This window comes from Xylocopa sonorina, chromosome 2 (assembly GCF_050948175.1).
Source record: "Xylocopa sonorina isolate GNS202 chromosome 2, iyXylSono1_principal, whole genome shotgun sequence".
Lineage (NCBI taxonomy): Eukaryota > Metazoa > Arthropoda > Insecta > Hymenoptera > Apidae > Xylocopa > Xylocopa sonorina.
The window spans coordinates 11,050,613-11,338,970 of record NC_135194.1 but is presented as its reverse complement, the minus strand read 5'-3'; the positions used below and the strand labels follow the sequence as shown (position 1 = coordinate 11,338,970).

The window sequence follows — 288,358 nt, the reverse complement described above, 5'->3', positions numbered from 1 at the left end:
TCTTCCAATTTCGAGGAGGGAAAATTGGTCAAGCAGGAAAACACGAATATAACTGGATTAAAGGGGGACAGGAAAAATTGAACGCGAGGAACAAGCGAGTATACCATTACAGTTGCACCAGCCAATGACGACAATGTTAAATGACTACGAAGCAAAAGAGTAATCGCCTTTCGAACGTTCTTTTGAACGTGTAGGCAACACGCAAATGGACGACGTGATTGTAGAAAAAATGCTCCAAGATATCGCGACGTCGGCTCGTAACAATAAATCATCAGCGGCGATGAATGATCAAAAGTGTGTTAACCTCGTGGATAAGTGTATTTTTTCACGCGATACGGGATTATTGGTGAAAAATCGCGGCAACGATCCATCGATCAGCGTACCACGCGTTTCGTAACGATGTCCGCGTTTTTATCGTACACGTTAAACATCCACGCAATCTGCTCGCCGCTTTTCTAGCCCCGCGCAACATAATCGAGAAGATCCTCGAACGGTACGGATAGGAGGAAGGCAGAAAAGGTCACGGCTCTGACCCATTTCGACGTTTTATCGGCCTACTACGCGAGCAAAGTTCGCGTCCCGCGGTGCACGGACTTGTCCGCGCTTCGTGGAACGAGATTACATACGTGACTTCCGTTTTCCCGCCTCTTGTCGTTCCATCGAACGCTCCTCGCCGCGGACCTCCCTTTTGTTTCGTTTCTGCGCTGGAAATGTCCGATGATCGGACATCTTGCTGCTGTTCATTGTTTTCTTTTCAGGAAGGGCTGTAAGCCCTTCGATCTCGAAGTTGAAGACTCGAACGATCGGCGATCTTTGCAGCAAACGCGCGGTCAAAAGGCGGACAAAGTGTTCCAAGTGGTTGACTTAGAGCAGAATTTTATCTTGGCCGGCGGTTTGCCAAACATCGAATCGTCGCTCGTTCGATAGCTTTCTGTGGAATCGAACGATCAACATCCGTTTAGTCGTGGTTAACCATAAAGCGCGTAGTTGCAGGATCTCCTGTGGCTTTTCTGTCGATTGCTCATTAGCTCCGGAGGAGTTTACGTTAATACATAGTGGTTGTAAAATGATTCCTCGAATGCGATCCGTAAACAAACCTGTAAAATGGATATCGCGTAACTTTATGCCAACAATTGGACAATTTTCAACGTTTACGATCCTATAGTATCCCAAGTACTCGTACCTATTTATAATACACGTTACGTACAAAAGAGTACAGAATTGACAGTTCAATTCGAAAGTCGGAAAACACAGAGGTTCCCGTATGCGTACGAGCGTGTTAGAAAAATAATTCGCCGCGGTTTAAAATTTCGCGGGAACGTACTCGCGTCGTTCGCCAGTTTAAAGAGTGCTCGAGACGTTCGCAATTGTATATTTATGAACGTCGACCGAACGACGCAGAATGTATAGTGGTTCCGCCTTCAATTGGTCTCGTTCACGAAGATATTCGCGTCCCACGTTTTACGGCCGATCATATCTTCGAGCGCGTTACGAACAACGTTCGATATCTCCTGAATTTTACTGACACCGTATCGCCGCGTCCTGTCGCCGCTCGTAAAGATTCGTTTACCACGCTCCTTTCCATCCAGGATCACGACGGAGTCATAAGGATGTTTGCATTAGACGGCGATCCTGCCCGCTGTTATTAGACGACGAGGGACAATTCGATGCAATTTAGAGCTTGTTTGCGAAAGAGGAAAGTGTGAATTACGCGAAGAGAATCGCGATTTAGCAGTGATTCGACTATAGTTTGCCGGAAATCAATCGACGATCCAAGGTTGACGCTGAATAATACATCCCCGCCATATTTTCCGATCACGCCATTCCTCCGTTTCTTATCGCCCCGCGTTTGCTCCGCCCTGTAGATCGTTACATTGTTATAAATAGATTGTTTCTTTATTGAACGCCTCTAAAAACAATCGTATCGCTAAGCAATTAATAGTCAATTAATTCCGATAGGCCGTTGCTTCTCTAATCTCGTTCAAAGGAAAAGCAGTGAAGTTCTCTCAGAAAAAAAAAACCGCGACACTCGCGTTCGAAAACTGGCGAGTTGCAGTTGCATTTGCAACGGATGCATTTGGCAAGAAACAGATTTACAAACGCGAGAGCCCTGCAGCACCTGTGTTTATCGTGGACGATCACAGAGCGACGTTTCACTCTTTCTCTCTCTCCCTCTTTCTTACTTATTTTATTAAAAAAAAAAAAGAAAAACTCGCGAAACAGAGAACTCAATTCAAACTTGCTAGGAGTCCCGAAAACGCAACCGCGCCCTTGAGGACCGCAGCGAAACTCAGTAGTAATCGTACGGGCAGTTATCGCGGAGAGAAGAACCGATTGGAAGCGGAAAAAGCGGAGTGAACGATGAGCTGAAGGAGAGACTCGGTAGAGAGAGAGAGAGAGAGAGAGAGAGAGAGAGAGAGAGAGAGAGAGGGAGAGAGAGATGGAAGGTGTAACAGAGTGCACGTGTGGCTTGGTGTTTCAGGTTGCAGCGAGGACGAGGCAGCAGGTGTCGCGAACGCGGAGGTGGGCGGAGGTTGCACGGCCGGGGCGCCAACCACAGGAAGTGCCGGTGGAGGTGGTAGCGGGACAGGTAGCGAGGCTGGTGGTGGTGGCGGAGGCGGTAGTGGAGCAGGAACAGGAACAGGAGGAGGCGTCCGTGGTGGTGGCGGTGGCGGCGGCGGTGGCGGCGAGGGCGGATCGACGAAGCAGGGTGGCGAGAGGTGTCCCCAGTGCGGCTTCCTCTGTCGGGACGTCCACGTGCTTCAGCTCCATCTCGAGGACACGCACAAGACCTCGTACGCCATCGACAAGAACGGTCTCAACGCTCAATTCCCCCAAGTGGTGAGTGAAACTAACGTCAAGGACGAGAGGACTCCATTGTTCCTTGTGTATTATCGATCATGCGCGATCGGCCTGCGGATTCTCCTCTCTTTCTCTCTCTGTATATCTATCTATATATCTTGCTCTGCTCTTTCTTCGTTTTCGCCTGTTTGTTTCCTTGTTGCACGTGTATGTCTGTGTGCACGTAATGGTTTCCTTTTCTTCCTAATTTTTTTTTTAACCGAATGCTTTTTACTCCTTTTCTTTTATTCGAAAGGAAAGGAATAACGTCGATGAGTGATCCATCGATTGCTTGAATGGTAGAAAAATAAATCTTGATCATTCTGTTTGTACTAAAGGAGGAAATAGTATATATCGTTTTTGGTAACATTAGGGTGCTAATTAATATTACGAGCAGAGTTACGCAAAGTAGGAGAGTGCTAATAAAAATTGCCAGATAGTACTTACTTATTATGCATTAGAAATGTAAATTAATTTATTTCTGAATCACGTTTACGTGAAACAGTATTGACCGTCGTACCTGTGCGATTATAAAATAGCTCGTGATGAAGTGCGCGATTCTGCTTCTAGTTTACTTTGAAATTCTAGCTTCTCTTTGTTGCTTTATGTAGTTCACGGCTACTCTGAAACAGACGGACGTGGCCCGTGTTTGCTTCGAATAAAATAGGCCTCGGCTGAAGCTCTCGGATGCAATATCATTTTAGAATAAATCAGTTTGAGGATAAAGTCATTTTTTATGCTACTCCGACTAGTTAAATGTTCGGTACGAGCTCGCAGTCAATCGTGTAGGTATTAATTAAGATTCATCGCTAACGAGGAATACATTTTTTCAGTCCTGTAAGGTGTGCAGCAAGACTTTTGCTAACGTCTACCGACTCCAGAGGCACATGATCAGCCACGATGAGAGTGCCGTGCTTCGTAAGTTTAAGTGTCCCCATTGCGAGAAAGCCTTCAAGTTTAAGCATCACCTCAAGGTACTACGAGTGCACCCTTATTTTTCATTTCTCATACGTACATCGTTATTCCCGGTTCTTTTGTTTCCGCGGTCACTTTTTCTCACACAGCACTGCCTGACTTTGATATAGTTTCTCCTGCGATCGAAACGAACGAATTCTTCCAAATAGACGTTTCCTTTTTGCCTACAAAGGAATTCAAAGTGTCGTTCGTTTGCTGCAAAACTGGCACGCGATTACAAATTAGTCATTTCCAAGTAATTGATACCAGAAGCCACTTTTCTCGAGAACCTACGTGATTCTCGAGTCGTCATTATTGCAGCAAACGGATTGTACGTATAATACCGCTGAATAATGTAAGAACACTTGCTTAACAATAATAATTTATATCTTACAAAGATTCATTAAAAATACAAGTGTCCTCGCATCTTTCAGTGGTATCGTACGTTTTTAGAATGCACCGGAACGAGAATTTGTTGATTTACTTTACTTTTATACTTCATAGATATCAGTGGTTACTATTACTGTATTACTCGTTCGTGTTCGTTTTCGAGCTCCATTCTCATCCATATCTCCTTTGTTCCCAGGAGCACCTTCGCATTCACAGCGGTGAAAAGCCGTTCGAATGCAACAACTGCGGCAAACGTTTCTCCCATTCGGGCTCGTACTCGAGCCACATGACCTCGAAGAAGTGCCTGATAGTGAACTTGAAGAAATCCAGGCACACGAACGCGAACAATGTGGACAGGGGCCCGAAGAAGGCGCAACAATCCCTGCCACCGGGGCGGCGCGAGGCCGATCTGCTCGCGGCGAACAACAACACTTTCCTCCCTATTCTGCCTAAGCTCTCGCCCTCGGATTATCAGGAGATACAACGGGAAGGAGCGGGTGAGGGTCGATAACGCCGTTCTCATTTCACCATCTCACCATTTCACCGCAATAACCCGCTTTCGATCCGCAAATCGAACGTTTTTGCTCGTTCACTTCGTTCACCTGTACCGGTGTCCACGCCTCGTGGACTCGAGACGATTTTTTCATTCGCTGGAATTTTGATTAACAACCAGTTTGCCACGCAAGGCGCCCTGTATTTTTACCAAGATTGGAGCGCTTTGTACACAGAAAATGGATGGTAATTTACGAGAAATCTCCCTGAAAGCTCCAAGAACATCCATCAATATTCAATGTCCCAATTTGCATGAAAGTAATATCGGCGAAAGAAAGATGAACCGAAAGAAAGTAGCAAGTTTCGTCCTGAAAAGGTTCCAGTATTACTCTGCGAAAGTTGGCAAACTCTTAGTCACAATTGGACAGAACTGAATCTCTATAGTTTCAATAAAACCGATGGGTAAATTAAAGAAACCTTTTAATCTAACCGAAAAATCCAATCTTACAATAACTGAATTGTAAACAGCGTTTTTCGTGTACATTAATCAGCAGGAGTTGACTCTCTACCAGCTGAAAAAGTAATCGATGAAAAGAAAGGGAACAGCAATAAATGGTAGCAAAATGATGTTGCAGGTATTTACGATATGCCTACGCTTCTGCCGCAAATGATGGGCTTCGGCAGCTATTTCCTGCAGACGTCGTTGGGCAAAATCTTGAACCAGCTGCATTCCAAGAGATTGGACGAAGTAGCCGAGCAATTCGAGTCGCACAGGGAGCTTATGAGCCCGTCGACGGCTGATTCTGAGGGCACGGAAGGCACCGAGGGCAAAGAGTCACCGGCGCCGAGCGATCCTCAGGGGTTGGACGCTGTTCGACGTATCCTGGAAACGGTGAACACCTCCGTGACGAAACAGCTGCTCGAGGCGAACGTACGGAAGCTCTCCACGTCGCCAGCCACGATGAAACGAGAATTCGAGGAGGATTATCAAGTAAGATGATACATTCGATACGATGGAAAATAAAATTCTTTGGTCAGATTGCGTTAGATTTAAAGAAGGGTGAATTGTCGTAAGGTCTTGGTTCGAACGATTGATTTACTGTCGAAACTTTCCACGTTTCTGTTGACCACGTGCTACGTTCATTTCTTAATGGTGATTGACATGTCATAAACTCGATGGGCCGAGGTCGTAAACAGCCGCAGTACAAGCTGATACGGCCAGGTTTTCCGCAAATTTCTACGTGGGTATTCCACAGAAATGTTGCGACATATGGCTCCTCTCGCATGCTAGTACAAGATACCGAAGATTAGAACAATGCGATGGCCTTAAAATTTACTGCTCGTACCTAATTTATGTTTCATAAATTTCCTTTTATTTATTAGTCAGTCGTTTCATTCTTGACCTATATTATTGGACGAAGGTTTGCAGTTGTAATGCGTAAAAAAATACTAAATGTTTATCGAAATCCGGAAAATTATTCTAGCGACCGTACAACTTTCGTTCGGTAGTGTTAGGCGGTATCGCGTGTGTTTCCAGTCGATGTTCTTAATCCTGAGTAAACGAAAATCGATGCAGGATCAAGACAGCGAGATGTCCAGCGAGATGACACATTATCCGGACTGGTCAGCGACGGATCAATATGATTCGCAGAGCGAAGGCTTGGCGGCGAAGCTCGAGGACGTGAATCAGCCCAACACGAAAACGGGCTACAAGAGAAAAGCGGAGGATAGCTCGGAGGCGGACACAGACGAGGAGGAGGTTGGTACACAGACGCACAACGATAACGGGAGAAGAGTTAGGGCTAGATCGTTGATAGACGACGAGCAATTGGCCGTTCTCAAGGGTTACTATGCCATTAATCCCCGGCCAAAGAAGGAGGAGATCATCATGATCGCCAACTACATCAATTTCCCCACTCGTGTTGTACAGGTAAAAAGTTCTGCCAGAAACTTTTGCCAATTAATCCGTTTCTTGATTTCGTGATAAAGTTAGCCGTAGGTATGCTTCTGAAACTAATGCGTAATAACTAATGCGTAATAGTGAGTCAACGTTAATTTCGTGGATGTAGAAGAAAATTTGTTTGAGTCCATAAAACGTGGAAAGCGGAGAAGATAAATTTTTAATTGCCCTTTCCATCATGCTACGACTACATTGTTCTCTGCACAGGTTTGGTTCCAAAATTCCCGGGCGAGGGACCGTCGAGAATCGAAGATACCGCCTCTAGTACCGTTAGCTAATTCGACCAGTCAAACCGTGATCGAGCAGCCATTAGATTTGTCGAAGAAAGAAGCTCTCACGGAATCGACGTGTCAAGATAATGACACTGTCCCTGTGAAACACACGTCATCGTCTCCTATCGAACAGAAAAACGATAATCCACAGCCGCATAGTCAAGACGCGGATGACCTGGAGGATTCGCCGTTAGTTATCGACGAGGAGACCACAGATTCTGTGGAAACGAAGCGTTCAGTCTCGACTGTGGGAGAAATTGTTCCAAAGGTAACGAAGATTGTGCAGGTGGTCTCACGTTGAAACTATTGCGACGCGGAGGACTGAGTAGTACCGATGAGAGTGCGAAAAGAGTAGCTAAAATATTTCGATGTTAATCGTAGGATATTTTACTTTTGCAGAGTCAACCACAGATATACGTGAAGACCGAAATTGAAAACGCGAGTCAACCAGAGGCTCCGCCAGCGGCAGAGATCGAGCAGGGTGTTTACTTCTGTGATCGGTGTGACAAAACATTCTCCAAGCACAGTTCCCTAGCAAGACACAAATACGAACATTCCGGTATGTTACGATCTTGATACCTTCATTCGTAAATTATGCCGCTGCAGTTTGCCAGAGACACTCATAAATAATCTTGTATGTCCGATGTAAAGCCAAACACTGTAAACAGGCCAATTCGTATGGCGTGCACGATCACCAAAGGTCCGATGATATGTCCACAGGGCAAAGGCCGTATAAATGCGTGGAGTGCCCAAGGGCGTTCAAGCACAAGCACCATCTGACCGAACACAAGCGACTGCACAGCGGCGAAAAGCCCTTCCAGTGCTCCAAGTGCCTCAAGCGCTTCTCTCACTCCGGCTCCTACAGCCAACACATGAATCATCGTTACTCCTACTGCAAGCCGTATAGAGAATAGAAGTATTCCTGCTAGTTGAAAACGAAGACTCTCTCGCTGGCTTAGTTAAGTATGTACGGTCCTTTTTTCCTTCCACGACACGGGACTCGGCATTTAAGAAGCAACAAAAACAAACCACGAAACACAGAGATTAACGATTATTATGTACCTCGCGCCATAACGCGCGGGAACAACGTTCAGGTAACGACCTGGCGACGAATTTTTCCGAATAATGAGATCTCTCTCTCTCTCGCGCGCGCGCGCGCGTTTCAGATCGCGGGGGACAAAAAGCGAGTCGCTAACACGAAGCTTGCGTGAAACGCAGCGAACAGTAATTAGAGCCTAAAATTATATTTAGCTGGAGAATGTACGAGGAGGCTTGCGAAAAAGAAACGCATACTGGTTAAAGAAAAATATTAATTGAAACTTACGACGCGATGTCGAGGAGAAAGAGAGGAGATAATCGCGACTCTGTTCAACCAACAGCAACACAGTATCGTCCAAGTGTCTCGTGAGTTTCTTCTCAGACTTCGTTCTCGCATTGAAAGATAGAAAGAAGTAAAAAGGAAACAGTAAAGTAAAAATTGAAAAACAAAAAAAAAAGATTCGCCCCGACCTCGGGTCGACGAGCATTAAAAAAAAAAATGAAACCAAACGATATGCAACGGTACCAAAAATGCATAATGCAATAATCTATTATATATTATATATAATATACATAATATTTTAGTATTTTTATTAACAAGATTATTATATATACCATGACAATAATAAGGAAACTAATTAACGTACAAATTTGTTAGCCACGTTCACGCACGGGGCACGCGATATATTCAGTCGTGACGCGCAAAAACTGGCGAAGGGATATGGTGACGCGATTTGATATTCCATGAACACAGTGAAATAAAATTTGAAATATATTCATAACACGGAAGAATGTTCAAAAGGAAAGAGTAATTTCTTTCATACTTTTTTTATGTTGTCCGATTTAAAATGATCGAAAGAAGATCTTTCATTCCTGCAAAATTATTCGAACGAAATTCACCGACCGGTTACAATAATTTCTGATTAATTGCCGTGTATCAATTTCTTTATCTGGCACTTTCTTTCTGAACAAAAGCGATCCATGATAAGAATTTAAAACGTAAAAGTTGACATTAAACGAAGGGAATAAGCGCGCGTGCAATTAGATAAGAACGAAAAGCCAAAGGTAAAGGTTCGAGAATGTTTGAAGCACCGAACGGGAAGAGAACGCATCTGAATTAAAAACTGCTAAACCGAGAGAGCTTAAACGCAAATTCCAATGAACCGCTGGGAACGGATACTAGACTATCTAGTCGTTTCCGGTCGTCTCTCGCGATCGAGTGCTTTTGGAGAGACTCGATGCAGGAGATCCAGGCCGTGTTACGATTTATTATACGTAGCGTCGAGATGTTTCTGGGCCTTATCTGTCGGTGATCGATGCCATGACGAGTAACTTTCGATCGTTTTGTACTTACTTTGAATTCCACGTGTCGTCGTACCGACGGCATTCCCGTCGTAATGTTACGCGAGAGATTCAATATACGCGGACTAAAGCCCCTCCTTCTTTGCTTTCCAACTTAATCTAACTTAAACTAAACGTAATCCAACCAGATCTCACGATAGTTCGGTAATAGAAACTGTACATAAATTAGTTTTTATCCCCCGTTACTAATTCTCTAATTGTTTAAGCGTTTTGTACATTACCATTTTGTAACTTAAATTTGATTTGCCTTTCTCTCTTTTATATTATTAGATTAATCAAAGAAACATCGTTACGTTTACCGTTGAATCTCCGCGTATCATATTCCTCGCGTTAAGAAAAATAATCTAGAAAGAGAAAAAGAGTTCTACGTCCTAGGATGATGAAAAAAAGTGTATGCCTTAGACATTCCGTGTGAATGGACGCGCTATTTGTGCTCCTCTTTTTTTTTTTTTTTCTTTAGTTGTTCGTACGTAGTGAAGTATCACCATGGCCTCTCGTACTTTTTTGTCGAGCCCATAACAAGGGGGAATGGCATCGAGAACCTCGCAATAAAATAGAGAAAACGATACAAACGAAGAAAAGACGAGAAAAAAAAGAAAAAAACATCCCTTCACCGAGATCCGGGCCCCGATCATAAACTCTAAGTATAATATTAAATGCTTCCAATACTGTACTATTAAAACGGAAAAAAAAAGAATTATTATTACAACATTTTTATTATTTTATTCGTTCGGACGCGTAGGTAAGCGGTATACATATATGATATATATATAATCTACAGATCGATAATACTCGAGAATTGTATTTTATAACGGTTTATGCCTCTTTTTATTTACACGTACCACGAGTGACAAGTGATATATATATATATATATATATATATTATATTATATAAATATATATATTGTTATTGATAAAGATTGATAAAAAGGAAAAGAAACGACGACTTATACTGGAATAAACGGCTGAGAAGTGTATGAAACGTTCAAGGGGTTGCGTCGAAACGAAAAAAAAGTAGTGTCGTGTTCGGCCGAGCGGGGCGTCACCGTTGCATTTCCTCCGCGTCTAGAAGCTCCGGTTATCCGCGACAGGCATCGTGTCCGTACTACGAAAATATGGAAAAACATCCAGATATGATGCTTATAATACTCATTTATTATAGTGTTAATAGTTAAGAAATATATTTTTATATTATTATAATATTACGACACGATATATTGAATATATATATATATATAGTACTAATCGATCGCCGCGGATCCGTGAACCCGCGACGAGTCTGTTCCTCGGCTGGTACAGATACGCGAGAATCTTCTATTTTTATTTTCTAGTTTTCGAGACTCGATCGTAAACGATTAAACGTTCCTGTGCAATCGATTTGTTATTCTCTCTCCGTTATTTCTCATCATTACGCGTCACGTTCTCTGCTCTGTACCATTCTTCTTGTTTCTTTCTGTCCGTGCAATTCCTTTTCGTTCCCCAATGATCCCTCTATGATCGTCCGATGTGTATACGTATATGTAACGGTTTACCGGCATTCCTTAAGCATCTTCCCCCTTTTTTCTACGATTCTTTTCACGAGAAATTCATTCGCCCCGAGTTTCGTTCGCGCTGTCGATTCGGTTGACCAAATTTTCCACTCTCGGAAAGAGCCTCGATTCTGTACTTTCGAATACTTTCACGACCAACGGGTTTAGGACATCAGGAAGGAAAAGCAGGAAACTTACGAAGACAATATTACATACGTATAAGTGACTAAATGAAGAATAAAAAAAAAAAATTATATATATAAATATAAATATATAAATATATGAATATAAATATAGATATATAAAGATAGAAATATTCGCTCTAATTCGGGAGTATTTGCAACCTGCTCGCCTCGATGTATGTATATGTACGTACTATTAATTAACAGACAGACTACAGCGTAATTTTGCCAGCTTTCGCGCATCGGCATCGGTTATGTCTCCGGTTAATTCCTAAACTATTTACGCCAGAACTAATCGAAGTGAAACAGATGAAGAGGTAAATAACTAAACGACTAATCGTAGATGGACACTCGTAAGGGGAGTGAAACGAACGAAATACGAGAGAAAGCGAGAGGAGGAATACGAGGAAAAGAAAAAAAAGTAAAAAATTGTTAATGATTGTTGATGCAACGATTTAAAAAAAAAAAGAAAAAAAAATATGAGCACCGTACGATGCCTTCCGTGAACGACCGAGCTTGCCTAGTTACCGAGATAACATAGAAATTCAATGATTCGATCTCGAAGTGAATTCTCTCGTCGAAAGTAATGTTATTCCCGCGATGCTTCTCCGATCTGTCGAACAATTGTTTCCTCTGTCGCGGACAATAAACATAGAGCAAGTAAAAATTGTGTGCCATAAAATATATATATGTATGTAGTAGAAGAACCTTCGTAAGGTCGCATAGAACAGTTTAAATTACCGATACGTACAAGTATCTTCTGCAGGTGCTACACGAACGGTGTAGCACGATATTACACCGAGAACGTATTGTGATTACGCCTGAGGTTGAGAAGCACGCGGGTAATAATAAAATATTCGCTTTAAACTGTACTCGACGAACACTGGTGGTTACGCCATCGAGCTTTCCATGACTACGTTACGTAAGCGCCAGAATCGTGCGTGTGTGCGTGTAAAACGTATGCGTGTATTGCGTGTATGCGCACCAGGATAAATACTCGGAGAAAATACGGCAGGACAATAATAATACCGTTTCTTTTTAGGATTTAGAATGCGTAAGCATTAATTACAATAGTATATATATATATGTACATCGTAAGTGTGGAAAAAAAAAGAAAGGATAAATTTGCTAAATGCAAGCCTGCACACGTGCGCACACACACGCGCGACCCCCTGTGCCCGTGTGGGTACGTGTGCGTACACGGCACAGCATGCATGTACATAGGTAATACACTCGTAAGGTTACATTTAGTCGCCAGGAATAGCGATGCGGATGTTATTGTAACAGTGAAGCGTAATATGCGGTAGATACTTGCGAGGACGGTGGGAGGGGGGAAAAAAAAAAATTGTATGAAAACCGGATGGTTCCAGCTGCGTAGTGGATGCAGTGCCTTCTCCGGGTGTTGAAGGGAGCGGTTGCAAAGCGGCTCGAAAAGCAGTTGCACTGTATAAAATTTTAATTGTAAATTCCGATGATACGTTTCTCTATAGCATCCTGGTAATTGCACTAGGTCCGGTTCAGAACGCTGATACGGTTCAGGTCATTTAGAGTTGCGAATTACCGATGGAAAAAAAGAAAGGGAGCACGACGTGATTTTTTCCTTCATTCGAACGTGAATTTCAAAACGATACTCGCCTTTTTTCAGGGAAGGAGGAGTATATTCTTGTAATTAGATCGTTGACTAATGTTACAAAAATACGTTATTCTAACGGGAACGATCGATCCTTCTAAAAGATCGATCGTTGATAATGGGCATTCGATATAGAGAGGCGAATAAAAAAAAGGGTATAGAAGGAAAGAAAGGGATGAAAATGTAATGGAAGGGTGGTGTGTATCGTCGAAGGGATCGAACACTGCTCGCACTACGCGGCGAACTTTCGAAGCGCGATTCGAACGAATCCGGCTGAAACGGAAGGGGAGCCGAGCCTGTTACACATTACGAGGAGAAGCAGCAGAGAAAAGAAATGAAATTAAAAATAATGTATTGTGACGAAGTTCCATCCATAATAAAATAAATGAAAATATTATACAGTTAGGCCGACTTTTCCGCCAGTTCGTGCCTTTTTTCTGCAGGGAGAGAGAGTGCAGTTTTGGAATCGATCTGAATGGTGTATGCAATTGATGTACCGCCTACTGATAAAGAGGGATGAAAAAAAGTGACGGGAGAGAAAGAGACAGAGAGCGAAATGAGAGGGTGTAACGTTGGAGTCTCGTCGACGATCTTAGAGAATGGCAAAAAGGAAGGGCGGATCAAAGGGGTGACGGTTAAGAGGGGGTGGTTAATTACGTGGGATAGATCGAACGTCGTTACGTTTAGCACCGTAACGAAGCGTGTAACCCTGTAATGCATTATTCTCGAAGAACATTACACGCACGCCCATTATGTACGACGAGGTACGAGAGTAACGAGTAATAAAAGGCGATGAAACGAAGGGGAGAAAAGAGGTGCGAGATGAAGTGTAAGCAGTTGAAGCCGAGTGACATGAATGAAAGGGTGAGAGCAAGTGGAAAGAATGTACGTATGGATGGGAGAGCGAACGGGAGGGAGAGAAAGTGAGCGAGAGAAAGAATTCTAGCAATTGTTGAACGTTCATTAAATTGTCCTCGTTTCACGATGTAATAAAGGCTATTTTACTTTGACATCGATGTTCAATTCCTTGTTTCGTCAACCTTAGGTGTAATAATGTTTATGAACGTTTGTAACATGTGTTTGTTCAGTAACGAGATTGCCAGGCTCACCATTTGTTTTAGGGAACACAGATCACTCGCCTGTCGAGGTACATATTGGTACGTCTCCCTATTTTTGGGGTCAAGCGTTTAACTTCCTAGCCCTGAAAACCGTAACCCTGCGACCCTCTGGCTTTGTGACCCCAAACCCCTGCGAACCTGCAACCCTCCAAGAAGGCTATCAACACCCCTACGTTCCTGCAACCCTCCAAGAAAGCTACCAATACCCCTACGAGCCTGCAACCCTCCAAGACAGCTATCAACACGAAGACACTATCAAACACCCATTAAGAAAGTAGAGTATCGATGCTATTCACATGCTTTTTTTTTATTTTTATTGCGTTAATATAGAATACTTATTCTGAAATATAATAGACACGTAATTCGTTGAAAATATCAAATAATAGACTATTTATTTAGTTAGGTAAAGATATATAGAAATAATTTTTTAAGAACACGATCGAAATCGATTTTTATTGTTAAAATGTACACATCGCTCGCCGCAATCATTTTCATAATTAAATAACAGGTTCAAAATTTCATCTTCTGCCTATTGTATACTGTACACAGATGAACAAAATGGTCTTAGTTTAAAGGAAGCTTCAGGCACTGTATATCTACAGCATCTCCTTTATACCTGTTCAGTTGGCTCAGTAAATGTAGCTTTGGTTGTTTACAGTGAGTTGTATGCAATTCATATGAGGTACAGACATTCAACAACACAGGTTCTTGTAAACTTTTTACAGGGTTTCTTGTGATCATACTTTCATATAAATGTACTGCTGCTTTCAGCTGACCTGTATACAAAAGGCAGACAGCCATGTTATTAATTAACGCGATGTTAGATGGATCCAATGCTTCTGCAGCTTGAAAACACTTGTATGCTTCTTGAAAAGAATTATGAGCTACTGCCATCAATCCTTTATCCGTCAACTCTCTGACAGTAGGCCCACTGTCCTTTTTCTGTTGATTAGTCAAAAATTTTTCCGCTGCTGAAACATCTCCCAGAAACAAGTGTAGTCTACCTATGCTAGCTCTTAGCGCATCCATTTGCTCGGGTGACCAATCTGCGGACTCGCACAACTTCTCTAAGATATCCATAGCTAGTACATAATTTTTCATGCTAACTGCACAATTAGTTATAGATATAAGGACTCTGGACCTTCTGCCCTTCCATAATCTTATAGCATCCTCCTGTTCAGCAGGATTGATCTTAAAACGAGATCTGTCCCCATTGGAACCACTGCTCAAATTAGTTATAATTTGGTTGACTGTCGCTAGAATCTTATAAAGATTGTCCAATGCCTGTTTAGGTTTTCTCCAGTACATTGGGATCTCTGCTAGAAGCAGCCTGAAGGAGAAGGAAGCCATAGAACCTGGCCTGGTGCCGTATAGTTCCGGATAAAACGTAAAGTACATATCCGGTTTATCCAGATTACCGAACGGCTTCGATTCATTCTCCAAAATATCAATTTGCCTGAGTTTGGTCAACAGAGCCAGCCTTGTATACCATAATTGCAACGAATGCGGAGAATGTTTACTGGATTGATTTATCTTCCCGTAACCTTGAGCATATACCGCCAACAGTCTTCCCGATAGATTTATCGCTGCCTTGTAACAACCGGCCTGTATCAAAGTTCTCAAGCCTCGCTCGTCTTGCGTAACATCGGAAGCAGTGAGTACCTTCCTCTGCACGTTCTCGTCCTCGCTTAGAAAACGTACAGCAGCGTTCTTTATTAGGTTAGGCATGTCACCCTGTACCGCGAGTCCTGGCATCGTCAGGTTCTCCCTGTCCAAGGAATTAACACCGGCAGTCGAAGTGGCGATGCTTCGTAGAATCTTCCTCGTTTGCTCAGAAGGTATCCAAGCGTCTCTGTGTACATCGTTGGTGGTGCTATGGTCGACTCGATCGCTCCCTAGCAGCGTGCTACATTTCAAGAATTCACCCGATTGATGGGCGAGCAGCTCGAACTCCGGGATTCCACCGTACGAGGCAATATCGTCGAAAATCGTGCGAGACGCGTTCTCGAAGTAACGGCTGATATCAGCCTCCGTTTCCTTCGTAACCTCTCCGGCGGTATCGGATTTCTGTTGCGTCGAAGCCTCATTCCCCTCGGCCATTCTACATCTGACTACTGTATTTTCTCTCGAGACCTATGTACATCTGTTTCCCCCGATTTTCTATACACGCGATAATTTTATAAACATTGAAAGGAAATTAAGGGAAAGTTAAACGTCAACTGTCAAAATCAGATGTGGACATACTGCCACGAAGTACGAGTACAATAGAGTATGGTGTCGTCGCGTTAATATCAAGCGATCTCTTTTGCCGTGAAAATTCGTAACTTTAGTAAGCAATTTAATAGTGTTTTATTTAGAAATACAATTTTGCAAGCTACACAGAAATTACGTGTCTAGTCATTTACTTTTCTGGTAAAATAATTATAAGTACAAAGTATGTACCAGGCAATGAATGACTTAAATATAACGCGTCCTCTAATTTAGTTGAAGCGCACACTAATAGGTAGCGCTATAAATGTGATTGCTGATTAATAAATTAGGTTGAATCTTGATCCACGTGAGTGTAAACACGTGATAATTGTATAAATTAAATATAATATTATGAACAGTGTAATGCAAAATGTTCGACTTTCGAGCGGCTACGATATGCCCCTTGTCGGATGTAAGTTCTTTAATATATAAAAACTACAGTATACTATTTAGTTTCTAATAATATGTGTCTGATATAAAGGGATACAAGTCTTAGAATAACTGAAAGGAACGTGTTACTATGAAATGTTATATATTAAATAACTTTCCTTGTAGTTGGGACATATAAGATTCAAGGGAGAGATATAATACACGAAGTAGTTAATGAAAGTTTGAAAGTAGGATTTCGTTCTATTGGTATGTATGCAAGAAAAATGTAAGTCTATAAGTACTGTGTGCTTATAAATTACTCTTATTATTTTGTTATGTAAAGATACAGCTGTAGTTTATCGAAATGAAGAAGATATTGGACATGCCTTAAGAGATTTATTACCAAAGTATAATCTTCAAAGGAGTGATATCTTCATTACAACTAAACTTGGTATATATTAATCTAATAATTGATCTATTATTAGAATCCAATCTTTACTATGGATTCTCATTTTCTGTGTGTTCATGTTAACAGCGCCGAGTGAAAATGGAAATCCAGAAGGGATAGAGCAGTCTGTGCAAAAATCTCTCAAAGCACTTAATACAACATACATTGATCTCTATCTGATTCATTGGCCTGGTACAACTCGTATACCAGAAACTTCGACAGACAATCCAAGTTTAAGAGCAAAAACTTGGGATAAATTGGTAGATTTAAAAGAACAAGGTTTGTTAAGATCTATAGGCGTGTCTAACTATACCATTGGTCATCTGGAGGAATTGTTGAAAAATTGCAAGGGTGTACCACCGGCTGTTAATCAAGTAAATTAATTGTAACTATGTATGCTTTAATTTATACCAATTGAAGAAGTAAAGCATGTTTTCCTATGCAGGTTGAATTGCATCCACATTATCGTCAAGAAGAATTAATCAAGTACTGCAATGAGAAAGGAATTCATGTACAAGCATATTCCTCATTAGGTACTAGCAGCAGTACAAGTCTTTTAAGAGACCCAACTGTGGTAAAAATAGCTTCTCAACTTAACGTATCACCGGCGCGATTATTACTAAGATGGGCTTTGCAACAAGGAATCGGTAAATAATTTAATCGTCGATCTCTTGCGATGTAATAGAACTACGATTGAACGTATTTTTAAATTATTACAGGTATTATTCCGAAAGCAGTGAAGAAAGAACATATAAGAGACAATATACGACTCGATTTTTCAATCGATGAAGAAAACATGAATATCTTATCTTCTCTACCGCAACAGAAATATGCCTGGGATCCTTCTAATGTGAACTAAATAAACTTAGAAATAAATGTAAATATAAGAGATGGAAGATTTTGCGGATCAAGTAGCAAAGCTTTGTTTAGAAAAATATAATAAGCTTGGTAAAAAGGGTAAACCGTCAGAGACAGAATGGACTGTGTTATCGGGTATAGTAATAAAAAAAAATGATGGTTCATTGTCCTTAGTAGCTCTTGCTACAGGAACGAAGTGTTTAGGAGAGATAGATTTAGTAAATACGGAACTATACGAGGAGGGTTGTAGATTAAACGATTCTCACGCAGAAGTTCTTGCTAGACGTGCCTTTTTAAGATACTTGTATGAGCAGATAGATTTATTGCTTAGCGATGGAAGAAGTGATATTTTTGCACTAGATGATACGAAAAAAATTAAGATACGCGATGGAGTATCGTTTCATTTTTTCACGAGTCAGACACCATGCGGTGATTGTTCTATATTTTTAAAAGATGATTTGTATGATCATGATGTACCCCCAGCAAAAATTAGAAAATGTGATTATAATATCGAAGGAGAAATAATAAAATTAAACAGTGATAAAAAAGATAAGCAGATAGTTAGAGACATATATAGAACTGGTGCGAAATGCGTTAAATCCGAGGAACGCCAAGATCCTCAGTTGCCTGGTATAAATTATCACGTAGTTGGAGCATTACGTACTAAACCAGGAAGGGGCAATCCGACTCTCAGCTTATCTTGTTCTGATAAAATAGCGAAGTAAATTGAACTGCGCAAAATTATTATGTATTTCGTAATTGCTGAAATTAAATTCTATATGTGTGCTGATTTTAGATGGAACATTCTTGGATTGCAAGGTTCACTTTTGTCAATTCTGATACCTTCGATAAAAATGGAAAGTATCACGATTGGAGGTAATTCTCCTTTCTCCTTGCAAGCAATGGAGCGTGGATTGTTCGCACGATTTAATGAAAATTTGAATAAGTTAAATATTGTACAAAGTAAATTTTCTTTTAAACAGCAAAAAAGTTCCGGTAGAAAGCATCCTTGCCCTTCAAGTATAATATGGTGTGCTGTGAGAAATCGGTAATTTATATAACATTTATATTTCATTTGATTTATATACTAATATATAATGCTTTATTTACAGTGATACCGAAATTGCAGTGGAAGGTAGAAAGCAAGGGGCTACGAAAAAAAAGAAAGGCGGCAATTTACTCGTAACAAGGCGGGCTCTTTTCGAATCGTTCTTACGAACTTGTGACAAATATGAAAACTTTCATTGCAACACGACACATCCTAAAAAACTTACCTACTTGGATTGCAAAAGATGGTCCAAAGATTATCAACGTCTATGGAACACTTTAAAGTCAGGATATTTTCGTGCTTGGACTTCTAAACCCATCCGGTTACAAACATTCGTTTTATAAAATATTTAATATTTATTACCGTAAAATATAATTCTTTTTATTAAAAAATTTATTAATTTTGGTGATAATTTAGTATAGGTACAATAAATTTATAACGTCCGTTTACTTATGTTGGTATATCCGGTACCTATACAAGTTAAAACAACTTGGTCTAATTCTTCATCTTCTTCTTTGTGCGGCTTAATTTTAAAAACGATTCCAAAGAAATCTCTTAAGTCGCGCAAAAATTGTATCCTGCCAAAGTGGTGGTTATTTCAAAATGATAAATAAATATAGCGATGAAATAAATTAATACTACTTACATCGATGGCGTTAACGGTCCCGTCAGGACTTTAGAAACATCTTTTCTACCCAATGCCATAAACATAGCAGTCATAGGCTGAAACGGAGAATCCACGCAACCATTTCTAGAAACGAGTCTGTGTTAGTATCTGTATTATTAATTCATACACTCTTAAATTGTATTTCCTCTACCTATAAATTTCATCTACTAATTTCATAGCTGCTTCTTTGCCAATATCTTCTGGTACACACGGCAAAGAACCCGTCGTCATTACGGGCGAAAATGCTTCTCCACCGAATACAACTTCAGCAGTTGTTTCAGCTGATAAACATACTCCAAAACCTATTGAATTTGTACATGTTTAAATATTCTGTGTAGAAATAGTTTGGGATTGTATCCCAAAATGTATTAAGTATATACCTGGCGATTTTCCACTGGCTGCACCTTTACAATGATCTGTATGAATGTATACATCTGGTAAAAACTTTAACATTACACCTTTAGCAGATTCTACAATTCGATTCGCGACCGCAGGAGATACACGTATGCCGCACGCGATACCCCTTATTCTTTTTACCATCCCACTACTCTGAAACTATAAATATATATGTATGTACATATTCTTAAAAAATTTGTAGAGGTACTTTGTTTGTAAGTAAGTCTAGTTTATACTAACTTGAATACTTCTAAGATTACGGCTAATAGGGCACTTGAATCGAATTTCTCCACCTCCCAGAGGTGCAGCTCCTCTTTTGTTAACAGTAAATACAACCTCATTGTCACCGGAGAGGAATCTTTTTAATATAGGCACAGCGCATGCCTTGATTCTATCCACAGATGGATCTTTAAAAATGTTTAGATCATTAGTTAATAAACTTTATCTTCTCAGAAGTAACTGCTTGGTGTTCACAAGCTATGAATTACCTAAGGTATTATTGGTAACTCCTTTGAGTTTTATATCCACAGGTTTTTTACAGAATGGAGCCAGTATTAAAACTGCTTCCAAATAATAACCGATACCTCGTTGTACATTACAGTCGTGTTCTAATTCACCACCATTTAATAAACCGGGACTATAATATAAACTGGTCCCAGTTTCGTTTAACTCTATCCTGGATCCATTTGTAATTTTGTCAAGTAAACGAACAAAGCTGACTTCGTACTCTACAATAAAAACATGTACGCATACAATAAATAGTACAAATATTATATAATTTTATATTTTAATTGACTAGTTTGAAAAAGTAACCTTTAAGGCCAGGATCATCGTTTTTAGTCCTGATATTTGTTACTCGCACTGGTTTGCCTGACAGTGTCGATAGTAATAAACGATACCGCAAATAATTGCAACCCTCGTACGTTAGAACGTTATTTATTATTTCAGCTGGCATGCTTGGCTCAAATTTTTGATACACAATGAGCACGAGGTTGAGGAAGCATGGAACTGTATCAACTTAGCTAACCATTCCTTCTTTTAACTTAAGGTATCTCTTTTAATTAATTAGCATTAATATAATTACGTATTCAAGGTACTATATAATATTGATTTACGTCTCCAATTAAATCGTACAGAGTAAATATTTTATACTGAGTGATTGTTTATAAAAGTTTCATTTTGAACTCGTGGCGCCATCTCTGTAAAAAGTGCTCAAACTGGTCGCACACAAGTACCGACAGTGAAGTGAACTACTGAAGACTACTAGCGCCATCTCTCGGAGAAGCGCTGAAACTAGTCGGGTATTAGTTTTAGCACTTCTCCAAGAGATGGCGCTAGTAGTCTTCAGTAGTTCACTTCGCTGTCGGTACTTGTGTGCGACCAGTTTGAGCACTTTTTACAGAGATGGCGCCAGGGGTTCCAGAGTAAGGTCAGCAGCATCTGTCTCACTCTTTCCTATAGCTTTCTTATATATCTTTCTCTCTCTTACATCCAAAGCGGGAAACATGTAAAGTAGGAAATCTCTTTCTATATTAATATTAATTAGTTATTTATATTTTATTATTTTCTTTATCTTCAAATGTTGTATATATACAAAGTACTTTTTGGGGGCTGTGTTACGTACACGTTTAGTAACAAAATTATTCGCATCTATCTATATAATGAATATATAAGTTAATACAATCGCTAAGGCAGTTATTATCGTATTATCTATATTGTTTTCAAGCCACAAATAAATAAATAATAATGATTTCTGGCAAGCATTTATACAATTAATTATATACATATGCAACATGTGTTTATATACAGACTTGACAATTATTTTAAAATCTTTCTTTACACTTTTCAGTGGATAAATTATTTTTAAGTTGAAAAACTGAATTTGACTAAACATTGATTTGTCTATTTACATATTTAGTAATTCCTCTGTTTATTACTAATTTAGATGATACTGGGACAATAAGTACATATAATGTACCGTTTATATGAGCTTCACCGATGATATGTAAAAAATAATTTTCAACTTTATTCCTTTGGTGTTTGCGATTAAATTTTAAGGTTTCCAACTGAGAAAACTATCTTGTATTATTATTTGTTTGAATATACTGTGCGTAATAGATTGCGGAGTTTTACGATTACGTTGAGCTTCGAAAATGTACGATACTTTTTCCTTTGCCTCGCTACGGGATATGTCGCCTCTGAGACCCAATAATCTGATCAAATGATCCTCAGTCATATCTGGATACTTCTCAACTAATGAATGTAGATCCAAAGAAAGAATTTCAGAATCCTCGCAACGTAGTACCTCGGCAAGACGTTTAATTATTTCGAAGGGAGAGTTAAAGTTCCCTACTTTCGGAGCTATTCTATCAAAGAAGTTCTTCAGTTTATCCGCTTCTGTCATTATTTTCGACGTACACGTTAAGCATTCCTCGTACGTCTTCAACGATATTTTCCTTTGGAGCATCGCAGAAATGTAACGTTTCGCAATTAGATTTTGCGCCTCCATAATAACGTACTCGAAATTTTTCGGGCACAGGTGATTGTAATCTTGAAAGTAATCTTCTAAGGTCACGCAAATGATATCTACTGGAATAGAAGATGACGACCATTTGGGTGTAATCAGATCTTGGAATTGCAATTCTAAATCCAAAAATGACTCTTCCAATAGTATAGCTGCTGCTTCATTTCGTAATTGTTGATAATTTGATAACAAACTCTCAAATTTAACATTAGCTTCTGCAGAAGTATTAGGAACCCAATACAGTTGTTTCATCTGCTGTGCTAACTCTATAAACTGCAAACAATTATTAACAACCGTAATCATATGATGAGTAAAGTATGGTACCTGACTTCTGTCTTCAAAATGTTTGTTTTTAAATTCCAATATTGCCTGTCTGTACATATAACCATACTTGATCACCTGTTCTATACACAGTATTATAGCCTGTGCTGTTAATTCGCTGCTAATTGTTTTTGTAACTTGAAGGTTTTGATCGATCATTTGAAATATGATCACAGGCGCTGCTGTATGGTAGTAAGCTTCTTGAGTGCTCCCTTCTGGCAACACTCCACACCACCAGTCAACCTTTTCAGTCTCCAAAGTCTTTTTCATCCAATCTTCGTAATTCTGGCACATGTTCTTCAAGTACTTCTCTTGGAGGTCATTTATGATTTCTGGACTTAATAAGGGGCCAATATCGCTTGTGTCAATATTTAGTTCAGGATTTTGCATCAATTCTGGTCCAGTATAAGTGTTCATGATCCATGATAACAGTGATACATATTCATTTCCTTCTAAGCCATTAGCAATTATGTCTTTCAAATGTTGTGACAAACTTGTGTGGTACATTTTAACAAAAGTTCTCACAATGTTATACCAAGGTGGAAAGCAAAGTTCGCAGAGAGTTTTAACGACTCTCAAATCTTCCAAGATCAAAAGTCGTGTAAGTTCTAAATACCTGACTAGCCACATTTTGTTGTCCACTCTTTCCTCTATGTGAGTCCCTTCAATTCTGTTTGCAACAGATTTTTCTAGGACTTTCATCGCCATATCTTTCCATTTCTTTGGTCTACCGGGTGGCATAAAACCGCTTTGTTTATGCCTCTGAATAGCGAAGTGGTCAGCTTTCTCTTCCCTTTCTATAATCCGCAATGCTGTTACAATAACCGTGGGTTCTTTTCTTACCGTGTTTAATGTACGACTCAGTACCAATCTAATTTGCTTTTCCATCAGCTCGGAGAGCATCTCAACGTCTTCTAAATAAGCCTTTAACATGACAGTATCAGCTGGTGATTGATTTGGAAGCTTATGTAATTCGTATAGCAAGTCGTCTCTCGAGTTCTCGAGGTCCATAATTATTTGATGGGCATATAGAAGATTTCCTTGGTTTATCCACTGTTTGGTCATCTCAACGCTTTCAGGCAAAGTAAAGGTATGCTTCAGATTCTCCTTGGCAGTAACGTATTGCGAGTGACGCATATTCTCCTCCTGAACAGCTTGTAATTTTGTGCTAAGTTCCGGGACCTTGCTAAACAATTCATCGATGTCTTTCAGATCCTGCTTTATAGAGGCGATACTCTCCAAAGAACTTTGGAGTTGCTCAAAGCCCACGCGAACGCCGTCTAATTGACTTTGCATCGCTGTTTTCAGCATAGTTTCTACCGAAGCCTTTTTTCGAGATATTCTACGTTTATACATGTCAATCTTCTCCAACTGACCTGGTCGTTGCAACAAATTAGAGACATACTTAGCCGCCCTCGCCTTAGCCTCCTCCTCCAGTTTCTGCAGATCTTCCATTTTTAATGCTGTTTCGCGAAACTATCTCTTTCTATTTTATTCTATAAAATTGACACTTGCTTCTAATTAGTCAAATCAGCGCTTCTCCTTAAAATTGGGCTCCTCGAACGGAGATACATAGACTATTTTGACATTTGCAAAACTTTGGTTAGGTGTGTAGTTTAATACGCGTTTGCAACGAACGATAAACGAGATTAATTTCATCATAAGTACGCACCTTGATGTTCAAAGTACGTGTAAATTCTCCTTTTTGCTAATCGTTTAGTTTGTACTCCAATAAGAAAGGAGAATTTAAATGTCTCATCGAAAGCAGGAGTAAAAGTAACTAATTTTACAGGAGTATAAAAGTTCATCGTAGCATTTACGGAATTCTTAATAGAATTCGCAATTACACAAATGTATTTCTTGAAAAGATTGTCAGGAATAATCAATCCACATTACAGAAATTACTTGAAAAGATATTTAACCTCCAAATCGTCTGAAAATGTAGAACTTAAGGGAGAGCAGCCAGGTAAATAATTACTATCTATTCATGGTACATTACAACGATCATTTACATGTATGTTCGCAATAAATACTTCTACCTTTACATTTTTGTAGAAAAGAATATTGTAGTAGAAAGCTGTTACGAAAGCGTTCTTACAATTGGTATAAATCGACCCGAAAGAAAAAATGCTTTAAATGCTGCGACTGCTCAAGAATTATCAGACGAATTAGATAAGTTTGAAAATGATGACAACTATACAGTCTGTGTACTGCACGGCATGGGAGGGAATTTTTGTAGCGGTTACGATCTTGTAGAAATTGCACAGTATAATGGAGAAAACGAAGAAGTTTTACCCCATTTTGGTCCACTGGTGAGAAAATTTTAAGGTCTCTTTGGTGTATAAACCTTGTTATAATAATAATTGTACCGTTGCATTAAGTATCTGAATTTATAATGTTTATAGGCCAATAAAATTGAGTTAAGCAAAAAACCCTTAATAGCTGCTCTAAATGGATTCGCAGTGGGTGTAGGATTTGAACTTGCTTTAATGTGTGATTTAAGAGTAATGGAAGAAAGTGCAGTGTTAGGATTTACGAATAGAAGGTTTGGTATTCCTATACTGTGCGGTGGTACTGTTCGATTACCAGCTTTAATTGGTTATTCGAGAGCAATGGATCTGATATTAACTGGCCGTCATATTGATGCAAAAGAAGCATTGTCTTGGGGTTTAATTAATCGTTATACGAGCACTGGTTCAGGTACATTTAAGCCTGTAATGATTAAAATTGTTCCTTGATTTACATAAAGTATGTATACATTTCTCATAATGCAGAGCATGTAAATCAAGGGACGTTTGTATAACAGAGCTACCAGTGAAATATAGTAAAATATAAGTATTTTGTTCTTAGCGGTAGGGGATGCAATAAGTCTCGCAAAATCGTTGATCAAGTTTCCTCAAAGATCGCTGCTCGCAGATCGCACATCTGCACACTATGCCACGTTTATTGCCAAACAGTTTGCGGAAGCTGCACAATTTGAAAAAGACAATGGATCTCACTTGTTATTCGAAGAAGGGGTTAAAGGAGCAAAAAGGTTTGTCACAGAAGGATTAGGTAAACATGGGAAATTTCATAATATTACTATTCCAAATGTAAAGTTTAGGGAATTAGATAAAGATCTGTTATAAAAGCCATTTCGCAAGAGTATTTTTCACAAAGGTTTTGTACAAAAAATGTCGCGTAGCATATATTTAAATTGTATTCAAATTTCGTGATACAATTAAATGTGTTTTCCGATAATTATAATTACACCATTCTACTTGTATTCTGACCTTTTTTTAAGGATGATTTAGTAGACAAAGTTTTTCTAAACAAGGCGTTTGACTTTAAAACTGTATCAGTGCACTTCTTTGCTGCTTTTCCGGAAAGGAGCGGCGTGATATTTGTCATCTGACCATTTGCATCTCCTATATAAAACATATTTAAAAGAATGATATATATATTTTCAAGTAGCACATAATCTATCGAATCTCAACAAAGTAGAATCCGAACGTCTTGTCTCTTGAGATAACATTTAATGACGTTTCAAACTTACTTTCAAATGTAATTATTACGTATGTCAAATCCGCTTGGAAAACATCTAAGCCAGATGTGCACGGCTCCAAAAAGGAAAGTTTTCTTAACATACAACTAATTTCGTCGCATAAATCGAACTCGGCTGTAAATGTAATTTAATTTTTAAATTTTCTAATAACTGTTACCAAAGAGACTTTGCATGCTGTTTACTTGTATCATCCAATCCAACTGTATCTCGGATGTAATTCAATATTAATCTGAGCGGGCAATTAATGTTTACCAAGATTTCTTTATCTACTTCCTCGGACTGTGAACTTTTCTCATTATTATTAACAGGAACTAAAATATAGAACATCGTGCTTACTTAATAAGCGTTGCGTGTATCGGGAATATTCTTACTGGCATATTTAATTCGAATAATCGACGTCATGGGATAATCAGTATCACGTTTAGCAAACTTTACGATACAAATAAAACCGTACGAGTAACACGAGGGGGAACGCGAATTGGCTGGCGTCGATGCGTTCTATGCATTCTCTCCTAGAAGGGTATCGCGTATTACAAGGTTAAAATAATTGAAAGCCAGTCGATATATCATTGCAACTCGGTACTACTCGATTTCTACATCGAATTTTTTAAATTGATCGTAAATGACAACCTTTGGAAAATCTAGAGTTAACATTGTACGATACGCGAAGGGATAACGTACCTTCACTATTGGTGTACACGCACCTGATTTGGATTTCTCTTGATTCTTGTCTTATTTTCGCTTCTAGATAGGAGATAATTGAAATAACGTATCGTCCCGTTGAATATTCAATTACGACGAGATGTATCTGAGATGTAAGCGGAAGGGGTTGCAATTGAAATACAGCGAGCCGCGCCAAGTTAAAACAAGTTAAATTGAGTTGCGGCGAATTGGGATCGGGCAGAGCGAGATAGAGTGAAATTCCCGTAAATTGAAGCGGATTGGAATAACTTAGACGAAATTTTTAGTCCGCCTTTCATCGCTCCCCGCGAATGTTGAAACGAATTACGCTGGCTCGCATCGCGTCAGAGTCAATTAGAGCGGCTCGGAGCGGGTTGATGGCGCGGATTGAAACGAATTTAGATACACTCCGAGTGTTTTAACTATTTAAGGGTGGTTGAATCGACGAGTTTGGGTAGGTCAGCCACGACTCGAGCAAGTTCGACCGCTCTAGAAACGCGTTGACGATTATGACATTCATTCGTATGCAATCCAACGCGTCGAATTACTTTTACGCGATCATTTCGGAATGTCAACGGGTGGCGATCGATTTATATTTTCGTGCGTTCAATCTGCGCCTGATCTCTGCATTTAAGCCCATATATCGAGAAACTGGAACTCGTTTCGGTGTCCTCGTCGTTTCAACTTTTTCCCGCACAACCTTCTTCGTCCCATATAGAATGTACAAGTTCGAAAGGGAGAAAATGTTGAAATACGAGGCTAGAGATTTGTATATTCGCGTAAAGCCGAGTTTCACGCGACAGTTCAAGGAAGTCGAAGATTATCGGTACATCGAACGTATCGACATCCGAGAGTTAACATTAACTTATCGAACGGCTCGATCGAATGTACGCAATGCAATTTTCTGTTCACAATTGTATTATTCTTTCCTCGCTGGGAATCGTGTCATAAAATTGTCGTCGACACACGATCTTCGATCTGTACGTGTTACTAGCTGCGGTCGATACGCGATCCTCCAACTTTCGAGCTCGAGGACCCATTATTTCATACATGTAATTTCCGATACTACTCATGTAACCGTTCAGCGTTTACATCGAGCTAATGATTTCACGATAATAGCGCGAAAGTTTTTTGCTCGATATGATCGTGGTCATGCAAATTCGCATTTAATTCCGTTTCGATTGCCAGAGCGAGAAGCTTATTATATAATAACGACCTGACATTCCCCACCGAATACCTAGAACTCGACTATCTCCTACATTTATTCATCGGATGGAGCGAACAGTTCGGTTATCAACCGTTTCCATACTTTCATACCGCGAAGCGACGCTTAGCCCTCGACCGTCGAGCCTAGCTGGATTCGACGAGGATTAAATCAACGTCGCGACCCTCTCGATTCCGCTGCGAGCGAAACTCCAGCAGCGTGGCCACGATCGAACCGGCAGAAATTCAATTTCATGCAAATCGAACATCTCGTTGTCTCGAACCACCGCGGAAAATCCGCTCCGCGCGGGGCCACTCCCTGTTTAGATGAAACGCACGCGCGTGCGTGCCCCGCGGCGGAGATGCGGTTTGCATACGGCCTAAGGGACGGTGTAAAGGACGACCATCGCTGCCAGGTACCTATCTCGAGGCGTAGCCGCGGAATCGAGTTCAAGGACCTCGCTTTTCCGGAACGCTACTCTAACCAGCCGCGCGCTCTTCGCGTCTATTCCCCAGCAGCTGGACGCGCGGCTGTTAACGGCCCCCGGTCTGCGCGATCTGTATTCAGGAAATGCATTTCCAAAGAATGTTCCACCTTAAGGCGAGTGCACGTGGTTCAGTTTGCTCGAGTGGAATTGAAAGGGACGGCGCGCAGCGCGGCTCGATCGAACACGGTAATCGAAGGGGAACTCGCGTGGCTCGCTTTGCTTTCGATTTTGTTCTCGGACCAACCGCGGCGTCGTTCGTCGCCTTGAAAGAGAAATGGTCGCGAGCGATCGAACGAATTCGAACGGAAATTGAGCGCCGTGCATCGTGGTTCGCTCGAACGCTTCGCACGAATAGGAAATTGCTGGCGAACGCGGGAAAATTTGACGCGACGTGCAGACGTTACGATTTATCTATACTGTCGAGCTGTTTCTGCGCAACGCGAAGCGTTATTATCCGAGTTAATCGTGGTACGGCACGACTCGATCGAACGTTTCGCATAGTAATGTTAATCCATAGCTCGTGTAATTACATTCCGCTAGGAGCCGTTGCATCGCGGTGAATATTGCAATTTTGTAAAACAAACGTGGAATGCGGGTGGTGGACTAGTAATTGGTTTTAACGCGGGGCTAATAATGGACCGGTACGACGATGCATGTCGTGGTGTTAATAAGACACGTGATAAATTCAAGCTGCGCTATGCGCAGTATGGCATTCGCGCGAAAGGATAAATTAAATCGATCGAGCATTTAGCATTTTTTTTTCGACAGTACTGATTGCTTGAATTTACATTTGTAAATTATGACGCGAATATTAACGGGCTCTTTTAATATTCCTTATATAAGATTTATATTTATCAATTTTTTCCTTCCAATTTAATAGCCCATGCCCGATGAATCTTTGAGTAACGTAACATTTAACCGTGGAAAAGTTACGAGGAGATCGCAAGTACGCCTGATTCGTCCGTCAGCTCTAATTGTGACACATACTTTGCGAGTCGTGAACGAGCAGCGTGTGTAGATCGAAACCGCGATTAGAATTTATGACCTTTTTTCTAAATACGATCATCTACGCTTCGATATTGGCCTGATTATATCAACCTCTCTATAAATACGACGGTATTTATTGTTGGGGAACGTCATTCGATCCCAACGAGGCGACGGCGATTAATTAATTCACATTCTGAGAACGCATCTTGTCGCACCACCCCGTTACCGACATTATTCTCGAGGGCATATCGCGTGCTCGACACTTACGATAATTAATGATTACAGTATGGGATCTTATCTGTCCCGCGATCGAGCACGTTCACGGTTTTAAATCGATTTTTCTCGGCTCGCTCGGTTTTTATCAAGGAAGACGCATCGCGGTGACCCGAGACGAAATCGAGCAGCGACACGAAGGATTCCAGCGATGGCGAACCGAGGTATTCAGGTCGCAGCAAGGCCGAACAGCGTGCACAGTCGCGAAGTAAAAGTCCAGAGAAATAAAATGTAGGCTGTTACGTGGCTCGAGGCGCCTCGCTCCAGCTCCAGACATTTCGGAGGCTCCCGACGTTCGTTTTCTAACAGCTGTTCGACGGATACGCGGCGTTTATCGACAAACGGCCAACTTCTTTTCAACGCGTCCGCAACGAGGAACAAGATTGACGAGCGAACAAGCAACGCGTGCCGCGTTTCCACCGCGTTGGCTATTTGCACAACGAAACGGCCGCAGGAATAACGCAGTCCGCTACCAGTGATAGAAAGGTTTTCACCTACGCGTCCCTGGTGAACGGTGCGAATAGGTGGGCACGTGGGTGTTACTGGGTTCCAAAGGTTAACGATAACGACGGTGAAAAACTGCTGGTATCGCGGTACTCGCCCTGCCTGAAATACAAGCGTGCATTTGCATTGATAAGAAGAAGCGTTCGTGTCCGCAGTCGCAAACGCGGATGAGTCCCCTCTCCTCGTGTACGATAATTAATCGTATGTAAAGGGTTATTTTTAACAGAATTTTTATAAATTTCCAGACGACTGGAGAGGAACCTGTAATTCATGAAGACTGGACCTATCGATAGTTTTTACGAAGCGGAGGGACGCGAAACGGAACGTAGCTCGGTTGCATCGAGCAGCTAAATATGTAGATGCATTAGAGGGTTGCTGATCGAGCCGCGATACTTCTCGCTCCCGTTCCATGGCAACGAGCGCGCGCTCGATACAGGATTTACAAGTTTCCTAAAAGGAAGACACCGCCGCGCGGTTCAACGTACCGATTATCGCGATCCTCTTCTTCCCGCGGCGCGGGCCGAGGGAATTATTCAAGCCTCGGTAGTCGCCACTATCGCTTTATCTACCATCGACCGGTCGATCTTCCAGGTGGCATTAATCTTTCCCACGAGAACCACGGTGGATAGATTAAACCACGCGTGATTTATCGTCGAACGGTGTCGCGAAAATATTAAAACGAAACTTTATCCCGTCCGTTTGCGTACGCATGCGAACAGCTCTGTTTCTCTCGATTAATTACGACGGATCGTTACAGCGATCCCCACCCCTATTTCCGTCTCCGCCGTCCCTGTTACATCCACGACGCTACGAAAATGACGAAACATTTAACGAGGAGCAAGCGAAACTGGTTATTGACGATTATGCAGGATGCAAGCGAAACAGATGCTTAAACTTTAGTGTCTTATTCCACTTTTACTACTGATGAGAAAAGGTCATGTCGTGGGCGTGAAAGGAAAACGTAATGGACGTACATTATCGCGTAGTTTCACCCAACCAGTTGTTACCTGCTTTTTATTTAATCAGAAGGTAAAGAAGACACGAAAATTTGCTTCTACAATTGAATAAACAGATAAATTAAAGGGGTTAATTTAGCACGCGATATGTAGCTACGTAAAAAATAAACAAAGTTGTAGATAGCGTCGCGAGCAAGTTGTAACGTGCTCGATGTTAAAAGTTAATAAAACTTCTGCGATGGTCCAGCGCTCGAGGATCGACGCGGAGGGGGTTGGTTTTTCTCCCTCGGCGGTGCGATGGTTGAACGAATCTCGACGTCGCGAATTCCCTGGTGGCCGTGCAACAGGTTCGTTTACGAGCTGATCCGATCGATGCTGCGTCCGTTTTCGAGCCGCGACACGCGTTGGCCGCGATCCCGGTCGGGGCCGCGATTTTATGGACAATTCAATCCCACGCGCCGCGAAAACGGACAGAGTATCCCCATGAAATTAAACGCGCTGGAAGGTACCCGCCGGAGAGTTTACGAACGCGGCGCAGTTTATGGGGTTTCCGTGAGTTTTAGCGTCGAAGCTGGAAGGTTGTAAACGATCGGACGACTCTGGAGGGTTTCAGTCGACTGTTTGAATAAGAGGGATGCTTTTTGATGGGTTTGAACGATTGCTATTCCTCGCAGCTCTTCGCGAGGCTTGGAACGTTTGAAAATCTTGAAAAATAAAACGGGTAACTCGAGAGAGTGAACATTTTTCGAATCGTTTGACTGTAAAGCCGATTAAAGATCGGTTCTGAGAAGAGTCTCGAATAAATCATCGCGAAACTCGTCGCATTTGCATGTGCCAGCACGGTATCTTCGATTACGGAGGTTCAGTAACATTATCGCAAGCGAGGTTACACGCGAAGCATTGCCGTTGCGCAACGAATCTGTTTTACAATTATTTCAAAGCCAGCCTCCCTCGCTGGCGAACGCGATTCGCGAGTGGAGAGATCCTGTTCGCCATTTAACCGACGCCAGAGAATTCTCGGTTTTATCCGAGAAATATAGGCACGTTGACACGCGTAGAGTAAAACCGGTTAATTTAAGCGTAACTCGTATAATTAATAACCGCTCGGATACTCGATTCGAACGGGGGAGAGTGAAACGAATGCGCGCGAGGTAAGTTCGCGCGCATCGTAAACTATACTCACGTCGAGGGAGTAACTTGCGTTTGTCCCGTTCGAATTAGGCTAATTCGATCTGCGATTGCTCGCGCGTACGTTTCATTCGATCTTTACGTGTTTTTAATACCATGTATCCTCGATTGTCGAACGAGAAAACAGATTGTCCCGTTTGACTCTGTCAGCCGGTTCCGTTTCCACGATCCTTTCCCTCGTCGCGAGCACCGTTGCGCGTTATTGAAACTCGACATGGAATCACACTTACCACGGGTGCGTGTCGTGCGTATCCTCTTTTTTTTTTTGTCGTCTCGCGGACCGTAAACGGCAAACAATGGCCGTAGCTTGGTATCTGTTAAATTTGATTAATCACCGCTGTCCGCGGAACAACCGCGCGAAGCTACAGCGAAGTCCGGCGATACATCGCAGCGAAACTGAGGCGAAGTGCAGCCGATGGATGCTCCCATCCTGAGAATCGAGCGCAGAGAGGAAAGTAAAGCGACTTGGAGGGAGTTGGATGGATTTTCTTTGAGGATCACTCGGGGCTAAGAAATTCGAAGGAAGTTTAAACGACGAAGACTCGAGGAAAGAGCGGAGGCGCGATCTGAAACAAGCTCGAAGATGGGTTGTTTAGGTTTAGCTTCGTCCACAATCTGGTGTTTCTTATTATTTCAATCCGCGCTGATCGTTATTACCTTCCCTGGCTCGGGACATATGTTTCTTGTCTTATTACCGTTTGTAAAAACGACATCGCACTGTGATACGGGAATTATAACGTAAATTTGTTAACATTGTCAAGTGGCGTGTTTTGAAGTGAGGATCGTTCGTGGCGTCCTTAACGAGGCAGAAGAAACTGGTAACGAAGGTGGACAAAGTAATCGAGTTTCAATGCCTGACGAGAATCGGTGCTCTTGAGATAAAATGAAACACATCAGTGGCTACCGATGAATCATTGGTTTTATTAAATGAAATTCCGTTTATATGATGCGTCGAGAGTTCGGTGGTAATCCGAAGCATGGAAGATGAGGACTTTATCTCATCGTTCGATCTTTGTTGCTAAAGTGAAAATGAAATTGGCACGAGTTCGGAGAAAAGTGAAACGGATACCGTCGCGAATCGATCGCAGAGAGAAGGGACAGTCAAACCAGAAACGTCCACTTCAATGAAATGTTAACGCGCAATCAAATTAAAGTCGTGAACCAATTTCATCTGTCCATCATACCAATTGAAATCGACTCCTTAATACCTGGGCGATAAAAGGATGTAGCGCGATTGAAACGCGATTAAAATAATTTAAGCAAATTTATGCGAGCACTTTCAACGCGTCCAAGTTCTCGTTCTCGGAAGTAGAACTGCCATATCAGGACCAAAATCGACCAGAATACATAGTGGCCAAGGTCGTCCACTCGAATACACGAATTCACGAGGGTCTCGTGGCCTTTCCGCACAAGATGCCCGTCCCGAATCGCACGACAAGCGAAACCATTATTCTCAACGGTGAAATCCAGCAGGATACGGCGTTGAAGGCGAGGGTGAACCGCGGAGGAACGTTTCACGTGCAGAAGAATGTTATTGCGTTATTGAGAGCCGTGTAAGCTGATAACCACGGCTTTCGAAAGCCAGCTGGCGAATACTTTTACTTTCGACCAGGGATCGCGTACCCTAAGAAAGGAAGAGTTAAGGAAAGGTGTCCCGCGCGGGGCTCGGCCTTGGACCGTCGAAACTGGCGGCCTCAGCTTCGGAAACCAGTCGTGCCGTGTGTCACGCGCTCCCTACGCGATATCCCGGAGTTGGCAGGTTTCCAGGAATCCCGGATCTCCGTTGCTGGCGGCCTCGTCCGCGCTTTCCTCGCGGATGCGTGCGGCAGTTTCCAGCTCGTAAACACGCCGCGGCACCCGCTTCCATTGCCTTCACCTTCGCGGCCTGGCCACGCCGTCGACGACTGAGAAAAATGTCCTCGGATCCGGTACCCGGTGCTCGGTGCTCTCGACGGTGCTCGCCGTCCCTTCCGCGGAGAGAGGGCGACCGGGTTCGCTGTTCGAGTCGACGGCGTTTACGCAACACCGGCCACCGCTGCGACCACCGCACTTGTGTCGTTGCTTTTGTTTCACGTGCAACGCACCGTGGGACACCCACGCGTTCGACACCCACGATGAATGGCAAGTTTTTCCGTGGCTCGACCCGTTGGTGGGGACAGGTGGTGCGTTCACGCCTGCTGGCTCGCGAGTTCGTCGAAGAAGCGTGCTCGATGATTCTCGCTGGAGGTATTGTCGAGGTTCATTGGATTAAAGACTCTACTGGGCGCGTTATTTATCGCAGAGTATACGGTTGAAATGGACATAGAGTCGGGTTGTTCCTATGCGAATTGCGTACGAGCACGTTGCAACCGGATCGCAGCATCGAAACCCTCGAAGCGGCGCGTCAGTGAATCGAGAAGTCAATGAACGGGGATAGCGCAATGAATTAAATTGATCGACTGTGTAATGGAGATAAATTGAAGGAGCACAGACGAATTAGAAGACGCGGCGTCTCGTTTGCAGGACTCGCGTATCACCTCGGGCGCTTCAACAGACTGAACCTTCTTCTGACCAATTTTTTTCGAGAGATCAACTCAACTTTATCAGTCGAGAAGCTCTCAGCGTCCAGTGCAAGAGATTTGAATTTCAAGAAATGGCACCGCTCAACGACTCCCGCGAATTTAATCTAATTTTAATGGAGCTTCCAGGGAAGAGGAGACGATCAAGGCGATGGAAGCAAATGTAAGACCGGTTGATGGACCGATCGCGTCAGGGCTGAGGATGGAATGCTTTTCCTCTACAACCCCTCATTTATTACGAGCTCATTCCTCGTGTCTGACCTTTTATCGTGCTTTTTGTAACGCATATAATGCTCACAATAAAAAATACGGGTAATCATAAATAAATACATGTATATCTACTCGATTTTTATGTAGCACGTTAGATACTTACTTCAGTTACAAGTATCTATTTTCGAATTTATTTCAAATCCTCTCTAGTTTCTTACTCGTTACCAGATATGTCGTCATTTAATTAAATGATGTATAAATAAAGGAATTATGTGGCGATTATCTGAATGTTCGCTTCTATGAAACGTGAAATATCAAGTCGGAAAGTCCCAATGTCCTCCTAGCGAGTGGTCGAGGCTCGCCGCTAATAGGCACCTACCGACCTATGCGTATACGGTAAGCAGCGCTGAAAGTCAGGCCTGGAAACTGGTTCCCGGGTCCCTTTCGCGGGCATACGAAATTCAGCCAGCCCGCTGATTATTTGCTATTTATGCAAATGTATGCGAGCACGTGAAAAGCAAATTTTACGAGTTCCGATCGCGGCCACCAACGCGTTCGAACGCATTCCGCTGACGGAGTCGACCGAGACGACCGCGCGCGCGTGAAACCGAGCCTCGAGGCGTTTACGCGAGACGCGGTCGCCATTCGAGACGCGCCGATTTCCCGATGGCACCGACGCGACCGGAAGTCGCGGTGCTCCCGATGCTTCTCGAAAGCCTGTCGCGCGTTCCGCGTGCCCACGAGTGAGTATCGAACGCGAGGGTGAACCGCGGACGAACGTTCCACGCGCAGAAGAATGTGAAAGACCGAGAAATGTTGGGAAATTGAATCGCGCGTTCTAGTTTTGTTTCTATGGTTTAACTGCTCGCGGTTGCCCAATAATTGAAACCCTTCGGCTTGATCGGAGTATTTAGAAAGTCGGCAATTTGAAAATTCGATGAATTCGGAGCGGTTTTTTTCTTTTATTAACTTGTAAAAGTTTCCAATTTCCATGGTTTGAAAAATTCGAGCAACCTCGAACAATGAAAATATTCGAGGATCGAGATACGATTCGAATGAGCACGTCCGTGGCGAGGAACGAAAGAGAAAGAGTTGAATCGCGTTTTGCATAACGGGCTGGGCGACTGAGAAGAGTTAGCAGAAGGTCGCGGTTCGACACGGTTTGCCGGCGATTCGAACGTCGTAGCTACGCGGATCCGAGCCCTAATTGATGTAATGGCTCAATCCCATCGGGCGGTGGAAAAACCAGCAGAACTCATAAATCACGGAGCAACGAGTCGTGGCAGCCGGTGAACGCGTTCGCGTTGCGACACACGGTCTTGGCTCGATCGAAATTTCGCGCCGTACCCCTTTTTTCGCTGGGCCGTGATCAGGGAGCAGATGCGTAATAACAGCAAAAATCGTTAGAAATATCCGAACGCGATTGGAACGCGATATTGTATCTTGCGTCAGCTGACCATTGTGGTTTCCATTTGGTATATCGTAACATTCCGTTCGCTGCAATTCCTTTTTATTTCATAGTTAATTGCATTCTATCGCGAACGTGGCTGGGGGCTTTTATTCTTAATTAGCGTGCTACTATTCGAGGGGGCCGAAACTATGCAGATTCGGCGATACCGAGCGGTTTGAATGCGAGCACGGTTGGACGCGAGTTTAAACGTATCCGCGATTGAAGAGGAATTTTACGTATCTTCAATGAATTCGTGTTCTCTTTTCTGCTATCATTTTCCATCGCATTTCCCGCTAATTCTATTATCGCGATAATTGCATGTGCACTGTGGGCAACACGCGAGCAATTTCACTGAAACGCGTGAATTTAACGGAACATTTTTCGGTAAGAGAACCCCACGCGATCTTTAAACGAACATGAAAAAAGGTGCGAATCTCTGTGATTTGCTATTTTTGTTCTCATACGACACAGAAATTTCTTAATCACCGTGGGATAAAGCGTTAGTTTCGTACGAAGACGCAAGAACGCTCGACTCGATTGAAATGACGACGAGGGGCTAGCGGGGGAGGCGCGGAGATTGGAAGATTGAACGAAAATGAAAGAAAAACGGTGCTCCAGCCATTGAAACAGCGATTTTCCTGGAACGCACGGGGCCGCGCGAACAACTGGAGCAATCCGCCGGCGCAGTTGCAACAGAATTGCATTCGAAGTTTTGCGGCGACCTTGCGTAACCACGATCCGTAGCTGGCATTTGGGAAATCGCTAGGTGAAATTTATTCGTCGCCGTTTAGCCTCGATTGTCCGACGTTCGCGGCCCGATTTTCCCTTTTACGCTCCCGTTTCGTCGTCTTTCAATCGTCGTTCAATTACACTCGCAAACAGATATGGAATTCGTTCATCACGCATACAGATAAAAGCATTCTTCCGTCACACTTAAATGACGTTTAATTAAAGTTGCAACGCGAGTTACACCGGATGGGAATGGATTTCGTATGAAAGGAAAAAACGCGACGCGGTTAAAAGCCGCCATTTGGAGAGTTGAACAACAGCGTTCGTTCGTTATCTCTTGATTTAATTCCCTAATGGAGATTTTTTTTTCTACCAGTCTTCGAGCGAAGAACTGTTTAGATGGCAGATAAGACGGGAAAATTGAAAATTCTTAAAAGCTTTCCTCGGTAATCGCGTTCAAAGTTTTTCGTAGAGGGTCGCGGGGCGCTGATAGAAGGGCTAGCGAAATATCACGCGGAATCGATATCGGAGATGTAAAAATACAGCCACGCTTTCTCGGTGTTTACATGATATTTATTTTCATGTTTTATAGGTAATCCTTATATAACATCTCTTACATATAGGAATATATACTCGCGGGCAAGTCGGAGAAATAAAAAAAGAAACTTTATCGCCGCCCACTTACGCACTCTTCGAACACATCCTTCAAAATAGCTCTCCCTTTCTCTCCCTCTCATACGTGTCGTGTGTCACGCTGGACATATTAAATGTACGATACATCTTTCTCTCCTCTACTCTTCCAATCTGCGCTTTTCTTATACGTACCTATGTATATGTATATATATATTTGCACCCCCCAATTTTTTTCTGCTTTTTTTCTTTTGCAAATTTTTTCCTTAATGTACAAACGCGGACAGTGCGAATAAACCGTACTCGTAGTCGCCGTTAATTCGTTCGTTACCAGTGAAATGGATCGCCGACGATCGATTGAACGATTGATAATCGTCGAGTATTAATTTCTATTACGCCTCCTGTGCGTGACTCGTTGTCTTACTTCTCCCTTTCTGTTTCTTTCCGTCTCTGCCTCGCGTTATTCTATCTTCTTCTCTTCTCTTCCGAAACGCGTCCAACGTGTGTCGACGATAAACAAAAATGCAGAGTTTAAGTCGGCTGTGTTAAAATCGCGTAATGGGCACTCGAGGGAAATTACCATTCCTTTTTTGTTCAGAGGGAAAACGGGTTAATACGTCTTGAGGAGAGAAAAAAAGAGCGCGTCGTGAACAATCTCGAGCGACGTCCACGGCCGGAAGTCCGTCGGCGGCCTTTGTCCACCGACGAAGGTCCGCGCGAGCACTTCCGGCCGTTCTCGACCGAACGTATGCGTAAAATCTTCTTTCCTCCACGACGAGCTCGAGATTCTTGTTTGTTTCTCTTTTCAATTATTTTGTGCATCCTTTTGTGATCCCAATGGGCATCGGTTCTCTCTCGCGACTTCTTTAAATACAGCGGCCATTCGAGTAAAATGAAACTTTCTTATTCGTACTGTATACTTTTATTGCATTTAGACCGTAATCTCAGTTATATGTATGTCTAGTGGTTACAAGCAAGGGGATTAATCCCTCGCACGATCGGACGGCGGCTGAAACGGCTTACGCGCGTCGACGAGTTGCTACTCAAGTATCCCTCTAATAATTTTCCTCCCCTTTCTTCCCAGTAAAATCGTCGATCGTCTTAATTTCTATTAGCTATGTTACAAGTTAATGATTCTAGGATGAATTCAGCCAGTAGTTTCATTCGAAATCCTCCGAACGCTACGCTGCGTTACCTCAATCTGTAAAATTTCGTAATCGATCGGGCTACGGGATCCGAGGAATTTCGTTTTCATTTTCGTTCGTATTTTTAGGAGGAAAATTGCATCACGGATCGCATATTTTTACGTTCACGCGAGGGATTACGAGGCTAGGAGGGATTTTACGAAACACTCCAATTATCCAGCGCGATACGTGTAAATTGTATCGAGTTCCCTCCCGTTTTAAGTAGGTTAAAAAAAAAAGAAAAGAAAGGAAGAAAAAAAAAGGAAAATCACCGTTCAAGATTACGCTGGCGCGCTCGCGATCGACGATTTCGTTCGCGTTTCCGTTGCCCCGCCACCTCGATTATGCGCGATATTATTATTAAATCGAGTTTCCATTATGTAAAAGCGGAAACGAACCGTGAGAGGTCGATCGTTCGTATCGTACGCCTTTTTTCACGTGCCCCAACTTTGAAATACCTCCATTCTAAACCGTTCAACGTGCGCGTCTGCCATTGAATTCAGTAACTATCCCGCATTTTTTGTTCCTTTTCATTTTCATCAACCTCCGTTCGCCTGATCTGTTTCCTCAAACTATTACTCTACGACTTCTTTTTAATCATTTTCTCCCCTATCATTTTCTTTTCATATCGTAGTCAAATCATGTTTAATAATTTTAGACAGAAGAATGTTAATAAACGTTATAATTATTCGATTAGTAAAATACGTAAATAAAATGGATATATTCGACATAAAAGAAAGAAAATCAATGTTAAAATGATCAACCCACACATTGGCATCGCACGATTGAAATTGAAACAAACCTAACGTAAATCGTCCGAACGTTGCAAGTTCAAAGAAATAACCATCGTCGATATCATCTTTTCGCATACATTAGAAACACAAACGTCGCTCTTATGCGTAGCCGAAATCACCAAAATTGGACGCTCGATGGACGAATACGTCGCCGTTCCTACTTTTCAGTTTCATCTCGAAAGGAATAAAAATGATTGCTGCGAACGTGTAACACAGTCACTCCAATTACGAGGTGCTCGATTCGCTTCTGAATCCTGCACGCGATTACGATAATCGTTCGAAGGAGCGACAAAACGATGGCTCGCGCAGTGGAGCAGCGACCGGAAACGGACGGAAGTCCCGTCGCGTTCGCTTCGTTCGCGTGTTTCCTCGTCGAGTGATGCCAGACCGTGAAAAATTCGATTCGCTGGCGTCCTTCACGCGTGCGTGTTCCTCGTGTACACATGCGAGAAAAGAAAAATCGCTCGTTTCTTAATTAAAATTTCTTTATACATTGTGCCTTCACGTTTCCCTTTTTTATATTCCGCGTGGCGACGATTAGTCGAAGCGGCTGGTCGCCTGGTAGAAAAGAACTCGAGGGAGGATCTGGCACCACCGAGGATCTCGCGAAGGAATGAGAGGACTAAATGATTCGTAGGACGCTAATCGTACGTAAGTAGTAAAACACACCTCGCGTGCCTCTCTCGTGCTTCAGGCAACCCTTTACATATTTTATTAACTTTCATTTTTTGTAGGATATCCAAGAGCTAATTGAATAGCATTTCCATGAAGTTTCAATCGTTGTAGATGCCGATAGTAGAATGCAGCAAGCATCTGGGAATACCTTTAACGATTACATGCTACGTATTTAATGAACTTCCGTGTCTTGAACTTAAACGATGAAGTTTCTTGTTTTTCCAGGGTAAAGAAAAAAGGACAGCGTCGCGTAACTGCACGGTAGACCGCAAACGATAAGAACTTCGCACACAAGTCGATGAAGTTCCACCGTTCGTTCCTCTTCCGTGGTTTCACAACGTCGCGAAGGAAAACACGCGGTGATCGTGTGCCTCGATTTTTCCGCATTTCCCTGTCGATCGGTGTAAGATATCGCTGGCACGAGAGGACCACGCAGCGTCTAATCTTAGTGTTGGTAAGGTTCGCGCAATTGTTTAAAAACCGCGCGAGCGTTCGGGATTTCGCGAGCTTCTTCATTGCGATCGAGCCTCGATCGTTCGATAATTACAAACGCGTGGTCAGCACGAACGGAAATTATATCAATTGTAAATGAATGAATTATAATAAAGAACCTAACACTGTTCTCGTAATTGATTCGACTATCGCGATGCTCGTCGAAATCCCGGTCTCTTCTATCATTTTCTACTCATTCAAACACACACGTAAATCACGTATCGACGCGAATTATTCTATATACAATCTCGTGCACACGGGTCCCTACTTAACGCTACGGATCGTGTTATCGTTCTCCGGAAATGTTCGCCTTCGATCGCTGGAAAAACCGATCTGCGAATCCTAGTGAATCCATTCTCCTTCCTCGAGTCGTGGCAGAGCTGCGGTTCCCCTTTCGATTGTCCTTCCGGATGTTCATCCGGTTCTACATTTTGATTAATTCGACTAAACCACCCCGTTTACGGAGGTTCAACCCCTTTCGAGCTCTGAGAAATGCGTGCTCGGTTCATTTCTTCATATAATATTTTTATACGAATGATCAACGATCGAATAATGATTAATTTAGATTGCGCGATTGCTCGAACGTACCACTGATCGTTAACGCGTTCGCAGCGCTCAAAGGGTTGAACGCGTCTAACTACCACGAATTATATTTCGACGACACAATTCATTAAAAGACGCAGAGCGTCTGGCGTTCTGTGCTCTTCCGTTTTACAAATATCAAAGAGAAAAGAAATAATAATCGTAATAATGAAACGCCCGCAAGGTAGAAGTAAAGAAAACGTGACCGTGGAGATCGCTTTCCTCGCGATCGGATCTTAACTAGAATCGTTCTCAGTAGTCGTCGTGTTTTAGGGGTGTTTTCTCGCGTTTAAAATGCGGAGGAGAGCGAGAGATCATCCTCTCTGCGTTTTTCCACGGTCGAAGAGACCAAACGGAAGATGCTCGATATCGAACGGTGAACTCTGATGATTATCGGTGGTACCGTTCGCCAGTTACGATCGCTGGAAACATTGGTTGCCACGAGCGAACGGTCGGATCGAGGAGCAATCTTTTGCTCGGCGGCTTAATTAAGTACCAACGTTTAAAATCGCTACTTCGTCTACGCGAAGGTTCTCTCATCGTCGAATTTATTATACAATTGACTCTGACTCTAATTCTTGCGTCGCGTTAATGTGTATATATATCTATACGTGTATCTACATACAGTTTCGTTTCTCTTGACTTTTGTTTGTTCGACAGGATAAATCAGAAAGGACGCTCTTAAAAGATCCTCCTACGAAGCTAGTTAACTAATTTCTTCTACGCGATCATCTGTTATCGTGTCATTTAGCCTAATCGAGAACGTTTGTACAGCTTATCGAATATCTGCGATCAGTCTGCTCGTGCTTTATGTTCGATATCCGGATTAGAATCCGCGTTGCTCTCCTCGAAATCGGAATTAAACTATTTGCGCGACCCTTATTTATCTTACAGATTCCACCTTTTTCGTTCTTCTTCTCCAGTCTTCCCGTGGCTTCGTCTACGCTTTCTTCCCTCCTTCGATCTGAAACTCGCGGAGGCGACGAGCGTTGTTCGTTTGCTCGAGACCACTCGTTGTTTATTCGACATTTCTTCTACGCTGATGCACCCGTACTCTCTTTTTTCGTTCGAAACGATGCAGACACAACGTTTCTTACTATTCAATTAGTATTAAAACGGAACCTAATGGACTTTGATCGATTACGAGTACACAAGTGCGACAACGAGTGGTCTCGTATCGAAAATGATATCCATCGCGTACTTTTCTCTCTCTCGCGATCTCTACAGCTAAACTAGCATGACAATACGCAATTATGTAAATGTATTTACACGTTCGAAATGGCTCGCTCTTGTCCCTGGCGGCAGGTTGAGATTCGAGCCTTGGGTGAGATTCACGGTGCGTGTTGTAAAAAAAGCTCTTCCTCCCTAACGTTAAAAGTCTCGCTTAGCTACATCGTATCACCATTGGACGTACGCTGGACGAAAGTTGCGGTAAACACCACCTCGGTTGGCATCTATGCGAGGAAGATGAAGGATAGATGAAAAGATCGTCATCCGAATAAACGGTTCGCGATTAAACAATAAACGTTCTCGTGTTAACGTCTGCTCGAGGATGGCCGGTGTTAAGCGAGCGAAACGTGACCAGTGTTAATCACGATGTTAATGCGGCGAAGAACGCAATAAGAGACGTGTACACGTGTGTAAATCATAGTCTTTATTATTATAAACCTTCCACTTGAATACTCGTACAAGAAAATCGATATTCATATCCTTATCTCTTCTGTGTGTCTACCGAAGAGGAAGAAAAGAAAAAAAAAGAAAGAAAAATGAAAGGAAAGAAAGAACGACGATTATCGTTCGCCGTGTCACTCCTCGCACAGATACGCCCCGCTTTTGTTGTTTAAAAAATTCTACAATATCATCCACGCGTCTCTTCTTCGATACTATCCACGCAGATACAACTTTCGTATCCCTCTCGAAGGTACCACTCGTTTATCCTAATTTCCATTCTCACGGACATACGCTTAACCCTTTCCACCGTTTCGTCAGTAATTCGACGAAATTTAAATTAACTCTGCTTCATCATCGCTTCTCATTCAACCCTTTCGATCCAATCATATTTCTTATCGCTCGAAAATAGGAGATAAGGAGAAAGAAATTGTCGTTTTTTTTTTTAACCCAGTGTTAATATTAAATCTAACGAAAGCTAAGTGTACGTATTCGTATTGCGAGTCGGGGGTTGAAGAAACGAGACCGCGATCGGATCGAAGGGAGGTTCTACTGCCATGCTTAGCTCAATTGCGTTAATTAACGTTATTGGTCATAAAAAGAGTGACGAATAAAAGGATCTATGAGACCGTTACGAAGTAAAATAAATTAGATTCGTTCTGGGATCGTAAAGGGTCATAAATTTTGGTAGATAAAGATATCTTCGCTAAGAAACGCAGTTCAGTGTAGGGTTAAGAATTTGTCGAACATCTCCGATCGCGTGCGCGAATAATCGAAACAAGAACGCGAGAATCATCTCTCGATGAACTCTCACCCAATCTCGTGTCTTAACGCAAAAGCATCTCGCTCGTAGAAACGCGTCTCCTTCGTTTCCTTCCCTGGTGTTCGCGCGGCCAGGTCCACCATTCGACCCTTCCTCGCCCTTCTTTTCTCCCTTTTTACGTTCCATGGGCCCGATCGCCGCGTTTTTGTATTCTATTAACGAGACGAGGCCATCGCCGATAAAATCGTACGGGACGAAGAGTCGTGGTCTACGTTTTTCATCGTCCCGTTCCAAATAGAGGCGATGAGCTAATCGACGACGACAGACGCTCTCTGTTTCTCGCTCGTTGAGGCTCTAGAGGGGTTTCGAGACGTTTCTCCGTGCGAATCGAACAATTAAGACAAGTACAATACGAAACATTGTTTCAAATTATGCGATGATGTTAATTTCCATCGACTAAACGGTACTTCCAGCGCTATCGTATCACTTCGTTCCCTACCTCTCCGTTTTTTTTTAAATCGATTTCTTTTCCTTGTTGGAAAGCTTGGAATTATTTCTTTCCTTTCCTTTCTGTTCTTTCAATTAGGTAAAGTAGATTACGTTAATGTTTAATTAGAGCAGAGAACGATTGATTACTTGAAGAAGAGTAACTTGTACTTGAAAGAATTTAAAATAGACCGCTTAACTAGTTTAAACGACATAATTACTTAACTCGTCACCTTATCTCCGAAAGTGAACCTCGAACTCGTTCCGCGATAAACGTGAAACACTTGTGTGTCTCATTAAGCTCCCGTCTGATTCTTCCCTCCGTCCTCCAGATCTCTCCCTAGTTCCTCCCTTTCGTTCGCAGTTCGTTCACGCGATCGATAGTCGAGTCGATTCGTTCCTCTCGCGAACAGCGCGAGGGTTCGCGAAGTCGCGCCCCGTTTTTCCTCCAGCCCCGAATATAACAACCATGTGTCGTGGGTGTGTCAGGTAAATGCATTTTATTTCCTCTTCTCTTTCAAATATAAAAAATCAGTGTATCGTATATACGTATATGCGTATTGTATATAATCATCGGAGTACAGTGTCGCGCGGAATCATCGTACGGAGAAATGGGCCCGTGTGGCGAGCGGTCCATGATTAATTAGTCGCGTTCGAGTGTGTCGCGCGATCGATGATAGGAGAAGAACGAAAGGGAATAAGACAGAACGAAGGGAAGAAAGAAGAAAGGGCGGGATACGCGCGATGAAAAACAGAGCGACTTTGATTTGAAAACGAGCCACTTTTGAAATCTCGTCCCTTCCTCTTTTTCTTAAATCACCCCCTCGCTCGCACCCCGAGAGTACATTTTTTTTTTGTTTCTTCGATGATCCACGCACGATTCCTCTTTTGTTGAAACGGAACTGTCCGTCACGCTGCACGCTCGTTCGATATTACGATACAATCGCGACGCGATAATTACAATTGCCCCTTGTTTCGCACTCAGATTTTATACTCTTTCTTAATTCTCTTCTTTCTCTCGTTGGCTCGTTGCTCGAAAAGCTACCTCTAATTTAGCGGATCTTGTTCTTCGAGGAACGATCGTTTCGTGACTCGTGGTCGGATCGCTCAGGATCCCTGTCCGTTCGATCGTTTCTTAACCCATTAAGGAGCAACGCTGCTCGGTAGCAACGGTACATTTCATACATTCGCAATCTATTCCCTCGGCTAATTCGATTCGACGGTATAATAATTGCCAACGCGCGTGAAATGTAACGTTGACGAGTGGTTGATCTTTAATAGATTAAATCGAGTCGAATCGCGCGCTCTCCCTTTCGTAGCATCGTTTCAAGCCGTCTAGAGGGTGATTACCGATTACGAGCGAGTTTCGAGCGGAGGAAGAACGTCAAGCGGGTTCGTCGAGGTCAATTAAAGAAACTGCCGATGGCTCCCTATTTTTATACTATTCTTTTTTTTCAGTTTTTCGTTTTTTCATTTTTAGCTTTTCATTTAGAAGAGGTAACGATAGCGTCCGCGAGTAGGGCTCCCTCGACATTCGTTTTATATTCGGAATTATATGTAATCTATAGTTAGGCGATGATTATCCCTCGCGTTCAGCCTCGAACGATCACCCTGATCGCTCCAAATCCGGCGAGATTCACTTCGAAGGGCGAAACATAACAAGAGACATTTCTAAATTAGAGGAAAAAATAACGAAAGATGCAACACACGGTTTCAATTGAACTACGGCTGGTCTAAACCATCCGTGTCTACTCTTCAGTCTGACAGAACCTGTCAAGATCTACTTGTCAACGAATAATCGCGAAGTAGTATAAGTATACGGTGCCTATGATCAATGGATCTATACTAAATCTAATCGATTATTCTCTAAATTAAAGAAATCCCGCGATTTCTAAACGCTTCTCCACCTACGATCGATTCGAAATAAAGATAAGCGATCGAAATTTTTCCCAACATTTTATCTCCCTTTTTTTGTATTATTTTCTTTTTTTTCTTTGAACTTCATTTAATCAAACGCCACGTGTATCGCCTCGATCGGTCTGCAAATAAATAACTCGGGAAAGAACGAGCGATCTTCTCATCGAGGAGACGCGAACAGCTCGATCGAAGATCCAACGAAGATCGATCGATCATCGAAAGACCGATTTTTTTGTTTCGTATGAAAGAACAACTCTTCAAAGCTCTCTCGTCGAGAGAACGATCGCTTAAAACGTGTATCGCGTGCATTAGACGCGTTTATCTTCTTAAAACCCTTGCTTAATCGTTCGTTATCAAACCGTATCGCTATTTCCTAAAACTCGATTTCCTTCGTTTCTCCTTTCTTGGTGCAAAGCATATCGACGCGGATGGTGAAGAAATTACCATTAAAAGACCGCCTCGGCGAGGGAGTTGTGCCAATCGATAACGATCAAGTTCTATCGCGAATGTGACTGTAAAACGATTAAAAAATCCTATACAATGATGTAAAACTACCAGTGTAATAAAAAAAGAACGACGTATTCTGTACAACGATAAGTTTTTCCTATATGTGTAACGTTTGATGGGCTATTTTTATCGTCGATGCGAACGAATGTACGTTGCGATCGTGTCATCTGAGCTAAAAGAGAACAATCGATGTTCGAGTCGAGGGATCGAGATGAGCCAAGAATTGAATGTAACGAGACGGATTAAGAAATACCATTGAACGCTTAGAAACGACGAGCAGGAATGGTCGAACCGAATGGCTCGATTGATTTAACGGAAGGACAGAAAGAAAGGAAACGGAATCCGTCGATTAGCCAACACTGAAAAGACTCTGCACACTAATAGGAGCTCTTCGATCAGCCATCAAACTTACGAATCGAGCCTACGTTCCGTGAGCAAGGTAGAGGTTCGTCCAGAGTCTCTAACTCGAGGGTTTGCGATTCCTCGAGGCTCGAGGCCCCTTCGAAACCGGTCGAATACTAAGGGCAACACACTCGCGACTCGAGAGGGAACTCTGGTGGCATCTTCTGGACGAAGATCGCTCGACGATGAAAGTTTCAGTTTCCAGCCAAACTCGAGTCGCTCTAACAGCAAGAACGTAACTAAACGCGATCAGATCCGACTGAACTTATTCTCTACGATGTAACCGTGAAACGCGAGAATATCACAAACCATTAAACACAGAAAGAACGACGAGAAGGCACGCGTGGGCGTCTAAAAAGAAAGACTCGGAAACGTATTTGAATTAGTCTAGAAATAGATCGGTTATCGAAGCCTGGATAGTACATCCCCGTGTTGTGAGCAGTTTTGCGAGAGGTACCCCGCCGGATACGAACCTGTTCGCGATCTTTACCCGTGAACCTGGTCTAAGATGGCCTGGATGAACTTGGACCACGATCTGTAAACAGCGAGAGCCGAACGGTCGCCAAGAGGAGGCGCCAACACCGGACGGATCGTTCGAAAGGTGGTCCGAAATCGGGTGGAGCGGGTAACGGAGGCGAGCAGGCCAGCCGGAGGTGGCCCGTGTGTTAGCGGCCGCGGAGCGGTTAGTTGGTCTGGCTCTCCTTAGCATTAACACGCGATATACCAGAAAAACCAGTTTGCGGCCTTTTTATTAGGCCTTTACTTTCGCTCGCGAACTGAAAGGAAGAGCGAGGCGGGCGAGCGAGCGAGCGAGCGAACGAACGAACGTACGAACTGAACGAGCGGGCGAAGTGACTGACTGCGCGAGCTAACTAACGGGGTCACCAGTCGATACGGGCGAACACGCGCGTAAAACAGACGCGGAGTCGCGAGCGTGCATCCCCCTAACCCCCTCGCCCTCTGCCACTGTCTCTCTTTCATCGTGCAGAAAACCCACCTGTGTCCACGTGCACGTACACGTGTCCCAGCGTATGAAAGACAGTGGCAGAGAGGGAGAGGAGAGAGAGAAAGGGAGAGAGGACAACTCGCGGATTGATTTTTCCCCACGCGTGGAAACGCTCGGAGATCCATGGCCTCTGGTGGTGTACTCTCTGTGCGTGTATAGAACAGATTATACACACGCGAATACACACACGCGTGCTCCATTTGTTGTATATATGATATAATATGCGTGTACGTGTGTGTGTCTATTATATATAGAGATGTATATGTACGTGTACAGATGTTTTAGATCACGGAGACGATACAGTTCGCGTATCGCGCAGCAGCTGGGACTAGGGTCGCCGAAAGGATCCCTCGATCGCAAGGGTGCGTGTCTGTTCTCTTCTACGTCCGACTTCATCCCCTAAGCGCTCGTTTCAACGAAGCGTTCCACGTTCTCATCCGTTGGTTTTCATCGAGTGAGAGCTCGGTCCAGGGTGCTTCTTCCATGGGCTCCAAGATTATTCTCATGCCTCTCCACCTGGTGTATGTTCGTTTAGAACCGAGGCTCGTTTAGAACGCAGCGTCTCCGCGTGTTTCCCGTGTTTTTTGTGTTGCATTTTTCGATTCCTCTACCTGCTGGTATCAACCTTCGTTCGTTCTTCTTTTCTACTGCGTGCTCGCGTGTTTCGTGTATACGTGTGTTCGTCTATTTATGTGGCGTAGCAGCGCTGGTTGATATATGTATATACGCGGAATTTGAAAAAAAAAAGAAAAGAAACAGAAAAGACAGCTGAAACGAATGGAAACGTCTCTCACCCCTCGTTCATCTTTTCGCTATTTTTATCACCCCTCTCATTCTCACTCTCTCATTCCCTTACTTTATCTCTCTCACTCTCACTTTCTCTCTGACTCTCCGCGTACAAACTCTCGTTCTCTCTCCTGTTGTCGGACCGATCGCGCCGCTCATCCTCCATTTCTTTTTCCTCTCTCTCTATTTCAATCTTATATATCACGTTACAGTAGTATCTAAATGAAATGTGTTCACAGCCACACATTAATATTTATACATAAATTTTATACATGTATTTATATATTTAAATATATATATTTATATATTTATAATTATCCTTGATGCAAACGCCACGCCCGTAAATGTTTTTTTTTTTTTGTTTTTTTGCTTATCTGTCCGTCTCTCTATCTGTTCGTTTCAATTTACTCGTTGCTGTTTTTCGGTGAATCCGTGTGTGTGGGTGTGTTACCACTAACTTCGTCTTTTAGTACACGTTCTCCAAACATACTACTCGCTCGTTTCATATTTTTTTTTACATTTTTTGTGTTTTTTTTTTTGGTTGTTGTTGGTGTTTTCATTCTTCTCCGTCTGGGAAAAGAGAAAAGAAAGAGGGACGACCGTGGAACGCTGACGGACGCTTTCGCGCGCGCGCTATCAGTCGTTTTTTATTCCGCGATCCGGTTCCAGGCGTCCTCTGTCCTTTCGTGTATTTTTTTCTCCTCCTCCCTCGTCGTTAGCGTTTCCCGATTCCTCGACGTAAACTCCTTCGCCGTCACGATTCGTCGTCGCTTTCTACCCCCTCGTAAACGATCCTCCTCTCCTCGATCCTCCGTGTCCGTTCGGAACCGTATTAGTGAACCGACGCCACCGCGTGGCGACGCCACTGTCCTCGAAATGGACCCGCGACAAGAAGCGCGAACTGTCTTCGCGCCACCGTGCGAATCGTACGCGTCCAAATGTCGTCTCGCAAACGCGCGCACCAGGAGAAACAACGCGCGACAACGTACATTCGTCGTTTATCAATTAAACCGCGCGTTCGGATACACGCGGCTCCCGTTACTTAGTCTCTCTTCACCATCCGCTCGATTTCGTTAGGCACAACACATAATTTCTCTGCTACTTCTTCTATTCGTTTCGCATTGATTCTTTCCTTAGCTTCATATATTTTTGTCTGTATTTTTTTTTAATTTTTTTTTTTTTTACGTTTTATTTCGTTTGGAGTCTTGTAGTCTCTCGGTTGATCCCCTACGACCGTGTCGCAGCAAGTACCATCGTGTATTCAATTGGTCCTACCCGCGCGACAACTTGCGATCGTCCACCGCGGCTGCATAAACGCGTGTCTAGGAGGAACGGAAAGAAACGGAGTTTTATATCGGCCCCTTAACGAAGGGGGTAAACGCACAGTATTAGAAATATCGAAAGTTCCTCCTCCTCCTTCTTCACCTCCTCCTCCTCATCATCCCTTAGATTCTCTTCAGTCTTCCTTGGAACCTGCGTTTCACTGTCACCGACCCGCGCTCGAGGATGATCGATTCGCACCGATCCCCGACGATCCGTGCGTCGATCGCCTCCACCTCGTCGTCTACGTCGCAGTTTCGATCGGTGCACGAGGCGTGTCCAAGCGTCAACTGAGGACCAGGCAGTGGTTCCTCGACCCGTAGCCGCCGTCGAGAAGGATCGTCGAGCGACGAGAAGGGTGCTCCCTCTCGAGATTCTCGAGACGATCCGGATCGCGCGATCGATCGCAGTCCCGACGATATCTCGAAGCGAGCGGGGCTTTGTCGGTGACCGTGCCGGTGGTGGTTGCGGTGGTTGCGGTAATGGTGGCGGTGTTGGTAGCGGTGGTTGTGGTGGTCGTAGCGGTGGTGGTGATGATGGCGTTTCTAGTGGCGACGATGGCGTTGGCTTGGATGTCGCATCACGACGAGCACGCCATCCACGAGTTGCAGGTGCACGTGTAGCACGCGGTGGGTATCACCGGGGCGTAGTAGTAACCGTTCGCGTATACGTAGGTGGCCGGGGGGCCAGGCGGTGCCTGTTGGTGATTCGACAGTCGTTGCTGTTGCTCCTGGCAGAGCACTTGGTAAGCGAGGTTCTCGATCAACGCGAGCGTCTGTCGTCTCTCGTGGCCCATCAGGCATACGGTCGATTCCTCCACGACGTTATGGAGCAGCATCAGGTACTGGTACTTGAGGGCCTCCTCCTCGGGCCCGACGAAGTGGTTCCACAGGTAGTTCTCAAGCTTCGCGCGTTGCTGGCTGATGTCTGGGAAATCGATGAAGAATCTCGAGCACATGTACCGCTCGAGGGTCTTTATGTAGTCCGGCTGGGACGGTTTGTACATCTTTACCAGGAGGTTGCAGTACTTGAGGAGGCCGCCGCCGCGTATCTCCTCCGGATGCCTCGTCGAGATCAGCTTCTTGTGGAGATGGTACAACGCCTCTTGGAAGTCACCGTACACGGACTCGCCTACCACGGTCGGATAGAAGTTCTCGCCGATCGGCAGCTTGCTGCACTCGTAGAACAGGAGAAGGGAGTCGAGGACGATCTGGAACGAGTCGACGGAGAACTCGAACTGCCGCCTCATCGAGTCGACGAACTTTAACTCGACGTTCCTGTGCCCGCGGGAGTTACCCAGCGAGATCAACGACCACCTGTCCCCGTCGTTGTTCACCTTCACCATCTTGCTGACGTACGCCTCTTTCAGGCTGCAGGTCGTGATACGCTTGCGGCTGACGCCTTCCGGTAGCAGGTCGAACAGAGAGCCGAGGACCGCGGCCTTCACCTTGTCGTAGTTTCGCCCGCTGGACAGCTCGACGGCGAATATCAGGTCCAGGTCGTTGTACGGCTGCGACTCGGTGGCTAAAACGTGGGACGCTGCGCCCCCGTTCAATCGTATGTCGCGCACCCTCATCCCAGCGCCACCGTTGCTCGGATCGGTCTCCAGTTTGCTGCGCACCACGGTCACCAGGTCCCTTAGCCGGACCTCGAGGGTGGGGAAGTTGCCGCGGCCGTGGATGCACACCACCTCGTTCATCACGTCGTTCAATCGTCTGACCTGCTCGAAACTGAGCACGGCCAGCCTCTGCTGTGGATCAGGGCAGTCCGGGTTGTTGTTGTTCCCATTGGTAGAGTTGGTCTCGTTCCCGCCGTTGCTCTTGGTGCCGTTCACCTGGCACAGGGACTCCATCATAGCGACCCGACGCTGGCGTTCCTCGCCGATCTCCAGGGAGCCACACTGTAATGGAAACAGAAACGAGGGATACGTTATTAACCGTGCCATTTCCGCCTTCGTACGATCGCGTTCAACCTGCGTCCGCGTCGTTTCGTTAAATGGACATCGTGGCGCGGTATACGCGTCGGGGTCGAGTGACCAGGGTTGCGTCAATGGAAATCTAGCGCCGTATCAACGTGGACCAATTGGCTCGTTTGATCGTTTGACCGATCGGAACTATCAATGAAAACCGTGAACCGCGATACCGCGACGAATCAATCGAATTGTGTCACACACGGATCCGTGAAACTTTTCGAACAACTGAGATCCGACTCGTACGCGTGAGTAAGATGTGCACGTTTCGAAATGTCACGAGGTTACGTCCGGGTGGTGTGCACGATCCGTTCGAAATTCTCGCCCATCCCTTCTTAGAAATCGAGCCATCGTTATTCCTGAAGAGAACGAAATCGTTCCCCTATTCGGTAGTTCGAGATAAAATCTATTCAATCGTTTAGAGAACGAATTTCGAAGTCCTACCCCGACAAAGGGTAGCTTTATGCCCCAACGATAAATCTGGGCGACGATCAGCTGTTAAAGGTGAACAGAGTGCGAGCAGCTCGAGTTTGTTGCTCGTTCACGGCCGCGTTTAATTATCGTTATTTCATTAGCAGATAGCAGGGGCTTCGAGGATCGCGAGTTAAAAGGCCCCTCGTCGAGCTTATCGTCGGCGACGAGTTTCGCGCCGCAGCTTCGTACATTAATCGGACGCGATTGGCGATAAAAACCGGTCGTTAAACCGAAACGATGGATCCGGCAGGACGCGAACAGCCAACGAGCTTTGCTCGTCCGCGACGCGGTGGCTAATCGCGGTAACTTTGTTAGCTAATAGCCGCATGCTCGATTACCAGCCCTGGTTGCGTCACACTATTCGATCCGCTTCGCGATGCCACCGTTGCTTTCTACCGCGTGCACGCTCCGCGGAACAAGTCTTCGTGCGTTTTTTAACGCATACTCCGGGGATGACGCCATTCGGATTGCCTGGAGAACGCTTCGAACCGAGATCAAGCGGCGTACACGAGCGGTGGCGCGCGCCGTCCTAAGGTGATGCATCGGAACGCTTATCGATTCGACAAATTACGCTTTCGTTCTCGATGAATGTTCGTGTTTGTTAAGCGTTTCGACGTATCTCCACCGCCGATTTTTCTTACCGCGGGCGAGAATGGAGTCGTTCGATTGTTTGAACAGCCTCCGTGCGTCACGGTTGATTAATATAATCGCGATTTTATTGTGTTTGCCGTGGCATTTACATACTGATTAAAATAGATTCGAGCTTGTCGAATCGCTTATCAGAATGACAGTACGAAAACGAGAGAGGTTCAATTTCACGTGAACGCGTCTCTGTGGAAAATGTGGACGCGCGCCAGTACTTTGTGTATGGTCAGTGCGCTCACGCTACATCGTTCGCGACTATTCGTACGCTTTGCTCGATTCGCAGGGGTATTGCACGAATGTTATTGGAATGTGTAAACATCGTCGGGTGTCATCTTTTTATAGACACGCTAACGGGCCGCAAACAACTATCAATATCGTATGCGAATGGCTATACGATGGAATACTATATACGCGATTCGTCGATGCATTTAGGAAAGATTCTAATGTATAAAGTGATTTTTTTTCGAGTGGAACCACTTTTGGTTTCTCGATAACGTCTGATAAGAATATTCAGCTGCAGATACCCGTTATCATTCCCCCCCCCCCCCCCCCCCCTCTTATTAATAGCGATACTGGTATTTGCGTCACACACCTTGGCCACGATTTTTGAAAAAGAAAGAAAAAAAGTTTAGAAAATAGCGATAAAACAAATCCAAACTATTGCTTCGTACAATTTATCCTCGCCTGACGTGTCCTACGTTAATCCACTGGATCGTCGCACTTGTCGTACTCTTCGACCACGACAACACCACATCTGTTTGATAAAAAGAAAAGGAAGAGGAAACGAATGCGGAATACGCGCACCAACCGAAAAACAGAACTCTTACGTACACTCTCGATCCTCTGATCGTGCGCAATCTCGAAAAAACGTGATTACCGCGGTTATGTTAGCAGCCTGGGATTCACCTCGACGAGAATCGGCCAGCTGACCAGGCCCGCGGCACTTTCACTCGGCAAGGGAGCCCACTCTCCGTCCGTGTGATCGCGAAACGATCGCGAAACAATCGGACCGCCACCTGTGGAGCACGCGTGCGGCGTTCCTCTCGCCTTCCGCCTTCCGTTTTGTCGCCGCCTCGCTCCACAACCCCTTACCATGAAGAACGCCTCCCTCGACGCTGTCTTCTCGTCGTCCGCTTCTCTCGCTCGATAACACCACTCGTTCGAAACGCGTTCCTGGTTTCACAATCGAGAAATCGACCACGCGAAGCGGTTGGTGACTCGAAAAATCGCTTTCTGTGCTAATTTGCTGTTCGAGAACGAGGGACGAGGCACGGAGAACCGTCCGGGGACCGGACACGTCGACGGATACGATCCGCGGCTGATGAGAGGCAACAGTGAACTGAGGCAGGCGCGGTGAAAGGCGAACGAGGCGGATTGGCGGCGGTGGAGGCGACAGCACCGTCATCAGCAGCGGTAGCGACGTACCAGAGAGCCAGGAGAGGGGAACCAGGGTAAATCTACCACCGTCGCCGCCGCCGCCGCCGCCGCCATCGACGCCATGTCTCTGGCTCCGTAAATCTGATCTCATCGCGTGCGTTACGGATGAACGTCTGTTTGATCGAGGTACTGTTGCGGTGTTGCGACGCGTCATTATGGGAGCATCGAGGAAGGGACGAGGCAACGGGTGCGTCGGTGGCGAGCGGGTTTCGAGGATTCACGCGAGTCTCGCGAGTTTTTAAGGATGTCTTTGAAAGTGCAGGGAGTCCTTCGAAGTTTTGTTCGTCGCTCGACAGTCGGAGTAAATGTACGTCGAGCAGAGGGTGGAATGGCTGAGGAGAGACAAAGGTTGGACGGGCGCCAATAGCGTGGAAAGGAACGTTGGACGAACGCTGACGAATCGAGAGAGGAGTTCTGGAAGGAGAGACTTTCGAGAATCCATTGCGCAATTCTGTTCCAAGAGTTTTGGATTTTCATTAAATTGGAGACCATTAGACATCGATAGACTGTTTACGATGATAGATTATTTTCTTTCAGTGGAGAAATTAAGTCCCACGATGCATTAAGAGTGAGGAAAGAAATGGTGTTTAAGCGCGTTACTTCGTTATCGATAGATAATTAAACAGAAAAGCAAGTCTAACAGTAATACTGATTACTATCCTCTATATTAGTTAAAATCATTTGTATCCTAAACAAAAATATCTCGCGATAACGTCGCTGACTATGCTACACGCGATCAATGGAGAATGATCGAGCACGGTTGCACAGTTCGTCTGTAATCAGTAACCAATTTCAAACTTTTGTGCCATATCTGTTAATTTGGAAAAATGTTGGAGACAGAATTTCATTCGATGGAAAAGAATTCTACTCGTGAATCAAATCAAGATCGAACAAAGAGAAAAACTGGACTTTTAGAATTCAAGTGACGTGACTAATCTGAGCAAAGTATAACAGATACGCATAGCCGTCCGAACGAACGCAGTAGATATAGCCACTTCTAATCAGACGACCGTGATATTGTACAAGTGCCAGAATCGTTGCTTCTGCGTGTAGGCAAGAAACGTAAGCTTACGATCGTTTCATCCACCCCCGACGATACAGAAACACCTCCCACAAAACCAATCTCCTTTCCTCGTACCCCGTTATAATTCACCAAAAAGTCAAAGGAGAAGAAGAAGAGTTCCCCAGCAACCCTCGTCAACTGCTCGTTCATCTCGATCACTGTTCACCGAGGATAACAGTAGCTTTACGATGAAATTAACTGGAAAAATGATGCGGTTCGTTGGATCCCCGCTATGTTCGATTCTGATCGACCATTAACCGCAGGAGGGGGTTGAAGAGGCGCAGAGAGGCGCGAGAAGAGGGTTCATACGTGGAGTAGCGATGAAAGTTGAAAGGGGAGAAGAAAGGATTCGAGAATGAAAGAAAAAACAGAAAAGACAAAAATATAAAGACTGGATAAGGGGTAGAAAGGGGTATAAAAGAGGGTGAAAAGTGTGGAAACTATAGCGCAGGTAGAAATGGGATGCTAAAAATAGGAAGCACGAAAAGCAGAAGGTAGAATAGACAGAGAAGAAAAGAAGGAAGGTGAAAAAGATGGAAATAAAGGCTTGAAACTAGCGGAGGGTAGAAGAAAGAACAAACAGGAAATTGCAAGCGCGGAGCGAAGAAAAAAAATCGTACGAGAGGCTAAAAGAGAAAAACCAGCAAAGTCCGAGCGATATTAATCCCCGTCGGTCATCGTTAACTCCGCACAATCACACGAGCCAAATATACGTCGCGATAACAGAAACGTGTCCAAATACATGTTTGAAGATCATCACAGCGCTAACTAAAATGAAGTGCGAAGACCAGAAAAAGGCAGGAAAACGAGAAAAAGAAACAAAAACAGGTACGAGGAGGCACAGATATAGCCTCCTCGAGCAGATGAAAGAAACGTAGATGATAGAAGAGCCACGAGGGGAAGGGAAGGCGAGCAACCGTTGCCCCAGATCCACCCCTTTCAATGACGTCACAGGGAACGCGCGTAGGCGTCGGTGAATGGAACAACGCCGAGGGGTATCCCGTGGCGCGACTCACGTACGCGCGGATCCCTCGGCTGTGTTCGTTCCTGTGCGAAGGGTGGCGGTTCCCGACGCCCACGCCGCTCGATTCCGGGGAAACGGCGGCTGGACCGACGAGGGGTGGTCGACGGCTACTATTGATCCCGGGGATACGAGCCAGTCATCGACCCACGTCAACGAGGGGCCCCCATCCCCCCGTTTTATTTTCACGCTCGCGACCGTGACGCGACTATGAACGACGGGAACGAAATATGTACACGGGTTACGAAGGACCATGCGGGGGTGGCGTCACCTCGTAGGGTTCGCTTCGGCAAGATTTAACTGTGTCACGTGGGTGGACACGCGCCGTTTCCGTGATTTGGGTTGGAAAACATCGGGTTCTAGGAGAGTTACGGTTTTTCGGGAGGCGTTGGGGGTGAAAGAGGGTTAAAGATGGGGATGTGTGACGTCGGGAGTGGGATATCGACTGACTTCTTATCGCGGTGCTCTCTCGTCGGGCAGCGTTTTATGGGTGACTTGTCGTCAATGAGACGGAAATGAAAATTGTAGACTCTCTGTGGTGAGAAATAATTTATCGAGGAACACGTAAAGTTGACCCTAACCCCGCGGTGAACAGCTTCCGATCCACTCCGGTGCCGGAACCCAGTCGAGAGCCGAGATTTATCGCCTTAGCGGGGACTTGTCGAGGTATTGTGAGGTAGGCGGCTGTGACGTTCGTGGGTCGATGATTTCGTTTGGAAAACGAGGGAAACCAAGGTGGCGACTAAATATAGCGACACCCTCTCAATGGAAGGAGCGTCGCCTTCGTTTATCCCGTATTCCTTTCACGCATAGCCGACCGCGTCGAGAACAGACGTTCCCTGGTTGAGAACGGGCTTCTACCGGTGGTTTCTTTCCGAGAATCAATCGAGAACAAGAGAACCTTCACGAACGTCACCAGGGACGAAACAAGGGTTCGACACCCAGAGGTGGGAACGGAAAGAAGTTTTCCAACGATGCGCAAATTTACGCGTGACGCAAACCGTTGGTCGACGGTAGATCAAAATCGCTGAGGACCATTCAAGGAACTCGTAATGGCTTTCTGCTTTTACAGCTCCCAGGAAACGATCGATAAATAAAATGGAAACTCGAACGATTTACTTTTCTATTGTACGCTCAGAATATCGGTTGCTTTTGTGACTCAACTCTGACCATTCTTTCTTATCTCTACAAATTCCCTTTTTACACTTTGCTTAATTTCAAACAACATTTCCAATATCGCTGCCCACGTATTAAATGGTGTTGCCTCAACTGGGGAGTACCCGCGAGGCATTATCGCGAGTGGTCTAATGTCTGTTTCGACGAAAAACCACAAGACAATTCCCAGAACCAACTTACGTAAACTGTAATGTGTACACGAAGACTCGTGAGCTAACCAAGGTCTAGCCTTTCTTTTTTTTCTTATTTTACGGAAATTGGATAACAAAAGCTCACGTCCTCTTCCTTAGACGATTGTTACAAACGATGTTTAGTTATCGAAACGTCGACCAGTGGCAACCACGATACGCGATGGTTCGATTCCTTAGAATTGCGTTGGAGAAACCAGCCGGTGCAGGGGTCTCCGAGCGAAATGTTCGTGTGCCAAGGTTGGCCATAGTTCCTAACGAGGGCGAGAGTTGGCAGACGCGGATTCGCGTGATGCGCGTCGACAAACTCGGAAAAATACTGTCCATTGAATTGCAAATTACGGCGGGCGCCTCGAGGTATTATCTGCACTTGATAAAATTCAATTACGCGCTCGTTTGTTTGCAGTCGCCCGGGACTACATTAATCAGAGCGTTGCTCGTGCTTTCCACCGCTCAGATTCCGACTTCTGTAATTTCCTGCGGATAGCGGCCCTTTTTAATCCACGATGTTAAGCGTTTCGATCTAATCGCGCGTTGTCTGTTACAAATTATCCCACAGAGCAGCTCGTGCCGTTTTAATTAGTTACTTCCGTTGCAAAGAAACATTTTCGTATTTTAAGGAAACCTTGATCGTCCGAAGTGATGGTCAAAGAGAGACGTAGAAAATGTTCATTCTCATCGAGTCGTTTCGAGCGAGCTGGAAAACAGGCTCGCAGGAAGACGAAAGTAATCTAAATTCGTGAGATCACGCCCACTCTAGCTGGCTAAACAACGATAATTCGCAATAATACACTACGGAAGCTACGCGGAATGTCTCGGTGATCTTTGTGCTCGAGTTTGCCAAAGTCTGAATCATGCTCTCGAGTATTAGCTCGCTCGGACGTCGTCAAACGGAGTTAATGGACGTTATGCGTAGAATAGAGCGAGTATCATCAGCGCGGTAAAAATAACAGGAAAATTGAATTATTTATTAATTGCATCGGGCGTTCGTGGAAGCGGATATTTTTCTCTTCTTACTCGAACACGTCGAAATCGATTTACTCGAATAAAACGAAGGACCGTGCAGCGGCGTAGCGAAATCGAAACGAAACCGAATATTAATAATTCCCCAGCGAACGGTATCGGGTTTCTTTTTTCGTGATTACAGGACGCCACGGACCGAGGATTCGTTTGTTTTAGGAGTAGAAGGAACGCGATTCCCGCGGTTTTCGTTCTGCCATCGCGGTCAGAGTCCGTAGCCGAACTCTGTGATCCACGAAGGTAGCGAAGATTGGAACGATCGCGTAACAGAAACGTATTATTTTCCATCGGCCACGGCGTCGTCTGATTACCGCCTCCGGCGCGCCGCTTTTCACCCCTTTTGGCACCCTCCCGGCTTCCATTTCTCCTCGCGCTTCCTCTCTCTCTTGTTCTCCACCATTCGCGACTTTGTATACAACTTTTCCATATTTCTGAACAAAGGTACGCTGCCGGATACTATTTAAACCCTGGCGCGTTTAAAATAGAAATACATTTCTTTTCGATCGTTCGCTCGAGAATCAGTTCGAGCCGCTTCCTGCGACTGTTTTAACGAGAAATCACTATTCGATCGAGAATTTCAAGCCAGAGGAGCGTCCCTTAAAAACCAGGAGAATGGTACCGGGACGCGAGGGGACTTTTATCGCGGCGGATCGATGCCCGTTAAATACGTGAAAAGGCATAGGAGAGAGGACGCGTGTGTTCCAGGGTATAGATACGGCTCGCGGGTAGAAAATTGATAAATAATTGATCGCGCATCGACGCGCTAAAGAATTTAAAACCGGTCGTTCGGGGCGCGGATATAAGCGGTCACGGAGGTATCGCATGAACCGCCATTTGTTGGCCTACATTCCCCGTTCCTCCGCCAGCCGAATATTACATCCCCCTTGGTTCCGTGGGAAATTGTTCTCCAGCCCCTATCCGCGACGGTCGAACGTTATGCAATTCTTAGTCGTCCCTGTCTGCCCTTTCCCTACCAACGCTACTCCTCTACGATCCAATACAATCGTTGCACCCCACACGTACACGCTGGAAACCGTGCACGTATCGCTATGAACGCTTCATTACTGTGAGAAAATAGCATTTCCAACAAAACAAACAGATACGTTCGCGCAGCTTCTTCGATTCCCATTTCCATTCTATTTGCTCGTTACTCAACGAGCGTGTACGACATATGTTGACAGAATGCAACAGAGAAAGTTCGGATGCTAGTTGCGGAGGCTGCAAACCGGCAACGGTACTCCGCGTGGAAAGGCCAGACAGACGTTTCTGCCTGTCTGCCACGCGTCGAGAAAAAATGCGGATTTCGCACTTCAATTGTATCATCGTCGAGCCGATTCACGGTTTTCTTCGTGTGTATTGCGCAATGCAGGGGGCGCGGAGACATGGTGTACGTCGACAGTGGATCGTGACTCACCTACCCAGCGGAGGCATCGATCCTCTCCAAGAGCTATGCACCCGGAAACTGAGCCACAATTCGACGAGGTAATTCAATTCGCGAACCGCGGGGAATCGGGACGAAATCGTCTGGTAATCACCCTCGATTATGCGATCCGGATTTAGGATTAGTTGGATCGTGGATCGAGTGAAGGTGGGGGATTCGAAAAGATAGCTCTCAGATCTGGAGAGCTCTCGACTCTTCCATGAAATTCAATTCGCATGGTCAGATGTGTTAGCTTTGTTTCTCGTTGCAAAGTAGCGATCTCGATTTGAAAAAAAAAAAACGCCCTCTCGTTAATTCATTCATTCCAGCTACAGCGGATTATCATAAGTGTCGACGAAAAACATCCGTCGATAATTATCTGGAATAACTAGTTTTTTGTGGAACAGCGAGCCAGAAGTGATACACTTAATTATCTGGTTCACCTTTTTCGCGACCGTTAGTTTACATCTGATTAACCCTATGAAATCGTTCGAGCTTTCGTCACGGTTTTTCGTATTCTCGATGCTGCTGGATCTAATTAGAGGCTGGTTTCGTGGTCAATCACTGTGCATCGAGTTGCGAACGCGTTCCAACATTTACAGGGTGTTCCCTCCTGTTGAGGGGATCAGCTAATTTATAGATAGCGATGGGACACGCTAATGATCCATTCGATTCAGCTGGCGATGGCGCGTCGTCGCACGCTGTTACGTCCCCCTTCGAGGCCCCGCTGACGATAATATAGATAACGCGATGGGAATCGCAATTTTCTACGCCGCAATAACGTTTCTCCATACAATGAGCCGAGTTTACGCAAAGACGCGAGCTTTGAGAACGCGAGCTACTTATTCATCGTATTTTCCAAATCGTTTATAATACTCGCCGCGATGCTTTGTGCCATTCTCGCGCTGATAAGGGAAACAGTGACCCAGTTCTTAAGCGGCTCGCTTTTTTTCACACAGATCTCAATCTTATTATGCAACAGGGGCAAATTGTTCTGCTACCACTGGAACGAATAACTTTTTTAATCATTCCTGCGGTTACAGACTCTAAACGTGCTCAAAGAAAGAGCAATACATGCGTACAATAATAACGATCGCAATGTTTCCAAGAAGTAAAATGCCTGGTGTGTCTGGAAATTAAAAAAAAAGCACTTTGCAATAATTTCTCTAACAGACCGTTGAACAATTTTGCAAGAAACTGTTTCAGTCGCCATCAAGGAAAATGGTACTCTCGCGCGTCGAAGCTCGAGGAACGACTTCCGGATACTCTTTTCGATCTAGAGAAAACACGACGATTTCGTCGATTCGAATGTACTGACAAAAAAAGAGACATTGCCTCCAAGTGTACTTTCTTCAGCTGCGTACACAGTTTCGGATGGCCAGAGCTAGCTAGTCGCTGGCGAACAGAAAGCGGAAAGAGAAAACGGGGGCTCGCACGCGAAAATGGTGAAGAAGGCCGAAACGCGCGTTCGCGACGCGTCCTCCGCGCTCAGCCGCGGCGTAGAAAACGAAAGCGATCGCTGGTTTCTGTACGCGGGGAATCGTAATGGGAAAAAGACGAGCAGCCGGGAGAAAGGATCGCGTTTGATACGCGAGCGCTGTCCTTTCCATCCTGGGAATTGGCCCCGAGCACTCGATTAATTCGCCAGTCGAGCAACGATACTTTCGATCATTCGCTCGCGATTATCCCTACACTTTTTACCTGGCTGTGTTACAGAAAATTGATGGAACAGGACAGGACAGACTGAGAGGAATCGAGACACGGAGGAAACGTAGAAAAAGTAAGGAGAGAGAGAGAAAGAGAGAGAGAAGGGTAAGAAAAAAAAAATGGGAACGAGGCCTCAGAGAGTACCCACCGATCTTAATTACATTAATTAAATTCGGAGTTATCGCGGTAACGCAAGAGGAGGAAGCAGATTCACACTAATTACCTTGCGAACTATCGTTACGCGGCGTATACGCGAAATCGTACGTTGTTCGCGGCCGGTTGCGTCACCGTCGAAATGAATAAAGTGGTAGGAAAAGAGCAAAGTGCATTAACCGGCGACTATTGGTCCGACAAAACGGCGAAAACCTATACATAATACACTTCTAAGCATCGCATGGTCACGCGACAACGCATCATCCCTAGAAAAATTAAAAAAAAATTGCAAATATTACTTTTACTAGGGGTTGCACGATATTACCACCCTGTGTCACAACCCACAACATCCATCACGTTCGCAGGATTAACTATTAATAAGAAAACTCAAGACGCCACGATTTTCTAATCACCTTAAACCAGCAAGCTCGATCAGAATTTTCCATCTACAAGGATTAAAGGGGTGGGACGCTTCCGGTGGAAGATTCGCGAGAAAAGTGTGCCATGTGAGAAATGCATGGAAAACTGAATGAAACGTTGCACGCTGGTGTGTTCCGTAAACCGCGGTGGATTTCAAGATTAAAGTTTCACGTTCGTTACGGATGGCGTGGCGAATGGTAACAGCGGTGCGAGAGAGTCCGTGGGCGAGGACTCGCACGGGGACCGCGCGACACGTTCGATCGATCGAGGCTCCCGAGGAAAACGCAACAGGCGCCGAGAAAGCGGAAGAGGACTCGCGATAGGGAGGGTGAAAATCGAAACGGGCTGTCGTCGACGTAACTGGAAAACGGGGTCACCGTGTGTGTGCACGGGGGCAAAGACGCCGCGGAACAGCCGTGGGTGTCCCAGTTTCGTTGCACCGGGTTCGTTGCACCCGGCATCGCTCAGCCGGCGGAGTTTCGATTTCGCGATCGCGTGCATCCGGGATACGCGACCGATTCGATCCTTTTCGACGGATGATCCTCGCGAACGAGTAGCTCTGCCTCTTCGCGATCGTCTGAGGGGGATGCAAAACGTTCCTCGAGACGAAATGTAAATAAATTACGTGGTGGAAGCATCCAGTTTTACATACTTGGGAGTATAGACGTTAATCGACATAATTACTAAGATCGCAGACTTTTAAAGTCGAAGCGAGGGAAAATGCCGGAACATTGATACTCGAGGGTCGTAACGAGCCCCTATTTACTGCATCGCGCTGTATCGAAATATTAATTTGCATTAAACACCCGTATGGAGAGAGATAGTAGAGTGAAATAATATTTGCCGTTGTGTAGATAGGATTTTCGTCGCTACGCGAAGTCTAGCTTCGAATTCGAGCAGATACGATTGGAAACGGGATCGCGGCCGAACCAGCCAGCCAGCCATGATGGATCTTCCTCGGAGGATTTCGAATTCAAGTGAGATAACGCCGCGGAAACACGCGATCCTTCCTCCTTTTCCTACTTCAAGGTTCTTCCTCTTTCCTGTTTCCTACTTTTCTTTCGTTTCTCTCATTCGCCTAACGAAACGCGTTACGAACGCGTTGGGAAACGGCTAATTGGCATTCGTTTTGTCCGGAATTCGTTTGCATAATTAGGAGAAAGCAATCGCGGCGTGGATGCGTTGCGTTTTGAGAACGCGTGCCAACGCTGTTCCGTTTAAGCGAGCACTGTGGGAACGGTGCTTCTCCTTTTAGAATTTCACCGGTCGCGTATCCCTTGCGCTTGCAATTTCGTCGATGGCTCGCAACGGCGATACATTAAAGACGAGGATTTTCTACAACAGAAGCGAGTAATACCGTTGTTCCAAGGGAAACATCAGAGATATTAAACGCCGTTAAAACCCATTCCCGCGTTCCTTTGCGAACGTTTTCATCGCGCATATATTAATAGCGATCGTCAACTGAAACGGCACGCTAATTAGAACGGATCAGTAGCGGCGAGGTGGATCGCTAAATTCATCTCGTCGATGCGAGAGACATACAAACGAGCATTTTCTCCCGAACGCTGGATAATGGAGGCGAGCCTCCATTAGAGGGAATTTGCAACGAAAGGGGGAAAACACTGAAAGCGCTTTAAAAATGAAAGTGAAGGATGTACTGGCGAACGGAGACCCCCTGAACGGTACACGTGCGCGCTTCGAAAAATGTTACATCCGAGTGCTCGAGTTAAACAGTGATTAATCGCGACAATTCCTTTTCCGTGACGCGTGTAAAGATTTGAACGCGTTACAATCCGTAATTCATCCAAGTCTGTTAAATAATTCCGTCGCATCGCGACGATTCGAGCCTCTCCTATCGACAGATCCATAGTCGCGCATTCCAGAACCGTGACTTCGCGTATCCATCGAACGATCGGTATTACTATTACCATTGCCATTCCTGGTCCGTCGTGAAAGCGGTGCTCGTCCGCGACTCGATGGAACGCCGGCTTATTACGCTTTCTGGGAGGAATGCCATTTCGCCGTTTCCCGATTGGCGATCATTTAAAGCGCTCGCCACCGACAATGCGCGATGGAAGAGAGAAGGGAAGAGAGCCGCGCAGGAAAAACATTGCCAATATCGAAATAATAACCGTCGACTCTCCGTAATGCGGTCTAATGATCGCTCGTTACATGAAACACCGATTAACTGCATCGTGAGAGTCACGATTGCGTCGACCCGTCGCTGTGATAGGATTAGGATGCCAGAGGAATCGATGAATAGAGGGATGTTAGCTTCGAATTCGTTTAACGTTGAATTTCGGTGGAAAAAAGTGTGTACGTTCTCGACAAGTACCGTGGGAAAGCGCGACAACCAGTGTAGAATGTATTTCTGATTTGTTGGAGTTTGAGAGAAACGTGGAGAAGGGAGAATGGTTTTTCCGTGAACAATAATGAGTTAATTAAAAGTCAACTACATTTTCGCTAAAAAGCAGACAATGTTGTACTTCCTGTAATAATTGGAATCTGTACAAGCAGTTTGTTAGACGGTGGTTGTCGGAGTTATAAATTTCCATACACCCACACCCGAGTTGAACCGAGAAAACTTGAATATCCGCGCTACATAGCCGCGGGACTTGCGTCCACGTATTGCAATTAACATTTCGAAAGTTGCCCCACAACAGAAACTTCTAATCACCGATCCTCATCGTCGGCGAATTAATTTTCGCCCCGCTGAAAGGGTTAACCGGACCGTGGCCACGGGTATATAAAACGAGGCGCGCCTCCGCGTAGCTGCTCCTGCGGCTCATCCTCGAGGCTCGTTCTCTCTGACGCGAGAGCCGTGGCAACGCGTAACGGCTGTTGGAAAGAGAGGTCGTTTCCACGGTGAGAGTGCAACAGAGGAGAGGAAAGGATCGACGAGAGAAGCCGTGCCGGTGAAATGATTATGCCCTGAGAAAAAGGCGACAGGAAGTCACCCGCAATCTTCTTCTATCTCGAATTTTTTCAATGGAGTACGCGCGCGTTTCTCTGGTCAGAAATCGTCAGACGAAGCGGAATCTTTCAGTTTATCGAGAGATACTTTTTCTCGATCGAACGAGTTCATGATTTAAGTAATTCCAACCGTGGAACTCCATCGAGTTGAGAAACGAGAAGAGTGTTTCGAAGGAAAGATACGATAGAGTAGAAAAATACAGATGTGGCGGTTTAGATTTTACATCGTGCACATATGTTGCTTCGAGACAGCGAGACAATTTGGATCTGTAGATGATAGTCAAGGGAATCTATAAAAATTCGATTAATCCTTGAACCTGTCCGTCTTCTCTGTCCCTTTCTCCAGTTGTTAGTCTACGTACGCTAATCACATACGAATAATCCCAGGTCCGAGATACGCGCGTGCTAGTTTTTTGCATACGTGATTCAGTGCACGTGGTCAGCAAGCTTGACGTCACTGGTCATTGATCTTCATCAGTCGATTCGATGACAGGTGAATCCTATTGCATTCGCCTAACGACCAGAGCGGTGGGTATATTTATAACGATAATTATTCATTCCTAATTTAAATTCATAACGAGAAATTCTATTTACATATATTTAATCGCCTTTTTTATAAATAGAGAGAGTTAATTTGCTGTCAGAGTACTGCTAATAAAATATCTGCGAAGGTTAATCTAACGTCAAGTAAATCAACCCCTGCTATTTTCCTTGATTTCATCGCTGTTAGCGCAAAGATCGGGGATTCTCAACGACCATCGAATCTCATAATCATGCAAATTCTTCATTATCTGTTTTGCCAACACCAGCTGTACATTCCACGTTGAAACATTATTCTGATAACTCGTGTCAAGCACAATATTCCTACCAATTTTACATTAACATACATTAACGTTAAGTAACGCTCATCTAAAATTACGACTTTAACGTAAATAAAGACAGAATTAATTTCCACGCAAAATAATATTCAAATGGAAACTTCAGAGGCGCAGGATAATTTTAAGCGCCATAAAGGGTTGATTTTAAATTGCAGAATTAAAGTACAGAAGCTACGATACAAAAAAACAAATAATACCACTAAACAAGTCGTATTATTAAGAAAATTGTCCACGCTGAAACTGATTCTACCTTCCAGAGCCACCCCGACTCTCAGACGTCAGAGATAAACGCAACCGATCGTTAGATCACCGATTACGTGGCGTCGCGGTGCCTGCCAATTTCGAAACATGAGAGAGCCCGTCGCTACAGCATCCTCGAACGTGGCACGAGGGGGGATGTGCTCGCGTACAAGCAAATTAACGTAGATAAAAGGGAACGACGAGGGAAGAGGCTTAACTGCGTGACGGAGAATGCGGTATAGGGGGATGGAAACCCCAAAGGAGCAGTGACGGCGCTGAGGAAACGCCACGACCTTCTCGAGGTCGCAGACGTGTCACCTTTCGCTGGCTTCGCCGTCGAACTTCGTGGCCGGACATGCAAATAGGCCTCGACAACCTCGAACAATCTGACGATGAGAATCTAGGTCGAAATCCACAAGTGGTTGAAACGACCGCGTTGCTGTCTTTTTAGTTTTTTTTTTCTTCTAAGTGCTAACTTGGGACATGGACGTTTGGATCCTGGTTTCATTCTGCATATTGGTATTTATGCAAACAGTGAACTATTGATAACAATATCTGTGTCTGTTACATTTTTTTATTCTTAATTTACCATTCAGAAAGCGTTCTAAAGACGCATCATCCCTTAACAGCGACGTCTTGACACGCGTCGAACCCAAACCCTCTCGACTTGGAGTCCCACAGCTAAGTGGTGAATTGCGTAACGCGAAGCAGAGAACTCTGCCAAGAAGAAGACGGTCGCTTTCGATTCTCCCCACCGTCTGGCACGATGTTCGCGATCCACCGATCACGCGACCGAGCAATCACGTGACGACGCACGAAAAGAAAGTAACACCGATTCCACCGAGTTTTACGACACTTGCATCATCGTTCGAATCGTACTTACATGCATCATCATCGGGACGATCGATATTTGAACAACCGCCGCGGACACCCGCGCGGCACGATGGAAGAATTACGCAAGCGTTTCGCGCGAAACTGTGAGCTTCTGATACTCACACTTTGACGCTATCGTATTTGAATGATCGCTAAACGTGTTTGTCCTACGTCAAATTTATTACGCATTCGCGACACGCATTAAAGCTTGTCATTGAACGTGCGCGAAACTCTAATACGTATTCTTCTTTTTCTTCTTTCTTTCGCTTACATAATGGAAAAAAACACATGGACGTTCAATTTCTGTTTAAAAATAATACGTCCACGGTAAAATGGTTTAAGTAGACTTTACGATCTAGTTTAAGCAGTTGATCTTCGTAGCACATTAGCGAGCTGTTTTACATTATCGGTGTGTGTAATTACCTTACATATAGTATATGACACGGTTCCGATTAGATTGAAGAATTGCGCACGCGGTATTGACACGAATGGAAAGTATTTTACTGTTACATGTTTCCGTGGCAAGACTATATCGACTATCGTTGTCAATTACGTATTTTCACACGTGCACAGAATCCACGGTACATTTGTCTCACGATCACGTAACAAATTCACTAACCAACGGGGATAATTAATTGATCTCGTCGCGTGATCAATTACAACGGGACGAAACCCAGGCCTGGAGGAAGCTGGGATTTAGAAACGTTCTCGAAAATCAACGTCGCTAATGGAGCGTCGGTTAACTGAACCAGCGAGTGATTTATCGCCAGAACGATTGGTCTTTGACATTGAATTTAATCGAGACGATTGCCGTTCCGTCTTTCTCGTCGTCCTATCGCGTCCCATTTAAACTGGCGCGTCAAGTGGTCGCGAAGAGTTCCGCCAGGCGTGGCGGGACCAAGTGTCTGACGTTAGACGAAACGTTCTACCGAACGGACTCCCTCAGCCGATCGCCTCGATAGAACACGCAGGGATCACGATAAAACAGAACGGAAACCTAATGAAATTTATCTAAACGACGCTGCTCAAGCGTTCGCAAAGTGGCGACACGATCAACATCGATTGGGTCGGTGCATCTCGCGTGGAAACCCGCAAAAGGACAAGTTAATCCAGCGCCCACGCGCGGAGCGCAACTAAACGGATACCAGCGACAAATCCACGACGGAACGGCGATTCCTGCGAGCCGCCCACGGAAGGCATTAAGGGAGACAAGACGAGAAAACTGGACTAGCAGGTAAACAAACGGGCAAACATTTGCTTCGATCCAACAACAATTTCTTCTCCCGTTCATCCGTGTTCCTGGTGTCCTCGCAGTAATGGACGAAAGGGTGGAAACGTAGTTGCGCCCCCAGAGCTTCAGAGAAGCAGAGGACAGTAATTCTCGAACGAACTCAGGGTAAGTTCGCGTCGAACGTGACGCGTTCATCCCTGACGATGGTCGAGACAGTGCTTGCTCGCGTTTTCCTCGCTGGAATCGCGTTCGAGCGACGCGCGTTACTTCAGCTGGGTTATTCGTGGCACGTATTCGCGATCGATCGTTTATCTCGGGGATGCGATCGGACTTAATAAGACGCGGGGGTGCAGCAACCCCGGTAGCGCGAGCGCGGCGAATTGAGCAACGCGTTACGTAGCGAGAGTGATCGATACGCTTTTAATTTGCTAACTCGAGACACGACGCGTTTCGAGTTGGCAGAAGAACGTGCCGCGTGCGAGAGACAGAGAGAGAGAGAGATGGAGAGAGAGAGGTTGCAATTATGTAACGAACGAATAAAAATTGACTGCGAGATCTTTTATCAGAGACATGATATTTCTCTGTTCTCTAGCTTTTCCTTCTCTCTTACTCTGATTTTTGTGGGCGTTGCAAAATGGATCGCGCCAAGTCGCGAACGTTCGAACCGTTTCGCTGGAATCGATTGCGATAGTAGTCGCGAACGATCTCAGCTCGCGGATCCGCGCGAGAAAGCGTTCAATTCTGAATCTATTATCCAACCAATTCTATACTTAGATTTCACGGAATATGTTGCGATTTTAGACGAGCGTTATTTCAACAAACCGCTTAACGACTCGACGGAAGAATCTAGAAACAGCAGGCATTGCGCAACGCGACACCGCATCGGTAATAGGAATATGAAAATGCACGTCGACGCGAGTCGATTGATGCCGATCCTTAGCTTTTAAAGCAGGAATCGACGTTGAGAAGCGGAAACGCGTTCTTTTCCAGGGACTGTCGAGGTTGAACGAAGTTCGAGCAAAAATATGGAAATATTACCAGTGACGAAGAACAGACTCTTACTCGACACGCGGATAACGAGAGAACCGGGAGTAATTAATCTCTATCTGAATTTGTGGAATTCCCTGTAACGATGACGACGAGAAAAGTATGCTCTCGTAAAACCTCGAGAGCCTTCGTCGTTCTTTTCTTACGCTCGACGGAACAAACACTGTCGTCGAAGAGGGTGCACGTCGAAGAAAAGACGATAAAGGATAACGCGACGATAAAAAGACGAGGTTCGTCACGATCGAACAGGTTGCACGCAGGTGTGTAAAACTGACGTGCATGCGGGATACTCCGCGAAATGCACAGGCGAATCGTGTTACCGGTAATTCAACAACGACACGGGATTCTATTTTTAGACGGTGTTGCATGAAAATGAGTTTCTTTCGAGGAGGCAAGGAAGGAAGGGAACGTTGACCATAGTTTTAACAACGAAATAACGAAATGTCTGAGCCCAAGCTGAAAGCGAGACCTTTGCGAGGCGCTGTATCGCGTTCGCTCGTTCGACTATCGATTTAACCGAAGCCTCGCAGCTATCGGCCGCTACGAACCGTGTAAATATTACGCAACGTTTCGCGGACATATGTGCATGCCGCGAGAATAATCGCGTACATTGTTCGCGGACGTCAGTGACGCCATTATCAGACTTCCGTCTGAACAGGTGCGACGAATCCCCCTTTTTGCTGGGACGGCGTCGCTCGTGTACAGATAGGTATCGCTAAGCGCGACAGAGAGAGAGAGAGAGAGATAAAAGAGCAGATTGTGAATGACGTTTCAATCGATCTTGATTGGAGACTTTTTATGAAACACGATGAAATGGTGTCTCGTTTCAATCAATTCATAGGATCGTTTCTATTCGCGGAACTATTCGTTGTTCGTGAACACGCTTCGAGGGTAATCTTTTTTTAAATCGCACGAACTGTACGAGAACACTGGAGAACGCTTGAAAGTTCGCGAGATAAAATAAAAGGATCATTTACCTGAAGGAATAAACAGGAAAGGCAGTCCGAAAAGGGTGTCGTGAAACATCTCTGCGCGATTTGGAGACGTAGGAATAAAGGGCGAACGACTGATTGACCCATTCCATCTTCTTATCCACGTTGAATCGCCGCGTTTCTAAAGCAGCCTAGGCCGATATTCCACCTGCGGTACCGCGCGATAGGCAAAAGGCAGTTACGACAGAATCTCTCGTAGCATTTTAAAACGATCGAAGCGTCCTTCGATCGATTGGCCTGCCTTCTCGTGACTCGCGCAATTTGCGATTGGTTTAGGACGCCATTTTCCGTGGCACCGTGTCGCTCGACGGCCGTAAAAATGGCGCGACGACACACTTACGGTTCCAACTAAGCGCGCGCTATAACGAATCGCCTCTGATTACTCCTACCGCAAACAAAGTGTTAGGTGAAAAAGTGATTCGAAAATTTGCGCGATTAAATGCCTCTGCAGGGCGATTAGAACGCAGAAACGAGGCGCGTCGAAGCGTGAAGTGTCAGTGGAGCAAAAAAAGCAGAAAAAGAACAGAAACGAACGTCCTCGAGTGGACGACGACGCGGCCTAGGCGGTGGAAATCGCGATACGCCTCTCCGACCGAGTCATCGCTCGTACTCGCGAGGTTTCATTCAAATCGAACCGGCGGCGTAACACATTTTCCCGTCGTGCACGTCGCGTGCATAATGCCCACGGTGGAGAGGAGGACAGCGGTAACACCAGCCCGTAAACAACCTATCAAAGCGAGGTGTTGTTCGCTCGTTCCAGCATAGCGAGCGCATTGTGAAAAGCTACACCTTTCGCGCTTTCGTTTCTACCGTCTCGTCGAGCGCGCGACGAGCAGGATACGCCTGTCACTCCGGAGGACAAGCGCGCTGACTTCGCGTCGAATAACCTTCCACGAGGGAATCTCGTTGGTTTTTATCCTTGCGCGCACCACTGGTCGTTTTGACAATTAACTGATTAAGGATCGCTCGTTTCTCTTGTCCCACTCTACGCTGAATATTATTTCGAAATATCAAATGAATATCGATGTACGAGAAGGAAACTGTAACTTTAATTATCGTGAATTGATCTTGGATTTTATGAAGAATTCCACTAGTGGAATGTTGCGGTCATTGAAAATGGGAAAAATTGTAGGAAATAACCAGTCGTCAGCAAATTACCTGGATGTACTCGCGGAGAACGAGGAAACCAGTCGCGAGAAGAGCGATCGCGCGAAAGTGTCGGTTCGATCGTTAGAAAACTATTATTGAATCGCGTATACGTGGCGAGAGCGATCGAAGCTATAGGCGAAGCTATAGCGATCGATAAACGTGTGCGTACGCTCGCATCGAAGAGTGACGCAGCGCTTTCTTTCTCGCACGCTCGAGGTACGACGGTGACTTCGTCTAATCTCCATTTGTATCCAGAAAAACGCGATCCTCTCGCCTTTTGCCAAGTTTTACGATTTCCGTCTGCGAGTGTTTATTGAAACCACCGGCTCGTAATTTATACGACGCCTGGCGTTTTATATTATGACACCGTGGTAGCAACCCTGAGCGTGACCATAAACTTTATTTCCCCGCGTTAGCCGATGGGTTCGAGGCTCGCCGCGAGATCTACAGGCGTAACGCGTCGCTGGAATCCCACGCATGACGGACCTTTTATTTATTAGCATGCCTCCCTGTCGTCGTTCGTTTGTCCAGCCGCCCGTCCGACTCGCTCGATCGACTGCTCGTCGCGCGGGAAATACCTCACGGCATTTTCTGCGTTCCACGCGACGTGTGCGATGCTGCCACCGCGACGTATCGACTTTTCTCGTTGAGGAAGAATCGCATCGCGCCACAATTCGAAGGGGTTCCTCCTCGAAGCGGTTGCAGGCAAATCGTGGAGACGCGAGGAGGAAAAGTTGACGCGCGAGAAACGACTGGGATTCAAGGCTGACGCGGACGTTGGCACGGAAAAATGGTAAACACACGGTTGCTGGTATTCTAATTAACGACGGGCATTTCGTAAGGAAGATAACGATAAAGACAGTGATTAGATGCGCGTAGTCGAAGCTCTGCAGGCTAATTGCAGCGAACGCAGCGATGGCTGATCACAGGGCGAGTTGTTTCGTTGCTCTTACGGGCAGACGTTGAAGGGGCTGCGCGTTTAAACCAGAACCCGTCTCCCTCGGTACGCCTCGTTTCCTCGACGCCAGGCTTTATTTTGCATCCTCCACGACCTGCGCGACGAGAACCAGTTCCAGTCCGCGGCGTAGAATGTAGAAAGAAAACCAGAAGGCTACTTCAATTTATCGTTGCATAACTGACACGGAATCCTCGAATATCGAGGCGAGCGCGATCTTTTGTCTCGCGTCCGGTCTGTGTTCTCTGATTCGAAATTATACGAAAGGTTAATCGTGACTGGAACAGATTGGGAATCTTCTTAATTATTTCGAGCACCATTGTGTTAGCTGGTGAAAAGAGGATCGTAAAAACAACCTTCCTCCCGTGAGAGTGTCTGAATAAAACACCGTCGGGGCGATAGAAATCGCAAAGCTAACGCCCGTTTCAAAAAGAGCGACCAGGAGTCAACTACCCTTTAACAGCGCCGGGAAAGAAACTTCGAGAAACGACTCGTACAACTTCTCGAAACTTCCAAGAGTCCATGGAGCATCGACTTTAGCTAGCTTTTAAAGGGAACAAGTCTCCGTGACACGAAGGGGGCAAGTGCATCGTTCAAAGCGTCTAGTCGTTGTCACCGCTTGGACCAATTTTAACTCGAATAAGGTTAAAAGAATAATACAAAAATTTCGTTCGCCAAGGATCAACGAAGATTCTTACATCTGCAATATTTTCGTGACACGGTATAAAAAAGAAAAGTCTACGATTTCCCTCTGTTCCAGGCAAGTATCGCAGGCCTCCTCTCAAAGCAGGCATTCGCGAACCGCTTGAAAGACGAATGCACCTTGCAGCGCGCTCGATCTCCCATCGTCGGGAACACGATCGGCCGCTTAAACGTTCTCGAACACCACGATCCATCCTAAATACCAGAAAAAGGTCACGTTCGCCGGACGAGCTCTAGCTTGGGTGAGCGGCGGAGGTGTATCCGAGGCGAAGAGCCCCGGTTGGAACAGGTACCCGTCGGCGCCGTTCCACGGATGCATCGCGCGGCGTTTGATACTTTCACGGGACCAGTTGGTAGCCGACGTGCAATACGAGTTTGCACGGTGCCTCATCCTTTTCCAGGTGGCTCTCCGCGCTGAGACGAGTCTGGCACGGTTGCGCCGCGCGCGCCAAACACAAAGAAAGTGAACGTTCCCAACGCAACCGGGAAGTGGCCTCTTTATGCAACGCGATGCTAGCCTCCGCGGCTGCTTATGGAATAACGCCGCGAGGGATTGCATACGCGATGCGAGACTGCACTTTTTTGCTCTCGATTCACCCCCTTCACCTCTCGCGCATACGCACGCGCGTCGAGCAGCCTCTCTCTCTGTCTCTCGTGCTCGCGTTGCTCTTTAATCGAGCGGATCGAGGAATAATTAATCAACGAACGCGTCCAACGGCGCTCGTCGCGTAAAAATGCTCATTTCGCGTTTAGATATTTTTCAGAGCCAGTTTCGCTCTTTACACGGTTTTCCATTCTGGCGCGCGAAAACACACCGACCCGCGTCCTCGGGGAAATTATGGAACGCACTGGCCAAAAGGCTTCAAGAGCTTAAAATATCTCGCCGCTCCCGCGAGATTGCCCTCTCCGTTTGAGGATCGAGTTAACTCGTTTTTATCGTATAAACACGCGTCGCTTAATTCCTGCCGAGAATTCGCTGCCAGGCGTAAACGTTAACCCTCTCGTTTCAATCTTTCACAATGGGAGCACGGTTTTTATTATTTCTGACTTTGTACGTGCATACCTTCACGCTGGAATTATTTCAGAAATTATTTCACTTCGTTTAGAATTTTGTAGGTTTCTTTTTATGTATTCTCGAAGGTAATAATAATAGAACGTAACACTTTTCGAAGATAAATATTCGCGAGAAAAATTTCTCCGACGATGTTAATTTATTTCGTTATTCAGCGATTTTCATTCTCTCGCGGAACACAGGCGTTCCCTTTTTCTGCGCTCGCCCGCGGAACCTTCGAGAAAAACGAGACCTCAAGAAAGCTGGTGAATGTAACCTCGAAGGGTCTCAAGGTAGAAACACGAAACAGCTCTGGGACGGAATTGGGTCACGTTCCCCTGAATCCTCGGTTAACAGTCTACGGATACGCGGTCAGTTTCGAGAAAGTATCGCGCAATGAATTCGTAAGTCTAAAAATTCAGCGATTTAAGAACGAAAAATTGGATAAAAACGTGGCAAATATCCCAAGGAAATTGTTAAAGTATAAAATTAATCAGAAATGCGAGCAAAAAGTTGGATGGAACAAAACAGAAAGAAGCAAAGCAAGGAATAAGAAAGTACTCGTCGCGCATCTTCTTCTTCTCGCGTCGTCCGCCATTTTGGGCCAACTGGAGGAGGCTCGTCGGATGGACGCGGTTCAGAGTTTCCGCGCGGCGCCTTTATGCTCGTTCGCGGGTGTCTGCACTGTTGCATAACAGCGGGACGGCACGCGAAAAGGCTCGTTCCGCGATTAACAAAGCGTCAACGATGCAATCGCACGCCTATAATAGGACACGGAACACCGGGTTATTCACGAGCACGCGAGGCGAGCGAGCGGCGCGCCCACGGATTCCGTGGAATCGTCGCTTTATCGGCCCGTGGCCCACTTCTTCTTCCCTATCGAAGCCCGACACGCGTTCTTCCCTATCGTAGCCGCGCTGTCGCGCCAACAATGCCCTGTCGCCGCGATAAACAACGCGAAGACGTCGGTTCTTTTCCTTCCAATCGCTACTCTTCCCTCCGCCGTGGACTAATCCGCAACGATAACGTCGCTGCACCGTCATCGTGGACGTTTTCACCGATAGCGAAGGTGAATCGCGAGATTCGAACTTGAAGACAGTCTGCGAAGCGACGAGACCAAAACTATTTCATTGTTAATAGATTAGCGTTGTTGTGCGAGTCGATCGTTATTAAGAGTAAAGAGAACCGCTTTAGATGCGTCGACGGCAGTCAGAGGGTTAATGAAAGAGGTTATAGAGTCGTGGCCAGTGACCATGTTGTGTGTTACGGGTTGGCGCGTTAAGTGTTTCGATGTAATGGGAGCAGCGAGTATGTAGGCTTCGCGATGTGACTCAGTAGCTGCGTTCGTTTCGCTGTCCTCAGTTCTAGAACGGTTGTACAATTTACGGTCGACGTATGCTCGACGTTACAATTTTGCTTTCTAAATTGGGAGGCAGAGGATGCTTCTCGCCTCTCTGCGATCTTCTTGCTCCTCTCAGACTCTTTCGTTTCGTAATGTTCAACGAATTTCATTGCGAATTTCAGTATATTCAACTCCTAACTCCTCAGCAAAGAACAAAACCAAATCAACATCGATAGAAACCGTTTGAATCATTACGTTTCGCGATAATTAACCACTCGTAATTACAAGACCCTCCGATTCATCGAAATCGTTCCTCTGACTCGATCGCGAGGGAGCAACACGCGCGTTGCAAGGGTGGCTGATGAATGATTTTGGGCTCGAAATCGCGAGCGTTCGGTTTTCCTCGCGACGGTGGAAAAACGGGCGACCTCGAGCATCCGGCCGATGTGGGACACGCTTGCATCGCCTTGTCGATAAGAATATACGCGGAGCGGACCTTGACAGAGGCGGCTCCTCCCACGAACGGCCAAGACACGACGTACAAGGTGCGCGCGTACGTACGCGCCGCTCGTGAGCCGCATACGCGCGATTCCTCGCCGACTAATCCGATTCAAACGAATTTTCCCAGCGGCTCGCGCGTTTCGACACCGCGCCTCGCGCAACCCGCTTTCTGCAGCTGAAATCAGACTCGAAACGAGGGTGGCTGCGTGGAAGACTTGGTTTACTCGCACGCGACCCTTCAAGCTCGTTTTCTTCATTCTCAACACGTCTACCAGCAGAATCTCGCTTCTACCCTCGTTGAAACTTCGTTTTTGCGAATTAGGAATTTTCATTCGCTAAAAATTGTCAGTCGAGGTAGATTCGAGAAGAAGAATGTTGCAATCGAGAGCAGATTGTTGCATATTTTCAGGTAAACAGACGTAACTAGGAAAGGTTCCTTCTATTTGGATGACAAATCGTGTCAAGGCTCTATCGAACAGCCTGCCTAATAATTCAGTTACAACTCCGCTCGAGTGTACCGGTAGCCAAGTGGTAGAAATCGAAATTGTTAACCATGGGCTTCCCCAACAATCGAACCGGGAACCACGTAACGGCGAGGCAAATATTGCCCAACCGTCTGTCAACATTTTCACTATCGATACTCGCGTACACGTACTTCGCAGCCTGTGCACATCGAACGCTTTAAAATACAGAGTAGCGCAGGCTACTCTAGTCCTAAACAGTTTGCACAATCCGCCTACGGAATTCGACGAGAGAACAGGGACTGTAAAAAACGAAAAAAAAAGAAATGGAAAGAGGGACAGAGAGAGAGAGAGAGAGAGAGAGAGAGAGAGAACGTGGGGGAGGTGAAACGTGGACTTTTCGAGGACGAAGGCAAACAGAGAAATAAAAAAGCAAGAGACATGCAAAGTAACTGTCGGCCAGTCGAGAATGGACGATTTGCTAATCATAACGAGATCGGTTATTGCTTGCCAGTCGGATTTCCAGGTGCATACCACGCCCTGGTACGAGCTCGCGAACCTTGAAAGACCAGCGACATTCCTTTTACAGGGCTCAACTGGAGCGTTCTCGCATTAAATCGAGCGTGGCAAGATATACCAGGAAAATAGTCCAACGACACCCCCGTTCGCGCAATAATTCCAACGCTAAGCTACACAGCGATTTTTTTTTATGATCGTGGAAACAAGTGAAATGAATAGTCTCGCATATTGTCCCGGAAATGAACGAAATTACGACTCACTGCTCGAAACCTTGACCCTCGAAGGGTTAATTTGAAGGTTAATTCCATACTCTCTCCTCTGAGCGTTCCAGTAAATTGTCGAAAATGTCGTCTGACAAGCGTGTTGTAAGCCGGTAGGATTTCGATGGACTTTGACCGAGCTATGGTTTTAGTCAATTAGCCCGATTCGAGATTCATTAATAAAGCGAAACGGAAAGTGCCCACTGTGAGTCTTCCCCAGTATTTATTACGATGGCACGAGAATGCCCATGTTATACGTCACACCCATGCGAATTCCAGCTATAATTCAATTGGTAGCAGCATTCGAAAATTTTCGAAAGATCAACAATCCTTACATTCTTACTCGACTGAAGTAAAATTCCTAAAATTTGTATTCTCGTCGCGCGGTTCCGTTCGACTCGCTTTAATCCCATCGTTTCGCAGGAAACCGTGTTGGTACCTCTATTTTTCTCTGTTTCAGACAAGAAAGGGTTAATATCGTGGCCCCAGCGACGAAGAACACGCGGGGACCACCGTGTAAAAACTCCAATTCAGCAAATTGCACTTAGCTCGGAGGTAGCCAAGAAAGTGGTTAGCGCCCATGAGCCGGCAGACGTTTTCTGGAGTTACGTTTCGCGAAATAAATATATCGCGAGGCAGATATTTCTTTTTTCAAGGAGACCAGTATGCGTGTACGAAAGAAACTGAAGAAAACAGGGGTAACGGGAGTAACGATATCATTTCTCTGCAAACCACTCGCGTTAAAAAGGCTGGCGATCGTCGACAATGGTGTAGCAGCGAGGATAAACCTGCACTACTTCAAACCCTCAGATTTCCACCAGTTTTCGTTGACGTCGAGTTCTACGTAAGCAGCAGCCATACATCATTAGGCGATTTAAAATCAGTTACGTCACCGGTGCTAAGTCGCATCCAGCAACGTGAATACATTCGCGTCGGATGAAACTTGGAAAACCTCAGCTGGATCTAACGCAACGTGAGTAAAAAGCTTAACCACCACAGTTACGAGAAGCCAAGAACTCGCCTGTAAGAATAAAATCTGTTTAGCGAGATTTTCGAAACGATAATAAGCTACTTGACGAGGAAGCTCGTTCCTGCGATCGACGAAGAAACAAGTCGAAGACCCCACAATACCGAACATCCATTTAAATTCATATTGTCGTTGGAACTGGGGAATTATTCGATTCGAGGATTAAATACTGCGAGTCTCGCCAACAATTCCGACGACGAGGAAAGAAGAGAAGAGAAAAAGTCGGAATAGAAGGCACGCAGAGGGTAGAAGAAGAAAGTGGCTCGAACGCGTGCAACAGGCCCTCCGATCGAGGTCTTTCCTACGGTGGCCGATATTCGCTTGGTTCTTTAATTGGCCAGGCCAAGTCGAGAAGGTAAGTCTTTCGCCTCGCGAGCCGTATTTAGACGGCTCGTCGATTAATTATGCGCTCGCCCCGTAAACGGCCGGTCACCTGTTTCGAGCGCGAGGGCTCTCGTTTACGTCTCACTTCGCCGGCGAACGCTCTAAAACTATGGACGGGAACGACGCGTAGCGCGTTCTGTGTATAGTTGACACCGTGCCAGGAGGCACCGTTCGAAAAATTCGCCCGTTACTTTCTAGGATTTCGAAGGTTAACGGCGATCTTGGCCAACCGTGTGGACGCGGCCATTTTCAACGGCGTCGCGGCTGACCGTGAGGCTCTACGTCGATTAGGGTTGCGCGGAGAACGCGTCAGCTGACGCGGTACGGTATCGTTTCCGTAAAAAGATCAACGAATGGCTCGCTCCGCGAACATTCCCCAGCGTCGAGCAGAACAACTCTATTTCGACGATATTTTCCCTGAAACGAGTGGCCTACATAACGTTGGAAACTGTTTCGCTCGCTTCGTGCTCGTCGCGCGCGAAATAACGTTATATAAAATGCTCGAAAATGTTACGCAAGTTAGTTAGCTCGGGAAGTCGGTAATTAATTGACGTAAACACGTTATAAATATTATAACGGCTTAGCGAGTACGAGGTTAAGACTTCAGGGTTAAGATTAAGTCGGCTGACTCGGAACCGGCGGGATGTTTACGATCGTTTAGCGATTCAGGGTTAAGATTCCAAGGCGGAATTCAATTCCCAGCGAAACCTTAACTTTTTATGCAAATCGGTTGCCGTCAAGTCTCCGCTTATACGCGTAGGTCAAGTTACTCGACTTAATATGTTTTATGAGAAATTCTCACTGCGAACGTGGGTCAGTTCGCTTCGATTTCGTATGGTAACTCGAAGAGAAACAATCGTCCAACAGCTCGACGTGCAAATTCCGTTTATCAGTGTAGTTTCGCGATTTCTGAAGGAAAAAGTTTTCGTAGAAATTCGCGAAGATCGCTCGTTGGTCGTCGAAAACTACGTCTTCCTTGTCAAGAGTTGGCAAACAGTTCGTTACGTCGGTCTGCGATGTGTTAACGTTGTCGCCCGACGAGCAAATACGCTTTATTTTAATTACCGTGCGATAATAACGCGGGACACGTAACAGATACAGGGCAGCCTTCGCAGACGTCAATGGCATTCGCGAGCGCCTGTTAGGTGACGCGATTTTCGCCAGCAAAATTGATCTACAAGGCAGCGCGCTGGTGATATCTCGTTTCGCAAGTCATCGACGGGTTACGAGCGGTCATTACGAGGCCATTGTGTTCCGAATCGGCTTCGTCGAGGTTCGAACGTGCTGTTTCTATCCGAGGAACCTCGCCGCCGCTTCGATTTCGCGAAATATCGATCGTGCCATTTTACGGGACGCGGATCGTTCTCTTTCGCAATTATTCTCCCTCGATCGATCGCCTTCAACAAATTCGGAAGAGAGCCTTCCACTCTGTTAATCTGGGGATGATTAAACGGAAGTGGCAGACGTTACGCGATGCGAGAGCTTAAACGGAAGAACTCGTGCTCCAATTAACTTAATTGGCGGAGTTGATTCTCTCCTAATTGTATTCTTTCAACCAGCATTTCCGTTTAAATTCGGTTTCTCTGGAACGAAAAATCAATGGAGCACAATTCTCCTTTCCTGCGAATTACAAATGTGAGAAACGTACATATTACACGTTTAAAGTCGCTCAACGAAATCGCGAAAACGGAACAACGTTACGTTGACGGTTATGAAAACGAGGTCAAGAACCAACAGTTCTCTGTCTAAATAAACCACGATACGAGTATACGAAACAAAAAATACCAACGATATATTCCAAAAGAAAGTCCTCAGTAGAATGAGTAATTAAAAAATTTTCCGTAAGCGCGATCGACCGTCGCAACAGCGAGCGAGGCCAGGAAAAGAGCGTATCGGCGTTCTTGACCTTCCCACGGCGGTAACGTGTGCGGTCCGATAAGTCGATCGAGGAGGAAGGAAAGCGTCGAGCGAGTGAAAGCGTGAAACACGTTAACGATACAAAGATAACAGCTGGAAAAGTAATTGTCGTCCCCCGTGTGTGTGTGTCTTGCCATACCTGGTGCTCCACGAATCGCTCCGACGAGTTACGCAATCGCCGATAACGCGATACGTAATCGAGATAATTGGACGGAAAAGTAATAAGAATGGCCATAAGCCAGAGGAGAGGCGAGAGCGTGCTCGTAATAAATCGATAAGCCAGGCTTGTCCGTGGTTCAGCTGGTCCGCCTTCTGGAGCGATCGCGCACGAGTCCCTTGAGGCTGATTTGAATAATGGCTGACGAAGGAGTACCCTGGAAGGACGTTTCTTCTCTTGGACACGATGCAAAAGATCGAGTTTCAAGTTCGAGTTGGTAATCACTGGCCGAAGGGTACAGCACTTTGAGAGACAGTTGGGTGTGTAGTTGATGTTCCTCGAGCAAACACCGCCGAGGATCCTCGGGTGGAGTCGCTCGACCCGTTCCTCGCGGATCGTTCGACGAGTCGCAGGAATGCGAACGAGCGGAGAAACTCGCAGCAGTTCGTTGCGCGAAGGAGAAAGAAGAAAACCGTGCGCTCGACGGAGGGAAAAAGGGGGACAAGGTGTCGACTGTGGAGAACTGGTAGGGAAAAGCGTGGAGCAACCGTGCTCTTGACCTACGATCAGGGATGCCGCGATTAGGTGTCCCATCGTGGCTCGTCGAGTGCTTCTCTTGGAAATTTTGCTACTTTTTACATTAAAAAAATGACCAAGCAAGACTAAGCTGCGATCGTTTCGCGGTTGGCGCGCGTTCGAACGTGGAAATCCGCAGCAGGATCTGCGCGACGCCTCGGGCGACCGGCAGGATCGAGCGACGAAAATGGAGAAGAAGCGGCGAGAGAGCGCGGCAAAGGTGAATAGGCGAGCTGCACGGAGAGGAAAGGATGGAAAAGAGTGGAGGAGGGACAGGCAACGGTAGGCGCGGGCATATATTACGCTTTCGCGATGGAACGCGCGTCGTAAGCGCACGTTTTAATGTCAAGGGAGGCGCGCGCAACACGTTTTGCAACAATGCGAACGTGGGCTAGCTCGCGTATCCTTTACGCGACTGGTTGTCCGACCTCGAACAGGTTAACCCCTGTACTCCTCCGCGGAACGTTCTACTCGCTGTGCAGGCTCGCTGCCATTTCCACGGATTACACCTGTTCGAATGTCCCCCAAAACGGATCAGCGTACAGAAATCTTTGCGAGAAACCTCGCGAACGCTGTGTAATTTATGAGATTTTGCATGATAAAGTTCTCCGAAGGAGAAGCAATTTTGTTATCCTTGACTTTCGTCTCGTTTTAACACGATCGAGCAGTTTACATACCACTCAAACGCTCGACTGATTAATTATTCAAATTAACCTACGATTTCAGGGGCACAGAATAACCGTTGTGTACGATACAGGAAAGTTCTGTTCGCCTAGCCGGCAAATCCTTGGGATTAGAACCGACTGGATGTAAATACTGACGCTCCAAGAGGGGAATACTTGACTCCTGCGGAATTTCAAACCTACTCTCGGGTACGTCGTTACAACGGTTTGAGGTAACGATAGCGTCCATTTCAAATAATAACTCGTACTGAATGCTTCATGAAAAAATGCGTGAAAATCGAGCTAGCACCTGCAGCTCGCTGATAAAGTAACCAGGATCGAGCTTAACGCAACGTAGCGCGAGGTAAATATCTCCTTCTGTTTCTATCATCGACGATTATCGTTTTCATGCAACCAGTCCATATAAATAGCAATTTTGTGCGTTTTCCGACGATCTCGCGTTGAAAGACTCCCACGACACGACTCCACCCACGACGGACATCCGGCTCGTCCTGATATCGTTTATCTCCGAACACGGTAGCACGGATTCCAGCGGTACGGTTAATGGAACACGCTTCGAGTTTGTTGCTCGTTCGTTCGAGCCGACTAGGAGATAATATTCGATAGATCTACGGGGAACAATAAATCAGACGAAATCCAGCAATAAATATCGTGGCAGTGATTAACAGAACCGCGAGGCGGTGTAATTACAAAGCTATAAGCGTCTTTAAGTCTAGTTGGACAGAACGTCCACGGATATCTCGATCGCGAATTCCTCTTTATCCCACAGGTTGTAAAGCTATATCCTACTTATAAATCAATATCTAACCGAGGGGGAGAAGATTCGTCGATAACGTTTTATCTAATGTACGTTCACAGCGACGTTCCAAGTATTTGGGACACTCGGGGATGACGTGTTTCGATTATTATTAGCGCACAGTTCTCCATGTGTTACCATATTGCCGTGGCTGGGGATTAAACGGGAGATTAACTAAGAGCGTAACGATACGTCGTGACATTATTAGAATTCACCAGAAACCGATAATCCGCGACGAGTTCTCGATTCGAAAATACGCGTCTTCGTCCAGCGAGCATTTCCAGCCGTTCTACACAAGCCTGTACGAAGCCTGGGTGAGTAACATTTCGGAAGATTGACATTAGCCTTCGAGATATTTAACAGAGAGACAGAGAGCCTTTTCTCTGGTCGTTGCTCCAACTGGTTCAAATATCAAGCATCCGAGGGACGCGATCGATCGCTCGGCGGAATCCGTCGCTCGGTTAAATAGCCGTGTCGCGATAGTAATAGGAGCGTTGCGCAACGCGAGATACCAGCCGCGATATTTTCGAGAACAGAGCCATAACCCATTACGCCCACGTTGTTTCGCAGCGACGAGTGACCCGTTTCGTCGGTGAATCGGCATTGTTTGCAGCGACGAGGCCAGAAACGATTCGCCAAAGGACTGTTTAGCGATAGGACGGAAAGTAGACGAATCATCCCCTGTACGATTTGTCGTTTAACTCTTTGCAAAACTGTACTTGCAGAGCTGTGCAACGCGGATATGGAATGGATGGTCCTCTCGCGGTAACGGAAACTTTTATTCGGTTAATCAGTCGCCTTTCCAAGTGATAGTGGACATTCGAACGCGTAGTCTTGAAGAGAGAGGGTCCGTGAAAGGCGGACGAGGAAGCATTCCCATTGTTGGATCCTTTCCAGCGTTCTACGATGCACGCTGTTACGTTATCACGAATCGGAATCTATTCATCTATCGATAGAAATTGGTGAACGGCTTGGGAAAGGTTCTAACCTGTTACTTTCGGCCAAATTACGTGATTCCTCGTCTTGTTCGCTGTCGTAAGTATCGTCGTGGCCATTATTAATCGCATCTTTGTTACGTATCCGAGTGAAAGTGCGCGTGGCACACAGATAAAATAGACGAAAACTCTCTGAAATCGTTAACCAATGAATTAAAAGACGCTATCCTCATGGATCAAGATCGATCGACTGAATTGCACGCTTACTCCTGCAAACTTGGCATCAGCCAGTGCATACGCGTACCTAAACCTTCATTTTTGTATATTTTAAATCTACTTCTCCGAGACAGAATAAACTGCAAACGATCGATCATTCGATTCAGAACAATATCGAAAGCCCATTCGAAATGTGTCGATATTCGAGCGTATTTCGAGAGTGCGCGATAATCGAAAGGCACGAAAGGCGATATCTAATCGGAAGTTAAAAATAAAAGTAAAACGAGCGAGTGCTAGCGATAATCGCGAAATTAGCCGAGCGTCGAGGAGGAGAGATGCGACGAGGCTGGCCGATCCCTGATTTCGTAATCGACCGTGTCAACGTCCGGTTGGTTCGATTTCGAGCGGGCGCGAGCGGCCAGAGGGACGACCACCGCGTGGAAATTAATTAAATCGCGTTATCGAATACGGTGAAAGGCGGACAGGCACGCCTCTCGCGTGAAATATTGCGCTCGTGAACATGACGGAGCAATGTCAAGTTACGAATGGCGGTTTTGCGTGAATAAAATGAAAGAAAAAAGGCGGAAGGAGGGGACGTTGGGTTCGTCTGCGCGTTTCGACTCTCAAAACGACCTTATTATTGTTATTTTAATCCGTCGCAGACGTGTAAGTGAGAACACGTACGTGCGATACATCGAGTCGGTTATCTCGTCGGAAATCCACCTAATTTGTCTATCTGGTGCTGCGAAGGTACGAAGAAATAAAGTTGAAAGTGAGAGGTAACAGGTGGCGCAAACCTGGGAATGTTTTAATGGTTTTAATTTGGGGCAAGCCTCGCGGTGAATGGATCGAGCAATTTTTTAATCGCGCTCGCGGATTATGTGAACGCTGACGAAAAGATCGGTTATTTCATACAATACGATAAAAATTCCAGGTTCAGGCGAGATCGAAACGATCGCGTTAGAGTTTGAAAAAAAACACGGTAGCGTACGAGGTTCAAACGGCATAAAATAAACTCTCTCGAACAGAGAAAGGAAAGCAAACAGTCGTACTGAGAATGTATTTTTGCTCGCGCAGACGCTTCTCTCGAAGCGTCAAAAAGCACGCCTACTGAACGATTACAAAGCGGAGAACGCGAGAGGAGACGATTTTTAACGAATTTCAGACGAGAAAATATTCTGTCCCCCTTTTTAATCAGAAATGTCGAAATTTCTTTCCCCCGTCTGTAATCTCTCACCTCGAGCGATTTTTGTAGCAAAGTGATGCTCTTGAAATTTCGAGTGACCCCTTGATTCTTCGATGGACACGGTTATCGTCGTATTCTGGTGAACGCAAACAACGGATCACGCGGGCCGCGCATGAATGATTCGATCGCCACTGAAATGCACGATTGGTCCTGGCTACTACAATGAGTCCTGTTAATTGCAATTTAGAATGCCGTGCGAATTAAGCGACTCTCGAGGGGAAATTCTAACGAGTATCGTTGCGAGCGATTTTAAGGCTTGGATTCGAAGCTAAAAGTTGGTAACTCGTGAATCGTTTTTCTCGCATACGAGAAAAAATAGCTTGTACCATTAAGAGAGGCTCTAAAGAATTTACTCTGGACACGTATGACAGTATTTGTTGATTTCTTGAAAATATGACAGATACTTGCAAGATACCATCGATCAATTTGGTTCTTTTTTTCAATTTCATACGAAACGTGGGAACGACGGTAAAAACTGGCCAAGCAGGTTAGCGAACAATGAATGCACGATGTTCTTTGATTTACGTAACCCTCGCGGGACCGACGTAATATCATGCACTCGGATTGTAATCGACAAATAACACCGTGTCAAAGAATGCGCGCTTTTGTCATCGAAATAACATGAGACACGGAAAAAAAGCGCCAGGTAAAACACGCGACGTCTTTTCGTCGGGAGAGATCGCGGCGAGGAGAATCCATCGCGAAAATTCCCGCGAATCCACTCGATATTTGTTATTCGAACGCGAATATAGGTCTGCGCCGAAGGAGATCGTTTATTCTCGACGATTGCATCGCGCGGTTGCCTTGATCGAGTCCAAACGAATCCGCGCCACTTTTCCAACACGCCTGTTTGCACATGTACTCGCGTACAGTGGGTAACGAAAATAATCCGGACGATTGATCGCGGAATTCATTCATCGTCCAAACATCTGCGATTCGTTGCACTCTATCGTTGCACTCGCTCGTCAACTTAAAAAGGGTCGAGTTTAAATGGAAATCGCGCTACTTTTAACGTTGCCAGTTTCGTTAAAACTATCTACAAAACGTGCGCGACTTCTCTTCCGATTTCTATTTGTCTACTGGCTTTAGAATGCCACGTTCGTGAAATCTCTGAAACAAATTTCTGAAATAGCATCTAATTAGCATATCAGCGATCCAACGTCAAAGCATCCACGTATTTGCAGAAGTATCTTCGCGACGAATGCGAAAGATCAACAACGCTCGTCGTGGAGCCAGCCACTCGAGTGAATTCCAATCTTGTCACGTTCCAAGAAAGAAAGTCCGCCCGCGTCGATCGAACGAGCGACACAAGGAAAGGGAGGACCGCGGTATAAGTGAAAGGCTCGCGAAATTCACAGTCCCGCGATGCCCTTTCCCTCCGCGATAAAACAGAAAATTCGCAAAAACCCACTAATTGTTCGCAGCAGCGAAGAAACACGCCTCTGATTTCTTCTGTAAACTCCAGTTTCGCTCCAATACTTTCTACCCCATACCTCGACGCGAGCTAAGTGTCCGACTAAACGTCTGATTAACAAGTACCTCCAAAAGCTACATTATACATATACATTTTCACGCATGAGACATCCAATGTAACGAATAATCCACACGAATCGAGAGGTATGCGTACATATTTCACCAAGATCCGTCAAGATTCGATGTTGCAATGTTATCACAACGCTTGCTATATCCGTACTATATCCTATCTTCAAAATAATTTGCAATAATAAACTCTCTAAACAGCAAACTGCTACGATGTCCCCAGAGAACTTGAAAACCTCTCGTTACGACACGACACCACTCGAGTGGAGTCGTTGGCGGAAGGGTTGGCCATCCAGATCGGCGCGCCATAGCGTCGCAAAGAAAGAGGCGAGGCAAAGAGGAAGCGGTCCACGCTCGATTTAGTGAAAGGCGAGAAGTTGGTGTAATATCGCGACAGGGAAAGGCAGCGACGGTGGCGATTTCCGCGGGGGAAAATCGCGAGCGATAAATCGCGCGGACGGGCAACAATGACGGTCGGATATATGGGCCGGGTTATCTGGCGCGTGATGAGAGACGAAGAAAGGAGGAAGTGCTGGGACGAGTGAAAGGAGTGATTGGAAAATTCAGCGGCCTGGAGATTGCTGGTCGGACCCCGGTCGATGCACGTGCAGTCCGCGAGCGTCGTATCGCGTCGCGTCACGTAACGACGCCGCTATCTTGATTCGCTCGCGCAATTCGAATGGACACGAGCGGCGCGTTCCCAGCCCGCGAACCGAGGGACGGCGAAATTATTGGTTGGGTTTCGTAAGGAAGAAAAAGAATGTTCGATGATTTATGCGATCGAAGACGTAACCACGTGCGTCTGTACACTGACGTGAATCTATCCGTGACGCATGTGGTCACGTTTTAATCAATCGCTCGCAGAGTCGTCTCGCGAGTTGTCTGTTATACGAAGGAAGTACATTTTTCTTGCGCGCAGGTGGACGTTTCGAACGATACCCCTTTGGAAGCAGAATAAATTCTACTCGAAACGTATCCTCGACACACGATTTCCAAGTGTAACGAGAGCGTCAGGGGACTAACGATTCCGTGGACGTAAAATACGGAAGTCGTAACTGTTGCAAGGTACACAACAGCTGGGACTAGGTACCATTAAATACCGAGGATAATACGATTTTGCAGCAACTGCGAGGGCGGCGCGAAGGTGTAAAAGTGCGTGGTTCGGATTATGCCAACGCGGGGCAGCCTGTTGCGCTCGTAGTTCGTCGTTGGTGCCCTAGGTCGCTTGTCACGAACAGGATCTCGTGATTTGATAAATTGCACTATCTTTCTCTCTCTCTCGCGATCCACAACGTAACGCTAAAACAACTGCGTCCCGTTTCTCGCGAGAAATTAATTGAACGAATTAAATCTTTCTATACAAGTGCACCAGATCAATTCCATCGAACAAACGGTTAACTTAATTTCAGAGAAATGTAATTACAGTGTTGTTGCAATTAGCCGTGCCAAATTGGTGGCGTCGTCCCAATGAAATTACGACTTTGCCACCGTTTACTCGCGTAACGAGAACAACCTGTTGACTGCGTGTAATTGCCGAAACTGCTACGCGGGTAGAAGCCTCGGGTTGTTCGCGTCACCTTGATCGAGGATTATCGTACGACAGCGGGACAGAAATTGAATAACTTGAGCGTGATTAAAAAGCGCGAGAAGCCTGCGTCTCTCCTTCAGCTATCGCGCTCTATTGCGTGCGTTCTGACACGCTCGCGGCTACTTTCCATGGATAATGTATGCAAACCGAAGTCCGTATTACTTAACGTCAGTCGGAATCGCTTTAGCGCCGCGTAAAATATAGAAAGAAGAAGCATAATGCGAACGGAGAAGCCATTTAGAGGCAATTCAGCGTTGCATAATGGCATCGACTTGTTGAAAGCGAGTAATACTAAGTGAACATTGATTGTCGGCAAACATACTTGCACGATTGAATCACGGTAGGTAATATTCTGAATTCGTTTGTTATTTATGTATGGAAGAGGAGTGGTAATTATGTTGCTAGTAACAAAACATGTAGATTAACACCGCTATCGATCGTCTTATCGATTGTATTGAAACGTAAAAAGTTGCTTATACGCGTGTACCTTAAAAAACATGTTTTAACCAGATTTCTGGTGCGAGTATCGGAGCCTCGTTATCGATGACCGTGAATAACCAACGTGTGCGTTTGAAATTGCAAAAGATGCTCCGAAAATAACCGAAACGATACATTTTGCATCCAGAGAAGCAGTTACGATGCAGTCGAAGGTCGATAATGTTTTATAATGGCAAACATTTTACACGTATCTATCTAATATGCAAATTGCTCACGTAATTCGAGTCGGCAGTTTTCCTCGTCGCCTGTAACTTATTTCGAGCGAGTGCAACTCGGAATTGCAAGCGTTCTCGCAATTGGAGCGACGCTCGATGCCCAATTTCTACGACCAGAGGCTTAACGAGCGAGAACGTTCAAGAATCGGAAATCAACGTATTATACGAACATCAAAGTACAGTGTTCGATCGACGATCATCGATTACGATACAGGAAGGTCAATCGGCTGTTTCCACGCCTTTTTCCTCGTTTAAGAGTACCGCTCAACTATCGTATATTCGAAACGTATCTGTGTAAGTTGATGGATCGCAGAATTTTTGCATAGAACAGTACGAGAGTTGGAAATAGACGGGTGAATCACTGTGTTTGGCGGTCTCGTTGTTTCGCAGTTTAAATGTAAGTTCGTCGCGGGGGACAAGCAGCGTGGAACTGAACGGGGAAGTGAGTGCAACGCGATCTCGCTCGACGTTTTATTGCGTGGTGCTCTTTGTTCCAGCTGAAAGTAGCATTTATTGCGCCAAGGACGTGCGTATACTTTCACGTTGGCCCGAATACAGTTGCGAATTGCCCGGTTCGCGGAACTCGCTCGCGGAAAATATGGAAATCGTGCTGAAAATCGTGATGTTCTCGAACGGAGGTACTGTCGCCTTAAAACTAGATAATTCGTAAACTGATGGACCAGCGATTGTTATTTTTATTTCGTCACTCGAGGTTGACCAACGAAAATCGATTGAGGTGTAAAGAGCGAGGCGGGTTCGTCAGACTTGGGCACCGAAATCTCATGAATGGAGCTCGCCTCGACTTCTACTTTTGGTGGCAAGCGTTCGAACCCGAAATAATCGGCTGTAAATCGGCCGAGCACTCGTTCCAGTGAACTTTACGATTCGTGAATATTTCAGTAACGCCGACGCCGCGCGTAACAGCCGGATATTCCATGACGAACGTTGCACAATCGACGCGAATTCCTACGCCTTGTTTCTTGTAAATTCGCTCGCCAGATAGGTTAAACGAATGGCGAGCGTGACGTTATTTCAACTTACATATACTAATGCGAATATCAATTTTCTTTGCCAGACAAGGCTTCTTTTTCCCCCCCGACGACCACGGAGTTGTAAATTCAAACCTGCTCTTACCCAATCATCCGTTCTAGACACGTGTAAAATGAATTTTACTCGGGGATAGAGAGGGATATCGGATAGTTAAAATTTCTGGTTGCGTTCGTTCGTTAATTACCCCATTTAAACGTTGACGATATCCTGGCTCGCGAGACCTCTTTACACGATTCACCGCTACTTTATTTAGACAGGCTAAATATATATTCGAGTCGGTTGATTATTAACGACGTTAACGACTACTTCGTTAGCAACGAGCGAAAATCGTGATCAGCATCGCAGCTAAGGTTCGAAACGTTGATAATTAATCAGGGAGCATCTAAATAAAGTATCGCTGGATCGGGAACGGGCAACGGACAGGTATGTAGTTCAAAACCAACGCGCGCCAGGGTCGCGACGATTTTTATTGCAGAAAATCGGCGAGCAGAAACAGAAAAAGGATCGCGGAACTCGATTCCGTGCTGCCTCCAGAGATCGCTGCGATCCTCGCAACTTCCGTTTCGGTCGTTTAAAAATATCTCTCTTCCTAGCAATTATTGCTATATATTATATGCTTGTAAGCGATTAATTAAAGCGCGCGCGGCCGATGAATTATTCAGGAGCCGGATTCCTTAATTATTTGAGTAGCGAACGATGGAGCGCGGGGCGGTCGTGCAATGAGATTGAGGTGCAAAAAAAGAAAACAATATTATGCACGCGCGATGGATACGGTGGAACAAACAACGCGATGAACAGGATGCGATAAAATCCGCCGGGCAGGATAATAATCGATCCCGGTGTCGCGACCAAGATTCTAATCGGCGCGTGTCTCGCGGGATTCCGCGTGTAATTGCGACTAGCGGATAAATTAGCCGCGAATTACACCCACCAGCGGCGCTGGCTGCTTCCGAGAGAGGCGGCGGGAGCCGAGTTCTTGACCTTGGTCAATTTCAAAATACCCGGAACGACAGCCGTAAAGTCGCGAACAATGACCGTGGATAGGGACGATTTCATTCCCGAAGGGGAAAGTAATTTTTCAATCAACGACCGCTGCTACCCAATCCCCTCCACTCCGTGTTAGTTTCGATGGCGTTCGAACCGTGCTCGCTGCTCGTGCTCGGTACTTTTAATTAGCGCGTCCTTTTCGAATGTCGCCTGGTATCGTTATTTCGTTCGAGAGATCGGCGAGAGATCTGCGCGATCTGCGTCGATGCGATAGGAAAGGAGGAAACTGTACGTTATGTAGCCCCGCGAAGAGAGCGAGTTTCGTAACGCGCACAGTGAAAGACACACGTACGAACCTCTGACGTAAATATTGACATGAAACCACCAAAAATTCCAGTGTATCTTGGTCGATATTCTAACGTTACGAGTTCGGTAGAAGGAAGACGACGATGCTCTCTGTTTCTCTCTCTCTCTCTCTCTTTCTGTGGAATGACGAACGACGAGAAAGAAAAAAAAGGTACGAAGGAAAAAACGGCTGTACGGGAGTATCTACGGTCGCGGCGAAAGGAAGAAAAGGACTTAGAAAAGGTCGCGCGCCTGCGCGCCTAATGTACCTTCTAGAAAGAGCGCGACAGTTCGTATATCCGTGTTCACGGGACGTACACGGGTGTTTTCGAAACGCTGTCGGTAAGGTCGGCTAGCGGGACGACTATCAAAGAAAAAAAAAAGAAACAAGAGGAAGAAAAAAGAAAAAAGCGGGCGAAGCAATGAAAATTGTCGCGACTCGCTGTCGCGGTTGCCACGCCGTCGAAATAACAGCCAACGACGCAATTTTCTAGAATCGTCGATAGCTCGACACATGAGCGCCGCTACGCTGTTATTTCTCGCTGAGAATCGAGCCGCGGTTAGGTTGGGTAACCTGATTGTCGGCCGTTCGAAACGGATCGCCGCGGTACCGCGATCGATACGTTCGAACGAAAGAGAATTGTACCACCGTGTAGCCACCATATGGCAAGTTACGCGTATATTCTATGTCAGCAGGGTGGTGTTACTCACATCTTGTAAGAGCCTCTCTGCGTAGTCGTCGGGCAGCGCAGTGACACAGCACGTCTCACCGATCTTCACCGCTGTCGGAGCACGCTGACATGTATCCGATCGGAGCGTTCCTCCACTTACTCGGCGCTCAAATCGTCGTACGGCACCACACGTGAAGTTTTGCGATCGGCGACGGTATCGTCGAGAAGCAGAGAAGCTCGTGGAGTTCGTTGAAAACGCGGTCAGTCTCACGCTCGGTCGATCGTACGCGCACCAGATCTACGCGCAGTTGATTACTCGAATCTGCTCGATTCTCAATCAGCGGGGATCACCAAACAAAAAGAACACGTCTGATCTCGATCGAGGGAGAGACGTGGCTGCCCGTCGCCGTTGACGGGCAGACGTGGCGAACGAAAAGTCGAGACGGGGATTAAAATCGAAGCTCCTGTTCCCGATCGATGCCGATCATCGGTGAACCACCGTTGGCCGTAACCGCTTCGTCGGTTTGCCCTCACCGGCTGGTGACGGGTAAACACACAGGGAAGGACGCGATACGAATGGGTGGATACAAACGTACCGTGGTCGTCCCGACTGTTAACGGAGCGCGGTGAAAAAAAAACTTGTCGGTTTACACGTCGACGACACTTCGAATCGCCGCGGCGAACCAATTGACACTGACAGCCGCGTTCAACTCGAGCGCGCACGCACTCTACCGTCCCCCACTCTTCTCACCTTCCCTCTTACTCTACGTGCCTCTACCCCTACCGTTGCGCCTCGGCCGCGCTATCCCCGCTTACGTCTTGTGTTAAATGTAAACGTCATCCGGGGGCTGCTCTTCCCATAGAGACAGCGCTTCCACGCGCTCCTGACTCACGATTCGACTCCGATTTTCACGCGCGTACATGCGCGCTTAAAAGCTCGCGGAACGCCGGCCGGCGAACTGACAGTTTACATAAGCGTCACCGGTGTATTTTTAAAATCACGTAGACGCGCCAATTTCCATACCGACGAGATACTCTCGTTTCGTCGCTACCCTTCTTTTCTCTCTCTCTCTCTCTCTCTCTCTCTCTCCCTCTCTCTGTCTCTCGAGAGGGAATCACGCTTCGTGACTTCAAATGTCACGCACGCTGAATATTCCGATCGAATGTTAATTAATTTAATTATTTCGCGGTACAGGCGCGTAGAACTCGAATTGGTGCACTGTCACTTTCGATGACCCTCGTTGGAGCTCGTGAAAAGTCGGTCTATTTGATCCACAGCCGTGCTACGCTACGCGGTTCGAACGCTTCGCAAACTTTGCTCCTCCGTCGGTTCTCCGCGCAACGGGGCACGGATCAGCGAAAAATGGCTATCGATAAAAGAGCGCGTACGCCGCGGAGGGCATCCCGCGTGTAATCGTACGTTTCATAATTCGCGCAACTCTTATCTGACCGTGATTGCCGTCGGAGTTGTGCAACAACGGCTGTAATTCCGCGCGATAGAGCGGATAGATGCGTCGCGGAGCCGGCGCATCTGGCGTCGTTGTTACGTTTTTCGCCGGCGAAAAATCCCCCGTGACATTTTCCATCGAGCGACGAGCCGGTTTCCGGTGGCTGGCCGTGTGCGTCGCACACGTACACAACGCGAAGCGTGTTTCCAGCGGCTTCTAGAACCGGCTGCGCCACGCTCTATAGGCGCCTATAGCACCCGCGACGGCGGATCCTGATCGTTTCTCTCCTACAATCAGCTGAATATTTCCACATCGACGACGAAACTTTTCAAGAGTTATCGGCCTACTTTCCCGCACTGGCTCTTCGCAACTCGAGAATTCTATTACCAGCCCGCTGTACGACGCTTCCGCCGTGGTAATACCGTTCGCGTACAAATCCAGGCGGACGACGCGGAAAAAGGAAGAGGATAATTAATACAATTAAGCCGCGACATACGCTGCAAGCGGAGACGTCGCTGGCCTGCCCGAGAAGCAACAATGTTGCTCGCGTATAAATTAGACCCGACGTTACTTAAGCGCGTTGGACTCGCAACGATGGAAACGCGGCGCAAATCCGGATAGCAGCTGAAGCGAATTTGTTCGCCAGTTCAAATTTGGACGCCAACCGTGGTTTAAACGTGCACGCGCGATAGAAAGAGAGTTGAAAACCGCAGAATGAGATCAGCGTTGGCAACGGGATTGGTGAACGTTCCAGTTCCTCTGGTTTTTTTTTTCCTTCTTTCGCGTAGCTCGTGCACGGTATATTCCCACAATATTTGCGCGCGATAAACGCTCTTGATATCAACGGTCGTTTATCGGAACTGAAACCTACGCGCGTTCCTCGTAATTTTTTTTATTCCTCGTGGCAAAGGGTGGGGGGGAGGGAAAGGGGAAGGAAAAAATAGGGCAAACACGTCCACCGCGGGATTTAATCAGTTGATAAGGTAAATATCGCGTTGAATGTAAAAGAGTGAGCCGTATCAGTGGAGAAATTGGGCTCGTCTGTACGCGATATTCTAAGCTCCGTTTCTAAATCTTCTGTTACGCATCTCCTTCGTTTTCAAGTTTACGTAAATCGGTAAAGAAGTAAAAAAGCAGATGAAGAGGATATAAGGTCGTAACATGCTGCAAGTTTAAAGTTCTCTGCGTTTTTAAAAACTCAGTTGAAAAGAAAAATGAACAAGAGATACGTAACCTCTGATGTGCGCGAAGTTTCACAATTCTTCCCCCTTTGATTACCCGACCGCTAATCGCGCGAACGCGATAGAGGAAAGCGTAAACGAGCCGTACGTTTGCCTAAAAACTAGCGACTGACGTTATCGGGTCGTTAATAAAGGAACAGTAATCGAGCGGACGTTCGTTCCCGCTAATTTATCTGGGGTCAGACGCGGTCGAAACGCGGGTGGTTTCGCACGGTAGATCGCGGAGCTTTCGACGTCGACGCGGAGGGTAGGAAAAAAGCCTCGACGAAGTTCCAAAGGCATTTTTAGGTCAAACAGTTATCGCAGGTTATTGACTCTGCATCAGATCGTTACTTTCACGTCGTAGTATTGGTCTGCGGTGCTTTTAAATGGAAGCCGCGGTTTGTCTATTCTTGAACGCGCTACATCGCCGACGCGTATATCATTCATCGATGCTCGCGTAAGAATTCGCGCGTTTCGAACAGTTCCCTGTCTCTTGCCTGGAGCATCGAGAAGAAATTAGGGGACTGACAGAACGGGAAACGAATCTTCGTCAAATGCTATCTACTTAAAATACCGCGATGATACGTCTATGTATATTGTCAGTTAACCGTTCAGCAACCTACTGCTGGAATTGGAAAAAATCTTTTGACAGAATGGAAGGCTTTTCGCATGATTCTCCTGGTCAGAAGGAACGCGCGATTACCATCGAAATACCGCGATTTGTCGTCCAGTTTTTCTCCCAGAAATCGACAAGTGTTGTTGGCCGATCGTTAAATAGCGTTCAGGTTCTAACCGCGAGAGAAAAAACTCACTCCTAATTGGAGCAAGCCACACGAGCTTGCGACATTCCGCGTAATCGGCCGGTTTCCCGCGGGAAGGTCGCTTCCAATACTCCGTTTGGATTATCAATCGAGGGACGATATCGCGCCGCATCCACTTACGTTTTTCATCGAGCAGCAACGTGTACGCGCGTATGCGTTATACACACGCTGGAATGCTCGCAGAAAATATCCGGCAAAACTGGTCGTTCCAGTAGCCGCGGCGCGTAACTTGTCCTCGCGTTGGACCGCGTTCGCGCGCATCCTCTCCATCGCAAAGAGGAAAAGGAAGTCGTCGAGATACAATACGATGTATCCCGCGTACGCCTGCGTTCCTCCGCGCGGCTATTTTTGTTGCTTAGGCGGCTCGATGATTATTTAACCGGGATCCTCGTTCTAATTTGCACAATTCTATCCAGACTTTGGTTTAACGAGCTGTAACGCCGGAGTGACAAGTATTTCTATTGATTGCAACGTGCGTGCGTTATCGCCGCAGCTGACTAAAGTATCCGGATACTTATCGGTATGCAGGTAGTACTATTGTAACCGTATGTTACGTTGTTTCGCAGCGATAACGAAACGGTACCAACGCGCGCGTGGCTGAAAGATGTGGTCAACGGAGACTCGCTGCTGTGCGTTTCCTTGCGGACTGGGAAAAAAAGTCGAAATACAAATGGTGACAATAGTTTCTCGGAAAAGCAAACGCGCACGCGAAGCCTTTCACCCATTACGAGGCGCGACGTTCTCTCTGGCCAGCTCGAAGGGGGGGATCGCCAAAAAGGGAACAACGAAAGCGATTCGATAGATGGAAAAAATCGAGCGACAATGAAAGATCCTTGATGCGAGCGGCGACAATATGGTACCAGGGTAGACACGATGCGGGCAACGTGCGAGCGCGATGAAAGAGCAACGAATGGCAGTGCATCGTGCTCCGCCGGCACGGACCAAGTGAAGGTGTCGATGACGTAATATGCGGCAACCGCGGTCTCTGGCCAGAGAAAGAGAGAACGAGAGAGAACAGGAGAGAGAGAAGGAGAGAGAGAGAGAGAGAGAGAGAGAGAGAGAGAAAGAGAGAAGCGGGATCGTGACGGTAAAGGTGGTTCGCGTGGTGGGAGAGGCGAGTGCATCGAGTGCGCGCAAGCGTAACGACGCGCAACGCTGCGCTGTGCAGTGTTGCGCAGTCGCCACGGTGACCGTCAAGGACGTTCGCGATCGGTGCTCGCGGCGTCTACCATCGGACAGAGACAGAACGCAACAGTCGGTGGAATTGCTCGGATAGTTTGGGACATTCATACAAAATAATTATGCACTCGGTTGCATTCTTTTCACTCGAATAATTCGAGGAGCGAGCCGAGCGTTCCCGTGATTCGCTGAATTCTTCCCGGCTGTATTATGTAAAGCGGCGAGGGCCCGCGAATGATCGATCGTCCCGTATGCTAGGGAAACACAGCGGAATCGGGACGGCCGACAGTGGGTGCCTCGATTTCGCTTCAAATATTTCCAAAGCGTCCGCAGCGCGTGTAGACGAAAAAATGATGGTGGGTCTCGCACGAATTGGGTCAGTCGGCTGTTGTCCCGTTCGTGCTCCAGCAGGTACCGCTTCCGGTGTTGAAGGCTGCGCGGATCGCAAGATTATTAGGGGTATTATGTAAACGTCTGGGAAAGAGCTTGCCGGCTATGTGGTTTAGGAACTATATAGTAGGTGCTTGTGAAAGTTTTAAGCGTTCCGCTGGGTTATGTCCACCGTGATCGATGCTGTTGCAGCTGCCTATGCGAATGTTGATCCCCACGAGTACCGAGTACATCGCGCGAGCAGATGTCGCTTGCATATGTGTGCGTATAGAGTACAAGTGTCCCCTAAAAACGGCTAATTATCGTTACTCGAGAGCGATCCTCGCCGTTTTAACCTTTCGCCGATCGAACCGTTGCATCGCGTACCCTGCTCGAAACTTCGTGATCGAGTTAAGAAAAAAATGAAAGGGCACGCGAAACCGAGTACGCGAAACGAGGAACAAGTAAATGAAACAGGTACGTAAAACGAGAAATCTGCTAGACGTGTTCGACGGGAAAGAGACACCTGGACTAAATGAAATGCGTGCGCGCGTGGGAAAGAGAGGAACACAGAGAGAGAGAGAGAGAGAGAGAGAGAGAGGGGGAGAATGTGACCAGAATACTGCAAGTGTAGGGGACCAAAGGAGAGGGAAAGCGATTGAATGATCGGGTGTAAGAGAGAAACGAACGGACAGAGAAAGCGAGGGTGTCGGACGGAGACTAGACTCGGGGCTATTTAGCGACAGAGAGAAGCGGCTACGACGGGAGAGAGACGGGCAGAGAGTGAAAGAGTGCCTTCTGTCTGCCGCACCCGCGAATCGTCGAATTCGAACCACTCGATCGGCCTCGAGCGGCCTTGGATACACCGCGGCGCAGGGCGCAGGGCGGAGCGAGATTGTTGCGAGCGCGCGTTTTCCAGGGCATTTGCTCGCTACCTCTTGGAACACGTTTCCGTCTCGAAACGAAACTCGGTTCGAGCGTTTTCAGTAACCACCGAGTAGCTCCGCGAGTATATGCTCCGCCATTTTGATGCTCGTCGAGATTAAAAAGGAAGGGACAGGAAGTTACCCCGTACGACTTTGGTAGCCTCGCGCGACCAAATGATTTCGAACAGGCTGCAGAGTACGCGCCTCCGTGTATCTGTTTCTCTAACATTCGCTCCACCTTTTCTATCGAAAGATTGGCCAATTCACTTAAACGAAAGACCCATTTTGAATGAATCAATCATCCGTTGCCACGTATCGACGCGATATTAGAAAGTATTCCGATTGATCGTGCACTAATAAATATGTACGAACGAACGTGCCCACGGCGACGTGCAATCTCTTAAAATCCTTACAACGCCGGCCTCACCGGAGTCAACTTTTACTTCGTTAGAAAAGTCCGGTGTCCATTCAAGGCCATCGGGTTATCGATCAAAGCCGCGAGCGAGCCTCTAATAATACGAAAAACCGATCCCTTTCATCAAGCGAATCGCTTGAAATTGTAACACAATATGCGCCGCGGTTTCTTGCGCGCGCGCGCGCGCTACAAGACACGTCCGCCACCGTGCAGTGTTTAATTGCACCAACGCTGAAATCGTTCGTTGCGCGCCGTCGAACAGCTGTAACCTAACAGCTGGCGGAGTTTTCGACGACCGACGCCTGGTCGATCCCGCAAAATCGAACATTTTTCGTATCGTATCGAGTCGAGGACGAATCGAATCCACGATTCGGCTAGATTAAGTCATCGTCATCTTTGAAACGCGATTAGTTGGAGCACTTTCGTTCGTCCCCCGCTAGAGGCAAATCGGAATGGCGCCGAGAGAGAATCCAGAGATCTAACTTGTCTCTCCCCCTCTTTGTGTGACACGATTCCGCGCTGCTCGGAGAACAAACGACAAAGGCGTTTGCGACACACACGCCGTGGCGTTTCTTTTTTCTCTTTACCCGCCGATTAAAGTCACGGCGGGCTGGAAAAAAGTTTTGCATAATGCATAACAGTACGGTAGCGCGCGCGAGCGTCGGTACACGGATATAGGTGCGAGTCAGCACCGGCTAAATCAATGACCCGCGTTATAGTTGATCGAGCGTGTTTCACCATCGTGGGATCTACGCCGCGTTTCTCCTCCTTCGCTGTATCGTAACAAAGGCAGTTTTATCTATGCACCCACCGCTATATCCTCGTTGCCCGTAAACCGATCTTTATGCATACGTGCATGGCACGTATGCCTATTGGGACCGATCGATCGAGCCGCGCGGAGAAAGCGTAGGGCGACAAGTTGACTTTTTGCCAATCGTACCACCGATTTCTGGATGGAGCGCAGTTCCAAATCGCTCGGTCGGGGTGTTAACCGTTTCGCGTTAGAAACTCATCCGGGATCGTTGTAATCGTATCGATAGCAACGGAGAGATATTAATGGGCCCACGGCTTCACTTTCCACGCGCGATAAAACTCCGTGATCCATTTGAAAATGCTTCGCGCGCGTTCAAAAAGAAGACTCACTTTCGCAACGAAACTTCTACCCTTTCTTAAGAGCCGTCTTCGACGCATTCCAAGACGCGTTATATAATCCAACGAGCAACTACTGTCGATACAGCCGGTAAGTACCAACGACTGTTACCCAACAGACATCCTCAACGCCACTCATCGTCGGAGCAGACGGTCACGGAATCGATGCATCGACTAGTAATTGGCGGGAAGAGAATTGGAAAGGGTTAACCGACTCAGCATCACTGAAATTTCAGCGTACCCGAATACAATTCACGATTTGTTGCGCAAGATAACTGCTCCGCGAGCGTTACCAGTGCTGGCCGATGTGATCTTGCGCAACCTCGCTCCCGCCATGCGCTGTTCCCAACAGTTTAATCGTTGATAAGCGAGCCTCGAGGAACGCGTGCATTTTCACGGGGGATGTCTTCCCTCGCGGATGACCGTCGCGACGACGTTGTTACGCGAATTCGACGCGTTGACGACAACGAAGTGCGACCACCCTGGGAAAAATACCGTGAATCTTCGACGAGTTCAAGAGTACAACACAGATAAATCGAACGCTGGTTCGCAAAACAACTTCAGCCTCGCTGAACTTCACCAGCCGGGTCGTCTGATTTTCTCGCGCGCATCGCTGGGAACGCGAGATCTCGCCGTCTCCTCTTGCTCGCAAAAATGATAAATTCCCAACAATTACACTTAAATATATTAATAAACAGACACTTTGGATATCTAACCGTATCGCGCACGCTAATTTATTATGTCGAGGATACTGGATAACATAAAAATTGGGGACGTCTGTGGACGTAAGAGGCTATCAAAATTTGCATGAGACACGTTAGACGGTTCTCGAGCGGGCAATTAACCGCTCGTGTCAAGATTTAATCGCACCCGTCGAAAAACGTATAAAGCGACCATCAGCGTCCGCGAATGGATCGCCCCCTCCCCGTCGTGTCGTTTCTTTTTCGCGAACGAGAAGACCTCTCGCGCGATTCTCCGGCCGAAATAGTTGCTATCCGCTCGAAATGCCGTCGCCTGGTTAAAAATAACGACGGCTATCTCGAGCGGATCTCGCTCGAATGTTTAATTCACTTTCTACGGGGCCGAACTGGTCGATCACGTTCCCGGTGAAAAATCAACCGACACGATTTGCATCTTACGGTAAACTCGCGACGCGTGCAACGATCTACCGCCCCCTGGTCCGATCGATCCCCCACACACCTCCGCTATGGCATAGCCTTGAAAGCTACCCTATCGAGAGGTATGCGTCCGTTTTTCAGATTGTATCGCCGCGGATACGTAACGCTTAACAAGCTGAATCGGGCCCATCGTGAATCTGTGTGTAGCAACCGGTGCGAGCAAACTGGGCTGATTTCAGTTTGATCGACGGACTTTGATATCGCACGTAACGCTGATCATTCTTATTAAAGCTACCGCGTCCAGCCCGGGCAATTACTTACGATTTATACGCCGCCTGATCGCCTGAATTGTTTCCACTTTTTAAGTAGGCTTAAATTACGAAAGCACCTTTAGATGTATAAATAGGAATTAGAAGCACGGTGAGACGAAATTATAGGCATGTATCGTAATTGCGACTGTCCCTAAGTGGATCAGTTACAATCTGGTTTATTTTGTCATTTTTATTCGAACGCGGTACCGATCGATAGATCTTGATTAAAATGTTAATTGCGCTTGCCAAGGTGTTAACGCGAATTGAAATACTGCTCGAGGATTTCACTTGGCGGTGTTTCCCATAAATCTTGTTAGTACTTTAGATAATGGATGGCGATGCGAAGTGGAAATGGCAACGTGGTCAATTACCAGGGGAAATATAAATAATTTATATGGAAAATGCCGCGATTCGGTGTGCTTCGCGAAATCGAGGGTACCGTCGAGCAGGCCACTTTGTTAGATACAAGATAAGGCGAGCAATTTTTCAGTCGTTAAAACGCGCAACGCGATCCTACAATTGTTCCGAACGGTTTACATTGTATCATTTAAGACAGCCAAATACGCGCGCGGTTGCTTCGCGGTAAAAGGAAAAGCGACATTTCTCTCGCGTACCCTTTTCCTGAATACCTATCTAAGGTAGATTCTTGCCATAGTCGCGCGCAATTCGAGCCACATTCCGTCCTCTGCGTTAAGCGGCATAATTAACAGAATGTCAATTAAAATTTTATCCGCTAATTTAGACTATACCGTCGCGCCGTTATCCCCCAAAATGTTCCCTCGATACTCGCCAATTAATATTCCATCACTCGCGGAAGAAAGAAAGATGCGAGTCGTGTTCAATTAAAATTCTATTAGCTACCGTTAGCGCCTCGCCTCATCTTTTCTACTCGATACAACGCTCAATTGCCTCTGTGTAAGAGAAACCATTACCAGAGACGCCACAATTCACCGATCGATGGGAGAAAAAAAAATTTTTCCCGCGTGTCTCACTTCTCGAACGAGCATCTTTCCACGGAATCCCGACTTGTCCATCGTAAATACGTGTCCACGACGAGAGATTCCTGCGTACACGCGGCGGCACGATAACGATCGCGTTCGAGGGAGAAATGCTGTCGCAGAGGCAGATGAAAGGGTTACGTTGCGTTCAGCGGATGCCATTTTCTCTGCCATTTCGAATAGCGATGCGTTCAAGTGTATTATTGCAAGTGGTTTCGAAAAGTGAAGCAACGCTTCTAAATACGCTTTTAGCCTTTGACTTGAGGCTCGAATGTAATCGTGACGAAATCGAACTTCTCGCGCGACGATCGAAAAACGTGCCCGTGCGCCGTGATACGTCGATATCCGTTTCGCTGGAGGAATAAATAAAACCGAAACTGGTCGTGATCCACGCGAGAGTTACGAGAATTCTATCGATACGCGGTGCCAACGAACGCTATATCGTTCGTGGTAAGCGAAATTGCCGATGTCTGCGGTCAGCCGGACAAAATGCTGATGGAATCGCTTAGTCGGACGTGTTACTTGCGGTGGAAGCGAAAATGAACGTCTCGAGAGGAGCCAAATTGCCTTCGCGATTTGAGCACCGTTGTACGCCGTAAGCGAGAATTATTTTACATACGTTAACACCAACGATGTTCAATGGATCTACGTATTAATTTTTATCCATGTAACTTAATTTTTCTTGTTGATTACAAGAAGCAAGGAAAGACGAATCTCTGGAATCCATCTTCGATTATTGCCTCCATTGAGAGGGTGCTCTATCGTCCTACAAGATGCCACTGTGCCTAAAGATACACAGGCTTACACTTGGGCGGTAACTACAAACACGATGTTCGATCGTTGTCCAACAAGCTGACTGTACCAGTGCTCGTAGACGAAGCATAACGTTGATTGGCATGATGCAGCGGCGTTCAAAGGGTGCACGCTGAAGAGGACGAGGGATGAAAGGCTTGACGCAGCTTACTACCGAGCTGATACTGCGTTCAAATATTAATATTACAACGGGGATCCTGGTGAATGCCTCTTTCTCTAAATTTCATTTCTCCTCTCACCATGATACTCTATCTACGTTAATTTTATTACAGCGAGGTTATTAGAGTTACTTGAAAATGAGGAGCTATGAATCATAGAGAATTAAACTTTAAAGAAACAAAGAAGCAAACTACGTTTCCATAGATGATTTATAGAAATGTATAATCGAGAAACAGAGAAAAGAGATGACACAGCAATCGGTATGAGCTGACCTTTGCGTCGGCTAGGGGGATGGAAATGTTTAGTGCCGGCCGTAGAACCAATTCAGACAATTAAGTCGGCGTCGTTTAATACAATCACGAGCTGGACTAATTGAAAGTTTCAGTTATTTCAATATGATAATCGTCGACGAATGGAAGGAAGTTAATGCCACAGGAAACGTTTCGGTAGATTACGCGAACGAGAAACATTCTTCAGCCGTCTCCCAGCGCGGATGATAAAACGACCGAATGCCCGCGTTTGTCCGCGGCCTGCATTCCGGATGGAACAACGCGGAGGCATCCTCGTAACAATAATCGACTTTAACGATCGCGGATTGTTTACGAGCCAGTCTGCTCTCCGCTTGTTTCAGAGAAACGGGAAGCACCGCGTCTTAAAACTTTATTATGGAACGGTAAATATAATCGGATTTTCAAGCGAGCTACCAGCACCGGCTAATTACAAAAGACGAAACGAGAGACTTCGCCGGGGTAATTAACGTGCTTGTTTGCTTTGGAAGCTTCGTGGCGTTCGATGCTCGTATTCAAAGGCTTCTCAGGCTCCCGATGAAACGTACCAGCTACCGCGATCTTACGAATACGTTAAATTCTATTCGAATTCCCCGTTTCAAGTCCCATATCTCTATATTTATACTATGCCTGCGAGAATAGCTTTTCACGAGGATGAAACGAGGATGAGAGACATCGAGATGCAAGAAACCTCTGATCGAATGGTCCCCATGGAATTGAAAATGAAAATTGCTTCAAGTTCCATCGCTTGCTTATCTAGATTGGAGAAATGATTCTCGAATGAGACGAAGCGAGAGAAATTGAAAAGAACGCCGATTAGCCGAGGGAAACAGAAGCTGCGACAGACGGTAGCCGAGGAAATCGATTTAGCTGGTCCGCGAGGTGGCCTGCGGCTGATTGCGAGGCACCTGTTGCTAATGCAGCCGCGACTTTCGCTGAGCGCGCGAGCATGCCCACCTACGGCTCGTCGCCCGATAAATTAGGCGGCATGGCTCGCCTATCCCTTCTTCTTCTCTCACGTTTCTCTCTTTCTCTAACCTTCTGTTTTATTTTCTTTTCTTCTTTTTTTTTTTGCGAAACCCAACGACGATTTTCCTTCCGTCGATCTTCGTTCCGCCAGCCGAGCTGGCGCTCGTTTCGCAACCGACGGCGAATGTTAACTCGATCGAGCCGAGGTAAAGTCGACCCTCCACCCCGTCGACGAATCGGTTCGCGATAAAATCGTGAAACGGAAAGGCGTGTCAATTAACGACGTGGCGGACACGTGGGAGCGTGCGGTGGACTGGTTGGAAATAGACGCCGGGTGTGCGTGCATTTTTGGAGAATTTGAATTGCAGAAAAGTGCGTGGAACACGTGCGATATCGGAGAGGTACGGAGACTTTGCAAAATCTCTCGGTCGTGTAATAATAATCGAACACGATTATTCATCAGGAGCACGAGTTCCCGGATCGTTCCGTTTCTCGTTCTCAAAAGATAGCCGTCCGCTTTTCCCGCGCGCAAACATTTTGCGCCGGCTTGTACCGGGAGTACGTGTTATCCCCCTTGATAATCCAATTTATTTTGAAGCGCGTCCAACTGGGGTCTGGGCCGGCGACCAAAAATGCTCGTCACGACGCATACCGGTTCCACCTTCCTGTTACGGTTCGTTCGCGCGGTGCACGCGTCACGTGATCGATCGTCACGAGTGCATTCTGCCCGGCTCCACTTCCGCGCGCGGACGATTTCGTTGGCGGCTGCTCGCGAGTTCGAGTCGCGACGACGCCGTGCCAAAATTGTGATCCGCTCGAACACGCACCTAAACCAGACGATGATCGTACAACCGTGGCCATCGTCGTTAACTCCACGACCCCTTATTCTCGAGGGTGAGTGGTTTCCCTTCAAAGCCTTCAAATCTACAGTTCGAATTGTGGAATTGGGACGAGGTTCGAAATCGAAATTCTTCTAATCGGTTACGACGGTTTAAAAAGTATCTTTATGGGGAACGTGAGAGGGAAAAATGATAACGAAACCGGTAGCGGAATGAAGGAGGGAAAAAATCGATTTTCCTGTCACTTTGCGACCTTCCACACTTCGAGACTGGTGAAAACCGACCTCTCGAGTTTTACATCGGGCAGGGTGTGGTAGGTAACGCACAAGGTTGACTACATTCACGCTGGCGCCATTATCTATTCGCTCGAACGAATTGTTAAAGGAACGAGTCTTAAAATTGTCCCCGTTTCACTATCGAAAGGCGAATTCGATCGGCGAAACACCGGCCGACCGTGTCACGGAGACTGTTCCGCGAATGTTTCTCTGCAACGTGGTATGTCTGCTGCTGGGATAACGCGAGTTCTCTGTTTCGAGAACAGTGGTGGAAGCGGGGAGCAAAAAATTGTTTTGCATTATTCGGCAGAAGAGATGTGGTCGATAAGAAATTCGAATTTATTTTTGTTTCCATTAATCGTAGCGTCTGAAATGTTTAAACTTGTGTATTAAGGAGTGAGAAGGCGAGAGGAACGAAGAAATATTGAGAAGCAAAAAATTATTTTGCATCATCGGATCGTAAAATTTGCCTGAAAAATTTTACCCAGTAAAACGATTATGAAGTCAATCTTTCTTCGACATTAAATCATGTGCGTAATAAAAAAGGAAGTCGCGATTCTGGCACAGAAATGGAAGAGAAATATGAATCTAAATATTTTTTTTCATTGTTACGCAGAAACTCTGTTCGTATCCTGAAAATCGTGCAACGAAAAATTCCACTTCCCCCTCGTTTTATTGCGTAAAACGCATTCCACACGCGCGATTTTTTCACGTTCCACTGTATACCACGCGTATCGAAAATAATACAAAAAACTGGGAATAAAGGATTGTTTTCTATCATTTACGTTAGTTTCCATCTAGATGTTGACTTTAACCTGCGGTGGATGAAGAAACGAAGAGAACTGTTACATCTTTCGGAAAACTAACTTAAGAAAACTCACCGCGAGCGATGCTGATTCAAAGTGAGAGAGAACGATATCTGAACTAGCAGGCAAGACTATCGTCGAGGATTCGTAAAAAGTGGACGGTCATGGAAAGAAGCGATCCCACGTGGAAGCTTCGAATTTTCCATCGAAACCTTAAGAAAACTTCGCGAAAAACTTTCGAAGAGTGTTTGACGCGAAGAAGAACGTTGGCAGCCGCCAGTAAGACGGATTGAATCAGGGATAACTGTTTCGCAAAGTAGCGAAACCGAGTCAGGAGGTACTAGGCAGCCGATGGCCTTGTCGTATCGGACGCGCAGAGGTCGATGAGGAGCGCTTAAATAATTAAACGGCGCATCTCGTGGGATTTATCGTCTACTGTCACCTGGTATGCAATTGCGCGGCTGCCCGTATGCAGCGATATCGTCGATCGATCCCTCACGTCACGCCCTCGGAAACAGTTCGACGAGGAACAAGGCACCCACAGCCGGGCACGGGCCGATTGATTTTTTTCCCCTCAACCTGTGCGTTCGTTACGTGTTTGCCACGGCGCACGACCGGTTCGCGTTGCCGGAAACGCGGAGTACGAACACTATCGCGTTCCTGAATCAGCCCTCGGGTGGTGCCTCGCGAAATTACCCTCTCGAGAATCACTTTGCCATCAATAATTCCATTTCGAGCGAGTCGAACTCGCAGTCACAGCGCGGGGAGCGACAAAAATGGCTGCATTCCACGAATCGCTCGACTATTCAAGGTTAACCAGAACTATACAGAATAGCTGGAAAGAATTTAAGTAAGGAGACGGAGATATTTCATTCGAAGCGAATTACTATCACCAGAAGATGCGAATTATAAACGCGAATCGCAGTAAAAGGGGACAGCAATGACGTCGTTAGCCATCAGCCAAGTGACCTAGAGCGAGCAATCAATTTGGAACCAGATCTTCTTCATTCATATATTACTCTCATCCATCACTTTCATACCTATATTTACGTATATTGATATTCGACGATAAATCATAATTTCAGTATAATCATCATACATATTCATAGGTACGAACGCAGATTGATTCACAGAGAGTTGACCACTCATGCAATGTAACTAGATTGATTATAGAATGCTTGCACCTCGTATCACCTATAAGCGATACCCTCGTCTACGGCTAAACGCGGTTGTTGCTTCGCCACGAGTCTCCGCGAGTTCCTAGAACAAATCTGAACAACTACCAAACGACGGAGAACCGCGTAAGCCGGTCGATTCCATAGCCAGGGTCGTAAATCGTCGCTGGACCCTCCGCATAATTCACGCTCGTACGTTTTAATCGAGGCAACCGGTGGTCGTAAACGTCCGCCGCTGGACGCTGCCATCTGAATCGTACTTTTAACAGTCGATCCGGCTCTCGAATTTACGAGCCTCCATTAATTACCAGTCGATCTAGCCGCTTGTTACGTTCTGTCGAGGAGAAAAAAAGGATCTTCCGTAAACTTCGCGCGCGCTACCGTTGGAATCTGGCGGCTTTCTACGTTGCTCAACCGAGCGCGTCTGTTCGCATTCCACCCACGATGTTGGTACAGTTTCGTCGAGACGTTACGCTGGCGTGTTACGAAAAAGAAAAAAAAAAAGGATCGGAGCCAATCGACGGAGGATCGCGGCTGAAGCGCTCCCGCTGCATAATGTCAAGAGCGGCGTCGTTGGTCGGCCACACTTTGCCCACGTGCGTCTCGACTGCATCGTCGATGACCACGAGGAACGTGGCTGGGTATTTTCGGACGAGATCGAATCATCATCGTGGACGAATACGGTCTTTCTAAGCAGGTGACGAGCGCCTGCGACGAAACGTTTGAGAACGCGCGCGTTGATTTGCGTTGGGACTCGCAGTCGAAGCGGCGTCAGTATCTAAATTACTGATCAAGGATTTACGATGCTGCGTGACTTGAAACGTGTACCTACTATCTTATTCGTGTCTGAACTTTCCTCGAAACTTTCTTTGGTTTCTTTTCGTTGCCGTTAACTCCTGCGAATCACGGTGTCGAAGTTAGGAAATAAAGATACGTCGAAATTAACACGCATTTACGCAACGCTCAGATACAATTTGAGCCACGCAACGTTTAGTATTATGCAACGACGTGCTCAACTTAAATTAACGCGGTATCAAAGGAAGAGATTTGCAAGTAAAATATCACGGTATGGACGGCCAAGTAGTCGGACGTGTGTGCACTACTGAAACTGGAAAGCGTGGAATCGCATCCAGGTTTCATCCAGAAACTTTGCAACTATGTGCGCAACTGTCGCGCGGACTCGCGACCAGAGGTATCATTTTCTAAAGACCGACCAGTGGAACAGGCTCGATTAACATAGACGTGGAATCGATTAACCGCCTCTGCGTACGTCCGATCGAACGATAAACAATTGCATCGCGGTTAATCGTCGATAACGTCACCTGACAATGTTCGACGACTGCGTCAATCAACTTGCGTAACATTCCGCCAGCGTGCGCGACTTTTAGTCGAGCCGTTAGACTCGGATCGGTTATCGATTGCGATCAATTAAAAAATGACGCGACGATGATAATTATCGCACGTCCGAGCAACGGGTGCTAATGATCGTAATCCCTTGGCGCGATTAGAATCGGGCATTAAGGGGATAATACGGTGGGGCGTGCGTCTGAATCGGTTGGCCCATTCAGTGGCAATGACCGGTGCGGACCTTGCGGGCAAACCGGCGAGCCAGAAATTGACAATAAACGTCCATTCATGTAATAACAATGGCGCAATGACGGCCGTGCGTGTGATATGTAAATGTCACGCCAGCGACAACAATGGCTGACATTGATCCGTGGGAGTCGAGCGATACCGGGGTTGTGAAACCGTGGCGAAATAAATCGATGGGCACGCACGATTATTAACGCGACGTGTTTCCCGCGGCTTTATTACGCGTGGTAAATCGGTTCCGTTAATAACTGGATGGCCACGCCAACCTTTTCGTTCTTGCAGAATCGAGGGGTTCGAGTTGTACGTAGTCGAACCAATAAACTATTTTGAGACGAGAATCTAAAAAAGTTCAGCTTTAACTGATAAAACTTTCTATGTAAAAAATTAAAGAAATCCCCTGTTTCGTATATTTGAAACAGAAACGAACAATTTCTCTCCATGCAGAAACAGAGTTATTCAATGAGAAAAGCAGAGTGCGTCGCGACTCGTTCGCATAATCGAGGTTCCGTTGCATTTCCCAACGGTACATTTAAACACCGCTAGAGAACCAGTAACACAGGTGGCCCAGCAGTTTTCCACGTCGCTGTACGTATGCAAAGGAGAGACCTTTACTACTACTACTACGTCCAAGAACACCGTTTTCCCTCGCGTCTCGCCCGTTTCCACCCCGACGCACCCCCTAGCCGTTCAGCCTTCGACTGTACACTCTGCCCGCGACAACCAGACGCCCTGAGCAACGTTAGGACGAGAGGGCAACAGATATCTGGGTCGACTAGTTGCCAGGCAACAACTCGCTTCGCCTCTTCCTACGCGTAATCTGAAAACCGACTACGACGTCGGCTTCGTCCTAGACTGAACAGGGAAACAAACCCCATAGCGGACCCAGTGGGCGGCCCGTATTCGACTCGATGCCTTGACTCGATTTTCAATCGGTTACACCAGTCGAACAACCGATTCGACTCTGGCTCTGATGACTCAGAGTGTTCCAAACGAAACACTCGCAAGTGTCAAGTGCGAGGCTCGACGGGAACGAGTACTTAATCGTCCATATGGAAATATTTGTTTAAAATTAGCTGCGCGTTATGTATGGTAATTGCAGCTACGAATAACGTCAGCCGTCATCATTTACCGTAAACAGATTGATCGGCGAAACGATGGTATCTCGATGCGAATAGAATCGTGAGACTCGCTTGTACGTTGCCCGGTAATAAACCGTTTTAAAACAATTTTATCGCCGTACGCGGTGCTCGATCGTTTCATCTGCTTAGCGTGTGTTTGTCTGGTATTGCGTTTCGATGCGAAACAAGATAAATCTTCCGCAGGCGACCGTTTATAATTAGACCGCGATGAAAACCGTTCGCACGTCTACGCGCGACGAGGAATCGTAACGCGCGTTTGGCGCGTTTCGAGTCGTCGACTTCGAACGTGTCAACTTGGCACAAATTGGTAGAACGCCAGCTAGAACCGTCCCTCGACTGTGGTAACACGAATCTTACATGCGTACGCGGTTGCATATCAATGTCATGCAACGAACAATCGATTCCCCATCGCGGAACTCCGGCGCCCGTGTCGGTGCCGGTCGCAACCAGGGAACCAGTGGGTGGCGAGCGCACCCATGCCTCTGCACCCCAGGTGCGCACGCGAATACAATGCGTCCGTGGTAACTGGCATGTCATTAGCCTGTCACGGGTAACTCTGATTTCATTTGGCGTCGATGCACGGGATCAATTTGCGCCGACTGCTGCCCGAGGGTGCCACGGAGTCGACAACGACTACGGATCGATTTCTCATTTTACTCCATTTGCGTCGGATGAAGTGGACGCGTCGTCGGTAAATCCTTGAAACGAATTGCGAAATCGCTCGCGACCGATAATGCAATTAAAACTCTCCGATAGACATCCTAAAAGACACACTTTCAAAATGGTGATGCGAGAAAAACGAAATCAGTGACAAAAATTCAAGAGTCTGATCGTTGGATTCCTCTATTGACACGAATCGAGCGACGCGCAGCTGTTCGCTGCTCGATAAACCATCTGGGTTAATAAAAGAGAAGAGGCCGAGAGGAGACGAGGCGAGAGGAAAAAAGAAAGGGACGAGGGTGTGCTGTAATACGTTACAGAGCCGGTGATACGGCTGGTAATCGCGAGTTTCTTTCAAAGCGTCGAGGTTAATCGGAGTATCCGCGTCGACGGTCGACATTGAGCGTATCGTCGGCCACGATGTTGTCACGTAAAATGTTATAAGGTGATTTTTAAAAATAAAATGCGAGCCAGCAATCGCTCACTCAACTCTCTATTATAATACTTGAAATACAAAGTAAAATGTCGCGACAACTTTTATCAAGAGCTTTAACAGTATAGATCGGCAGATTAATTGAGACTAAAAACTGGACAATTTCCAGGTCTTCTTATACTACGTAGTTTTAGGGTGGTGGGGCAAAGACTTCGATCTTGTTTCGTGGGAATCGGGGTGTCAGCAGGATGCGTACCAGTAGGGTGATGACTCTAATCTTATTGATTGAGAATATTTCTTAGGAATAAAGTATCAACAGGATGCGTGCCAGTAAGGTCTAATCTTTATTGATTAGGAATATCTCTTGGGAATAAAGTGCCAGGATGAGTAACAGGATGAGTGCCAGGAAGCTGACGTTGGTCTAATTATTGATACCTCTGGTTGAAAATGTATTTGACATCACAATGCCCTTGTTTCGCGATTCCAGCAGACCGGCGGTCAACCACCGTCCGCTTCCGCGCTTTTCAACGTTCCATCAGGACGACAACAGCCATGACGGGGTTTTGGAAAATTTTCGCGGTCGACTCGACAAAAATATTTGTCGAGATACCACCGCGATACCGCTGCGCGTGGTTGCACTCGCGCGGAACGTCAGATAAATTGCATAAATTGATAAGGTACGCGGTTTGTTATTGGAAAGGTACCCGGATTTCGCGAGATATCTCGTCGATTGATGGCTTCTGTCTGTTCTTGATTTGGGAGTCGTCTGGTTTTTCATTTCCACTTTCGACAATTTATATTTGCTAATTATTTCATATGCCACGTGTGAAATTTGGTAACATTCTGAATACCAAAAAGAGCTCTGAAGAAGTCAGAGGTTTCGTTTCCAAGAGATGGTTTTCGAGGAATTTCCCAGTGTTCCTCTTTCCCGCCAGTTGCTGGTGTAAAAAGCTTTCCGATATGAATGGATCCGCTTCGAAAGTCGAAGGTTATTGCACTACTCTAGCAACAAGTGTCAGTCAACAGGCCGGGTGAGAGAGAGAGAGAGAGAGAGAGGGCGTCTCTCTTTTGCAATCTGATTCTCCCTTATCACTGACACGATTCTCGCATTCTCTCCTATCTAACCAATCAGATCCGACACGATGTTACACCGTGCTTCCTGGAATGATGACGTTACTTTTTGTCCTTCTCGTGCAATCTGAAACATGTCGAGCCTTCGAATCTGTTTTATATACAGGAACGCAATTAGATTCATGGTCATAAATTTCAATCATGATAAAAATCTACTTACGATCAATTTAAATAGCAACAGAGTTTTATCTTTTTTCATTTAACCACCACTGCGATTAAAAAAACGAAAAGAGAGAGACGCTGGCGACAGCCGCAAATGTTTGCTGTGACCGCGTTTGGGAGAGGCTTTGCGAAAGTAATTAACGCGAGCCAGCTACGAGGGTGGCGATGTTTGTCTTCGCGCGAAACATTTTGCGAAATCTTTCGTGTCTCCGAATTCAACGATTTATACGATATTGTTCTAATAGGACGAATTAACGACGACACTGTTCTCGGAAGAATTAGTTCACCCAGGAGACCGATTCAAGAGAAGGAGAGAGGTGTGTTACCTGTTACTCGATCGTAGAATATTTTTCGCTCGCTGGAAAGTGAAATCAAAGTGCCACCCATGCGTACACCATGGAGGGGTAGAAAGAATGAACGCTGTATCAATCTAAAGCACGATGACGTTAAGGTCGGGGGTCATACAAACAGGAAAAACTGTAGTACATAGTAAGAGATAGTAGTTACGTAAATTGTTTTTTTTTCCCGCCTCGACTTTTACTTCCTTTTTCTACTAATTACGAGCGAGATAATGCGCTCGGGTATCTGCAGTCACTTAAAAGAAAAAGCTCGTAGTTTGCACTACAATTGCCGATGATTGCAAATACATTAAATGCACATATGCTACGTATTCGAAAAAAACAATACACTCGAATCAATCGAACGCTTAATCTACTCGACCCCAATTCGATTTCACTCGGTGAAATACAATTTTCCAGACTGCTCAACAATTTTAATCTACTTAATTATAATATATACGTTGCACGCGATAATTGGATTCGATTTTCACAGTTCATCCTCCAACGTTTGACCAAGGAATCTGACGAAGGGCGACACCGTTATTTTCAGCCCTGATTAACAACACAAACCACTGGCCAAGGCTATACTTGTACGCGCACATTATTCCCCTTTAATTAACCCCGATTCCCTACTCTACGTGTTTCCTGATCTACGTGTCCACGTGGGACGCGGCTAAAGGGATTGAAAGGCAGCCATAATGGTCCCTTGGCAAACAGAAGGGCGAAAAGTGGATCGTGCAAGAGAATCGCGAAGTTTAGGGGTCCTGTGTTTACGCTGGACCTTAGTCGGTTCATGCATCAGGATTAATACGAGATTGGGGTGACTGATAAAAAGCGAAAGGGCTTCTCTTCGATAGTGAAAATAAATGGAAGCAGGGACAAGTTTAATCGCGGATGGATTTAGTTTCGACTACTCACGAGTCGAGACGAGAAAGACTGGTGGACGTTCAGATGAGTAATGGCTGTAGATATTGTATAATCACGTATGCGTGAGGCTAAAAATAAACGATGTATCGCTGGCATAGCAGTAGTCGTCCAGCGAAAAGTGGCGACAGTAGATGGAGCCATTTCGATCGGACCCAGTAGATACAGCCACTGCCCGCTGGATCAGCCACGCCAATATGGCTTTGAATCTTTGTTGGCATTTCAACCTATGCTCAATGTTTCTAATACATAGATTAATCATCCAATCCTCACGTAACATTAATAATTTAGTATAATACATATTAAAAATCTACTATAAACATTTTTCGTTCACACATTCGGTGCTATTTTATGGTCATAGCGAAAATATCCTCTTGATTCTTCACAGAAGATATGATTCTTCAGAAAAGGTTAAAATCCCAAATGAACCGCATCCACTCAACTGCGTAATCTTCACGAAGACACTGGCGGTGTCTGAAGAAGATGTTCCATCTCGAGACGAGAGTCGATTATCATGTTTTGCGAACGGTCGACAATAAACTTATCCGTATTTATTATTGGACGCCGTCTTCGATAACCGATTCGACAGGGGTAAGAAGATATCTACGTGTACTTAAATATGCTCGCCTTGTCCCAATTTATTCGCTCCACCTCGCGCTTCAACGTCCCGCGGATTATATCGGTGAGCTAATTGTCGCGAGGCGATCGTTCAATTAATCGCCCCATCCCCCACTTCGTCCACCTTCAGACTCGAACGCTGAACTTTCTCGCGTTTATCCACCGCGGGGTTACGATAATTTATTTACGAGGGACGATCGCCTCGATTCCCGTATCTGCATGGTCATTTTTCACGTGACGACAGCAATTTCACCGAAGGCGAGCTAACTCCCCTCGATCGATCCGAGTGCCCACTGCACACTCGTTACTCTCGTCGATCGGTGTGACGAAATAATACGGTCATCTTTATCAACGGCTTGTTGATCGAGAGACATTAACCTTCGATTTTTCTCGACTTAACTATCAATCGTGTCACGATCACCAGATCGAAGTTAGATGAGATGGATTCCGGTGAAGCGAGCAGAGACATAAATTATTATAATTTACTCTAATTAATTGATAAAACGCGAGACTTTTAATTAACGCTCGAGTGTATTGTACGCGCTCTATATTTCCTCGCGCAAATGAACTTTCTATAATACCATAAACATCCGCGGTTCAACGTTCAATCGCCATCAGCGTGCCAACAACGAACCGGAAGCGGTTCTCGCGTGGATCGTATATACAGTCGTTATAATAACCACGAGAAAAACGAGTAAACAAAATGCAGGAAAGAAACGAGGGGGGGATAAAAACGGGTGTGTAAAAATATGTTCCTTTTCTTTCTGTTTCAGGAATACACTTTACGAGCGAATATCTCGAGACGACGCAACCGTGACTCGTTCCTACTCCCCGTAATTCGCGTATCCAGAGCGAAAACCGGGCAATCGGGATCGTTTCGAGCGTTTATCGGTTTGATTCGCGTGCGCGCAAATAAACCGCCTATTCACCGCGTCGTCGGCCAGATTGAATGAAAAATATTTGCCGTCGCTTCAGATAGCCCGTTTTCGGATAAAAGCGGTTCACGAGACCATCGCATGAGCTCTTTCTGCCTCGCCTCCACGTTCGAAACGATCGACGATCCCGCGCTGTGGAATTCTACTTGCTCCTGATTATGAAATTCTCCTAGCTCGATTCTCTGCCGTTGAATTAGGCTATTGGGTCTTCAGTCTTTAGCCGCGAAATTAGACGATCAGATTATGTACTATTATATCGATCCATGAATCAATTTCGAGAGCCACTATCACCTCAGAAACTTCATCGACACGTATAGTTTTCGATTTTCGAAAGCTGTCGCCGATCTGTATAATTTCTCTTCGAATTCTCACAATCCCCTGCATCGAATCCTCCAAACTTCGTAAGATTGCCAGGCGGCTGGCTGTCGATCGGCGAAAAAAGAGCAACGGAAAAACATCGTTGCGTGCGTTGACTTGTCGGTTCACCGAGCGCACGCGGAGACCGCGTTTGTTGCGCAAGCGATCGGAGACAAGCAAAGTTATTCCGTTCAATGATCAATTTGTCGAGCGGGTGCGCGCCGGTTGCGCACCCCGTGCCCCGGCTACGCCTCTATTTGGAGCGGACCTCGGAAAAGGGCCGCGACGAACGCCGCCGATTTCCGATTCAACCGCTCAATCGCCTTCGCGGCTGGCCTCTGGCTAAACATCGATTTCGATCGATCAAACCGCGTTCCCAACGCCGGAGAGGTTACCGCAATCGCGTGAAAATTCATGCGGGAGCAAATTAAAGTCGATCGATGTATCGCAGAAATAAGACCGTACCGCTGAGTTACGCTGACTCGTGTCGCGCGTACAATTGCCTGCTGCACAGGTATTCGTTCGCTTTTACATTTCTTACTCTTTACGTGCCGTGGAACGTTTCTGTTGCGTAATCGAGGTGTTTAGAACGACACGATGTATGCATGTACGCATATGATTGTGGGAAATTTTGTATTTTGTGTAATATTGGGGATGTCGCGCGAAAAATAATCGACAGTGAGTGAATATCACTATATGGTCCCTGAATTTCGTTTTTTGTAAATTTATGAACGAAAGAACGAAGAATTCTAGAACAGAAAGCAGAATTCGGAGCTCGCGGTCGAGTAAGAACTCCTCTTGCGACAGCGAAGCTTTTTCCCATTCTGTTTGAAAAGTACCGCGAGTAAAGTGTACCCCATGAAACGAAATTGAGAATTCGTGACTGTGCCTGACTAATTGCGCCGGTTAAATTATAGTAAACGCACGTAGTTCATGTTGCATAGTTAGAACGTGCAGCAGCAGTGAAATATCACTACGTCAAGCTGTGTATAATTAATCAGTCCAGTTTCGTAGATACAGTTTAATTTTATCTGCAACATTAATTTCCATACATTGTAACGAAACTGGGATTAAATGAAATTAAAACGAACCGTACACGACACGTACAGTGCATAATAGCTATCATCGGCTGCGAAAGGAAAAAAAGAAGAAAAAATAAAATTACTAATCATCTGTCCGCAGTATTGAACAAACATACCGACAGCAGATGCGTGTAATCTAGCACAATGAAAATCTGAGACGTGTTATCTATAATTCCACCTTGTATCTAAAAATGTTCCAGTTCAAGATAAAACTAATCTATTTAAAACACGTAAGTGAAATCTGAATTATCCAACGTCGTGAAAACAAGTTCCACCGTACAATCCACCCATTCACCGATTAAAGTCAATTTGAAAATCAAATGCGCCGCTACCCTCTCCACGATCCGATGAAACAACCTCGAATCAATCCTGACTAACTTCACGATCGGACAACTAGCAACTATTCCCATAAACTTGCGCGGAATCTAATTAACCAGCCGGCTGAGAAAGTAATTATTCGATTAAGACACGGAATCCTTTAGTATTTCCTTTCCGCCACGGAGGAGTACAATTAGCCGGGCGTCTAAACGGGTTCCATTTTTTCCCTTCTTCTCTCTGTTTCCGTTATCTGTTTTATTTTCTCCATTTTCTCTGCCATCGTGCCCGTCCGTTTCACGGCTGGTGGCGTCCCAGCCTCGGCCAGGTTTACGAGTGTCGCGTCGTATCGCGATACTTTTGTCCGGCAGACCTTTAAATCTGTTCACCGTGGCGGGGCTCGGGAAAAAGAGAAACCGTGAACGAGAGTTGAAACCAGGCCTGCACCAATCCCACCGGATAATTCTCAAAGCGTATTATACGAAATATCAAGGCCTCGCCTTTCTACGGTTAGCGTAGTTACGCGCGCGCGTTCGAGTACGCGCGCCATTGCACGTGAACGCAGCGCGGCGCGCACGCAATGGAACCGACGCGACCGCGAGCGCGGCAAACCGATTTTACACGCCTACGGCGAGCAACGTGAGCGAGTTTTCCAAATTAATCGACTCGATTAAACAGTCCTCCGTGAAACATATGGAAAGGCCAACACCGAGGGAGACTCGAATCGTCGAATTTTATCGATTCTCGAACGAAATCGTTCGATTATTCTCTATTATCTCATATGCGCGACTCGAAGCGAAAGTTGAAAGAAGCAAGGAAGCTTTGAATTCCGATGATAGGGCAATTTAATTAAAAATCTATGGAATTGCGATTTGCCAAGATACGAGCAGTGTTACTGAGCGAGGAGATGGAAAAATGAACATTTAAGGTAGCATAGATCCAAGCTTTTTGTATGCGAGTTAGATGACGATGAGTTATGAAACGTGTTAAAAATTGAATAAGTTACAATATAAAGCGGAGCAGAAAAGCTGAATGTAAAAACGTACCGCGAGGAACGAGTGTAGAAAAATAACGCGAGAGTGAATATCGAGCGCGATAAAGCAACGTGTTTGCTGGAACACTTATCACCTACACGATTGCACAAGTGGTTTTAATTAAATTCCCCTTCTATCGTTCCTGGCGAAGAAAAAGCCAGCGAAGTTTCTCAAAATCCAACACAGATTCACATCACCCGCGAACGTTCTCCAATCTAAAATGTCCGTCGCTTATGTGTCTGTGTTTCGCATCCGAACGAACGCTTGTTCGTTTTTTTGTTTCTCTTGAAATTGGTCAAAAGCAGAATTGTTCAGAGAACCTGTCACCTACCTGCGGGTCCAGCGAACGTGCCGAGTGAATCGAACAGGACTAACAAGACCGTTCTCAACTACTTTTCTATCGGTCGCCTCCACACATGCGTAACAGCTCGGTCGTTCTATCCGTATGGAAATGTCGCGCGCAATGAACGCACGATCGGTAAAACGTTTCACGCCCACGTGCCGCTAGACATTTTACCAGCGTTGCACAGTTTCTAAATTAATACGCGAACGGCCATCGACGATGACGAGTACCTATCGTCGGAGCTGAATCAATGAACACTCGTATTCTAAGCGCTCGTTTCGCACCTCCTCCGCGTCCTCTGCCTTTAACCAGAATCGCACGGTTTAAAAATTTTCTCCTGCCTCTTAAATATCATTTCTGTCCAAGCAACTGCACTTTGCGCGGAATCTTGATCGATCTTATCGATCGTCAATGTCCATTAATTAAACTACGAGGCAGTCTCGAATTAACTGGTAATCCCGATGGATTTATCCGAGGTAATTAAGAAATGATTATTTTAGCGAACCAAAGTACTTCGGATTCTATGATTAATTGCCCTGTAATCCTTGCTTTCAATAGCTCGATCGAGAGATTACTAAGTTCGAACCGCCTTTCAACCACTCGTCCCCTATAATTTCCTTTTTCTATTTATTCTGTCTTCTATGGACTAAAAGTTCCGCCACGCTAATGTATAGAACAGCGATTAAGTCAATAAATAGTTGTCTGGATATTAGGTACAAGCTGATAATACCTAATGAACATTTTCGTCGAACAGAACTACGTAAATCGGCTGGAGATAAACTCGCGCACGATAAACAAGTGATCGGAAAATGCATTAAGTAATTGCACGATAACCAACGTGGAAATGTCGAGTTTATCGAGGTTGCGGTTCGAGGATTTAATGCCTCGACGTGACGTTCGATGAAATTCAAGGAAAAGTGATCACTTCCTTTTTTTCTCCCACTAGTTTTTCACCTCGGGTCGGAGTGTAGATGTACGAGGAATTTTAAAACACGGTAGAAGAAAAAAATGATTGCTCTTACATTTACCGAGTAATTGCTTCTCCTTCGACGACACTTTCCAAGCTAAAGAATCTTGAACAAACGTTTCTGTGGATCGTAACACGGGAGCGGAGCTTCTTCGAACATTTCTCAAATTCGATTACGATACGTCTACGTAATCCATTTTGTTTCTTTAACTTTCTACTTTTTACATTACAATAATCTAATCTAATCGCGTTAAAAACTGAATTCCCTGATTCTCGTAAAAAACTTAATATCTACATTGTTTGAAACAACGTTAGCTCGTAGCGAAACGGCGAAAATTTAGTAATTTCGACGGATAACGTGCGTACGTGGATAAATTTGGAGAATTTCTAAACTTCGAAAAGTAGTACCATAAACAGCGTTAAACTGTAGTTCGTACAATGTTAAGGTTTAGTATCAGTAATTAAGTGATTAACATTTTGTAGAATAATATTTCCTTAACACGGTTTGAATCATCAACAACTAATTTTAATTGCAAATTCCGTCTTCGATGTGAGCGTACATACATATTTCCTTTCCTAGAATATCAAGGCACGTTGCGCACGTTTATTTTTTTCAATATGATCAACGGAAACTCGCAGTATTTAATTATACCGTAAAAATAGAAGGAGCGTCCAAATATTTTGTAGCCTCTCTGTCATAGTGGAGTAATTCTACTCTGAACTCTTCGAATGACGATCAGCTCGAAAAAAATATCTAGAAATACATAATACATGAACTATATAACCAATATATAGCCAATTTCCGAGTCAAGCTAAACTAACTTATTCTTCCAAAATTCCTACTGCCTCTAAACGCAAGGCGAGTAGTTTAAACATCACTCCACAGCCTACAAGCATCATCGAACAGAATAGACACGCAACGAGAGGATCGAAATCGTCAAGGATCTCGATCGTGACCTCATTTCGTTTTTCGCCAGCTTTCTTTCAGCTCGCCCCGTGGCGTAGCCTGTTTCAAAACCCGTCGCGCGAAAAAAATTCGTCTGCGATTACCCAACCCGACCTGCGCGGCCTTTCACGAGCCGCACACGCTGCCACGTGCGGGACACGATGATGAATCCAGCTGAGAGTGCCTGGAGATCCTCCGCCAGCAACAGCCGTCGATCTCGATTTCGAGCTTTCCGATTTTTCGCGTCTCTGTTCGCGTTTACAACCCTCTCGCGAAGTACGAAACCGGCTGAACGTCTCGAAACGCACGGGAACAGTTCCACGTTGCGGGGTGGGACAGCTCGAGCAGCCGTTCGATATCACCGTTCCCTTATCTCTGTCCACGATGTCAGATTATGCCAGCCTCTGTCCACGCTCCAACGAGTCCGCTTACATAACCGCCGCGAGAGCTAACGAGAATGGAGAACGTCGTCGCTCTCCTGCGTCCACCTTTTGCGCGCGCTCACGCGTCCACACGAGGATGATTGGAGCTTCGATGAAAGGGACACGCGGAATTCTGCATGGTATTTCGCCGTCGAAAGCCTCCAGGCGCGCCGAGCACCGTTTCCATTCCTAGCCGAACCGATTCGCCGGTCGAAAGGTCCCTCCGCGATATTTTCGTGCCAATTCAAACGACCAACACCGACAGAGCCAGACTGCGATACCTACGTGGTCATTCGTGGCCCCTGTATTCGATTCTCGGTTTCTACTGGATTAATCGCTCAAGTTTTTTGCATCCGATTTCCGAGTATTTGGTCCCAGCTGAGATTATTTTAATAGAGGAATGCAAAGGTGATCGCGGCTGACGTGTTCAGACTGACGTAAATTTAGTATTCACGCCACAAATGTAAATTGGATCTGGTGTAACCCTCGTTTCATTGGGCACGATTAAACAAGTTTTAATTGTTTCACCGATAAACCGTCGATACGGTGATCGTTATTGAGCTCGTGCTGAATTATACGTGTTTGGTCAATCGATCGTGCCCGATTTACGTTGGTTTCGATGGCCAGCCTCCCGCCGCCTCGATCCTCCGCGATGGGAACGCGACTACGTTATTTCTCTTTCGTTTCCATTTTTCCTTCACTTTATCGCACGTGTCCATTGCACGAGGGGACTCGTTAAAACGATCAGCCTCTTCTGAGAAATGAATTATCGGTTATATAGTAAATAATGAACGATAACATTGTTGGTTACAGAGAATCGCACAATTTATCGACGTGTAGGATGTAATAATTATCTCTAAGAAAGATTCATCGCGATGATTGATGATAAAGAGACACCAATTCGCGCGTTGAATATTTCGCGCGAAATTTACAGACAACTGCCACTCGTTGGGAATAGAAAAAAAAATCCGTCTATTCAAATCGCGGTAATGATGCCCGTATGATTTATGCGGTGGACGCTGCAATACCTTCGATTCTCCATCGAACGTGCGGCCCGCGCTTACTTCCTCGATCTTTTCCACTTTATCACGATCCTAGATACGATCGCCTTTTACTCGAGATATTATTTAATCCTAATAGTCATCGGTAACAATTACGTCTCGACAAATTACCTCGATTTATCATACCATTGTTACGGCGAGCTTCTACGGCACTTCCTTGCGGACTTTATTCCTCTTTCCGACAGAAATACGCGTTACCATTCTGCGCGAGAACAAAATTAAACGCGAGTGCCCGCAAAACACCAATGTTACTATAATATCGCTACAATGTACAAGTGTACCTTAACAAAGATAGCAAATATATGTATTCTCATCGAATGCAACATGTTTTCTTGCCAGACAGAAATGGCACCCCTAATTCCTACAAGAACATCCCTTAGGTGTTACAGTTGCTATTAACGACCAGCGTATATGGAGCGTGTAAAGTAATAAATCTCGAACAACCGCAGGAGGAACAATCAGCAATTCTAGCTCACTGAGTGGCTCTATGCTAATTGTGAGTTGAAATTTTTCACGAGCCCACCCAGACCTGGCAGAGGCAGGTTGACATTATGGGACGCGCTATTCGTTGGCAGGGGACCTTGATCCACGAATAGCCAGCGTGCCGGCAATAATACACCGCGAAAATCAAAGACCTCTGTTCTGCCTTACGTAATATCGAACGATCGGGATGAAAGCAAATTCGATCGTGGAATGCGTTTAGAAGAAGCGTGAATGAATTAAAAAAATAATCCGTTTAATCCGCGTAACGTTTGTCAGGCTTGCATAAACGAACTTTCATTTCTATACCGATAGACACTATTTAACGAGCACCAATTTACGTCACCGTCTTTCAGAATTATCTCCAAGAGCCACCGACAAAGACGTCCGTACATACATTCCGAAACAATTGGCAAATATTTCGCAGTTCGTTACCGTTATCGATTTCCAATTCGCAAACGTCATCGTGCCTTTGTGCTTGCACGACATTGCGACTTGAACTTCTGCTTAACGACAAGGAGAGCCATTCGCATGATCGTTCATACATAATTCAGCGAGCGGGGGGGAGCAGACAGTGGTGGGAAACAACGAACCAGAGGAAAGACAATGTTTACAGAGCTGATGAACGGTTGCGTACCGATTGAAATTGTTGATCCCTTTGCAGAGACGCAGGTGAACGAGATGGAAAGCGATTCACTCGAATTTGTGCCTTCGTCACGCTATATCTAACAAAAATCGCAAGAGAGGAATAAGATCGCTTCGTTTAGAAGACGAAGGCTTCGCTCTCGAGAGAATGGAGTTGAAAAATCGAGAAAGTGCGTTTGGCTGGCTGGGTGGTGGAAATGGAGGGGTGACAAGAGGTCGTTGTACGTTAAAAAGGAAGTCGAAAATGTGGAGCGACATTTTTTCTGGCACAAAGCGGCCGCGAAGAGGGTCAATTTGCTCCCCGACTGGCGATTTGCGAAACTGGTTATCAACAGGACGCTGCACGAAAACGTCCGGCCCTGTTATTTAAATGAAATCGCACGTGGCGTACATTATCAGAAACGCTCGACGTTGACGGTCGGGTCTTATAATGGAAATCGCGCGCGATAAAAACATCGCGAAGTTTATGGCATCCTGTGCGAGTACGCGTCTAGGTACAAGTACCAGGTGTATCCTGTTCGTCTAACTGTAACGCACTGCCCGCTCGTTTCCACGCATAAAACGGAGTATCGAATCTTTCTATTCATGAATTTCGATTTACACTAGATCTACTCAAGGAGAAGACTCGGTAGAATGATCTCGTTTCTGTAATATAAGCTACGTCTATTATTGACCTTACTGAAAAAGATCGCTTCATCGTTTCAGTGTATCTTTTCAGCGAGCTCTGTCTCGATCCTTAACCGATCTAATTTTCAACTTTCATCAACGATTCGATGATCTTTTCTTCTTCTTGCAATGAACGATCTTGCTCGTAGATATCTGAGAGTATTCGAAAAAATAAAAAATGCATAGAGCTCTGCATACAGAGGCAACTCTATATACGGAGGCAATTTGAACGCGGCGCATTGTAGGTAAGGGCGGTGCGAGACACGACTGGCGCCATAGGAGACGCGTGGTGTATTATTTGAAACGCGCGATCGTTCCTCGTTGCAACATTACTTCCGTGCAACAGGATAACTGTATAATACTTGCCCACGAGTCGCATTGCGAAAAGGCGAACCGCAACACAAAGCAGCGCGGAGAGACGCGAAAATGTTGCAGAGGAAAAAAAAGAAATTGTACCCCCCACGATGTAATTAATATCACGCGCTTTCACCCCGGTTTATTACTGCGAGCCACGTTCGACGTACGCGTTTCCAGGGTATCGAATGACTCGTATCGGCAGCAATGTGTTTTACTGGATAAGTAAACCAATTATTATCCAATATTCCCATGAAATCCGTATGCTGGTTACGCGTTAACGCGCCGCCGTAACCTATCCGACGATTTGCCTGCAATTTGCCAGGCAAAGTGATCGTAAAGAAGAAAAAGAAAAAAAAAGAAAAGAAAAAAAGAATCGCACACTTGTTCGACTTGCACACTTTCTTATTCACCTGTAATTTCTTTCGCGCGGATAAAAATCGACATTTTTCCTCGTTGGTACGTTATTAACGGTATATTGCGCGCAGTTATGACTACCGTAATGGTAGAAACATTTCATTTCTATGTGTTCGGCTACGAAATGGCCTCCCCGCTGCCCAGACGCTTTTACGGCGTATGATTAAAATTACGAAAACCTGATTCAACGATTATAAATCACGTACCCTCCTCGAAGCTATGAATAAGAAACTATCCCCGTGTACACAAATGGAAATCCTGAAATTAACTGTGTTAATACTATTTCCCCGGATTTCTAACGTTAAAAATACGCTCGCGCCGATTATCGTCGAATTTCAATCGCTGTTTCTCTATTAGTTTCATCACGCGCGCCAGTGAAAAACAACGGTATTACACACCGTGCAATCTACCTTTCGACCAAAGGGAATCCAAACTTCAATCTACGGACACGTAATGTGCGCACGTATACTTTAAGCAAGCGTGAAAAATTTCGTCAGAACTGGCACTTTTACCTTCTCTTGGTACACGAGCATGCAACCATTTAATGTATAATATTTCCATCGTTAACTACCCCCTTCTTCCTCTCATTACGATTCGAATTATCCTCCGTTGGGCAACTGGAGTGGCTGACCCGCGAACAGACTCCCTTAAACGTCTCTACGAGTCGATACGATCGGAATTGTGCGCCAGTTACAACGGTGCGGGCACTCCTGCGGGATCGATGGGTCGTTGCTCCCGTGTCCGCAGCATCCGCGCTGGCCAGCAGGGGTAAACGCCATAGGGTGCGTTTAAACGATCACTCCCCAGAAGATGTGTCTCGCGACTAACAAAACACGTCACGTTCACGACGATTAAACGAAGAGGCAAACAGAAATTTAACTGTGCCTCTAATTTAAGCGGTAGAGTGAGAAATCTCGACCTCCACAGGGAACAATATCTGACCTGGCGAGGTTGAATTTCAACCTGTTCTACGCAGCATCGTCTGGCGAGCTGTTTCAGATGATCCGTAATTAGAGTTTGCGCGGCGCTCGTGAGAAGGCTCCTCGAGGCTAGTACGATGCGTGTTAGTCATTTTTCGAGAGTACGTGTATTAGTTAATTGCCACGCGGTGAATGCTCGGTTTTTATCGCACAGTGATATTAACTGCGTACTTCTTGTTCTGGTATTGTTTGTAATACCGTGATCGCAAGGGAACACGACGATTGCGTAAAATGGAAAAGAACTGGCGAATGTTTTCAAACGTGGCAAATGTCTCTATCTAGAAATGGTCCGTTCGATTCTACTTACGTTTCCTAGAAATTCAACGAATGCATTCGCCCATTACTTTTGCCTATATACAATGATTTTTAGTAAAGTAAAATGTGGCTGTTTTAAGGAAGTACGTAGCCAAGCAAGCGGGGTGAAAGTGAACTAAAGTAGTCTTGGATTATCTCGAAACACCCTACAAACATGCCAATCGATGTTAGAATTTCTTCGAATTTCTAGAAGACCCGATTTCGGTGTATCGAAGTTCGTTGGAGAGGTACAAGTCAGGAGCTCCTGCGACCGCTTTGCATATCACAGGTTGGCGCACCTTTCTGGTCTGTTCCCATGCTTATAAGTCGGCTGCGAAATTTATCGCGTCCTTTGTGATCGGCTCAACCGATTTTACATGGTCCTGAACACATTCGACGCCGCGGAGATTGGAAAAACTTTCGCCAGCGCCGTCCGAACGCCATCTTCGACAATGCGGAAGACAGCAATTTACGGGACGATTCTACTCGGCGCGTTGGTCGGTACGTGAACGGGGAAAAGCGATACATTAATTTTCTGCCAAGTACATCTCGTACCTTTCACATCGCGAGCAACGCGTTTGCGCTATTCTGTTTCGAAAAAAACGAGAAAATACCGATCTAGTTGCGATGCTGAACGTATTTCGAAAGATGCTGAAAAAGTGAACGTCCTATCGAGAAATCGTAGCAACGAACAGAGCATCAGCTGATAATGTATCGTCTATTTCTATTGAAATCGTCCAAAGGTCCCAACTGAAACGGCCACGTGATTTTTATCGCAGACACATCGTGAAGGCGATAACCTGCAGAAGTTTGATCGATGTTGTCAATGAAAGGGGTCACGAGTCAACAGTTACTACGCCAATGTTTCCCAACGATTCGATTTCCATTCATACTTAAATCGATAATCTAAGCGTATACGTTCAAACACATGATTTCTTACAAAAAGATCATTGCAAACACTAATTTCTATTTCTGGAATTAAAAGTAATCTGGCACTTCCGTTTCACATTAGATTAATTCTCTGTACAAAAGGAGAAACCTTCGCCAAGTATAATGTCGATAAAATCGCTGTCCATTTCGTAATACTTATTTTGTTAAGAAGTTATGAAAATTACGTCAGTCTCAAGGACAGCTCAAGCGTTATCTCCAGAGATTCGCATTTTTCGCAAGAAAAACCTGCTCCCTGTCGTGGCACTAAAGTTTTTACGGAACTAATAAAACGGTACGCGACCAGATAACGAGCCCGCAAATTTGAATGTTAGATAGCACGTTTCCGGCATAATAAAAATGCAACGACCGATTAATGAGGTTATCGTGCTTACCTTGCGCGATAACTCGATAGCCGTGTTTCGTGGTACGTAAACCGTCTATTAATTATGTAACACGAAATCGTTAACGTACAAACGGCAGGTTAAATTGCTTTTTTGCTTACGACTATCTGCCATCTACAACCGTTGCGTTTCTGTACGCTTACGAGAAAGAACCAGGACGAGCACAACGCGACGAACCTACGTTTTTATACAACGATCCCACGTGAATTAACATTCAATCGCAGAACAGATTTTTATCGACAGTGAATTGCCCAAGAAGGTTATTCTGCGTACAAAACAAAATTTATTTGCGACGCTGCCTATTCAGTTATTTATTCGTCGATGATTTTACTTAAGCAATTACGAGATCCCCTTCACACACGTATAACAGCAGAATGGTCAAACTTTCTTTCGTAGATCATGAAATTATTCGATAAAAATATTATCCACCGTAAAAAATGATTTAGAAAAATCGAGACGTACAGAGCAAGAAAATTGGATGGAAAGGAAAGGTTTGTTGGTAGTTCTGGTCGCAAAAATCATGCTAATTTTACCTACTAACACGATTAATAGGTCACGAGGCGACCTGGTGGTTCGTCTTCGCGATTAGACCAGAGCAGCACCACTTTCATCCCTGTCCACAAATATCCTGACCTTAACTAGCGCGCTATTCCACAGAGAGATCGGGTTCGTACGTTTGACCGCGAGTGTGTCTATTTTCGCCAATGGCCACGGCGAGTGGCATCGTTCTACGACACTGATTCCATCGTGAAAAACGGCCACGCAGCCACGATTAACGACACGATTGCGAAGTGCTCTAACCATTGACGAGCGACAGAAACTTAAGGATCCACGAATCTACATTTATATCTTGATCCTGGTTATACGTACGCGCTGTATCCAGATGGCATCACGAAAACGATAATAGTTAATGACAACAATGGGTAGTTAATAGCAACGTTAAATAAATAGGAGTTTCTTAACTGCCCAATTGTACAATTGGCCCATTAGCCGGTTTCGTAACGAGTCCAACACTAAATACGTGCCATGACAACTACTTGTCGCTATCAATTCTTCTTGTTCCTAAATTCAAATGTAAATAGACAGATATCTATGTTTTCACATCGGGAATTTACAATTATTCCTTTCTTTTCTTTTCATTGTACAATTGACAACTTTCGTTCTAAACTGACAATTATACAGCAGCATCACTGCGTAGCGAAGGCTGTCTGACGAGTAACGATCGTATCTACTACCATCGTGGCTAACTGGAGAGCCGTTGCAACGCGTTTGGCAACTACGGGCCCAAAGTTCTCGTTCGAGAGACTGTCGTAAAAAATTGTCGAGTCTCTTCAATTCTTTTTTCTCCTGTCCCAGGCATAAAAGGTTTAACGAAGCCACGAAAGCAACGATTGGGCCGGTGTCCTCCTTAAAAGGATGCAATTAGAAAGCAGATCGTCGTTCTCATGACTGTCACCGAGGATAAGCAAATCGTTCGCCAGGCGATCTTCGCTTGGTTCGATCTTAGAATCGCGACTTAATTAACCGTGGGACTGAATCCAGCAGGATTTTATAGGTATACGGGGTGTGTTTCAGGTAGAAGCTTAGGAAGGAACGAAAGTATTATGCACCTTCAAATAAATTATAAAAACGAATGAACGCGTTTGCTTAAGTATTAATAAAAAATTTAATAAACGTCAGAACGATGATTGTACTCTTAAAACTGATTCAAATTCTCAGACTGATCCTGCCTATTCAAAGTTACTTTCTCTGATATTTGATTGGATGAGCAGAGGGATTCGCGTGGCTATCGTAAGGTCATCGTACCGAACGTTTAACCCTTGACATAGACTCGCACTCTTCCGCCGTTCGATGTATTAATTTACTATCCAGCTTGCTGAAACCCGACAGACTGACTTTAATTACGCCTACGTAGTAAAATCGAAATTTAGCGGTCGTAAACATGGAGCGCAGGCCGTGCTGCGCGTCCGATGGTTAAAGGGGTGTTTTACAAACGCCCCTCGTTCAGAACTGAATACACCAGCGACAGAATAGAATCAGGCATAGACGCGAGTCGAGTTTAAAGTATTCCCAAGTACCTGTCGAGGATAAAACCTGCTTCGAATGGAAGTACAATACGGCTACTTATCTGTCCCAGTACAATTGCTGCGCTGGGATGTAAAATTAGCCTTCAGGATAAGAAACTTTTTTTAGCCGCACGAGCGCGCGTATGTGCGCAAGGTGTCCCAGAGCGAGTAAAGTTCAGTCAGACAGTGTAGAATAACATTTCGTTACATTCGGAATTACATTTTGAATGTCGACGTCGAAATTACCGTCGACAATTTAAGATTGCAATCGCGATCAAACAGTCTGACCTCGTTTAAGGCTTTATAAGTGTACTTGCATAATGTACAGTGGCTAGAAAAGATATTTACACACCGCTGTGTGTACTATTTTACTGTGCGTGTAATTTAGAAATAAAAGGGCTGCTTGTATATATTATTAAGGATCGTCGAATACTCCTATACAAGACGGTTCTCCACTGTCCACTCTGACGGATAAAAGATTCAAACTAATGACGACAATCAGAGTTTCGATACATCCGTCAAGGATCACCCAGCGGGACGTATCAAAAGACCAAAAGAGGAGTGACGAGGAAGCTGTGACGTTGAATTATGCCAACGAACCACGACACTTGATAAGGCTGAACTCCATTTAAAGCCCGTTGAATTCGCAACGGCGGCGAGCCGCGCGTTTAGGTACACCAAAGTCGTTCTACCTTTCGCTTAACCTTTTCTTCATTCTCGTTACTTTCACGTACGATCACCGACCCCCTCGATGACGGTGACAAAACGTTATTCTATTTAAAGATCAGTCCGGTTATCGATGTCGACGGGCGACCGTATCGAAGAATGCATGCACGTGGGCGATTTAGAAATGAAAAAAGAAAGGAAGAAGGGAAAGGGGAGAAAGAAGAATGGAAAAAAAGGTTTTCCAACGTAAGAACAAAGTGATGGCTGGATCGAGCGGTGACGCAATACGCGCCTATTAAAATGATCGTTTCTTAAAGTCAACGGGTCGGTGAACGGGAGAAAAAGTGACACAAGTGTATCGTGGATGAAACGTGACTGATGGCTCTCGATGATTCTGTAGACGGGGAGTGAATTTTACGTTCTTCAGTTAGAAGGTGGGACGGTTGAAAACAGTGTACACTTCTGATGTTAAGATACGGGAGTGTATCAGAGCGAATAAAGTATGATTAAGCCGTAAGTCATAAATCTATTACGTTCCTTGGAACGATTGCGCTATCGAGATAGGTATAAGTGAACGAACAGTTTGCACAAATAGTTTTCGCTAAGCAAAAGCTATCGGGCTCCATTTTTCCAGTGTCCTTATGGAAGAATTATGCTCGCTATAAGGTCAGTTGCCCTGATATGAAGTACACGTGTAATATCGTTAGTATCGAAGTATCCTGACGTCGTTGGTCGTCGGTGATAAATGTAGTCGGCCACACGTTTCATTTGTTTCAACTGGTGAACATGTAAAGAGATAAGACGAGTACGTATTCCTTATCAGCATCACCTAATTATATTCTTTAGTACACCGCACTGGAATCGCCGCAAGTTCAATCTGGAATTCCAGGACCTGCAGTAAAAACAATAAACATCGTTGAAGTTATATATTAGAAAATTCAGTGTCGCTTGTCGGGACAGAGGGTACCTAGAAATGTTCGTCGCAGTTCTGCAAATACCTAAAGTCTCTGAAAAGAAAAGGTATTCCGTATCAGGGCAACTATGTCTAATACATACCACGGGAAATTCTTTCGAAAGGACACGTTCTACATCTGGAAGCCTCGATAGTTCTTAGAAGAATAATGTGTTAACGAATACACGCAGAAGGGACGAACAATCGAACCATCGAGAGTTAGCCACGCGTAGGTTGCTCTTACCACCATACGCGGGAGGCAAATTAAATAGCAATCAGGCGAGGAATGCCGAGGAAGCTTTCACTAGGAGATCTTGCCCGCTTCCGGTCAGCACAGTGACACCTTTTTTTTCTTTCACTGGGACGTTCCATTTGAATTTATAATATACGAGAGTGAACGTGTATCGGGACCGAATCGTGCGTTTCCGGTATGCAACTGCCGCGGAGAATTTTAAATACCACGCGGCGGATCGACGGAAGGACGATGCGTCCAAGATTCGGCCTTTGAGCGACCGGCGAACGATTTATAATAGGTGGATGACAAACGATTGCGCGCGATCGTCGGCGACAGGACGTTAATTAATGCGCTCAAGACAAATTGCCGAGCGCGTGATTAATTTCAACGGCGTCTAACATCAGATCCAACGGGGTTGCTTGCAATCAGTGGAAAAATTCACCGAACGCAAACAAATATGGAGATATAATTCCTGAAATCTGTTCAATTGATTCGAGAAATTATTTTCTACGCTATTCGACTGCGGGCATAAAAAAAGTAACGATGTGCAAATTTCCTCTTCTGTCTCTTACAAATAAACGAGAAAAAAATTGCGTTTGACTTTATCAGATACCTCGTAAAGTAACTAAATAATGTTTACTGTGTAGGAGTGAAATGATCTTCACGGGTGATGGCGAATCATTGAGACAACACGCGAAGCGAAAAACAACGTATTCGCATAGACGACATCCGAATAAAAATATTACATAATTCTGCTGACCGCGTCATCAGAATATCGGAGTTAATTAACTCAACGATTCAGCGGAGTCGCAGCGGTCGAAACATTCACGGGTGATATTAAACGCCAATAAATGAGCGACGAACAAGAGAAGTATGGACGGTTAAGTAATCATGCCATGCCAACAGCTGTTCCGTCTGAATAAATACATACAGTGGCTCGTATCGTCTCGTATAAAAAATACTTAAACGCACATGTATATTGACAAGTTTTAATATGCAACTTACGTGTGCAAATATTAAACTGAAATGTCTAGAGGAATCCATTTATACATCTCAGTGCTACACCAATAAAATTAAGAAACAATTCTGCAACATACGATGTTGTTATCGTTCCAGGGAGATTACGTTGCAAAATAGTTTGTGTCTATTAATATCTGTTCCACGATTAGAATTATTCTTTCGAAAAAGATCTAAAATGAAGCAAGCGGAAAGAAATATTAGGAAGTTTTACGATAGTGAAACGTATCGGAATCTTAGCCTAAGCCTTAGATAAGCATATGAGATTAAATGCCTTGGCAGCTGAACTTGGATATGAGAACGCAAACTAACGAGATACCATAAAATTGGGAAACTTTTCTATCGTTTAAACGAATGCCTGAAATTTAAAGTCGGACTGTTTGAATGCTCATCTTTGTATCCGTAACCAAATCCATTAGAACAATTAACACGATTGAAACATATGGATAGATGGATGTCAAATAAAAAAAGAAAGAAACGAGTATAAAAGTTCTGGTCGTACTTGGGACACCCTGTACACCGCGGTCTAAAGTCCAATCGTGTTAACTCCAATAAACAGCGCTGCTCGGCTGTTTTCGAATATTCAGAACAATTAAGGAAATCACTGTGGTAGTGATTAATAATCGGACGGTGTCGTTATCGCGGCGAAAAATTGCTCGCAGCTAGAAAATAACATCGAGAAGAGATAGAGTAGTACTGGAGGGCACGACTTTTCTGGAAGAAGGTTATCACCTATTACTATGCGTAGATAACAGCTGTGACGAAACAGTACGCTCTCCCACTTCCTGTAAATGTTATTTCTGCTTACGGTGTGTATATCATTCGAAGCTGGCGAAAAATAAAGAAAAATATCACTCTCCGCGATTTACGATTTTACTTTCAATAATACGATAACAATATTTTTTTTTCCGAACTCACGTTCGATCTATTTACCGTAAAGAATGCGACTGCAACCTTTCAACGGGAAAATAAAAAACGAGAGTTATTAATAGCATAAAAGGATAGAAAAGTAGAAAAAACGAAAGAGAGAGACGTTTAAATTAAATGACAAGTCGAGAGACAAAAATCAGACAGCTGAAAGATAGCTATTGCACGAATGCGATAAATTAATGTCAAACGTATCTATTTAAATGTTAACAAAAAAAAAAAAAAGAACGGACGAACCTAAAATATAACTTGTTATAACATCGAATTCCGCTGATTATGCAACAGATAATACTTAAGACAGATAAGAGAATTCAGAATACGTCCGTACGGGTGTATACAATAATCATACATACGTAACAGTGAAACCATCGTACTTGAACATTTCCGTTGAAGGCATCTATCGCATGATACTTTTTGCATGTGTCGCGTATCAATTCGCAACAAAATCGAACAACCGCGGACCAGTAAAAAGACCGTGGAAAAGAAAGAAGAACATATTCGCGATATTATCTCCCATCGTCAAGCTTCCATTCGTCGATTACCAGGAAAATTATTTGCAATGTCATAAATAACCGATAGTGGCATACACGAGTTAAACGCGAAAACATGTAACTAACATGATAACGGCCTCTTTTTACGACTGGATTGTAACTCGCCCGATGTCACGGACGTATCGCGATCCCATTAAAATTTGTCCCCAGGTACACATAATTATATGCATATACAGCGAGTTTATCGTGGCGGTGGTGGAAGGCCTTGCGTGTCCCCGGTATCGTTGGAGAACAATGTCGCATCCTACACGATCCGCATCTTGCTCTCAGGCGTGCCGGCCAATCGATACCCGGTGCCATTGCACCGGAAGTGATCCTTCGGATTCGAGACAGCCGACCGAAGTGACGTCATTCCGAGGGAAATGGGATCGGGAGAACGACGGCTGTGTGGGCTGTACATAATGGGGCCATGGAAGCATTAAAAAGCTCGGGGAAGGAAGCACGCTTCATAGTCGGATAATATCGCCATTGTTCTACGGACTCAAACCAGCGAAACGGGCAAACACGATACGTACACTCGAATCGACTTCTCGGAACGCGACCGTCGTCTTCCCGCATCGAGACGCTGCTCGACGGTCGTCCGTGATGTTATTTACGTTTGCCAGCCTGTTTTTCATTTCGAAAGAAACGAGCCACCTCGGGTAGGTCGCGAGGACGCGTAAGCAGACGAAACGAAGGCGTACGTGGTCTCGAGGAAACGCGCAGCGAACCGTGTTGTTCGAAAGAAGAGGAAGAAAAAAATTGTGTACCACGTGTTAAACAGCAGCGCCCGTTGCGAAGTTTCGAGCAGGCATTAAATACATTCCGGAGAAGTGATTGGCCAACAACCTGGATAACGCGTGGACACTCGTTATGCTAATTTAATAAGCGTAGTTCTATATAAATTGAACGCTGTTCGCGTACCACCTCTCGATCTTACCGACCGTACCGCTGTATCCGCGGCTTCAACGGAACACCGTTCGTCCATTGGAGCAAAACGTGTTACCGGAGACCAGTGGCGGCCACTGATCGTGCATCGTGGCAATTTAAAAACGTTATACTTCGCGCTACGGCTTACATTCATCCGCTGACGTAAGAACAGGCCACGTAATTACGCTCGACTCCGTTTCACGTACCATCCTGTTCCCCATGATTCGACGCGATCGATCGAATGCATCGTCCGGCTGGTGGCCTCCGCTTTAAACCCTTTTTCCTTAGGTTAACGACATCCACGACACCGGCGCACGCTCACAGGTGCGGATCCCGCACACCATAATGTCGCGGTCGAACGACACGCCAGAATAGCAGAGCACGAGCCGCATACGAACGCGAGTTGGATATTACGTAATCTTACCTGCATCAGAGGCAGAATCTGGCCAGGATTTACGGGCCTGCTGGTCGTCTCCTTCCTCGGCGCCGCCTCGTCCTTTGTCAAGTTCCCATTGCCAATCTCCGCCGCTGCCTCTTGCTCCGGTAATCGCTGCTGCTCCACGTTACGATTCGCTTCCTCCATTATAGAAACTCGAGCCTCGCGAACGATGGTTGATACTGCGTTTCTTCTCGCCGGCGTGGGCCTCCTTCTCGCGTGGCAGTCGTAAGAAGTCGAGCACACCGTACGCGACGTCTAGGTTAATAGGCGATGATCGATCGAGTCACTCTTGCCGGAACACGGGAAACGTACGGTTGCCACGGAATTGGTTCTCGTTACACGCCGTGAAACCCTCGAAAAACCGTCGCACTTACAACGTAATAGAGCACGCAGGGGTGAACGGTGGTGTCACGTGGTCGCAGAGGACGATCGGAGTGAAACGAAAACGAGCGTACGACCGACACGAAGAATCACGCGTACGAACGTAGAGCGGAGGTAACGGGTGAACGGATTGCACGCGCGCGAGCTTGGAGGTGCCGTTTGCGTGCCCTCGGGATCGACGACGATCAAGGAAGCCGAGAACGATTACGAAAAGAACGAGACAACCGGCGGGATTCGACACTGCGAGGATCTCATGCCACTACGTCCGGCGTGATGCCGCCCCACCCGACTCAAGTCGAGCGCCGCGTAACTATCCCCACTATCGTCCGGCTTCAAGGCACGTCGCACGTCTGCCCGAAATCACCCGAAAGCTGCCGGCGTCCATCGTTTCGAAAATATAATTCCCTGCGTCATCGAGCCACGCGGAAAATGCGAACGCTTACCACGCGACACGGCACGTTTCTTTCCGCGAGATTATTTCCACGAACGGCCCCGCCGGCCACGATCGAACTATTAACCCTGCGGATACGCCCGACGCCATTTTGCGTCCCTGGCAGATCGAACGGACGCGGCAAAAGTTTGAATTTTAAATCGACGCGGCTCGGAAACGCGCTCGTAAACAGGACAAAATATTGGGCAACTGGTTTTTAATGCCGATCAGATATGCGAATGCGAATACGTTCAGGCTGAGGGTAATTCTGTTCTGAAATGATAATACAGAGATTTGACTAATAAAATACTGAAATATTTGACCTTTTTTAAAGAGCTCTCCATAACTTCGTACATGTATTAACGAAGAGAAACAAGTATCTTGTTTCACGATTTGACTGGTATTAAATTGTGTTTTCTGTAATATCGCTATCGAAATGACCAAATTCGACCAGAATGGTCAGAATACTTATCTCCTTATCGAGAAGTATTTAAGCAGCAAAAACATGCGTGCAATATGAATCACGTGACCAAAGAAGAGATATACGAAAAGAGATACGAGATATCAACATGTTTAATCAAAATGCCAGTAGCTCCCCGCCTCGAATTGTATAATATAACATAAGGGGGAATTATATAAATACGTTGCCTATCCTTAAGCTTTAAACCATTGAAATTCATTAATGTCAGTCAAAAAGTGACGACTGGAAGGATTTATTGCCATTATAAACGTTAGATGCATTAAGCAACGAGGGAACAAGCAATTATAACTATGTCACGTTGCACATAACCGGGCAAATTGCACAGGATGTAACTGACGATCAATCGATAATTGCAAAGCAAATTAATTCCCTGTTTTCTTGGGGATGAGGTGACGCGATAATTATAGAACATTAATTAATCCGATGCGAACTAACCACGAAGTTTAATCGATGTGGTTCAAATAAGTTTCTACGCCGCTTATCGAAGTCGTTTTACTTAATCAATATTCAATTTGCTAATCGTATCGAAGATGACAATTTTTACAGAAGTTAGTAAATCGCTGCTATATGCACTGTCTAGAATCATATTTTGACAATTGGTTCTTCTGTCGCGAGAAAGAGTAAACCACATATTTGCCTTGTACTCTTTTACCTGTTTCGGAGAGGAGTTAAACTCACAGAAGCAGCTTCGAACATCTGCGAAGCATCTGGAAAATGTGATATCAAGGTCGATTATGTCAGATCACATGCAGATTTCGGTTTAAATAATGCAATCAAAGGTAATGGACGAACATATCGTTGATCGTACGATTCAATTTTTATAAAAACGAACTGCAGACATTCGATTAAAGTAAAAAAGAATAAACGAAACAAATTTCCAAGCGAATTACTTTCTCCAAAGTACCAGACATTTGGAAGGTCTAATTTCCAAACGCGTACCACGGTAAACGTAATTAACAGGTGACATTCTTATACAAATGTGTCTGCCTCTTGAGTAGCGTTCATAAACCACGGTAGAAAGTTTTTATATGTATGTATCGATTACTGTCTCCAATTAATGTTTATTACCGAGTATTTTTCCTCGTAGAGAAATCGAAAACTGACATTTAATTCTTTCAAATAAAATTTTAGAACAAACATTCCTTCTTAACTTAGAACCGGAAATAATGGCGCCGCAAAATTAATGAACGGAGCCCCACAAAGCATACAAAACGGTCTAATATTGCGTAAAAGAGCGACAGGGAAACATTGATATACGGATCAGTTTATGTAAGAATGAAAATAGACGTATATGTACAAGAGATGTAATCGTTATCGGAGCGATATTTAAATTTCCACCTTTGTCCCCTTCGATAAGTTCCACCACTGATTTTGTGAGAGAAATCTCTCGAAAGTCGCATGAACTGTCTCTTGCCAGTGGACACTTTTTTTCGCTCGATCGGTTTATCATTCATTACGATGTTAATAAAGGTTTTTTCTTGGAGCCAACACAGCTGGTCCACGCGCAGGTTGAACCGAGCGGACAGACACTTTAAATACTGCTATACCTTCGCTGTGTTACGTATCGACCTCGCAGGTAATAAGCTTCGCCCGCCTTTGCGCCTGAAAATTGCATCCCGTTTCTCGCGACGCGAATATTCAGCGGATCTATCTCGTAGAAAGCGGTACGAGTCTGTTTGCTGTGGTACCTACCTCAATATTTGAAATTCGACGAAAAAATCGATGATTGTTCGATAGCTCGATTTGATAAAAGTACTTTAAGTAAAATGTTGTCGAGGAACTGTTCAGTATAATTAACTCGTGCGATAACGTTATTTATATCTTCGAGACACACAAACTGTCCCTGTGAAAACATGAGATCGTCGCGGAAGATTGTCCAAGTGACAAAAAATGACAGTCGATGGTAAGGGACGAACACTTGACTTGTAGGAACGATGTTCGATGATGCGGCGTAAATATTAAATAAGACTGAGAACCTGTTTCTTATCGAGGCTCTGGAGACGCCACCGCTTGATAAGCATTAAAATACACTTCGAGGAAAATAGTAAAGTTACTATGCACTTTTTGAGAGATAAGGATTTAGAAAACAAGAACATATAACAGACTATAAAACACTGCTACATTTCCATGAATCGAATGTTTCCGTATTTATTAGCTGGACGCACGGCCAATGAAAAAATATCGTACCATGTATGGAGAATTGTAAATTTCTTTCAATCGTCGCGGTTGGTCCCAATGTTAAATAATGTTTTCAATAAAATTTCAATATTTCGTTTCACGTAAACGACAAATTTTATGTAAAACCTTGTTGATACGGTTAATTACTATTGACCTTGTTATATCGCCAGTTTAACTTCGTTCGAACAGTGGTGCACGTATGACTGATTTGCTCTGTACTTCGATAAGATAAAAACGCAGCTGTAAGTTTCAAAAGTGGCGTAAATACGTCGCCGGTTTGATGGTAGCCCGTCCATCAGGTTGATGGAAATTTTTACGGGCGCCCCGTCGTTCTCATCGCCATTGGGGGTGGGAAACGCTATTGACGCGAGTGCTGCAAGCTGTTTCTGGGTTGCGTCCTCGTCGATTCGCGTAATGACATCGACGAGGCAACCGAATCGCGACCAGGATGACGCGAGCCACGGCATTGACACGCGCGAGGAAATTCGATCGACCGCGAATCAATTAATTAATTAATGCACGTTGGCAGCGCGTGAATCGCGAGGTCAGGACGGCTCGCGGTGTGTTTCTCGCACGTGCTCGTTTCCGCCAAAAATGGAGACAGCTGCGAAATGAAACAGGGCGAGCGATAATCAGCCGAACAGCCGTCGTCGTTTTTCATAAAACGCGTTGATCTACGAGTCATTCAAGCTGGAACGTCGAAGATGAACTCGCGAAATCGTTTTTCCATGCAGCCGCTCTTATCTAAGATCTTTTTTCGTTTATCTCGGTTACTTATTTCTGGCGTACGCTTAAGTGGCCCATATGTACACATGATACCAAAAAACAATAGATAAACAAGATAACGACCGGTGATAAACAGAAATGAATTAAAAGCGAGTAAAAGTGATTGCCAAATAGATCCGTAAGATTAGAAATACGAAAAATGATAAAACTTCATTTCTTCGGATGGCCAAGAATGTTTAGCTAGAACGAAATTAATTTAACAACCCCTTCGTTCGATCACCAGAGATTCTAATTGCAAGAGCACGATAAGAGTGGTCCATCTGGAACGCGTAATCTCAGCCATCGAGATCACCCCTACGAGTTGCGCTTTCGCAGGGGCATCGATTCATCGCATAGGTCGGATTAACGCGATCGGGAATCCGTCAACTTTTGATGCATGTGAACGCATCGATGCCATATGTTAGCGTGTACGAGCCGTTGCTCTATTCCCGCAAAAATCGACTAATAAAAAGGCAACTCGTCGACCTTCGATATAGTCTATGCCTCCGTGGCGATTGCCTCTCTCTCTCTCTCTTTCTCTCTCTTTTTCTCTCTTTCTCACTCACTGTCTCTTTCCCGCTGTCTTCTCACCTCACCATTCTCTCCTCGTCGCTCTCCAACTTCAACCACGACGCACCTGTCTCTCTCCGTCTCTCCCTCGCCGCCCGTCGTTCCTTGCCTACCTCTTTCCTTACCTTTCTGTTTCTACGGGCCGTGTGCTCCGCCGGTGTGCACCGTTGCCAACTTTCACGTATCATAATACACAGTGAAAGAATGTGGTTTCCCTTTCAAATTACAAAATACGGCGCGAGCGCGAGCCGCACACTTCCCCCGGCTGCTCGTTATTTTCTTTCTCGCCACGGTTTTCGTCCAGCATCGATCTCTCCGCGGCGACTACCCCCGATCAGACCACTTTCGAGTATCGTCGACGACGCGCTGTTCTAAGCAGCGAAATCCCTTAACGTTCATGCCTCGTGCGATCCAATACGAGGGACAGGAGCAGCTGATTTGTACAGGGAGCACAGTAATGTTGAGGAGAACGAGATTTCACGCGAACGAGAGGGCATTTTGTGTCCATCGTTCCAAATGAACCGTATGGTTTCGTAGAAATTTCAACGAAGCTTAAAATTGTTCGTTTCGCGGATGTGCGTCTCCGTCACGACGATCGACGCGCGCAAAAAAAGAGTAGCCTTGGACGTCGCGGGGGTTAATCCACGAGACGTTTCCGCATAAATTACACGCGTCATCGTGCCGAACAACATCGCGTCAGCGAGGTACCGTCGACGATAATTATCCGGACACTCTCGCGTTCTATCGTTCTCTCTCCTCCCCCCCTGTTGATTGAGGCCGCAAAATCGCTTGGCACCGTTGACGAGCCCGGTCTCGCTCTTCCTACCAAGGATACGAGGCGACCGGTGCAACACCTGAGACAGGAGCCTTGATTAAGATATTACGTTGCCACGCATGGTCCACACGATCGAGCGCTCGATTTTACTGCTAAAGACAGACTTGACCCAGATATTCCGTAAAAACCAGTAGGCACGTCCGTTCTAATTGCGAATATATCGATTCGACGTGGGGCTCCGCGGCGCGCCTCGCCTTCGCCGCCGCCGGCCACGATTTGTATCATCTTTCGACGGCGACGATTCGCAGGAAGGTATTTACGCGGGTTGGCCACGGCCAAAAATGGGTCAGGGACACGGTGCGCCTGGTGAACGCCGTCCGCGTCGACGATAAAAGCTTCGCCCGCGGGGGTGGCGGTCCCTTTCGACTTTCCCGCTGGGAACGCGCCGGTACCGACAGCTCCAACTGGAATTCGACGCGACGGATCGTCGCCCTGGACGGCGCGGCGCGATTTCACGTCTCGCTGATCGAGAAGATTGAACCCGGTTCGGATTCCCCGGGTTGGCTCGCCTTAGGTTAGGTTAGTTTTGTTTGTCGGCTTAGAACAAGTATTGCGATGTTCTCCGGTAATTGTCTACGCGTGTGGGCGTGCCTTTTTCTTCAAATTATCTGTCATATGCAAGATAATGAACCGTTCGTCTTCGTCCGGGATACGTTCGAAAGCTAATCGCCTCGCCACACCCTCATAATGAAATACTGAAATCCTGTACGTATAAATACGGTCCGAGCAAGGAAGCAGGCTGAAATACGCCTTTCCTAATCGTAACTCACTGCGATAACGATGAAACGGCATTTTATTGTGAGAATTATTGGATCGCGCTTCGCATTTAGCTGGAAATTTCCATAATTTACCGAATCGCATATTCATGATACCTACCACACGGTGATAGATTTAATAAGCCACTTTCAAAAATGTAAATAACTCGGCTGTAATTTTATACTTTGTAACGTGCGCGCAACGATATGTATCAATTAAGAAAAGTTTTTCAGCATACCTTGCACGTTGGAGCTAGAAGGAAAGGAACTATCCGTGATCGGAAGGTATAACTCAGGCTTATTTAAAAATTATTATTCCTCGATCTAAACATTAACATTTTATGGATTTATCGTAAAAAATTGCGGAGTACATGGTAAGTGATCTTGGCGTTGCCGTCGAATCCGTTCGAATGCAGATCGTAGCGATTATCGAGCGCATCGATCAGCGATTCGGCAGGGTTAGATCATGAATATTTATAAAAAATTATCTTACCAACGAGCGTCTCAAGAAAACATCCTTAGATTAATCTCTGAGCGCGCGATAAGTCCATAAATGAGGCAAAAAATCGATGGAACGTACCGCACTCGCGGGATAACGTCCGCGCGGGCAACAGGTACCCGACATATTTTACTGTGGCGCGTTCTCAAGTAGAATATCCCCGGCTGTTCAGTAGTTGAGGACGTTTCTGACAGCCGCGAAGCACCGCCACTTGTCCGGTAGATAGAACGGCTCGAAGACGAGCGGGAAGGGGCTGTCCCATCCTGTGACCCTTTGAATCGGCGCCTCCAGATGCAGGAAACACTCTTCCTGTGTGTGGTTTCAGATGTTCTTAATTAATTTCTCGTTACCGTCGACTTGGTTTCTTTAAGGTTGGTACCGCGTGAAACGAGGCGTGCACGAGAATTTTGTAAAAGAGAAATACGGATCGCGTTACCTTGGCGAATTCTCGAATTAAAAATCAATCAACTTCGCTGTCGGCTGCAGGAACGTGAAATAATAAATGGACGGTAAAGTTAAGCAGGGCTGTTCAAGGTTGTCGCAAGTGAACATCTCAGACGTTCTATCATATTTTCAGGATACACGTCCGAGAAAATTCAAATGGAGCTGCTTTTGTATCGACGCATCGTTCGCGAGTTAATTGTCTGATACGTATCTTCCATTTATTTACGTTCCCATTGCGCGTACGGTTCCGATAAAGCGTTAGCCGAGTCTCTCTTAGAACGTAAATCATAATTAATTCAAGAATTTTCCATCGTTTTTATAAATAGCTTCAATTAATTTTCGCGTCACGTAACCGGTAACTAACCGCGCATAATTTAATATGTATCAATCTGACGAAATCGGAGGGATCGAAAAGCACTTAGCAGATTGACACAATTTTAAAGGTCTCGACTGATCACAGTGATTACAGAACACACGTCTTGGATTTTGTCGCGTCGATACGCGCAGCGTGTTATTAGACGAATGATTGAATTACAAACGACCGAACCGAGCTGTCTGTTCGCTAATTTAACGCTGGGGACACACAGTTTTGTAAGCCGGCAAGATTTGTACATCCAAGCAAGCTGAAGTGTATCGAATCGTCACGAGGTGCGCGCGGTGATGTAATAGAAAGCACGCGTGTAATGATATCCTGGCACATTCCGACGATCCGTTGAACGAACGTTTAATGCATTTTTGGGCAAGCGCGCACGCACCGCTTAAAAATCGTTTCGCAATCGAAGTCTGCTCGGAGCCTCGTTTAATTATCACCCGTTCGGCCGATTTGCACGGCGTTGATCATTCGACTGGTTGAATTTTTGCTAAATACGCTTCACTTACGTCGAGTTATTCGAGATACCGCGGTATAATTACCACGATAGGTATTTTCTAATCCTAGTTACATTTGGAAACGCGAAAACTTCCTCGTTCGAGCACGTTCGACACCGGTACCGATCGAACCAAGTCGGAATTCGAGGTTTCGTTAGAAGTTTTTTCTGTTTTTTTTTTTTTTTTTATTCGCTTCTCCATAATCCTCCCCGTGTAACGGGTGAACGAGAATGTTCGTTCTCGTTGAATCGCGGCAATCACAGTTTCAATTTGCGGCGGTGTTATTGCGCCATTCATTTTCGGGGGAAACATTTACCTGAACGGTCGAAACAATCTCTGCTCCGAAACCACTCGTTAGAGGCGCTTCATGGGCGATTACCACGCGTCCAGTTTTCTTCGCCGACTGCAACATTGCGTGTTATTAGTACAAAACGGATCGCATCGTATATCACGATCCGGATCGCGCGTTATCAATCTTTCGAGAACAATTTCGCTCGAGACCCGATCTCGTAACTCGTTCGTTACGACGATCGCGTGTCTTATAATTTTTTTTGATCGAGAAAGGACTAGGATGGCTCACTTGCGGGATAACGGATGAATTTGTTTTCAACTATTGTCGTTGTTGCAGCGAACTAACGACACGACCGATGCTATACGTAATCGAAGCAGCTCGATTAGAGCCCACGTAAATAGCCACGCTTTCCACAGCTCGTTATTTTGTCGAAGGCTAATCTCGTCACTTACACAAGCGTGTCTTCAGCGGAATTATGGAAATGTCTGATTACGAAAATGGCAATTAGACACTCGTAGCGATCCGAGACGGACGATTCGATCGCAGGCACCGGGCAAGACTGGCCGCAGCCGTCGACGTTATCGCGTGTCACGGAGAGTAATTCGTTTGATAGAACGACCCGTTCCGCGGATCAATTCGTGAATGATTTATGCACCACGTCCCATATCACCGTGCATAATAATAATTTATACACGGCTGGAGCGGTAAGCGACGCATTAATATAGCCGCTGAACGGAGACCGTTTGGCCTGCACGGCGATCGACGTTAGAAAAGCAACGATTCTGAATTGTAATTAAGACACGCTGGCGAACGCGCGTGCCTCTCGTAAGTCATTAGAAACGATAACTCGATTCAACGCGGCGCGTTTCCACGGAACGACGTGTATTTACTGGTTTCTGTGACATTTCGGACCTCACCTGACCTTTCTTCCTTGTCCGCGTTTTTATCGATACTTATACGTGCTTCACGATCGAGGCTACCAACGATAGAACGACTCAATCCTGGCAGAACTAGTCCCGCGATTATAGCCGTTGAAATTATTTCAGCTTCTATTCCGAGACACGATTTTTCAGAGAGCGTAATTCACTAAGGTGTGCTAATGTTAATTCATTGGAAATTGTAGGTTAGAACATCATCTCGATGGTTGTATCGTTGATTGCAGGGAGCGTCTTAGGTCACTTGGGACTTTTTGCGTTAAGTACACGTACAGACTATTGCTCGTTCTCCGCGTACGCGTAACAAGGAAGAAGCTGCGACAAAGTTTGCGAATCATTTCAGAAATTCCTATTTTCTCTCACGGGCGTATATAAAATTAGTTAAAAACAGATATCTTTAAGGCACCATCGCGAAACTCGCAGCATTCGCCGTACGTTATTCTATAATTCCAACAAGAAATTCCTTTGCGCGAATAAAAATGAAACTTTGTGCCCGTCAACCCCGTTCAACCCTTATCGCGCGACCCATACACTCGCGTTCTTTAAGATCGAGCCTCCACCGCGAGCAACCACCCGCGAGAACGTTCGCTTCGTAACTTTACGGCGCGTTCGAGGAACCGTAGGCGAATTTCACCCGAAGACGGTGAATCCCGTATCGAAATTACGCGAAACGGGTTTCCAATTACGCTCACCGCGTATCTCGCGTGTCCGTTCGCGTGCGTAATGTCGCCAAGCGCGTACCAGCGTACCCGGTGCATACCGTACGATCGGCATATCATTAAACGGCTATAGATCGATTAGCATAAATCAACGTGGTATTAGCGTCCACGGTGTATAATAATTCGGACGAGTGAATGTTCCCTTCGATCGACCGTTCGAATCAACGCGACGAACGCCACCGTTCGAACGTTAAATGCATAAACGAACACCCTCGTACAGTTTCGTTTGAACCTTGACCGCGTGGCGAACGATCAAATAGTTAGTTTATATTGTTTGTATTACCAGGGAGAAGTAATTAAATATTTTTTTATTCGCAATCGGGTTCGCGTGCGTTTATTTTGATAGGGGTTGAGGGGGTGGGTAAGTTAGATCAATTTGAATAAATATAGCGGGGTGAGAGTTCGTTATGACTGTGGTTATGTGCATTCTCATAATAAAGTTGAATAGTTTATATTGTTTAGTGGAGGGAAGTTCGTTTATATGAATTTGTACTCGCGTAGAATTTGTGATGGAAAAACAGAGGGAGGATTGGAAGTTCGCTTGGGTGTGGTCCGCAGAGTTTGTTCGAGTCTTTGTTATAGTTAACATACAGACGTTGAAATCGAATAGTTTGTGGTGTATCATCACACGATATTTTCGATAAGGAACGAAAGAGATATTGCGCAGGAGGGGAAACGCTTATAAAATCTCTAATTAAGCGGCGGTAGAATAACGACGATTTTGTACATAAAAGTGGACCTGCTTCAAAATTGTTCGTTTCACAATTACGTGTTTCGAAACGTGTTTTAAGGAAAGAAGAGGCGCTGTAACCTTTCCCAACCCGAATTTCGAAAGATCTGTGATATTTGGCGATTGGTTGGGAGAAAAAGTAGCTCGTAAGTGGTGTAAATTATACGTAGGTACATTAAATTATAAAATCATCGTGTTTGGTCAACCGAGTGCTTCGATAGTTTGCTGCTATGTACCGATTATTCGCGGGAGACGTACGATAACTGTTTGACCCTGTTTCGATATAAAAAAAAAATTGTGACCTCTCAAATGATCAGCATTTCTTCTTTTTAGCAGAATCTACAAAAGAGTGATGATTAAACGATGATTACGATGATTCAAAATGTCCAAAAACAGACTGAGACTGTATAAAAATGTGGATTAGACGTATGATCCTCAGTATGTTGTAAAATTTCACAATCCATTCGAAGACGAACAAACATTTCGTTGCAGTAATAAGAAATACCTAGTGTCTACAAGAAGTATCAACACGTACCCGTATGTTCCAAGGAGGCACTCCTTTTAATCAAGCTCTACGTTTCATTCCCCAAAATCGATACAGAATTTTTCTCTGGAAAACTACAGGCTCGCCTAAACTTTCAATATCGCCGCTAGCAATTAATAAAAGAAGACGGAGAGAAAAACTGGACGATAAAGAATCTGTAAAAGGAGCTTTCGCCTCCTACGCAAGTTCCCTCGGCGAAACTGTTCTCCACGAAACTGCTCGTTCGATTAAAATACCGCGCGGCTCCTCCCTCTCCCGCACTCTCTCTCTCTCTCTCTCTCTCCCCACGACTCTTTCCCTCTTTCTCTCGTATCCGCGAAGGACGCGGTACCCACGTAATAGCCGCGCAAACGTAACAGATTTGAACGTAACGCATGCAAACGATCCGGTTGCATTAAGAAACGTCGAGAGGAAGAAAAGGAATGAAGGAAACGGTGAGGAAAAAAGGAGCAAACCGAGCGGATTGTAATGACGAAATTACCTTGCAAACAAGTTCCGTGTCCCAAGGTAGGATAGAAACGAGGTCTATCACCTCGCAGGACGCGTCGAGCTTCTCCTGGACGAGATCGGCCACATCGAGCAGTACGTGCACCTGAGTACCCCAGCCCACTAGTGTCACGGCGTCACCTACGTGCACAAATCCACACACCTGTACAGGACTGCCACGTTTCACCTTACGCGTCTCGCAATTACCGTCCTCTGCGCGCGTCTACCTGTGCCTCTACGCGTCGCGAGCCTCGCGATATCCTGTTCCAGGACCGGTCATCGCGTGTGTCGCGATCGAATAATGAAAAGACGATTACGATCGATAAACATCATATTCTTTTAGCTGGTGGAATTCCTTTTCGGTCCATCTGTTTCCTTTCCTTTCCTTTTTTTCTCTCTCCTCTCTCTGTTCCTTTCTCTCAAAGTTTCCATCAGAGCGGCACGAAAAGGTACAAAGAACTCTCTGAGACGCGTATTTAGCCTGATCCTGATTAATGTTGTCGGGCACGGGGTGCGATAGGTATGTATTGTCAGCAGGTACGATTGTCAGCGATCGAATGACTTAATCGAACAGGTTTGTTGAGTGCCGGTTATGAAAGGTGAGTATGAGCGGTGGATAAACGGGGAGTGAATTGGAGAGATGAAAGTTGAATGGGTGGGATTCAAATTTAGTTACAATGTGATCTAGTTGAGTAATGCGCGGTGTAATGTCACATGCGGTGTTCCATTCGTCGTCTCAGATGTATTATAGTAATTCAATCGAACTGTTTTCGCACGTTCGATTATCGAAAGTTTGCGAAAGTCGTTTTAATTGGTACGATTGCCGTATCTCCCTCTCTCTTTCTCTTATACTTTCAGTAGTATTCATTTATACGTGTCGGTTGGCGATAGGTATTTACTGAATCGCTGGAATTCGTTTTCTTTCTTACTTACTGTCGCTCGCTACATGTCATAATTAAGTTAACCTTCAGCCTTTCACTGACAAATTTGGCTGAAAATATCCGAAGTTATCTGCGAGCGGCGAGTTCGAATTGTTAAAGGAGTTCGAGAACTGAATAATGCATTGGGAACTGAAAGTCGACGAGGGAATAAGCGCGCCCGAAATGTCAGTAATTTATACGAAAAATTACATGGCTTGTTCATCGATACGATTCGTATCCAAGAAGTTACCGTGGTCGAAATGGTTTTATTTACACATCGATACCCGTTTATTATCAATGATTGCGCTGAATTAACAAGTCGTAAACATATTGCGCGTTTACGTGAAATTTAAATGCACGAGAAATGTAAAGTACTCGCAATATAGGTAGAAAAATACCCGGTGCAATGTACAAAGGCAATGTAAAAATCGTGGAGGACGTGCGAGCAAATTTAGCTTTTCCTTTGTGTAGCTTCCATCTGTTAGTTACGTTTAAAAAAAGCATGAATCCGTACGAGTATCCAGTCGATCTGTTACCTTGTAACAAATTATGGTAAAAACCCCGATTTTCCAAAAGCAAAAGTTAGCTTCGTTCGATCCGCTGTTCCGATAATCGGATTTCCACAGCACACCAACCAACGCAGAGGTACAATAAATTTCCTCACCGCGAAATACGAACTCGTGAAAGTCCCGCCACCGATCGTGATCGGTTGGAGATCGTTACGGTTGTAAAAAATGGTGTTGCACGCGCCATTTTCAGAGAGGATGCTCAAGACATGCCCCATAAAGGACACCGTTACGCAGTCGCAAAGTGAAACCTATCCAGGAGACCCGGTCGGTTTTCCTGGACGCCTACCTTCTCTGACGATCTCCGCTTTGCCGATCTCTATCTTGTAATGATCGGTCGGCACCACGTCGATCGCCGTGCGGTATAATATTTTCGGCTCGAACATGATGCAAGGGTCCGGCTCCTCTATGCAGCTCAACAAAAGACCTTTCGCCTGTTTCGCTCCCCGCGGTATAACGACCTGGAAAGGACGTTCGGTTACATTTCGTTGCGGCTGTGTGCATGCGGCGGGCAGGCTCGCGCGCGGACGCAATCGACGATTACGTCCAGGAATTCGGGGACGAGCGGCCTTATCCTGTTCTCGAAAGTTTCTCGTATGGCCCCTGCGATTAATGAACGCGCGCGTGCACGAAGGAAAGTGGCATTTTTTTCGGTGATGTAAGGCGAGTTTGTTTTCTTTCGGATTGGAGAACAGTGGCCTTGGAGAACGTATGGAAAGGATGTGTACGACGGTGGATATACAGGTATATACCTGTGTATCCTGTTGCGCGCCATATGTTATCGATTTTCACGGAGTTTGGGCGTGAAACCGATGGTTTCGCGGTTGCCAATTGAGACTGGAAGGTTTCTCAATTTCGAATTTCAAGATTCGAGAGACGAAAATTTGGAACACTTGAAATACCGTATCGTCGAGTGATCGCGAGGCTTCTCGCTTTCTTGTCAACTGCAGTTTGACATTCGCGGTTCGCATGGAATCGCCGCTCTTTTTTCTCATATTTTCAATGTACTTTACGCATTCCATTAGATTTTAGCATGAAGGTAATAACTTGTTTGTAACTTGATGAGCATCGCTCCATAAATAAACGCAATCGGAGAAATTCGAAGGACTAAAGTGAAGGAATCGCAGGATCGTATGACAGGGCCACCTTGTACGATCTGTTTTCCTTGAAAACGTCCATCAAAGTGTCCCTACCATTATTGCAGGCATGTATGGTAAATCCCTATAAACGCTTTACGTCAATTACCGTGCGTATTTCCCCTCACGGAGTGCCATCGTGGTTAAACAATAAATTCAATATTCCCGCTTAGTCTCTTTGTCCTTAAAACTCGTATCCCCTCGAAAGATGAGCCGTTCGATATAAAAAATATCTTGTCCAGTCTCATTACGATTCCCTTTTCGAGGATAAACACCGCGAGGCGAAGACAAATTGGTAGCGCAGGGAGAAATACGGTGCACAATGTGCACTTTGGTTAATGGAACTCAAAGCCCGATAAAAATATCGCTCGGAACAGGTGAGCGATAGGATGTACGTGTTCGCTATGCACCGCGTTCGTTTCCACGGCTGGTATATTGTGTCGAAGCGTGCGATCTTTCAGCTTCAGGAAATGTCGACGCGATGTTGCGCGTCGCTGTTCATGTAATCGAGATGTATAGTGTCGGTAGAAGAGCGTTAGTGTTCGTAGGAAACTTTCCTCATGCATACGTAGAGTAGGTACATGTGTCGTACAATATTCATGGAATCTCTTCCAGAAAGTTAAGAGCCAACGGCTATAGAACCGAGGCGTATCGTCGACGAAGGATATCCTTGAGCACAGGAACTCGTTCGCGATGTCTGCTTAACTTTTTGCACCCATCTTACTTATTTATGATTCATACATTTCCGCGATCCTTTGATTTCGAACTCGATTAGAACTAAACGATGAAAGCAACATGGATCTTTGTGCTCTCTATCGTTGCCATTTAAGGAAACGTTAATTCGATAATAAAGAGGAACAGTTTCTACGTATTTTGCAGAAATTAAAGCTCCGTTTCTCCCTTTGGGGTAGTTAAAAATAGTTGATTTCTGAATCATCAGACTACCGTGTTTTGAATGCAAGGAGTAGCCGACAAGTTTGTTGCGCGCTCGACTAGTACAGACATCTGACGATACGCGAACGAAAACGATACGCTGTCTTATCGACGAAAGTTAAACCACGAACTTCTTCTCAAAGTTACGTCACAAGGCAATACGTCAGTAGTATTTGAAAATCGCCGTTTGTACAAGACGTTTGTCCGTCGCGTTCTACCGTACGATTTTGTACAAATTTAATAAGAGTTTCGCGTCCGCGAGTGCAATATTCAGTGACAAGTGCTTCACCTTTGCATTGGAATACCAGGGGACCTTTGATCCGGAGGAATTCCCGCGGTAAGGTAAGATTATCAATTTTATTCTTTCCGCCGCGAATGTACGCCATTAGAGTTCAGACTTGTGGCTCGAACGTTTGAAGCGCCGCCGAATATTCCATCATCGTTAGATGCATTTTCACGATAAACTGTCACGAAATATGTTTTACATTATCTCCCCGTGTCTCTATTTATCGTAGCATAATAAAATAACAAAAACTATAGAATTATCATACGTGTATACCTTCAAGCCTGGTGTATGGGCAAAATAAGCCTCTGGACTTTGCGAATGATAAAGTCCGCCATGACCAATAGCACCGCACGGTGATCGAAGCGTTAGCTTGCCGCAGTTGAATTCCCCGCCACTTCGATATCTCACTTTGGCTGCTTCGTTCACCAACTGTGCATCAGAAAGTTTCGATTGAACGTACATTCGTAATATCTTGCGTTGGTTACCATTAGAACGTTCTTGGTAACGGTTGTACCTGATCGAAGGCAGGAAATATATAGTCAGCGAATTGTATTTCTGCGATCGCTGTTACACCAGCGGTGGCTAAACCGATTCCAAAACCTGCGATTCCCTGCTCGCAGAGCGGCGTGTTGAACACTCTGTCGCGACCAAATTCCTTTTGCAAATCAATCGTGCAACGAAACACTCCGCCGAATGCGACATCCTCGCCAAATATCACTGAACATAAACAGAAAATTTAAATGTCTCGATATAAACGTATCATGTTTTGAACGGCGATAAAATATTCGAAAACAGTGTCAGTTTTTTTTTTTAAATAAATGCCCCAGATCGTGTGAACTACATTTTACATTCACACACGTATTTAATCGAGAGGGCAATTAATTATTTATTACCTGCATCGGGGTCCCTCGTCATTGCGATTCTGAGCGCATCGTTTATCGCCACGAACATATTCATCTTTTTAGTTTCACCTGAAACGTAACGATATTACAAATTGCTCGTTCGTTGCGTAATGGAAATTATGCGTAAATCAAGATTATAATTGACACGACGAAATGACGTAAACTGTATCTTTGATCCAGCGGTGGCCAGGATCGAAATTACGTTATTGGTAATCGAAAGTAAAAGTTGAAAGGAAGGGAATGCACTCACCAGAGACATTGTTACCCTTGTCAGCGTGATACGTGAATTGTATCCACCTGACATGATCTCGCAACACGTTTCTATCCACGGAATCTCGGACCAGAGACGCACGAGAGTTCAATAGTCGCGAGGACAATTTACTGAGTATCATCGCGAAAGCACTATCGGCCAGAGAAACGTGTCGATAATGAGCAGGCCTTAACACTTCTATCGCGATTTACATACAATGTCGTATTTTAAATCGCACTGACACTCGTGCACGACCCAATGTGAATTTCGTAAACAGCCCTGCCTCCCAGGCGGCGATACGAGTACAAATTCCTACCAACAAATCTCCCCTTCTATGTTATTCATTTTCACGTTATCTAATATTTTTCCCATCGGTCTATCCGTATCATAGAAGTATGCTGCGCGAGCTGCAATATAATGGACAAAGCATACGAAAAGTGTACGTCTACTACATTCGTTTTTAATCATTTTTCTGTTCATACTTTTCACTTGCATTTCAATTATTCGTGAAACATTGAGAAATAAACCGAATCGTACGTGGTATTAATAATTTCTTTAGTAAATCAGTGGTAGGATTAGACGAGTAACGAAAGCAGTTATCTTGTTTGTGGAAGAGGTTGCATGATAATGTACTGATAGTCGTAACAATCTTGCGTAACTCTTACAGTCATCTCTCGTATTAGTAGGAAACTTAGTGGTGTGTATTCTTCAGTTATTCTTGATTCGAAGCTTGAAATTTGAAAGAAATACGCTTTTATACGAGGCTGGATTGATAAAAATATATCGGGAGAGAACATATGTTCATATCAGAGAATTTAAATTTGAAAATTATCAGAGTTCTGCCTAAGCAACGTGTCGTTTCGATACTGGTTCACTGAATCTCTGCCAGATGGCGGGTCTACTGATCAAAACAAAGTTACCATGGCAACCAGTAAGCGTCCTCTGTAGTCGTCAAACAAACAGCAATTAGCTTTAAACTGTGGGGTTACATTTGAATGGTAGTTGATGAATTATCGTGAAAAATGGGTCGTACTGATTGGGATCGAATATTATCAGCGGATCCATCGTTATTGGCTGCCGATGACATGGAGGAACTTTTTCCCGCAATTATCAGCTGTGACGCTGACGAGATTAATGATGTACATAACCTACGAATTCTGATGAAACTGTCTCAAGAAATACTGCAGTACAAAGATAATCAAGTAAAAGATAGTTATTTCACATTTCTACTCGCACCAATTGTTCTTCTTAGATTATTTCCACATTATCTGTGTGATATTCACTTAATAAAACGGAGTACATTATCTTATCTGATCTTACACTTCCTGTTTGAATTTAAGGGTGTATTTTTGACCCCTGCATAGTTAGAAGAGATATTTTATTATTAGTACTGTCTAATGATTTCTTTTATGTCAAGTAATTGTTATCTACAAACTTTTTCTATTGCTTATTTGGTGTTCGATCTATTCAAAATTGTATCGTCAAAGGGTTCATTGTTTAATATCTAGTATTCCAGTATGATATTCCAAAATTTATTCTCTGAAAATAGGTAGAGTCGCTGCTATTAGAATGTGGTGAATTAAAACAGACTATTTCTACTTTAAAACCTGAACCTGCTAAGCGTAAAAAGAAAGGTAAATTGCGTGTGCCTTACTCGAAACAAAATGGAATTTCTGTGTATATATTATAGAATTCTTTTCATTTTGTATGATAGAATGGGGTACACCTGATTCCAAGCATGAAACCACTGATTTATCTAAAGTAAGATATCCGATTAACTGTACAACAACGTTATATCTATAGTATCAGTTATAAATCCATCATTGTCATTTATTTATTTTAAGCATGTAGACATGCCCGAAGGTAGTGAATACGATGACGCATTGAAAGGCAAAAATAAAAAGATTAAAATTCTTATGACTGAATTAGAGGTGAGTTTTGGAATGTAGGAGGAAAATAATGGCAAAGCCACTTGTTCATATCGTTATAATTCCTTAGAGTCTAGAAAACGATAATTCTATCCTAAAAGAACGACTAACGACGTTAACGCAAGAAATGGAAGACGCGACGCAGAAAATGAACGAAATGACCGAAGAACTGAGCTCTGCTCACGTCAAATCCGTAGAATACAAAGGTTCTCAGAATAGAAAAAAAAAGACAGAATAGTCCAATTAATCGCGAGGACGCTCGAAATTGATAAAGTGTATCTTTTTCAGAAAAAATATCTGACTTAGAACACGAAAATGCCGCGTTAGTAGCACAAGTCGAGGAAGTTACGGCTCAGCAAATGGATAGGGACAAAGTTATAGACGAGTTTGGTATAGCAATCGATGCTAGAATTAATGAATGGAAGGTACAATAAGAAAATGCACATTAAATAATCCACAGTTCACGTGAGAATTAACATTCTCGATAACATAATTTTGTCACAGTAATATATCATTTATAAATAATATAAATATATAATGTCACGCGACGCAAGGGACATGACAGTGCTCTTAATGTGACAAAGTACTGTTATGGAATGTATATTTCAATAGTTTTATTGAAATATAAATCTACTATTAAACTACTAAAGAACTACTAGTGCCATCCCTGCAAAGAGTAGTGAAACTGACGCCCAACCAGTTTCAGTGCTTCTCCAAGACATGGCGTTACTAGTTCTTGAGTGGTTTACTTCGCTGTCGATAATTATGTGCGACCAGTTTGAGCACTTTTCACAGAGAAGACGCTAGGGATTCTTGAATAGTGTAGGTAACATCTGTCTCACTCTTTCTTATAGCTTTCTTATATATCTTTCTCTCTCTTACCTCTAAAGCTGGAAATATCAAATAAATTACAATAAAACTACTGAAATATACAAGAAATGACAATAAAACTATTGAAATATTCAAAATTGATGAATGAACGGCATTGGCAGGCGGTGTCAGCAGTGGAACAGCACTGCGCGTGCTGTTCTGCTTTTTTGTAGTGTTGTGTGATTTGCTGTGTTGTCTGGAATAGGATGATCCTGTTTCTTGCATATTTTAATTCGTACGAAATTTGTTAGGCGATATTGGACGAAAAAGATGAGGAAATTCAACAGTTAAGGGAAAATTTATCTCAGTCGCTCATACAGAGCGTTAATTCCGCCAAGGAGCAAAGTAAATCTGAGATTATTAGATTAAACGAGGAAATTGATCGTCGAGAGAAAATTATAGACGAGTTGAAGACAAAGTTGTCCGAGGCTACGACTGAAATCAACGAAAGCACGAATATCATAGAAAAATTAAAAACAGACCTACGAAAGTATGTATGCACGCGTAGAGCACAATCGTTTTGTAAAGAGAACCGGGAAAATCTCATTGCTGTTTCTTCAGGATGGAGAAGATCGATAAAAGGAAGCAACACAGGGACTTGCTAAAAAAATTGCAGGACGCGAACGAACAGTTATCTGAATTGCAAATTAAATTGAACGAGGCAGAGGAGGTCCTCGAATCAAGGGACAGTAAAGTCAGTTCGTTAGACATTTTTTCATCTAACAAGTGTATTTCAGATTTAAAAATCGTTCCATTTTTTGTATAGTTGTGCGAGCTATTAGCTACATTAAGAAAATACGAGGATGAGAATGAGAGCTTAACAGACGCGTTGAACGAGATAAAAGAGTTGAAAAGTGAATTGCAAAGTAGAAACGAACACGCGAAAGAGTTGATCGACGTCGTGAATAAATTAGAGATGTTGAACTCGTATCAGGAAATGGAAATTATAGCTCTTAGGTAATTGTACACTCACTGCAGCTACTGGCAAGGAAACGTTCGTTTTTCTCAAAAATTCTAGATTTTTTACGCTTTCAAAGTTTGTAGAGAGACTTAATAAAAGTATCGATCATGTTATTGGATAGAAAAAGAAAGTAAAAATTGTATTACAATCGCAGTTGAACTTGTGCTCTATAAACCTGTAAAGTTTCAACGAAAATCGAAATTTCTGAAGCTTCAAAGCTCCCTTATTAAACCTATCGTCGATCATTTCGCACTTCTGCTAACACAATACGCAACTGTAGGGAAAAATTAGGCATACCAGAGGACGAGTCAGTGTCGATCGAGCACGTCTTAGCGAAACGTAGAGAGCAGGAAAAGAGATTGGAACAGCTTTTGCAGCAAAACAAAGTGCTCGTCGAGGAGAACGTAGAACTGAAGTCAGACGTAAGAACACGAGCCACGATCAATCGAATTCCCCTTTGACTGCTCCATAATATTCCAGATAAGAGTTCTAAAGTTCAAATTAAGCAAAACATCGAGGGATTTCGATCTCTCGGACAGCACCATCGACGGTACCACCGAGTTCCTCCATTCAACGAAATTAGCAGAATCCGCTGCTAAGTTGCACTCGAAAATAAACATTTCTGAGCTAGAAGAGAACATGCAATTGGTGATAGAAGAGAACGAAGCCCTCAGACGAGGCATGCACGAAATTCTGGACAGTATACGCAACCAAGATGGTGAATTTTCGCTAATTTTAATGGTACTCCAACGATGCACGTATATCCCCTCCCTTTTCATCACGATAAATAAATTCTCCTCGATCTCCTCTCCTTAACAACACGAGTGAATTGCATCGATCGCACGTATACTAACCACGTTCGTGAATTGCGTTATCCTTCAGTCGATCCTCTGTCCTTCGCGCGGTCGCACGCGCGATTCGGCCGCGCAATTAATCGTTTAATGTCCCAGGTAAAAGCGTCGTGGAGATACAGTCGAGCGCGTTGGAGAGGTTGTTAGAGGCGTTAGACGTGAGACATTTAGCTGGCTGGTATCACCCAGCGATGAGGTTGCAGGGCCATCTGAACGTCGTGCAGGGCAGCAACGCGGAATTGAGGGGTCAGCTGAAACAGTTGAGGTACTTTTGATCGGCGGACGCGAAGCTCGTAGCGATCGATCGAGGCAATCGTAGCGTTCCCATTCCGCTTTTGGTCATTCCACGCGAACAATTGCAGGAAAGAGCTGCAAAGAAAGGATAAGATACTGCACGCGTTAGCTCTGAACAAGCATGGCGACCTGGACAGGATGTACGTCGAGGAATCCGACAGCGAGAAATTAACCGAGCATATCGTCGAGATGAGGAATCTGCGAGAGGCTTACAGAAACGAGGCTGACGAATGGGAGAAACAGAAGAGCGCTCTGGTAGAGCAGAACGACGAGCTTAAAAACGAGGTTGCGAAATTGAAGCACCAGCTGGAAATTTACGAACAGAGCGCGAGAATATTAGAGGAGGGCGACGATGAGATTCGCAAGGCTTTCACGGTGAAAACGAAAGAATACATGGAAGCCAGCAGCGAAGCTCTGATCGCGAACAGAAAGAACGTTGCTCTTCAACGGTTACTGAACAACGAAACCGCGAAGGCGTACCACGATCAGAAAGAGGCGATAAAGGGCGAGAGTTACTTGAGAAAAGCTCTGGCCGATTCCAGCAAGCACAACAAGGTCCTCGAACGCGAGATCTCCGTGCTGCAAAGCAATCTGTTCAATTCCGTCAGCTGTGCCATTCACAACGAGCTGAGAGAGAAGCACGACGAGTTGAGCGTGCGTTATCGTAATCTGTTAGAGAACAGTCTGATCTCGGGTAATAAGAACGAAGTAGAGATCCTGAGGAAGGAATTGGAGCTGGTGAAACAAGAGAAAGACGAACTGATCGAGCATTTGCAGAAGGGGATCGATCACAAACGCGACAGAGACTCGATCGAAGAGCTGAAGGAAACTCGAGCGAGAGAATTGCTGGAGAAACAGCGAGCTGATCACGTGACCAGCTTGCACGCGATTCTGCAAGCACAATTGTCGAAGTGCGAGGAGAATCTGAAAGAGATGACCGCCGCGAAATCCGAATTGCAGGAGGAATTGATTATCCTCCACAAGAGGCTCTCGAAAGACCTGCAGCTCGAGAAAACACCGCAGTTGGACGACGATAAGCTGCAGGAATTGAAAGACGGTAACGCAACGCTTCAGATGGAAGTGGAGAACCTGAAGAAGCAGCTGGAGGTTGCCACTGAGGAGGCTCAGCGACAGTACTCGTTGAACTCGCTGAGAACGATGGAGTTGGACGGTCTCAGGCATCGAATATTAAATTTGCAAGCGGTCAGCGAAGATAAGGCCACGATTTCGAGGCTCGATTTCGAGTTGGCTAATAAAAACCTGTCAGAGATGGAATTGAACGCGCAGAGAATGAGACTCGAGAGCGATGTTACGCGATTGCAGGAGGAACTCGACAAATCGAAGACAGCCTGCGAAGGGTTGCGCGCTTACACGCAGGATTGTAGGAAACAGTGCGAGAATCGTTGCAGGTGAAGCTATTTCTCTCTTTCTTTAGGTGTTGTTCGATCTTCGTTGACGGAAAAGAGTATTGGTAATCACGGTTATACGTTCGTTTGCAGAATGTACGTAGACGTTATAAAATTTCTGCAGAATCAGTACGCTGGTTCCACTTCCGTCAGCGCTTTAGACAGGGTAGCGTCGTTGTCGATTAAGTTGAACGACGAGCGTCAGAGTGTGGACTCTGAAATGAAAAAGGCGAGGGACTGTCACGAGCAGGCGAAACGGCAACAGGAGTCTTTAACTGATCGTTTACAAATTGTCGAGAGCTTGAAAGATATATTGGAACAACAGATCGGAAGTAACAGCGTGCAGGATGTCATGCAGCGTTTTTCAGAATACTCGCAGTACACCTTGAATGTACGTGTTTTTATCGAATTTTCGACAAAATCCCCATCCCCTTTGATAGTTATCCGTCGCGTTCGTTTTTTTGCTTTTTATAGATAAAATTTACATTCGTTCATTTCATCGTAAGATACTACTTTCTATTGTATTGCTTAATCTCGCTGATTATACCACTGTAAATAATTTATCCTCGGTGTTCCACTTCTAACGATTAATGGTAAATAACTCAATCAGGATTTCAAATACAAACGAAAGATAACGCAGCTCGAGTACGAGCTTCAAATCGCGAGCAACAAATTCGCGGAGTACGAGTCGCTCATAACTCGAATGGAGCAGGATATGGTGCAGATACAGAAGGCATGGGGCAAGGGACAGAAACAGCTACGTAAAACGGGCGTAGACGACAGGACGACGAGTCCCATTCTGTTGGAGAGCAAAGATAAATCGTCTCAAGTAACCGCGGAGATGGAATCAAGGGAAATGCAAACGGATCCGTACACTTGTTGCTTGAACAGGAAGCAAACCAGTGAAGTTGAAATCCAGACGATCGTTCCTTCCAAAGGAAGCGAACAGGGAGACACTGAAATAGTAGGTAAGAACACCAAAGAGAAGAGACCGAAGGAAACAGAGATAGAGACCAAAGAAAAAGAAGAATCGATACGTTACGAAGAGAAAACAGAGCACACAGAGAAGCCAGAGAAAGAAAACGACGTTGAACGAGAGAAAGAGGATAGCCAGGAAATTTCACTGCTTCGTGATCAATTGAACCAAGCTCTAAAACTCGCCTCTGATCGATCTTCCATTATAATTAAGTACGAATTGCAACTGGCCGAGTGTCAGGCGCAAGTTCAGTCCTTAACCAAAGCTGTGAGTGGCAAAGATTTGGAGCTGACTGAGAAAGAGAGGCTGCTCGAGGAGTACAAGCTGTTGCCGCAGTTGCAAGCTCAGTCTGGCGATCGCGGCGACAAGCTCGCGTTGAAGTCGACGATAAGCAGCTTGCAGAAGCTGATTGGTCAGAAGGAGGAGACGATAGCTAGGTATCAGAGTCTGTTGAAGGAGGACAGGGACGAGCACAGCAAGGCTGCGGCTCGTTTCCAGGAGGAGATTAGAAGCTTGCACGCTCGTGTTCAATCTATGCAGAGCGAGGCGAGACAGAGGGGTGAACAGGTGCGCGATAGGAAAAAGGACGAGCCGGAGAAGCTGCTCGACGAAGCGGAGGAAATTGACGCGAGAGGAGGAGCGGATACGAGGAGCAACGCGATGCAGGTGGAGGAGCTCGCCAGGTTGCAGGAGAGGGCCTCCACTTTAGAGGCGGATCTGAGTATTAGCAAGGAACTGAGCGATCGATGGCATCGATTGGCCGAGGAGAGGCTCAAATATATGGATCGTATGAGGGAAAGGTAATTTGCTTGGTCGTGGATGACCACGAATGAGGGGTTCCAGTTGTTAACCCTTGCAATATCGTATCTTTAATCTAGGGTCGCCATCCGAGATCTGTAATTATAATTAATTGTATTATTTTGTGCTGTTAAAAAAATTGAAGAGTATGCAATGCAAAATATTATATTTCTTTTAATGTTGATAAAGTTGGCAACCCTATTTGAGCCACTGTATGGACCATCAAAGGGGGTTTCTCGAACTCATGCCATTTTTACATATTTACTTCCAAAATATTATATTAAAAAACTGTTTTACTCACGAGTTCGTCGACACCTCCTGTGTTTCACTACTTCTTCATAATATTGCAAGGGTTAAAGAATCCTTTCCAATTAGACTCGAGGAGCAACATAAGAGCGAATTAGAGAGTTATCGCGGTGAATTGGAGAAATGGCAGTCCGAGGCGGACATTTTGCGCGCTAAACTATCCGAAAATCGGATGTTGGTCACGAAGGGGAATATCTCTTTGATGAGAGAGTTGCAAGAGAGGGACGAGAAGATCCATCAGCTCAGTTTGGCTTGCCAGCAGCTGCAGGTATGGAAATCGTTCGAAAAATGATCAGAGATTGATTGGGCACCGATCGTATACGAGTGTTCTGTTGTTTTTGGACGAAGAATGAGGTTGAGCTAATGGAATCTGCGAGTCGCACGCAACAAGCGATAACTCACGGCGAATCGGAGCTGAAAGTTCACGAGATCACTCAAACGTTGAGTCATGAGAACTCTCAGCAGCAGGGGCACATGGACACCGTGAGGAAACAGTTGCAATCGTTTTTGGAAAAGGAGAAAATGTACAAGAACGAGATATCTGATTTGAAGCAACAGCTTAGTCGCAGGTATTGTTCTAGCGAAAGAATAGGAATTATAGGATACTTAATAATACATGGTAAAGTTAAATATTTATACTAATACTGCACACAGTGGAGCATTAAATTTGCCATTAAATCTCGCTCCAATATAATGTAAACACGCACAAATTTTATCATAATTTTTACACGTAGTTTATAAATTGCGAGTATAAAAAATATAAAAAAATCTGTATCACCTCGGTTGTTCTCTGTGATCACGCTCGCCATAGATACATGGCTCTAAAGGGTCAAGAAAAGAGAACGTCACAGCGTGAAATGCAACTCGAACGTAAAGTAAAGTCTCTAGAGGAAGAGTTGGAAAAGGCTCGGTCGCAATTGAATCGAGAGTATCTAGCTCTGGAGGCGAAGAAAGTCAAGGTACCGAACCACGTCCCGCACCCGTTATCCGTCCACAAATCTCCACGTAATAATTCCAAAATCCATCGAACAGACCGCGGAGGAGCTGTCGTTGTGGCAGAAGCAAAAGAAGTGGCAACAGACCGCCGAAAAGTTGAAAGAGAAGCTCAAAGAGAAGACAGACGAGTACACGAAGTTGCTCGCGAGTCACGAGAAGCTTCGATCGGTGGTTTCGTGCATGGAGAGGGAGAAATGGTACCTGAAGAGCAAGCTGAAGTTGGAGAGCGGTACGGTGGCTGGGAGTTTGTCAGCTCGACCAGCGACAACCGCCCAGCAAAACGTAACCAGCGAGCTACAAAAGGAGTGTCAGATGCTTCGCGAGCGTATGAAAGAATTGTCGAGTCGACTGGAGAACGAGAGCAACGAGAAGCTCTTGCTGACGATCGAGGAGCAGAAGAGTCGTATCGCTGCCTTGGAGACCGTCTCTCAGGTCTGTCGGTTTCCCACGGTTGCTTGTCCCGTTGTCCGCTCGGTTCTCACGTTGGTCGATATTTTTGTAGGGCAACGGTCACGTTGTCGAACAGCTCGAGAAACTGGAGATGACTAAAGAGATTCTGGAGAAAATGAACCTGGCGTTGGAGGCTGAGAACTTCGAGCTGCGTCTCGAATTGGAGAAGGCGAACGCTGATACGCCTAGGTTGCGGGAGAAGGTGGAACATTTAGAGAAGTAGGTCCTTCGATCGTGAATTCTTCGACATAAGCGATCATTAAATCGAGTTAATAAATTGGTATCGTTCCACGCCAAAGAGATCACTTTTGCACTCGACGTCTTGCAATCCTCTTAAAATCGGGATACGAAACGTGTCGTTTAAAAGACGCGGGTACAATTAATTTGTATTTAGAATCAGAGTAAGCTGTCGAAGGCCGCGGTGTACAGCGACTTGGCTACTTGCGAGTAGAATCGACCAGACTGGAGGTCTGAATGCGTGATTCACCTAACTACTTGTAAGTAGATTCAGCCATGTGTCGCACGCAATTAACCTCTCGCGTTGGAACAACACGTATCACTTGCTGTGCGCTACTAAAACGGGAGTGACCTGCTACGCGCGTCGCTTATTGTTTATTACGAAACTGGAAAAGGCGTGCTACGTACGTCACTTGATTATAGGATCGATATACGCACGCTAAACTGGAAATCACGTGGTACGTACGTCGAATGCTGTTACAGGGAAGTATACATAGGGAGACGTTCGTGAGAAGGAAAGAATTTAACGTACACATTTGCGTGGAACGTGTCATCCACAAAAGGTGGACCAAGACCTCGAAGAAGGTGTGAAACACGCGACAGTCTCGTCCAATGAGCGTCCAGCGCAAGAGATAAAGCGATAGAGGCCTGAGCAAGGGGTTTCCCCGGCTGGATCTACTTACGAGCAGAACCGCTACGCACCGCCGCCATTCTTGGCACGAGTGATCCACTTGGCGCGGAGCGACTGGTTTCATATTTTAATTCATCCTTTACGCACGCGTAGATACATAAAGCTATTGAAAGTAGAGAAATCGTCCAGTTCGTCGGACAGATCGTCAGACAGAGATTTGCAGGAGTACGGTGAGAGAAAGACCGCCATGGAGATGGAAAAGACGATCTTCACCTTGAAAAGAATTATCGAGAAGTTGCAGGCGGAGAACAAGCGTTTGAAACTTGGCACGAAAAAGAATCTCGCTAACCAACCATGGGTACAGACGATTATTTCACTTGGTCAGCGAGTTCGCGCGAATCTCGTTAATAATGGTCCTGCGATTTTTCGCGTGCAGGGTAAATTCGCGGCTAGCCAAAACGAGAGCGCGTTGCGAAGGCAACACGAGGAGGCTCAGAAACGAATCGTGACTTTGGAAACCGATCTGCAGTTGTGCGAGCAACGAGTAGCCGCTTTCGAGAAGGCGCAGAAGGAAGACGATAACGGGGAGATAAAAATTTTGCGGGAGCAATTGAGTCACAAGTCTGAACTGTTAGATAGGGTGAAGCATTTGTTATCGAAGGCGGCGGTGAACGAGCGAACCCTTCGTCAACGTGTAAATATGCATTTATAGAGGCTAGAGGCGAACGATGATGTGCAAACATGACGAACCGCTTATATAATTTTCAGATACAGCAATTAGAGTCGAAGCAGATGTTATCTACGATACCAGAGCGTCACGTAACGCCTCCTACTCCGGAGTAAACAGCGATCGGTGAGTTGAATATTAAGAACAATTTATTTTCCATTCGTGATGCATGCATTTGCAATTACTATCTCACCGTGTTCCACGATGTTGACACTGCCGCACGATGGAATATTTTATTTGGTATAATTCCCTACTGAAAGGGACCAGTCGAGTAACGTGAATTCGAAGTCGTTCGTTTTTAAAGATTTTTTTATTGGAATGACTCCGATGAATAATTTACGATACATAAAGCAATCGTTTCTCGCGTATTAAATACTCTTTGATATCGACAATATCTTACAACTAATACTCTGCACAGTAATACATACACAGTCTATACGTATAATACTCACAAGTAAAGTATGAGATCAAATTGTTTCAATATGTTGGATTCATTGAATGTCTCCCTGAGCTGAGACCAAAATAATTGATCGTTAAACAAAGGCGTACTCAACGGAAAGAAGCACACTGCGTTGGCGTTCGCGGACGAGTTACATCGTCGTAGATGATTCTATCGACAGATTTAGGCGACGCACACGTTTGCCACGAATTTATACAATTATAGGAGGAACTCTCGATCGGTTCAGATTCTAATAGTCATTGTCGAGGGCTTGGATGAACGGTTGGATCGAAACCTCGTCCTCGCAGTCGGGGATGAGCTTTCCCTTGTACTTGACGCAATAGTCGGCGCACTTCTGGCCCAGAAAGTAAGGTCCGAACATCTTCTTGCACTGGGCACAGTTTCTGATGCAAACTCCTGAGAAAATTTGACAAAATTAATTTCGAAAACGGTTAAGTGGGAATGTGGAAAATATTTGCTACGCACCTATGGCTCGATCGAAGGGAGTGCTTCCTGCAGCGAGCACGAGGATCATAGCGCAGGCCACGAAGAGCACCAACAACATGCGGCTTGAAGAGTTCATAACTGAAACAAATGTTAAGTTAGAGCGTTTCGATGCATTGGTTCTATAACGTACAGTCTATTACATTGCATTAGCGCAAATGAACCAAACCATTTGATAAAGTCCTCCTGTTCGACATGAAATAGAGGATTTCGTCAGCTCTTGGAATTCCAACTGAATATTAAGAACAAGTAAATATTCGAACCCATTCCTCTCATCTGGATCAATCGAAAACGAGCGCACGCTATTTCTCTCTATCCCGAAGGATGCAGCTGTCTTTCTTCACGAAGACGCGAGAGACGCGAGCGCAACATTGTTAATGACGCCTTCCAATTAGTTTGAACGAGAAGGAAAACCAAGAAACCGACAACAGGATCTGAGATAGCAATGCACGATAGCACGCGTGGTTCATCAATTCTCGCAAAAAAAAAAAAATACAGAAAAAAAGAAAGAACTGCCTATCCAATAGATACGCGAGTCCTGCTGCAGATCAGCGAACAGGATGCGCCGCAGACTCGAGTCGGCTAGCCTCTGGCAGGATTCGCGATATTGTGTTCACTTTCCTCGATTAATTGCCGATCCGATTGCCTCGATAAGGGGCAAGGAGGGGACACGGGTACGCCGGGAGAAAGAGACGGTGAACGACATCCGTGAACTTTCAGGGATAACAACGCGGGACAAAGTCGTCGAGGCTTGGCAGTGAGCGAGCGATGCCAACCGAGCGAGACGCGCGCGCGCCTCTGCCTCTTTTTAATAATCCCGAATTATTATATCCTTTCGGTTCCGGCGAACGGCGATATTTATCGCCCCCCGGGCGATCGTTTCGCGTCTCTCCCACGTTGCACGCGTGCACGTACACGAGGACCGCGTCCAGTGGTCACCTTCTCGCTCCCTCCTCTTCCCGTTCGACTCTTGTTTTCTTTGTTCCTTCGTCATTCCCACACCGCCAGGCTGTAATTTATAACCGGAATCTCCCGGCGCGTGCTTCCGCGTTCTCCTTAACGGCCGCATTGTGAACGCATAAATATAATAAATATGGTAGGTGTCTCTCTCTCCAGGAAGCACTTGAAGATTCAAGACCAAGGATCGATCGATCGCAGCGCGGCACCCGCCGCGGCGGTCGATGTTTAACGCGCGCTACGACGTTCGTGGAAACGATCGCAGCGACGACGGGTGGACCCAGAATGTCGCGGACCTTCTCTGGTTGGGCGGGACAGGGACTGTAGGGACACTGGCGCTGGTGATCGGTACGGGAAACTGTGCGCCTCTCGACGAGGAGGTAGTAGGTGTAGATGTATCGTGTTTACCTGGTTGTATCGTGTTTGCTGCCGGTTGGATCGAGCCGAGGTTGTTGGAATTGATAAAACCAGACGAATGACACTGAGCAGAGTACGATGACGGCCTTATATATCCGTTGGGGCCAAATTCATCCCTCTAGGGAAACCCCGCTGCCTATCTAACCGTAATTCGATTCCTTCGATTTCCTGCATCTCCCTTGAAATCTCTGAAACGTTCCGCGGCGGGGATCGCGCTGATACTTCGATCGATCACCGATCCGCGTTGCTTAAAGAGAAGGCTGCCTCCTGCCTCTATCGGGGACCAGTCCGTCCGTCTCTTTGAACGCGGTTCGGCTGCCACGCGAGGCTGTAACGCGTGATCTAACGATTTAATTAAAGGCTACGCCGGTCTCGTCTTCGTCTGAACGATTTATTCTCAGAACGGTGAATAGGTACATGATGGTGCAACAATGTATTCGAAAACATTCCGCGCTTACGGCTCGACCCGTAGACTAGCTTTCGAGATCAACCCTCGAGCACTCGCGGACTCCGTTCGTTGTTTTTTTTTTTTACTCGACGAACGCGGTGAAGACGAAAAATGAGAAGTGCTTTCGAAACGAAGCTGCTGGTCAACAGTGGTACGGTGTTCGAGGGTTAACCTGACGCAACTCATTCTTTAGTGGAACAATTGCAAACATCTCTCGCTTGATTTTCATTAACGTCCCGCTATTTCCTCGTTTCTTGCGCCTCCATGTCGACTCTCTTGGACGGAGATTTATATTCCGCGGGCCAGAAGTTTCCGTGGTCGTGCGCTGGCTGGTCTCCAGCTTCGATCCTCCCATCGATCCTCTCGCCCGGTGTGGCGCTCTTCTTGCTCGGGCTCGCGGGCTCTTCTTTACTGTCGTCGCTCTTCCTCTCGCGATTTTGCGCAACATCGGTGCCCTCCCGTAGGTTTCTCGGACGATCGTCGGTGAAATATCCTCTCAGGAACTCATCTTGGCTCACCAATCCGAATTCTGAACCGATTTTCTTGTTGCTCCCGAAGCTAGAAATCGGATCGTCCTCCTCCTCGTCGAAGTTACTCGTCTTCTGCTCTTTATTTCCCTCGCCAAGTCTGTCGTAGCCCAGTCTCGCGAACATGTCGATGAAATCGTTAGATCGACGATGGTCTGGCAGACCATCGAAAGTCTCGTGTCCCACCTCGGCCTCCCCTCGTTCGCCGCGCGCATTATCACTTTCAGATTCGTTAAAGTCGTCTGAAACTCGTTTCCCGTTCTTTCCGTACTTGGCTCGCGTCTCCTTTTCGAGCAGCTTCAAGTTCTTCAGTATCGGATCGTCCTTAAGAAATTCGTCTAGATTGAACGGCTTCCTGTACTCGTTTATGTCGAAAATTATGGGCTCCGGCTGCCTCTCGGTGTCCCCTTCCCGCTGTATTTCCACAGGATCGTCCCGCGGCTCGTCGTTCTTCCCTCGCGAACGTTCAGCCGATCTCGAGTCGGATTCGTTCGAATTGCTCGCGTTACTCGACGCTCCCTTCGAACTTTTCGGCGATTCCTCTTCGTTACTCCCTTCGAGTTCGTCTGGTGAAGGTTCAGTGGTATTTTTTGCGTCCGCGATCACTGCTGGCTCTGTCAGTTTCGAGTTTAACTCTAAACTCTGCTTGGTATCCTTGAGCAATTTCTGATCGTTATTTTCCTCAGACGATGTGGCGTTTGAAGGTTTAGAAGACGAGATAGATTCGTTAGATTGCTTTTCCAAATTCGAGACATCCAATCGTTCCGCTTTCTCTTCTGATAAAGTAACTTCGTCATTTGTTTTGGGGTCTCGCGAGGATTTAGAAGGTTTCTCGAGATCGATCGATTTTCCCGGATCTACGGAATCGTTCGTCTTGTTCTTACGCTCCTGCTCGTCTAAACTCTCCTCTCTAATATCCGAATAATCCGGCACCTCCACATACGGGATTCTGTTCGGATCATAATCCGAAATACCCGAGGACGTCGTGTTCTCCGCATTTTTCTGATGATCCCGTATGTTAATGTAACTCGTATTCGCCTGTTGCTGGCCAGTCGAGCTCTGCAGTTCGCTCGTACCAGCGATCGTCTCGTTCGACACGTTTACGCTCTCGTTGCTGTCGCCATTTTTCGAATCTGGTCGCTCAGTCGAGTTCCTGCTGCCCGCTAACGAAACGTCGGTCTCGTTGCAATCGTTGGGAAAAACAGGAACGTATTTGTGTTCTTTCGATTCTCTCGTTGCTGCAGGCTTGCTCGTGGTCGTTGGTACAGCGAACACGTCCAGAATTCGCTCGCTAATAGCGCTTCCAAAATTCAGGTTCGCGCCTCCAGCTTGGAGCGTGTCGTTCAACTGTTTTTGCTGCTCCTCGTAGCTGAGATTCGGATGACGGTAGAACATCTGCGTTCGCGGAACCTGCTCCCCAGGGCCTACGTAATCCGAGTTTTTATCCGAGGAACGCTTCACGCGTCGGTCCATAGTTCTTTCATCGCGATTATTTAACGTCTCAAGCACGTCGCCGATTTCTACGCCTCTTCTTTCGACCGATTCTACATGTCGCTTGGTCACGCTTTCGGGAACAGGCTTCGAGCGTTGTTGGTTGGTATCGTTCGAAGTATCGCTGGAGTTCTTTACCAAGTTCTCAGCCGATGTTTTCTCAGAATTCTTCCTAGTCTCCCCTTTTTTTGATTTCGACGATGCTTTGCTCGTTTTCTTCGATCCTTTCCTCGCTATCTCGGTTTTCGTCGAAGGCGTCCATTCGGTGTAACGCGACTCTGTTTGGTTGGAGTTCGTTGCCGATTTCTTGGCGTTCTGAAAATTGTTGGTCTTCGTTACTGCTATTTGAAATTCTAACTACGAGTGCCTTTACCCTTTCAACACCCATCGCTTTCAGATCGTATCTCCTGAGTGGTGAAAGGGTTGAATTGTTGGTGAAATATATACATTACCAGAAAAAGCCAAAACCCAGTTAAAAAAAGAGGATCGCCTCCGTTGAAAGCTATGTGCATAGCTGAAATATTACGGCGAGAAGCGTTCGTGGAAAAAGATAGTAGGGAATGGATGAAATTATCTTTTCTTACGGTGAGCTCGCGTAGTTAGCGGTTAATTGTCATCTCTTTCGCGGTTCAGAACTGTTGGCCAACGTTGCGCTTTCGATTCGACGAGTCGGTGCGCAAGGAACGTAGGTGGTGCCTTTTAACTACCTTGTAAATCATTCTCCGGAACGTTGGTAGTAAATTTCACGTGCTCGCCACGTAACTCGCCGTGGTGAAATATTTACCTGTGCCATTGCGTGGACCGTTGTTTCTCGCATCGATCTTGCTCGAATTGCTCGACGGAATCGTAGAGAAAGATATCAGGGACGCGTGTCTTCTTCGCGTCCATCTTTGCCCTGAACTTGTCTTTCGATCTTTCGAATCTGACCAAAACGGGATCATCAATTATGGTACTCGAAGCGTGAGATACGTTCAAGCGTTCATCTCGTCCATCTTTGAAGATCCTCGAATGTTTGTTATTTTTTTAACACGAAAGAGTCAGAAGACGTGTAGACGTGTCTGGGATATTAACAGGATCTCACAGTGGTTTTTTTGGATGATGAGAAGAAAGGCAGACAGAAAAAGGGTGGTGAATTCACAAAACTGACGAAGGTTCCATAAATGGCACTCTCGTTAATGTGACTTTATTCGTTCACGGTACTTATGTACAAAATACAATTACAAACTGAGGGGCCGTGCGGGTGTACGGTGGCTCAGACGACTGAAATACCGGCCTCCTTTTTCCTTTTTATACGTTCACGGCCGTTCGATCACGGGGCAACGGGTATCCGTGACTCCGTGAACGCTCCCTGAGCCATCGTGCACGCCTGGTGTATGTACATCGTTCAATGTAATGATACAGTAATACTTGCAAGCAGAACTAGAGTAAATGCTGTGTACACCGTACGCCTGGTTCGCGCACCCCGATTTTACCGCGTCTTTCCTTTCACACTCGCGTGTACACGAGTGCGTGAAGATTAGGGAAGAAGCGAAAACTCTTTGAACCTGCAGATTCGATAAATTACGCGAGGCAAGACGTACGGATGTAAAGTAGATAGAGTATCGTATAAATTACTACGTGTTTTAGCGCTAGTAATAACTGTTAACCCTATTTCTACGAGGCGATCATCGAGCTCCGTAAGAGGGTAGTTCCTTACGGCTCGACGTCTTATCAGCTTGTCAACTCGTTAAGAACCAGTTGCGTTTACCATCCATTTCGTTTGCAATTTTATTCTTCTTCAGTTGATTTCATTCAGCGTACGATACAAATCGACTGAGAAAGAACGAAGTTGTAAATGAAACACCGTATCGTAGCGTAGTTGATACTTGACGAGTTAACTGGAATGCGATTTTAGGTGATGCACTGTGAAAGATGAAAACGTGACGTGCTTTTTTGTTTTTCTCTGTTCGATTCACGTTCGCAGCTTTGACAGCGTATGTTGGATTATATTGCTTATCGACTACGTGCTTTAACGAGACTTCGATGTGCCTACTTTTTACGATACTTGCGAAGATGAAACTGTTCGTTTGGTAGATGAAAAGATGTGACTTGCGTTAGTCTAATCATCGATCGACTATTAACGTCTCTACCAAACGAAATGCTTAATTCGACATTATAGATACGTAGTGTGCGATAAGTATTATCAACCTTCTTAGTCCGTCCATTAAAACATCGAATCTAAACAGGCAGTGCCTTAGAGTGCTAGTACGTGCGCTGACAGTGCGAGGGTGAACGAAACAATTTATTTCTCCTCACTTCGTACATTGTTGGTAAAAACGACATGGGTATGATGCTCTCTATAGTATCACCAATACAATAACTACGTATACAGAGTAAAGTCTTGCAGGAATAACGAGAGTCGACGTCTAGGCACTTTGTTACCGATCGAACAGATTCAAACGTCTCGTTCAAACCTTCCATCGCGTCCATAAACAAATTTCCTCGCCACACGTTTCCAATACAAAAGATTATTAATGAAGAAGTAACCAAAATCGAGAGATACTTTTATGAAATTTAAAATTCGAAGACGAAAAGGTTCCACGAAGAGATTACTCAAGTTTAAAGACTCGATTAGATCGCGATTTGACACTGAACGCGACGAAAGGGTTAACCGGTACCGTTCGAACGCGATTCACTCTCAGTGCATCGATGCTCCATGCCCAGTTGTTGGTGCACGTTTACTTTCTGTACTCCAGATACGAAGCAATGCCGTTAACGCTCTCAAAGAAGAGCCGCAAAACCTGCTCTCTGTTGTATTGGTTCCGCGCCTTTTCCGGTCTCGTTGGCCGTCTTGGTACGTCAAGCAAGTGCTCCTCCACCAATCGCTATATAGTACAATATACGTTTACATTTGTAGGTGCTCGTGCATCGTATAAATCCTTCTGTAGATTATTGCGAGGGGCGGGGGGAGAGGGGGTCTCATCTCGGGTTTCTCAAACTCGACTGCGAACACGTTGGGCGCGGAACGCGAGCACGAGGATCGCGCCCGTCCCATTCTGTCACGTGTTTTCGTGGGAGAAAGAGTTGCGTTCGTCGCGACAGAGGGGAAGACTAGACAATGGACATTGCTATGAAACGTGCTCTACCCACCTTGGTGCGATTTCGTGGAGGCAGTGATACGTTGTTACGTGCTACTTATGTACATGGTGTGCCAGCTATTTGGACATTATTAGACTGCGGTTATTGGTTCCATCGTTTTCTGTGAACACGATCATGCGACGTCTAAACGAGTCAGTGTGCCACGAGGGTGGAAACGCCTCGCGTCAACGTATGACTGCGATCTACGCGATTTCTGAACGGCTCGACCAGAGATTCGTTTCCTCGTTCGTGTATCGTAATCTTGCGCATTATTGCGTTCCACGTTCGTTCGTTTCGAACCGTTTCGTTACGTAACTGTTCCTCGCGGGTACATCCGCAGTTTAATAATTATTCGTGACTAATAAATTAAGAATTCGGTGTGGGGAAGGCGGATCGGCGAGGAAAGGGGAAGCGAGAATTTTTTTGTGGTACCGAAGGCTACCGCTGGAAACCTGGAAAGGAGTGTGGCAGCTATAAAAGTCGACGGTAGTTGCAATTTTTCCGCGCGACGGTACAAATGTGTACGAATAATTTTGGCAAAATGATCCAGACATTCGATTCGAAAGAGTTCGTAGAATTTGGAAATTTAGTGGAATTCTCTGTCGGATGATCGATCGTACATTGTATCGCTATGTAGCAGGGCTCGAGTATTCGACAGGCATACTTAGCGCGCGATGCTCGGTTGCGACATTCTCGCAAAACGATCACGAGTACGCATAATCTACGTTCCTATTAGGTAACAGTGAATCAGAGCGAACGACAGACGGGCGAAGTTGAATGAGAAAAGGCGGCACAATCCTCTGCGGATCGCGCGATCGTTCGCAACTGGTTTCGACTGTGATGCGACGCGGCACAGGCAGAGCTAAATTCCTCCATTGCATCTCTGTGCTAGATAAATATTCCAAAGCGATTATTAAAAGCAGTCAGCGTGGAAGTTGCCGTTCCTACGCGATCGCGTCTCTCCGTCGCGCTGCCGCCGTTGCGCAACGATCGTGCAGTGCTGTGCGAAAATCTCCGTCCGTCCATCAGAAATGTCATTCTTCGCGGAAATTAGATCGCGATGGGATCACCAAAATGCAATCTCGATCGCGGAATCACCAATTACGTAAACTCAACTCAGAACGTAGCTTCATCCGTTCCAGGAGTCCAAAAATTCATTCGACACGTAAGAGTTTACCTTCTTTCTTAAATGGGACGTGGGAATACTTTCCAAAAGTTATTGGAAAACATGCGACATGAAAGTTGCGCACAGCACTGTACCAGCAGCAACCGCGACCGAGATCGACGTCGCGTTCGACGGCGATTACTGGCAAGTATACGCAGAGTTCGACGATCGTCTTCGCTACGCCTCTCTTAATAATCGGTTATCAAGGATACCATTCGTGTAGTCGAACATATGTTACAAAGACACCGATTAAATCGTAACACGGAAGTGTCAGCTTCGCAAACGTCATGGGGCTTCTTAAAATTAACACCGTTTAACTTCACACACATATGTATATACGTATACGTAGATAATAAAAAAAGTATAAAAAAAACAAGAAGAAGAATAAGAAAAACGTAAAGGAGCCTACGACGAGGTGTATATAATTTATACTTTCGATACTCGGAATATAAATTATAATTCTAGCTTGGAAAATAAATAAGGTCTCTCTCTCTCTCTCTCTCTCTCTCTCTCTCTTTCTCTCTCTACGGGTAACTTGTCTAATTAGATAGGGCCACTAAGGTTGTATCTATTTGGATGCTACAATTGCATTACGTACATCTGCGGCTCCGTGTCCCTAAGCTGATACGAAATTCGAGCGTGCAGACGCGTTTATGGTTGACTACGCTACGGTACCGTAATGTGTCTCGGTTTAAAGGGGTGTGCCTAAAGGGAGGTCGTGCTTCTCGGCTCGTGACTGTTGTCGACTACTGTGGTGGTGTTTCGTCTAGGCGATGGGGGTCTCTAAATTTCTTTTGTGTTTGCTTTCTGTTTGTCTCTTTTTTTTGTTTTGTTTTTTGTTTACTTCTAGAAAACAGCTCTTTTACTTTCCGTATGCTTGGTACTGGTCCGCTAAGTTACTCACGTATTGCGCGTGATTCACGCTCGGGAATTCCGCCCACTTGGTCAGGTCCATGCTTGGAAGAACGCCGCTCCGACAGGGCACCCGTGGGTTTCTGCGAGGCAAATGACGAGTGTCATTTCTATATCTATCGCTTAGTTGTACAGCAATTAATTCGTCGCGTCTGATCGCTACGAAGAAGTAGAAAAAAAAAAAGAAGCAACGCGCGACGATACGAATTCGAGCGGCAGCGAAGATTTTCTATGAAGATTTCCTGCGTCGCACGGTTCCAGGAACATTCGATCGATGCTGGTATCGATTACTTCGATCGTTTGTATCATCACATCGATTTGCACTTAGTCATCCGCGAAGTGGGAGCATTCCGCGAACTAATTGCAAGCAAATGAATCGTATCTTTCGAATGGATACATCCATAGACACGATGATAACAATTATTTTACTCGTAGTAAGCTTTGGTTAATGAATTTTCCACTATCACGCGAGTAAGATTCCCACTCCGTCGATCGACTGTTGTCAAGCAATCTCATTAACCAATTAAGCGTTCGTTCACTGTCCTCATCGCGTAGTACTTCCTCCTACGATACGCATGATCAACCATGCCGCTCGAATCCGACGTAACACGATTCCCAGAGAAACACTCAGCTTCCCCACGCGATTCTTCCGGCGAACGTATCTCTACGTCCCTTCGAACGACGTTAACCCCTAATTTGAACGTGTTACTCACATCTCGTGATCAGGCAGTACCATGGGATAAATCTGTATAGTGTCGATCAGATCCGTGTTATCGCAGATCACTCTGGCGAGCTTTACCTTTCGAATCTCGTTCAGTTGATCTGAAAACGGAACGTCCGATCTTATCGTGTTCTACGATGGGATCGTAAGGAATTCTGGGACGCCTGAGAAAGGTCCGTTTCTTACCAAGCGTGAAGGACGACGGCTGGTTTGGCAGCTCGTACCAAAATCGGTCGCCGCGCCGCGAATAGCTGAATTGCGTGGCGATCACGCAGGCGAAGGTTGGCCCGAGCATGCTACCCGGAAGTGGCCTCTCGGACACGCCGCCTGACCACAGATCGACGTCCGCCGGGTGCCTGAAAATCGAGCCGCCGCACGGGCGCACCGTTATTTCCGTGAATTTTACATTCGACTTCTGGAAACGACGCTCGCGGATGATCGTGTCACGAGCCGTGATTCATCGAGTCGGAAACGAGCGTGGCTAAAATTAGCATTCGAGCGTTGAATAATTGATGAAGACGCGAGAGACGCGTCCAACCGTTGCACGAGGATTCTGTACGGATTTGATTTACCGCCGCGTCGCGATTCTTCCAGTCGCGTATAAATGGCTAAGCTCGAGGCGGATCGGTGGACAGTACTCACTCGAAGATCGAGCTGTAACGCGCGATGGTCTCGTTTGGCATGGAACCGTACAGTTCGTCGAAGGTGTCCGCCCAAGGAAGTCCGCAGAATTTTCTGAAATAGTAAACGAATCCTAGTATCGCGTGAAGTTCTTCGATACGCAAAATATTCTGGTCTACTTGGGGTAATTAAATCGTTGCTTCGCTAACCTGAATTCCATGTAACTTGGGATGCCAAATTCGCGACCTCGTTGCATGTTGAACGAGACCAGATCTAGTCCAAACTTGGCGCCTGCCTTCTTGAACAGGTGGTTCGTCACCTGGAATCGACACGAGTAAGCAATCGCGTTCTTTTTAAAAATTATACGAAAATATGTTTTCATCGTACTTCCTGCGTGATGGAGTCGTCCATAGCCTGGGCAACTTGGTTCATCAATCCCATGATGTACTCGTCGAACACACCGGCACGATACAAGTCGAACGGTCTTCTGATCAAGTCTGACAGCCTCTTCGAAGCTAGAAACGAGATAATTCCACTGAAAGTGTTCGATTCTAATTGTTATTCGAGAAATTGCTTGAACTTACCGATGAATTTGTGTGCTTTGCTCCATCTTTCCACCGCTGTGGGCAGCAACGAGTGTCCGAACCTGAAGGCTGCAGCGGCGAAAGCGTCGATCACTGCTGGATTCACGCTGTCGTCGTAGCCGTCCCAGTATCCCTGTAGAAATCGATTGTTAATACGATGAACTCGTTAGATAATGGGATTCATTGATAGAGGTAGAAGATATCATTTAATTGAAATCTTATTACTCGCGTTTAGTCGAAGCAATCCAGTTCAGAGACCAACTGTGGATACAGAATTTTTTAGAGATTTTCTAGACTATGTACTCTGCTTTTAACTGCGAGGAAATTATTCTAAAAGACTGCTACGAAAGCAAACATTTGTTATCTCCTTACGTTCTTCTCGAGAAGAAGCCCGAACTTTTCCATGACATCTTTGCCAAGCAAAATGGGCAGAAACTCGTTATAAGTGATGTGCTGGATCTGCGCGATGACTATTCGTCTCGTTTCCTGGTACAGCGTCTCGTCGTCCCAGTGAGGATTTAGCTGTATCAGCGTCTTCGCGATCCGATTGTGTTCTCGCGCCATCAAAGTATGCATGCAGGTTAACACCAGCTGCTCGTTCACTCTTATCTCGCCTGAAAGGGAAAAGTCACGGTACGCTCAGCAAGAATGCCGCTCGTCGACGTTTCGAAAAGTCCATGATTTTTCCGGATCAAATCTAGGACAACCGCATTCCGTCGTTCGTAAACATCGATCGAACGAAGGAAACGTATTATCCCCGCGATTTCTTCACTTCCGCGTGTAAAGTGGTCGATCAATGAAAATCGTCCCGTGCGGTTGCTATTATAAGCCTCGATGGTATTACAAACTTTCTATATGCCTCCTCGTACCGTTGACACGGGTATACAAACTGTGAGAAGCATAAGATTGCTTATCGCGAACAGGATTTTTATGTAACCGAAATGTCCTTACACTTTTACATCTTTTTTTTAATCGCCGCCAGTGCTGTCCCAGCCTGGTCGTTTCAGCCCACGCGCACAGCATATTACCGGCTCACGTCGCGCAGACAATTTGCCAAAAATTGAACTCGATGTTCGCGCGACTGCACCAGATGATATTTCATCGATCATCGTAACGATGCAGCCGTCTACCTTGATTCGATACCACTCCCTTTCCAGCGTACACATCGCGTTACACGACTACAATCGGTCGGTCGAACGGCCATCACCTGATCGGTGCAAAATCCTAGCCCTCGATGAGGATTTCGACATCGACTCGCATCATCGATATCGTATGCGATTCTTATTATCATCTCGTGGCACAGCGCGACACTGTTCGCGATTGACCACGATCGAGCAGAAAAGGAACAATGTAAATCGCTTGCGAAACCTTCGATTTTTCCAGCGAGCACCTTTTTCTCGACGCGACGCGACCCCTCCTTCGGTTTTAATCGATCTCGAGGCGCGTCGGTTACGCAAATCGATCGCGGTTATAAATTACAATACACTCGGAGAGTTAATCTCGGGTTTGCTCAGCTAATACGGATTAATGCACGGTTGCGATAGAATTGTTTCGCCCGGTACACACGCACGATTATCGCGTCGGGTAGCCGCGATTTTCCGACCGGTCGAGCACGACGTGGGAAAACTATTTCCCGGCTCGGGGAACGCGTCGACGGTTCAGATAAAATCGTGCACCGCCGGTCGCCTTTTTTCTCCCCACCCCCATTTCTTTTCCGATACAACCGCGAGCGTTCCGATCTAGAGATTAGACGCGTCGTTTGTGGTTTTGATTGAGCCGTCGCATTCGCTGTCGTGCTCCTTGCCGTTTGACGAACGCGAAACGTGACCGATTTCTCGAGTAGAAATTGTAACGAACACTCGTTACGTCGATGTAAACCATGCTGAGTAATATATTTAGTGTACCTCTACTTACAACTCCCATTATCAGATTAAGAACGATGCAATTGTTTGAATGCTACGAATTAATCGATCGATCGAGGCATCTTAACTCGACGACTTTTTATCTTCGTTCAGTAAAGGTCTACGTTGTATTGGCGCAATATTTAGTCTTTTAGGAATTGTTTCTTTACGAACTGGCAATTTTTTCAACGAATCGACACAAATGCTTCCTCACGTGGATACACGAACGAAACCCTGGAATGATTCGTCCACTTTCCACGCGAATATCGCAACTGCCGCGGAAATTGCAGTTATTAACCGAACCCGACTGCCAGCAGTACCACTCATCGCTCTTTCATCACTGGACAGATTCGTTTCCTTTATCGCAGACTATATTCTTCTCCGCGACTCGATGGAAAACCCGTGCACTTTGGCAATCGACGAGAAATTTTAATTTGAAAGACTCACCAGCCTCGAAGCAGTACATCGATCGATTCGGTCGAGTGCAGCCCTCGTCAGGGATGTCCAGTTTCAGGGGCAGCAGATCCTTTAGTCCGTACTCGGAGAACACGGGGTTCATGCGTAGCAATCCTCCGTATCCGGTGCGGAGCTTCCTGAAATAGCGAACGAGAGGGGTGTCCTTTCATATATTTCGTAGAAATGTTTCTCATCAGAAGAATTGCTTGCCTTCGATTCAGATTGTTGAACTTTTGTAACAAACAAAAGGATCGCTATCGTGAAAATCCAATTAACGAGCGAGCCAGACATTCGAATGGTTGCAGACATCGACGACGCGGTTAGACAAAACGATCGAAGTCCTTTCGTAACCGCGTGGAAGCGGTTCGCGTGACAAACTCTGTTCATCTGCATCGCGCCAAATTCGATCGACGCTAAGAGAGGAAGGAGGCCAGGTAGCCAGGCCCCGATTGGGCAACAGTGGATCTCATGATGCGCGCGGACTAGAAAGTGCGAGGAACAGAATACGTACACGTGGATTGTGTACGTTTGAAAATATAGAACAGAACGCTGGCGCTGATTTATTGTCCCGAGCTGATGTAACGAACCGTTACAGAGATACCGGGTACTCCTTCGCCGAACGTGTCGCAAGTCGCTCGATTATTATTGAGCGTTACTTAGCCGCGATTATCGCGTTTCAGTTTTGGTTAAGTTCGTCGAGGACAATCGGGGCGATTACGAGTAACAGCGGATAAAGTGGGCTCGAGTGGGCAAACGGGGATCGAAGAGGCACCTACCGATTAATTTTGCATTGCCTACAATCAGATAATTAAGGATAGCTCCTAGAAGTCTCGTGTCGTGCAGATAGAAGGTTGTTATCGATACCTGAACCGATTGGATTGCGTTCATGCAACTTTTCTTGGGAATTTACTTCCACTCTACTTGTAAAGCTAGTAGTAAAGTCAATAATTTCATCTCCGTCGTATGTATCCTCTTAATACATAGATTTACATACGAGTTGTTCGCTAAAGCGATTAAATTCAGAAAGAAAATAATACAGAAAATTGATCGAATGTAAATCAATTACATTGGTACTACAAATTTGGAAGAAATAGAGGAAGTACCCGTCGATAAAGGGCGAATCAAGAGATTTAAATCAGATGAACTGTAGTTGAATCAAAATCACAATTCATAATAACCAAAGGCACTGATAAAACAGAGAGTCGTTTACCTGGCGAAGGCCTCCGTGATTCCGTAGACGGTGTTCCCGTCGAGCACCCCCGTCAGAAGATTAAAAGGCACGCGGGAGCCCAGTCGACATCCAGGCCGTACTGCTGGGAAGGCGCGAACGAAGTCCATGCATTTCACTTTGAACAGCCTGTAGAAATAATCGTCTTCCGGTATGAGGATCTCGTTGCAGTAAGGATTCTTTAGGTGCGGTGGCCGATGGCAACATTCCTCCGGGTCGTTTCGGTTCAGGGGATCTGCAAGAAGAAGAGCGGCTCATCGATCACGCGATACCATTTCGTTCGCGTATCCATCGTTCCTTTGCCTCTTCTCGCTTGACAGCGTCCCTCGGTTTAATTGGTGCGTCGCTATATAATGGCGGACTGTCAAGCAGCTGCGAGGAAGGGAAAAGGGAAGTAACCTGTTTAGCATTCGGATCGCTCGTCGCCCATTTCTTCTAGCACCCCATTCGAATTAGGAAAATACCCATTAGCGTTGATATCACGTGGAGCAATTAATCTGTAGTGAAAGGAATTCGCGTTGGATTAATGAGAACCAAGTGTGGAACGTATTATTATTGAACTAGTTCGATCAGTGTCGTTGAATTTGTATGTAAATTGTTTGGAACGCTGTTGTCCGAAATTCCGGAATTTTTGCACTCGCAACGACCTGGCATGGAATTCTTTAGTTGCACAATGTCGGTTCTACACGCGTCATTTACTTTCCCTGTCGATACGCCGCGATACAGCGTTTCCTGTTTGTAGTACGGGTGGGAACATTTTATTCGACGAAGGCGTGAAGTTTATAGAACTCGTGTGTGTGTATCGTAGATGTTGGGAATGATTATTTAACGGATGAGATTACGTACGAGACCGTACGTGAGACTGCGCGTAGATTAAGTGGCTAATTATCGATTATAATTTCTGTTTCTATTCCATTTAATTCTATTGTCTGGATATTCATGAAGCTGTCTGATAGAATCAGATTAGCCGCCTTAAATTTCCTGTTGCACCAGAGATTTCCTTTATTTCGTCGCGTTTAACGAGGTGCTTAATCATTATTTATGAAAAGAATATCTAATTAGTCCTAAAACAAAGTTCAAGATCTTTTAATAGCTATAGAAAATATCTGCAAAAATCACTTAACTAATCTACATCTTTCAAATAACCGAATATCGGAGGTAACGATCCACTAGACTACTAATTAGAATACAAATAACAAACTAATTAAGCCATTAAATAACCAGAGTCTCGGATAGTTAACTTCGTACAGCAGTCGATCCACGATCGTCCGACTTTTGAAACAATACCTCGCACCGGAAACATAAACAACGAAACGCGCGCAAGATTAATCACCGTAAAGATCGTTCGATTCCTCTTCCGTTCTCCAAAGCGACCCGCGATTATTCTCCTCGTCTTTCGTAAAACCTGTTCGCCAGCTTCGCGTCGGGCGTGGAAACCGGCCAATTAATCGCTCCGTACGAGCAACGCGCTTAGCTCTATCCCTAATTACCAAGATTCAGAACGACGAGGACGTGGACGCGCGATTTTGGCGCGCGATCGCACGGCCCGTGGAAACCTCGCGGCGTAGTCACATGATCGGCCTACCGGTTATCCGGCTGGTGATCGTTCGCTTTCTCTGCCGGTTACCCTAGTTTCGATAGACGGTAAATATCCGACGTAGAAGGGCTTGGGAGCTGTTCACCGACGCTCTGCACATTACATACGTTACAGCCGTCCTGCCACGCTGATGTAATTGTGATCGCCGCGACGATTTCGTAATTTGCTATTGACTGGAAATTAGGGCTCGGTTGTTACTTTCTCCGGCGATTCTTTCGTTCCTTTTCTCTTCCATCTCCAGTTGTCGGTCACCGTAATACTGTCCGACGCTGGACCGCTTTTTAGCCAGTCGTATTTTCGTATCGCGTCACCTCGTGCAGGGAAATTTATGGTCGATTCGAATCTATGATTTATGCTGAATGGGGTTTGTATACTTTGTTTCTCGTTTCGTACTATGATTGATGTTTGTCGGTGCGTTTCGAACTGTTTGCATAGTTATTGGGGTTTTATGGAAATATAGCTCGCACGTATTAATCGAATGAACGAAGAAAAAGTATCTTTTGTGGAAGATTAGAGTACCATTACGAGAACCTCGTGTTATATTCTTTTTTCAATTATAAAGATACGAATGAGTATTGAATCTTCTAAATTTAATACATTTATCGCTGGATCTTCAACTACCATCAAATCTAAGTGATCTAAGATTGAATTCGAAGAACTTACGTCGTACCAATTACGGATTACTCTACTGTCCTTTGAACCTCGTACCATTCAATGAAGCTACGCGACACACGGATAACCAGATCAATGATCAAGCTTGGAATCATACCTAGAGGCGTTCCAGTCAGAGTATAGTCGTGATCCATAAACTGTCCCCAGGCGATGACCATGACTGTGCCAGCGTGATCGTGATAACCCTCGTCAGGATGCATGGTGCGCGACACTATGCGTGATAATGGTAAATCATGACCGGTCACCGATATCCTAGGCGCTGTTAAACCGTCCGAGAATCGTGGACTCATCAATCTAACGTGGCAGACGAAAATTTGTCATCGCGGAAAAATGATGGTCGACGATGGTTTTTAATCGCGATAAAGGGCGTACGATTTACCTTTGGAAGGGCGAAAGAGTGGAGCCCCACGTCGGGTTCTGCAGATTGGTGCACAGCCCGTCGTTTCGTCTGTACTTGCCTGGACGACACTCGACGTTGCTCAAGAACGCTGGGCACACCTCGCGGATCAGAGTCTTCGAGGTGTCGATCAAGGGCAGACTCTTCTCGATCTCCTCGTAGGTCAGTCCGTAACTGTGGTTAAATCAGACTTGGTAACGAGATTCCGATGTGTTGTCATTTGCATTACTGAATTTTCCGAATACTTCGACTAACTACGAAGATCTTAAACAATCTTGGAGTACTTATTTCTCGTTTAATTCGAACTCCTGTTAATCTTACGTTTGCGCGAGGTTCGCAGAGATGTCCAACAGAAGTTCCCCGACCGTGGCCAAGTCCTCTGGTCGCCACATTTTGCCCTTGGGTTGCGCCACATCTGCGTAAACCGACAGAACGTGTGTAACAAGTAGAACAGCTGCGTTATATCGTCGACGCCTCGTTGCGTACCAATCTAGCGGAAGTGCTAGCTAACTTCCATATAATCGAAGGCATCGATAGAAAAATTCATCCCAAAACACTCTCCTCGATCCAAACAGTATCATCATTAAGAAAGAAGAAAAATAGTTGTACAAATTTCACAACGCCTTCCACTTTTCCATCGAGCCCTTCGATTACAATCATCGTTCCATCTACACCCACGCTACCCCTCTATCGCGACACTCACTGATACGTTTCCTCGCTTCGAGGTAGGCGCGATTCACGGCGTCGTAAGTGATGCATGACTGCGATCCGGCTGTAGCTGGGCTGAAACATGAACAAACGGCAAAGTGAACGATTGCTCCGGATCCTCTAACCCGTGTATATTATTCACAGCCTCCCTTCACCCCGTTCGCGTCTCTCACTTTCGTCCCTCTTCCCCCCTTCAACTCGTTCCTCTCTTCTTTTCTACGAGTTAATTGCCCAACATGCTAGCCTACTTCGCGCGAGAAGTGGCTCGAATCGTGGCGGCTACCTGTCCGCGCGTACGCTCCGGGATATTCTGTATCAAGGTAACCCGAAACTGTCGTACGCGAGGCGTGCCCGCGTGAATCGGCGTATCCTGTTCCACGGGACGAAATCTGACGGCATTGGCGTGCCTTTTGCTCGTGGCTTTTACCTTCGAAGGTTCGCGCGTCGCGGACTTTCCCTCCGCGCCCGACCCCTTTGCTCGCGGACCGCGTCACGTTTGCACCGTAGGTCTTGGATCGACGTTTGCATTTCATCGAAGCAATGGACGAAAGTGCCATTTCAGGACTTAAATTTGCGACTCCTCGTACGGTCGATCAATTAACCGCGCGAGACGAGCGGCTCTAGAACTTCATTAACATTCCCGCGGTTTGTATACGGTACTCGCGAACCGAGTCTGGAAATTCACTTGCGGTTGGAAATGTTCTCACAGATTAGCCTGTCACAATCGTTATTAAATGGTGTAACGGTTGCTGAAAGTATTCGCGAGAATGCACTTGAGGGTCGTATCCCGTGTTTAATCGCGAGCACGCTGTGATTCCCATGCGATTTTATGTTGCAACGGCTGACCTGATAAACTACGTATGATCGCGTTCAATTGAGTATACCGTTCATCAATTTCTCGCTGATTGGGACCGTCGAATGAACTGATTATCGTTCAATTTATCGATGTTTTTATTCGCGCCTCTAACAGTTTGCGAAACCAGAAAGAAATGGCTCCTGGAAAGTTAAAGGAGAATCGTATCCAACGTATTTACGTGCTCGTAATTTCGATCACGTTGGTTCGCTGTGCAAGCGATCGCGTTAAAAACAATCCGTGCATATTCACCTCGTTTCGGTTACGCTGCCGCCGTAAAAGGAAAAGTCGCATTTTAAACGCGTTTCCCTCCGCCGGTCGATTGCTTACACGGACTGCATTTCGTATAACGTAACGAAACACGCCGAGAGCAGTTTTAAATTGGCTAAAAGTGGGAGAAAGTATATTTAGTTGTGATTTACAGGAACGTTCTAGCGACGTGCCTGTTACATAAACGAAACGAAACGCCACCGCTCGACGAAGACATCATCCCGCTGTCCTCAGTCGCGTTTCGTTTAGACCACTTTCGCTTTTCGTTGTTAACCGTTCCTCGACCATTATACTTCGCGACGAACGACCGAAAGATCGTGCCCTGGGGTAGCCTTTATGGTAACGCGGACAGGAACGAGTCGCACTCGTAAACTCGTAAAGTACACGCTCGCAAACTTCTGCTATTAGACTGCGTGGTATCCATTCGCGCTGTAACGAGACCAGGAACACTATATCTCCGCGTCAGTTGCACAAGCTGTGCACTTTCTGTCCCATTCAATATCAGCTGACAGGATATCGATGTACAAGGCTGAATTGCAACGATGGTATCGATAACTACAATCGATATTTTTCGCATACCCCCGTGCGCCAGATACTGTGGCTCGCGAAAACACTCGATACGTGGATCGTTTAACAGGGCGGAGCACAAATGGAAACGAGACAGCGGCTTTTGACGTTACGCTGGTCGGTATGACTAGATGTTTACGAGCTCAGTTCGGAATGCTGAAGTGGACGCAACGTTTAAAGAGACAGATGGACGAATATCTGAATAACCGCGGTTCAAATATTTTCAATTCTCTACCCACTCTATCGCGTACGAATTCGCACGAGTTTCACAATTCGCAGCAGCGATTGCCAGCCGTTCGAAATGGAAACTCGACGTTCCACCAGCTGATCTCGCGGCGGGAGCGCGCGAATAAAATAATTCCCTCGTTCGCCTCGAGCGCAGGAGCGTACGATTTGAAGAAATTGATAAAGTCGCGAACGGATTGACCGGACGCAGCGTACCGTGGGCGTGGAAATTCCCGCGGGGAATTGTTGCACGCCGGCTCGTTGGTCCGCGACGGTGGATACGTGTGCACCTTGCGAAAAGTATCGCAGCGAACGCGAACCACGCGCCGATCTGGCTTTCACCCGGGGTTAGTAAGTGCAAGTGTAACGCGCGGATCGGGTCGCGTGTTTCGCCCTGCTGCATTCTCAGCCGCGAGCCATTATGCATCGTGTCCTCGACTTCTTTCTTCGATACGCGAGCGTATGGGATCCCGACACGCAGATACAGCGTAACACCGTGCTCGTTACACGTGCACGATGTAATTGTAAACATATTGTATAACAGTTGAACGATCGTGCATCGTTTTCTAACCCCGAGCTCGAGCTTTGGAGCAGTATCGTACGCGATCGTACAGAAATTCCTCGAAAGTGATCGTTTTGCGTAAAATTCTCTTCGTAAACTGTCTTTATAAAATCGCTGAATTTTTGGCTAAACTTTGTACCCAATTGACGGTTTCTCTCTTGAAACACACATTCAACTCCTGAGGAAACTAAGCGTCTACTATTTGCTTTTATTATCTATTGTCTGCATGCGAGGCTGCATAAAAATCAATCTGTACACACTCGAGCGGTATTTTCTGTTGGAACGCTTTCTCGTACGCCCACGACAGCCTATACTTAGAACGTTTATATGCACCGTTGCTCTACAAATAAGACGGTGGAGGAAAAACCGTGGTAAAACAGCGAGGAATGCGCGTGGCGGCTCGAGCTTTCGTCGTCCATCATTATCGGATCACGTGATTGCAGGGAACTTTCTAATTAGTCCAACAGAGCCCGTTGTACGTACCCACGTTGTTTCCTTTTATCCAGCGAGTCGACCCGCCGTCTCTTATTAGCGATCACGATCAACCGCGATCGTTTTTTCCGCGACCGCGGAGACTCGATCGTGATCTGCAAGAACGGCTCGCAAGTCGTGGAGGGCGCGCGTAGGCAGCTCGGTTCAGAAATAATTGCTGGCGAACCGTGCGATCGTATTATGCCTCGTTCGAACGAAAGGAGTCGTGCTATCTGTCGCCTCGAACCATCGTCCCCTGAATCTTCGCCCAGACGTAGGATTAATAAATCGATTCAGCGTTTGACAAGACGCTCGAGGTGCACGCGTTAACTATTTGCTGACAATTTGTACGTCTCGTGTAATAATAACGCTGTGGAAGATCGATTCAGTGATGTTAGCTTCCTTATGGTAACTTTTATTGCTACTTTTGTAACTCTATTGATGCTATTGTGCTATGTAATTAGTGAAATTTGTAAACTAATTTTTAATCTCAACTTGGTTTACGAGACTTCTCAGTGTGTAGGAAATGTAAAAGATGCTATTTTCTCTTCCGTGAAAGGATTGATCGTAGTTACATCATTACCGCTGATAGATTCATAGGACTATCGGTTACTGCAATTTTCCATCCAATAAATACAGTCTCTATTCACAGCCGTGGACAAATTGTTATTTTCTATCCAGCTATCGATCATCGAGGCTATTGACAAAGATTCTCTTGCTTATATTATATGAAAATTTCACTCGCTCAACTGACACCCGCCGATACTCGCATCTGACAGAAACAACGATTGCAGTTGGTGATGAACATCCTCAACTTTCATCAGTTGACGTAAATCTATTTTATGAACAGACTTCTTGGGACCCTATGACCATTTGTATTATAATTGCAGACAGTAGCACTGAAGCTGATCAGCGTGACATGCCTCCTCGTTATCGACTTGCTATTAATAATTCATCAACCACAGGTCGTTATATCTCTGTAGACATGTAACGTATAGATAGATACACAGTTCTCCATTGTCTTATCCGCGTTGATAGTACAATAGAGATCACGTTATTCGCGCTGTGTAACGGTATGCTCCACGTCACGAAACTTTTACACCGCTACGATGAGCGCTCCTTTTCCTCGTAACCCTCAATCATCCAATTTCCGTAATTAAACACCGCCAAGAATGTCACGGAAACACAATGAAAATGACACGTGTTAATCGCACCGCGGTATCAATGGCAAAAGAGGACCAGAAATCTTCATAATAATTCGTTGTTTCAACGTGAAGTCGCGTTAAAAGGAATCGAGGTTAATAACAGCTCCTCTGCTCATCACGAGTCCGCCATTATTAATCCTGGCGCGGGTATCTCAAGGGTATTATCTGGAGATCGTTCAATGAGCAATTTGTATCCGCACTCGGATATTGTCCCGCGGGAGGGGACAAAGGTTAGAGCGGGTAGTGAAAGTCGAACACGAGGTTCCTGCTTTCTCCGGACCTCGAAAATAATAGAGGTCTTGCAGACAGTTGCGCAAGATCGTCTCGTGATTCGGTTAAAACCGTGGCTACGTGAGACGTTCGAGAGATACAACTTACACGTGCCTCCTTTTAAGTGGAACGCCACGGGGTGGAGGATTAGTTGAGGGAAAATGTCGCAAAGCAACTAGGTCTGGCCAGCGGCGACCATTGACTTTCCATTGACCAATATTTTTCAGCAATGGGTTACATATTAAGATTATAATCGATGAGAGTATAAACGCATCATAATTGCGATGTTACCGTACATTGTTTGAAACGCCACAGGCTGGGATCACGCACCACGTATCATTCGATGTAAATTGAATTGTAGGCGAGATAAGGTCTGGTATTTAAACGTTTAAGGTCTCGTTGAGTGAACGCCTCTTCGATTGTTATAAACGTCGATTAGTTGGACGTTTGTAATTATTTGACGAGGCGCGTAAACGCGAGTGGTAATTCCGTCGCTTTCGAACCTTGTCCACTGCGCGATTGTCCGGCTGGAAGTGGCTGTATCTACAGCCGTCACATCTCATTGGGCTGCCACGCGTTTACATTAATCCGACCAGCATACCGCTGTCCGCATTCCTGCTCACGCTACATTTTTTTCTACATTTCTTATCAATTTAGAATTAACTTCGCAATATAATTTGCGGCGCGTAAATTATGAATCTCGCGTCTATAATTTTCATCGAACGTCAGTTTCAATCCCCCTAAAGAAATCAACTTCGAATACATTAGCATTTATCGCAGGCCTCAATTTTACATTCGAACGATAGCCTCGAGAAGTTCAGCACGAAAGTGAATTCGTCCAGGATTCCAGCGCCCCTCGTTAACGGATAGCGACGAACCCGTTACCAAAATCTACCTCGCGAATCCCTCGTCCAGATCGAGACAACGTAATCTAGCGAGAGACAGCTCACTCATCATGGTAAACGCTGGTTGAACCGCTTCGCGAAGCGTGTCGTAATAGACTAATATAGATACGCGGCAAGAGCAGCGCTTAATAAGTCCGCGGCAAAAGAATTCTCGCCCCAAGGCGACTCGCTTTCGTTTAGGTGCACGCGGTCGAATCGCGCCGCGCTTATGTCCTGCGTCGAAGGATTTACTCGCCGCGGACTGAGCACCGTCTGCGTCTTAATAAGTTCACTGTCTCACGTATCACACACGATCCTTCGTTCTGACACGTCCATACATCTCGTTCGAAACGCGGCTAGTGTCTCTATAGTTGCTGGGCGCGAAGGTGGACAGTGTAGTTTCAAAGGTCGCGCAAACGAGGGCAGCGATTCCATCTCGTTCCTCGAGACCTAACCTCGACGATTTGTAACGAGTTTCTCGTTGGCGCTGTTGGTAAAAGTCGCAAATCTAGTCTGTTCGAAACACTTACAAAGAGCCGCGGAGTAGGTTGTAGGTGTAGTCGAAGACGCTGGTCCTCCCTGGCCCATTCAGGATCAAAGCGCAGTCATCTCCGTTTGCGTAAACCTCGACGGGCTGATATTGCAGCCCAGCGCAGCTATCGTTGTTTCGCCAGGACGCCAGTAGCAGCAGAAGCCCGATTATCGCGGATCGTGTCCGCCCTGTCACAGATCTGCAACATTGTAACATGGACGATTATCCACCCTCGTCATCGAACTTGCATATTATTGTTTACGTATCAGACGAGATCGCCTGTAGCCACTGTCGCAGCTAGGAACTGAGAATTAATTCGCATCGGTGTCAACCCTCGTACATATGTGAATTTTGAAAGAAAATACTCGTTAGAAACTAAGGATTTGTATATTGAACGTAACAATGAAGGTAGACGGAAGTACAGATGTACAAGTAGAGGGAGTTTGAATATAATATACGATCAAAGTCGCGAATAATAAAATTGCAGCAAGATAGAGGTAGGAAACAAAGTGTTCGAGAGAGGTCCAATACTGCTCGTTGCAGAGACAAGCTGGACGAGCGTAGGAAGGAATAAGGGGCAGCGAATTGAAAGATTCAGTGTTCTCCTACTTATGCCCCTTCGCGTTTGTAAATAAGTACAGACTCTCCGAGTGGGAGTCCATTTTTATGGGGCTACACGACCCCTCCGGTCCTTGTATGGCGGCGCAGCCCCTACGGTTGGGACTCGTTCTGACATCACTGCTCATATATAAGTACGGTTTACAGCTACGTTAGGATGTTGGGAATTTGCTAGAGTCTTTCAATAGAGCATACTCGAGTGGATCTAAATCATAAAGTTCCACGAGGAACTGTTGCGCGTATTCGTACATGCGAAATCCAGAGAGGAACGTTTCGAGCGTTGTTGGCAAAACGAATAATTTTCATTCTCGTAAAAACTCCTCGTTTCGGTGATCGTAAAAATGTTCGCCAGCCGATTAAACATGACGGGAAAAGCAATTATGATATCCCAAGTTGCGAGCGATGTTTATTTGCATTGCTAAGCGGATGCAAATGATCCGTTTCCCATTCTATTGCGGTATCACTCGTCTCGTCCGTGTTACGGGAGAATGTGTCCACCTTGGACGTCGAAACGAAGGCGACCGAGAGCGCCGATTTATGATCGTAGGCGAGCGTATAACCGTGCAGCCGCGCGATATTTTCGCGTTCGTTCGCGGGAAAATTATTCCATGCGCTAATCCACGATGCATTCGAGACGGGAGCCGGTCTGGGGCCGTTCACCTTTTATTTTATAAACCGCGACGATTACTTAGGCGGATTAAAACGTACGACTCGGCTGTTCTCGTACCTTCGAACGGGTTCGAAGTTAAGCCTGGATGAAATTTCAGTTCGTTTCGTTGCTAGGATTTCCGTCCGTTTGTGGAATCAATGGGATACACCAAAAATTAAATAGCTGAGCAGAGAAAATATAACGTGTATTTACTTCGTGTTTATATAAAAAATAATCACTATTTTCTAGATATGTACAGCGAAAAATGTGGTCGATTTTACCAAATGAAAATATAAATTAATAGGCCCAATTACCAAATGAAAATATAACTTTATAGGCCCAAGAGAGGCTAATTTATTAACCAACAAGAATACCATCGATATTGTGCAACGGTTCGCCAACTGAAACACCGAGTTTAGAAATCAGACTGCTCGTTCTTAATTCGAAACATCGAAGAATGGAAAGGAAGGGAAATCCCCCTGTACCTAGTCTCTAACAATCGATTCTTTACCCCGATAGAATCTTTTTACACGCCGTTTTTCCCCTGTTTTTCATCTGTTTGGTTAAAATGTTTGTGAACACACGTACGAGTGCTCGCCATCCGTATTCCTTCGCACACCTTGTACAATTAATTCATGTAATTATCGCGATTGGTTTCCATCGATTGCGCGTTGCACAATTTCGAAAATCGAAAAGAAACGGAACGCGTTTACTTTCGAGAATACCTCGTTGAAGTCTTTTTTTTTTTTGTTGGATTTTCTTTCTTCTTTTTATTTTTCGCTGGTAAACGCAGAGATAATCGAGATCGAGCCCACCTTGGATTTTATCGCAACGAGCGCTACGCTAGCACCGCGTCGACGATATGGAGAAACTAAGCGGTAGATCGCGAAATATGCGCTTTGGTAATCTCGTTCTCTCTGCCATAACGGAGAATTGCGCGAAAGATACGCGATAAAGGCGGCGTGCTTTTCCAGTTAAATTGCCCGCGTCCTGTGTGGCAGTCAATTTTTGGAGATGCGAACGAGACTTTTTCGAAACCTCTGCTCTCCTCCTGAGCTCCACGAATTATGACACGACACGAAGCTAGCTGTAATTCTTTCGCAGAGTCTCGTCGAATTCTGAATTTTTCAACTTCCCAACGTAAACATTTTAAGAAAATCTGTTTCTCTTACTTTGTTTCTATTTCAGCAGTTTGCTTCAATCCGGCAGGATTAACATGTAAAGTAGCTCCAGTTTCTTTTCCATCTCGTTACCTCTGCGCACCGCTCACGGACGAAACGCAGCGATACAAACCGGTCGCGGACGCGATCGATTTCATAATGCCTATTAACCAATTGCTCTCAGTCAATGACTCCTGCTGAACTGGACCCAATCATACGATTCATGGACTCGCTTCCCTCGCTGGGCATATTGAACGGCCATAAATCACGCGAGCCCAGAAGGGGCGGATTAGTCTGGAATCTCACGAATCCTTGGCTCGCGCCTTGCTGTTTTCTTGCCAGGTTTTTCTCGAACGAACGAACTCGCGAGACGACAGAGTCTCCGCGCCAGCAGCAGGGGGAGAGGTGAACGAGTTTGTCCAAGGAGTACGTACAGGATATTCCGTAATAAGTTGTATAAGTGAACTAAGTGAAAAACTCCTACGTAAAAAAGAAGTTTCGCGTGCAAAGAATGCCTGTCGCGCTTAAAAATATTCATCCGAGTGCAGGAACAAGAACGACGAGACAGATGTGTTCGAGTCGAGAAATCGGCAATTCCTCCCGTTTCTTCGACGGTTTCTGAAACGCGATTGCAAATCGCAACGAATCGATTAATATGCCTTGTCAACGGAGCCAACGGTTCGGTACCCACGAATGGCGGCGCGTAACAAAAGCGTTGCGAAATCGAGGGCGTAACAGCCGCGAAACGGACCCCTCGAACGGGGCATTGAATAAGACGTGGACCACCGCTTCCACGGTTACATCGTTGGTAACGAGATCGGTGGCGAGTAACGAGCGACATGATTCCGAATTTGTCCACCGCGGATCGTTCGTTCCTCGCCTTACCTTCCTGCGTGGGCAGGCTGAAGAACGTGTGATCCTGACGAATTGCTCGGATCGACCTGGTATTCTGGCCGCGTAACGGCGAGAAATCGGTTTCGAGGAAACGCGTGAAACCGCGCGGCGTGCCGGAAGCCAGCGAAAGCTGAAAAGTCGAGAAGAACTGGCTCTGAAAAATGTATATATGAAACCGCAGGCATTCAGAGCCTAGCGCGAACGTAACGCGAGTTGGTAACGCTTGTCGATTAGCTAACGTGTTAGGTTATTTATCGAGACGCCTCGCAGGGGACTCCACTTTTTGTCCACTTCGCGTTGAAATGATTGCTATCTTTCTGTACCTATATCGCTTCTCTCTGTTACTGCAGAAGGAAAGGGTGTTGCATCCACCGTAAAACAGAAAGACAAGGCCGTTTCGCGTGGTACATTTAATTTTGTTTATGCAATAATAAGCTGGCACGTAATAACTTACATAAGTATCTCTCGTATAAGCGATTCGTTCTATCTTAACACACGATCTGGCTATCTAATTAACTATCGGCTAATGAGAAAATAGAGTAACAGTTTGGAGCTGCAAAAATCTATATTTTTCTTGTTCCTGCTTCGCCGGATTGTTTATTCGAAATTGCATTTAGTACGAGGTAATTAGCAGGAACGCTGGTTTATGCAAACTAAATGGGCATACCGATCGAGGGAAATAATGTTGCTACTAATAAGAATAGCAATGTCGGCAGAGCAATACGAACGATATTCTAATCACGCGATGAAAATAGCATCGAGATACTTGTCTATGGTAAATCGATACCGATCAGACGAGAATAATCACTCTCTCCATCGTAAAAAAGTACCACAGTCTATATTTAAACCGAGACGTCGTGGCGAGAATGTACGAAATTGATCGATCAAATACCTGTCGCATTCCGTACTACTGTGTCACGTACTCATTACCGATCGATCGTTGCTCCATTAATTGAACTACGTATCCTCCATCGATCGCCAAGGGTGAAAGCGCTCGAGAGCAATCGGCAATTTCCGATTCCTGGTAGAAATCGACTGATAACGATAGTAGGCGAGCGCGCTGTTACGCGTACGGAACGCGTTCGAGATAAGAGGCCGATCGGAATAGAGATCGTGGATTACTTTCTCGCGCCGCGTCCACCGCGGATTCTCCTTTCACTTTCCTCGCCACTCGATGCAACAGCGGCCGATCGAATCCAATTTCGCGTGTACCAGATGCGCTCTCCGCTCGCAGCGATCTGCGTGTTCCCTTGGCAAGAGAAAAAAAGAAAGGAAGAAATGGTAAAATCGACCTCCGCGATCGCGCGCCGGTCCATCGCGATGAGAGCCGCCAAGAGGTGAATGAAGAATCGTTATGTCATCGACGCATCGCGAACGTTTCACCGCACAGTTTCCTTTTGGACGCGGCAAATCGATCGAGAGTGGAACGATCGTTTCAAGTAATCGACTCGTATGTAACAACGGATTACCTCGACTGTGCAATTCCTTCTTTTTTTTTTTTTTTTTTTTAGACGCGAGGTATAATTATTACGTTGCATTTCGTTGCGCGTTCATTGCGAAACGTATCGCCTTAAATATACCTGGGTGTGAGTTCGTTTCCTCGAATGGCGGTTGTAGATTTCAGACAGTCTAAGACCGGATTTGCTTGGCGCACACGTTCACTTTTAATAGTCTTGTTACCACCCACTTGAACGTCCATTAGCAAGGGAAACAAGCCTGCTTTTCAACGCGAGGATTAATTAACTACCATGTAGTTATCTGTTTTACCAATAAAGAGTGAAGTTTTTTCACGCCCTTCGTAAAGGATTACGCTCGATACCAGCGCGTGTTGCACATTTTAATACATTACTCCAAAGGGAGCGAGGGTAGGGACAGTGAAACGGATAAGAAGCATAGAACGATCTTCAAACATCAAAGAAATCGGATGAAGAAACAGAAAAGAAGAAAACTGGATAGTATCTGATACTAACAGGATAAAACACGAACAACTATCGTCAAGAAGAATCCTACCACTAAGCTCCTTAGATGCTAAAACGTAAACAGTGGACCCACCTATGCATTCTGCCTCCACGTGCTCCACGTTGTCAGCCAATCCCCAGTAAACCGCCAACCGAACAGAATCGAACTGAACACCAGAGAATCGGTATTCAGGATCGCGTACAGTCTGAACAGCACTTTCGACGCACTTTCCTTCGAACCACGGATCTCCACGGACGCGGAAGCTCTCAGCAGACCCGCGAGAGGTAAACGAGAAATGGAAGAAAGAAAGGGGTGGAAAGGAAACTGATGCGTGAAGTTTACGCGTGACTCGCGAGATTGGTCCCGGTCAGCACTGTTCAACAGGTCAAGATTAAGCGACGGTTCCAGTGGCTCGAACTGCGTTCGTGTCGAGTGATTGTCGGTTAGAGACTCACTGACCGAGTGTCTCATATAATGCGGTAACCTCACTAGCGAGCCCTGCGTGCCCGTGTAGTTCTTTATCGACTACGTGGTGCAGAGGTGGCACGTGGTGGTGGAAAGCTCCCCAAAAGCGCGGCTTCGCGAACGCCACGATGGAAGGGGGGTATATGTGTACGGCATAAGTCCGCGCGGTCCTCGAGGTGGTAACCACCTCCAGGTGAGAGAGACCACCGGGACCAGTCGACTGGCTGCGTGGAAGGAAAAGGGGCGAAGGGAACGAGAAAGAGGGACGCGTAGAGGTGGCGGCGGAGGAGGAGGCCGTAGACACGCTCCACGTTTTACTTTCCTTTCTCTAAACGAGCCGCCGGCTGTGCTGCCCTCGATTCGAGACATCGATTGTCTCTCCGAAATGCGTCGCCACCCGATTCGAGGGATCGCCACGGAACTGCGTCCGTTTTGCCTGTTTCATGCCGGATGAGACTAAGTTAGAGCAAGCTTAGCGAGCGGTTCTGAGTCTGATGAACTAGCTTTGAACGCTCGAGGAGTAATTTGAGAAATAGAGGCAAGATTTAAGGGATGCGTGGTATTTTTGTGGGGGAAGGTACGTTGGATGGAACTTAATCGCAAGCTGCTCGTGGACTTCATTTGAGAAAGGAAGTACGAGTACGCGTGCCTTGTTACGCGAAGCTCTACGAAGCGTATAATTAACCCTATCCGCGTTATAATATAAAGGATATAATTACGTAAATTGCTACATTTGGCTGCCACAGCTACGCCTTTGATAATTATCGATATACGCAATAGAAGGGAAGCGAATATTCGAGCGTATAATGCTTACTAATAGATTGAAGCATATCACGAATGGGCTTCAGTCCGACTGGATAGTTTGAGAAAGAGACGCGATGAATGTGCTTTTAAATAGACTCGAAACTAGTTTCTATCCTGGATAATTTGATAAATGAAAGCGGCGCCGGTAATATAATTGAAACTTGAAATTGATGATAATGTTGCAACGCGGAGGGGACTTGTGTTCGGCTCGCACGAAATCGCAGCCGATCAGCCAGTGATTTACATACTTTCAACGTCTCGCAGTTTACGTGGCGCTTGACGGCAAATAACTTGTGTTACACAGCGAAACGTAGCGCGCGTTAAATTGCCGTGTTCGAGCAAATTATCAATTACGGTAACTAAAGGAGCTAATATTTGCACAAGCCTTGGTCGTTTAACAAAATCGAAGAATCCACGGCGTTTCTGAATTCGAGAAGCGATGAAAGGGACGCACAAAACGATGCGTTCTACTAACGATGATACGTAACGCAAATGTTAATCGTGCAACAGATCTTCGAAACGGACGCTGCAAGACGCTCGAGAGGCGTATACTCGCTTCGTCTGCAAGTGTCAAAGGGACACTCAATTTTCGTTACATAAGAGACGCGCCTGATCTTCGTTGCGTAAGACTTTGAAAGTCGTGAGAATTTGAATCGGTGAATGGAATATTGTAATTGTTGGATTACGTAATTAAATCAAATTCCTACGAGGAATAATCGCTGGGGATTAGACAGACTTCGCGAGCGTCTAAACACTGTCGGCTCGCGAGCTTGCACAGAATGCGTCTCGTCTACGCTCGAACGCTGGAGAATGGAAATACGGCTAGAGTATGGATTTTTTTCAAACCTCTAATAACTCAATCAAATGGAATCTTGTTAACTCAACGAGACCAACACGCAACTGAAATTGGTCATACGTGAAGCTGATTGCATCGCGTTTGAAACTGTTTAAAAGATGTTAGCTATAATAAACTGCGCACCCTACAACTATCCATCATCGTACGAATAATCATTTAAATTCGATTGTTTAAATCCAACGATTACCACGTCCAATTAACCACTTCGCCTCGAGCGACTATAATTAACGGTTTAGCGGATTTCGATTCGCTCGTCGAAACAAACGTGGCTTTCAGAACGATTACGGGAACATAATTTCCCAAGGATCTTCTAAACACACCGCGAGAGAACCACTTTCGTTGCTCCAATTAATAACGAATGAAGACTAACGAAGTATCCCGAGCAATTATCAAAGCAGGTATTATCCAACGCATCCGGCTGCTCTGGTAGCGCACACTTGTTGCTGGCAAAATTTTGAAACACTCGCAACGCGTATCGATCGGAATGTCGCAAGTCGATGGGGGTAAGGTGGCCTGGCGTTGCTCCCCGTTTCGATGCAGATCGCTGCGCGTGCAGAAGAAGTTTGATTAATCCGAGGGATTCAGTCCCGTCTGGATTTCACGGGGCAGCTAACCGCATTCTAAGCGTGCATTAGACGGCGCTATTACCGATCGTAGAAAGCGACGTGACGAGTACAAATCGTGGACTGCGCCTCGCCGTGGATCATCGAGTAGCGGCCGCGATCAATCAAACGGTAACAACGAAAGCGACTCCGACTCGGACGGCTCGTTCGTTTCGTCGAAACTTTTTCCGCGAAACGCGTCCGGCCAGACGATCGCGCTTCCTACTTCCGGATTTTTAGGCCCCTCCGTTAACAATGGACCGCTCGCTTCCCGCGTCGCGTTTCTCACGGCTGCGGTTCTCCGTTATGCCACTCTCGGCTCTAACAAACGTTGCGTAATGCAAAACTGCCTGTGGTTTATTAGGGAATTCAGCGGTACACGTTCACGAGGGTATATATCTTTTATAGTTGCCGATGATGGATAATTTTCCAGATTATGTAGTTGTAAACGATCTTCGACTGGATCTTAGCAGTTTGTGAAACGAGAATTTTATACTTGATACTTGTTATCCGGAATCTTGTGTGCGTTTGAAAATGCATTGTTCTTAGGAATTATGTTTGTCCAGTCGATTTGACAGTATTGGCTGTATTGGCGAACGATGAAGTCATACGAGCTAATGGCCCAGTAATTATCTCGTTCAACAGTTTGTACCATGTAATCGAGAGACGATCAATCGAAGCTGGCGGAATGATGGCGCCTAGACTAGGATTACTTTCACAGAAAATATTTCTAATGAATTCAAGATAGTATTTCGAGAAACTCATACGCGACTTGCGAAAGTGGAAGTTCACGGCAGGGTTAAGTTAACATTAAATTATAATAGTATACATCTGCTTTTTTCCTTGTATGTTTGAACAGAACAAAGCTAGCGATTCCTATGATTGATGATACCAGATCCTTGCGACACTGCTACAGCATTCTACATCCTTCCCTTCTCTTGGTAAAAAATTTGACAAAAACGATCATCGTTTCACAAACCTTGCGAACCTTCAAACATGGCAGAACGGAGAAAGTAGCTTAATTGGCGGGGAAAAAAAGGAACGTACAATCCGCACTTTTTAGCTCTTTATAAAGCAACGATTTCGCAAGATTCGCGATGCTTTCAGCTAGACTCGCGTTATCAAAATCGTAGCTTCGCTCGACTTTCTATCTGCTTCCATCGTTCTCAAGATTAAAGAGCGAGAATCAAAGTAGCGTCTCGACGCTGGTGCACGCAACAGGCGCTCGTATCGAATAGAGCGACTGGTCAAAATCGCAATGTAAACGCGCGAATCTGATCGATGGATCGTCGCGAGTCGACCCTGCCGCGCTCGCCGAGTAAAAGCGATCCGATCGCCGCTGTCGAGAGAGATCATGCGCTTTTAACGCAAGAGCGTCGCGCGACAGGAAAAATCGGACTCGCGGTGCAATTATGTCGTAGATCTTCGCGTTGCTCGCACGTTCTCCGTACGTTCTCGATCCTCAGCACGGCGATCGCGACGGGGTAGAGAACTTTCGTGTCAGCTCCCGTTGCTCCGACGAGTCGCCGCGTGAAGGGTGGCGATAATCGATTTACGAGGCGTTGCAAAACTTGATACCTCGGCCGTTTTTCAATCCTTTTCTCTCTTCCTTCTTTTTTCTCCGCCCGAACGAGCCGCCTCGCTCTCGTTCCCGCGCGCAATTGATTGTACAAACAACAGGAATTGGACCTCACGAGGATAAGCACGAGGTGCACGGATGCAAAGTAACGTTCACCGCTCCCTTCTCGCCACTATTATCGTAACTCGAGTTGATTTAAAGCGGGGACTTAACGAGCACTCGGTTCGCGCCGTACAGCTGATGATCTTTAACGCGAAATTAAAGAAGCCTCATTTGGAATATATACGACGAACTTTGAGGAGATATTCGATACAGAACATTCATGACTGGAACTTGCTTGATTTATTGCGAGGGAGTTAAAATAAATTACTGAGTGTTGGGTATTGAGGGTACACGATGATCGACAAAATCGAATCGTTGCAGTGAAGCTATTTGGAGTAAGGCTACTATCACTATCGGGGCATATCAAAGCGTATTGCTGCATGCTAAACTCGCTGATGTAATTCAATCGAGAAAATCGTCATCGAGAGTTTACTCGCGTGAAGGGGACTATCTTGAAACTACACCATAAATTGTTATCCGACATTAATTGCATAATGTATACACCATCTGATAAAAGTCGACCAGTTATCTTAAATGTCAATATTATCACTGAAACACCATATATAATCTACGTAATCGCTGGAAAAACAATTGCTGTCTTTAAAGAATAAGGAGTTAACGTAGAAAAAAACGATCCCCCTTAGGACTCGAAATCCTGTTAATCGTTCGAGGAAACGGGCTTAAAGTACGTGTACAGTTCGCCGGGAAGGAATCACCATTCCAAACGCGTACGAGATATTTTCACCGCGACGCGTGCCGCGTCGTAGAGCATTATCGAGCGATCTGGCTTGTTTAACAGTTGCACAGAATCCAGAACAATTACACGACCTCGCCAAACCGCGCGTTCGCGCCACGAAAAGGTACGAAGAGGAATTTTTTCACGTTCTCCTCTGCTTTCCGCGGAAGCCACCGCGGCGAAGCGGAGGACGCGGAGCGAGAGTCGCAAGTTCGACGAGCTCGGGTCTCATAATTTGGCGGACCTGTTCCGTTACGTAACACGAGCCGCGGCCATTTTCTCGGTATGGACACGCTGAAAATGTCAGATCCGCGCGCGTGCGCCAGCCGAGGGATAAAGAAATCGGAATGCTTCGATGGCGGACGAACAAGGAAACGATTTGCGCCGCATACCAGCGAAAACGAAGTGAAGTTTTTTAATTAAACCATGAGCGTATCCAGATGAATGATTCAAATGGCACTGATGTTTGTTTTAATAACGATGAAACACTTTCTCTCCGTCTGTTACTCTCGTAACACTGAAAACGAACTATCAGTCAAGCGAAGTTGCCTCTCAAAATCGTACGTGGTCCTCGTAGCTTTCGCGAATCTAATCGTCGCGTGTCGACTGACAACCTGCACGCTTTTCAAAAGCAAATCCTCGCGGGAATGTCGCGCGTCGCCCAATCGGCTGCGAACCTTGCGAACCCCTCGACGCAACCTTCGCGCGCACGCGGCAACTCCCGACGATTCGACTTTCTAGCGGCTGGTACAAATTGGCCGTTTTCATCGGCTCGAATCGACCGGTCAGAAAACGGCACGCGAGACACCCGACGTAACGCGACAGCGTGCTCAGCCGATGCGATCACGCGATACCACTTGTCGATCCTCGCGCGTGCCCCGGATCGTTTATCATCGAGCCATCACCGGCAACCAGCGATGACTAATTAGAATTTAATCGCGAGCAACGAACGGGCCACCTGCGAATCGTCACACGTTACGCTCCAACCGGTTGATCCCATCGAAACGATCGTTCGACCATCCTCGAGGATCTTCCGAGCGAGACACTTTCCAGGCGCACGTTTCGATCGTGTCCAGCGCGAGAGCGAGTCGAATTATGGTAATAGAGTTCCTTTCCCTGGCGGACGATCGTGCCTCACATGCGGCTGCAATTTCGGCTGAGGTGAATCGAAAAGAGAAGCGCTTTCTCCGAGCGGTTACGACCCGCGGCGGCCTCGCGAGGTCGCCTCGGCGAACGCCTTCCAACGCGCCAGATTTCCTTGGGCGGAACGCTAAATGTCACTGACATTCACTTTTCGTTTGGTGGAAAATAACCGGGAAAAGGGGAATGGGAACGGGATGCTCAGCGGGATATCGCGGATACATCGTAGCGTTGAGTGGAAACTTGTTGCGATTCTGTAATTAACGAGGAGGCAGAGGCTTAATTTGATCCTCTTAGCTAGGGATATACGCAACAGAATATGGTGTGGATGATTGCTGTGGTATCTCGAGGTATCATTTTTTCGTTTTATCAGAAACGGAGAGCGATTCGAAGGGGAAATGATGGAGCTGCTGAGGTTAAGAAAGGACCCTATTCACCTCATAAACCATGTTTTCGCCCCCAACCGATTTTGTTTAAACTTTGCATATTTGTAGATCTATATGTGTCTCATCAATTGCCAGAGTCTCTATCTGGCGGGCCTTTTAATAAGGGAGGGCGAGGCGGGCAAAGTACGCATTTGGCGAAATATTAAATTTTTTCGAAAATCACCCAATACCCCCCCCCCCCCTCCCCTCCCCTTGCGTGTTTTCGAAAATGGCTTCGGAGACCCGTGTTTCATAAAGTACGATTTAACGAGCCATTAGAGAGTAATCGAACATTGTTTGTTTTAAGATCTGATGGTCGATCGTGCTGAGCTCCTCTCGTACCCTTTAATGGACAGTCGTTGTTGCAAGCTTTTGCAACATTGTGGCAAAAGTGCTGAGATCGATCCGAGTAACGTTTGATCGTGTTACAACAGGTTGAAATTACTCGGGCACGAGTCCGGGTGTTCTCATTTTCTGTAGCGATTTTGATGGTTATCGATAAATTCTACGCAAGGCAATCTTTCGCTTATTCTAACCACCGATATTAAAAAAATCCAATCCTGTTACAATTTTTGATATATTTCGCAATCTCGATTCTCCTCTTCGATCCTTTCAGATCCATTTCCATCCAAAACAAGCATAATGGCTTTCATTATGTAACAAGGAAAGTTATATCACGTCGATGATCTAAAAGTGATCGTCGTACCCGATCAGCTCAGTCCAATAAAAAAAAGGCAACCCATTCTAATCCGTGTTCCCGTTAACGAAACTGCTCCACGTAATCCTACTCTACTTTTATACGGATCTGGCCATTAAAAAGGGAAAAAAATCGAAGGAGAGAAAAAAGATAAATGGAACACACACGCACCATTGGGCAACGGAACGTCGCCCAAGGGGCTCGGTTACGTTGCTTCAAATTTGATCGATCGATCGATCCGATCGACGAATCGAGAGTCACTTGGCGAGCGCGTAACGATGGCATTATCGATCGCAGTCTGCGACAGTGATACAACACTCGAAACCGTTCGAGTGCCCCTTAAACTAAATCGACGATATTAGCGATTCTCTTGACGAAAACTTTCTAGGCGAAACTTTCGAATCGCCGTCATCCACCTTCTTGCGTCTAATTATTTACGCGCGCAAAAGATCGCTCGACTTTCCACGGTTCGTCGATCGCGATGAAAGGCAAGATAGCTGGCACAATGTGGAACTGTTACATCCTAGCCTCCCGTATATGGAGCCGTGTAACAAAGACTGATTGATAAGGTTCAGGCGTGTATCCTTGGAACGCGAAGTGAAGTGTAACAATCCTTCGCGCGGGACGATGACGTCCATGCGCTCTCTCTTATTAAATACGATTACTTTGAAAAAAAATATAATTCAAAGCTCCCATACGATCTCTCGCAGTGCATATCGAAACTGTTCTCTCTTGAAGCACTGAAATTCCATAGCATCACCCACTAACGCGAGAACATTGATCTCAAACAACCGTAGACCAAATCGTTTCCTCTTCCTCACCTTTTCTTTCTACATAAACCACCCGCGATACAACGACAGCTGCGTCTTACGACGACACTCCTCGACAGTCGACGATGCCGTGCGATTTTCGATGCGGCCGAATTTCAGGGACGAGACGCAACGCGAGCGCGCGCGAGAAAGGTGTATCCTTGGCGGTTGGGGTGGCGCCGGAAATTCCGTCGAAAACTGTTTTTTTAAACTGGTTTAACCGGTGCTCAGTAGGCGTACGTGTTACCGATCCGAGCGCAGGCGAGCGGGAATGCACGTCGGCTGGGTGTCTCGGTGCGAGGCGATGATATAACGTTCTCGCGTTAAGCAGAGGATCGCGATCGCGTTCGCACGCGTGCCTCGTCGCGAGTCATTCGCACGGGTGGGTGTATCGATAAATCGACCTGTCCAAAGACTCGAGCTGGAGAGAGGAAAGAGAGAAAAAGGAGTCGAACGAATTTATGTATCGCCAGGTCGCGAAGGACGTGTCGCTTTTGAAGTCGCAGCCGTTCCTGGGACGGTGAAAGCGATACCTCGTCGCGCTTGTTCTGGGGCAAGATTTTGGACGGTAGTTAAGTCCAGTTTAATTGCGGTCCTTGGTACGATATTCGAAATCGAGCGCGATGCAGCCTTTTCGAGGAAAGTACGGACGGGTTGAGGTTCGAATTCGATTGCGAGGGACAGCGTCGAGGGCGCAGCTTTGAATTTCAATCGGCGGGCTAGAATCGTTTATTTCGAAAGCGGAGAACCGATCGACTGGAATATTTTCATGTATACGCGAAACGTATGGTTTAAATATGTTCAAGGTGGATGTGACTGCTCGATAATGTATTTTCGGTGAAAGGATTTTGCATTTCCTTATAAGAATCGTTCTGAACAATCACCTGCGAAGGCTAACGAAATGGATCCTCGATCGAGCATTAACAAGCGCGGCTATCGAATAACCTTTACGATTTTCTTAATCATTTACAAGCTTTAATTGCTCGTCTGTTTAATAATTAACAGCATACCTCATCCACGGTGGTATTACCGCTAAAGGATTAAGTATAAATATCCTTTTTTATGCTCTGCACACTCTTTTTGCTGCGTCGAGACGATATTAAATCGTCGCGAAGTAAAGTAAAAACCCAGACCACGTCTGAAGGCGAGTCGTTTGAAGTGTGTCAGTATTTTCAATGAAATAGATACTAGAAAGGCGGAAATTAAGTGGTTCACCTGAATTATGTCTTCTGGTCAAGGTAAAGGCAGCGATTACGAAACGTCGATTATGCTCGCGCGTAAACCGAAAATTCAAACGCGTCCACGCGCGAGCAATATGGAGGAGAAGAAATTTCGTTTGTCGGACCATCCGACGAAGAGAAAGGGTGGAACCTTGGCATTCTCCATTCTGACCCGAATCACGGTTCCAGCCTTCTGCTGGTTCGCGCGTTCACGATTCTTCGCCTTTTCTTTTTTCTCCGCTTCTCTTTCGAATTTACGCGGGAATCGAAGCTCGAGAGCCAGCCAGCTGTGAATGGTTGCGGACCAACCGGACCTTGAATACAAGAAACGTAATACTGGCGAACGAGAGAGTAGTTCTTTGGCTGTTACTGAACGTTTTGATAAATATAATATCCTATAAAACAGTGGTGCACTATTCCAATAATTCTATAACGATGATATTACGAATCGAAGGTAACATCGATGAAATGGGAGCATTGTTTTGGTCTCCATTGAAGAAAAGTAAAAAAACAGTTGAAATTATTATGCGTATTTGTGCAACGTCGACTCTGAACGATGCGATTATCGTCTCGACGAATTTTTAGCGACCTTGTCAGCCATGATAATTTATGTGGGAATTGCGTAATCGCATATTCAACGAGAGGACAGAGATCGTGGTGAGCGATAAAAAAATATGATGAATGATGATAAAATACAATAACAGGGTGGTTAAAGTATGTCGCGGTACGATTAAGTGAAAGTCGTCCAGCGAAATATGGCCCCCAGTTTCCTGCAAAGCTTAATTTACTCGTTTTTTTTATTCGTTTTGAGTAATCAACGCGGCGCGACATTTCTCGCCGTCACGTGTCGCAGAGGGTGGGAAAAAAAGCCGGTCAAGTTGACCGAAGGAACCGAAATGGTCGCCGCTCCTTTTAACTTCAGTCTTCGCTAGAAGCGTTTCGAGTCGATGTATTCGTTGGAACTCGTCCTGGTGTAAATTAGTCATCGTATTGCGTCGCGAGGAAAAAACAGGGAAGAAGAAACTTAATCTTAGAAAATGATTTCGAGAAAAATAAAACGAAAGAAAAGACCTGCGAAATGTGTTGAAATAGATATATGTTCGAATATCCGAGAAAATAAAGGAAAAGAAGTTTCAATTGCATTTCGCAGAATTTCAAATACAATGGTCGCGCTGAACACAAATGTGGAACGCTACAAAAGAAGAATTACCTTTCTCAGAAGAATTAGCTTTGGTAACGTTCAGCGTTTGCCACATCAGCCATATGTACATGCAACTCTAACCTACCCCTCTCAGTAGTGACCAAAACTGCGGTAAATTCAGTAAGCCTGCGATAATTCGCATAAGTAAACCGTGGACGTTGGTAAAATTCATAAACGAAACCGCTGGATACCACTGAAACCAAATTCCGTGAAGTTTAATGTCACACGATCGCGAACGCTAAACCGCAGACGCAGCCATCGAGATGGGAGAAGCCATCGAGAAGCCGGAGGATCGCTCGATCCGTGCATATCTCGCTGCGAAACGGAAGGCGACCGCGATCCAGCCGTAAATCGCTAAAGGAAAAGAACGATAAAGATTTCGTTTCGGGTCTCTTTTTTGCGGTTACATAAACAAGCTGGTAACAGTCGCGTAACGGGCGTTTACACGTGCGAATAAGCCTGGAGAACGTTTGATTCGAGTCGAGCGTGGAAGATGCGCCCGGCAGGAAGCGGCTGAGGAAAAGGGAAAGGATCTCGCGACGGAGGACTACAATCGATCGCGCGATGCAAAGGAGAAACGAAATCCACTTTAGCTCGAGTTCTCCTCTATTTTTACCGCGGTTTCACGTGTTCCGCATAAATTATCCGTCTATCAGCGCGATCGATTCCACGCGAAGATCATCGATTAATGTCGCGGTTACCAGAAATCAGTTGCGCGGTATTTTTGCTTGTAATTTATTACATTTTATGCAACGGCGAGTGCGTCTGTTCCACTCTGACTTTTGCAATTCTATCGAGCGTTGAGCATTTCCACTGGACAACTCTTCCTGGTCCCTGGGAAGGAGATAGGACTGGCCGCTCGAGCGATTTGCCAGCGCCTCGTGTGGTTAGAGAAAATTGTTTCCGTCGTTCATCAGCGTACCTTCGCTGAAGCCTCGAGGTTAGGTCAGACCAGAAATTAATAGCGATGCCGATGAAACCCTTGGTTTCGTTATGTCAGACAGTAAATAACAACCTCAGAGATCCAGTCTAAATACACAATATACATACAGCAACCTAAGTAGCCGATGTGAATCAAACATTTTCGTCTAGTCATTACAAAATTAGCCAGCCGAATAACTAGATTCTGGAGCAAAAACTAGTGGGGACCATTCGTGTTTGGCGCAGCCGTAAATCCATCGCGAGTATAGTCATAAATCCACCAGTCACCGTCCTCGCGATAGGCCAGCGAACAACTTCGAGGATGTAGTCGCTTTCGATCGCGTTCATCGAGAATCGATCAGCCGTCGATTTCCTTTAACCCCAGGTGTAGATGCGGATCGACTAGCAGGCCAGCCCCGTCGGTACTGACGGAGCGTGTCCGATGACCGACCCTAATCGGTCCGTTCGAAGAGGCGCATTCTAGCCCGTACAGCGCCGCCGCGATGCGGATCGACTTTCTCTCGCAGTCACATGACGGCAAGTCACATGACGGCGAGTCACATGCGTTCCTGCGCAATCTTGCATCGCGATGCAAGGCCTGTGTGAGAGAGATCCCGCTTCCACGGGGAGAATCGTGTTTTCCCTGACACTAGCACCGTTACAGGTGCACCGGTTGGTGTGGTAACGCGCGCACGTAGAACACAGACGGGAAGAGAGGTCGTAGACACGCGGCTGGATCGATCTAGTTTCGCCGTGGCGAGCGATCTTTCTTTTCGCCAGACCTCGTGATCGCGTTCCCTTTCACGGAGGCAACGCGAGGAGAACGATAGGGTGGTCCGTTGCCGCGAGTCCCGTGATTCACTAACACGCGAGACGTTCCCCCGTGGCGCCTGTGCGCGTCGAACGACGAGAGAAGCGATTTCGCGGGATGAGACGAGAGGGGGAATGACGAAGTCGCGTTTAACGCTTCGTTTCGAAGAAAAATGAGCTCCAAGCTTGTAATTGGGTGCTACCCCGCGTGGTCTGCGACGCGTGACGAAATACTGTGACCGCGGGTGGACACCCGCGTTCCGATGACTTATGGATCGCGACAAAATGGCGCGCGCGTACGTACGGGAGGAGTTTCGAAGTCGCTTTTCTCGTTAATGATACCGCGAATGCAATTTTTTTATTCTTCGTTTTCGTCTTATTTTGGCTTCTATTATCAGTCGAGAATAGTTTTCTTAGATTGAGTAATTGTGAACGAGTAATTAACGACACTGAAATTGCAATTTTGAACGACGCATTGAAACCACTTGCGACAAGATTTACGTACTCTTAATGTGAGCACGCTAGTTCGTCGTCGATTCATTTACATTCGACGCACGAGGAAAAGAGAATGTCTGATCGCGATGAATTTTTCTTCATCTACCGGATATAATAATTGCCGATTACGTCAGGCACGATCGTATTATACAGACGGCACTGATGAAAGTAATGTTTATTCTCTTGGGAGGTCGACGTTTTCCATAATTGACTGAATGTTAGGTTAATTACCGCGACAAATTGTCGCAAATCGTGCATACGATTTATCCGCTACTTAAGCGATTAAATGTTTATTATCGCACGCAAACTTCGTGGAAAATAATGCTCAACCGTCTTCTTTCTTCGAAGATCAATCTATCACTGCTTTCTTCCTCAGTAATCAACGTTAAGCAGTTGTGAACTCAAAGTCGGAATCTATAGTGCTCGTTTAGATCAGTGATCACGCTCAGTAATATTAAAAATTCGAATAACCTGGGACCATTTCACACTCGTTACACGCATGCCTTTTTTAAATTCCATTTCGCGCAATAAACGCGCAATAACACCGCGATAATAACGCCTATTACAAGCATCGAAACTCCCATCGCGTCATAAAATTCAACTCCAGCTGCGACTTTAACAATCCTCACATCCATTCTCCATTAAACTTATCAACTGAAACTTGCGCTGTAATTCGAGGCAACGTCCAATTCATTAAATCCGTGACAGAAAACTGACTCTCGTCCCAGTGTCGCGGCATGATGGGCTCTGTCGATGGCAATTACAATACGAATTCGTTCTCGTCCCTGCTGATAACAATATCGGTTAATATCCATCTGGAGGGGACATTTAGCCAGGTATCCGTTCCTTTCGCATCCGCGCGTAACGTCGCCGTCTCGAATGCGAAAACACGCCGTGACTTCATTATAAAAACATTCTCACCTGTCACTCGATCCGGCTGGCAAAACTTGTTGCCTCCGAGTGGCCCAACAACGGCCTCGTAATAAAACCTGACAATCGGATCGAGTGTTACACGGACTGTCATCGGTACAGATCGAACCGCTGTTTCCTTTCTTCTGTGGCCCTCGTGCAGCTACCGTGCGATCGCGTGTTAAACTATCGAGCCACTTTTGTCGGCGAACCAATCGTCGAGAGCATTGGCGGGCTCGAGTGCTTTCGAAATTCTTCGTCTTCGCGAAAGCTCTTGGAACAGTTGCTCGAAACGCTGCAACGTCGAGTGTGGGCGTAAGCAGATCGCAGTGCAACTTGCAGCTAAATTTTCCAAGGAATACCAGTTTCCTATCAACTCGATGGAACGCAATAATAATTCGTAAGAAAGCTCTCTTTAAACATGATCGTACAAAGATCGTGTAATACGCCAAGCTTCCTCCAGATCGTTCTCGTATTACGATCACTCTGGTACCAGCTATTGTTTCACGACGAAAGCTTTCTCCATCGCATTCTCTTCTTTTCTCACTGTCCATTCGAACAGCGATCACTACGATGTTCTTAAGATCGTCTAAAATCAGCAGCCATCGGGTGTCGTTCGATCGAGGCGTCCGAAGTCAGCCGCGAGCCGCGTTGGCGCGTTCCACGCTCGAAACGAGAGGTTGTAATCGGGCTGAACGCGACTCGAACGGGAGAGCAACCGGGAGATCCACGAGACGGAGAGAAGGGAATTTTAGTATGTACACGTAGCGTTGCGTATTCTGACCTAGTTTCATTCCGAACTGAGTAGCCACCGGTTCCAACGTTTCCCATACCGACGTCTCGATCGGCTCCGGCTACCGCCGCGCGAGCTATGATTTACATTCTGACGTACGCGAGCCTTCGCACCTTCGATCGTGATTCCGCTTAATTCCTGCCCAGTTGTTTTAACGCTCGAGCCGGGCGCTTCTGAGCGATGCTCGAGATTAGGAATGGTATTTAAAGCGGTATCGAAGGCGGTCGACGCGTTCACGGGGCTATCTTGCGTGAAGAAACTGGATTTTTTTCGTCCACCAACCGGTGGCCGTTATGAAACATGGGTGTGACTTTAACCCTTCGCGGCTGGATTCTTGGTGATCGCGATTTCTCGTAATTGCGAACTAAGATATTGTCCATAAATAGGCTACCATGGAATCGCATCGTTGTTCAGTGTTTCTGTTCATACCTGACGCGCGTTAGTTCCAAGTATCAATTGTTGGGTCTCGATCGTACGCGATGGAGAATCAGAGAAAGTTGGTCAGAATTTGGATTAGAAGATTAGAATCTGGGCTCGTCGAGGTTACTACTGTTCTCCGCGTCTAATGTTCACCGGTCAGACGTGTTCTCCGTTTCTGTAGGCAAAAAATTGCGACAGCCAGAGAGTGAAATCTCTCCCTCGTCCAACGTGGAACAACGTCCTTACTTTGCTCGAAATGTTAGAAAGATATCCGAGTAGAGCCGGAACAGCGTTCGTGTTTACGTGCACGTCTTGACGAAATCACGGCTGACGGAAATCCGGAACCGCGACCAATCCGTTTAGCCGATTTTTACGACGAGCGTCGAATCGATTCGCTCGACCTGAAACAGCGTGGGCTGTAAAGCCACCATCGAAATACTGACGTAGCTTAGGAGTATGAAATCGAGCCGGTGACCACGGCTTCACGGAACTTTCGTTCTTTTGCATAGCTAGCCGAGTGATTCACGGTAGGCGAGTCTACTCGATATATCCTGCATCGCGTGTATCCTGTTATACGTCCATTGTTCGATGTCCTGCCGTTGGCGATTCGATAGCTTAATCGATACCGTGAATCATTTTTATCCCCGATCACCCGTATAGATTTTTCCCCCTCGGGGCTGACTTTTCCCACGACAGATGTTTTCACGGCAATTAAAAATAATTATCGTTTGAAACGGACACCAGAAGTGGCATAAGAGAAATGGTACCGAACAATCGAGAACAGACTGTAATAATTCGCATATAAGGACATTGGTAGGTCTTTTTCTCTTTCTCTCTCTCTCTCTCGAAAATGTTGGTACCACCCTGGCGACGAATCTTCGAGTAAAATTGCCAGTAAAAAATAAGACCTTGCTCCCGTTGTGAAAGTAATCGCGGCCGAGCCATTGCGAGGGACCGTGCGCCCTCTCACTTTCTGCATGCACGCCCCGTACAATGAGCCGCGCGCTCTGCCTGAATTAACGCCGCAGGATTAACACTGTAAACGGTGGACGGCCATTAATTAGGAGGGAACCGGGGAGCGCGAATTGTGAAACGACTATAAATCTCTGGACGAGAGCGGGGATAATACGAGCGTTTTTACCAAGCGTTTTCCTTGTACATCGGCCACCACCCAGGCCATCCCCCTCGTACATAGTTCCGCACAATGGCGGGACACGGCTACCGTGGAACAGGGGATCCATATTTTCTCGCCACGGCGCCACCGGTGTCGAAACTAAATCTGCGGGAGAATAGGAACGAGTGGACTATTATTAGCACGCGAATGGAACGTCTCCACGATTTAAATTTAAATCCAGAAATGTTCATTTTGTACAGATGAAAAGTTGATATCGTGCTGGTATCAAGAACTGGTATTTTATTGTACCAGACGGAAGGTAGAATCGTGTTTGGAGCTTTGTATTCTTTTTTGTCTTGTCCTCTGTCCGTTGCTTTTGCTGGGAAAGTATTTTGTAGATTCTTAATGAGAGAATGTTTAAATTTGTTAACTTTCTTTTGGTATCGTCAATAGGTAAGGCTTGAGGATCGATAAGAAAGGTATTTCCGTTGACCCGCTGTGCAATCAGCGTCCGTAACACCATCCAACGTGCAAGTCTCGAACTAGGTATAAATGGATGCATTAGTTTAGGGGCACTTTGTTAAAAGCATAACGTATTCGATATATATTATATAAAATCGAACAGATTTACTTCAATCGTTTTATTATGACTGAAATAATAGTCCAAGAAAATACATACCCCATTCCCCGAAGATAATTAAAAAGTTTGCTCGATAAAAGATGGGAAAAAGTTTTAAGCATTGGAGGTGTTGTGAGTAATGGTCCTTGTTTCGGTCTCGTATTAATCGCGTCGAACCTTTTCCTGATCTTGCTATTATCTACATCTGTCCTGGACCTGACGGTGCTCCTGGACCTGATGGTGCTCCTGGACCTGACGGTGCTCCTGGACCTGACGGTGCTCCTGGACCTGACGGTGCTCCTGGACCTGACGGTGCTCCTGGACCTGACGGTGCTCCTGGACCTGACGGTGCTCCTGGACCTGACGGTGCTCCTGGACCTGACGGTGCTCCTGGACCTGACGGTGCTCCTGGACCTGACGGTGATCCTGGACCTGACGGTGCTCCTGGACCTGACGGTGATCCATCTGAATCTGATGGCGATCCACCTGATCCTGGTCCCTGCGCTGCAGTTGATGCTGTTGGCATCGATTGAGTAGGTACCGTGTCCGGCGGTGGTGTTGGAGTCGATTGAGTAGGCGATGAGTTTGGTGTCATCGATGCACTCGATGTTTGCACGGTCGTCGTAGTCGTTTGTTGAGGCAGATACAACTCGGGACACTTTGTGGCACAGGCAAGGTTCATCACATATGGCATCGTGTTTGGCGATGAGCACAGACTTGTGCAAAATGACTTTCTCAAAGACTCCAGAAAGTTAAAGCCAAATCTTGGCTCCTCGATCTCTTCGACAGTCTCTCTCTACGCAAATGGGAAACCAGAAGATTTAAATAGGTTCAAGCTATACTTGTAACGATCGATATATTCGAAACGGAGGGGTTATGCAATCGAGCTTTCGAAATACGAATGCAGCGGCGAGTCTAACCTGAGACCAAACAGATCCGATCAATATGAGCAAAGCAACAATCCATGCGGTGAGACACGACATAACGAACACAGCGGGAAGACAGTTTAGCAGCGACGCGACGCCAGGCAAAACATTTCCCAACGAATTTTCCTCTCGACTTATATATAGAAGCCCTGCAGGGGACGGTGGATCGTTAAAAATTCAAGCTTGACCTATTCACGTTCCTCGTGATTTTTTACACCTTCTTCGGAGATATGGTTTGTCCCAGCTAAGAGATAACCCGCTTCCTTATCGCGATGCATTGTTCCTAGGGAGAGAAAATTGTTTTATGTAAAATGAATGGACCAATGTTGTATGAGAATGAACATTGATTGATCGTAGGAAAAATTCAACAACTCGAATCGTTTCTATTAAATATATATAGAGCTATTTAATTTCTTTTCACTTGTCAGAGCGGACGCGTTGAATGAATATTTTTCATAACAAATGACATTGTTTAAAGTCTCGGGTCATTGTTCGCGTCTACCTGTATGCAAATGAAACGGTACGCGCGTGACTAAAGAATGAGAAGAAAAGTTTTCTATTATTGTCGATGAGTCGCGTGTTAATGTCGTACGAGATCGAAATCCATTATATACGTGTCTATGGGGCTTGAATCTGTATTCATATTGTTAATTATCATATCAAAAGCGTGAGTACCGTGTTGTTTTCCATGCTGTCCCTAATTATATGCAACCTGCTTTGCATCTGCGTGCAATGCGAGCTCGATAGTGCCCCATTGTCCGTGCTAATTAAATTATGCACGATTACTGAACGCGCCAAACATTATTTAATTATTTTTTAACCGTACGTCAAACGAAGGAATTACTCGTCGTACAATTTATTGAAAAAAAAAAAAACGCAGCGGTGCCCACTAAAAATTGCAAGATCCTTTTTCTCCCTTTAAAATGATTAAAGAGCTTTCTTTCCATCGCTGGAAATAATTAATCGCGTCCAATAGATCAACGATAACTGCCAGCGAAGGAACTACTGTGTTCATAAAAACTGTCTTCTCTGTTTGTCCCCATCGCAACGCGCCAATCAAAGTCACGGCGAATCGTTTTGCATACGACGGGAAGTGAATGACGAGGATTTCAGGATGCATAGAAGGCGTCGATTACATTCGAATTGCGCTTATGACCTTTCACGCAGGACTGCTTAAAGTTACGTCAATGGTGTGCATTGTACGAGAGAGCTGACTGGTTGGAAGGCTATAGACACCACGTGATCCTGCTACCAATGACGCCGGGGAATACCAACGGGTCGATAACAATGAGACCGACAACGAAGGCTCGGGAATATTCTCCTCCTCTCTGTCTACTGTGACCCAACCTTACAGTTCCCGTCGTTTCTCTTTTACACGATATTATTGTCTTCCTATAGTATTGTTAAACCTTTTGCAAACAGTACGTGGCCATTTGTTCCTCGTACTCCGACTCCGCGTTAAAAAAAAAAAAAGGCCCACGCTAACGTATTGGAATTCTATATGCCATTTATTTGATGGACGTAGGAATCGACGGTGCTTTGCACACTCCCATCGATTTCATGACCTGACAAACTGGATACGCTTTGTTTTAGGTATATTACATTCCCGTTAGCTTTTTCCGACGATTACGTTTATTTTGCTGGGAGGGGATTATCGTGCAGTTTGAAAATTTAATCACCCAGATCAATAGTTCTGTATCGACATATGGTTCGCAGACTCCAACAGCATGGTTTACTAGTCAGTTTTACATTAATTAACAATACGATTTAGTTTTTGATCAGGCGATGTAGGCGGGATATGTCGAAACGTATCGACAGAAGGAATAAGATAGTAATAGCGGAATTGATTAATTATTGCAACTGATATATAAGATACGGATTATCTTGTCGTCGCTTCTTTATCAAATGTTGATAATACAACACAATCTTCTCGTGTGCATAATCATTATTATGTGAATAATTTTCAATTCAATTAAAACTGCTCTCATTAACACTTAACGGCCTGAAGCAAGGGATTGCAGTATTTATTCCAAACTTGACCCTATACATTTACATTTAATTTATAGCGCTTCGTTAATCTGAACATGGTACAACTAAGTTTTCTACTGATTAAAATCAGTTTCTACGAGTGTTAGGAAAAAATTGTAATTGCGGAAATTATCAGATCGGGTAATTAACTGTTTTACTCGTGACGCGGGCAAGCTAGCTGGTAACAGGGAACATTATTCGTGAAAGTAATTGAACTCGTTATGAAACTCGTCTTTCGAGAAAGTAATCTAATCGCGGTGGGGGTTTCGCAATTCTCGGCTGAATCTCTAATTAGACCGGCGTATGCCGATCGATCCTCCTTCAGTCACACACCTTCGATTTGTACAGGCAAATAGGATAACAACGATGCAGTTCGATCGACATTTAAGTTGAACCTTACACAGTTTCCGCGGACGATCGCCGCTAGATACCCAACAAAACTGGCAATCTATGCAAATTGATTTTTTACCGCCTAGGGAATTTTCCTTTTCCCTGACTCAAAGCCTCCAGGATGAACCTCTCTGGCTAAAATTACCTACAGCCGATAACTCGCTAAATACCCTAGAAACGCAGCTACTTGGACATCAAAATTTCACGTGGAAACAAGTTCCACAGCATCGCGAATCAAATTTCCAAACTCTGCTCGTTCCTTCTGGTATCGCGACGTGAAAATCGCGGGAAAATCACCAAACTCGACAGCTCCGTCGGTAAGGAAATACCCAAGCATCGTGGGAATCCCCATTGGAGGATCAGTAGTCGCGTCCCGCTTAGTCGCGAGCGAAAAGTAGCGTACACCTCGTGATCGTTCGGCGATCGCGTCGAGAGCCGACGAGAAGAAAGTATTCTCGGGTGATAGCCAGGCAGCAGAGGCCGGTTAATTAGCCGCGCGGTTGGATAACGCTGTTTATCTGGATCGCTTGGAACGATCGGGTCGTGTGGTAGCGCGAGCATGCATCAGCCAGCAGCAGCCAGTCGACGCTCGATTGGCGGAGCGGATGGCGCGTACGGTGGAGGTAAAAGCGACGAGGGGATGTTGGAGCCGCTGGTAGAGGCGAGGCGAGGCGAGGCGGTGGCGGAGTTCTCGTTCTTTGCCGAGAACTCCTCCGGTAGTCGCCTCCTTGACGTTCCTCTGGGGGGTTTCAAGCTCGCGCGTGGGAGTAGAAGCTGATAGCAGCGTGGGGTGCATATCGAAGGGAAGATGAGAGTGGGTGGAAGGAAGGAAGGAAGGGTGGGTGGGTGGTTGGTCGGTTGGCTAAGTGGTTCGGGGGTGAGGCTGAAGGAGGAGAGAGACGGTGGACGTCTGTGTGCACGGGCGCGAGGAAGGACCGCGGTAAAGGGCGGTCGGGGAGGTTAGAGGCCGTGGTGGTGGGGTTTTGTCGAGCCAGCCGAGGCGTGGGTGAGCGAGAAGCCATCGGTGTATCGAGGTGGAAAAGGAGGCAGGAAGAAAAGAGGAGGACGGGGATAAGCGGGGTGGTCGAGGAGAGTACGAGAGGACACGGTAGACGGTGGTAGAACGTGGCAGAAAGGGAGGCTACAAAAGCGGAATGGAAAAAGGAAGGAAACGACGATGAGAGGGAGATAAATGAGCGACAGTGGAATAGAGAGCCTGGTCAGAATGGGGTGGGAGTACGGGCGAGGGTGAGGGAGAGAGAGATAGAGAGAGAGAGACGGTGGTTCGATGGGTGGGTGCGAGAAAGGGAAAGGGAAACACGTCGAGACGGAAGGTGAGAAACAGCCGGGGTAAGGATGAACGGAGACGGTAGAGACAACAGGGACAGTGATACGGTGTAAAGACAAATAGAGCGGGAATGCAATAAGGAGAGACGTAGTCCCGAATATACATATTTCGAAGAAGGCGAAAGGCGGGAGGAAGTGGGAAAAGGGAGAAGGAGGCCGCGAGATGAGCGAGGGAGATAGTTCGAGCAGATAGGCGTGCTGGAAGCGAACGAGACAGAAACGGACGGATTCTACAGGAAAAGGGTATACGAACCCAAGAGCATGTATACCGTTGAGTTGGCGACGAAGAGAGACGGGGTAAGCGCGTGAGAAGATGAAAGGCGCCAGGGTTGGAGAGCAAGGGGGAGGAAGAGAGAGAGAGCAAGAGAGAGAAAGATAGAGAGAGAGAGAGAGAGAGAGAGAGAGAGAAAGAGAAGCAGCCAGAGATAGAGAGGGTAAAGCGGAGAGTCGACTCGGATATGAGGGTGTCGCGCAAGCCGGTCACGCCGAGGTTTCCATGGCAACGACAGGCGATAAATCAACCCGCAACATCCCCGAGTACCGCCAGATAAAACCGCATACACATATGTGTGTATATAGGTACATACACGCGCGGAGAGACGAGATACCGACTGGTAACTCCGCGCCCAAAAAGTTTTCCCTTCGACCGATTTATGCCGCCGTTGCCTGCAACACCGAAGAACGCCTCGCCATCGAACAGAACTCTTTCCTCCCTTTCCCTTACTCTCTTTTTACCTCTTCGCCTCCCTGTCTCTCCAGCAGGTCGTCGACGTTCGCCTCCCTTCGACTCCCTACCCGGCGCCTCTCTCTCTCTCTTCCGCCTCCCCCTCTCGCAAACTCCTCTTTTTCTACCATTCCTCTCTTCATTCCAGTTCTACTTCCCTTTTCTCTTATTATCCGTCCCTCCTCCTTCTTACCCTCTTTACCTCTTTCCATCTTTCCTCCTTGCCTCTTCTCCTTCGTTCCCCCTTCCGCGTATCTGTCTCCTTTCGTCTCTCGTCTCTCTTCCACTTTCTTACCTCACTCGTCCCTCCGGTCCCACGTTGCGTGGCACCGTGCGTGCAACCACGCGACCAGCCGGGGATAATACCAATTTCAAGTGGATGATTGTAAATAAACGTTTCTATCTCACCGATTTATACCGGGATACTGTAAATCAAATGGTCTAGGAAACGGTACTACTCGAGTACGCGTTTCACCGGCAAGTTATGGCAACCCAGCTATGGTCTCGAGCAGACACTTCATCGAACCTCCGCGTCGACAGATTTATCGTCCTTTCTGCAATTTTTAATCCACCGTTTTCGATTTCCAACGGGGATGGGAACGGAGAATGCTAAGTAAGAAGAGGCGGGCGAACGTTATCGTCCGGGGAAAAAAAAAGCAAAAGGTTGCTCTATGTTTGTGTTCGAACGCAAAATAAATATTTTAGTTACACCGTATCTGAGTGCAAATATTAAATAGTATTTGCCCGCAATATAGACACTGAACGAAGTAATATTTTCGAATAATATTTGCGCCCGTATGTATTCCAATTTTTACCATCACCGCAAACCTACTTCGAATCTCCCCCAGCAATTTAGAAAAAAAAATCCATGATCACCAGTCTGCCATTTCAGACACTGGAAGCATCAAGCTGGTACCCACGCGCAACCACATGAAGTTAGCGCATAAGTAGTGGGTGCTCTATGAATTTTCAAAGACATTCACCTCAGAAAACTTCGAACGCACTTTCATCATTTTTACTGTCATCTACGATTTCCATCTTCCTTCAATTGCCCTGCTATCATCCCATAAAACTCCGCACCCCCGCATATATAATACAAGCAAGACTTTGATCCTCGAATTGGTTCACAAAGTAGCCCCAAGTCAATCTTCGCGCGTGCCGCAAATTCAGTCTATCCCCGCCGTCATTTCGCCGTTCCAAGAAGTACGCAAACGTCGCGACTTGCGATTAAACGCAGACGGTGTTGATAACAACAGTTCGTTTCTCCGCCACGCTTCCGATCCCACCGGAAATGCAACGGTAACGCCGATATCCCGACGACAGTTCACCGCGCAGCTGTTCTCCAGTGTGGGAACTTGCCCTGAGAAAAAGGAATTTCATTCTAGCAAAAAAATTCTGTTCGATATTTTCCCTCGATTAACGTCTCCGTTATCGTAGATTAAGCGTGGTCTGAAAAAATGTTTACTCAAATCCATTGCCCGGTTGATTTATCATCGCGTGTCACGAGACGGTAGCGCGTTAACGTTTACGTTGCTCCATTAAATTTATTTGCTAAAGACCACCAGTGCCGGCACGGGTCCATTAAGACAAACGCTCGATGCACTCCAATTAATATCGCATCCAGCGTGGCGACAAGTGTGCGAGCGCCTGACGGCTGTCAGAAAATGGCACCGCCGCGAGCATTAGTTCAAGGGTCACGGATCCTTGTCCAGGGTACGTAGGACGCCGTAAGTAGTCACGTTCCGATCGTACGGCGCGGCATTTCGCTGGTAACACGGGTGTAGCCAAGTGCGTGGGCCGCAAATAAACCCCTGCGAATCTAATCTCGTTTAGCACGCCACTGACGTCACCGGAGGCGCCCCCGTGACGTTGCCAGGGCCGTTGGTGACGTTACAGCGGCGTCTCCCTTTCTCCTCGACGTCCTTGTCCAGGATGCTTAAGGTCGTTGGAACGCGGAGAGCACCTCCTCCGCGGGCCACGTGGACGTGACTTTTTTGTTTAAAAAGGTCGACCGCCGTGTGCGCCACCTTTTACCCTTTCGATCGTTTATTAACGGCACCGTTCGTTTCGACCCGTCGACGACTCGCGGCTGCCTCGCCGTGGACAGGGGAATTTGGAAGCAGAGCCGCGAGCGGATCGAGTTTGCGACACCGCGAACACATGCGCGAGACGTAAATGTTGAAACGATTTTATTTCGAAACTTTTCCACGCTCCTCGCTCCACGTGGGAGTAGCAAAGGTATAAAGGGGCTTAAAAGTGAAGAATCCTTGATCCAGCTAATCCACCAACGTAAACGGCCAATCGTTCTCAGCGAGCTACGGGAAAAGGGAATATCGGAGTCCCATTGAGAGCGTACGATATCGATCGTCGTTCATCCGATCGATCGGATCCCACTCCGTTATCCCACGACCGTCTCTCTACCCATGATAATAACCACTTTGAAGGGAACGAACTCCTCGCGGTGTCCGTCATATCACCGCGGCACTATTTTAACGCGGGATACATCCGATGATCACCGGAGACACCTGTTGCTCTTTAATTTGACGTAACGCGTATGCGATCATAAGGACGTTCGGGTTTGAAAAATTGCCGGCTCATTACGGAAGAGCAGAGCGCCAGCCGTGATAGAGATGAAGGGAAGGAGGTGAGATAAAAGGGTAGCGATAAATACGACAAAACTTCTCTCCCTCGCAATAATGCCTCGCCCCATCCTCCTCTCCCTCGCCGCACCTTCGCGTCCCGCCCGTCTGTACGTTGATTAACTCAAACGATCTCGCTCGTAAAACGTAGAGACAAACGAAGAGCAAAACAAAAATCGAGACAGTCCATTCGAGTAGCCGTTCGCGCGATGGAACAGTCTACTAGAACCCATGGAACGAAAATGCGGAGAAGACCCTGTCAACATCGGTACCTCGAAACGTCAAGACACTATCCAACTGTCCCGATCAAACTCCACTCGAGATTCGTCAATTATCGATCGATCCCTCGAAAGCATTCGACCCCGTTATCAAAGCAGCGACCACCCCCCCGTTGTCGCGGCACTCGAGCGCGGAGGATGGTTCCGCTCGAGCCACGCAGCGAACTTTGGTCCAGCCGTCCGTCGAGGAGTACACACGGACCCGACTTGGAGGCGTGCACACACAGAACCTTCGCGTGAACCAGCTGCGCAAGGTACGATCTGGTAGCGAAACGTCGAAACGAAAATTCTTGACCCCGTCGATCGAACAACGACGGAGCAGGAGATCTGCAAAGCGATCCAACGTTCTCCAGATCGTCGCCTCTCCATTTAGCGACATCACCCTTGGACGCGTGCACCCCGTGCGGCGAGGGAAGAAGCTCGATCGAGAGCGGAAGAGGGACGAACAGATGTGGACGTCGAGCGATACAGGGTCCATACGGGCCGGTGTGTCCAGCCGATTTTCGGGGCCGTTCAAAGTGGACGGATAGAATGATAATCTGGGAGCAGCTTGGTAGTTGGTAGGTATTGATCTGTCGGTCGGGGTGTTACTGTGTGGTATGGTTGGTCGGTGGGCTGGATAGGTGGGTGGTTGTGCCATGGTGGGCGAGAGAACGGTGGAGATGAGGCGCGGCGCGGAAAGGGGTAGGTTTAGGGTGGTGGAGACAGGAATGGGGCAACGGGGGCGGGGGATGAGAGGTCGGGTCGGGACGGCAGTAGCTATAGCCTTACTCTTGCTCGATTCCCTGCTTCTCCCTCGCTCCGTCTTCCTTCCACCTGCGCTCTATTTTCCTCCCTGCGTGTTTCACCCTGACTACGTCTATCTGTCCCTGCCCCTATCCTTCCGTCTCTCGCTTCGTCCTTCCCCCCTCAGACCCCCGTTTAACTATTTCATCCTTTCTCTATCTGTGCTAATTTCGCCGTGCTCGCTTGGTGCCGCGTTCCCATCCCCCGTTATTCCTCTCCGCCGCCCGCCGCCAACCCGGTATCCGTCTCCTTCCCTGTCCGATCTCTCGCTTCCTCCGTCGGTTACTCATCTTTCCTACTCGCCACGTTGCTGCTCCTCCGCTATTCTATTTTTCTTCTATTCACGTCTCGCCCGCGAACGGCTTTTTTTCTTCCCGTCTGTGCCGTTAGTTTCTGCCACTTTGTCTCTCTACCCTCTTCCCTTTTTCTCCGCTTCTTCCCCCGGCTCCTCGGGCCCGTGTTCTCGTCGCCTTTCTCCCCCCTCGATACTACCCTTCCTTGTCCCTGCCGCGCCAACGCCGGACGCTGCGTCTCTCTTCTATTTTCATTTCCCGCGCCTCCGCCTAGCCCTCCCTAACCCCATCCCCCTGCGGTGCTCGTCGCTTCTTTTTTTTTTTCCTCTCCCCGTAGAGCACATCGTACCTCTTCCTTTTCCCGCTTTCGCCTGCGCGCCCTTCCTCTCCATCCCACCCCGCCTCCTACCACTCGTATTTTCATTTTCATCTTTCCTTTTTCGCGGCCGGCCACCCTCTCGTCTCCCTTCCGTCGGTACCGACCCCCTTCGTCCTGCTCGCTCTCGTTCTCTTCCTCTTTCCTTCTCTTTCTCTCTGTCTCTCTCGCTTTCTCTGGTCCCTGTAGAGAGTGTGCGGAACGAGAGAAACGATTATGGGGCGAACGGGGTGGCTATGTCCCCCACAGGATATAGGGTGTCGGGGAGATTGGCAACAGAGTACACGCGCTCTCAGTTTTACCGCTCGTGTCTCTGTTTCTCCAGTCTCACCGTCCTTCTCTCTCTCTCTCTTTGTGTTCCTCTCGTTCTCCCTTTCGTTCTCACTGTCGTTCCATGCGATTCTACGTCTGTCTTCCTTTCTCTCCATCTCTCTCTCTCTCTCTCTCCCTCTCGCCACCTTTGTCATTCTATGCGATTCCATCTCACTCTCGTTCCCTGTCGCCGTCTCCGTCGCTCCGCGCAATTCTGTATTCCTCTCTCCGTCTGCCAGGCTGGCCCCCTTCCGCTTTGCATCCTGCACGACCCCGCGAAACTTGGATTCGGCGTGGTCGTGCGCTATGCGCGCCACCGGATTGGCGGGCTGCGACCCCGCATGAATTATTCGGTAACCTAATAGTTTCTTGAGCAAAGAGCACCAGATCGCCGTAGCTATCTTGTTTTGCATAGCCGACGGCTTCCACGATCTCTCCGTACTTCCTCGGCCTTCTTTCGCCAGGGAACCGCACACGGGGATGCCATTTGGGAAGGGATGGAACACATGGACGCGATCGTTATCGATCGAGACGTTCCTTCGAGTATCAATGGACGGTTACGTGTATTCGAACATTTGAATAGGCTTGTTTTTGTACAGATTTTTTTTTCCCCAATCGTTCACCCGTAAATATACATTTTCGTTTGCTTTCCGATGGCCTGCGCTATTGTTTAGAAAGCTTCCTATGTTATTTTCCAGCCGCTAGACGAGATTGTTTCTAGCAAAGCTGCGTGTTCGTCGATCGTCGACTCGCCTCTCAGAGACGCATTTCGAGGCATTATTCGTACCTAGACATCCTCGAAGCTAATAACTCGAACGGAATTAATCGTTTAGACGCGCAAGTAGTATAGATCAGGATCTATTTACGAATCGTGAATCTGTTGGTTCGATGCCGCGGAGATTGCCCCGGGACGCGGGTCGACGAAAGCTTTGCCACGGTCCAGATGCTGGCTAAGAATTTCTTGAGCAAACAGACCGACCGAATAGGCGCGACGATGTATACTCGATACGTGGATATTTTCTTTCGAGGTCCCAACCGAGGGCCTCACCCCCATCGCCGCGGCGCGCGCCCGCTCGCGAATTACTCGATGATCCGCGTCAAAGCGGTTTCCGTCATCGACCGTGTCACCGAGTCTGGCTACCTTTGAAGATCAGTGTCGACGCTGTCAATGGCGGACTTCACTTCGCTGAAGCGTACCTTCTAATGATAGCACCGAGCGCCTCTAATAATACCGCCTATTTGTCTAGTAGCTGTCTCGAATTCTTCGTCGGAGGTTAACAGAGGATCGAAAGTCGTCGTTGCTGTTTCCTAAATAGCATTTCGCGATAATGAGCGATTTGTAGACGTAATAGTAGAAGTAATTTGTACGATCTCATCCCTTTTTGTTGAATATGTGGAGGAGCTTGTTTATTTTTCGTTTGTTGGAACGTTAACAAAATTTTGATTCGAACATCCAGTTGATCACGCTGGTTGGATAAATTTGTGATAATGTTTCGTGGAATTTTTTAATTGCTTCGCTAATTGATTGTTTGAGTTCCGATTAGCCAGTTACTTATGATTTCTCAGATCCACTCGGTGATATCGAACAACCTGTATTCGCAGAAGTGAACGCGTCGCGCGATGGTTCGCCGATTTCTATATACGAAATTAACTGCATACGGCCCACGCGACTTGAAAAGTTACCGAATCTCCAACTATTTTAGCTGGCAAAACTTCCGGTGAGTTTCACCAGACGGTAGCTAAATTTCATTTTCACTTGCAATTTAGTGGTACGTGAAAGTGTTTTCGAAACAGGAAAAGAGCTACGATGCTACCCCCTCGACTGCTTATCGTTACCATGTATCGTCGATTACGATCATCGCGGAACGTGTCAATTAATTTCAAGAAGAGAGAAAAGGATACAAAGACTGGACGCGACGAAATTAACAGGAGATAAACCGCGTCACGTTCGAAGGGAAAACGTTCGAGGCCCATCGAAATTGATAGGAATAGCCTGCGTGCGACTAAACGCGAATTCAAAGGACGCTCGATAACAAGAGGGTGGGCTGCTGGCTCCTTTATATTAGAATTTGCCACTTGCGGGGGAATATGGTTCTCGCTTTGCCCGTGGAGATTATGAATTTTGGTGACGGGGTTGCGCATCAAGTTAATCCACCCCTGGCCCGGGTGCGAGAATGATGCATCCCCCTCGGATGATGTAATCATTCGTTCGAGGGGCGATAGAATAGCCGAAACGAAAATTACTTTCTCGAATGTGCGAGCAGCGGCGCGGCAATTTAAGGGGCAAGCGACGCGAGAGGGCGAGCGGTGAGTGGTCGATTTCGCCGTGCCGGATATACAAGACAAACATTGTGATTTGAGTGCCCGATTCGAAGTTGAAATTACGGGGGCCCGATGCAATTAAGGACAATTAAACGGGGAAATTAAACAATTCGATGCGGCTCGTTTTCGATCGTTCATCATACTCGATGTCCCGGTTTTTTCCCTCCCGTCTGCTCGCTTTAAATCCGCGAAATCTGAAAAGCAACGGAAGGCGGTCGAGTGTGAGAAATCTTGGGGGATGAACTCGAGCTACGCAATGAAAAATCTCGTGACTCGAAACGATAGAAAAATCGTTACGATCGTAGCTTTTCTCTGTCCTTTAACCACGTTAGCCACGAAGATTCAATCTTCAACTAATCCACAAACATCAATTCTTCGTATTAACCATTCTCCATCTAGAAATCCTAGAATCCTAAAACCAAAGTTTCGATACACTCTTGTATACAAACGTCCTGGATACATCGACTGCCCTGAAACTAAAACTCGAGCGCCCAAACCACCCCTAGTTTACAAAACGTTATCACACGAACCGCAACAATCTCTACCCCCGAGTGTGTTCTCAACTCCTAACCAACCGAATGCTAAAATTGAAGTCCGGACACGCTGGAAACATCCCAACACTCCGGAGGACCCCAAGACCCCAATAGTTCGACATCAAAGCCACCCCCTGCGAACAAAAGATCCAGTGCCACTGTCCGCAAGAATCCCACTAACGAAAAACGGTTCGCGGCGATCGCGCGTGGTCATCGAGAGATCGATAATAAATAAACCGTGGATATTTTCCAAAAAAAAAAAAGAGAAAAAAGAAAAAACGCAGAACGAAAAAAATGACAAACAACTCGCCGCGCAGCGTCGATGGCGTCAGCCGGTTCGAAGCATTATTTCTCTGATTCGCGGGCAACAAGCCCGGCCGCCCCCGGGTGCCGGTTAATCGAGCCGCGCGTGCAAATATATCCGCGATCCTTGCGCGGATCGAACTGCAACTGAAATAGCACCGGGGGTACGCGAATACGCCGGTGTTTGGTATATATATTGTGTATCGGTGCCGGTGCGACGGTGCGTTTTCGTGAATCAAAATAGCGGTTCGGTTTTACGCGGTGGCTGACAGCACTTCGTCACGTGCTTCGTTTAATGGAACGGTCCTAGAGTTATTTCAAACTTATGTGTCATGCATTCTAGTTGCGGCGCAAATATAGCCAGGGCTGGCGTATATGGCGTGAGTGGAGCGCGCGGGCGACGCGTTCACGCGCCTCGCCTCTTTGTGAATCCGTGGAATATCGAAAGAGGGAGGTGGTGGAGCCCTTCCCCTAACCGAGGAGCGCACACGCTCCTACGGAACCGTGGACGCTTCTTTCTTTATGCCAGTGGAAATTAGGGTGGATCCCACCCCGGCTGATGACTCATAATTGCTTTAAATGGACCGCTTTGTAGCCGCGCGATGACGGTACGATCGTAAAACACGAGCTGGCGAACCCGCGAGCCGAGCAGTCGATCTGTAGTTTCAGCGAACCTGCGTCAACTTGTTATAATCTCTGCACTTCACGGCGCGGTAACGATAGCCCCGAGAGATCCATCGAGATGAGAAAGATAACGAAAAATTGTTGCATTAATTATCGAAACTCATCGACGAGGCGGCGATCGACACGGAATTCGTTTGGTTGGTATATCGGAAACAATTCGTTATAAATCCCACCCTCCTCTCTCGAGCGTTTCATCCCCTCGCCGCGCGCACCGTCCATTTTTCGTCAGCGCAATCGTAACCACCACGGGCGCGTAACATTCTCAATATTCCCCGCGTCGGCATTAACCCCGTTTCGCGGTAATTTTTTAACGCGTCGCTTTGTATCTCGCGACCATTAAATCGTTATTTTTGTTGCCCGCCAGTTATAATCCCGACGGGAGTTTCATCGCGGTTTATTCATGGAGGAGGCGGAGGCGAGCGTGTGCGCGCCCCGTTTCAACCCTCCCCGCCGCCGTGCCGCGGAATTTATCCATCGAATTAATTCAATATAATGAGCATTATAAATTACTTTCGTCGGCCTGACACCGGCGCAAATTCTGAAAGCTAATTACACCGTCACCGGGGAATAACGAAAGGCCTGCGCGAGGACGCCATTCACTCGGCCACCAAGTTACACCGTGAAAGCGCGACGATAAATTAGAATCGACCGAGATGCGGCGCCTCTGCCGCGTCGAATCACGGAATCGACGATTAACGCTGTCGTTGGTCGCGACGTCGCGACGTCTCGGAAATCAGCGCGCGTTTTTCGTTAATAGAAAACGAAAGCAAACCCATGTTCGCCCCGTTAACAACTATCATTTCGATTCTCTGCCATTAAGATACGCGCTCGACAATTTCGTTCTTCTCGACGAGATATCTCACCAATTTAGTTACCCATATCGATCGAAACTCCACATTTATCTCGTCGATTTGCCAATGAAGGCATCCGGAGATTATAGAAGCGTCTTAAAAATTACTCACCACTTACCGCGACTGGCCACCAATCCTCGACGCTACCACTTGAGAGAATTGCGCTCGATTTGGATCGAAACTCGACTGGTTCGTCCAACAGGGTCCGTTTCCATCGAGATTCGTTCGACAGCGTCATAGCTCGATGTACAAAGCGAGTATTTTTTATCGAAGCGTTGCGCGGTTGGTAGCGGAATTCTTGTCGAAGCTCGCCACCCTCCGAGGACGCGTCAACCTTGCTCTCTCAGACCAGACGTTGAAAAACGAAAAGTGTACACAAATACCGGGGAATCTGGCTATTTTTAGGGGGCCTGCTCTGCCATCGGGTTATAGGACTATTTCCAGGGAAAAGGAGAGGCAGAGAAAGAGAGCGGGTTCGACCCTCCGCCGAATCTCGGCGGTCTGCACAATCAGTCATCCTCCCTCGCGCGTCTTCAAAGTTAGCCTTGCCCCGACACGCCAGGGAACTCGCGTGTCGCGCGAGTCTGCATAGTTGGCGAAGCCCGGGGTAATCCTGTTTCACGCGGCTCCTTCGCCAACTTATCCTCCTCCCCCGTCAGTTCTGTCCTCGTGTTTTCTGTTTCGACTACCGGCTCGTTTCGCGAACAATTGGGCGGTTTCGAGCCGTAACGTCCAATCCACGAGACGAGAACGATCGTGCTCGCCTGTTACGAAATATTTAGCAGAGAAATCTGAACGGGTAATTCTCTTACGACTCGATCCAAACTGGAAATCCCAACAAGTACCACACCCTGAGCCAACCACTTCGCGCAACCAAACGATCCCTCGAATCTATTTCATCTAAATTAAACCTCCATTCCATGAAGCCAATCGATAACCCCAAAGCAATTGCCAACAAAAGAATTACAGTTATCCATCCATCACTCAAACAGTCTCATCATACCCCATCATCGAGCTAATTACGATCCAGGTTTCACTCCAATATCGACGTTGCGACGCGGCGCACAACGGACCGCCTCGTGAAGCTAGAATTCCCACGCATCTGTCGGATCGTTTCCATTTTAGAATCACGGACGAGCTTAGGAGTTTTTTTTCGGGTCAGTGAATCTGTGGGCTGCGATGAATATTAAGAGTAAAAGGTCCCGCGGATTCGGAAGGGTATCGATCATCTTTCACCCTTTCGTCGTTGCCTTCCCAATTATGACGTAACATTTCACAAAGCAACGCTCGTAAAACGTCGAGCAATGAAACAAACCGATCGCTTTCCATGCCTTTACAATCGTCTAAACGCGAGCAACGATTCCAACGCTACTAAGTACCGTCTCTAACATAATCTCGTAGCAGGGACCAATTGGAAATGGCGCTACCATCATCCCCTGTCGACAGGCAAGGGGACGCGACACTCGAGACGGACACTGCTGCCACGCGTCCACGTTAATCGAGACCAATAGGGTCACGATCGTTGCTCGTGTCTCCTGTTCCACGTGCGAAATCAAAAGAACAGATCACGTAATAAGACATCGAGGATTATTCGAGCGTCGTGTGTTCCCCGTTAACGATCGAACGGTTGGCTGAAAAATCCCAAAGGTGGAAACAGTATCTCGTTCTACCGGCTTGAAAAAGGAAAGGGAACGAGAAAATGGAAGATAAAAAAAAGGCAAAGAGAGTCGCGGGGATCGTAGTACCGAGGGAAAAAGGTATGCACGCAGAAGGGATGGCTGGTAACCAGGGCGCTGATGCGATTCAGTCCGGTGGCAGGGTTTCCGTTGAAGTGGTGTTCACCGCGGCGCCGGTTCTATCGGCCCGCGAAATATGTTCCACCGTGTAAAAACCATATGAATAATGGGATGGCATATCGTGCATCAGTATGCCGGTGACTGTTGGCCCAGGTCAAATTGACTTGAGCGTCTCCATGGCAACAACTACTCAGACTTCCGGCTGGTCGATATCCTACCAACTTGTATTTTGCGGCGGACCTCGCCTCTTTCTCTCTCTCTCCTGCACACCCTGGGCCTCCATCTCTCTCTCTCTCTCTCTTCCCTCCCTCTCTCTCTCTCTCGCACTCTCTCTTTTCCAGCTTCGTCTCTCTTCCCAACTGGCTCTGCCTAGGCGCGTCTCTCTCGCAGCCTGTCTACCACCCTCTCTGTCACTCCGTGGCTCTCTGCTGTCTGTCGGTGCGCCCGTCTCTCTCTGCTAGTCACTCACTCGGTTCACCAAGCGTTTCTCTCCCTCGTACGCTCAACTTGCTCTCCGTAGTCTCGTCCTCCCTCGCTGCGATCCTCTCTCGGCTCGCTCTCCCATCGGTGATCCGCGATTCTCCTCATTCCCCGCGAGCTTTTCCGAAGGAAAAGACGAGGCCAGGCGTGGCGAGAGGCCTCGTCTTTTTATCCCACCGGCACGTGGATAAAATTCTCGGAGTTTCACGCGAGGAATCGAGGGAGGGTGGTCCCGAGGTTTTTAGGCGATGGCCCGAGCGGACCAGTTGTCCGCTGGCTGGGAAAGGGACAGCTTTCGGTTTTTAACGTCCTAGGATTGAATTAAGAGATCAAGGAGAATCTCGTCCTACACGGTGAATGAAATATGTATTCACGGGGTACAAAAAACTCTTGGCTTTCTATAGAGTGTATCTTTTTCAGAGCAAGCACCCGGTTGAAATCTCTTTATACCGTGGATAAATATATGTGAGACGGCCAAGAGGGTCACGCGGACTTTAGGATACTTCGAAGTGGTATTAAAAGGAATCGAGCGGCTCCTTGACGAGATTTCATTTACAACCCCCGTTCGAAATCGATCTATCCTCGCGTCCAATGTTTCGTCGGAGGTCTGAAAAAATTAGATCCGTCAAAGTGACCCCGTTTTCCCTCCAGTCGGTGTACGTAAGTCGCTCGTGTCTGGAAACGAAGGATTATCGCCAGGCACAGGTAGCCCCTTTTTATCTTTACTTTCGCGGGGGATGATTCTGCGTATTGTCCCTCCCATTCGATACAGCGCTGGCCTACTTCGCGTTGTTTGACTGCTCCTCGCTGCGAGTCTGCCAAATAATTTATCGCGGACCGGTACGAAAGTTCTTTTTACCTACTAGACCAACGCAAACCTCTTTTTACCAATCATAGCGAGTACCTCAGCGTACTCTACCGAGATAACGAACTATGCGCAGGTTCTTACGTAACACAGAACCGACGGACTAGCGAGAAATAAAATGGGGGTGGCCGCAGCCCATATTTTAACCCAACGCACGGGCATATTTCAACCGAAACACCTGACATCGTCCAGTTACACTCGAACCGGCAGAAAAACCTGCGAACTCGTTCGAACTCGTCGCTGCTAGCCGCGAATCGTCACCCATTCAACCCCTCATCCACCCTTCATCTACTTTACATCATCTAATCTAAATCTACCAACGCACCAGATAATTCTTGTACCAAATAAACATGTATAACAATATTTCGTTCGCTAATTATGCATCAGCTCGTCTCACCAGGTCCGTGGTGCCATTATTCAGCGACGAGTCCGGCTCGTTATCCACGGCGGACAGTTTTAAACGGACGGGCCTGCTCGCGGTCGAAACGATTCGATGCTCCGTTGGACGGTCGATTACGCTCGCGGGTCGGCACATCTTGCGCGGCGCTTCGGTACAGGTGCTCGCAACAGGCGGCTCGGTAGCCAGCCGAAAGAAGGTGTGCGCTCGAATATCGCGCCGCTACCGAGACACCCGTGAGAGGAGGCTACACGCCTGGCACGTGGACGCGGGAGAACGAACCGTGCACGCCCGTTTGTCGGCGTATAGGCGCGAGGACGCGGTTGTCTTGCGGGCCCTGCGAGGACGGGCAGGTGTGTACGCCGCGCGAAACCCGCCAATTGCCGTCGTTTTATCAGGGCACGTGTCTTTAAGTACGGCGAAATAATAAAGAAAGCAGAACGATGTGAGAGGTGGGCTACGAAGGGGAACAGAGAGGGTGCTCGAGGGATGATCCGTTTCCGCGTCTACCGCTCGAAACCGAACGACGGATATCCGGATATCCAATTACCGAATTCGCTTTGGAGACGTGGACGTAGGGGCGCGCGGGGGTGCTGGTTTTTTCGACGACATTTGGCGGTCGTTTCAGGGAACTTGGGGGAAGGTAGATTGACTTTTCGAGGGGCTTTGTAAAGGTGTATTAATAAAAGCTTTTTGAGTGGATTATGGCGAAGTAGAAGTAATTGTTTGGGAATCTGGTATTAAAATTAGTTGTTTTATATACGAGTATATAGATAATCGATGGTTACATCGGAAGGCACCATTCGTTTTCGATTAAGATCTACCAACGAGGGGAAGATTTCTGTGTTCAAGAAGTTACGTCGGTCGATTAACTCTTCTTCGACAGCAGGCTTCGCTGAAGCAGGAGAAATGTCAGAAAAATTGGAGTGCCTTCGATATTGTTTCAGAATACAAGAAACACAATCCCTGATTATGCAGCGTCGTAAAAAATTGCATCGTTGCGTCTCATATTTAGCAACAAATCCCAGCCAGCCCCGGCGCGCGTAATAAAAACCTCTCTGCAGAGCACTAAATACATTCTATCCTCCTCGAAAAAAACAAGAAGCACCCTCCCGCGCCCTGGCTACCAACGAGCCATCGAGCCAAACTTCGTACCCGATGCAGCGGCGCAACAAAACATCCCCCGTCCGGGGAGCCGGCCAATGTATCGATAGCCCGGTGCAGGATCGATGCGTGGCTGGTTTAGATCGACGCGCAAACAGGGCCCCGAAAAATTCCAATTGGAAATCTCCGCGACCTCGCGACGCGTCGAAAAAACGGCTCGCAGGGGTGGCTGCGGAGGAAGAGGAGAAGAATTACTCCGAGCTCTTTCCATTTCGCTCTTGCCCGCCTGGTTATATGCCGTATATATATAGAGTTTTTCGCGGACGAAGTGGTGGCGAGAGTCGTCCAGCGGTAGCCGTCCGCCGTCGTCCGTCCCTCTTCCGCCACCCCAAAAGCAACGCCAGCAACCCTGAGGCCGAGAGCATTGCGGAACGGAGGCAAAAGCGCAGTGGCGGTGAAGAGAGAGACAAGGTGGTTGGCGCGGCGGGGTTCAGTTCCTAGTAGATGGAAGTGGAGGAGCGAAAGGGTGGGTAGGGGGTACGGCTGGAGTGGCAGCGGTAGCGGGGACGGGGTTGACGAAGGGGAGGGATATAGAGAGCAGGCGAGATCGAAGCGTGTAGGTGGCAGAAGCATAGGGTTGGTTAGAGAGGGTGGATATATATCGCAATCGGGGGCACTATGTCGCGCCAGTGGCGTCGACGTGAACTCTCTAACTCCGTCTCTGTCCGCCCTTACCGCCTGCTCTCCGTTCGTCCCTCTCGCAGCCCCCTTATTCACTCGCGCAGATCTCACCCTCTTCGTCTACCCGTCTATGTACGCCCCTCGTCTTTCTCCTTTCCGTTCCATCTCCGTCCCGCGCGGCTTTAATGCGAACAGAGAAGATGCTGCGCGGATCTTGGACGGTGTTGGTCTTGTGTATATCGATGCTGACGACGCTGGTGGTGGTGTTAGATGTAGTAGGTATCCTGCAAGGACCTCTTACTCCAGCATCCTAGTAGCGTCAACGCGATGTCTCTCTCTTTCTCTCCCTCTCTGTCTCTCGCTCTCTCCTTCTCGACCTTTCTGCTCGTTCCTATCCTCTCCACCCTTTCACCGTCTTCTCCATTTCCTGAGGCTTCGCGCAAGGACTAGACGAGTAACAGGCGATGGCAACGGGCGGCAATGCTCTCCGGTTGTAGCGGTGGTCGTGCACGTATGTACGTAGGAAGCACCGATGCAGAGGTGTTTCGTTGGCTGCCTCTATGCCAGCGCATTCTCTCTCTCTCTCTCTCTCTCTCTCTCTCTCTCTCTCTCATACGCGCACACACACATCGTCTGTCCATCTTTCTCTCGTTAGCCCGTAAACCTGGCACTCTCTGTCTATTCGTTTCCCTCGGTCCCTTTTTGTTCATCTCGGGTCTAGCGTGTAAAGGGCCTGGGCTGTGTGTGCGCGCGTGTCTGTCGCGTACGGGAGACACGCCGCTCGTGCCTTCGCGTAGATGTTGGTGCAGCCGAATGATCGTAGTCGTGAGTACACTGCGCTAGGCCGACAATAATGTATACGCGAACTGCATCGGTGCGACTGTGGTAGTGGGGCTGGTACGTATAGTAGCAGCAACCCTGCAAAGGCTTCGCGGTACCCGGCTGGCATCGTGAAATTCCTCCGTCTCGCTCTTTCCCTCGCGCAAGCCAGAGCTTATCCCCTTTTACCCTGCTCGCCTCTCTTTCCAGTTAACCCCCTCTGAACGTCCCTCTGTGTCGCTCCGGTTCGCTAGCCCTCTCAGAGAACCCACGGTAGAAAGACGCGTTTCTGTAGGTGGTCTCTCATGGACAGAGCGGTGGTAGTTTATGCGACTGGTCCCAGTGGCGGGTATATGATGTCAAATTGTGGTAGTGTATATTCGATCTCAGCCGACGGCGGCGTTTGCGTGGAACGTGGCGCGACTCTCTCTCACTCTCTCTCTCTCTCTCTCTCTCTCTCTCTCTCTCCCTCTCTTTATGTGTACACGTATACCTATGTACGATAGCAGCGTCCCTCTGCGAAAGCGTCTTGTTGGCCGCCTGGCTAGTAGCATCGTGAAAATCTTCCCTTTCCCTCTTTCGCAACCCTCCCTTCGACCTTATCACGCTCTCGTTCGCGTTCATCCGTCTCTTCCCCGCTTTATTTCTTGCGCGCTTCTCCGTCTCGCTCTCGGGCAGCTTCACGTGCCAGCCGAGGAGAGTCGGTGTGGGTGATGTCACGGATGGTGGGGCTAGGTTTACGTTGGCCCATCATCGGTGTAGGTAAAGCGTCCGCTGGTATTGGCCCGCGTACGTGACACGGAATCCCAACGATGTGTACGTTCGCCGATGGTGGTAGGAAGGTATAGTAGATATCCTGCAAAGGCGTCTTGTTGGCCGCCTGGCTGATCAATACCCATCCAACCGGCGACCCTCTGCCCGCACCCTGTGCCCACGGGGCCATGGACCGTACCTACACCTCTAACCACCCCTGAACTCGCCGCCACTACCACCACCAGCTGCGTCGCCACCACCATCAACCCCCTGTGTTCTCCACTACCACCCCCCTTCGTCCAGTGGCAGAGAGAGAGAGAGAGAGAGAGAGAGAAGCGGTAGCGCGGCGGGCAGCGCCGGCAGGAGCACCCTTGCTCCTACTCTCTGGCCCCTACCGACACGCGTTGACCCCTACGCAATTTACATCGCGGCCTCCATAAAGTTAATTGAAATTTCCGCCCGCCACAGCCGAACCAGTCGACGCCGTTGCTGTAAAGAGAGCCTCGCGTCAGCTCGTCGCGTGTCTTACGAGGTCGCGTTGTTTCGCTCGATTTTCGGGGGCGGACGGAGGAGCGGGCAGGGTGGTTCCAGGGGTGGGAGGTTTAGGGAACGAAGGAGGCGTGTTACGGGACCGACGACGATTCTTCCGTTATGATTTGCTTGCGGAGAGCTGACAGGAGTTTGTAAATTGTGGCCACGCGGATTTCACGGAACAACGTGGGGGGATGATAGGTGCGCGTCTGGAAATTAAATGGCTACGGCTCCTCGTTCCCTCGGCGCCTCGTGGTATAAGTTAATTTCAAGAAATCCACCATAAATCGAGCCTCTCCGGAGACGTCGCGAGCGTTTCGAAATTTCGATGCTTCCAGATCGAATATATCGAACTGTTGATAAGCGAATTTGCCAAACATCAATGTTTCAAGAGGGGACGCGGTTGGAGCAGGAAATCGTTTGACCCAATTCGATTCGTATTTTATTTCGCGATAACCATGGTATATGCAGCCGGTTTCGCGATCAATAATAATACATAATTCCGTGTGGCCCGCGATGAATAATACAACCTCTTCCAATTCGAAATTGTTCATCGTTTGGATTAGTTCTAACCGTTATCCCGCGAGTCGAAAACGTGGAAGCCGATCTCGATCGTGCTCGATCGCTTGAACGCGTTTAATCCGAAAAAATGAGCCCTACTAAAACCCCTGGCAGAAACGTAAACGCATCGGGAGACAGAGTTCCCAGTGGCGTTCCCAATGGCGAGGAACGGTAGCGTTCGTTCGTGCTCGCGCTCAGTCTAGCAAATAAGACACCGTGAACATCGTTTGGTCGGTGCAGAACGGAAGGCTCCGATGTGCATATGTACCGGCGGCGGCTGTAGTAGGCCAGGCTCGCGACGGCGGAGGGGAAGGTGTGGTGGGTGCATGTGCGCCAAAAAGTAGAGCCAAGTTTTGTGGCAGGTGTCGGTGTAACAGTGGCACGCGCACGCTCCTTCACACCGGTGCTCTTTCTCCTCGCCAGTCCACCCCGTTCCATCTCGCTCCCGTCCTACGACCTCGCTACTCTCACCCACCGACTCTCCCGGCGTTCGTTCTCCTTTTTTCCACTCTCGCGCTATTCTCCCTCCGCCCGCTTAGGCTGCCACGGTCGCCCGTGTACGGAACCCCGCCGCTTCACCCTTCCACCGCGTTCCCCTTTGTCTCTTACCCGCACCACCTTCTCGTTTCACCTTCGCCGTTCTCTTCGTTCTTCTCCTTTTCACCGGCAGCCTTTTTTGCCCATTTTTCTTCCGCCTCTTCTTCCCTCTCGACCCGCACCCCCCACCCTTGGCCAGCATCTTCCCCAACCTCGGCCACCCCACCTCGCTGCACCCGTGTCTCGTCCTCCGGTTCAACCGCGTCTCCGCACGCTTCCTCCTTCTCGACCTGATCCACCACCACTACCTCCTCTCCTTCTCCTTCTCCTCTTCTTCCTCTTCATCTTCATCTTCATCTTCATCTTCCTCCGGTTCTTTTGCTCTCACCAGGGCCACCTTCGTCTTCCTACCGCGTCCCCGTTCGCCCCGCCATCACCGCCATCACCGCCGCCGGTCAGTCCCTCGACTTCTTCGGCGGCTGCATCAGTTCCGATCTCAGATGGCCTGCACCTCGAGACAGGTGCCGGCGACTATTATGACCGGCTTATAGGCACCGAGTCACCACCGTCACCGCCGCCGCCGCCGACACCCGTGCCCACCTACCTGCCTATATAGAACGTCGATCCCGCACATGCCACATTGTCGCGCTTCTTTCGCTTTATTTGCGGGCCGAGCATCTGAAACGCGGGAACAGGTGGCCGGGGGAGAGACCTGCCGGCCGAATCCACCGGTCACGGATGCGCCACGCCGCGTGCGCCGTCTCTGACCGTCACCGGACACGAGACCTCGACGAGGTCTGCTCCTCGTTTTCACCGGGACGCCTCGCAGCTGAGCTGCTGCCTCCGCGATCCCGAGTGTCGATCGAACGCGTCGAGAGAGAGAGAGAGAGAAACTTTTTCGACGTTCCATGGATCTGGAGAGAAGTTTCGTTTGCGAGAATTTGTTTGATGCAGCACCTAAGGCTGATTAATTATGTTTAGCAGCGGATGATGGGGTGAATTCGTAGGATGTTTGGAAGATTGTAATATAATAAATGGAGCAATTTTTCGTTCCTGTTTCGAAATTTACTGGACGATTGTAGGCAAGATATCGAACGATTTTTCGTGTTCCAACAGTCTGGCAACTCGATGGGGTTCTCTTTGTTGGGAAACAAAGAACAGATGGATCCGAATTTTTTTGGGTTCGTTTTATCTGTCGAACGCTTCACGTAGTTCGTTTACAAATTTGTTAACAGCCTGGTACAACGTGGAGCGCGGTTCGACTGGTATCTACGGTTTCCTCTCGAAAAGTCAGCTCCGCTCTGAATCTCGTCGAGGATAGAATCGCGCGAGTTCGTCATTAGTTGCGTGCCCGTGTCTTCGCGAATAATTGGGACGTTTATCGTCGAGTTAGATCGCCGTGAACTCGCGTTTCACCCGATAATCCGCTAAGCGGGTTCTAACTGCATCCAGCGCGGCCGCGAACTTTAAAATTTGTGCGCCCGTCGCGTTGAGAAATGATACGTGGCCAGTTACAGACTTCAACTGTTAAAGTTCCGTGAAACCGGGTTATTAATTTCAATTTACAAATGCTGTTGCACCGCTGCAATATGATCGCAGCTCATTGGCCAGTGCTCCTCATCGTTCACCTTTCCAATTACCCAACGCCGCCATCGAAATTCTTCGAATCCCGCGAACAAGACTGAAATCGATGACGGTTCGATTCGAAATCGCTACGACCTCTTCGCTTCCTCGTTTCGTCGCATTAAAATGTTTGCGCGCTGACGAGTTTTCTCCCAAAACAGGCACACGTTCGTCAGCTGTCTCCTCTTGCTCTTTTTCTGCGTTTTCTTTCTTTTTCAACTCGTTCGAGCGACAGCGACAAAGAGGGAGAGAAAGAGAGAGAGGAGAGACCAGTGCACGCAGACTTTCTCCGGACCGACAATCGAGCAACGTGGAATTTTTCATATTCGGTATTAATCGATATCTTTCGGTCGTCGTGACGCCGTCAGGCAAGTAGAGTGGCCACGCGCGCAGCGGCGCACACGCGCGGCCAACTCCGGTAAGTGTGGCGGACGTGTGCCACGGTAGCGGAGGAACGGTGAAATTTTGTGAGAGCGTGTAACGCGTGGCTGTTAAAACCGCCGTGTACCCACGTGTACACACGTGCCTGGCTGCGGGAACGGGAGAAGAAAGTGCGCTCGCGGTTTGCACCGGTTGCTGCACAGACTGCTCCACAAAACCACGGGGCCACCGTGGCCACGCGAACGAATCGAAAGTCGAATCGCCGACCGGCACCGCCGCCAGGCGAAATTAATTAAGGGGATTAATCGATACCGGATCGATACGCACGGGAACATCGCGATAAATCGCCACGATCGTTTCCTAGTCGTGGATGTCAGGACAGAGGTTGCGGTGTCTCATTGTGTTACAGTCGTACAAGGATCGAGAAAGGATAACAGGCTACAGAAATGCGCGTATTTTTAGAATAATATTAATTTCAAAGGGTAACGACTTTTGATGATTTATTTAGAGTTGGTGAAGTTCAGAGCGAGATTTGTAGGAGCAGAGTGGACGAATCGATGTTTGAAATTGTCAGATAGACAGTTACAGTGGGTTCGTATGTAACAGCTTTCAGACAGGAAACTAGTAATTGTACGTACGCACGTTTAAGGAATTTTACGTTACGGTATTAGACTATTACCATACAGATTGTTGCGATATTTAGAAAGTAGTCGATCTCTGTTTTCTCCACTGTTCGAAGCGAACCGAGGAAGTGAACATTGTTACGGCGTTACACTCTATCGAGGTCGGACCCGAACGGGCGTCGAACAAATCGTTGCCTGTACAGCTAGAATTTTAAACCGCGCAACCTCCCGGCGATTCGCAGTATTTAAAGTTCGATCGATATTTTAATTAAAACGTTTACATTTCCATAACGACCGCCTTCAATTTCACATTGCCCGGAGCTTTGCGCGAACTGTAGTACTCGCAGCTGAAACAGAAAAAAGGCCGTGTTTCCCGATATACGAAAATTGACGTCACCGTAGGTCAACGCAAATCGCCTACTGCCTTACGAACACCCACAGCAACCAATTACAAACGCGTATAATTAAAGTAACGCGTCGAGTATCGAAGGGACCATGCTTTCTCGTACCATTACGCTCCGCCTGTGGTGGATAAGCAAATATCCAGTGCGGTGAATCGAGAAGAGCAACTGGGATACCAAAGATTGAGATACTTGGAAAGCAGTAAAACTGGAAAGTCACTCTCGCTAATGTCGGTGGACCGCGTTTCGAGGGCTTCCCGCCGACCTCGACGCGGGCGCGCGCCCCTCGCGTCCACCGCGGTCCTCCGCGTCTTTTCTCCGTCCATGTAAAACCACCCCAGCGTCGCGCAGAGGCGCGCACCGGTGGCACGTGCGTGGAGAGGAAGCGTTGGAACACCGGAGAAGCTTGAGTACCTTTGTCCTCCTCCGGCACGTCGGCGGAGGAACGGGGTGTAGGATCCCTATTGATCTCCTCACAGAGCTCGAGCCGGTGGCAGAGAGAGAGATAGATAGAAAGAGAGAGAGAGAGAGAGAGAGAAGAGAATTCGCACAGAGGGGCGAGATAGACGGTGAGACAGAGGAGAGGAGCCAGCAGGAGGCGAAAGCGAGAGGGTGCGACAGGGTGAAACCCACGGGGTGGGATTGGCGAGGGTCGCGTGGGATAAAGAGGGAAACTGAGGAGTAGATCGCGGATGGACCTCAGCTGCGCTGCGCCAGAGGGTAGCCGCGTTGTCATGCGCTGACTTGACGCGTCATTAATGTATCAGAGGATAACCTGGTCCGTATGGTAGCCGCGCGGTGCTACCAAATGGTAAAATGTGGATTGAAGATCCTCTCTGTGTGTATATACGATCGAGTATTCTTTGTTCGTCACGAAGAGAGGGTTATGTAGAGATTTCCTTGGGTTTCAAATTTCAGACGATTCTACGGAGACATCGTTTTGATGCGAGACGATGAAGAGAAGAATGGCCAATTACGACGAGACGAGACACGAGATTTTTGGCCACGTTCTTATGATCAGAGTCTGGATGGCATTTGACCCGCGCGACTCGCCACGAAAACGCAGCTGGTGTTGTTTAGAGCGACACACGGCCCGCTTTAAATCATCCAATAGCTTGCACTGTGACGTAAATCGTCGCGCATTGGCCGCTGCGTTGTATCAACACCCCTTGCAACGTGCAGCGCACACGCGCCGGATCTCGTTGCTGGCGGATGGTCGAAACGTTTTTTATGGTCCCGCGAAAATCTTTCCTCCTTGGCTCTTGGGATTATCCGAGTTCGTTTAATTTTTTTAAATCACTTCTTCGCAAGTGACTCAACGCGAGATCTGGGCTTTCACTCGCTATTGAAACTTTTGAGGACGTCCACAGATATCACGAACGATCCCTGAATGCATCGAACGCTTTTACTACGAGTCTCTGTCTCGTAAGAGTCTATCCTTGGCGTTTTCCACGGACACGTTCGCTCGTGGAACAGTGGCAAGGTTACTCTTCGCGTTACACAGATTCTTCCTGCTATTGGTTTTACGTGGGGTCGCATACGGGGACGATACGGGGAAACTGGTGGCCATCGATTAATGCACGCCCACTCGTTTCCGTTCCAATTGCACGACACGAATTCCGTGGATACAAGTTTATCAGGAATGCACCTGTTTCTCAGATGACGGATCACCGAAATCGTATAGCCTACCGTTCCTACGGTGACGTAAATCGCAGCCACCAGCGTTTCTGTATTGACATTCCCTCTCACCGAGAAACGCGCCTGCTTTTCTATCGCGAATATGTATCTCGAGCGTTACGCGGGAAAATACTACGAAACTTCTGTAACAACAAATCCGCTACCAGATCACGATATCCGTGTGTGTGTGCGTGTGCGTGCCTCGAAACGCGTGTTACGAGATACACAGCCGTGCTATTGAGCTTAATCTACAACTTAATTAGCTCCCGTGGCTGAAGAGCCGAAAGGACGATGAACGATACGCACTTTTGACACGAGTCACTCGATAAATGAACAAGCACGCTCGTTCCGTCGTCTAAATATTATCTTACTCTAGGTATTTCGTCCGCATGTATGAATGCACGCTGTATACCTTGTCGCGCGTGTAACGAATGCATAACCATCCGCAGTCCTGTAATTAGACGCGGTGGAAAAGGAGAATGGAACGAACGATCGTCCAGGAACGAATTTGTATCTTCGAATCGTTGGGGATTTTATATTCCTTTGGCGATAATTTTAATTGCGATATGAAAGTAGTGTGGAACGAGCATCGAAAAGTGGAACGCGATGCGCCAATATCGCCGCGTCGTTGTTCATTTTCGTTCCATCGCGGTAAAAATAATGAGAGGACCGACGCGTACCGCGATCGAGCTGTTCCAATTAACGTCCCGACGCATCGCCAGGAGAGAGAACGCAGCATTGTCTCAGCCGCAAGGTGTGTATCTAGATCGCGTTTAATCGCGGCGAATAAACGCAGTCTCGAAAGGACAGCGTCTCGGGTTTCACTGCTTGAGGTGAAACGTTGAAATCGTACGTGTACAGCCTACATGTAGGTGGACTTTCATAGATTTGATACGATTGCGTGATGCGTGTATGCTGGGGTACTTTCTAGAAACGATCTATCATCACGGTCGATCGTTGCGCGGGGGCATTCTCTGTCCGCGATAGTTTCGACGACTTACTCCGTTACATTCCCCGTTTAAAAACAGCTTACTTTCGTCTTCCTGCTCTCGAGCATTCACTTCAACTCGTGCCGCTCCTAATTATCCGTCGCGACAACACAGTTTCGTGCTTTATATCCTGTTCGTCTCGCGAGTCTAGCCAATGGATTCACCGCGCGAGACGCTGTGCACGCTCGCGAACCGATCTTCCTCGTAAAAAAAAAAAGAAAAGAACCAAGTTACTAATTTCTCTGTCGATCTCTCGATCCTCGTGCTTGCGTCTCTCTGGATTGAAAATGATCCAAGTTTGAACGAGACTTTCGACGCTATTCTAAATGGCGCTGCGCGTGCACGAACTGATCCGCAGAGAGATTTTGCAAAACGCTTCCTTCTTGGCGGCGATTCAACAATTCGTCCTCTCCCTGACGGATCGGTACACGTCAGAGACCGGCTCTTTCTGGAAAACGTTCGATCTGCCTCGGTCAACAAACAGGATGCTAATTGTGGAACAAAGGTTGACGGAATGAAGTCGACATTCGGTCGGCGGGCTGGGTACATAGAACGAGGCGCGGGTTGTAGTTTCAGATGGTATAAACGACCCGTTTAAAAGTGAAACTAATTAACTTCTTTCTGTGTTAATTAAATTTCTCGTTTAATACCGCGGCGAAAGGGCGCGGCGGTGGTACCTAGACGAGATAAATTCTGGCCCTTTGTGCGCGTACTTTGGCAAAATACGAGTGGCACTTTGAAGTTTCAACTATAATTGAAACTCGAGCAAGCGGACAGGAGCCGATGGTGGAATCGAAATCGTTCGCGCTCAAATAACGAGCGATATTCTTATACGAAACACTCCTCTCCCGCTCAGGCATTTTTCAATGAGAAGAAAAACCGGATAAGATCGCTATGCAACCGGGCGATCGATCGCCACGATAGGAATCGAACGGCAAAAAATTTCATGCCACACGAACTGTTGCTCTCCGCATTAAAAGTAGAACATTTCAGCTACCCGTGGCACAGAGCTCGGCTGGCAATCGGTGGATTTCCACGAAACAATCTACGCTCTGTTCACGAAGGAGTGGTCGTCGAGCCTCATGATCGGTAAACGCGCGGCCTGGTACGAGCCCTTCAGCGATCGCCACGAATAAACAGGCGAACTCTACTGATCTACAACTTTCGTATTCATCCGACAACGCTCGCGGAGCACGTTCATTACTAAAAGCGCGTGCAATTAATCAACCGGCATCTGTTGTGCCGCGTACCCGCAATAATTCGCACCTTCGCGCTCGACTCCGCGCTCTGGCGCGTTCGAAAAATCGTGCGCCCCGAAAAAACGAACGCCAAAGGAACGCTTTGAAACGTCAAATTAACTCGCGCGTACCCTCGCCGAGCGATATTAACTTCCCTCGTATCGCAAAAATTCCGGGTGAAAAAAAAAAAAAAAAAAAATAGAGAAAAAGGGAAAAGAGAGAAACGTTTGCTTTCATTGGCAAAGGGTTGCGTAAGCCGTGGATCGAATCGACGATCGGATTATCGTTCGATTAGCGGTAGCCAGCCCGGCTGGAACCCTCCCTTTCTGCGCGTCGCGAGCCCGTCTGAATCGCGTCACGGTAATATATTAAAGGCAGATGAACCGAAGCGTCGGCTATTTTCGCCGCGAAACGTTTAATTTAGCGTCTAAGCACGCGGACGATATATCGTCCGGCGCGCTAACAAGTCTAACCCTTTCAGTGTCGCAATTACGCGTCGAGATTAATAGCGACGTTTCTATTTAGCTTACGGGGAGATACGGCCGAGCGTGCACGCGCGCGCGACTACGATGAATTATTTTCGCCCCGGTTAGGGATCGGTACCGATCGAGCAAATTTTCCATCGCCTTACGATCTCTTGCGTGGCTCCAAATGTCTCTTGCAAAACTAAACAATTTCAGGAGCCCAGAAACAGTCCAAACACCAAATTCTACATCGATTTCCGGAAACAGAAACAGCATTTAACTCTTTCTTTCTCCCTCTCTCTCTCCGTAAAGATGCATCATAATGCTTGACAAAAGATACCAATAGTTCGCGTTCATTCGAAAAGAGAAGAGTACAAATCGTACGATAGTCGCGAGTTAAGTCTCGAGTTAACGCTCGAGGTTAGGCGAGGCGCGCGTGCGCTGGCGCGATCAGCAGCAGCGTCGACGGTGAGCACTTCCGGGCGCGCCACGGCAGACAGAGTAGCAATTAGTTCGAAGGCGATCGGGCCCCGGTTTTACGCGTTTAATTGTTCCACATTCGCAGGAACAGTTACACGCGTAACGCGCGCGACTGTTCCGCGGCGTGGCGAGCGGACACCGGGCAGGCGTCGCGGGTTCGAAAGAAAGCGGCGGGCGTCTCGCTTTTGTCAGGCCTCTGCCCGCGCGCTCTTTTCGCCGTTTTGTTCCGTTTGGTAAGAGGATAGAGAAACGAGGAGCCGAGGAGCAACGCCGCGGAGCGTGTATGTAGGCCAGCTGAAACGAAGCGTCGGAGTAAAGCGAGCCGACTGAAAGCTGGCACGGTTACCACTGCTGGCGAACGATTCGGACGGTGTTCACGGCTAACGGGTAGAGCCGCGAGATCGAGAGACCGGCTGCACCTCCGGGAGAATCGACGGATCGGGAACTTTGCACTCTGTTGCGAACATTCGTTGCGTCAGTTTGGACGTTGAACGCGTTGTCATTTGCGAAATCGATCGTCCACGCGTTACAGAAATTAGAGAAACCGACTGAGAGGGGGGCAGGCACAAGCGACGAAATTGAAACGCGATCGGAAAGTTCGAGCGAGGTTGCACGGTCCGTTGAACTGATGGTGTTCAATGCGAACGAATGGGCATTCTTTACGCATAGAGGACCGTGGAAACGCTCCGCGTGTGTTCCTTGTTCCTCTCGTGGCGCTGGAAAGCGGCGACCGATAAGCGGTTCCTGGGAAGAATGGATGGATATCCGAGAATCCGGTCGCGTATCGATCAGCAAACTCGCTTTCTGTTTCATGCGAGAGATAAGGAGATAAGGCGGCCGATATGTAGGACAGAGCATGTAAATCAATAAAGGAGACGGTGAGCACGTAATCCGTCGCGAATTATCGCCAAAGATTTTGCCGTCTTTTTTTCTTTTTTTTGCTTTTTCTCGTTTCCTCGATAAATTGAACTCCTGACTCGATTTAGCCGGACAAGCTCGCGTACGGAATTTTCGGTCGTACTTCGTATCCGGTGCATCGGCATTCGAACGCCGCGAGGATAATCAAGAGCGGAGGAAGTTACTTCGAAGGACGGAGATTCAATCTTTCGGCTCCATTATTGATCTCTCGAGAGACTGATAGTTCCCTTCGACTAATTATAATTCAAAGATAAAAATAATTTAATCAGATATCCGCCCATCGATCGCGCGATCGTCTATTTAATCATCGAATAGCTGGTTTTGATATCAGACATTTAAACGCTGTTGCAACGGAAACATGCAATTTTCATGGATACACGTTGTGGAAGAAAAATCGATCGAAAGATACGCAGCTTTCTTCCTCTCGTTAAGAAGCCTCCGCGAACTTCAATCCCTTTTTAATTGGCGACAGCAACAACCGTTCTAACCATCGCAACTTCTCTACCTTCGCTCCCGTACTCTGTAACCCAACTTGTTCCTCCGTTTAATCATCGACCAAAGAACCGCAGATTTGATTCCCAACAACAACTCGACATAACTCTACCAACACGTTCTCGTTTGTTCCAGCAGAAGCGGGCAGCGTCCGGACGATACTGCAGGACCGACGCCGCGCCCAGTACACATGTAAGTACAAGCATCTCCCGTGGTTCCCCTCGTCTCGAGCCGTACAGAAGAAGAGCCACGGCGTAACTCGACAAATCCGCGAACACGTCTCCGTGCACGGCGGAAATTAATCCCCGAAATCCGCCCCAACGCGAGACCTTTTATCCGGCGCGCGCGTTCGGCATTGAACCAGCCAGTCGTGAAGTCCGTGGCGCGAGGCCTGTGAACCCCGTGCGCGTATCGGCCGTCCGTGCATCGTCATTCGATTCCGGTCAGCACACAGAAGGTTGATTCTATGCCACTGTGCGGCGTCGTGTGCAATCGGCACGCTCGGTCGGCCGGTCGCGGTGGCGCGCGCGCGTGCCCGCGTCTATATCGGGATTTTTGTAGCGGTTTATCATTTTTGTGCCTCTCCTCCCTGGCCCCCTCGCACGCGCGCGCGCTCCTCACACGCGTACAAACGCAGCGCGCGCGCACACACACAGATCTCCCTACCCCTTTTACACCCCATCATGGTTTATTTAAAGTGTCACGAAGGCGAAGGCGTGCACGCGCATGCGCCCGCGCGCCGCCCGATGTTGGCCAACAGGCTGTTACGGGCCTTGCACCGGCCGTGTTGCCAAACCGGCGCCGTTTGTGTGGGTGCGCCTTGTCCCTCTCGGTGCAGTGGCGCGCGCGCGTACCCTGTGTGTGACACAGACGCGCGAGTAACGCCATTCTCCGCCGCGGTGCCAATCAGTGGCGGAACTGCAACCCGGTGCATTCGAGAGCACACGCGTGTCTATGGATTTCCAATCCTCTCTTCCTTGCTCCGCTTTTCACCCTGCGCTCGCGATTCTTCGCGGCGACTCCTCTTCGTTCGCTGTTCCTGCTCCTGCGATCTCACGGGTGATCCTTCGAATCGTCTCGACGGGAGCTGCTCGCTTTGAGACCCTCGCGAGCCTTTCGATCTCGGGGAAATCAATGGGATTGTACTTCGTATCGCGTCGGTAGGTTGGATCCATCGAAAGTCGTTATTTCGTTTCGTCTCGAGCAATGGTAGACTGGTTCCATTTTTTGGAGACACTGGCTGGGCCGCTGAAAGGAGCGTATCGCGACGAATATATCGGATCGCTATCGGTTCCTTTCATCTGGTATCTCGTTTTCGATACACCTTGCGGTATACATAATCGACGGTTCTCTTTTTATCGATTTAAAAAGCTTAATTTATGCTAAATGCCAACGAGTTTTTCTGTAACCAATACCGCTTCTGAACTGACGTTTCTAGTCGACCGTGGATATAGCGAAGATAAATGTTAAATTATCAAGTTCCCCGCAAGAAAAATCCGTGGAACACGCACGCGGATAAAATCGCGCGCGAGCAAGCGTACCTTCGAGGTAGTTTTCGACGTTCGTGAAACCGGATGGCAAAGGTTGCGATGGATTAGCGAAAATCAAGTCCTTTTTCTAAGCCGTGGCGGTCAGACGCTTCTGTCGGACTTTCTATTACCTTCGCACCGTCTCACTAATAGTGCTTTTGTTCTAGTCTGTATTAGTAACACTGTACTAAAAATGTTCGTAAGTCTTCCACGGTCGATCGTGACTAAAGGCAACCGAAAACATATTTCCTCCTTCGAATTCCGTGGCGAAACGAAGAAAAACAATAATGGCACTCGATCTGCTCGAAGCTAGCCGAGCTCTTCCGCGATCTTTTCCCACAGCCATATTAATTTCCCAAAGCACACAATCCACGTGGAGCCGATCTATCCCAGGACAAGCTAAACAGCATTGTCCACGATCGAGGAAGGAACGTATTCATCGAAGGTAACGGGACCCGCCGTTTTCCCAGATACTCGAGCCGCGGTTACGTTTTCGCCGCTGCCCGTTACACGTTCGTTTCGTTCGAACGCGAGCACGCCGCTCTATTCAAATCGGACGCAAAGCCGCCGCGGGACGAGGAGGAACACGATCCGCGAATCCCGCCTGAAATCGTTATCGTCTCGACGATGCGAGTACATCCGAATTCGAAGGCTCTCTTCTCGCACTCGACTCGTATCGAAATTCTTCGCGTACCTTCTACTTAATTTACATGCTCGAAAGGCAGTGCAATTAAACCCCACGTATCGATGCGAACGTGTCGCGAGCGTACCATCCACCGGTTCACCTTTCGCCCAAAGTAGCCATCGTACACGAGTGGCGTTACCGAAGCTGCTGATTACCCTATTAGCGTCACGTCGAAAACGATCTTCGAAAAATTCCCAGGAAACCCGAACCTGCGCTTATCCCAGGCTCTCCTGGAAAAATAAACAACAAGATAGCATCCCCGTTTCGCCATCGATCCGTCACACGCGTCGAACGACCGAGCTACCAGTCGAAAAAAGGCTATCGTTTCGATGAACCAGTTCGAGCTAGCTCCAAGTCGCGGGGCCTGTTATCGGTTCTAATCGAGGTACCCGCGAAAGATGCGCTTATCGAGGCCGCCAGGCCATTAAACGGATCGAGTATCGGCTGCGGATCGAGATCGATAGGCGTGTTAATTCGCCGTTGAACGGCTATCGATCGGCGTCACGCGCCCGAATTAATACGTCCCCATGAATTATTCATCGTCCGATCGACCGTTTACCGATCGACGGGGATGTAATGAAAAAAAACCACGCAGCGGCTCACTGTTATTAGGAATGCCATCTTGTCGTCCTGATTAGTCGAACTTTCAGACATGCCTCGATGCGTGTACCATCGGCGATGATACGAGCGTCTCAATTTGTAGAGCATCACGAGAGTTTATAAAAAGTTACGGATACACGGACAGCGATTTGCTCGAAGTAAAGACGAGAACGGATCGAAATCGAGTCGAATTTCGAGGACCACCGCGGAACGCGTCACACAGGACGAAGTGTCTTCGGAGCCTTAGTCATCGTCGATCAGAATTTCGATCACGAGAACGTTCCCCGCGCGTGTGCCACGCATACGCGCGGGTTCGCGGTGCGTACACGACGATGGGGGACGAACCCCTCGAACGAATTCGATTCGAGGAAGCGAGCGACGAGCAATCGTGGGACAAAAATCGAGCCACCCGTTCTCTCCCCCATATTGCACGCCCGTGTATATTTTTACCTCCCTTATGTCGCACAATACGCGCCGCGGTGTGTACGCCGCGGAGGCGCCTGCGTGCCACACCAGGGACTTTATTTTCGGTGATCCACCGATTCGAGTGGAACCGGAACGCTCGCTTTAGCGGCAAATTTAACGCGCCTCTGTCGCGCCGCGCGTTCCGCGACAGCGCCCTCCTCCTCTTCGTCGCTTATCTAAATTGAAACCTCGCGCGCCTTGTTTTTAATCGATCGATATCCTCTCTCTTTTTAGATAATCGTAGATTCGATTATTAAAGAAAGATTGAAATCGGTTCTAAGGTTCTTTGACTTTGTAAAATCGCGAGCCAAGCGAATGGTATGAGACTGTCGTTGAACACAGCGTTCAGCTCGCTGTCAGATCGGTTAAATCGGTAGGAATTTGCTGGGATTCGCAGTTATTTGCCGCGAGAGGTAACAAAGTAGGCAAACACGCCGCGTGTACGTACGTTAGACACACTTTTCTGCCGAGGAGGATCGTGAAACGGAAGGCCGGAGGTGCCTTATGAAAGTATGTAAAAATGGTTCGATCAGCATGGGTAATCGCCGCGAAAGAGAACGAGAGGGACGGAGCGGAGAGGAAAAAAGAAAAAGAGAAAAAAAAAAAGAAGGATTCCCGGCTGCACCCGGATTCTCTATCCGTGTCAGTGAAGACGAAACGTCGTGGCGCGACTCTCTCTCTTGTGAAAATCTATGGCAGCTTTCATACCGATTACAATGGCTTCCGTTCAGCGCGCGTCTATATCGATCGTGAAATCCAGGCGGCCGTAATGAGTGAAACATGTTTACAATTATTGTCTGGATGCGTTCACCGCGCGTATTCCGCGAGCGTTCGCGGTGTGAAATCGCGGAAAACGACCGTGGAACGTTCGAAATTTTCGCTTTTTTACTTATCCGCGTCCTTTTATTTTATTTAGCCAACGCGACGGCGAAAGTTCGCGCGTCGAACAATTCGCGATCAAACCTTTTCATTCGGAACCGAGTCGTTTCCCGTTCTTCGATTCGCGATGAAAAATTCTGTCATCCAAAAGTATTCGAAGATACATTTCGCTTCGAAAGGATACGCTGCTAATTTATCCGTGACGGTCTACAAACGCGAGGCCCTTTCGAAAGCCGCCACTGTTCCTCGAACACCGCTTTAGGACGCGTCATTTTTACTTTCCATCCGGAAAGAATGCCCGAAAAGTCTGTTTCCCCGTGGCCCTCCCTTTTTCAAATAATCACCCGTAATGAGGAACACGTGTTGACCCCTAAATTTAGCGTCAAGTTATCCGAAGGAGCGCGGGGGCGTAGCCGGAAGGAAGCGCGGCGCGCACCAGCGAAAGAGTTGTCGCGGAGGTTGCCGCTCGATCGGTGCTCTCCGACAAATGCCGAGCTTCCGTCTTAACCGGAACCGCGAGGAGGACCAGCGTCGTCGACCTAGCGCGCTATTTAAGAAACTTTATGCGCGCGTACGACGAGGCGCGCCGGAAGTTGAGGGAAACGTGTTCCATTCCGTTCGATATTATTTACCTTCGAGGCTGACGCGATCGTTGAACGTTAATTCGACGGAACCACGATGGGATTTCAGTTATTGGAACGAAATCATCTTGTCTATCGTTAATTGAACGTCACTTCGATCGCGTGGACGATCACAGTCTTGCCTGCGTGTATGTTTAGCGATCGCACGGATGCGCAAAAATCTGTGAAGTGTGTTGGAATGTAATTATCCGTAATTCAATGATCGAACGTGTCATTACGTACACGGGGGTATCTGTAATTTGAACAGAGGGGAAATTAATGAAGCTTCTATTACACGAACGATCGTGTAATTCGAACTCTTTTGTCCTCGATTTCTTCCGTCTGAATATCCAGCGAAGTTTATTTCAACCCCTTTCGTTAACACTTCCACCCTATAAAATTTAATCAGATATTATTCGTTTTAACGTGCACGTTCGTTTCGAGCGTCGATACGTTTTTAATATTTAAACCCCGCTCGCACTTGTCGCACAATAGAGCTGCGATTCAGTCCCAGGGAGTATTTTTGGTAATCGAAATTACAGTTCTGGGTTAAGTGGCAGGTCTCTATCCAGAAACGAGGCGCGACCTTGCGCTATAAACGACTTCTAGAGGCAGAAAAAAAGATAAACCAGAGGCACCACGTGCGAGAGAGGGAAATTCATAAAAGTTCAATTCGGTGCCTCACAAGATTCTCTCGAGCCGCGAAGTCGAAGTAAATAATTAATCCTTGCGCCGTGTTTTTTGTTCGACGCGAATTATTTGGAGAAAGTTCGAGAGAATAGTTATTATAATCGATACCGCGTACACTCGAGAAGCTGTAGCGGACTAGAACCAACCCGAGCACACCTAACTCAATCAGTTTTTACCTGTACCATTAAACGACCGCTGTGCAACTTTCTACATCTCTTCTCCCGATCGTGCATCAAGAAATGTATCACGTATTTAATCTAATTGTAAATCAATTCATCCGGAACCGATCCGCGCCAGCACGAGTCTGATCGTTCCTTCGGTTCCCTGACACTTTCAAGCCAACTGTCAATATCAATTAAATCTCATAAACATCGCGCGATTAAATTAACAGCTAAAAAATATACATACATCTAGATAGATATCGTGAACCGAGCAACAAATCATTTATCCAATTATTTAGCTACAGATCTATTAATTAACCCATGACTCATTAATATCAAGCGGTAGATATCGTTCGTTTTGTTTGATTTTTTATTTTCTCACACTCGTGTCCTGTATTTTTCCAAATTTCTCGTACAACTATTAACAGCGATTAAATAATTTTCGCGAAGGGACGTTCGTTGGAGAGCATCGAAATTCGTGGGCGCACGCCTAATAATACCGCAAACATGTCCATCGTGCTGGCACACGTACATAGAGACCAACAGGCTTGAATACGTGCGATACTTGTCGCGCATGTCCGTCTTGCACTTTCCTTCGCCTAGGTGCGCAATGTGATCGATACGATTTCGTTGATCCAACGAAGGATCCGCACGAAGACGTAGCGGTGTCTCGCGTAGCCGAGGGGTGGCACGATTACCTACCACGAAACCTTCAATTCTCCCTCGCCTGCTCGTATCTACCCCCTTTCTCGCGTTATATTTTAAGTAGAAATCGGATAGTTCGTTCATTTACTCGAGGATTTTTCAAAATCAAATACATCCACACGAGATAGCGCCCTTTACACTAGGGGGCACCCCTCCTCGGTTAACTCAAACAAAGTTTCAAGTGTGATAGCAGTTTCAGCGATACGTAAACGCTGTACAACGATGCTCGCACGGTTTACATCCCCCTTCTGTTTGCCTCGATGCTATCAGATAATTATCAGCGTATCATTCGTCTATACGTTCTTCGTTTAAGCGTGTCTTAATTGTCGCTGCGCGTTACTGAATAATGTAACGCCACTCGAACGGAATCGCAGGATAGAGCATAGGAACGGTGACCGCTTCGTGTACTTGCAAGTCGTTCCACTATTATTATTCTCGCCGTCTAAATGATTCCTTTCACTGAAATAATCGGCACGACACCGTGTACCCTTTTAAAGCGGCCCCAAACGAGTCTCATCCTTTTAAGTAACCGCTGCTAAGGTGTTTTTAAACTCGCCTCGCGATCTTACGTGCACGTCTGCCTACCTAATTTCACCAGTTTCGTTCGCGTTTCGACGCGGTGGTATCGCGATTCACGTCGCTTTCCCTCGTTCGGAAGCTATTTCCTTATAATTTCGATGGATTTTCGCGTGCGCGCGCCACGACGATTCTTTCGCGGAAAGAGGAGGAACGCGGAGAGAGGGTTTACGTCTGTTAAATGTACGTCAATTAGTCTCGCAAACAACGTTTATCTTTACGTAAGAAACACTGCCCGTCGATCGTTCGCGTTCTACTTGAATTTCTCTGGATGTCGAAAAGAGGATTCGTACACGGTGTCTCAAAAGTGATCGTCCTACGAAACATCGCCCGATGAGTTCACAAAAATTATATCGCAATTTGGCATTCAGTTTCTAGCGTTATTTCCCTAAACAGCCATTTTTGGAACGCTCGTCTCTTCGTACCTGACGCGTTTCCCCCGTTCTCCAACCGTTCTCCACCCGCATAGCACCAAATACAACTCCCATCCAGCCTCATCTTCCATCCTCGACATGTGAATCAGAAAATCAACAAAAATCTTTCGTACATCGTCGATTCTTTTTCGTTTCTTTTTTTTTTTTTTTCTCGCTTGTGGTCATCGATCCTACTTAATACCCGCAAAAATGGCGACCGCAAGACGACGCGCGAAGTGTTCCCGCGATTACTGCGAAACCAATCGATGACGGTTCCCACGAAACGGCTCGTGGACCGTTCAGCGTGTGGATATCGGACACGTTCGTCGCGTTAATCGAATTGATCGCGAGAAGATAAAAAAGCGGTGGAACACGAGTGCGTACGAGGAACGAGGCTCGAGCCAGCGGAGTAGAGAGGCACGCCACGGACAGCCTCTATCCGGGTAATGCTAATCGAGCACGCAGAGGCCCGGCGTATTATGGTTCGCGCGGAAAAATAATAGGCCTAGCAGGTCACTATGGCGACATTATCCCGTTAGGCTTGAAAGTATATTTTCTACTTGTTGTGGCGATGACTACGCGGCTGGCTGGTGCGCTTGGCCACCTTAACTGCGTCGACCAGCCGCGCGTCCATCTCTCTGGACTGGAAACCAATTATTAGAATTAACGAACTCGCGGCGCGAACCTCGCTGTGGAGCATCGGAAAATTCCCGCGCCTCGAAAATAAAATTAGACAGGACACACGGACTTTATTATCGTTCCATTATTGAATGTGGGCTCGCGCGTTGCAACACGGTTTGTGTACTTAAAGCTATATTTAAGTTACTTTCGAAAAGCTCTCCCCCGTGACCTGGTAAGACACCCATCGCTATGCACCTCGACGTCCCTCCCCAGTATCGTATCGGCGATTATTAAGCCGCAACCGCGACGCACACCCACCGCGAGCTAGTTTATCAGATACATTTGACACTCGATACCACGGGTCTCTGTTAAACGAGAGGTGCCAACAGCTTGAAAGGAATTCGGTCCCGATATTGCACGTACCAAGATACATTCCAATTAGGCATTCCATTCTCGCAGACGAATGCCTATCCTCCTCAAGATAGGAAAACAATCGTCCGCCATAAATCCAGAGCCACGACGTCCGTATAAATGCTAGACATCCAAACATCTGCGCGATACCCTAATTTCTTTAAATAGTCCATCCATCATTTTCTATTTTTAACACGACCTGTGACTAAAAATAAGCCCCGCACATAACCGCGCGCAAGTTTGCCAGAAACAGAATCAAAATTCACCGTCCTTCGGAATAATTCCCAGCGACTTCGTATTCCGTGCAGCGCATCGAACGATTTGAAGGATTGCTACGCGTGTCCACGAGATTCAGTCGAAAAATTCGCGATCTTCCGGTGGAATATCACCGCGAACTATCGCGTCGAAGACGCGATCGCGACGAAACCAAGGCCAAAGCTCGCTTTGTCAGCCCCTCGTGCGTGGCGATTCTTCTCGAAGGAATTCGAAGTACGCGCGATCGCGAGGCGAGTAACGAGATAAAGCGAAAAGAAACTAGGAGAAAGAAACGTCTCTGCTTAAAGAGCCGCCATTACGGTGCACATAGAGTCGATCATCGACAGGCGGCGGAGAGGAGATGAGGGGAAAAAAATGGTCCACGAGGATTATTAACGGGTCGCGTAAACGGGTTCTACGGTCGCTTTCGCGAACGGTCGCGCGACTTCTTCCTCCTCGAACTTCTTTTCCACCGCAGTCCTCCTCTTCCTGCGTTCCCTCCGCGCGCGCGTCAGCGGTCTCCTTTCGAAACGGGGAACGGACGGACGGACGGACGCGCGCGGGTTCGCGCGGTTTTACGGTGTTTACCTCGGCTCCTGCTATTCTGAGCCGCGTTGTGTACGAACAGTACACCGGCGCTCTCGGATTTTTTAAACATTCTTCCCGCGTGTCGTGATGCCTTTTATTGTCGGGGATTATTTTCAGCGCCGCGAACCAGACGGCCGCAGGAAGAGCCGGGCACGCCGCGTTTCTTCTGCGGTTATCGAGGAGATCGCGCCTCTTTTAACGCGCGATCTTCCCCTTGCCTCGCTCCACCATCGAAGAATTTCACTGCTGCAGTTTTAGCCGCCGTTTATACCACGCGTCACTACCCGTACACGCGTACGTCCCGCTGGATTACATCGAATATCCCGCGACGAGCGTTCGTCGGTCGAACGAACGAATCGATGATCGTAGATGTTGCTTACGGTGTTCGTTTAACGTACGAACTCGTCCGTACGAACGCATGGAATTTTTTTTGTTTGGCCAACGAATGGTCGGACAAATTGCGTTCTCCACCTGCACACCGTTTCCGTATCGACCAAGCGTCGAGAGAGTCACTTTCGAATCCTAACCGCGTAGCCGCGGGCCGTTTAACCGCGAGGCGATTAAACGAATCGGATCGCCGATCCATCGTTGGCGGCAGTTTTAAAAATAGTCGATGGCCACTCGTCAGCTGGTCGCGTCGCGGGGAACGTCTCTCTGTTTTCCACCGCGACGACCCCCCCTTAAATATTCCCCCGGATATGCCCTTCGAACGGTGTCGAAGAATATATTTTCGGAGGCGACTCGTGTCGTCTGTTCCGAACGGTACACCCCAAATTATACGGCTCTGGGTGCCGCGTTCCCAAATTAACAGGCCCTACCTTGCACAACTGGCTGGATGAAAACAGACGTTTCCACGGTCCTCGTTGTCTCGTCACGAAGGGACCGGGGGGCAACGATATTGACGAATTCCGGATAGACGGTAACGGGAACGGGGACAGCCGGACGGCTCGCGGCCATTGTCGACGGCAGGTCTGCCAGACCTGCGCCCCTTTCAATTTTTCCAAGGGTAGCCCTGCGATGCCTCGTGAAAGGTGTAATGGCCAGGCGTGCAGAATTTCTCGTCGCAAACAAGTCGATCCTGTTGTCACTATACATAGTACTATCCAAAACAGTGTGAAGTATGAAAAATCTAAATACCTCCCATCAACAGAGACTCGAAGTCCATCCAAAGAGTTCTAAAGGCAAAGGATAAATGGAATGCGATCGATATTTCCACGTAACTGTTTCAAGTAATCCTCGAGAGAGAACCTCGAACACCTGATCGTCGCGAAGGATCAACGGGCAGCTGAAAAATTCGCCCGCGAATGGACAGGCATCGATGAAGAAGGAACGAGAGCTACGCGGAAGAGGCGGAAGAGCGTCGAGGCTGCCTACGTCCATAGGATAATTCCCCGTGACACTGGCTACACGTGTATCCAAGAACGATCGCCGCAGGTGCGGCAAGTGGCACTGTCCAGTTAATCTAAAACTCGTGTCTTCGCCGACCCGGGAATCCTTCTACTGTTTTACGTGAGCGAACGGAGGCGACCGTGTAGTCTCTATAGGGTGTCCGTAGGCTGGCACAAGATAAAGCCGACCCTCGACGACTTGTTCAGCACCATAGGGTGACTCTCTTCCCGCCAGAAGAGGAGGGGAAGGAGAAGAGAGAGAAAGAGAGAGATAGGTACGGTTCGAAAGGGCCTGACAGCTGGGTCGCCACGAAACACGCTCGTTCGAACACGCAGCCGAAATTTTACAACCAAATACGACCCGTCTGTACCGCTCCATCCCGGTTCGTGCCCCGTCTCTGCGTACGATCCGCACATCTGGTCATCGCTCCCGACTCAGCTATTCGTAGTCCAACGTGGTGTACGCTATTGCTAACCAGCCGATACCTACCATCGTCTAAGCGATGGAGGATAGAGCGACGTCGTTGCGGTTCCGCTGGTTCGCGGAATTTTAGATCGTGCCCTCGTCTGCGGAAGCAAAGCTTCCTTCTATCACGCGAGTTCGAAATCTAGCGAGTGATCCTTGCGATGATGATCTTTTTCAGGTACCTGGAGATTGTTCTCGGTTACGGCATCGATTCGAATGTTTATCGCGACGGATCGTGCAGTCTCGTAACGAGAGGACTGTTTCACCGCGGAAATTGATACGATTCGATTCGACGGCTTTCACGCGACCGGCGTGTTATCGATTTTATTCCCCCCCGGCGATGTGTAAATTCGTGGAAAGTTCGCGGCTGACTTTGTTTTAAGCTACGACTACTTAAGCGGTACTTGGACGGGCTTAAATAGACGGCTAGCATTGTTACAGGAGCAGCCAGCGTGATCTCGCCTTCGCTCTGTTTCGATCGATCGATCGACGATGACGAGGAACAAACAGGCTGCGCACGTATTGGCACGCGAGTATCGATCATTGAAATACTTAAACGGGCTTATAACTGAGGGCGGAGGATAATATTTGACTTTCCGATTGCTTAGTTCGGTTACTCGATCATGCCGCGCGGCGCGCGCTCGAAAATCGAACATGGTCGCCGTGTCTCTATCCTGGCTGCGGGGCGAATCGATAACACTTCACGCACCGAGTATCATCGGGCTGACGTAATACACAAATCAATGTTACATACGTGCTTCCGTGAAACGAGCATTGTTTCTCGTTACCCGATCGATAGAATTAACTGTCGCGTGACATTACGCGCGGCGAGTAAACTCTTTAATCATTTAGCGGGCGATAAATTTCCACCCCTAAATCCATACGCGATATTTACTTTGCGATTCCGGAAAAAAGAGCGCCACGATCTATGCGTGAAACGTTCGCGCGCTGTTCGTGTCTGGCTCGCGTTTATCAACTTCCTTCGTGGTTTCCACTGGACAACGGGGGTTGTGTACGAAAATTGCGAAATGAAGCTTAGCGGAGCAATGGCGGCGCCAGAGGAACGGTCAACCTTGGCATTCGACGGGGTTCCACGAAGAAGCAACGAAACTAGCAACAAAAGGAACAGCAGGACGACGCGCACGGGTCGCTCGAGAAACGCTGAAAAGCTGCTAGATAGCAATTAATCCCCCCATCGGATCGCCAGGGCGTCTCGAACCGGTGAGACTAGCCCAACAGCCTCCTGGCGTTACCGTGTTGCTGTTACGCGTTTCCTAATCGATGGCCGGATAAAAAAGAAACTCGGCTGCTAAGGAAACGAAAGCATCGATGGCGTCAGCTGAAATCGACTCGCGCGGATCCCCAGCCCCGACGAGCCACCGGCAGCGTCGACGTCGCCCGCGTCGCTTCCTCCGTCGTCGCGTCTACGCTTCAAGATATCGAACGTCACTCGACTCCCCGGCCATTTGGAAGAAATATGGGGCAAGGCCGGCACCTTGGTCCAAGAAGGGCGCATGTCGACTCGGTAAACTCTATTATCCGACTATACATAGTTAACCCCTGACTATGCGCATCAGCGCGTCCGCGCGCGCACACGTTCTCTCTCTCTCTCTCTCTCTCTCTCTCTCTCTCTCTCTATCTCGGAACTTAGAGAGACGCGCATACATTCGCACGCAGACAAATTCCACGGACGGAGTGACGCGCTTGTACGTGTGTACAAAGAAGGATGAAGAAAGAGCGCAAGGGAACGACATGGAAAGAAGCTGGAAGCGGGGAACGGAAGGTTGATGCTACTCGAGCGAGTGAACCGGTGAACGAGCCGGTACGCGGCGAAGAAAGGACGAGAAGAAGACGGAAACGGATGCAGGCTACGCGAGAAAGAGAGCGTACCCGAGGGTTTCGCGCTGGTTGATGGTCGGTGATGGAGGGAGGGCGGAGGGGCGGGGGGGGGGGGGGGGGGGGGCAGAGGGGGGTATACACGGTACACAGTTACATAGAGTTCCCGATACATGTGCACGCACGCGCTCGAATGTGCGCCTACATCGGCCTGTTACACATCGGACTCACCAGCCGTATTGAATATTAAACCAATAAACAGGAGAGGAGGAGCGGTTACAGATGGTCGAGGACACTTGGCAACGCCGCCAATAGACGGAGCCGGAGCCAGTTCAAGCCTCGTTCACAGTGGTGCTGTGTGTGGCGCGAAGGGGAAGAAGGAAGCTGTGCCGACAGCGCCGCCACGCTCTCCGAACGCACGCCAGATGAGGAGTGGTTTAAGAAAGAGAGGGTAAAGGATTGCCGGAGAGAAGGGCGAGGGTGTATATAACATGCTACGTGCACCCGTGGAGGGGTGCAGGAACTGGAAGCGGATAAACGAAGGGGCCAACACGAGTGCCGAGAGAGTACTACGTGCGCCTCGGCTCGTACACGCTCTCGGCTCTTCTAGCGGATATTCCCGTTCCCGACGAGACGTCGCAGTACTATCCGAGAGTAGAGGGAAATCGATGATGTTTTTTCGACTCGTGCCACGTATTGTTGCGTTTTTTTTCTTCCTTCCTCGTACGTTCGAGCGACATATGGAGGCTGGGCATAGGGCTAGACCGATTCCACCGTGGAGGGGAGCGAGCGTTGGAAGCGCCACCATCATGGTGAACGCGATCTCGGAATCAAAAGGAAGCGAAGCTTCGCGAACTTCTTGGACAACTTTCGCGTCATCTGAAACAGAGAAATTAAGGGAATTTAGTATTTGTGTAGTCATGCAGCGTTTGGTATTCGAAACGCGACGATTCGAGGTAACTTTTATTGATTTTTCTGTTGGTACGGACGATACCTGCCTCGAGCAAGTTCTTACGAAACTTACACGCAGTTTTAACTTGTGCCACGGCATTTTTTCTGTCTAATTTCCGTACGATTTGCTCGGTATCGGGCGATGGGAGATGCAAGGATATTCGCGTAACGAAAACGAAATAAAAAGTGTAAAACTTTCTATCCCGCATCCCCTAGTCGAAGAACGAGACAAAGTGTGCTGCGACCTAACGGCGGATAGCCGAAGTTCCGGACTGCGTGCAATGTCTGGCGCGAGAAAACACGTTTCGAAAGGCCGGAAGGACGCGCGCGTTCAACCCTACTATAATCTTCACGCTAACTTATCGTAAGAACCAGTCGTTAAACCACTTGCTGCCTTTCCCTCGGTCCTAACGCAAACAATTTTCCCTTGCGACTCCGCGGTGCTCGCATCGAGGTTACACCTCGGTTTAAAGCACTCCGCGTGCATCAAGGTGTATTGCCCTCTGTGTTTCACAAACAATGCATACTTCCGATGCATCGTTCGAATTGCATAACAATAAACCGCGCAACCACCCGTCCCCACGCGCGGGCCCCGTCCGTTTCCAAACGATCGCGGCGACTAATTACGAAAGAAGCTGAAAGTAAAGCTGGCCCGGTTCAGCCGGAGAGGCCTCAACGAATTTCGAACGATCGTTCCTTTGATCGCGAAAAAACGGTTTCTCGGACAAAAGAAATCCCAAAAGCCCCTCGCCCTTCCTCTGGCCGCACGACCATCGGGACACCCGTGGACGTGGCTGCCTGTAGACGCGGCCGTGTCCGTGTACAACCCACCACCAGTGACGCCAGCCGTGTATACATCGGTATCCTTAGGTGTATACGCCAGCAGCTACAGCAGGTAACCGCCTTAAGGAGTTTGTTTAATTCCTCGTCCTTGCAAGCTACCCTGTATTGCGCACACAACCAAGAGCCACGGGTCCGCGCGGTTAAGAGAGTAGAGAGCCGGCGAGAACTGTCGCTGGAGAGTCGTGAGAGTAGCGGGGGGGTCGGAGGATGGAGAAGGACAAGGCAATCCGAGCGAAGCGGATGACAAAAGGGGGAAAGAGAGCGTCTGACGATGACGAAGGGAGAAAAGGGGTGTGGGGGATGGGAGGGGCGAGGGGATGATCGGTGGAAAGGAGACAGGGGCATCGAGGAATCGAGCGTACGGCGGACAAAGACAGAGGGAACAAGGGGGCGAAAAGTAGTAGACACCGGACGAGGGAAAGACGACGGCGAAGAGAAAAGGGAACGGAAGAAAGAGAAACAGAGAAGACCTCGATGGTGGTAGGGACGCGTTCGCGCGCTCACGAAACGCCGCGGTGGGGATGGATCGAGCCGTAAGGGTGAACCACGGCGTTGCTGGTGGGAGATCGGACATAAGAAGAGGAGGGTGACGACTCGCACACACTGGTCGAGAGTAGGAGAAGAGGTTAAAGAGGGGAATCAGGCGCGACGTCGACGAGAAGGTCACGCACCGTAGTCGCCACACTATTTAAATAATGTATTATTTCTATCTGGCCGGCTATGTGTATCTTGCGCGCGGTGGAGCCAGGAGAAACGAAGAAAGAATGAGACACAAGAAGAGAGAGAGGGAGAGAGAGAGTTAGAAAGAGAGAGAGAGAGTGAGAGAGAGAGAGAGAGTGAGAGGGACAAAGAAAGAGAGAGAGCACGAGAGGGAGGATAGAGCGGGGCGCGAAGAAGCGAAGCGTGGGACGCCGCAGGAAGGTGGTTGGGGGCAGGGTGAGAGGATGCGTCTGCGAGATCCACAGACTCGAATTCCATTGCCCTTCCTCGCGCGGGCCGTAAAGCGGCGCGGACCAAGGGGGAAAGTGAGAGATGAAACGAGCAGAAGCGAGCAGGAAAGGACGTTGCTTTATCGAAATAACAATGAGCCATCGAGAGTCCTGTTATTGAGCAAATTACGTTAACCGAACCCGATCGCGCACCGATCGACCCGAGAGCCCAACGGAGGAGAGATTTCTTTTTTATACGGTCAATTTCTTCGGGAATTTTCACACTCCTTCGTATCATTAAAATAATATCTCAATTCCAACCAATTCGGCCGAAAACAACACCGGTAATCATAGCGTCGATAAACGTAAGGAGTTCTTCCGACCGCGAGAATACACCTTCGGAGCACACTTTCAATTACCATACTTGCAATTGGCTCGAACTTGGATAAATTGGAACACTAAACACGATCGTCCGCCGTGAAATCCAGAAACGTGACATTTTGCGGAAACAGGGACACGGCATTTAGCGACCGGTTGGGGCAAATACGCTTTGATCCGAGCGACCACGCGATTGTTCAAATTGTCTCCCGTAGGAGCAGAAATGATAGCGGTAACGGAAGTACGCGTGTGTATTTATTTCAAGTACAGGAAGCGAGCGTTCCGTGCGTTACGACCTAATAATTGTTAGAAAACTGGAAGAGCCGAAGATCGCCAGGCCGGCAGCTAGAGACGGTACCCGTATTTTGCAAAATACGGCGCGCCGGACGCGCCATTACGAGCCGCGTTGCAACTCCGCGGTAACGTTGCAGCCACGAGGAATATTTCGAGCCAAGACAAAATCAACGCGAATACACAGGTACGGCGTGCAATCTAGTTTACTCCTAATTTTGTATTCAGTCACGTGATAGGTCCGGTCACAGCCCTCGAGGTCCGTTCTGGTTGCCATAAAACGCTCTTATTGACGGGTTTATTCGCTCGCTCGGAGTCCCCGTTGCATATGTTCGTCATTAGCTCATCAACCGTGGGCCGTGAGTCAGTTCTCGAGCCGATGTCCAACGAAAGAATTCTCTCTCCGTGATTCCGTCCTACCTCCTCCCCTCACCCCTCGCGCTTCCTCAGCCCGTCGTCGTATCGTTCACTTAGAAATCACTGTTGGAGCGTGCATGCGGAATACGCGATTATGCGAACGCGCACGCGTCCCTCTGCGTGTGTGCGCGCGTCCGTGCGCGCCGCTTCTCTAACATAAATGACCGTTGCTGGCCTGTTGCTACCAGCAGTTTGTTGGCCAGCGGCTAGCTCGCGCTCTCGCGCAAAAGACTTTGTTCTGACATGCAGCCAGCCACCACACGGCGCACGTACACGCATACGTACACCCGAGTGAACGTTTTCATCCACGTTAAGCGAGCGTGCGGCGAGCACGCGAGCGCGCGGGGCTTGGCCCGCGCGTGTGTGCGCGCGCTGGTAGAAAATGCATACTTCTCTGTAGGAACTATCGGTCGACCGATGCAGGGATAGGTTAGGATCACGATAGGCTCGCGGGGACCTCGCCGTGGCGAACAGCTACCGTGGAAATAACGCTGCGCGCTTGTGTAATTGCCGCGTAACTTTCTACACCGAGACCGGACAATCTTTGGCCCGTGCTGAGGCCGACGAGGCCTGTCGGCTGATCGTATCGCGCTTTTCGAGGGACGACGTGCAACCGATTATTATTATACGCGCTCTGTCCAACGATTTTTAACCCGCTCGTGGATACATTTCGCAGGGTAACGAAAATTATCGAAACTGTTTAATGAATAGCCACGCGACGAGAGGGACGCTCGTTTCCTTTCCCCTTCGATCACTGTCAGCATCCGCGAGAACTTTTCAGACGTTGTCGCTGAAAAAACTCTCGCGAGTGAACGCAACCACTTGTTAACCAACGCCGTACACGAGCTTCGCGTGACACTCAATTTTCTTAGCTTCACCTGAATGAAAATCGTTTATACGTTGGTCTGAAATTCTACAAATATCGCAGGATTGTCCACGTTGGATAGTTTGCGAGAGTCGATGCTCGTAGAAGAATAGCTGGAACTTATTCGATGTGTCTCAAGTTTACCCCCGATTCCACATTCGGTCATGGGATAGTTTGCAGGCATCGAGGATCACGATCCGGGCATAATCTACACGATCGTCGCCTTTTTCCGCAGCCACGTTCAAAGTTCACCTAAATAGCGGCTGCGACACGCTGCGCCCCGTTCCGGCTCGCAATCAATCCATCTCGACAAGGTCATGATTGGTCGTCACGAGCGTCGCTGGTATCGTGCGCGGTTCGCACGAACGACACTCGCGATAGGAGAGAAAGTCAACGCTCTAAATGTCCGAGAGTGAAAGATCGACCGTGAGAGTCGCGTTCGGTTCGCGTTTCAGACCGTCTCGCAACGATCTAGAGAGAGGGAGGCAGAGAAAGAGATACAGACAGAGAGAAAGAGAGAGTGAACGAACGAGAGCTTTCCGTGTTTGCGAGTAAACGTTCCTAACAAAGTGGAAGTTACTTTACGGTCCACTAATCTTTTTTTTTCCCATCCCCCCACCCCTTCGATAGGGAGGTTTATTGGCCTCGTTTGCAATTAAATCGTTCAACGCTCTCCGTCCAACCCTTTCATCGTTTGCCTGCATCGTCGAGCCAACGACTACGAGCGATCTCCGTTCGATCTCTACCAATACGATCGCTCGCCTATTTTCAGCGATCCTATACTACGCTCCTAACCCGAGCAAAACGGCGCGCACGCATTCTCTAAAAACTTTCACGAGCACTGTCTCATCTATATCGTAGCCAAGGTTCAGATCGCTCGCTGCGCGATCCTAAATCCACCGTTGCGTTACCTCTCGGATCAAGAACTTTTTACCAAGCCAAAAAACTGCACGGATAGACACCCTAACGACCTACCTCAACAACGCACGAAGAAAACATTAATTCAGATGTTCTTCCATATGTACAACAATCGTATCGATAATAAATGAACAGTTTTGACAACGGTTCTTCGACTCTCCTTTCAGATTACACCGTGTCCACCTGAGAGTAAGACTCCAGAAGAACTCGCCATAGCTTTACTCTCGGATGGCCATGCACCCCTAGACCCAAGATAACCGATACACGTATAAATCCCACAAACATTGAAACTCATCGTGCGAGCACTGTTCCACAGCACTGGTCAACAACCAGCGAATCTCCAGGACCTCCTTCAGCACGGTCTTCCTCGATCCGGCAGCGAGGAACCGCTCCACAGCGGCAGAGGAACTCTCTGGTATCGGGCCCAGAGAAGTCTCCGATTGCCTCCGCGCGTTATCTAGATAATTGATCTCGCCATCTGTAAGCAGCGTTGTTAACATTGATTGCGAAGGGTGATCAATACCCAGTAGCAGCGTACGGCTATCACTCATGCCATAAGGGTTCTATTTCTCCCCTCTGCGGTACGCGGCGTAGAGAGGCAGGGACGGACACACGGTGGGACGAAGAAGGTGCGCACGGTTCGTAGGAGAAGGAAGAAAGAGACTGGCAGGAAGAAAAGAGCGAAACGTAGAGAGGAGGCGACGTGGCGGCCCCGTGAAAGGGGAAAGGGCGAAAGAGAGAGAGAGAGAAAGAGAGAGAGAGGAGCGCACGCCACGCCATGCCGCGCCACGCGACACGTGAGCCGCCGCTAACAGTGGACAATGAAATTACTTCGGCGTGTATCGCACGGTATTGATCCGTTCCCTCTTTGTCGCGCCCCCTTTGCGGCTATCTGTCGCTCTCCGTCATCCGAGCCTTTGTAAGTAAGGCTACGAAGTAAGTACCGAGCTTCTTACCGCCGTTCAGGCTCGAGCCTAATCTAGATGGCTTTTCGCGTTGCGCCGGGCTATTTCAGTTGTTCGAACGAACGAACGAGGACTCCGCTTAGCGTTCTCCTCTTTTTTCTAACGCCTGACACCGGGACAGAGTCGGTTAGGACAACGGAGGAGCGTGTTAATGCCAGAGTTGAAACTATGTCGGGTTGTCGTGAGATTGAGTTATTGGCTGGCCCCCTTTATCGACTCGAAGCGACGCTTAGAAACCGCATAGCTCCTCGGGAGCGTTCAAAATGGAGCCGCGTGCGCGCCAAACGCCACGCACAGTCGGTTCACGCCGCAGGGACGAACGCGAGACCCGTGGCGCCCTACAAGCAAGCAGTTGGCTGCCCTTTCTGTCGAGGATTTTGTACTTTCAAACGAAACGATTACGCAACGCTTGTTGGGAATGTTACTTTTATGGCATCCAATGGTTTTATGGAAAGAGACGCGCCCAACTAGTCTGCGCGTTTTAAGAAACCATGGTGTACAAGCTTTCCGAAATGATTTAGATTCCCTTGACACGAGAGGCGGCTCTTCGTGCGCGCCAAACGCCGCACAGAATTGGTTATTTCGTTAGGGTGACGTATTTTTGAATAATAGCTCCGTTATCCGTAAATTGACCGTCTACGTGCGAAACGTCCAAGTATCGAGATGTTAATTTCGAATATCAATTGGTTGAAAAGCGGGGGAAGAGGAGTGAATTTATTATGGCACCGCGGCGGTAATTAATATTCGGGATCGATTTAATTTTCCCCTTGCATGGCGAGGATCATTAGACCATTCTCCGCTAAGATCCATTCACTCGGACGAAAAGAATAATTGCTTTCGTTCTACGCGTTTTGTATGTGATTAAAGCGTGAATAATATCTGCATCCGGCGTGATTTATGCACACTTGCCGCGAACTTTGCCCGAAGTTCATACCCTAGTGCGAGCCGGCGAATAAAAGGAGGTTCATTTATGACAAACCTGTTGTCGTTGCGTTCATCGATCACTGGTCGCACGACGCGCGACACCTACGGAATTCCCCGATTGGATTTATTGCCGCGAGGGTTTGAATTCTTCTTTGTCGCTTCCGAATAAATCTCCGCGGCAAATGCTGTCAGAATCGTAACGACGCGATCCACTGAATTCGCGAACGCTCGCCAAGGATCCTCCCTCGCTGAAACAATCGATTCCTCCTTCCCTTCGAGGATCGAAAGTCCATCAAAAAATTCTGATCGAACTTGAAAACTTAAGAACGAACAAATTAGAAAGAACTACGCCAAATTAGAAGTAACGAGCCAGTGACGGATCGATTGAATATTTTTTAACGCGGACAAGTCGAGGGTTGATTATTCCATCGCCTAGAAATCGGTGGAATCGGGTCTGGAACCGAAGTCAGGGCCGTTGTTAATAATTTGTCGCGCGCAAATTGTGTCGCCGTAGAGAAGGTTTTAAAATGTATGAGCATTGGCGGCCGAGGGGCCCAGAATCCGTTCCGTTTATACGCCTGGCGAGGTGACGTCGTCCGCTAACAGAGCAGCACGCATCTTCGTCGAATAATTAGATATCGACGTCCATCTGGCGCGTTACCCTGTAACACTTTGTCCTGCAGCGTCCTTGACGCTGCATTAAGGACTCGTCAGCGGGGCCTTGATCGTTTGATTAACGTGGCCCGATTTGCGGCCAAGATCTATCGTTGACGTCGAGGAGGATCTGTCGAGCGTCGTTAAGATTAAGGAACACGTTACCGGGTGAATTCGGATAAGAGGGTTTATTGTTACACGTGGACGTCGAACAGCGAGTCTGTGACTCTCGTACGAAGAGTCGTACGGGCCGCGGCGAGCATCGAGGCAAAGCGAAGTGAATCTGTCCCGGGCAATTTCATACGTATCACGGCTATAAAACAGTCCTCTCTGTCCGAATCCAAAGTACCAGACGGGCCATTCCCAGAATCGGTCCGACCGTGTGTGGAGAACGTTTTGATCGTGGCGGCCACCTGCCACGGGCCCAGGGAACGCTACACCTACCGAACGTCATACATGTTTCCAATTTAATTCGCATCGTCTAACGCAAAACGACGACGAGGAAGAAAAGAGCGGCGGCGGCGGCGGCGGCGGGCAACGGCGGCAGAAAACGAACACGAGGAGGGATCCAAACGTGATCCCCTTCGGGGATCTCTCGCTGGCCACGGTTACTCGTTACGCCAGAGGGCGCAACGGGCCCCTAGCGAGGGCCCAGCCGCAAACGGCGTACGATGGTCAGCGAATCTTTCGCAAATCTCGCATCCGGTGCACGCGAACAATCGCGACGCCGCGAGAAAACGGGTGAAATCGGTCCGTGGACGTGCCAGGAGATCGTGAACGGCCGTGGTCTTCTTGGTACGGGCGTTTTCGGCCGGCGGCCTGGCAGGTGGTAGGCAGAGTGGCCTCTCGAAGGGATCGGGAAGGAAGAGGAAGAAGAAGAAGAGGCAGAAGGCGAAGAAGAAGAAGGAGGGGAAGAAGAAGAACAAGAGGAGAGCGAGCCGGCCGGTAGGACTTTCGAGCGATTATCGAGAAAACGAGCAAGACCAAAACGGAACCACGGTGTTCCCTTGGCGGACGAGACCTGCCCGTGGCCCGGCGTAAGGCACGCCATTCGGCAAAAGGTTGCGCGTGCGGGAGATACCGTGGCCGGAACGGAGAGAGAAAAGAGGAGTCGATGATGGACAGAGAGACAAAAAGACAGAGGGAGAGAGAGAGAGAGAGAGAGTGAGGGAGAGGGAGGACAGGTAGGGAGGAAGAGGAAGGAAGGCAGCCTGGTTGTGGATAAGGAACAGAGGCGCGGTGAGAGAAAAAGAAAAGGAGCAGGGACGGTTGAAAGAAAAGGCAAACAAGCTGGGATAAAGCCCGTTGAACGGTGATGAGTTTCGTGGAAAGAGCCGACACTGCGAGAGAGGGAACAGGACGGTCTGTAGGGACTGGAGAAGGAAGAGGCGAGCTTAATCCCAAAGCAGAAGACCTTACCGTGGAGTCTCGCTCTCTTTTGCCTGGTTTTGGACCTACAACCTTCCTCCCGACAACGTTTCTCGGGAATCCCCTAGAATTCGACCGAGCAACAGTCGAACTTACGAACCCCACACCTTCGTTTTCGAGTCGACCGACCCAGGGCTGACGGACCTGGCTGTGTTTCCAAACCCACGGTCGGAGAGCTGTCTCTGTCACAACAGATTATTGGGCAAAGCGTAGACGTTTTTACGCTCGAGTGTTTTGTAATCGAACCGACTGTAATCGTCGGTATGAGCGGCGAAGTTGGTTAATTAGAGCCGCCGGAGTGGGGGACAGAAGGAGTTGGAAAGCAATGACTCGAATCGGGAAGGTACGTTGACACGAGTACTGTATCTCTTCGCGAACGAAAAAATCCTCTATCTAGAAAGTATCGCTGGTGCGGACCTCTTGACCGTCCGTACCTTCTCGCTCTCGTTTCCTGGCCCACCGTTTAGTATCAATCTATTCGCCTATAATTTTCAACACGCTCGAACGACATCGTCGTCCAACGTCGCTCGAGATAATGGCACGAGCTATCAACGACGTTGCAACGAATAAACGAGCGGCCTTCGTTTCGGAGCGTCGAGTGGCAGAGCGGTGACTACTAGCGCCGCCACTGTCACCTTAGAAGTTACACGCCCGCGAAACTTTCCAGCTAATGCAATCGAGCCTCGCTCCGTGAACGCGAGAGTATTTTTAGTTTACCGCGAGTGATCGTTTCGCGCGAGAACCGTCTACGCTCTCGCCTGACAGCCGCGTTATCCCGTTTATAGGTTAAATTCGCTTATGAAACACGCTAGATAAGGCGGTGCGGCCGAGAGATTTCGAGGTGTTCCCGATCGAGCCGTCAGCGCCACCGCTAGAAAAAAGAAGCGCACGGCGCACGCTCGCGGCCGTTCGAAATCACGCGAGAAAGTCGAAGGTATCGCGCGGTGAGAAGCGCGACGAAGCCAAGACCGCGACGACACGACGACGAACGAGACCTCCGCTCTTCCTCCGGACAAATATGTAATACGAGCCGCGTGTGTACGTGTGCGGGCGCGCAGCCACGTACACCGACGAAGCCGCGCGCACGCACACCAGCCACCGGCTGAAGTGACCGCAAGTACAAAGGGGCCACGGCAATATAGTTTTAAAACGGAATCGAACGAACCAGCGAGCCGGTCAGGCGCAGGAAGGGCAGAGAGGCAGCAAAAGCGAGTCCCGACGAGTAACAGTGGGCGACCCTGCTGCCGGCTGCCGACAGCATTCCTACAACACAACGCGGCCCCGCGAACCCACACATCGCGCACAATACACACGCCGCTGCTGATGTCCGTTCGATTCTGTATCTCGAGAATTTTCGACCGATCTCGTCCGCACGGGACGACACCGTTCGATCGGTGCCGGCGCACCGACTTCCTCGGATATCGTTACCCGCTCGAAATAAGCCCGACGTTAGGACGAGGATCACCGCGCGTCCGAATAAATCAATGTTTTCGGTGACAAATGCCCTTTGCGACGAGGCGAGAAGCCCTGGTCAATAACATAGGGCAGGGTGACTAACTGGGGCTGTACTTGGAAAACGATATGCGCCTGGATACACCGTGCGTTTGTTCTCTGTTAGTAATCGCGCGAGAATATTCGCCACGGCCAATTTACCTCGGCGAATCGGCTAATTGGAGGTCGCGAGAATCGAGCAGACCGCTCGGTATCGCCGGTGGAGGTACTTCGCCGAAAAACCTCGAGGATACACGAAAGTTTAAACAACGTTTCCGAGGCGAGTCGAAGATCGCTCGTGTCGAAGCAACTGGAAGTACATACATATCGTGAACCCATCATTACACGGCACGAACACATGCACAGTGTTGGATCAAGGAACTCCGTCGCCCTTCACAACCTCCGGCGATCGGTACAAATGAGTCATCCTCGTGAATCGAATTTTATTAACCGATTCCCCCTGTCCCCCGCGCCACGATCCAGCCTATCGCGGCCCACCCGGTACTCCCAGCCGGCTAATTGATAGAGCGAATCTCGAACACGCTCGTGAGCCGCGTTTAACGAACTTTCGAGGATGCGGGACTCGTTGTTGTCCGGCTCTACTAGGTTCCGGTTCAAAAACCGGGTGAAAGTACCGAAAGATTCAGCGCGGACCGTTTTCACGCGGCGAAGAAAGTACGCCGTGATCAAGAGCGGATCGTGGATTACCAACCAACCAGTCGGTACCTTCGAGAAACAAATGACGTTGACGGGTTCATTGCGCGATTGATCCGCACCTGGCGCATGCGCAACCTGCTGCAACCTGGGCTGCTTAAACAGAAACGATCGCGTACTGATCGGATCGATGGAAGAACGCAATCGTTATCGATCGTATACTATATTTACCGGGGAATTACGACTCGAGGGACGATCAACCTCGTCCGCGTCGTTCTCCAATAACGGTTGGGCGTGAAAACACCGGGAAACGATACCAACAACGACGTGGAAACGGGATCGACCGAGCGAAAAGTCGGATCGGTTGTTGCGCACGAAAGAGGAACTCGAGGCGCAGAAATCATGCGGCTGGTAGTGTCGCAAGCGGTCAACAGCAACAACAGCCACAGCAGCAGCACAAATTCAAACAATCGTCTCGATAAGATCATCGTTGGCAGCAGCAGCAGCAGCAGCGGCAACGAGGCTCTCGAGCCAGTACACGGCCCTGTTCGCAAGTGCAACGCGACGTCGTAACGCGGTGCATCTCGTCGCGGGATTTCGGAGTCGGTCGTCCATCACCGTACCGCTTCGAGCATGCTCGGGCTGATTCGAGTCTCAGCTGTGTGGAGTCGCGTTCTCCCTCTAGGCGGCTGGCTCGTCGACGCCACGAACACAACGCACAGGTTCAGACCTGCGGAGAGCAGCCCATCGTCTCTCGTCCCGTCTCGAACCGGAGTCGAGAGGAGGCTGTACAGGAGAGGATGCAGCGACCCCGAATAATAGACCGCTTTCGAATGACGCGGAAGACCGATGATCGACCGGGGGTTAAAGCAGATCGCGGTTGCCACGGCAACTCCCGTCCTCGATGGACCACTTCCGGTTTCGACGCCCCTCGTCGTGGCTCGTGGCGCACGAGGCCTCATCCGTGTTTCTCGCCTCTCACCGACGCCGACTTCCCTCGCACAGACAGCCTCGACGGCTTCGAACGCACTCCGGGACCCGTGGCCCGTGGAAGGACGATCGGTTCGGGTCGTCCGCCGGGCCGCGTGAAAGGATATCCGGGAAAACTGTACGGGGAGAGAAACTAGCGCCCCGCTACTCGCTACTCTTTAGCCGGTAGTCACGCTGCGGCCACCGTCTTGCGCAGATTGGCATCGATCAACCTCCAAAATAGTAGCTACGTCGCGTGCATCGTGGCGTCCACGAGAAGCGTCTATAAAATATTTCTGCGCTCCACCCGGCCTCGCCTTAACCCCTCCAGAGGTCCCTGAGAAACGCTCGGGCGGACAGGTTGTTGATTTAGGACGAGAGAGGATTTTTTTTTTACGGCACGAGGGCCCGGCGAATCGGTCAACAGATCGATGGAATTATGCTCGGATATATTTGTTAGGTAATATTGGTTGATAGAGAAGGCGATAGCGCGGGTATTGATCGCGCTGGATATCAGTCAGAGGAGGTCCTTGCGTATTCCGTCGCCGTTGCTCCTCTCTCGCCGGTTGGCGCAACGAAGACGAGCTTTTGGTGTCTGAGACACGGCGATCGATCGGTGTAGGTTTGTTGTGACAATGCTCTGTGGTAACAGACACCGCGATTACCTCGAGAACGTTGATCTTATAATCGTTCGATCGATCAAGCGTGTTTTATTCCCGATCTTATCTTCGTTTATCTTCTCATTTACCCTTGGGCTGTTCCGACGCTTATTGACAACGAAGAGGTTCATTTAGCGGAATTATTCAGTTCCGTGCGTCTCGCGTTCGTTCCGAGCGATTCTCCACGCGAGGAAGAATTCCCAAAGCAGATATCGTCGCGCGCGCCGTTCAGCCGCGGTTAGGATCGTTCCGCGGTGTATTTGTTTGCGCAGCGCGTGGACGGGCCCTGCATAACAAAATAGCCGCGCGCGTATATGCACACACGCTTAGCCTGGTAGCGCGAGAAAGAGCGAGAAAGACGGAGTAAGAAAGAGAGTGAGTGAGAGAGAGAGAGAGAGAGAGGAGGGGGGGGGGGAGAGAAAGAGAGCGAGAGAGGGGAGGAGAGATCGCGAGGTTACCTGTTCGCACGCCAACAATAATGCAGCCGAGCACTCTGGTCTCTCGTGTCAACGATCGGCGAACGGCCACGAATCTCGACGTGCGCACGTCCGTCTAAATGTACTACCTACCTGAGAACCTTACGCCACCCAGCTGCCCTCTCCCTTGCAGCATTCCCGCGCAGCTAAAGACATGGCCAGATTGTGCGATCTCGAGTGGACCCCGAGCGTTTGTCTCGTTTCACTTCTGACCGCGTGAGAGTTGTCCGCGCGAAATTATAAAACTCCCCTACGTGTACGCGTGTGCGACGAAACCGCACCGACACGTAACAACCGCGCGCGAATCGCACGAAATTGTCGCAGTTTCGATCGTTCGATTCTCAAACTGTACATCTCGACTTAAAACTGAAGCTAATTAATCCTTTCGAAAATACGCGTACGTGTCAGTGACCCTGAAGGGCTCGAGGGACACGCGTGGCTACAGTAAAGAGGATGAATTCCATACTCTGAATTTTGCGGTTCGTAAAGATACTCTAAACTAAATGACCACCTATCATCGACGAAAGTGACTTTCCACGCATTCCAAGAGAGGAGACACCCCAGTTCAGCCGTGAGGAGCCGTCCATCGACACCCCGTGTAATCAAACCGGTGGATAAAGTGTCTCCGTTCCCTTGGCTTTCTCTAACGAAACAAAACGGCGCAAAAAAGGGAAACAGGCCGGGAAAAAGAGAGGAAGGAAAGCACAAATAACGAGACTGTAGAGAGGCAACGCACACAATGCAACATCGGGCTCTCGCAATCCCCGTTTGCACGGTGGGCTCTCGCAATCGTAGCTTCTGTCCGCACTGGCGCTCTCGCGCGCTTGCGAGAAATCGGGCCTCCACCATTAAACCGTCACGTCGCGGAATAATGCGCGACTATACAAACGAGCCGGCTACACCCACCCGCGAAGTTAAAAGTCCTCTCTCCCTCTCTCCCCCTCTCTCTCGCTCTCTCCCTCTCGCCCCTCCGTCCGTCGAACAGAAGAGAAAGCAAAAGGAATTTCGCAGCCGCGATATCACCCGCCGCGGTGAACATTATTTTCCCTTCACCGTCCACCTGCCGTCCTCCGACATTGCACGCGATTTTCAGAGGCAACGAACACCTAGCAGAGCCGAAGAGCAGGAACAGCAGCACAAGCACTCGTGCGCACCGTCGTGCCAGCCCGGGTATCCGCTTATTCATACACCTACCACATCTTCATTAGACGCGTACACGAGCGACGGATGATTTTGCAGGATCTGCTTTCTGCCCTACGCGCCCGAGGATCCCTGTTCCCTCGTGTTTCACCGCGTTCGCGCGGTACCACGTATGCATGTGCATGCGCCGTTTATACGGGGTGCTCTGCCCGACGCGCGCGCCCTAAATAGTCTCCAAATTCTGCGTTACTTAGGTGCACGCTGTTCTAGAGAAACGTTGCACGGTTTTGTTCGCAGATGGTTAGGTTGTGATACATTTTTTAAGGAATCTCTGTCGCGCGATGAGAACGATCTTTATGAAACAGTTAACCCTCGAATGGTTGAAACATTCGTTACTTACCAACGAAGCGTATGCATATCACGGTGGAGTACGTTTGTGGAACACTTGTACGATTTTCATGCACGATTTGGATGTTGCTCAGGAGTTACGAGTTAGGTGGTTCACCCTGTATACGCAAGCGCCTACCCCCGCCTGCGACTCCTCTCTCTCTCTCTTCTCTTCCTCGTGTGCACCGTGTCGTATGCACCTTACGCTGGCGAACGCGGAGCTGCTTAACCGTCCACGTTAATTAAGCATTAACGCGAGAATTCCGTGTCCCCTCGATGCGCCTGCGAAAAAATGAAATCTGAATTAAAATAGAGCCAGCGTTAGCGCGCTCCGTCGCGATATTCCCATGGAGATTCTCTCAGTGGAGAACAACCCCAATTGGTCGGCTCCGATTTTGAAGCGCGTCCCTGCAATAATAGCGTACAGACGCTCGATGATATATGTGTATACACAATATTAGCTGTACGGACAGTCGATAATTGACAGCCTGCAGATTGCCATCCCAATAGCGCCCATTAACATCGAAATCGAGCGATTGGGGTGCTCGCGTCGCCAAGAGACTCGCGCGTCGAAGATCGAGAGGGGTAACGCCGCGTCTCTTTGCCTCCGCCGTGCTAACCTTCGTCCGCGAGGTCGGCAACGAACCGTAATCCTTTAGTCACGGGGCTGACTAAGTACTCGCGAAATGCAACGAATTTGGACTGGGTTTCGAGCGGGTTACAGCGCGGCTGACGATCTCGTTTCGGACGCATCTGAACAAACACGCTGTCGCTTATCACGTTGACCCCTACGTGAATCACTCGAGTCGGAGACCAGTCATCCAACATCCCATCGGTTCGTCGTCCCTTTTCCCGTGCGCGGGTCCCCGAAACGCGGGAATCCCGCGTCGGCTGGCGTCGCGGGGACACCGCGCGTCTAAGCACGGGGCAAAGAGCAAGAGGGGAAAAACGCGCGCGCTAGCGAGGCGAATTCCCACCGTGGCGCGGCGCTGGGGCTTATACAAGTTCCCGATGCCGGTGTTCTATAATATAGGCAGAGTTGCCGTTCGTCCTGCACGGGTTGTCCGGCGAGTCCGTGGCCAGGACTCCCACCAGGCCGACCTAGCCTTCTTACGTGCCCACCTACTCTATCGAGCAATCCAAACGCATTCTTTCTTCCTTTTCCCTTGCCTCGTGCTTCTCTCTCTCTCTCTCTCTTTCTTTCTTTCTACCTCTTTTTCTCTCTCTTTCTCTCTCCCTCTCTCCCTTCGTTGGTCATCGCGCGCCTCCTTCTCTTCCCACAGGCTCTGGCTACGGCCTCTGGGTACACGCGCGCACGAGCACCCAAGCTCCCCTGTCGATCCGTTTCTCTCTTTGCTGCCTGAGCTTCTTTCTTCCTTTTCCACCACTTGGAGGACTTCGTCCTCCTATGTATTACGCTTCGTGGGTCGGTTCGCTGGGTTCAGGTTCGACGAGACCGTGTATCCACGTCTGCGTGTGTACGTGCGCGCGCCTCGTTCGAAGGGAAACGCGTCGGACGACCGGGAAACCGACAATGAGATCTGATTGAAGATCGAGATCTGTTTTTGGGACACCGCTTGGATATCGTTTCAGGAATGCTGGATTGGGCTTGGGATCGAGAGCTGGTTTTGGGTACTCGTTTCGAGTCCTCTGGCTTTAACACTGTTGGGGTTGGACGATACGAAACGATTCGTTTTGGAAATTAACAATCAATTTAAATACGTTTCGTGGAAAGCTTCTTTAAGTCCTAAGGATCCACCCTCTTTGTACGCATTCGTCGATGTAGCCAAACGAATTCGTTGTGCCGATTCGAAAAGTAATGCCGTCATTCCTCCCCTTTTTCCATCGACTTTCTCGCGGTTTCTCTGCTTCCCGTGTCCCTTTTCCTTCGCCACGTCGCTCCCATCTCTTCGACTCCTTCTCTTCGTCTCTCTGTCTACACCAAGAACGACCATCCTCCCACTCGTTCACCATGGCGAGTCAGCGTTAGACCTTACATACTTGGCATACCTGCAAACGACCGCGTAAGTCCAGCGGTGCACAGGCGATCCTAGGCACACCGAGAAATCCGCCCGAAAACCTGTCGCGACCTCTCCAAGCTACTCCTCCGCGACAACGTGGTTGGTTCTGCTCGTGGAAGAGGGAAAAATCAATCCCGTGACAGTCGAGGAACTCTACCACGTAGGCTGGTTTCGGTCGAATATTCACGCGATTAGCCGCTACGATTCGGAGCGGAGAAAGTTCGATTTTCGAGAACGATCGGCAGGATCGAAGCGGGTAACGAGGCGAGTCGCTCGCGCGGGGTTTATTTAGAATTGTGGAAACGATATTAAAATCGGTCGTAAATCGATTCGCGGAACCCGCGGGAATTCCATTACCGTTTAACGAAACTAATGATCCGCGTGGGCTGCAAATTAGCCGTTGAAATTATTCATTTCCAATTGTAGATGTGGAAATTATACACGGCGATGTCCATTGGAATCTTGAACGCGTCTGAAATCTATTATTTCGTGGGCTGCCCACCCACATCGGTATTTCTTAATCGCACACGCGATTTACGAGTGCTTCGCGAACGATTATCGCGACAAGTATTTTCTGGAAACGCGAGAATTCACCTGGGGAAAATTAGGGTGACGTCGATTATGTGGGCTGGGAGTGGGTTTTGGTCTGACTACTTGCGGAGTAATCTACTACGAACAGCCGCCAGCGAGGAAGGGGATTTTTTTTCCTGCGGATAAATTAAATATCGACGATACGAGGAAGGCAGACTCGTCCTAATTTTGGAATGGTTATTTCGGTTCGATTACGTACGACATAAATGTTAAGGATCTCACGAGAGTATCGCATCTCTGTACGATTTAAAAATATAGACCACGAGCCTCCAGAAAAATGGATAAAGTTTCAGTAGTTGTTGTCGACGAGTCATCAATTTTTTACGAATCAATCCATTTTCTGGCCAGAGATAATATCCGGCAGGAATTACCCCGTTAACTATTCGGCTAATTCCGTTCTAAACCGTGGATCGATAAATCACAGCCGAAAAGCACTCCGTCAAAAGTACGGGACGCGGTAACAAATTATTATTGCCACGTTGTGTCACAAACGATTACATCTTGACGGCGTAATAATTGTATATTAACGCGTGGCTGTGCGCGTAAATAAATGCGAGCAGCCAGCTGTTGGTTGTCGGCCAAAGAACCTCGCGCATTTTATTGGGGATGCTCACCTAATTCCTCGAACCGCGCTCTCGAATCTTGCTCTCCTCCAACGCTCGTTAACTCGTCGCCTGTGCCCGCTGTCGAGAGGGACACACGCGGATCGAATCGCCACGAGCGAGGAGAGAGCGTCATAAAAGTATCGATCTCTGATCGCGAACATCCTCGGTCTACCTATGACCTATTACCAACGCATCGAGTCCTCGTTTCACCCATCAAGGCTGACACCCATGCTCCTGAAAAGAGGCCATCGCTTTAGCATTCGCTACGGATGACGCCATTTCACGGTTTCGCTTGATTAAACATGTACAGTGACAACGGCAACTGATTTCGGTTCGATCGAAGCTGGTATCGGATCGTTTATGCACAGTTTAAAACAGAGACGTACGATACGAGGAAGATATTAGAATTTAAAGGAAAGCGATCTTCCAAAAGGTACAAAATAGAACAATTGATTTGAATATTTGAACGAGGGATAAGTACTGCGCGCGTTATGATTCGAGGACTCATAAGCAACCCTGGTAACCGTTTTAAAGCACGAGTGCACGTCGCCAAATTTGGCATGGATCGCAGCGACGTAGGCGAAAAACGAGGAAAAATGGACCGCTGACGATGGACGACGAGATCGTCCCGAAGAGTAAAGGAAGATAGGAGGAAAAAAAGGGAACGGAAACGTCTCGCCTTGTAGTCTACTTACCGTCCAATTATTTTAGCCTCCGCCGCAGTGATTCACGTCCACGGAATGCATCTAGTACGCCCTACAAAACGACACAAAACCGAACCAGCGAGAAGGACGAGGAGTAGGACGAAAAGAAAGAAGAAAAAAAAGGAGAAGGAACGAAGGCTCGCCTTTCTTGATACACCACGGAACACTTGTTTGTACATCGCCCGGTTGATGTTGATTTATCGAGCGGGCGAGCGCACGTGTTGTACAATTGATACGTTCTGAGGGTGCTGATACGATCTGCTTCGCGAAGATCGACCGCGTGCAAGCTGATCGTCGTCGAATCGTCCCAACCGCGAATTACACCGCGCTGCGATGTTCCCTCGGTTTTCGATCATCCTGCTGCGAGCAGCGACCGATTTCCACGGCCTCAGCCGATCCTCTCGCAACGTCCCGCGCGAAGCTATCCTCCTTTTCTTAAAGGATGCACCAAAGATCGTTCGCGTGCTCGAGGAGAACGACTTCGTTTTCACTAATTTTTGGAATCGCTACGACGACGGATCAGGCCATACTAGACGCGATGGCCGCGGATGAATTTTCCGTTTGAGACGCGGCAAGGACGCGCGAATCCGTCGTCGACCGTGAATCAGTGTACACGATTCGCTAGCTGACCGATTCGCGTGGACTATTATTCAGGGTTCGTCTCACGGTCGAGCGGCACAGATATTGCTCCGCCCTTGCGTCGCGCGACGATTTTTCTTGATAAGGCGAACGCAACCGCGACGTCCTTGTTGCAGAGGTCAACGATAATCCGCGAGAGAGAGAGGGGGAGGCTGGTGTCGTGTCTTTAATTGCACCGCGGATGCAGCGACGGTGAAAGTCCGGAGAAGCGATGCCACGACGCGAATTTCGTCATTCGTCTGTCGATGATCCAAGCGGATTGTCGAGCTCTTTTGTGTCGAGGCGGGTTCCACGACGCGGAGGAGGAGGAATGAGCCTGCAGTTTATCATTAATTAGCTACGATCGAATAAATCGCGGGTAAATAGAGAGAAAGAGAGTTTTCGAGGAGGCGCTCTCCTTCTCGGTCCAAAGGGTCCTCTTGGTCAGCTGATTTTTCCCAGTTTGCACGGAAACATTCCCACGCGCGAGCTCGTGCGCGAATTTTTCACGCTCCTGACACGCACGCTCGAAATAGTTGTCTCTTGCGTCGACCCGTTTTTCCCTTCCTCTCCATCGACCCGGCGAAAAGGTCAATTATTGCATTAACGTGTGACGTGGGTGCGCGGGTGGAGTGTAAGAGATAAATCCGTCTCTTGGACGAGCCGCTTCTCCGTGCGTGTGCGCACGGACACAGCTTCGATCTAAAAATAAGAACAACTGATTACCCTCCCGTGAGAATTTTTCCTGCTCGCTAGATAGACTATCCTAGGTGTACCTTAAATTATATTAAGGACTATTTTAGAGCTCTTGATTCGCTTCCTACTCAATTCCCCGCTGTTTAAATCATAACAGCCCCGCTATTTGAAGCTCGAGCAAGCGTCAGCCGAGTTACCTCGGACTTCTAAAAATTCCTGCGCCCTTCAGAAAGGGAATTTCCATCGATTCTTCCCCAGCGCCACGACGGAGCCCAGCCCAGCACTTTAATTTCAAAGCCAGCTACGCGAACCTCCCTAGAACACCGTATCCTCCAACCCATCACCAGGCGACGGACAATATTCACGCGACGTAGCCGACACTTAACATCGTCTTCTACTTCCTCCGAGCCTAATAAGCGGCGAAGTCGCGCCTTCGCCAGCCAGTGGAATGCAAAGAACCCCACGGTGGTTGTGTTCGCAGGTCGTCCCGTCGTCAGCTTGGCACGTCACCCATTGGACGACGGTAATATACGCTCGTCGTTCGCGGCGATAAATATTACAATATAATATTCCTGGCCGTGGGGGAGAGCGTGGATTCCCGGCGTGGCGCGTCGCCCGTGGACGACGAAACGGAAAGGCAAACGGCGACGAGGAGCCCAACGATGGTGGCGAGGGGGCTGTATCGCGTTACCGGAGAGACAACGAGCGACGCGCGAACCAAGCATCCTTTTACGATTCCACGAACAACACGCGGAACGATTTTTTTCACTCAACGGGGGAATTATTGAACGCGTTTCCCTTCGACGGCGCAGGATACGTCGCCGAGGTAAGTCTCCGAACCACTCCTGGAACATGGCGGAGGGCTCGAGCGTCGAGGGAAATGGCGGAGGGCGATGGGTTGGTTAACCCCTTCGCGAAGGAACCGCGCTGCGAAAAGGGTGGAAATATGAGCGTTTTCCATCGGCTTTTTTTCCTTGTATTCTGTTGGTTTGTGTGCATTTGTGTTGGAACTGTAAAGGAATATGTATATTAAGAATTAAGTATCGTTCAGATGAATTCTTTTTTGAAAAAGACATTGAGAAGAACTTTGAGTTTCTTAGTTACGATTGAGAGTTTTGTAGATGCGAGTAAACGGGTTGTAAAAGTGATCGGAAAATTGGAGAACGCTGCACGCGAAGAGGTCGTACGTAATAATATATTTTTTACGTAATGGCTTTCTTTTATTGTTCGTTTATTGGCCCGATGGATCGAGGAACAATGAAACGGATAGTGCTTTCACTATCACTTCACTCGCACGGTTTTATATAATAATAGTGTATAATTATGGCGGAAGCGTTCCTGGTTCCTTGTGCTTCTGCTGTTCCAGATACCTCGCAGCGTGTTGCGAGCGCAACTACGCGAGTTTTACGAGTTCCAATCGTGAGTTACAACCATTCGCGTGTAATACATCCTGTACAATTTATGTTAAGAAAAAAATAAATTTACACACACTGTCTGACTTTGATAATTAATGCCTCACCTCCTAAAACTACTCCCACATATTTCTTTTTCTATACTATACGAAACATGCAAAAATCCCGCTACCAGTCTGTTCCATTAGCTAAATGAAGTGTCACGTCAAAGGTGACTCGAGACTTTCAGACCAAAGTAACGTCGCAACATTACCAGTGACATCACGGTGTAAAATGTTAATAAGTTTCAAGCGAACGATTACCGAAAAGGACAATCATCTAAACCCAATAGAAAGATCATGAAACTTACAACGCCAAAAGGACCCTACCGCGACTTCAATACCAAATCAACCCATACCATCAAAATGCATCCACGTTACGAAACCAGCGATCAGCAAATCCCACGAACCCCACGAACGCAACGATCCTCGAGGTTCACGGAGTCGCACGCTGATCTCTAAACCTCTCCGGAAGACCGGTACCACCGCGGCAGCGTTTTGAAAAATCGCACAGCTCGAGCTGATTCCGATCGCGTTTCACGAATGCAAACGACGACAGAGAGGTAACACGCGTTCGGACGCTCCGCCCTCGGCCAGTGTTGGCTGCGTTCGGTTGCAGGTCGCCCCGGCCACGGCGTCACCGTGGAACGTCAGCGACCCTGCTTCCTCCTCGTCCTCCATCTAGGAGAGCCACCTACGCGGCTTTCACACCCAGCAGACGCTGCGTGTACATGCACGTGTGCACGTGGACCGTGTTCCCTGGCAGAACCGCAGAGAAACCACTGGACTAACGGGCCGAGCAGTCGGTTCTCGTCGAGGCACCACTACGCTGGTCGACCGTTCTGCACATGCACATCGCGTTACCCGAGCGATTTGAATAGAGAGCGCGGGAACGCGGCCCCCTTCCCGTTTTCCTGAAACAGATCGACCGCGGAAGGTCGACATCTGGCTCCAGGATCGTCGTATAGAGCTGTCTCGAATCTGAAAATCCTCGTACGAGGAGAAACGCTGATCTGGTTCCGATTCGAGCGTTCTTAACGAAGCGGTAGCCGGAAGCTACTGCAGCTCTTGCAGTCTCAGGGTCGAATTTAGTCCGTGACTACCTCGAGAGGAAGCGCACCTCGACTTCTCGCGATGGTCGTCGCGAGAAAATATCCGCGTGCGACGGATCGAGTCGCGCTTGTTAAACAAATTCGACGCCGCGTTCTGTATTCCCTGTATGCGCGCATCCGCCAAGCGCAGCACGTGACCGGTCGCTCAGCTAGGGACAGAGGCGAAGGTTGGGCAAGTACTCCCACCGCGTTGGTTCCGCTCTGCGAATCGTTTCAGCACGACGTACAACGGCTAGAGGATGCAGAGAGGACGAAGCACGCAGAGGAGTAGGCAAAGGAGCAGGTGAGAAAGCAGGACAGCCGCATAAACACGAAGAGTGGAGATACGAGAGAGAGAGAGAGAGAAGCAGCGTCGAGAGGTATACGTGGAAGCTACGTATCCGTGAATACGTGTTCTTCGCACGAGACGTCTATCCTATCCGCTGCAAATTGAATGTGTGAGGATACTAGAAAGAGGGAAGAAGAAGAGAGAGAGAGAGAGAGAGAGGCGGGCAGAGAAGGCATAGGTGAATCCTGACATTTATATGTATGTGACCTGTCCCGCGGAGGCATTCGTCTACCACGTATTAGACCTTGTACGTGTGTGTGCGCGCGCGTGTAGATGTGAGGAGCACGTATTACTCTCAAGTTCTCTCTCTCCCCCCTCGCCACGTCCTCTACGCCTCTCTTTTCCTCGGTGTGTTTTATGCTTGCGGCTTCCAGCGTATACCGTATACGAGAGATTTAAGCGCGGCTGTGCACGGTTCTCTGTATTGTATGGGAAAATTGCTGTAGCCGGGACCCGTGGAGAGACGCGTGCTTGTTCCCCGGTGGATGGTACCCGCGGTCTCCGCGCTTTTTGGCGCGTGCGTCGGGAGAGACACGCTCGCGATGCAGCAGCAGCAGCAGCAGCAGCGGCGACGGCACAAGGTGGGAGTGTGCACCGGGCACGAAACGTGTTTTCTACGCTATCGCGTTCGTTCCACCGTTTCGCGTATATCTGTACACGATGATTGACCAGTTTTTTAATCGCTCGACGAAGGTCGTTTCCCTCCGCGCTCGTCCTATCTAACGTTTAATAATAATTACTCGGAATTACTCCATAGCCACTTAGCTTATCTGCTTAATAGGGAGCGTGCACCAAAATGAAGAAACCGGCGAGGTCGCCGCATTTTTCGCGGATCGCCCGCGAGATAGAAGGCGCGCGTACGATGCATACGTGGTGAACGTGTGGGCAGACAGGGTATACGCGTCCCGTCGATTTGTCGTTTTCCCACAGGCGCGAAGGCTTCCGCGTAGGAGAGCAAAGGACGGAATGAATGACGGGTCGCGCGAGAAGGTAGGACGAAACGAGGTAACCGTGAGCACCGTGGGGTGGGATCAGAGGGGGGGAACGGAGTCGCGCGGGGGGGCGGAGAGGAGAGAGATACTCGCGCGTTTGCACGTGTATTTACACGGACACGAGCATCGATAACACCGCGAGCTCGCGTTAAAGTTTATTGCGTTCAATTTAAAAATAGAATTCTATCTAGGAGGAAGAGACTTTACGCTCGCATAAAGGACGCTAAAGATACGCCGCGGAGACTCGCTCGACCTGTCCCCGGTTTAATAAAGCTGCTACACTTGAAAAATAATTATTCAATGAACGAGCGGGGGGAATAATCGCGTATGGGTTATCGTTTTTCACGCGCGCGCGTCGTGACGCGGTCGTGGCGCGCGCGACGCGCGGATGAACGGACGCGCGGATCACGGTCGAGTCCTCCTCGTGCATCGAAGAACGCGAAGGAGCAACAACGTCCGGCCAAATGAAAGAGAGGATATCATCGTTGCATTAAAGCCATTAGGGGGCAGAAAATTCGAGTTTACAGGCCCGTCCCACGATCCCGTGCGCGCCGAGTGCAACATGCATCATCCGCCATCGGAGGGACGAAAGAGCCGTGGCCTGGCGCGCGCCATTTAAATCCGCGCCGATGGATCGTGGCTCGAGCCGTATTATTACCATCTATAGGAATCGTTCGCGAGCCATCGAAAGGTCGGTGATTTATGCGGTTAGCCGTGGCGCTGACTGCGCCTCTCCTCTCTTGCTCGTTGTTTGTGCACGCGCGTTCGTAAGAAAGTGCGTACGGCTCGCGTAGCCCCGCGTACGACGTGGAAAAGAAGGGGTTCGGTGCCGTGGAAGAGTGTATATCGCGAAAGAGAAACGGAACTGGTAGGGAGAAAAAGAGCGAGCGAGAGAGAGTGAGAGGGGGAAGAAAGAGAGAGATATACAGAGAGAGAGAGGGAGAGAGAAGAGAGCGGAGAACGGACGATCGGGATGCTAATTCGTTTTGCTCGCTTCCACGGCTTCTTCGTCCTTTTCTGCGAATGCAGATCGTCGGCGGACGACCTCGTGGAATGTGTTGGCTCGTCTCGTCGAGGCGAGCTCGCCTGTTGGCGGCTAAAGGGACTCGCAGGATCACGCGGAGAACGTTCGTTCCGCTCATTCACCACTGGAAAACTATCATCGTCTATGTATAGACTGTTGCGTTGGTCCTTGTCAATTTTCCGACAGCCACGCGAACGGTGCTGCTGAACCGCGCGGCGTTCCAGTTTGACGCTGCCACGCAGGATACCACGGATCGTGTACAATAAACGGCGCCATCTTAACTCTTCGATGCGCCTAATTAATACCGATCAGCGAATGGTTGAATGTAGGTTGACAGCGTCGATACGATATCGATGTGTTTCTCGAGAGGAGAAACCCTCTAGCCAGGGTGTAGGTCGAAACTCGCCCTTAATGTGAAATCGTGAGGAATCTCGTTCATCGACGAATTGGAACCGAGCAACCGGCAGGTAAGTGCGGAAACGAAGGAGAGTTTGGTGCTAGCAGATCGTTAAAATGGAGTAAATTGGAACACGGCTTGGCTAAAAGTGCCGTGGCCGAGGAAATTCGACGGCCGAAGGGCGAACGATAAATTGAGATGTTGAGTGGTAATTTTTTGACTCGCGTTTAATGAGCGTTGCCTGGTCGAAATGCGATTTGAATTTGAGAGCAAGGTTTCCCCAACCGTTACCAGCGGGGATAAGACGGTGTGCAGCTTTTGATTTAAAAATGAAGCTGATTTCCTCTCGAGGGGAACGCAACCGAATGTAACTATCCTCGCGTGGAACATGGGAAGCATTTTTTTCTACTTTCTCGGGTCCTTTCACGAAGCTGGCTCGTGGACGAAGCTTCCGTTCGAGAGGCTGCGAGGCTTCGATTCCTATCGAATCGCATCGGAACGCATCGACTGTCTGCGAGTGAACTACAAATCGTTCAACGTTGTACGTTTAAATAAAACTGTGCGTTTGGAAAAAGTGAGAAAAAGAAGTATTTCATTTCCCGCCTGCTTTCGAAGCGTCCCGGTAGACGTCTCGAAGAAACGAATCGTACCGCTGATTAACGATGAAAAGTGTCAGTTCGCCAGGCTCGTCGCGGTGCAGATATTTCTCTTTATAGGACATCGATCTCCCATCTGGGCGTCGATTTCTCTTTTTTTTTCCGCACAGTTAGAGAGCATTTCCCCTTTCGCTCCACGCCTGTCCGCGGTCATCGAGTATCGCGGCGATGTCTATGAACGCTCGACGAGGATAACAATACGACGGTGTCCTAGCTGAAACGATCGGTACCCGACGACCAGCCTTTCGACGACTATACCCATCGACTTTCCACCTGACGCGTTTTCAGATCAAACGAAAAAAAAAAACGGAAAAAAGAAAAGAAAAAAAAGCACCGTTCCGCATTGTCGATTTCGTTTATCCAATCCTTTTTACCAGATCGAACGGAGAATACATAAAAGCACCGTATTTTGCGTTTACCGTGAGTAAAAAGAAAAACAACAACAAAAAATAACTCGATCCGATCGGTTTGTCGAAAGATATCGTAAAGTCACGAACGGCATTGAAACAGCGTCAGTTGTCGAGGAGAATCGCCGCTTCGAGGATTACCATTGTTAGAATCTAATCAGCGGAAAGTAAGCGTGCTATAGAAATTGATTTTATTGCAAGGACACCGAGGAGGAAGGCGAAACCTGTTCGCGGCCATTAATAATCGCGGTGAATGAGGAATCCTACGAGCCTGGAGTATCGAAACTTTTGGGGCACAGAGGCGAGACGATCGTCGTTCAACCTCGCGACGAGCGAGGCGGTCGCTTTTTCGCGGTCGGTGAAAAAAACGAGGAGAAGAAAAGAAGGACGCGCGGTCACGTGTCGAAAACTCGCTCGGCTGGATCGAGCGAATTTGTAAGCCGAATGCAAATCGAACGGTCCGCGCGTAACGACGAGGACGCGTGGAAACGGGAACGTCTCGCGGGTATGTCCTTTCCGCTTGATCCGCGGAACAACCGGGATACCACGCCGCGCGACCCTTTCGCAACGCCGCTGGGTAAAATACCGCGCGCCGCTGGCTCGTACGGTTCTCTCGATAATTGTAAAATTAGAGAGCATGCGTTCGCGCAGCTACGGAGAGACACGAGGGAAAAACGAGCTCGCGTAGGTCTTTCGCGGTCAAGCAATTCAGAAAATAACCCGCGTCCAAGCGTTTTATACCGCTCCCACGATTCCAAATGTATCCCAGTTCTATTTCGATTAACGTGAAATTTGCTAATACGTCACGACACCTCGACTTTCGTCCCGCTCGATGAACTTATCCCAATTCACGACTCGTATCGCGTCCAAACTTTCTGTCATCGACTATGCATTATCGAGCGGTTCGTTTATCAATCTCGCTCGACGACGCCGCGAAACGGGCAGATACGAGCGATACGTCACGTCGTTGGTATCTGTCCCGAGCGAGGGGAACGCGGGGGACCGTACGCGACGAAGATAGCGAAACTGTCGAACGTGCTTTTTTTCTTCCCCCCTCGCGATACCCGCGGTTGAACCGCGGCGTTCTATCCTACATAGCGCGCATTCCACAGGCCAAGTCATTTACTCCTCGTCGAGAGATGGAATATTAGCGGCCGGCCGTAGCTCGCCGCTGTTGCGTTACGTCGCGTTTCACTTCGCGAATTGGTTAAACGCGTCGTACCACCGCGTATAAGGACTGAAATAAGCGAATACCAGTTTCCGCGTCGTGCCGCGGACCGTAATTTCGCGATACCACGCGTCCACTGCCCTTCGAACGCGTCCGACGACGAGGAGAAGGTGTACACCTCTCGCGGGCCCGTGTAATTGTCGCTGGCGACTCGTTCCCCGCGATTTTTATACGCCTTTACGCCGAGAGCACGATCTTTCAGTTTTTACCTCGATATCCTCCTTTTTGCAATTAACGCCCTGCGCGTACGGAGTGGCAGCGAGGTATTTTCTTTGCCCGTGGACGGCCAAAGGAAAAAAAGGAAGAAAAATCGCGATAGCTCGGCTTTCCAGCAGCCACACGCTACCTCGTACTGTGCCATTGTCGGAAAAAATTGTTGACTACCTTTAATGCAAATCGAGCAGGAAGCGATGCTTCGAGCGAAGACGAACGTTACGTTGATCTGGAAATAATTATTTCGAGCGAGGATTCCTCGATCGAATCGATTGCTGGTTTCTACGATCGATACGAATCGGTGCGATTTAAATCGCTGAATCTTTGTTCCTTTAAAATGAATCGCCGTATAAAGAATTATAGTATTCATTTTCTCTCTCCTTCGAATATCTATCAGATTAATTCCGCGATGAATATTCAATCGTCAGACATTGCATATCATTTCCGAACGAGAGGGAATTCGAAACTCACCTCGATAGCGTGGACGCTTTTTATTTAACAGGCTCGAGCTCGAAAGGTGGATACGCCGTCTAAATATATGCAATATTTATTTTTCAACCCAGACAGGGGAATTAATATCTAAAGGAAGTGACGAAATCAATACTTTTGTATTAACCTTTTATAAACCACCTCGGTTATTCCTGATGCGAGATAACATAATCTCGATTCCGATAAATATCTATAGCTAAACAGATTATCTAACCTCGAATAATTACTCGAGTCGAAACAAAAATAAATTAATTTTTAAAAGCCCATCGACTCGAATCTAAATAAAATCTCTCTTCCAACAAACAGTTACCAAACGCGTATAAAGTCTCTTCCGCAATACGAAACGCTCTCGCATTAAAAACCAGGCTTTATTCCTCGAAAAAGACCAGGACCCCTTTTAAAATCCCATCGCTAATCACGATCGACGGCTGGTTCGCGAAAACATTCGCTTGGACATTGCTGTCACCCAAGAGCTGTCTTCGCGCAGCATCCGCAGCACGCGCGCGTTCCTCTGAATAAAAGCGAACACGCGTGGTAGCACCGGAACGGACGCGTCCAGGTTTCCCTTCGCGAATCGCTTAAAAAGCTGGCGATCTGTCACCGTAGCCGTAAAAACGATCCGCGGGACTCCGCGTTACGGTGATCCGTGGCCGTAAAACCGGACGTCGCGAGGCTGGGACGGCGCGCGTGCACGCGCGCGTCCACGATCGCTCGCTCGCTCGCTCGCGCGCGAATGTTTCAGTTTCGTGAGTATAGACTCGGTAGGAGTAATAATCGTATACCGTTACTTCTTTCGAAAGGCCGTTGACTCAATTGCGCCCCGGATAAAACAGGCGGTTCACGAGTCGTCCGCGAGCCGTGCACACGGGATATGTATCGCAGCCGTGCCCGTGTCTCTCTACACATCCACAATTCCACGTGTTCACCTATTTAAGAAACGGCGACGCCCGCCCGCTCGACGCGGATACGAGCGGCGCGCTTTGGCTCTCGCGATAGAACCCGGTCGCCACGGTCCCGTAACGAATCCGCGCGTGATCCACGCGTATCGACGCGATCGCGATCCATTTCGAGGAATCGACCGTAAGATCGTCTAATTGTTCGAGCGACGAATAGGGATTCTCTCGTATTTTTTTCGTCTCTTCGAGAGAGGCTCCAAGTAAATGAGATAAAAGACAGAGAGAGAGAGATAGAGCGGAAAATTGGGATGTTTTTGGAAATATTAAGATATCGATCGAATTAGATTGGATCTGGCTAGCGCGAGAGATCGGTTTAATTAGAACTGGAATTGTCTGATCGATGAATAAGAAAGGTGAAACGTTGATCCGGGTGAACGTTTGAATATTGTATCGCAGGAACAGCGTCGGTAACGTTAAAGCAGCATTCTTTTGTTTCGCATTGCAGACTCGAAACGCAGTTGTAATATCTTAACTACTCGGACACGCGCTTTCTCTTCCTCGAAATTTTTCCCCACGATCCCAATAATTTCTAATAACCCCCCCGGGAACCTATCATTCCCCGCTAACAAATTAGTAGAACACTCGGAACAGGGATTAACCGGCGTTACGTCGCGTTATTTTCTTCTCTATCTTTTCCACGTTTCACCTCGCGTTAGTTTAAAAACATCCGAGCGTGGGCAACGCGCCGAAGACACTTTCTTTCTTCGAACGTTTCCCTTAGACTTTTACGGCCTCGACTTAATAGAATCTATTATAACCCGGCTACCTGGCCGAGCGCGCCTCCGTTTAGGGTCAACTGGAGGGACTTAAAAAATCATATTTCAAATTTCAAGAACATTCTAAACCACTCGAGACTGCTCGAGCTCGATCGTTCTCTCACCATTCGTAGGAAGAGATATCGGTTCGACGAATACCACCGTGATCTGTCCATAGTCTTCGAACAAATAAAATATGATCGTCGACTTGAAACAGACTTAAAACACGCTCGAGAGCAGCCATTTGCGAGCACGCGCGCTACGGTACACGATGGAAAGTAACGATTCGCCAAATTTTCGATCGAGACAGCCAGCGTTCGAACGAGACCGCACCGGTCCCCTTGTTCCACCTGGCGATACGCGGCGTCGCGACGCTCTACTCCGTGCTGGCGGGTGCACGTTGAAAGTTGAAACACATTCACGACCGAATTCATCCTGATTGCTGCGCGCTAAATACCTGTTTAGCGATTCCGCCGTTGCGTGCCACTTTCACGGCAAAAATCTGTCGGGCACGTTCGAGGCTCGATTTCCAGCCGAAGGGGAGGCGCACGCGACAATACCAAGCTTTTCAGACCCATTGGCGCTGATCCTATCGGATCGTTACGCTCCGTTCGAAAGTCACCTTAATTCCTCGCCTTACTCCATTCGTCCATCAATATTTTCTCACGCGTCTCGACAAAAGTAAGTAACAATCGAATCGCGACGAACGATACATAGATCGCATTTTCAGAATACACGCTAAAATCCTCCATTCCATATACATTCGCAGCGTGGTTACACTTCCTCTCGCAACGTCCGCGTCGATCTCGTTACCAGCTAACGAGCGTCACGGGGTACGCGTCCTCCTGATCGCGCAGCTATAGAAGCGCGCGCGTCGTCTAAATTCATCCGTGATTCGTCGCCGTCCTAAACGAACAAACATACATACATACTGGTGGCGAGAGTTCCCGTGCCCCGCTCGCCACCTACGTTACCTCCGTGACAAAGGCCGGTCAAACCTGCCTGACAACCTGTAAAATTCCTATGAATGAGCGCAACCTTCTCGTCGCTCTCGTCTCCGCTCTGGTCACCGCCGGCGTGTGTCCGGGGCTCTCGTTTTTTCGAGCGCGACCGACCGAGCGACTTCGACCTCGTCCGTTATTAAATTCCTCGACCTCAAGAAGCCCAGGGATATACGCGGACACGGCCACCGCTTAGGGATAAAAGGGGGAAGGAACACCTCCGCGTCACGCGGGCCTCGACGTCTCGTTCACTCT

At 47.1% G+C, this 288,358-nt stretch overlaps 13 protein-coding genes across 18 annotated transcripts in view; 5 read left to right on the top strand and 8 right to left on the bottom strand.

Annotated features, from left to right (window-relative positions):
• Zfh1 (Zn finger homeodomain 1) overlaps positions 1-8,907 on the top strand; it is an 18,431-nt gene extending 9,524 nt beyond the window's left edge. Inside the window, exons 2-9 of one of the 2 annotated variants that reach the window (XM_076910737.1) lie at positions 2,483-2,841; positions 3,675-3,815; positions 4,382-4,682; positions 5,313-5,668; positions 6,254-6,436; positions 6,845-7,177; positions 7,309-7,468; positions 7,630-8,907. In XM_076910737.1, coding sequence (XP_076766852.1) covers positions 2,483-2,841; positions 3,675-3,815; positions 4,382-4,682; positions 5,313-5,668; positions 6,254-6,436; positions 6,845-7,177; positions 7,309-7,468; positions 7,630-7,823 — 2,027 coding nt within the window. In that variant the 3' untranslated portion in view covers positions 7,824-8,907. Of the gene's footprint in view, positions 1-2,482; positions 2,842-3,674; positions 3,816-4,381; positions 4,683-5,312; positions 5,669-6,253; positions 6,608-6,844; positions 7,178-7,308; positions 7,469-7,629 lie in introns of both variants that reach the window. The other variant, XM_076910736.1, reaches the window with a different exon arrangement.
• A 5,281-nt stretch (positions 8,908-14,188) lies between these two features.
• Positions 14,189-16,032, bottom strand: LOC143432978 (trafficking protein particle complex subunit 12). The gene has a single exon (XM_076910005.1). It carries the CDS (start codon positions 15,866-15,868, stop codon positions 14,333-14,335), a length of 1,536 nt encoding a protein of 511 aa, XP_076766120.1. The 5' UTR covers positions 15,869-16,032; the 3' UTR covers positions 14,189-14,332.
• Positions 16,033-16,291: 259 nt separating this feature from the next.
• Positions 16,292-17,716, top strand: LOC143432745 (uncharacterized). The gene is made up of 6 exons (XM_076909612.1): positions 16,292-16,430; positions 16,574-16,654; positions 16,731-16,838; positions 16,923-17,209; positions 17,281-17,482; positions 17,555-17,716. The coding sequence occupies exons 1-6, from the start codon at positions 16,370-16,372 to the stop codon at positions 17,692-17,694; spliced, it is 879 nt and encodes a 292-aa protein (XP_076765727.1). The 5' UTR covers positions 16,292-16,369; the 3' UTR covers positions 17,695-17,716.
• Positions 17,717-17,725: 9 nt separating this feature from the next.
• On the top strand, positions 17,726-19,133 carry LOC143432742 (tRNA-specific adenosine deaminase 1-like). Its single transcript, XM_076909608.1, has 3 exons — positions 17,726-18,414; positions 18,490-18,741; positions 18,806-19,133. Exons 1-3 carry the CDS (start codon positions 17,726-17,728, stop codon positions 19,083-19,085), a joined length of 1,221 nt encoding a protein of 406 aa, XP_076765723.1. The 3' UTR covers positions 19,086-19,133.
• A 29-nt stretch (positions 19,134-19,162) lies between these two features.
• Rtc1 (RNA terminal phosphate cyclase 1) lies at positions 19,163-20,832 on the bottom strand. The gene is made up of 7 exons (XM_076909609.1): positions 20,618-20,832; positions 20,293-20,532; positions 20,045-20,211; positions 19,789-19,963; positions 19,560-19,710; positions 19,388-19,492; positions 19,163-19,319 (listed from the first exon to the last, which is right to left on the bottom strand). Exons 1-7 carry the CDS (start codon positions 20,757-20,759, stop codon positions 19,175-19,177), a joined length of 1,125 nt encoding a protein of 374 aa, XP_076765724.1. The 5' UTR covers positions 20,760-20,832; the 3' UTR covers positions 19,163-19,174.
• A 1,004-nt stretch (positions 20,833-21,836) lies between these two features.
• On the bottom strand, positions 21,837-24,217 carry Sec6 (Exocyst complex component Sec6). The gene has a single exon (XM_076909972.1). It carries the CDS (start codon positions 24,102-24,104, stop codon positions 21,858-21,860), a length of 2,247 nt encoding a protein of 748 aa, XP_076766087.1. The 5' UTR covers positions 24,105-24,217; the 3' UTR covers positions 21,837-21,857.
• Positions 24,218-24,409: 192 nt separating this feature from the next.
• On the top strand, positions 24,410-25,908 carry LOC143432744 (short-chain-enoyl-CoA hydratase). Its single transcript, XM_076909611.1, has 4 exons — positions 24,410-24,615; positions 24,705-24,961; positions 25,055-25,349; positions 25,500-25,908. Exons 1-4 carry the CDS (start codon positions 24,501-24,503, stop codon positions 25,775-25,777), a joined length of 945 nt encoding a protein of 314 aa, XP_076765726.1. The 5' UTR covers positions 24,410-24,500; the 3' UTR covers positions 25,778-25,908.
• Positions 25,909-49,492: 23,584 nt separating this feature from the next.
• LOC143433390 (terminal nucleotidyltransferase 5C) lies at positions 49,493-136,177 on the bottom strand. 2 transcript variants are annotated; one of them, XM_076910740.1, is made up of 2 exons: positions 135,984-136,177; positions 49,493-52,532 (listed from the first exon to the last, which is right to left on the bottom strand). In XM_076910740.1, exons 1-2 carry the CDS (start codon positions 136,140-136,142, stop codon positions 51,213-51,215), a joined length of 1,479 nt encoding a protein of 492 aa, XP_076766855.1. In that variant the 5' UTR covers positions 136,143-136,177; the 3' UTR covers positions 49,493-51,212. The 2 variants fall into 2 exon arrangements, with proteins under 2 accessions (XP_076766855.1, XP_076766856.1); XM_076910741.1 differs by lacking the exon at positions 135,984-136,177 and adding an exon at positions 93,370-93,489.
• Positions 136,178-142,799: 6,622 nt separating this feature from the next.
• Bckdhb (Branched chain keto acid dehydrogenase E1 subunit beta) lies at positions 142,800-153,254 on the bottom strand. Of its 2 annotated transcripts, XM_076910219.1 has the most exons (8): positions 152,903-153,246; positions 152,644-152,721; positions 152,265-152,467; positions 152,024-152,179; positions 149,685-149,856; positions 147,905-148,050; positions 144,520-144,606; positions 142,800-143,201 (listed from the first exon to the last, which is right to left on the bottom strand). In XM_076910219.1, exons 1-8 carry the CDS (start codon positions 153,042-153,044, stop codon positions 143,061-143,063), a joined length of 1,125 nt encoding a protein of 374 aa, XP_076766334.1. In that variant the 5' UTR covers positions 153,045-153,246; the 3' UTR covers positions 142,800-143,060. The 2 variants fall into 2 exon arrangements, with proteins under 2 accessions (XP_076766334.1, XP_076766335.1); XM_076910220.1 differs by lacking the exon at positions 144,520-144,606 and having other exon boundaries at positions 152,903-153,254.
• A 633-nt stretch (positions 153,255-153,887) lies between these two features.
• On the top strand, positions 153,888-277,663 carry Cep290 (Centrosomal protein 290kDa). The gene is made up of 25 exons (XM_076910734.1): positions 153,888-154,104; positions 154,452-154,536; positions 154,617-154,663; positions 154,747-154,833; positions 154,901-155,036; positions 155,119-155,255; positions 155,952-156,190; positions 156,262-156,394; positions 156,467-156,657; positions 156,942-157,083; positions 157,142-157,379; positions 157,612-157,777; positions 157,875-159,215; positions 159,306-159,603; positions 159,823-160,988; positions 161,362-161,560; positions 161,641-161,861; positions 162,104-162,251; positions 162,325-162,720; positions 162,791-162,957; positions 163,760-163,964; positions 164,043-164,300; positions 164,375-164,459; positions 243,772-243,825; positions 277,577-277,663. The coding sequence occupies exons 1-23, from the start codon at positions 153,925-153,927 to the stop codon at positions 164,447-164,449; spliced, it is 6,255 nt and encodes a 2,084-aa protein (XP_076766849.1). The 5' UTR covers positions 153,888-153,924; the 3' UTR covers positions 164,450-164,459; positions 243,772-243,825; positions 277,577-277,663.
• On the bottom strand, positions 164,706-166,870 carry Eh (Eclosion hormone). 2 transcript variants are annotated; one of them, XM_076910755.1, is made up of 3 exons: positions 166,642-166,870; positions 165,259-165,357; positions 164,706-165,189 (listed from the first exon to the last, which is right to left on the bottom strand). In XM_076910755.1, exons 2-3 carry the CDS (start codon positions 165,353-165,355, stop codon positions 165,023-165,025), a joined length of 264 nt encoding a protein of 87 aa, XP_076766870.1. In that variant the 5' UTR covers positions 165,356-165,357; positions 166,642-166,870; the 3' UTR covers positions 164,706-165,022. The 2 variants fall into 2 exon arrangements, with proteins under 2 accessions (XP_076766870.1, XP_076766869.1); XM_076910754.1 differs by lacking the exon at positions 166,642-166,870 and adding an exon at positions 165,446-165,549.
• LOC143433278 (uncharacterized) lies at positions 167,338-169,504 on the bottom strand. Its single transcript, XM_076910565.1, has 2 exons — positions 169,490-169,504; positions 167,338-169,431 (listed from the first exon to the last, which is right to left on the bottom strand). Exons 1-2 carry the CDS (start codon positions 169,502-169,504, stop codon positions 167,338-167,340), a joined length of 2,109 nt encoding a protein of 702 aa, XP_076766680.1.
• Positions 171,803-194,561, bottom strand: Cysu (peroxidase homolog). Of its 2 annotated transcripts, none has more exons than XM_076910188.1 (17): positions 194,408-194,561; positions 189,033-189,233; positions 183,191-183,270; positions 182,809-182,902; positions 182,470-182,661; positions 182,188-182,384; positions 179,804-180,056; positions 178,585-178,730; positions 176,609-176,850; positions 176,237-176,369; positions 176,040-176,167; positions 175,862-175,971; positions 175,674-175,766; positions 175,218-175,387; positions 175,024-175,132; positions 174,303-174,393; positions 171,803-171,980 (listed from the first exon to the last, which is right to left on the bottom strand). In XM_076910188.1, the coding sequence occupies exons 1-17, from the start codon at positions 194,413-194,415 to the stop codon at positions 171,834-171,836; spliced, it is 2,394 nt and encodes a 797-aa protein (XP_076766303.1). In that variant the 5' UTR covers positions 194,416-194,561; the 3' UTR covers positions 171,803-171,833. The 2 variants fall into 2 exon arrangements, with proteins under 2 accessions (XP_076766303.1, XP_076766304.1); XM_076910189.1 differs by lacking the exon at positions 171,803-171,980 and adding an exon at positions 173,904-174,241 and having other exon boundaries at positions 174,299-174,393.
• Positions 277,664-288,358: the final 10,695 nt, after the last annotated feature.

Coding starts and splice junctions, on each gene's coding strand:
- LOC143432978 (XM_076910005.1), bottom strand. CDS start 15,868: ATGGCCGAGGGGAATGAGGCTTCGACGCAACAGAAATCCGATACCGCC.
- LOC143432745 (XM_076909612.1), top strand. CDS start 16,370: ATGAACAGTGTAATGCAAAATGTTCGACTTTCGAGCGGCTACGATATG. Junction 16,431..16,573: donor CGATATGCCCCTTGTCGGAT/GTAAGTTCTTTA, acceptor CTTTCCTTGTAG/TTGGGACATATAAGATTCAA. Junction 16,655..16,730: donor AGTAGGATTTCGTTCTATTG/GTATGTATGCAA, acceptor TGTTATGTAAAG/ATACAGCTGTAGTTTATCGA.
- LOC143432742 (XM_076909608.1), top strand. CDS start 17,726: ATGGAAGATTTTGCGGATCAAGTAGCAAAGCTTTGTTTAGAAAAATAT. Junction 18,415..18,489: donor TGTTCTGATAAAATAGCGAA/GTAAATTGAACT, acceptor TGCTGATTTTAG/ATGGAACATTCTTGGATTGC. Junction 18,742..18,805: donor TGGTGTGCTGTGAGAAATCG/GTAATTTATATA, acceptor CTTTATTTACAG/TGATACCGAAATTGCAGTGG.
- Rtc1 (XM_076909609.1), bottom strand. CDS start 20,759: ATGCCAGCTGAAATAATAAATAACGTTCTAACGTACGAGGGTTGCAAT. Junction 20,533..20,617: donor CGATGATCCTGGCCTTAAAG/GTTACTTTTTCA, acceptor TTTTTATTGTAG/AGTACGAAGTCAGCTTTGTT. Junction 19,964..20,044: donor GTAATCTTAGAAGTATTCAA/GTTAGTATAAAC, acceptor ATATATTTATAG/TTTCAGAGTAGTGGGATGGT.
- Sec6 (XM_076909972.1), bottom strand. CDS start 24,104: ATGGAAGATCTGCAGAAACTGGAGGAGGAGGCTAAGGCGAGGGCGGCT.
- LOC143432744 (XM_076909611.1), top strand. CDS start 24,501: ATGTATTTCTTGAAAAGATTGTCAGGAATAATCAATCCACATTACAGA. Junction 24,616..24,704: donor ACTTAAGGGAGAGCAGCCAG/GTAAATAATTAC, acceptor ACATTTTTGTAG/AAAAGAATATTGTAGTAGAA. Junction 24,962..25,054: donor TACCCCATTTTGGTCCACTG/GTGAGAAAATTT, acceptor TAATGTTTATAG/GCCAATAAAATTGAGTTAAG.
- LOC143433390 (XM_076910740.1), bottom strand. CDS start 136,142: ATGGAGGAAGCGAATCGTAACGTGGAGCAGCAGCGATTACCGGAGCAA. Junction 52,533..135,983: donor AGATTCTGCCTCTGATGCAG/GTAAGATTACGT, acceptor TTTCCATTACAG/TGTGGCTCCCTGGAGATCGG.
- Bckdhb (XM_076910219.1), bottom strand. CDS start 153,044: ATGATACTCAGTAAATTGTCCTCGCGACTATTGAACTCTCGTGCGTCT. Junction 152,722..152,902: donor CAAGGGTAACAATGTCTCTG/GTGAGTGCATTC, acceptor GTTACGTTTCAG/GTGAAACTAAAAAGATGAAT. Junction 144,607..147,904: donor ACACGGAACTTGTTTGCAAG/GTAATTTCGTCA, acceptor GCAATGTTGCAG/TCGGCGAAGAAAACTGGACG.
- Cep290 (XM_076910734.1), top strand. CDS start 153,925: ATGGGTCGTACTGATTGGGATCGAATATTATCAGCGGATCCATCGTTA. Junction 154,664..154,746: donor AAACCACTGATTTATCTAAA/GTAAGATATCCG, acceptor ATTTATTTTAAG/CATGTAGACATGCCCGAAGG. Junction 160,989..161,361: donor ATGGATCGTATGAGGGAAAG/GTAATTTGCTTG, acceptor CTTTCCAATTAG/ACTCGAGGAGCAACATAAGA.
- Eh (XM_076910754.1), bottom strand. CDS start 165,473: ATGTCGAACAGGAGGACTTTATCAAATG. Junction 165,358..165,445: donor CAGGAGGACTTTATCAAATG/GTTTGGTTCATT, acceptor CATTTGTTTCAG/TTATGAACTCTTCAAGCCGC. Junction 165,190..165,258: donor TCCCTTCGATCGAGCCATAG/GTGCGTAGCAAA, acceptor AAATTTTCTCAG/GAGTTTGCATCAGAAACTGT.
- Cysu (XM_076910188.1), bottom strand. Junction 182,385..182,469: donor ACTCTTTCGCCCTTCCAAAG/GTAAATCGTACG, acceptor CTGCCACGTTAG/ATTGATGAGTCCACGATTCT. Junction 171,981..174,302: donor GCGTGAATCACGCGCAATAC/GTGAGTAACTTA, acceptor TGTACTATATAG/CGATTGGTGGAGGAGCACTT.